Below are 288,358 nucleotides of genomic sequence, written 5' to 3' on the forward strand. Positions count from 1 at the left end.
GAATTAGAGTCTCGCATCCAATCTTTATTTGAGGATAGTAAGAGTGTTAGGACTGTAAAAAACACTTCGGATGCGAGCAACGTTAGTGCACACAGCTCGGTTCCGGGTGAAAATCCCCTGCAGCTGGGAAACTTTGTGACGGTGAGACGGCATAGTCGCAAGACAAAACATCACTCAACCGTTCCGATTAAAGTCTCGAACAGGTTTGCCCCGCTCAGTGACGCACCGACTGAGAAACCTGCTGAAAGTGCCCTAGTGATCGGTGATTCTATTGTCCGGAACATTAACATAGAGACACCAGCCACCATAGTCAAATGTTTACCGGGAGCCAGAGCGCCTGACATCAAGTCAAATTTAAATGTGCTGGCTAAAACTAATCGTAAATTCAGTAAGATTGTTGTTCATGTCGGCACAAATGATGTTAGACTCCGTCAATCGGAGATCACTAAAGATAATATTAAAGAGGTGTGTGAGCTCGCAAAAACGATGTCAGACACTGTAATATTCTCTGGCCCCCTTACTGCTGACCGTGGTGATGAGATTTATAGCAGATTATCATCACTAAATGGCTGGTTGTCTGAGTGGTGCCTGCAGAATAATATAGATTTTATAAATAACTGGAAGAGTTTTGAGGGCAGACCTGACCTGTTGAAACGAGATGGTCTCCATCCCTCCTGGGATGGGGTTTCCCTCCTCTCTAGAAATTTGGCACACAGTCTTAATACTGCTAAAGTCTGACTACCTAGAGCCCAGGTCAGAAAGGAGACAGAATGGCTTAACCAACTGTCTGCTTGCTGTCTCGCGTTACAGAATACACAAAATATACAACATGTAATAATCCCTTTTTACAAACAACATAAAATAGAGACTGTGTCTGTCCCCCAGATTAGCAAACATAAGATATTGCGTAAACCTCTTGAAAGTAATTTAATAAACGTTAAACAAATCAAACATGAACAAAATGCAGATAATCAACTGTTACGACTCGGATTGCTTAATATTAGATCTCTCTCAAATAAAGCACTTTTTGTTAACGATTTGATAACCGATCATAAAATAGACATGCGTTGTTTGACAGAAACATGGCTAAAGCCGGATGATTATATTACTCTAAATGAATCCGTTCCCCAAGATTATTACTATAAACACGAGCCTCGTCTAAAAGGTAGAGGGGGAGGTGTCACTGCACTTTACAATAATTCTTTTATCACCTCTCAGAAGTCTAATTTTAAATACAATTCTTTTGAAGTCATGGTACTTCATCACCTAATACTAAGGATAAAACATTTTTAAAATGTATTCTAGCTATTGTATATAGGCCTCCAGGGCACCACACAGATTTTATTAAAGATTTTGGTGGGTTCTTATCAGAACTAGTACTGGCCTCAGATAGAGTCCTTGTCGTCGGTGACTTTAATATCCATGTAGACAATGATACAGATGCCTTGGGACTTGCATTCAAAGACACTCTAAACTCCATGGGCGTTAGTCAACATGTGTCAGGACCCACTCACCTTCGTAATCATACTTTAGATTTAATACTTTCTTATGGTATAAATGTGGACGATGTTAAAATCGTTCAGCAGAGTGAAGACATTTCGGATCGTTATCTGATATTATGTTTGCTTCAATGGCCTACGGCTGCAAATCAAACTCCTTGTTACAAATATGGTAGAACGATTACTTCAACTACCAAAGTTGCGTTTCTCGATAATCTGCCTGAATTGTCTAAAATATCTAGCATGAGTAAAAGCGTTGACGATTTTGACACTACTATTGAAAATTTTAACTCTACTTTCTCGGAAATATTAGACACAGTTGCTCCTCTGCGTTTAAAGAAAATTAAAAATAGCAGCCCAACACCGTGGTATAATGAACACACTCAGACTCTAAAAAAAGCGTCCCGGAAAATGGAGCACAACTTTAAGAAAACTACTTTAGAGGTATTTCGTATAGCATGGAAGGATAGTACTCGAAATTACAGGAATGCCATGCAAACGTCTAGATCCGCCTACTTTTCAACACTAATAGAGGAAAACCATCACAACCCTAGGTTTTTATTTAACACTGTGGCTAAATTAATAAAAAATAAGTCGTCATCGAAGTCAGATTCTGATTATCAGCATAACAGTGATGAATTTATGAACTACTTCACGAGTAAAATCCAAGATATAAGAGAAAAAATTATAACAATGCAACCTGTAGTGAAATCTGCTGAACAAACTAACTACAGCACCCCTAAGGAGAAATTGCAATTATTTTCTACAGTAGATCACGATGAACTGTCTAAAATCATTAGATCATCTAAATCAACAACATGCATGCTAGACCCTATACCTACAAAACTACTGAAAGAAATGCTCCCAGAAATTATAGATCCTCTTCTCAGTATTATTAACTCATCTCTGACATTAGGACATGTGCCTAAAGCATTTAAGGTGGCTGTTATAAGGCCTCTTTTAAAAAAAAAAACTCGACCCTAAAGAACTAGGGAATTACAGGCCTATATCGAATTTACCTTTTATATCTAAAGTTCTGGAAAAGTAGTTTCAACTCAATTATGCTCCTTCCTCCAAAGGAATGACATTAATGATGAATTCCAGACTGGATTTCGAGCATGTCACAGACTGCTTTGATCAGAGTTACAAATGATCTGCTTTTAGCGTCTGACCGTGGCTGTATTTCATTATTGGTGCTGCTAGACCTCAGTGCTGCATTTGACACCATTGACCACAGCATACTTCTACATAGACTCGAAAATTACGTCGGCATTAATGGAATATTATTGAAATGGTTTAAGTCTTATTTATCCGACCGTTTTCAATTTGTAGCAATAAACAATGAGGTGTCCCGCAAATCACAAGTCCAGTACGGTGTACCACAGGGCTCAGTCTTAGTCCCTCTGCTCTTCGCATTATACATGCTACCTCTAGGAGATATAATAAAGCGACACGGAATTAGCTTTCACTGTTATGCTGATGATACACAACTTTATATTTCCTCGAAGCCTCATGAAACCCAGCAGTTCCATCGAATAAAGGATTGCATAGCTGACTTAAAAATGTGGATGAGTAACAATTTTTTACTACTAAACTCGGACAAAACAGAAGTGTTACTTACTGGACCGAAAACTGCTATGCGTAACAACCAAGAATACTGCTTAACGATTGACGGATGCCCCATAAAATCCTCGTCATCAGCTAAGAATCTTGGTGTTGTATTCGATAGTAATCTGTCATTTGAAAGCCATGTCGCCAACACCTGTAAAATTGCATTTTTCCATTTTAAGAATATATCCAAATTACGTCATATGCTGTCACTGTTAGATGCAGAGAAATTAATTCATGCATTCATGACATCAAGACTAGATTACTGTAATGCACTTCTAGGTGGTTGCCCTGTGGGCCTATTACAAAAACTGCAACTGGTTCAAAACTCGGCAGCTCGAGTTCTTACACGTACAAAAAAGTATGAGCATATAACCCCGGTTCTGTCAACCTTGCACTGGTTACCTATAAAGCATCGCATTAACTTTAAGATCTTGCTTATTACCTATAAAGCCCTACATGGTCTAGCGCCGCAGTATTTGAATGAACTTCTATTGTATTACAGACCTGCACGTACATTACGCTCTCAGGCGTCCTGTCAGTTGGTAATACCTAGAATTTCTAAATCAAGTGCAGGTGGTAGATCCTTTTCTTATCTAGCGCCTAAACTTTGGAATATTCTTCCCTGCACTGTCCGGGAGGCAGACACACTCTGTCAGTTTAAATCTAGACTAAAGACTCATCTTTTTAATCTTGCATACACAAGTGTTGTCAAAAATATCGATATTTCGATAAATATCGATACTGAAATATCTGAACGATACCAATACTAATTTCAAGAAGTATCGATACATCGATCCTAGCCCAGCCGTCACTTTCACTTATCTCCAAAAGCGCGTTGACAAACACCACACGTGACCTGCAGTGCCTGTCACGTGTCTCGTCTCATTCGCTCTGGTTAAATAGCAAAAGTGAAGTGAATATAAATATGGCGTGTGCGGCGCCTCCGTACGACGGCGTTAAAGTGCCATGTTAAAAATAAAAAATCCAAGATTTCGAGGAAAAGGTCGAAATGTTACGAGAATAAAGTCGAAACGTCACAAGAATAAAGTCGAAATGTTACGAGAATAAACTCATAAAAATAAAATCATAATATTTTGAGAAAAATAACAGAATTACTAGAAACAACGGCTGTGGAGGATTTGGTTGAATCCTACTTTAGATTATGATTTAGCAATAAGGAAATTATTTGTCTTTTGGTGCATCATCACAGAGTTATAATTAGTAAAAGAACACTGCAGCGATCATGTAGGAAACTGAATTTATTCAGAAGAAAAAATCAGTTATGAACTAAGAACTAACTCACTGGTTCAGATGACGTGCTTAAACATAACTTCAACTCTTAAACTACAACTTTCACGTAAAAAAAACGTTTTACGACGAGTTTATTCTCGTTACGTTTCGACTTTATTCTCGAAACATTTCGACTTTAATCTCGTAACATTTCGTACCTCCACAACCGGCTTTGGTTGATAAAGAACACAGCAGGAGTGCCATCTGGAAATATTTTGGATATGAAGCAAATGAACATGGAAAGCCGAAGGACATAAACAAGCCAATATGCAAGAGTTGCTACAGAGCAGTGCTAACAAAAGGCGCTAACACCTCTAATATAGCAAAGACAGACACCCGGATCAGAATTTCTAGAGGTTGGTAACTTTTCTTAATTTAACATTATACTCAAACATTAACCAAGATGGCCTAGTATTGTTGCTAATATGAGTGTTGTCTCGTTTTTTCACCGTAATTCTTAAAGTTAATATAATCCAACATATTTTAATCTTTGATGACAGCATGTAATAAAAATACAACGGATCATGTTTGCTCTTGTCCAATGAAAAAAAATATTAACAGATAGAACTTTGGATTTTAATTAGTACATACATGTATTAGTAAAAGTTAGTTTAAATTAACTTTTAACTAAGATTAATACATGTTTTGGAAGTATTTTTCATTGTTTATTCATGTTAACAAAAATCTATTACCATTAATTTAAGTTCTAAGATTAGTAAAATAGTTCAGTTCATTTTAAAAGTGTGGTCGACCTGCAACAAAAACAACACACTCACAACCTACACTACCAGCTGTATTTGAACAGCAAAGAAAGTATGAAGCAAACTCAAATGAAGCTAAGAAGCTGAACAGGGCAGTAGCAGTGTACATATGCATGGATCAGGTTCCTGTGTATACTGTTGAGAAACCTGGCTTCAAACAACTTCTAATTAAAAAAAATTACCCCCTTAATGTTGTGGCAGTTTATTTCTCCGTGGTATCGAAAATGGTATCGAATATCGATATTTTTCAAAGTATCGTATCGAAGTTAGAAATTCCAGTATCGTGACAACCCTAGCATACACTACACCTCCATAATATTAATCCTCAGAGGATTTAGGCTGCATTATTTAGATCAACCGGAACCAGGAACACATCCAACAACAAGTGATGTACTTGTTGCATCAAAGAGTGCAGAACAGTACTCTACTCTCAGCCAGTCTTGTCTCTTTGTTCCAAGGTTACCGCAGGATGCAGTTCATGCCCAGACCTGATGGCAGAGCTGAGAATGGGAAGCGGTGACCTGACAAGAGCTAAGAGGATAGAGCTGGATAAAGGACGCGACAACTTTGTTTTTCCTACAACATTTAAAAGGCTATTAGATTGTTAATGATAATCTTAAATCCTTTTATATTTTTATTAAGCCTTGTGCAAGCACTGTTGAGCCTGTGCAGAGGCAGCAGCTTTTGCCAGAGGGGAACTGGAATCCCCTGGTTGGGCCTGGGTTCCCCTGAGGTTTTTTTTCTCGATGGGAGTTTTGGGTTCCTCACCACCGTTTGCATATTGTTTTGCACTATCTGCCTGGCCGGGGGGGCTGCTTTCGAATTCATACTTGTATTCAATGTGTCTCATGTACAGCTGCTTTGTAACAATGAAAATTGTAAAAAGCGCTATATAAATAAAGTTGAGTTGAGTTGTGGTTTTAAGGAAATTACAAAAAGAAGAATAGATGGATATGTTTAATTACAGGGTGTTTCTGCACATACGCTGGCGACTCAAATTCTGGTTGATAAACATTTAAAGTAAATTTTCTGATATTGGGGCCTTTTAATCAGGTCTCCAAGAGTCTAATTCTATGCTGCTGTCAGGATAGGAGAAGGCAGAACCTAGGCACAGACAACAGAAAAGAGAACTCAATGTTTATTTATACCCACGATGAGGTAAACACAGAAGAAAATATTTCTACCTTCAATCTAAAACTTCCCATGAGGGGGCAAAACATGAAAGACCAAAAAACAACTTAAACAATAAATTACTCAAATTAAAATTTATTCATATAGCGCTTTTTAACAATTTTCATTGAGACATATTGACTATAAGCAAATCAATTAAAGTTATATACCTGTAAAAAAAAGAAATAGGTGAAAACTCAAAAGACAGACAAACCCACATACAAAAAATCCACAATCACAATCACAATTTGCAATTATTAATTAATTAACTAATAAATTATTAAACAGACTATAAATTCCTATATGCAATATTAATTATGTAAAACTTCTGAATTCTAAAGCAGCCCCCTGGCCATGCAAATAGTGCAAAACAGTATATAAACGTTGGCGAGGAACCCAAAAACTCCAATTGAGAAAAAAAACCTGAGGAGAATCCAGGCCCAACCAGGGGATTCCAGTTCCCCTCTGGTAAAAGCTGCTGCCTCTGCACAAGCTCAACACTGCTTACACGACAAGGGTAAATCAAAAATAAATAAAATTACTAATAAGTTAAATTATAGGTTTAAGATTATCATTAATAATCTAATAGCATTTGAAATTTTGTAGCAAAATCGAGTCAAGTCGCCGCATCCTTTATCCAGCACTATCATCTCAGCTCCTGTCAGGTCACCGCTTCCCATTCTGCCATCAGGTCTGGGCATAAACTGCATCCTGCGGTAACCTTGGAACAATGAGACAAGACTGGCTGAGAGTAGAGTACTGTTGAGCACTCTTTGATGCAACAAGTCCATCAGTTGTTGTAGAAAGTGTTCCTGGTTCCAGTTGATCTCACTAACGCAGCCTAAACCCTCAGGGATTAATATTATGGAAGTGTAGTGTATGCAAGATTAAAAAGATGAGTCTTTAGTCTAGATTTAAACTGACAGAGTGTGTCTGGCTCCCGTACAGTGCAGGGAAGACTATTCCAAAGTTTAGGTGCGAGATAGGAAAAGGATCTACCACCTGCACCTGCGGAGCTAAACCATGTAGGGCTTTATAGGAAATAAGCAAGATCTTAAAGTTAATGCGATGCTTTATAGGTAACCAGTGCAAGGTTGACCGAACCGGGCTCATATACTTATACTTTTTTGTGCGTGTAAGAATTGAGCAGTTGAGTTTTTTGTAATAAGCCTGCAGGGCAACCATCAACAGTGCATTACAGTAATCATTACTTCAGGAACTAGCCAAAACAGAAAGAAAGACACGGGGTAGATACAAGAGCAAACTAGCACAGGACAGCCATCACAAAGGGATTAAAAAGGAGCACAGACAAGGGCAGGGACAATAGGTAGAAGTGGGGAATTAACCACTGGCGGGAAGCTAGACGAGGAAACAAAGGATGCGGGGTCCACACAAAACACGTGGGACTGTCACAAACCTGACACAAGACTAGAGAAGCATTACTGAGCCAGGCAGGATCGTGACAACTGCAGGTGGAATCTCTGCTTGCCCTTTGTCTGCAGCCACTGATGGACTGGCGTTGGCACCGCTGCTTCCTTCCTCCAACACTCCCAGCATCTCTTCCATGAGTGCAGATTTTTTATTTAGAAATTATTGGGTAAATCTGTAATGGAAACCTGGCTGTTATCAACTGTATGATCCCCCCATATCTAAGGTCTAAAAAAACAACCTTGTGTTCAGTTGTCTGGTGTGAATCATTGTTGTATGTTCTCCCTCGTGTGTTCCCTGCATTTTGAATTTACAGTTATGTTTGTTTACATTAAAGCTATGCAGTCTAGCAATAGCAGTGATGTAAATAAAAATGATTGACATGATTTCACCAGCAGCTGATTGGACAGATGTGACCCAAATGTAACATCTATCCAATCACTGGGTTATTTTTTGTTATATTTCTTATTGGCCAATGAGGGGTTTTTTTCGCGCTTATAGGCCTCTAAACAGGTGGGGCCCCTCGGCTGCAGCCTAGGCAAACCTGTGTGTTAATCCGTGCCTGTTCATTTGAAGATTTAAGGATGTCTTCTGTAAGGAGTTTCAAGACGGGTTTGACTGATGACACGGTTACGTAGCTCTTGCCAGACAGCAAATCCATAAATTTATGTGTGGTTAAGGTGCTGCATTTACTGATTCGAGCACAGCAATTTCTTGCCATCTTGGATTCAGATGGTGGTGTTGACGGTCATCCGAAATACCTTTGATGGCAGGGACTTGCTTCAAAACTCTTTCTACCATTTTCTGTCAGGTCCTGGGTCTGACCACCTACTTGTTTTGTTTGTTTCGTCTATGTGTTTAGGTTTCGTCAAACACATGGCGTTGTTTTGACAGCTCACTATGTGCGGAGTCCGTGTGTGTGTGCCCTGCCCTCCACGTTACTCTCTCATCACCTCACACCGGTTTTCACTCTCGCTGTCTTCTTCTCTCTATTTAATTCTACTGATCTCTTCTCTTCAACCAGCTATGAGAGAATGTATTTACCAAGGTGTGACACAGGCCCATTTCTCGGCTGTGTGATCCTTGTGTTTGTGACTACCAAATGTAAATTGTGACCAAAGCAGTTCAGCCACGACCAGTTCAACTTTTTTCGCTGCTGCTACGATGTTTAACCCATTCACTGTGGTGATACAGGCCAGTTTCTTTTCATCCAGGGACCACTCTTCAAATGCGTGCCAGAGAGCTTCCGAAATGTTGTGAGACATGTGGTTTTCGGGTATAAACATGGTTTCAAGGCAACAGTATTTCAGAATCCAGTCACTGCTCAGATAATGAACATTCAGACTCATTTATGGAGTCATATTGACATTTGACCACATGTCTTTTGTGGCAGAGTAGTAGTTAACATTCATAAGTTTTTATTTGTGGCAGAGTAGTAGTTAACATTTATAAGTTTTTATTAATGTCTGTACCGTGCCATACACTTTTGGTATAGTAGTCTTTTAAAAGTAGGTTTTCCCTGGAAACTGTTTGTCGCATTGACTTAAAAGCAGGTTTCTCGACAGTGCTGAATGAATTTCCTTGACTAGATACTCTGTAACAGCAGCTGTAAGGCATTTATGCCTGTTACTTTCAAGGCTATATTTGACAGATTTTGCAAAGGATTCAGCTGCTTCTAACTGTTCGGCTGGCACTGGCACCAGCCTTGGCTCTGTTCTTTGAGGTTGCTATGCGACTTGTCGCTTGTGAGCGCAGCTGGGCTTCGATAGCTGGATGATAGTTAGCGAGAAAAGTCATCACATTTGACGTATTGCCGAGTGTCACATGGACCTTTCGCCTGGAAATTTTGCATATAGGCTCATCTAAATTTACTGGCTCTGCCTTTTCATTCGGCTCAAAGCTTAAGTATTCCCAAACTGCCAACGTTACATTAAGTTCTGGGACGAGAGCGCCTGCCATTGCTTCAGTCTTTGAAACACCTGATACTAACAGTAAAGGGTTAGGGTAAAATTATACTTGTAACACTTTGTATTCATCATTATCAGTGTTGGGGAGTAGCTAACTACAAGTAGCGACGCTACTAACTTAACTACATTTTTCTGTAGCTTTTCGGGTAGTTAAATACTTTTACAAGCAAGTAGCGGTGTAGCGTGCTGTTGTGACTGGATCATTGAGAGGAAAGCCATAAACCCCCTCACTCCCTTTTTTCCTGGTTTCTAGATACCATTATCAAAAGACCATATCAAACCTGGCTCCATGGGTCTGGTTTAGGTTTTGAACTCTCACCGAGATTGTGATACAGACTCCTAAGCTTCAAAGCATTCGTGATAAGTCTCTGTCTCATCTCTAACTTAACATCTGAGGCTAATCAGAGAAACTTGACAAAATAGGAACTTATGCGATTTAAACTATCCTTTTCTTTAAATGTATCTAAATGTCTAGGTTGTGTGTTGGTGCCTGTGCCATTTTAAATATTCTGTAACTGTTAGATGTACAAGTTTTGATATAGGGTTCATTTGATGTATTTATACGTTGGGATAATTCACAGCTCAAAGACTTGCATGTTTCATATGTAACTACACATCTCTGAATTCCCTATATTATGAGCTATGTTTAAAAAACATAGCATACATCATACTCAACTCAACTCAACTTTATTTATATAGCGCTTTTTACAATTTTCATTATACAAGAAAAACAACTAAAGGCATATACCTGTAAAAACAAGAAAAAGGTGAAAACAACAAAAGACAGACACACAAATGCTCCACACACACAATATGCATACATACTTACAAACATTGACATAGACGACCACACACAAACACACACGCACAGTGAAAGCACACATTTAAGAGACAGGAGAGAGAACCACAGGTCAAATATTAAACAGACTATAAATTCTTATATGCAATATTAATTTAATTTATTATTTTAATCTTTTTAACTTTAGGACCCTTGCTTTTCTCCATATACATGCTGCCCCCTGGCAACATTATTAGAAAACATGGAATTAGCTTTCACTGTTATGCAGATGATACTCCAAAATCAAGTAAACAGAATATCTCCGATTACAGCCTGCAAATTGAAAGCTGCACTGTTTCTCCAACAAATACAGTTAAAGATCTAGGCGTTATATAAGACGGCAACCTGTCATTTAAAAATCACATCTCAAATATCACAAAAACAGCCTTCTTCCACCTTAGAAATGTGGCCAAATTACGAAATATTTTATGTGTTGCTGACGCAGAAAAGCTTATTCATGCATTTGTGACCTCAAGACTTGACTATTGTAATGCTCTACGTAGTGGTTGTCCTGTATCATCGATAAACAAACTACAGTTAGTTCAGAATGCAGCTCCCAGAGTTCTTACTAGGTCAAGAAAATACGATCACATAACCCCAATTTTATCATCGCTTCACTGGCTACCCATTAAGTATCGTATTGATTTTAAAATTCTTTTAATTATTTACAAATCTTTATATGGTTTAGCCCCTACTTACTTAACTGAGCTTTTATCAAATAACAACCCATCACACGCTCTACGATGTCAAAACTCAGGACTTTTAATGACACCTAGGATAACTAAATCCAATAAAGGGGGTCGAGCTTTCTCCGGAGCTTTCTCCGGAGTCCTGCCTGGATTCGGTCTGTACTATTTTTTGCCCAGTATTTGCTGTTTATTGGTTGCTTTATTCTCTGTCCAGTTTACCTGCTGAGGTCTGCTAACCTGTATCATCCACCAGCCAGTCGCGTGTCGTATCTCCCACGAGAGACGGAGACTTCACGCCGCTAGACTTGTTTTCGTCTGCTGTATTTTTTGATGTGGATATTTTCAGAAGCCTTATTATTCTTATGACGGTTGCTGGAATTAATGTCTGAAGAGGATTTCTGTTTTTGGACTGTTGCTTACCTCTATTAAAGTCTTCTCTCTTGCATTTCGCTTTTGGGTCCTTTCTCACTACAGTCATAACAGAATAATCCGGCCAGTTATGGACCCAGCGATGGAGAATCCTCTTCAGGCGGCTGTCGAACTCCAGGGGGCAATGCTCGGAAGGCATAATGAGCAACTCACCGCTATCAGACACGCCGTTTATACCCTGGCCGCCCAGATGTCAGATCTTTCAATACAAGTGTTTCAGCTTCATCGAGATCAACCTACTCATTCTAGAACTCCAGAGACTCCTGAGCCCAGAATAAACAACCCACCTTGTTACGCTGGTGAACCAACTGAGTGTCGTTCTTTTTTGACTCAATGCGAGGTGGTTTTCTCTCTTCAACCAGCCACTTACTCAAGGGATCGATCCCGGATTGCTTACGTCATTTCGCTCCTTACCGGAAGGGCACGTGAGTGGGGTACTGCATCCTGGGAGGCTGGGACTGACTGCATTGAGCGGTTTGAGCTGTTTAAGGAGGAGATGATTTGTGTTTTTGATCGTTCTGCTCACGGGGACGAAGCATCCCGCATCCTTTCCACCCTCCGTCAGGGAAGACGGTCCGCCGCTGACTTCTCTGTTGAATTTCGCACCCTCGCCACCACATGCGGTTGGAACGGGCCTGCTCTGGTCGCTCGCTTTCTGGAGGGACTGAACGCTGAGATTAAGGATGAGGTTATTGCCCGTGAGGTACCCAAGCTTCTTGACCCTCTTATTGACCTAGCCATTCGCATAGATAAGCGTTTTGATCTTCGCTGTCGCTCCAGAGGCATGGATACCACCCTACTTCTAGCTCCTCCCAACGCATCTGCGCCCACCTCCGCCAACTATGAGTTTGAACCCATGCAGCTAGGGGGTCTTCGCATCTCCGCTAATGAACGTGAACGTAGAGTCATCAACCGTTTATGCATCTATTGTGGTGCGGCCGGTCACTTTGTTCCTTCTTGCCCGTTAAAAGCCAACGCTCGCCAGTAGAGGGGTTTCTGGCGAGCGCAACTTCTATGATCTCCCCCCCCCCAAGTCTTGTACTACCATCTCTATCACGCTTCACTGGTCGGGTCTCTCGGTTTCGTGTCTCGCCTTGGTGGACTCTGGGGCGGAGGGGAATTTCATCGATAAGTCATGGGCCCTGGAGCAAGGTATTCCTTTGGCGGAACGTGAGGAGCCGACACCCCTTTTGCCCTGGATGGAAGCCCTCTTCCTCAAGTACTCTGTGAATCCGTTCCTTTATCTCTCACTGTTTCTGGTAACCATCATGAGATTCTTTCTTTTTTGATTTTTCACTCTCCTTTTTTCCCTGTAGTTCTAGGGCACCCTTGGCTAGTAAGACATAATCCTCACATTAATTGGGCTAAGGGCACTATTCTTTCTTGGAATTTGTCCTGTCATGTCGAGTGTTTAACGTCCGCAGCCTCTCCTGTCTCTTCTGTCTCTGTTTTACAGGAGGAACCGGGAGATCTGACTGGGGTTCCGGAGGAGTATCTCGATCTGCGGGCGGTTTTCAGTCGTTCCCGGGCCACTTCTCTTCCCCCCCACCGTCCCTACGATTGTAGTATAGAGCTCTTTCCCGGCACAACCCCGCCCCGTGGCAGGCTATACTCTTTGTCCTCTCCTGAGCGAGAGGCGTTAGAGAAGTATCTTTCCGACTCTCTAGACGCCGGTACGATTGTTCCTTCCTCTTCTCCCGCCGGTGCGGGATTCTTCTTTGTGAAGAAGGATGGCTCTTTGCGTCCCTGTATTGATTATCGGGGGCTGAATGAACGTGAATGAACGTTAAGAATCGCTATCCGTTGCCGCTTATGTCATCAGCCTTTGAGCTCTTGCAGGGAGCAAGGTTCTTCACAAAGTTGGATCTTCGCAATGCTTACCATTTAGTTCGCATTAAGGAGGGAGACGAATGGAAGACAGCGTTTAATATTCCTTTAGGACACTTTGAATATCGCGTTCTTCCGTTTGGTCTAGTCAACGCTCCTGCCGTTTTTCAAGCTTTGATTAACGATGTTCTTAGAGATATGCTTAATATTTGTGTTTTTGTGTACCTTGACGACATTCAGATTTTTTCTCCCTCTCTCCAAGTTCACGTACTACACGTACGTCGGGTCCTCCAGCGCCTTCTGGAGAACCGACTCTTTGTTAAGGCTGAGAAATGTACTTTTCACGCTCCCTTAGTTACTTTTCTCGGATCTGTTATCTCGGCAGAGGGGATTAGCATGGACTCTTCTAAGGTTCAGGCGGTTACTGATTGGCCAGTCCCTGACTCTCGCGTTGCGCTTCAGCGTTTCCTTGGTTTTGCTAATTTTTATCGACGTTTCATAAGTAACTTTAGCCAAGTGGTCGCGCCGTTGACAGCTCTCACTTCTGTCAAGACCTGTTTTGGATGGTCTGAGTCCGCCCAGAGAGCTTTTGATCTTCTTAAAACTCGCTTTTCTACCGCTCCTATTCTTATGACCCCCGACGTCTCTAGACAGTTCATAGTCAAGGTCGATGCTTCAGAGGTGGGCGTTGGTGCCATTCTTTCTCAACGCTCCTCCTCTGACGAGAAGGTTCACCCCTGCGCCTACTTCTCTCACCGCCTATCACCCGCGGAGCGTAATTACGATGTGAGTACCCGTGAACTGCTCGCCATTCGTTTAGCTTTGGGAGAATGGCGACAGTGGTTGGAGGGGGCGGCCGTTCCGTTTGTTGTTTGGACTGACCATAGGAACTTAGAATACATCCGTTCCGCTAAGAGACTTAATGCGCGCCAAGCTCGTTGGGCTTTATTTTTTACGCGTTTCGATTTCTCTATTTCGTACCGTCCTGGTTCCAAGAATGTAAAGCCGGACGCTCTTTCCCGTCTTTTCGATTCCTCTGAACACCCCTCGACCCAGGAGGTTATTATTCCCCAGGGTCGCGTGGTTGGTGCTGCCATCTGGGGAATCGAGAGACTGGTTAAGCGTGCTCTTTCTCATTCCACCTCGCCGCGTAACGTTCCTAAGGATCGTCTTTTCGTTCCCGTGTCTGCTCGTTTGGCAGTCCTTCAGTGGGGTCACACGTCCAAATTGACTACCCATCCCGGCGTTAGGGGTACTCTCGCTAGTATTCGCCAACGTTTTTGGTGGCCCACACTTGAACGGGAGACGTGTCACTTTGTTGCTTCTTGTACCGTGTGTGCTCAGACTAAACCTAGTAACTCTCCTCCCGCGGGTCTCCTCAGACCTCTCCCCATTCCGTCACGTCCTTGGTCACACATCGCCCTTGATTTTATCACTGGTCTTCCCCCGTCAGTGGGTAATACTGTGATACTTACCGTCGTCGATCGTTTTTCTAAGGCAGCTCATTTCGTACCACTTGCTAAACTCCCCTCTGCCAAGGAGACGGCTCAGATCATGGTTGGTCAGGTTTTCAAGCTTCACGGTCTTCCCTCGGACGTGGTTTCTGATAGGGGTCCTCAATTTACGTCCCAGTTTTGGAGGGAATTTTGCCGTTTAATCGGTGCGTCCGTCAGTCTCTCGTTGGGCTTTCACCCACAGACTAATGGTCAGGCGGAACGAGCTAATCAGATTGTCTGTCGCATCTTACGCAGTCTAGCTTTTCGTAACCCCGCGTCCTGGGCTGAGCAGCTTCCCTGGGCAGAGTATGCCCATAATTCCCTACCCACGTCCGCCACCGGTTTGTCGCCGTTTCATTGTTGCCTGGGGTATCAACCTCCCCTGTTTTCTTCTCAGGACACTGAATCTAACGTTCCTTCCGTCCAGGCCTTTATACAACGTTGTAAACGTACTTGGAGAAGGGTGAGATCAGCCCACTGTCAGGCTAAGGTTCGTGCCCAAAGAACCGCTAACAAGCGACGTGTCAAGAGCCCTAGATATATTTGTGGTCAGAGAGTGTGGCTTTCCACCCTCAACTTGCCACTCCAATCTATTTCCCGCAAATTGGCTCCCCGGTTTATTGGTCCGTTTCGGATTGTTAAGATTATCAACCCAGTAACTGTCAGACTTTCTCCCAACCTACGTCGTATCCACCCAGTCTTTCACGTGTCTCGCATCAAGCCTGTCGTACACGCCCCCCTTCGCCCCACCCTGCCTTCCGTTCGTGTCGAGGGAGCCCCGGTTTACAGGGTTCGTAAACTCCTTGATATGCGGGGTTCCCTCCCGGGATATCCTGGACCGCTCGCTCATCGATGACTTCCTCCGTACCCGCCAGGCCCCTCCTTTGGGAGCGCCAGGAGGAGCTCGTTGAAGGGGGGGTACTGTTATGGTTCTGGTATTTTTCTTTGTCTCCCTCTACTGGTTTCACTCTCTCAGCTGTTTCTAGTTTGCTATCAGCATTTGTTAATTTTCTCACACCTGTTCCTCCTTTCCCTCTGATTATGTTGGCTACTTCTAGCTTCCTATTTTCCTGCTTAGTTGCCGGATTATTTCCAAGAGTCATCTTAACAGAGACCTTCTTTTCTGTCTCTATCCTGTCTAGTCGGAGTCCTGCCTGGATTCGGTCTGTACTATTTTTTGCCCAGTATTTGCTGTTTATTGGTTGCTTTATTCTCTGTCCAGTTTACCTGCTGAGGTCTGCTAACCTGTATCATCCACCAGCCAGTCGCGTGTCGTATCTCCCCCGAGAGACGGAGACTTCACGCCGCTAGACTTGTTTTGACGAAACCTAAACACATAGACGAAACAAACAAAACAAGTAGGTGGTCAGACCCAGGACCTGACAGAAAATGGTAGAAAGAGTTTTGGAGCAAGTCCCTGCCATCAAAGGTATTTCGGATGACCGTCAACACCACCATCTGAATCCAAGATGGCAACAATGGTTGTCTGCTGTATTTTTTGATGTGGATATTTTCAGAAGCCTTATTATTTTTATGACGGTTGCTGGAATTAATCTCTGAAGAGGATTTCTGTTTTTGGACTGTTGCTTACCTCTATTAAAGTCTTCTCTCTTGCATTTCGCTTTTGGGTCCTTTCTCACTACAGTCATAATAGACACACTCTCCCAATTCAAATCTAGATTAAAGACACATCTTTTCATCCAAGCTTTCACTTAATGCATAGTTAATGAACAGCAGCTACGCTAATTTTTCTCCTTCTGCCTTGGCCTCGGGATGCCCATCCTGAGGTAGGAAGAAATTCCCCCAGGTCCAGATGATCAACATATGCTCATCCCCACCTAGAGATTACGCCAGCTACAGCTGCAGACTGACTGACCATCCCAGCTCCATCTAAGGCAATTCCACCACCACCCAATAGAAATATCCTAGCTCAGACCACTACATCCCCAACCAAGAGCAAAGACGGACTACTTGTCACATTAATGCTGAAGTTACAGTTGATATTTAATGCTAAACTTACATCACAAACTTTTTCTCCATTAATAAATCATTGGAGTTTGGGTTCCTTGCCACAGCAGTGCAGTGCTGGCTTGCTCACCGGGAGACTGCATTCATTTATTTATTTATTAATTAGATATTATTTATTAGAATGATCTTGCTTGTTCTATAAACACTATGCACTGTGCTGTGTTTTACCTTATCTGTTTTTCCTGTTTGCCTCTGTAAAGCTGCTTTGGAACAATGCACATTGCGCTATATAAATAAACTTGAATTGAATTGAATTGAATAAACTAAATCCACCAAAGCAGGTTGAGCTTTCTCATACGTAGCACCTAAACTCTCAAATAACCTTCCCGATAATATTCGAGGGTCAGACACACTCTCCCAATTTAAATCTAGATTAAAGACACATCTTTTCATAACCTCACCTAGTTAAATGCAGAGGTCACATTTTGGGTATGGGTCAACATATCTGATGTAAAGGTCACTTTCACTTTTCACTTTCATGTTTAGGACTTTATTGCTGCCTTATCAATGTATGCACAGTGTACACCGATCGGCAGCGCTGTTTACGTCCATGCCACTGCTACAGCGGTTCTTGTTCTCTAGTCAAGAAGCGGTTGCGATAGCTTTCGGATCAGAAGTACAACCGAGAGCTGCTTCTTTCGGACATGTCCGACTGAGAACCGATGAGCTGATGATAGTGAGCATTCATGATTCACCATGAGGCTACCAAACTAGTGTGGAGAACTGCTGTGCTAATGCAACGAGCGCATGTGATTGCAGAAAAGAACCAGACCTCCCATCACTAGAAGAACCAGTGATCAGCAACGCTGCTATTGGCTGCTTGTTGCGTCAAAAGAAGATTGTTTGATTTTAAAACCTTATTAAAATGCCAGGAACAATTCAAACAATGCACAGATATCTTTAAATGATATTTATTACATTTTAAAACAGTTGTAAACTCAAGTTGTATATTTTGATAAATTAACTTTGAGTTTGTATTTTTTTATAAATTCTCTTTTTTATTGGTTGGCTCCGTTCACGTCACAAAACAGTTTCGGAAACTAAAAGCACTTAGGCATGTCTAACATATATCAGTCCTTGATAATAAATACATTTCTCAAAAAACAATGTTTTTGTAATGTTTGTTTTCCCTACTTTAACATCTCCCAGTGAACCATGAACAAATTGGATAACATATATTATTGTTGCTTTTGGTAAATAAAATGAATGTGAGAAAACAAACTGTATGAATGAAGGGCAATGGCAGCAGTGCGACAGGGAAAGTTTTTCACTATTTCCAGTCTCTGTCGCCATATTGTGAAATAGGCGAATTGCAACTAGATGGTGTTTTCCCCTCAAAATGAAGCGTTTTATACCCATAAGTGTTCATTGCATAGGATAGGCCTGCTGAGGAAAATGTATTTTTTTAATTTCTTAAATTGGATAAACTCAGTAGCAGTTGCAGGAGTCTGCACAGAAAAGTGGTACAGAGATTAGGGTTAGTTGTGCTATTTTATTGCTTTTAATGTTTTATGAGTTATTGATTTCTCTCCGCAAAAGGGGCATCCATGTATACACTTCTTATGGTTGAATAAATGCAAATTCAATACAACGAGTAAATTACATAAAGTCAATTCAAATGCGCATGGCGCAAATCAGGCAGCGAGTTTGCCTCGAACACGCGTCAATACCTACTTTGTGAAGGTTTAAAATATCTGTCAGATCGCATCACTCGCGTAAAAATAACGAACTTTTCTCACGAGTAATAAAGCGCATGGAACGTCATTGTTTGCGTTTGGTGTGTACCCAACATAAGAGATTCAATCAGTCAGCTTTCTTATTGATTCAGTTCCTTTTTGCTTAATGCTATTACTAATCTGAAATATTAAAATTAATATTACCTTCAAACACTATCATTTATTTTCCTATGATGCAGTGTATGACATGAATCAAGACTGAGAGACACATACAATGCTCATGCAGCATGCTTTTCCGGGAGAATTGTCCAATAAGGGACTATGAAAAATTGTTACGAAACAGTTTTATATGTTGAAAAAAAACTTTCTGAAACCTGAGTATATCGAGCAAAGAAATACAACCTCATATGCCCAACTCGTTTTTTGACAAGTTGACCATGTAATGAATGAGAAGACCGCACGTTTAACATTGTAAATAAGTCAGGATGCATGAAACAACGTTGCAGGGCAGCTTGAATAAAGTTGACCAAAACTCTATGGAAGAATAGTCCACTGTGAAAATAGTAAATACTCACCATTGCAAATGATCAAAACAGTATTGGATGAACTAACACAAAATTCAATAACACTACAAAAATATGAAAACGTATGACAAACAATAGGCCTACTGTAGTTACCATTTTTAACATTCTCTAATTGTATTTAATATTGAGATTTTTACAAACTGTAGACAGTCATAACAACCAGTAATTTAAACTTTGGAAAGAACTTTCTTTGTTTCCATTTTGGATAATGACCTTTACTTTAGGGTTTTAATTTGCATTTTAGGCATGAATGTAATAGTTTGAATTTACGTTTAGTCATTTAGCCGACGCTTTTATCAAAAGCTACTTACAGGTGGGGTAAGGAATGGAAGCAATTGGGACAGCATAAGTACAACAAAAAGCATAAGTGCAAACAAAAAAAAGAAGCCTGGGGCCCGTTTCAATAAGGAAGTTCAACCAACGCCGAGTTTAAATCTGAACTCTGAGTTGATTTACTCAGAAAATCGCTTCTCTGAGTTTTCAGTTTCAGACCAGCTGATTTGAGATAGTTCAATCCACTCTGAGTAAGTTCACTCTAGGTTACGCGCGTGCAGCATGGCGATGAAAATCCATCATCAATTGAGTGAAGATAGCACGATTCACCATCACAACGGCACGTGACAAGAAGCGCTCTGTTTATTTCTCGCCAATCTAATTGAAGGTACTGTTACAAGCGTAGGTGAATATGAGCACATATTTAGAATAAAGAGCAACACAGCGGCAGCAGCAAAAGAAAGAGAGTTGGCGAGGGAGAAAATTGCTTCACGTGTTAATGTGCGAGTTTATATCTCAATCCCTTTTATATTTATTTTGTTGAAACTGTGAAAATGGGAATTATATTTAACTCTCTCTCTCATGTAGGTGCAATCCTTCTGCAATAAAAAGATCTAGGCAGCAGCTGAATATGAAATACAATAACATCATTCATTCAGCAAAGTTTAAAGAAATAAAATGCTCCTGCTAGTAGGATGGCTGATTGGGAAATGTTAAATATACTTCTTAAACTGGCCTTAAAAGTTAAGATAAAACGTCCAAACTGTGCCTCACAATTCTCTTTCGACATAAATGTAACTCTCTGCGAATTAATGCAGCTTCCTCATCTATGGGTTCCTGAATAAACGGACATGCCATTTTAAGTTCTGTGTGACTAAATTGAGCGCGATTAGGAACACAAATCAATAAACAAATGGCGTATGCAATGGAGATTGTAACAAACCCTGGCTTTGCGCAATAAAACCTGCTCCCGACCAGGTTAGGTTCACGGAGTATGTTACTAGATACTCACTCGAGTTTATTCTGAATTCTGAATTTAGTCAATTCTGACTTTATATCTCAGAATTGTGACTTTATATCTCCGAATTGTGACTTTATATCTCCGAATTGTGACTTTATATCTCCGAATTGTGACTTTATATCTCCGAATTGTGACTTTATATCTCCGAATTGTGACTTTATATCTCAGAATTGTGACTTTATATCTTAGAATTGTGACTTTATATCTCAGAATTGTGACTTTATATCTCAGAATTCTGACTTTATATCTCAGAATTGTGACTTTATATCTCAGAATTGTGACTTTATATCTTAGAATTGTGACTTTATATCTCAGAATTGTGACTTTATATCTCAGAATTCTGACTTTATATCTCAGAATTCTGACTTTATATCTCAGAATTGTGACTTTATATCTCAGAATTGTGACTTTATATCTCAGAATTGTGACTTTATATCTCAGAATTGTGACTTTATATCTCAGAATTGTGACTTTATGTCTCAGAATTGTGACTTTATTTCTCACAATTGTGACTTTATTTCTCACAATTGTGACTTTATATCTCAGAATTCTGACTTTATATCTCAGAATTGTGACTTTATATCTCAGAATTCTGACTTTATATCTCAGAATTCTGACTTTATATCTCAGAATTGTGACTTTATATCTCAGAATTGTGACTTTATATCTCAGAATTGTGACTTTATATCTCCGAATTGTGACTTTATATCTCAGAATTGTGACTTTATATCTCAGAATTGTGACTTTATATCTCAGAATTGTGACTTTATATCTTAGAATTCTGACTTTATATCTCAGAATTCTGACTTTATATCTGTGAGAATCTGGATTTCGTCCTGTCCTCTACAAATATTGCATCTGTGTTTAATACAAAGTTCATGTATCATATGTATTCATTCCTATTAATTCCTATTAATATTAGCTTCTATTCATATAAGATGTGCCTTTCATTCTTGTTGTTTAATGTTGTTGGAAGTTCTATCATGTCATGCTGACTTATGTTGATATAAGTATCTGTTGTTCTCCATATCAAGGTTCCTAATGATGCCTATGGACGATTGTTCTGTTATTGTAATAATGAATATGTAATCATATCTGATTGTTCAGGAGGAAAGACTAAACAGAAAGTCTGGTGATTTTCCACTGCATAGGTGGTTTTATATGACGCCTCCTAAGAGAAAATTATAAGTATTAGTCCTAAAACAATAAACATTGGACTCTGATTGAACAAGCACTTGTGTCTGTGTCAAACTTTGTCTCCAGGCCTGAAACTCTGTGTGTTCCGTCGACTAGACTCTTCAACCGTAGAATATTGTTAGACAAGGGGACATAAGAAGTTTACATTCTTACAGTTGGGGGCTCGTCTGAGGGGAGACTCTTCTCTCATTGAACGAAAGAGAACAAAATACCTCTGGCACACTGACGATCGGACACAGACCTACATTAAAAGGGGTAAGTGTTTTTCTATACAGTTTTTATGACTTTAAGAAATCTAACGCTTACCCTGTAGGATTCTTGTGTGTTTAAATTCATGTTAGTGGGAGTTGATTCTCCCATTGTTGTAACATTGAGGCTGGCAACAGTAATTAATAAAATAATTATTAACGAATATGAATAGGTTTCAATTCATGTTAGTGGGATTCGACTTCCCATTGTTGTGACAGCGAGGCTGGCAACAGTAATTAATAAAAATAATTATTAACGCACGAATATGAATGGTATATGCAGTCTTGATCACACTGTAATTTGTGATCGAAGTGTTAGCTTTGAGGTAAAGGCTTTGTTACTCACATAAATAAATAAAATCTGTTTAATGGTTATTCTAAAAGATAACATTCTTACAGGTAAAATTGAAAATATTATTAATATCACTGTTACTGCATGTATTGAAATATTGGTGTCAGAAAAGGACGGTGAATTTAATATCCACCTCTGATCACAATATAATACATGCAGCACTGTTGAAACGGTTGGTCGATTGAACACGAGGGTTTTTCTTTGTTTTGTCTGTACTGTACTGTTTATCACCGCCGGGTATATAAAGAGTGTAAGATGGGAAATTCTGTTTCGAGGCCACTGCCGGGCGAAACGCCAGTCGCATTTATGTACAGAAATAATCAAGGATTTTATACAGATCCATATGTTAGCAATATCGCAGGATGGTCGGAGGGAATAAAACCGAAAATTGATTTTCCCTATCCGAGGGAAGGTTCATTTGCTGATGAGTGTATGTTACTGGCAGGGGGCATGTCAACGGGAGGTTGGGGAGACCCAACATGGGATTATCCATACATGAATAAAGCTTATACAGTATGGAAAGACATGAAAAAGGTTTGGGACCAGGGTCCGGAAAAATCTAAAATTATTGCGTATACAAAGCAAAACCAGTGGCCATTTGAAAAGCCACCGGGATATACGAACCCTTGCCAGACACAGTTTTCTCCCTCTGCACCATCACTGCCGATAAAACCAAAAGAGATAAAACCGGAAAAGTTAATTGATAAACCTAATGTAACAACAAACCCTCAAAATTCAATGGTTTGGGTAAGAGCTGGAAACACGCTAAATGAAAGACCGTTAAGAATGTCTGATATGGAGGCGATCTGTAAAAGCTTGCCTTCTCCACAGGATGCGGGTAAATATGTATCAATTTTGCAAACACATACAAAATATGGGCATTTTACAGGAAGAGATTTCCGAGCGGTGTTGTTAAGAACACTAGAGAAAGATGTAACAGAGGAAATGCTGATTGAAAAATGTCCCGCATTATTACTTGACAATGATAAAATCACAAATAGCGGTACAGCTGCAAACCCACACGAGATGTTTTGGGAGACGGCTGCTAATGTTGAAACATTTTTCAAACAGCTGAGAGAGTTTCTTGATGAACGCTTAGGGAATCAACAGGACTTATCATATGCTGCAGGCACTAAGCAGGCAGCGAAGGAATCAGCTGCTCAATTTTTTGTGCGTTTTAAGAAAGCATGGGTCGAAGATTCTAAATTGCCTATGAATAATGATATAAAGCCTCTATTTGTCAATACTCTGTTAAATAACATGAATCCGAAACAAGCGCAGTTAATCAGAATAACAACTTCAAACTTGCATGATATGACTTTAGATGCTCTAGGAAAGCGAATCAGAGAGCTGGATAGCTCTGGGGGGTTTTCTGTAAAACAGGAACATGCTATGTTTACAGGCTATCCCGAAAAGAGGAGGACTGAACAAACAGCTGTAAACCCTAGCCAAAGGAAGAAGTCTGAGGTCATTTGCTTTTGTTGCGGAAGGAGGGGCCATTACAAACGAGAGTGCAGACACTTGCGCAAGCCGATTTCTGGTGAGACACACACACAACAACCCACACCACCGAGCAGACATGAGACCACGGGTGCTCCATATGAGACCACGGCTGCTCCATACCCAACCCAGTGGCCCTCAAATCAAGAATAGGGGTGCCCACAGAGTGATCAGAGTGATGTCAGTTCTGATTTATGTATGATGACCCTGACCTTTTCGAATAATGGGGAGGATTTGCCTTATTTTTTCCTTATGATAAACGGCCAGCCTCAAACCTTTCTGCTTGATACAGGCGCAGATGCTTCGTCTATGACTTCTAACAGTTATGAGGGTCCTATTACTAATCAAATTATTCACTCTGTGGGAATTTCCGGAACGGACATTGTTTGTACTGTAACACCCCCTTTACAGGTTGCAGCCTCTGGCATTAAACCATTCTTCCACAAATTCACAATTATTCCAGGTGCTCCACTAAATCTTTTAGGTCGTGATATGATGCATAAATTAGGCATGGACATTAAGTTTACTGATAACAAGGTTGTTTTTTCCTTTCTGTCTAGTTTACAGGCATCCGTCGATCCTCTGCCTACGAGTGGACTGATAAGCGGCTCAAGGGTAACTCCCTCCGGTAGCAGCATATCTATAGGGGCGGACACCATGATTAACCCTTTGTTATGGTCTCAGTTCAGGGATGAAACTGGTTTCATTGACATGGAACCTTATCATGCTAAACTTAAAACAAACAAGCCTGTCTACATTAAACAATACCCTTTGTCTAAAGATAAGGAACAAGGCATTCAACATTTGATTGAAAACTTTGTCAAGCAGGGTGTCCTCGAACAAACACACTCACCATATAACACACCAATTAATCCTGTTTTGAAAGCGGATGGGAAAACTTGGAGATTAACTCAAGATTTAATGGCAGTTAATCAGTTAATTATACCACTCGCACCAATTGTGCCTGATGTTTTGACTGTTATGAATTCAGTGCCACATTCGCACAAGTATTTTACAGTAATTGATTTGTGTGCAGCCTTTTTCTCTGTACCTGTACACCCAGATACTCAGCCTTTGTTAGCATTTACATTTAAGGGGCAGCAATATTCATGGAAACGCCTTGCTCAGGGCTATGTAGACTCACCCGCTGTCTTTTCTGCAGCAGTGCACAGAACTTTGGCCAAAATGACTGATTTGCCTTCAACAGTGTGTGTGCTTCAGTTTGCAGATGACATACTCGTGTCGGGGGAGACGGAGGAGGACTGTGAAAAAGCATCTATAATTGTTTGCAATGTACTTGCCGAAACAGGTTTTAAAGCCTCGAAAGAGAAACTGCAATGGGTTCAATCCAAGGTAACCTATCTGGGACATGTGTTGATGCAGGGTCTCAGAGCAATATCTACAGATAGGGTCCAGCTGATCAGAAAGGTTAAGTCCCCACGAACAATAAAGGAGCTACAAAGCTTTCTGGGACTAATTAACTATTGTAGACAGTGGATACCTGACTGTGCGATTCACGATAGGCACCTGAGGGGTCTGATAGATCACAAAGCTCCGCCAAACACATCATTGGAGTGGACTGCGGAAGCTGATGAACATTTCAATGCTTTGAAAGCAGCCATCACGACGCCACCAGCATTGGGCCTGCCGGACTACACCAAGCCTTTTCACTTGCATGTGAGGGAGACAGCGGGTGCCGCCTTAGGGGTCTTATTGCAACTTCATGGCTCAACATATAGGCCAGTTGCATATCTGTCTAAAAAGTTAGATAACATAGTCACAGGTATGCCAGCATGTCTTCGTGCTGTAGCGGCATGTGCTCTGATTGTACAGATGGCTGAGAAAACTGTGCTGTCACACCCTTTAATACTATATGCATCCCATCAGGTAGGTGTAATTTTACACAACATGCAAACACAACACATGACAGCGCAACGACGCTCAGGTTACGAGGCTACTCTGCTGGCAACAAAAAATCTTAGCATTCAAACAACAGCAAACGTAAATCCTGCTTTGCTGGGTATTTTGGGTATGGTAGACATGGCAGATTTTAATGTTGAACATGATTGCATCTTTGAACTGACCACTTCTTACTCTTCTAGGTTCGATCTGTTGGACACGCCCCTAGAGGGGGGAGAACACATTTATGTTGATGGGTCTTGTTCAAAGCCATCTGACGGTGTCTACCTCTGTGGCTATGCTGTGGTTTCCGAGACAGGAGAGGTAAAAGAAGCTTTTGCTTTAGATTACAATTCGGCTCAAGCTGCAGAGTTGATAGCATTAATCCGGGCATGTGAGCTGATGACAGGAAAGAGAGTAACAATTCACACCGATTCTCGGTATGCTTGGAGTGTTCTTCACCATTATGCCAGAATGTGGGAAGCGAGAAGTTTTAAAACTGCTGATGGAAAGCCAATAGCACATGCAAATCTGATAGGACAGTTAACTGAAGCAGTTCAGCTTCCGCTCGAAGTGGCCATAGTAAAGGTCAAGGGTCACGCTTCGGGGGAGGATGAGCAGACTATAGGCAACAGAAGGGCTGATGAAGCCGCAAAGGCAGCAGCCCAAGCTCAGATTAAATCACCATTTCATCCAAAAAATGAATCAAAGGTAGCAATGACGGTGCACATAACAAATGTATCTGACATTGATATCAAATTCCTGCAAAGTCAAACAACACAGGGAGACTTAGAGCATTGGAGAAAAAATGTTTGCACTCCTGATAAGGAAGGGATTATAAGAGATGGACAGGGTAGAATAGCACTACCGAAATTAGGGTTAATCATCCTAATTAGACATTACCATGGGTTATCTCACACCAGTTGTGCAAAAGTAGTTCAAGCAATTAACCAATTGTACTGTATAGCCGATGTTCACAGAACAGCAAAGCTTGTTTTGGATGCATGCTTAACATGTGCTCAGGTAAATCCGCACAAATCAGCTAAGCACGATGCATTGACACATCCGGAAGCTCCTTTTCAACATTTACAAATTGATTTTACGCACATGCCGCCAATAGGTAACTTAAAATATCTTTTGGTAATTGTGGATCGATTCTCAAAGTGGCCTGAAGCATTTCCATGCGCAAAGGAAGATGCTAAAACAGTGGTAAAAATCTTAACGAAGGAGATTGTGCCAAGGTGGGGCGTACCGGCCAGATTGGAATCGGATAACGGGACGAGTTTCACGTCAAAGGTAACACAGCTCTTAGCAAAAGCGTTGTCTATTGATTGGCATTTAATATTCCATATCATCCGCAAAGTGCAGCAGTCGTGGAGAGATGTAATCGAACACTGAAAACACGACTAACAAAAGCTGTACTCGATACAGGAAGAAAGTGGGTTGATTTATTGCCCGCAGTCTTGGCAGAAATAAGAATAACCCCATCTTCCACGACAAAATTGTCACCGTTCGAGGTACTAATGGGTAGACCTTTCCCGACCCCGTGGGTCAAAGGCCGGTCTGGTATTTCTTGTTTAGGTGATCTTCAGGTGATCCAGGAAGACTACGTGACCTCCCTAGTCGAAAAGTTAAATTCGATATGTGCTGATGTTTCTTTGTGCCTTCCTCTTCCCTCAGAAAACCCTACTCATAACTTTGTTCCAGGACAAAAGGTCTTTGTGAGGAATCTGAAGCCAACAAAGGTTGGAGAACCAAAGTACCACGGACCAGCGACTGTGATTGCCGTAACACGGACAGGAGTTCTGACGGACTACCAGCCACAGTGGATACACGCTTCCAGACTGAAGTTGTGTTCTTCAGGAGAGCAGGCAAGCTCCAATTTAACATAGAATCTCAACAGGGGATTCACCTTACTACACCTCAGGGTGGAGAAAGCACTGACTAAGCTGAGGACAGAACTACCTTTTGTGAGGTAGGGGCCACCCAAAGCAAGAAGATAGGAGGCCCATTGAGCCAACAGTGCTGACTCCGTAGCTTCCCCTGAGGTGCATTGAGGGCCAAATTGAATCATTGAAATTATCCTAATCAATTTCCTATGGAATTCTTAGATATCAATTCTTACACTGCGTGCACACTAGCAGAAGCCCTTATTGTGTTCGGCCCAGATCTTCTTAACGCAGTAAAAACGACCATAGGAATTGCCCCTGACCCAACGAGAGTAGTGCTGCAACGTCGAATACCAGGTAGCCTAGTTCTGTATGCTTTCAGGCTAGAGGAGGGGGAATTAGTTGTAAGCAAGAGAGACTGCCCACATCCACAATGATTGAACCTAACAGGCCGTGGCATCCGTTCAGGCAGCCAGGTATGTGTGGACTGCGTGGAACAACGATTATTCTAGTTCTTATAAGTATAATAATCACTGGTATAATCCTAAGTCAAGAAGTAAAATTAGAGAGAAATGAAACTCTCGCCACACGGCCAAAACGGGAAGTAGATGAAAGTTTCCCTGATAAAGAGACGATCAAGGTCACTCTTAGGGCAGGCAGCAGTGCAAGCTTCCTTTGTGACCCAATATCTTTAACCATGGGGGCAGCTGGCAATATCGAAGCAGTTAGGGAACAATTCGGAGAAAGTCTGTATATCTGCAAGGGATCGTGTAGGTGGTCAGAGGTAATAGCGTATCATGGCCCTGAAGCCTTAGGCACCGACCCCAGGTTTGAAATAAAGATTGTAAAGTTACCACAGAGAGTAATGTGGGATGGAAAACGTTGTGTATATTGTGGTAAGGAAAAAACCATTCCTATAGAGTCTCTTCCTTCGCTTCTTGGTCCAGACCATAAGGAAAGTTATGCAGGGGTAATGAATGTCACCATAAGAGAGGTTACATTTCGAGATGAAGGAATTTACTACTGCATATGGGCCTTAGTGGGTAAAGACCATTATCAGGAAGTTCAAATTAAAATAGAACCGCCAACGATGAGGGAAATAAAAGAAAGAATTAAGGAACTAAGTGCAAACCCGATACCCAGCTATTCAAATAAGCAAAGAGAAGCACCACAGGATATAGAATTTTTTATGGGTTCTAATCTCGACCAAGAAACTAAAAAAGTAAGAGTTGCAAAATCTAAATGTGGTGGTAATTATGCATGTGCCTTAGCCTTATTGCAGAGAGAAGTCTTAGCAGATGAGGTTAGAGGAGATTGTTGGGTATGTATACAGCTCCACTCAATGTGGAGAACGCAGGAGCTTACAGCAGACATGCTAGTAAATGGTAAGGGTGATTGCAATATGCCAAAACAAATGTCTTTAGTTGTACAAATGACTCTGAATATTCGAGAAGGAAGACCACCAACATCCGTAATGCGAGACTATAACTGTTCGTATACAGGAGAACCTTTTCAAGGTCCTGCCTTTTATGTAAATGCTCGTCCCGCAGAATTATGTGTGTGTTCCAAATCAGGCAGACATATAGTAGGAATGTCCGATTGTAGAAATGAAATTACTTTGTCTCAATCAAATAACGGACATCATAATTGCACCATACAATATCTCAATAAAACTACTGAGGGATTTGAATGTCCATTTTCACACTTAGACAGTTCACCAGGAATGGTGTGGGTTTGTGGTGAAACTGCATATTACCATTTAGATGCAGGGGAATGGAAAGGTTGTTGTTATGCTGCTATTTTGTCCACAGGAACTAGCATAATGAAAAAGACAAATCTGGCCACATCTTTGAATAGACATAAAAGGGAAGTAAAACTGCCAAATTATTATGCAGGCCATAAGACTAGTGATCCATGGACTACTCCTTGGGAGAACGTGGGATGGTCCCTAGCAGGTTTGTTTACAGGAACCGGTACTACGGTTGCTCTGAATAAAATTAATGGTCTGGCATGGCAAGTTCTTTCTTTGGAAAATGACACAGCACAAGCTTTAAACTTAATCTCTAACGAATTAAAGAAAATGAGAGTTGCCGTCGTGCAACATAGACTTGCTTTGGATATATTAACAGCAGAGAAAGGAGGAGTGTGCAAAATGCTAGGAGTATCTTGTTGTTTTTCAATTCCAGATTATGCAGACAATATCACCGACGTTGTGAAGCACATGAGAGAATCAGTTCGTGAACCCACACCGGTAGATGCAACATGGTTTCAATGGTTGGACAGCCTATCCGGGGGATGGGGATATTGGATAACCGGTACAGTAATTCCAGTTGTGATGACCATCTTAGCCTTGTTATTATTTTTGCCATGCATGTTGCAGTGTGTGGTCGGATGTGTTAAAAGATCTGTTACTTCCTTTACAACCAAAGGAACCGACCAAATGATGTTAGCAAAAAGAACGACTGACGTCAACCAGGCTATGCTGGTTAGACGCACATCTAAAGGTTATCGTCCGAAAGATCAGAATCAAACTTGGGGATCCATATTTGATCATAACAGCGATACGGACGAGGATGATAATGATTGTGTTCAAACACAGGAGTTAGAACCAGAACCAATACCGGTGATAGAAGAACCAAGAAATGTTGATGGACGTGACAATGTAATGGAAGGAGATAATGGGCTTGACGATTCGGTAATTGAGATTGGCACGGTAGATGATGAAGAGTAGATATAATTATGTTTATGTTTTCGTTTTTATTGAGGGTGATTGGTGTTGTTATGTTTTTATTACAAATCAGTCCGATTGATCTTTTACCTCAAAGAGCAGCTTGCAAACCAGAAAACCACATAAAAATACGCAAAAGCAACTATCCTTTTATTAAAGATTTTGTATTAACCTTTTGATTAACCTTTTGTACTACTCTATATATATTTGTTCTTTGAAGGGACACAGGACTGCTTGTAAGACCGTTGGTCTGAAAGTGGCCATTGTGAGAATCTGGATTTCGTCCTGTCCTCTACAAATATTGCATCTGTGTTTAATACAAAGTTCATGTATCATATGTATTCATTCCTATTAATTCCTATTAATATTAGCTTCTATTCATATAAGATGTGCCTTTCATTCTTGTTGTTTAATGTTGTTGGAAGTTCTATCATGTCATGCTGACTTATGTTGATATAAGTATCTGTTGTTCTCCATATCAAGGTTCCTAATGATGCCTATGGACGATTGTTCTGTTATTGTAATAATGAATATGTAATCATATCTGATTGTTCAGGAGGAAAGACTAAACAGAAAGTCTGGTGATTTTCCACTGCATAGGTGGTTTTATATGACGCCTCCTAAGAGAAAATTATAAGTATTAGTCCTAAAACAATAAACATTGGACTCTGATTGAACAAGCACTTGTGTCTGTGTCAAACTTTGTCTCCAGGCCTGAAACTCTGTGTGTTCCGTCGACTAGACTCTTCAACCGTAGAATATTGTTAGACAAGGGGACATAAGAAGTTTACATTCTTACAATATCTAATCTAATTGAAGGTACTGTTACAAGCGTAGGTGAATATGAGCACATATTTAGAATAAAGAGCAACACAGCGGCAGCAGCAAAAGAAAGAGAGTTGGCGAGGGAGAAAATTGCTTCACGTGTTAATGTGCGAGTTTATATCTCAATCCCTTTTATATTTATTTTGTTGAAACTGTGAAAATGGGAATTATATTTAACTCTCTCTCTCATGTGCAATCCTTGAATGTGAGTTAAAAAAGAACAGGAGAACTGTTTGAAATCTTTTTTTTTGGGCCAATTGTTTATTGGGATTTGTATTTAGCCTTCCATCTTCATTGCAAACAATTCAATGTATGAATAACAATGCAACTGTTAGTATGTAAAGGTCCACAACCAATGGAACATCCAACTGTGCATGAAGCACATAAACGATTTTAACCTTTAGTACAATATAAAGCCTGACAGATTAGTCAACGTGAAGAACTTTTTATGCAAGCAGGCTTTATAATATCCAGCTGATAAGCCTCTACATTATGTTCATGACCCACACATTGCTCTCAAGAATTTTGTTCATTTCTGATCTAAAATCAGGATAGCTATCATAGTGCACTGAAAGCCTCAGAAAACAGCCACAGGTATGTGCAACGGGTCTTCTCTCAAAGCCTTTAAGGTCTGTGAAATCAATAGTTATTGTTTTGCCTATAAACAAATCCGAGCCTGTACAGAATCTCAGGAACAAGGACTGTTTCTTCGTGTCACACTGCCGCAGAAATGTTGTCAAATGCTTTGAAATTTCCTTATGATTAGCATTCATTTCTTCAGGGAACTTTAGAGATGTCACAATTTTTTTCACTGTTGGCTGTAGTGCCGCATATTCTGCTTCGATTTCATCAAGGTCTCTCCTCAGAGGTTCAAGAATGCTTGCCCATTGTTCGAGAACATAGGCAGGCTCTTGAATGAAAGTCTTGTGTGCCAGTTCTCGCAGAATTTGCTCAAAGTTTTCTGCAGTTGGAATTTTTTGACAACTGTAGTTATCCATAATGTCTAGTAATTCCTCCTGGTTGACATAGAAGTCTGTTCTGCAATTTTCTAAGACAGCACATTCATTTTCTGAGACAAACTTGAAAAAGTTGTTGAGCAGATCACTTCTCACAGATCCTTGTATTGCTTGCTCCAAGATAACCGGTGCAAGTTTCATTGGAAGATACTTTTCTTTTTGCCAGCCAAAATATATTATTCGGCCAACACTTTCCCACTTTTGCTTTCCAAAATCATGCCGTAGAAAGGGTACTTTAAAGTTGTTGCCGAGTGTGCACTGTTCATAAAATTCATGCCAGAATTCTGATAGGCAATCTCTGAAAACTCCACCAGCATCCTGACCCATCTCATACTGCCCATTTGGGAGAAGCAGCTTGACTTCTACTTCATTCTCCATGTGTGTGAGGCTTTCATCACAGAAGTGTGCATTAAACTCAGAAAAAATCTGTCCACGGTGGACAACAAGAATTTTTTTTTGTGGTTCTAGGCTTAGAGGCAACGTGTCCTCTAAATTTTGTTCATCTATCGCAGTGATGTCTTCGGTGAATATTGTCACTACATCACTTGCATCTATTAAGGCTGCTGAGGAACTCTGAAAAGAAACATTTAGGTCGTAGGTAACATTCAGATCCTCCATGGAATGTAGATGAGACACATCATCCCTGACTGAGCTTAATCCAGTGCTTTCCACAAAAATAACATCCAAGGCATCTGAAGATTGAAACATTGTGCTGGAAGAAGTGGGTTCCGATCCTGATTATTTGTGTCCTCCGCTGTGTCTCAATCTGTTTCTGATATTTCCTCAACAGCATCTATTCCCCTCTTTTTTGTTGTGAGGTAGAACCTTATCATTGTGAGCTTTGATGCTCATTGTGAGCTTTGATGCATCATACAGTTCCGCCACCGTACTGTTTTCATCTAATGACATTTCCTGATAATTCATAAGGTCTACTTCAAATTCAGAAATGCTGCCATGTGCATTTTTCCCATTTTGGAAAATAACCGAATTGCCTCTTCAATCAGTTCTTTTTTTTCCAGTCTCTTGGCACACTCAGCTTTCTTGTTCCACCTCCTTTTTTAGTTCTCATTTGAACAAAGCCTTCTCCATCATGGTGCATCCACCTAATCTCCACTTTTCTTTGTCGCTGAACAGTCTTTTTAGTAGTTGTTTGCTGATCAGTTTCTGAATTATCTGTTCTTTGTCTTTTGTGTAATTTTGACTTGAGGCCCTCAAATAGCTTTGACTTCCCGTGAGTGGGTTCACTTTCCTGCCTCCTACAATATCCCATCACTGCCAGTCTGTCTCCATAGGAAGGCAAAAAGCTTCTCATCTGTTCATCCGTCATTAGCAGAAGAACACTGGCATTAATCTACAAATAAAATATTTTTTAGTATACATACATACGTATTTGCATATACATGTATAAGCCAATCTACAAGAAGGATTGATTTAAAACAATTGTAAAATTTAGGTGAGTCCTTTAGGAGGTGTGAGCAAGCTCTTTCCATTTTCCACCTGTCATTATAGCCAACAGACAGTCAAACATTAAAGCTTTTCTTAGTAAAATATATGTTAGGATTGTTGTCATCATCAGTAAAATAACAGCTTAATTTAATCATGTTGAAATCCAGACTGCACATGGGGAGTCCAAAAAAAATACTCTAAAGATAATAAAACAATCAAATCTAACTGCAATGGATTATAAAAGCATTTAATAAGACATTAAGCTCTGATGCTATTGCTCTGTGTGAACGCTTAACTGAAATGCAAGTTATTATTTAGTGTTAATCTTACATTCTTGCAACGCTGACAGCTAGGACACATCAAAACTGTAAATACTGTATGTAAATATAATGTGTTTGAATACATTTGTTAAATGTGTGTCAGTTTGAGAAGATGAACTGTTACTGTAGGTGCACCTAACATAACTGGTAAATCTAAACGTTGATTTGGCTGATCTTTACTGTTTCTTCTTATCTGGATCCATTTAACCATGGATCCATTTACCATTTAATCATCCAGGTGGATGCTGCACATTGGTGGTGGTTGAGGAGATTCCCCCCTTCCATGTAAAGCACTTTGAGTGTCCTGAAAATGTAATTAATTATTATTATTATTAACTTTTTCATTTTACCCAATGTAAATCGAGAATAATCTTCGGAATTATTACATTTTTCTGGGTACTCTCTTTGGGTAACCTTCAGTCTTGTGTCTTGTGACAAATATAATGTGACTAAATCCAACCAAGTAGCTTCAGTGTGTTACCTTATATCAGTATGATAAAGGGCCAAATCTTACGCCGTGTTGCTCTAGAGTTTAGTTGATGCTTTTTCTGTACAATCTTACTACTACATAGATCAATTCAAATTAAGGCACGCTAAACAATGCTTTTTAAATCTGGTCATTTTGTAAAAGAAAATTTTGTTGTGTGAACACTTCCGAAAATTAAGCATGGTTTTACTAGTTAAAAATGCATGCTTACTGTTAAACCGTGGTTAAAACATGGTTAATTCTCATGAGGGATATGATGATGAGTGAGTTAAAATGTGAAAGGGTAACAATTCAGTATAGGGGGGCATTCTCTCACTATTCACATGTTAGCATGCCCACTATTGGTATATCGGCGGTTTATTAGAATTTATAAAGCACATGTTCTCCATGACGAGACTCTACATCCCTAATCCTACCCAATACCTAAACCTAACAACTACCTTACTAACTATTAATTAGCAACAAATTAAGGATTTATTGAGGAAAACGTCATAGTTGATGCTTTGTTAATAGTGACAATTGCCCCCTATACTGAAGTGTGAACTTTGAAACTTAAAAATTGCACCAAAAGCTGTAACCATAAAATAATTAGATTGATTATTTGGTTATTTGTGTTCAATACATATTGCCATGGCTAGCTTGCTTAAATCTAGGTTTATAATGCCATATTAGGCATAATAATGCCTGCCTTTCTCAGTTTGTATTAATCATTTTCATTAAAATAGCATTGCAGAATGGAGGACCTAATCCTTTTTTCTCAGGGAGAGGAATATCCCGGAGTCCGCTATACAAAGACTGCAGGAAGACAAGGTAATACTGAAACAAACAAAATGAATTAGGTTAAAATGTTTGCCCAGGAATGACAATACCTATGATCCACTGAAGCTCACATGAAAGAGAGAGCCTGAGACAGAGAGTGATGAGAGAGAAATTCCTGAAGGTTACCCAAGGAGAGTAACAGATCTACCCAGAAAAATGTTATAATTCAGAAGATTATTCTCGATTTACATTAGGGTAAAATGAAAAAGAGGTTAATAATAATAATTAATTACATTTATATAGCGCTTTTCAGGACACTCAAAGTGCTTTACATGGAAGGGGGGAATCTCCTCAACCACCACCAATGTGCAGCATCCACCTGGATGATTAAATGGTAAATGGATCCATGGTTAAATGGATCCAGATAAGAAGAAACAGTAAAGATCAGCCAAATCAACGTTTAGATTTACCAGTTATGTTAGGTGCACCTACAGTAACAGTTCATCTTCTCAAAATGACACACATTTAACAAATGTTTACATTTGTTTACATAATACAAACATTATTAGTATTTACATACAGTATTTACAGTTTTGATGTGGGCTAGCTGTCAGCGTTGCAAGAATGTAAGATTAACACGAAATATCATTTAATCAAATGCATTCACACAGTGTTCACACAGAGCAATAGCATCAGAATTTTATGTCTTATTAAATGCTTTCATAATCCATTGAGGTTTGATTTGATTGTTTTATTATAATTAGAGTATTTTTTTGGACTTCCCATGTGCATTCTGGCTTTCAACATACTTAAATTAAGCTGTTATTTACTGATGATGACAACAATCCTAACATATATTTTACTAAGAAAAGCTTTAATGTTTGACTGTCTGTTGGCTATAATGACAAGTGGAAAATGGAAAGAGCTTGCTCACACCTCCTAAAGGACTCACCTAAATTTTACAATTGTTTGAAATCAATCCTTCTTGTTGATTGCCTTATACGTGTGTGACGGGAAGTAGTGAACGGCGTACGGTCCCTTTAAGGGGGCGGGGGGAAGTAAATGGTCCGGGGGATTTAGTCTCGCGGTAGTAGACAGGCTATCGTTTATTCTCGTTTCTGCGAGCGCACGCGACGGTTGTCCTCCCCTGGATTGCCGATTGGAAGAACTATAGGTGACTTCTGTTTGAGAACGTAAGTGTGTGATTTGCATACTTTTGAAGTAATTTTATAAAACATCTTTTAAATGCAATATAGGCGTACATAAGTGTAAGGGGGCAATGTAATGTGTTGTGATAGGACTCTTCGTACGTTGAGGATATTTGGGGTCTCTAGGAGATGCCGTGTGCGACGGTCATCTCTTTTATTAAAGACGTGGCCTCTACAAGTCTAGTGGTATTAATTATATAAATCAAGGTATGGTGTATGTATATATTTATGATATTTTGGGAATGATTATGTAACTGGGAGAAAGGAAGTCATGTATTAATGACCTTAATCGTGTTGAGCATAAAAGGATTGGGCAACATTTTAGGTGATTATTTTGGTTTTATATTTATCACTTTCTTCTTTAGTGAGGTGGTTGGCTTTCATAGCCCAGCAACACAAGGTATCTCCCCCTTCACGAGGCAGCTCGTCTTGTGGCTGTTTCTCCTCTCTATGAAGTGGCTGGCTCTAGAAGTTCATTCAATTAGATTCTCATGAGGTATAAGCATTTTATGTGAATGTTAATGGTTACAAAGACATTGTTGTGATGTATGCATGGACATTTTAAATATTGAATGTTGTTTATTTGCAGACTCTGGATAGATTGTCGTATCCGAGAGCCACCGTTTTCATTCCCACTTTATTTTTACTGTTTTTGTTTTGTTAGTTTCTTTATTTTCTTTATCAGTCCTGTGAGGTAGAACCTTACTGATCAACGTATAGTCACATTGTGGGGATCATGCAAAGTATTAATTGTTTTATATTTCTTTTTCCACGTGCAGAAGTTTTCTTTGCTTAGGTTGTTGAGTTTCTCATTTGGTTGATTATTTCCTTTGAGTGCATTTAAGTTGGCTTGGTTTTGTCGTGTTTATATTAGTTCTTCTGTACTGTGGTTATTGGATGTATTTATTTTACTTTTGGTCCCTTATACATGTTGACTGTTGATGTAACCTCTAGTGGACTACAGTGGTGTCTATTGCCCCTTAAATGTAAGAGCTTTTTTTCTATTTATAATAAATTGTGGAGATTTAAATGATTCAAGTTGGTGTTCTGTGACTATTGGTTCATTGAATTGAACAACCTGCGTGCTTAAGTTATCCAGGTTCTCCTTCCTGTCAAATTGGAGTGGCGTAGTCTGCCAGTAGCCTTGCTTTTGGAGATTAGCCGAAAGCTTTGGGTTACACATGTATATGCAAAAACGTATGTATGTATGTATGAATGTATACAAAAAAAGCTTTTATTTGTAGATTAATGCCAGTGTCCTTCTGCTAATGACTGATGAACAGACGAGAAGCTTTTTGCCTTCCTATGGAGACAGACTGGCAGTGATGGGATATTGTAGAAGGCAGGAAATTGAACCCACTCACGGGAAGTCAAAGCTATTTGAGCGCCTCAAGTCAAAATAACACAAAAGACAAAGAAAGGATAATTCAGAAACTGATCAGCAAACAACTACTAAAAAGACTGTTCAGCGACAAAGAAAAGTGGAGATTAGGTGGATGCACCATGATGGAGAAGGCTTTGTTCAAATGAGAACTAAAAAAGGAGGTGGAACAAGAAAGCTGAGTGTGCCAAGAGACTGGAAAAAAAAGAACTGATTGAAGAGGCAATTCGGTTATTTTTCCCAAATGGGAAAAATGCACATGGCAGCATTTCTGAATTTGAAGTAGACCTTATGAATTATCAGGAAATGTCATTAGATGAAAACAGTACGGTGGCGGAACTGTATGATGCATCAAAGCTCACAATGAGCATCAAAGCTCACAATGATAAGGTTCTACCTCACAACAAAAAAGAGGGGAATGGATGCTGTTGAGGAAATATCAGAAACAGATTGAGACACAGCGGAGGACACAAATAATCAGGATCGGAACCCACTTCTTCCAGCACAATGTTTCAATCTTCAGATGCCTTGGATGTTATTTTTGTGGAAAGCACTGGATTAAGCTCAGTCAGGGATGATGTGTCTCATCTACATTCCATGGAGGATCTGAATGTTACCTACGACCTAAATGTTTCTTTGCACTGTTCCTCAGCAGCCTTAATAGATGCAAGTGATGTAGTGACAATATTCACCGAAGACATCACTGGGATAGATGAACAAAATTTAGAGGACACGTTGCCTCTAAGCCTAGAACCACAAAAAAAAGTATTGTTGTCCACCGTGGACAGATTTTTTCTGAGTTTAATGCACACTTCTGTGATGAAAGCCTCACACACATGGAGAATGAAGTAGAAGTCAAGCTGCTTCTCCCAAATGGGCAGTATGAGATGGGTCAGGATGCTGGTGGAGTTTTCAGAGATTGCCTATCAGAATTCTGGCATGGATTTTATGAACAGTGCACTCGACAACAGCTTTAACTCATTCCCTGCCAGCCTTTTAAAAAAAAGTTGCCAGCCTACGCCAGCGGTTTTTAACATTTTCACCCAACTTTAATGGCTAACCGTAAATTTATGAACAAATATATGGACAAACAATATGTCAAATGAAAGAACAAAGTCTCAGCTTTTAAACAAAAGAAACCGTATTCTTCTATCTTCATTTGTTAATTTTGTATCACTCCGTAGATGTGGGTTAGACTTCGAATTTTAAAGTCAATTCCACTAATGTAAACATTACACAGTATTTATTTCAATTACATCCAAAGTGACTGTAATTCAATTACAGAAAAAATAAGAGTAATCCATTACTTTACTTTTTTAAATTACAGTAACTAATGACTGCGTAACTAGTGACACCAAACACTGGTCAGAACAAGGGCTGTCCACTTTCAAACGCATGAGATTCAGTTTTTTAAATAAACATGTTAAAAATATGTAATTCATATAACGCAGCATCCCTTTGTTTTGTCATCATTTGTCTTGTGTTACATCATATAATTCAAGCTTCGGCAACATCTGTTTTATTACGTCTCCGCCACAACCGTTTCCTCTGTAATGTTCTTTCAAGAGTCCGGAGGCTGAGTTTTATATTGCGTGACTCCTCCAATAAAATCAATATTTCTCTATTTGTGAAACCACAATGAAAATAATCCTCTATAATATTATCCATTCCATTCAGCAAGGTTGATGATAAGTATAGGCCTGGTGTGCATTAACCAACGCATCGCATGTAAGGTTCAGCTGCAAATGATGGCCTTTCATCCAGAGTGAGAAGTCATCCGTGCAGAAACGGTCGGATTGTCAGTCCAAAAAGACAGGTAGAGTTGTGTATCATCAGCATAGTAGTGATAGGAAAAGGCATGATTACGAATGACAGAGCCTAGGGATGTATACAGAGAATACCAACGGACTGAGCCCTGAGGCCCACCTGTGTTGAGATGTTGGGACTCAGACACCTCACCTCTCCAGGATACTCTAAATGTCCTACCTGAGAGGTAAGACCTGAACCATTGTAGCACCATTTCGGAGACACACATAGCCTTGAGGTTGGACAGGAGGATGTGATGGTTAACGGTGTCAAAGGCGGCAGATAGATCCAGTAGGATAAGAACAGATGAGTTCGAGGAAGCTCTTTCCAGTCTCAGGGCTTCAATGACAGAGAGCAGCGCAGTTTCAGTGGAATGACCGCTCTTGAAACCAGACTGGTTGCTGTCTAGGAGGTTGTTCTGGGTGAGAAAGGATGAGAGCTGGTTACATACAACACGTTCTAGAGATTTAGCAACTAAGGGGAGGAGGGATACCGGTCTGTAGTTTTCTAACAGTGCAGGATTAAGAGAAGGTTTTTTTAGTATTGGGGTAATACGGGCCTCTTTGAAGAGTGTAGGAAATATACCAGTGGTGAGAGATGAGTTGATAATGTGGGTCAGAGAGGGAACAACCGATGGAGAGATGACCGGGAGGAGTTGAGTGAGGATGGGATCTAGGGGGCAGGTAGTCGGGTGGTAAGAAGAAATGACCTTGGAAATGTCCTCTTCAGATAGGAGACAGAACGAGGAGAGCAAGCCTGTGGTTTTTCCAGGTGGATGTTGAAGTCTCCAAGTATCACCAGAGGAGTACCATCCTCGGGGAAGGATGACAGAAGCGCATCCAACTCCTCCAAGAAAAAGGTGACCTGGGAGACGATAGATAACTACAACGTGTGATTTAACAGGGTGGATGACAGTAACAACATGAGACTCAAAGGCGGTGTTGTTGCATGAGGGTGCCAGCTGTTTGAATTTCCAGTCATTAGGAATAAGTATACCAGTTCCTCCAACTCTCCCTGCTATTCGTGGGCTGTGGGAGAAAGTGTAATTATTGTAGAGGGCAGCCGGTGTGGCATTGTCCTCTGGTTTGATCCAGGTTACAGTAAGTGCTAAAAGAGAAAGACCAGAATGTTTGGTAATAGCTGTGAGGAAGTATGCGTTGCTTTCAGCAGATTGGCAGTTCCATAAACCAATGGGAAATGTAATAGAGATAGTTTTGGATACTGAAAGAGTGCGCAGATTATTAGCATTAGCATTGCGTGGCCTTCTACGTGATTTACGAGTTGTAGTGACAGTAGGGTTTTTTTAAAAACATTGTGAAAAACAGGGAATGTAAAAAATAGTAAAATAAGAGGAATTAAGATGAACACATTTTATAAATGTTTTGTTTATTGTTAGTCCCCGTTGTTAACTAATGTCAACAAATACATTGCCAATCATTTTATGTAAAAATGTGACCCTGGTCTTTTGGGTCAATTTAAGAAAAAAAGATTGATATGTCACCTATGACAGCTGAATAAATAACTTTCTATTGATGTATAGTTTGTTAGGAGCTGAGGGTGCAAAAAAAATCTGATTTAAAGTTTTCCAAATGAGGTCTTTAGCATAGCATATTACTTAGAAAAATAAAGTTTTATATATTTACGGTAGGATATTTCCAAAATATCTTCATGGAATATGATACTTAATATCCTAATGATTTTTGGCATAAAATAAATGTCTCTCTCTATCTCTATCTCTCTCTCTGACAGCAGTGTATGACCGAACACTCGAAGGACTCAGGAGCGGACACGGACACGGACACCACATCATGCACAACTGGGAGAAGGATGCACCACACTCACGAGATCACCACCTTCATTTAATCAAAACCCACCCTCCGGGGATTTGTTTCCATGTGAAACCTTGTTACGTATTCTTCCACCATGATACAACCCGTTTAAATCACGCAATTGAATTCAGCAGGACACGCCTTCCAATAATATGTGAAACAAAAGCAACTAACAACACGTGACCCAGCGGTTGTAAACAAAGCAACGAAACTGCGTTAGACTAAACAAGACACAATTAATCAATTACACTTAACAGTTTCAGTTGATTCTTAAGCTGCAAAAAACTGCTTCTACCGTTGTCCTTGTAATTGCTTTTGCTTAGATAAATATTTTCATTTGTTTATATCGCTGCTTACTTTCACCAACGTATGTGTTGGAATCGCTAGGTCAGTGGTTAGAATTTGTTTTGTGACGACAGAACTTAATTTTAAATTTTAAAATTCACGCAAAACAATTCAGCTCCATGGCCTGACCCTGTTAGCACACCGGTTTCACAAACCAGGCTTAAGACTAGTCCCAGACTAAAATGAATGTGTGACCTTGTATTGACTGTATATAACTTGCTCAGAAATATCTTCAAATATATCAGCGCCATTGTTTTGTCTCAAGATGCACAGTCCCTAGACAGATGGTGAACATCAGCCTAAAAGAGAGTAAAATGACATATTACATAACAATATAGCAGTTACAATACATTCAGTTAAAAAAGACTATAACCAAAATGTACAATGAAAAAACAACAGAACAACAATTTAACAAACATCATACACATACGTGAACACACAAATGTTCTATATGTGTTTAGATTTCTGATGTTGATGGGCGTGATGTTCCACTCAGTTGCAGCTCCAACAGAAAGGTGCTTTGGCCAAATACACTTTTCCTAAAGGGAATGATACAATCTCCCCTCGCTGCACCTTTGGATATGCTGTGATCCGCTGTTCAGATCAGTGACGTGCACAGGAATTTTGAGGGGCAGTTGCTCTGACCTGAAAAAAGGGCACCCCCCCAAAAAATTGAAAAAAAAACTCCCGGGCTATATGAAGGACTGAGAAAAACTCTCAAAACTTGGCTTTTTCGCAGCCAACCCTGCAGTGATGTGCTACGACGGCGTTTTAGTGCCACGTAAAAAAAAAAAAAAAAAGATTTCGAGAATAAAGTCGAAATGTTATGAGATTAAAGTCGAAATGTTACGAGAATAAACTCGTCGTAAAACGTATTTTGTTTACGTGAATGTTGTATTTTAAGAGTTTAAATTATGTTTAAGCACGTCTTCTGAACCAGTGAGTTAGTTCGGAAGGCCTTGCAAACACCAGCAGTCATTTTTAAAACCTCTTTAGTTCACATTTGTAATTTTTTTTATAAATCCTTAAGGATTGTGGCTTTTATAAGCTTGATGCAACCAGATCTCGTAACATTTCGACTTTATTTTCGTAACATTTCGACTTTAATCTCGTAACATTTCGACTTTAATCTCGTAACATTTCGACTTTAATCTCGTAACATTTCGACTTAAATCTCGTAACATTTCGACTTTAATCTCTTAACATTTCGACTTTAATCTCTTAACATTTCGACTTTAATCTCTTAACATTTCGACTTTAATCTCTTAACATTTCGACTTTAATCTCTTAACATTTCGACTTTAATCTCGTAACATTTCGACTTTAATCTCGTAACATTTCGACTTTAATCTCGTAACATTTCGACTTTATTCTCGAAATCTTTTTTTTTTACGTGGTACTAAAACGCTGTCGTATAGATGTGCTGCTCTTTGCTGCCTCCCTGAATTTTCTCTCTCCTAAATCCGCCTCTTTTCAGTGGGCATCTTGGCTTCAAACAATACCCAAAATAGTGATAGCATTTAGGCATTTAACCTTTTTGGATAAAATAATTAATGTGATGCATTACTTCAATCATTCATTCTTCTTGCTAAAACGAAATGTGAGAAACTAACTATCTAACTTCTAAAATAGTAGCCTATATATGTCTTATAGTTTAGGCTAAACATGGCAAACTCAGCGTGGATTTAGGAAGATTTTATTTCATTTCACAAAACTTGATGATGATGATCGTTCTTTTGTTATACATCACAAACTCACCTTTTCTGACAACGTTGCTCAGCTCAGGTGCCGGTCGCGTGCAGCGCTGCAGCCATGTAAACAGAGTTTGCACTTCCCCTACTGACTGTCATTTTCGGTGACTGAATATTGAAGTGAATGAGGCTTTGCGTTGTTTTTTTATCTAGGCCTACGTGAAATTCTGCATCCATTGTACGATTTATTTTTTTATTTTTTTCCACCTCGGAAGGGCAACGTGAGTCGAGAAGGGCATATGGGCAGTTGCCCGGGCAACCTGAGCTACCCCCCTGTGCACGTCCCTGGTTCAGATGTTAACAAACTGCACCTTTGGATATGCTGTGATCCGCTGTTCAGATGTTAACAAACTGCTGGAGAAGAGGGGGAAAATACAAATATTTTGGGGTTTAAATTGATTGAAAGTTGTCATTTAAATCGCACTTAAAAAGGGTCTGTAATCCAATCAAATTCACCCTCAGTAACTTTAGACACATCATCAAATATCCACAGGCAGCAAAAATGTTCACGCACTCACTCATTGTTTACCTGTTTGGTCACAAGCTAGTGTCACATCTCTGAACCGTCTGCAATTACTTTAAAAACAAACTGTCAAAATTCTGGATAAGAAACCAAGCATTTTTTTATCATTTTCCAATATTTCAAAACCACAGATTACTTAGAAAACATGGTCAAATATTCAAATCTATGTCTTGTTTTATAAAATGATTGATGGTTTCTCATCCCCTCCTCTCCAGCAGTTTGTTAACATCTGAACAGCGGATCACAGCATATCCAAAGGTGCAGCGAGGGGAGATTGTATCATTCCCTTTAGGAAAAGTGTATTTGGCCAAAGCACCTTTCTGTTGGAGCTGCAACTGAGTGGAACATCACGCAGATATAAAGCAGCCTTTACAGAGATATAAAGTAAAGTTATTATTGGACTTGATGAAAAACATTGGTACTGTTTTGATGTTTTCAGCTGCAGGCAGAAGCTGTAATATTAACCATGGAGTTAGTGAGATTCTCAGCCACCTGAGAGATATTATTACCATGAACATAGACAACGGTGTCATCAGCATACGTCTGCACAGAAACATCTGGACAGACTGACGGAAGGTCATTTATATAAAGTGAGAACCACAAAGGTCCTGAATTTGACTCTGACATGCTGGGAACAGTCACTGAGGTCAGACTCAATCCATTTTAAGTGCATCTGAGGAAAACTGCATAATTTTTTCAGCAAGATTTTATGATTGACAGTGTTGAAGCCTTCTTGATATTTGATAACTTGACGCTTTCTCATGTCTCGACGTATTCTTCATCGCTAAGCGGTGCGCGACAAAGTAATAAGTGTTTCTTACAGCCCCCTCTGCTGGTGTAAATAATCACTACATGGTTGCTCTGGTACTCCGCAGGATGTTGGTCTGCTTTTTTCAGTGTATTTTCGGTTTGTTTTGTAAAACGGGGACATTTCCGGGGCAGCTGAAGCTTCAGTCGGCCACAGAACACAAAAAAATCGGGACAGTCCCAGGAAAACGGGCACGTCTGGTCACCTTACTATATGCACTGTCCTTGCTTTTATATATTTATCAACAAATTAATATGGCAAATATCCCCCTCACAAGAAAAAAACGATTGTATTATTTATTTATTTATTCATTAATTTAATTCGGTCCACACCGAAGACTTTCACAGTAAATGAAAATGGTTAGAAATATATTATATTAAAAACTAACGTTAGGGGAATGTTGTGGGAAGCATAAATTGTTAGCGGGTCTTCAGAAAATGCCCGATCACAACTTGTCGAGTGTCTCTTTCTATGAGAGTGATAAAAGTGTTTAGTTTTGGTTGCTCTTGCAAAAAGGGACTGAAAGACGGAAACATATGAAGATTTGATATCATATGGTCAGAATATCGGATTCGTTGTGCTGTTGATAATTATCAATAATTCATCTTTGTTAATTAATCATATTTATAAGCCTTCTTTTTCTTAGGGTAGACACACTAACACATGTTTCACATACAAAATGAAATAATTTGTAATTGGTTTTATTCTGTATTAACAGGTAAATAAAGAGAAACTGCTTTCTTCTAACGTTTTTGTGGAAGTCATTCGTTTTTAAATCGGATTTTATAAATGACACTTATATTTCTATGGGTAAATGGTGATGGTTTGAAAGAATCACGACATGGCTCTCGTGGACGTGTTTAATAGTTTGTCCCGGATTACTTTATTACATAGAGGGGGTTCCTGACAGACACGAATTCTGAAACTTTCCCGAGATATCCAACAGACCGCTTTATTCAGTGAGCCTAGATTTTAAACGAGTGGATATATATTTTTAATCGTTATAAATAAAAGGCATAAGTAACAATAAGGATGTTGAAATTCCCGGTAGTCCCCCCTCTTCCCAGAGCAGGTGGTACAGTCGGGTTGGAGCCGGAAGTCTGCGGCAGGGAAGAGCAGGAAATCTTTCTTGTTAAAATCATCATCATCAAGACTCTTCTCTCTTAACGCCTCGTTTACTGACGGATCAGGAGAAATCTCACTACTAAACACTTAACCGTAAGTATAACGACATGACTTACCTGCTTTATTTACTGACAGAACCGAGACGAGACGATAAAAGCCATCACTCGAGCTCTTCTTTCTGTGGGTTTTACTCACATCCCTTGAAAATACAAACATCGCTGCACTTCAACAGAAATCTCAACTCGTTGTCGTCATGAAAGTGATTTCAGATAATACAAAAGTTGTTGCGTATGGGACAGAGAGCATGCATACATCCCCCATGTAAAATGTCAAAAAACACTATTATTATGTCCTTGGAAACATCTATGACTCTACATTCATTTCTTATATAATCGCCGCAAATTATTGAAAACAAGTTCTTAACATAAACGAGTGTTTTATCTTTTAAATGATGCATAGTTTGTGATGCTTGATTGAAAACACATTTTCCATGGGCCCTGTCCTGTATATGGAAGAGTTTGTGTGGGGAAAATAATCATGCTTTATTATAGTAAAAGTGAAGTAACGATGATTTTACTTCAAAAACCTGGGTTGAACTATGGTTAAAATAGTGTTTACCACAGTTACCGTTTAATTATTTAGTAAAACAATTGATTCATTGTCATAAAGGGTAGTGTACACATATTTCTGGAATATGAAACGTTTCCCCCTTATTTTATTAGTTAAACATAATTTGTGTTTTTAGTGTAGAAAGTGTAATCTTGTTGATTTCAGCATATATTGGCGGCCAATCTATGGTTTTGAAAAGAAAACTACAGTGCTGATACTACTCAAGTGTGTTGGGTGTTTAGCAGAAGTCAGTATGAGATGATGTTGGGCTGCTCCCTTCCCCACTAGACATTCTTGTAGTCAGTCATTTAAGCCACAAGTCGACTATCTGCATATTTAGGATATTCATTGAAACATTTCAATATACAAGGGGAAATTGGACATCGATGATGCTTCAAACTTAATGGATGAAAAAGATGTTTATTGTTCTATATTACAGAGATATACAAAACCAGGGCCTGCCATGGCATATGCGGCATAGGCCGTTTCCTAGGGCACGAAATGACCAGAGGGGCGCCAGACCAGAGCTCAAAAACTTGACATGTGAACACGTTCTTGCATCATGACGCAATTATGAATAACTATGATATTAATGCATTAATTATCCATGTGTAATGGAGACCAGCTGGTGAGGTATGTGCAGGGAAACTTCACTCCACAAATACCCTTTTACTTATGTGAGACTGTGGCCTTGTGGTTCAAGAACTCACTGCCTGTTTTAGGTTGGAATCCCACTCGGAGCAGCTTGGTTATTTACAACCATTTGACTGGTAAGTGTTAACTAAATGTAATGTAATGCAATCTGCTGTCACACCGCCACAATTTATGATTATACATCTAAATAAATATAATATTTGACTATACAACTAGTGAAAATGGAAAATGACCCTAACTGTAATCTTAACTTTGGGCAAACAAACTAAAACCGGAAACTAAAATAGTAGTGCAAAAAAGTAAAAGGCCTACGGACACCTTTTAACCTCTGGATCAAACTTCAGAAATTGGCTACAATGTGAAGAATCAAGATATGGTGTTTCTACTGTTTTTCTGCAACCAGTATGCACACACAACTGGCAGTGACGCAACCGTGATGTCAAATCCAAATTGGTCTATAGACCGCTTCATAGTGACGCTTTAACGCTTGTTTTATTATCTATGCACTGTCTACTTGTAAGACGGGACGAATCCAACCAGATTTTAACAGGGAGGGTTTTTTCTGGGTAAAAAATAGTCTTCTGTGGTCGGTGACGACCATGGTCATCCAGTTATAAGTACCCTACTTATGAACCACGAGCCAAAGAAATCTAAAATAAATGCAAAGAAACATTGTATTTGTTATTTTATACAGTTGTAATTTTACAAATGTCAAGTTATATATTGGCTATGAAAAGATCTCGCACAAATATAACCCGTCACTCTTCACAATCCTCATGAATTGCCCTCTTTACAAAAGGCTGTATTTGTGCCCCTGGCCATTATTTGACAGACCTCATTTTTTTATAAGTCTTTATTTTACCACATACAAGTAAATAAAGTTAGCTAGCACCAAACTCAAAAGAAACTTGGAACTAAATGATTATATTACATTCAGTATAGGATAGGTGAACTGTCTTTCCCGCGTCCCAGCGTGATATCGATGGGTTTTCCCGGAACACATCATATGTCTAGTCCGTAACAATGACGGGTGAAAACACGCAGGTCGCTTCGCGAGGAAATCACGCTGAAGGGAAACGGGGATTTACAAATTGCCCTCATTGTGATCCGACAAAATGACGGACGGCCTTCAGATTTTTCGAGAATTTTCAGCGACCTCTGGTACACACACGTGCAGGAATATCTGGACCACGGCCAATCAGAGGGGGTGTCCGCCTACACTATCGCTGATTGGTTTAGACCATGATATGTGCCTGATGTGTGTCTGTTGATGAATCATATGAAGACTTTCAGAATTGCGGGGACTTTTTTCCCTTCGAACGGCTGGTAATTTTAAGTCGCACCATTGGAAAAATAAGGTTGCATATGCGACTAAATTGGTCGCACTCTAGAGCCCTGCATTTAAACAAATCATTCACTGATTCACTCTCATTGTTGTGCATGGACATCTCAGTGAACATCACAACTGCCTTCAATTGTAGTTTATCTGCCTTTGAAGAGGAACACAAGCACAAGCAAATAGTCTTTGAGCGTAAGTTGTGATGCCAGGACATTTATTTTTTAAAGGATTGTTTTAAGATGTCTGCTCACCCAACAAGTGTGTGTAAAACGGTCTGTTGAGATGTGCGTGTGTTTTGTTTTCAGATGTGGAAGGCAGCCGCTGGTCAGTCAGTTTCTGTTGTTGAAGATAATGGAGACGACTGGGAGACCGACCCTGACTTTGAGGTGACAAACACAGTCTCACATCTTTAGAGACATGAGATGAGAAGAACAGTAGAATAGCAGAATAGTAGAATCCGTGACAAGTAACAACCACTAATACAAAACTTTCAAACAGTCCAGTGCAGTTCAACAATACTTCTGGGTTTTCTTGATTGCTTTTCCAGTCAGACTAGATCCTGTCACACAACACATCTGACTCAAGTTCACTTTTACAGGAGTAACACTTTTGCATAAAGTAGAAAAATTCACTCGCAGGGCTTGAGAGTGTGAGCATTTCACTGGTATTTGAGACCAAAAATTAATGCTTAAATGAATAAAAACTGTAAGACAAAAAACATTAAACAATTAAGTATAAAATTAAATTCACATTTTGATTCACATTTAAATCATTCTTTACCCAAAGTAGCACGTGGCTCTGGAACTATCTAGCCATCAAAAAAACATACAAATGCGGTATGTTTTACAAACCAAATGAATGATTAACAAAAATGATAAATATGGTTTATTCAAGAAAGCGAAGCATATGAAAATACATTAATAACTCTCTAAATGTGATGACACAAAGTCATCATGGGCAACTGAAATACAGTGGTGTGCATTATACCTGAGACTCACATGAACACTGTACAGATGGTTTTGTGACTGTAAGTCATTCCCTTGAAATGCTATTGAAGTTAGAAATGTGTATATTAATCTGAAGCCTGTGTAACTTTGGAGACTGTGCCTAAATTCGGACTATCGAACATCCAACATCAAACCAACTTTTTGCCAGTGTATAAATACTGAAATTGTAAATCTGTACTTGCATAATTTGGCAAAACTAAATAAGACTTTGAAAATAGTACAAAGGCACATGCCGCCTTGTTCTTTTGTTTTGTGTTGTCACATGCATGTCATTACCTGCCGCGTACATAATGTCCCAGACCGAGTAAAGTCATTAAATAAATTCAGTTTTAAAAATGATTCCTGTAAAGCTTCTCCCTTTCAAGGGTCTCATTAATGGCTTCTTCCCAGGAGTCTGACCGTTCCACTATTATGACAATCCAGCTGAAGTAAGAGCAGGACTCATCACTGTACATTTTCTCTTCTGACCCGGTCTGGCCGTTCATTCTAATTATTTCTGGTCCAGCTAAATTTTTACTGGACATCATGGAACCATTGAATCACAGGGACCCGTCTCCCTGACTCTCGTCACAGTCTTGATTATAATGCAAATTAACGTGAGAGTGTGATTTAAATAAAGCCTGAATATCTCATTCCCATAATGACCAACACAATCTACCAAGAATAGCGCTAATAAACTCAAGGTTTAAGACATGCTTTTTGAAGATTAAATTACAGTAAACTGCAAATGTGCGTGATTCATGTAAATACCCTCCTACCATAATGCTGGATGTTCGGTGAAACACAACACATTCATTTCAATCGTATGAAACGTGCTTGCAGGATCTGTACTATATTACCGCTTGTTTAAGTGAATGAGAGCAGCTGTCTGAGAGATTCATGAATTTAACTTATTTCAGAACGACGTGTCAGAGAAGGAGCAGAGATGGGGTGCCAAGACTGTTGTTGGCTCCGGTCATCAGGGACACATCAAGTTAGTGAACCACCACCTTTCTTTACACACACACCTTTTAATTTCTCTCTTCAGTTTGCCACTTTGGATTAATGGATGATGTAGTTTAAAGAAAGACGGGACACTGAATGTGTTTGTGTCATTTCTCAGCATTCATAGTTTACGTGAGAGAGTGGCGTCAGAACACTGTGACATAAAGCAGAAGGAGCTGGACACCATGCCCAAAGCATCTCATGGTTACGGTGGAAAGTTTGGATTGCAGCAGGATCGCATGGATAAGGTGAGGTTAGAGAGAGCATACACCGAGCCACGCCATGAACTACTGCAGATTGAAATCAGACTCTGAGGTCAGCTGAAGTTGAGTATTACCCTGACACACCAAGAGCATGGTCGAAACCTTACGGCCAAGCAGCACTTTCATTCTGCGCCTGTGTGAGAGGAATAACTTTCCCTATCAGCAGTTGACAGTAGTTTGTAAGGAAACCGGTCAACACGCAAACCAGAAGAGCTAGTATCAGCTGGGATCCAAAACATAGACAATGCGGCGTTTGATTACCGGATTCCCACAAATCTCGCTCCCCACAGACGTATTTATGAGATATCTGGTCTGTTCCACATGCTGAAGGAACTTAGTCCAATCATACAGTCTAAATACAAACCACCGGTATCTCAGTAGGGCAGTGTAATGTGTCTTTGTCTCTGGGAAAAGGTAGGCAAGCTAGTTTATTTTTGGTTTTAACATTAAAACTAGTGGTCGACCGATTGTCGAAACTAGCCGATTATCGGCGTCGATATTAAGGATTTAGCTGATAATCGATATCGGTCATTTTCAAAGCCGATTTGCCGATAAAGTCATTTCATTTTGAAATGCGCTATTTGGCTCTGATGCAGCCAAGGATTTAGTGAAAGCAGTCAGAACACGTCACTCTAGTTTGTTGCCTAGAGTAATGCCAGCCCACTGCCCCTCTGATTTGTTGAGACTAAGTCACGAGTCTGGCCAATCAACGCCGTAGGCTGCGGAATCATCGGCCTTCAGTCAGAGCGCTCTCATGCACGCGCGGACACACACAGACTCCGCATCTCAAGCTGCTCGCGACAAATGTTAGAGTTATTTTTCGCAATTTATTTATACACATAAATGTTCAGAGACACACATGAGTGTGATTAAATGCCTGTCTTTCCGACAATACATTCAAGGAATAGGCTAATGTACTAACTAAGTGTGCCTCAAATATGCTTTTAATGTTATAGCGTCACTTCAAAACATTTGCAGTCTTTTCAACACCCTACACAATAAAGCTATGAAGGCTATTCAATTATTTACACTTATTATATAAATTCAAATTGTGCTAGTTAATCCAATGATGAGCAATGAATATGAATAGTTCTAGTTCTAGTATTGTATGCAATGTCTAAGTCATCAGATCAAATGTTCACAGAATTCTGCTGGGTGCTCCCTTCTTTCTTTTGTTATTATTAATATAAGTGTTATGATTAAGATTTCTCAGTCAGAATTCAAAATGTTTCAGAACCTGTGTTCTTAATTTTTATATAAATTTACGTTTTTACACCATAGATATATCGGTTCAAAATATCGGTTATCGGTCTAATTAACATGGAAATAATTTGTATCGGCCCTGAAAAACGCATATCGGTTGACCTCTAATTACAACACCTACTCTATCCAGCCTAACGTATTGATATGACAAACAAAACTATCTGACTCTCAGACGAGCTCGGCCAAAGAAGGGAGATGGGGACTTACTTAAGCCAACACTGCAGAACATGCCAGAAAAACTAAGACAGATGACTCTCAAAACCTGTCTTACATTAATGTCATGTTTGAGAAGACATCTGAATCACCTGAATTCAAGATAGGCATGATTCAATTATCATCACAGGAAAACAGTTCTCAATCACAGCGGTTTTGATGTCCAAAGAGTTTAAAGAGTGATACAATGATGGACTTTAATGCTGGGATGCATATTTTGTCTTTATAATAAACGTCTTTTTTTTCTTGTGTTTATAGAAGGCTACTTTTGTTGTATTTGTAAATTTTACAAGATCACAGTATAATATATAAATGATCACAGCTGTCAGTCTCTTTTCTTTGACAGCTCATCACTTGCATTTTTTCAGACGAGAGAGCCTGAGAATTTAATAACTCTGAAAAGTGGACAGGATTATGTGTTTTATGTGTTTATCCCAACAGTCAGCTGTGGGCCACGAGTATCAGAGCAAACTATCCAAACATTGCTCCCAGACTGACACATCTAAGGGTTTCGGTGGAAAATTTGGAGTGGAAGCTGATCGTGTGGACCAGGTACATCTTCAGTGCTTCAGTCCTTCAGTCCTTCAGTGCTTCAGGGTCAGATTCCTCTCACGATACTGAAATCTCTTCCTTTTCTGCAGTCTGCTGTGGGCTTTGAATACGCTGGGAAAACTGAAAAACATGCATCACAAAAAGGTGAAGTTTCTTTACTGTAGAACAAGCTTCATTTATTCTCCAGCGTATATTCTTCACTGGTCGTATGTGCAAGTTCACTCATGACATGAACACTGATCATCACTCTATATCCCATGGAGAACATCACTCCTGGTTTTGGACACTTGTTCATGCAGTAATAATATTGGTTGACTAATCTTACACAATTATAACTTATATTAGGAGACAAGCACACGGCATGTTTTCACCTTCAAAAACCTGTCAGGCTGTCAGGAGTACTGAGTTTTAAGAGCTTAAACAAGATGAATAATTCCTCTTCTGTCAAAACATTGAACATGGAATAACTGTTGTTTCAGTATATAACACACAGTCATTGATTTAACACGAACACTGGGTTCACAACAAATGCGAAAAAAGCATTTTGCACGGGTAAATTAAATACTAAGTCAATGCGAAGACGCAAACTCGCGAATCGGGCAGCGCAATTGCCATGAACGAGTGTCAATCTCGTCTTCCACGAAGGTTGAAAATATTTGTCAGAAGGGGTCACTCACACCAAAATAACAAACTTTTCCCACGAGTAAAAAAGAGCGTAAAACGGGATTGTTGGTGTTTTGTGTGAACCCATCATATCTGTACAGAGTGTTAGGCGTGCGTCTCTGATACTGCTATAGTCATAGAGGTACAGTGTTTCGGTATATTAGTGACTATCACTCCAATGATGTAGAAGTAGATAAGAACGCTTGTGAGAAAGCTCTACCAGGACAAGCAGATCTTCTGTGGCGACGGACTGTTCACACTATGAGAATAACTACAACTATATACAGTTGAAAGAAAAAGTATGTGAACCCTTTGGGCTTACTTGGATTTCTTCATAAATTGGTCATAAAAATGTGTTCTGATCTTCATCGAAGTCACAACAATAGAGAAACACAGTCTGCTTAAACTAATACCGCACAAACATTATACGTTTTCATGTTTTTATTGAACACAACATGCAAACATTCATAGTGTAGGGTGGAAAAAGTATGTGAAACCCTAGGCTAATGACTTCTCCAAGAGCTAATTGGAGCCAGGAGTCAGCCAACCTGAGGTCCAATCAATGTGATGAGATTGGATGTGTTGATTAAAGCTGGCCTGTCCAATAAAAAACACACACCAGTTTTGAGTTTGCTGTTCTGAAGAAGCGTTGTCTGATGTGAACCATGCCTCGCACAAAAGAGCTCTCAGAAGACCTACGATCAAGAATTGTTGACTTACATGAAGCTGGAAAGGGCTACAAAAGTATATCTAAAAGCCTTGATGTCCATGTGTCCACGGTAAGACAGATTGTCTACAAATGGAGAAAGTTCAGCACTGTTGCTACACTCCCTAGGCGTGGTCGTCCTGTAAAGATGACTGCAAGAGCACAGCGCAGAATGCTCAATGAGGTGAAGAAGAATCCTAGAGTCAGCTAAACACTTACAGAAATCTCTGGCACATGCTAACATTTTTGTTGACAAATCTACAATAAGGAAAAAATTCAACAAGAATGGACTTCATGGGAGGACACCACGGAGGAAGCCACTGCTGTCCAAAAAAAAGATTGCAGCACGTTTGAAGTTTGCAAAAGAGCACCTGGATGTTCCACAGCACTACTGGCAAAACATTCTGTGGACAGATGAAACCAAAATTGAGTTGTTTGGAAAGAACACACAACGCTATGTGTGGAGAACAAAAGGCACAGCACACCAACATCAAAACCTCATCCCAACTGTGAAATATGGTGGAGGGGGCATCATGGTTTGGGGCTGCTTTGCTGCCTCAGGCCCTGGACGGATTACTGTCATCGATGGAAAAATGAATTCCAAAGTTTATCAAGACATTTTGCAGGAAAACTTAAGACCATCTGTCCGCCAACTGAAGCTTAACAGAGGATGGACGATGCAACAGGACAACGACCCAAAGCATAGAAGTAAATCAACAACAGAATGACTTCAACAGAAGAAAATACGCCTTCTGGAGTGGCCCAGTCAGAGTCCTGACCTCAACCCGAGATGCTGTGGCATGACCTCAAGAGAGCGATTCACACCAGACATCCCAAGAATATTGCTGAACTGAAACACTTTTGTAAGGAGGAATGGTCCAAAATTTCTCCTGACCGTTGTGCAGGTCTGATCTGCAACTATAGGAAACGTTTGGTTGACGTTATTGCTGCCAAAGGAGGGTCAACCAGTTATTAAACCCAAAGGTTCATATACTTTTTCCACCATGCACTATGAATGTTTACATGTTGTGTTCAATAAAAACATGAAAACCTATAATGTTTGTGCGGTATTAGTTTAAGCAGACTGTGTTTCTCTATTGTTGTGACTTAGATGAAGATCAGAACACATTTTATGACCAATTTATGAAGAAATCCAAGTAAGCCCAAAGGGTTCACATACTTTTTCTTTCAACTGTAAGCATCCACATCAACCCACGATAACTATAATGTTTTGTTCATTATAAGCTCTGGAGATGCAGTGTTACAGTCTAACGCTACACTTCACTTCCTGTGCTCTTCTGCCAAAGGACAAGTTACAACGACTATTTTAAAAAATCCAGGTGAAAAGAAATCACAATTTACATGAACTAACCTGAGGGTGATGCTCATGTGCAGGAGGACCATGATGATGATGATGATTTGTGACATTTTCCCAACATGTACATTTTTGTCCCATTTATAAATGACAAATATTTTTAACCCTTGCTACAGGAAAAACCAAGCTAACACAATTGGAGGTCTCTGGAAGGAATGTATTAATTTTGTCTGCCTTTTGAACATAACCCTTTCATTATGTATCATCACATCTACATAAAACAGATTGAAAAGAAACCGAATAAGCTACTAATAATATAGAAGATGAGATAGAATTCATGTAGAGATTGATGTTGGCTTGTGTCCCATTCTAAGGGTTTGTTCACATGTGCCATGTTTGGTTTGATTAAAACGAACTTTAAACACTTCATGAGGTCTTGCTAAAAAGACCCTGATATGTGCAGGCATACACTGAGCATGTGTAACCCACCTCAAAGCAAAGTTTTGGATGTCCGTTAAAGGCAGTGTGTCCTATTTCTTGTCAGCACTCGGCCCGGCTAATGTCCGTCCTGTGCACCGTACACCATGTGACTCTGTTGTCTATAGCGTAATTCGGAAATCTGTTACCCCGCCAATAAGTTCTGTTTTAAAATCGAAATCATGAAAGCGGTCCAATTACGTTGCGACTTTATACTTAAGCTGCTGGGTTCGATATCTTTAGTGTCGCTGTTAAAATGCCAGTCTGAATGCTAAGAGACCAGTACTAAATTTTCTTTTCTTTTTTTGGTCGGACCAAAAGAACCGAACTACAAAGTCTTTCTCTTCTTTCTTAGTTTATATTTTTGTGTGTTTCCTAAAATGTATTTGTAGCTACGTTCACAGTAGGGAAGAAAGGAAGCGGGAACCGGCAAAAATAAACAAACAATAATACGGATAAAGGCCGGCAGCCACCTCACGGTCGACTGCGGGCCACAAGAACATAAACACATGTCCGGGCCCGGTCCTCTCTCATCCATATTCCCGTCGCTCGTCTTATGCTCCCGAACTCCTCAGTGAGATATGCGGGACCGGTGTGCACACAGTTGATTCCAACTGTCACTCACGCCACCAGCCTTGCCTCACAGCTCTCGGACCGCCTTCCTCACTACAGTATTGTTTATGGGTGTAACAAGTGTATGGGTATTTGAGTGTGAGCTCTATCAGAGCGTTTCATTGGTTGAACGTACTGAATGAATACGCCCTTCACGAACGAGTCAATTGAGTCAAAGTTACACTTAATGAACTAGTATATGATGTTCATGGTCTAATATTCTCAGTGTTGCGACAAGGCAAATCCAGTAGTTACTGAACTTTTCTGAAAAATAAAGGTAATGACCTGGTTTAATTTAATTCTAAGGTAAAGTAAATTATATCAAAACAGTATAGATATTATACTATAGATATTAGATGTTAATACAGAGATTTTAGTAGACTAATATAATGCAGATTTCGTAGACTAAAAGTAGTCTAAAATATGACTATAAACTAGACTATGATAAATTTGGATGACTAAAACTATATTGCATTTTAGTCAAGGGACTAAAACTAAATCAAAATTTGCTGTCAAAATTGACACTGATATTAAATCCTAATTTCAGTTAAGCCTCAAAATGTTAAAATTCTTTGTTAAATTGTATGTACAAGAAAAAAGTTACTAAATTGTTAATATTTAGAAAATAAATGTTATTTGAATTTCAGTTTCATTTTTTAATTTTGTTCAAAATATTGAGAAATACGTGAACCCAGCATCGAGATGCGTATCGAATCGTGAGCTGAGTGTATCATTACACCCCTAGTATTGTTCATTTTACTGTCCCACACTAACTACATTTTCTTTCTCTCTCTGTCTGTCTGTCTCTGACCTGTGCTTTATGTGTGTTCCTGTGACAGATTACTCCACTGGGTTTGGGGGCCGCTATGGCGTGCAGGCAGATCGTGTAGATCAGAGTGCGGTTGGCTTTGATTACCAGGGTAAAACTGAAAAGCACGAGTCCCAGAAAGGTTTGTTTCAGCTTCAACACTCCTCACAAATTCCTGATTGCTTAAATGAAAGCTTTCAAAAATCATGTTTTCTATTGTGCATTCCAACTAATGTCAATCAAACTGCAGTTGGTGTGTTTTGATCTAAGCCAGAATAACTCCAAAAATACAGCTAACTAATACAATAAAACATGTTAACGCATTTCAAAACATGATTTTGGACTCAACTCTTCAATTACATTTGTCTTTAGATTATGCCAAAGGCTTTGGTGGCAAGTTTGGAGTGGAAACTGATAAAGTGGACAAGAGTGCTGTGGGCTTTGAGTATCAGGCCAAGACTGAGAAACACGAATCTCAGAAAGGTTTGTGTCACATATGTTATCCACTCTTTTTATCAGCTCCAATGGCTTTCTGTTTGTCCTAACCCATGTGCTGTGTTTTGATATTCTGACTGAATGATGAGTGTCTACATAATAAACCTTTCAGCCCAAACCTGAGAACAACATGTTGTCACTAAAACACCTGCTGTTCCTCAACTATTTTACCAACAAACACAATCATGGCATATTCTTTAGAAGAAAAAAACTTTCAGATGTTGAAGTATAGCAGAATGAGTTTTACATCACAGAATATACTAGTCACTGTTTAACCCAGAGAAGCAGAGGCCTCAAGGACAACTCCATTATTATTTTTGAGGATGATGTCTCAAAAGCAAGGTCCATGTAAGCAATTTCTCTTATATCTCTCAACATGGCACATATCACAAAATGGCCACTAGGGTGCTTCACGTTGCCGCTTGATACCAAAGTTGTTTTTTCAGCAGGATCATGATCCACAGTCCTAATACAAATGTGTCCCGTGGGGATTTTCAAGACTAGGTTTTTCGGCTACTGTCTCTTTAATGCACTAATCCAATATACTGACACACATACAGTCTGTGTTTTTAGTTTATGTGAATCTCATGTGCCTTTGACATAACATTGTGTGTATTTAAAAGTATATAGACACAAAACAGATATAAGCTGTGACCATGTTTTAAGTGTAATCGGCTGCGCTCTCATATGTCAAAAGAGCAGTTTGCAAAATCGATCGAAAGTTTGAACTTGCAAGTGTTTGAAACGCATGAATGAAAGAAACTTGTGATTACCAGTAACCACGATGACTCATCCATCTACCCAGTGGTCTTCAGTTCAGTGTTCAGTTGTGGATAGCAAACCCTGATCTGGCTCGTGTTTCCAGTGCCAACAATGCCTGTAGTTGATAGACAGGGTCTAGTGTTGCAGGCGATTGTGTCACAGACATCAGTACACTCAAAGCCGCATATAAAATTAAAGGGGTCATATGACACGGCTAAATCTAATATTATGGTTTGTTTTAGATAATGTAGTTTAGTTTGTTTTAGTTTGTTTAGTAATCTAATGTGTGTACACGATTTAAGGTTGGAAAAACGCTGTATTTACCACGCACTGTGCATGTTTGTATCTCCTCTTTGCTCCGCTCACGTTACTCCGTAACAAAGTCTTATGCAATGAAAATACTATTACAGGCTGTGAATCTGAAGTGCCAGCGAAGTTGTAATTGTTGGAATGACCCCAATTTGAACATTCAGATTGTACTTTTCTGGAACAGTGTTGTAAATAAAATGTAACCGTTTGTTTTTAGTTGTCTCATCTTTACGCACGCCAAACAAAGAGTCTTTTTTTCTTTTCGTAACGAAACACACAGCGTCTCCACGACATGGCTGCGGCAGTGACGATACGATGAGATTTACAAGTACGCCCACCTTACTTGTGTATACATTTGGGCGGTCTTAGTCAAATGCTACCACGAACTGATGTAGATTTGTGGGGGTGTGGTTACACGAGGCGTTTCAGGCAGGTCTGGGTGAGCATTTGCTTTTAGATAGAATACATCTTTTGTTCCCACACTTTCATTTATGAAAGTTAATAGCAAGATCAACAAACTGTAACACCCCAGAAATAACGGTACATTCAAAAATCAAAAGTCACACTTACAGGTTGTGATTCGGTGCAGCTAACAGGTCCAAATAGAGTTGGTATTGCCCCTCTTTCAAGGATTGTCGTTTCACATACACTGCAGTGAACGCGGCAAGATTATTAAACCAATCTTTGGTGAAATGACACGCGAACAGTACAACCCTGGGGTTATACTCCTTTGATATCATTGGAAAAATGAATTGTAACCGTTTTTCCCTCAGACGTTCTTCCTTTGGTAGTTGAAATAAGACAGACTTAGTGTCACACAGACACAGAGGTTCTAGACCTGATACACACGCATCACGAGCGAGCGACAGTGTTTGGGGGAGGAGAGATACATTTTCGCGGCAGTGTCAGCAAAACGTAGGCGGGGACTATGTATAGTGACGTAGATACGCATATGAACTATTCCACATCTTGTTTGTGTGATTCAGACTCGACTCCCATTTTTACAAGCAAATAACTTTGTTATTTATTCACCTTCGGACTTACAATTTGGCAGACTGCTTACTTTCAAACACGGCAACATAACAGACTGCATGAAATGTCATTTTCATGATCTCATGCTACGTACTCTTTAAATATTTAATTAACAATGAATTCATCATGTAAAATATACCTGATTGTCTAGTCTTGTTCCGTTGAAGTTTGAATCAAAATCAATTTTAGGGCCTTAAACGCTACATTTTTCCCCATGAAATCGATTATCATTATTTTTCAAGGTATTGTATCGAAGTTAGAAATTCCAGTATCGTGACAACCCTACTGTGCATGCATCTCCCAAAGTGATTTAGATGTTTTCTTCTTGATGTGCTTGGTGCTGTCCTCAGTGGACGAGCCAGAGGGGTGTCCAAAGTGGCACTCGAACACCCCTGACATCCAATTTTCCACCCTGGGTGTCACCCCAAAAGTTGATTGCTACTTATGGTGATTGACATCAGATTTCACCTCTTGTTGAACAAAGCTTTTATTTTGATGTTTGGCGGCAATGCTTGCATGTGATGTCACTGCAGTGCAGATGAAAGTCAAGCGAGTTAATGTTTATCACTATCTTCCAGAAATCAGAGATTTTCTTTTTCAAAACTGACGACAGATAGAAAGAACCAAATTTGGATTGCTGCAATTTGCTAATCAAATGGAATATTGAAATGTATATGCTTTCTAGCCTCTTCAAGTTCAAGTCAGACACTTTTTGTTGAACCAAACCATTGAAGTGTTATCTACCTACTTTCTAACGTGACACTTTTAAATGTTGTGTAAATGTAACATTTTTTCCAGCATTTTCTAACCTTTGCTACATTTAAACAGTGTTGGGAGAGAGAGACCCTCTATTTCTTTTAACATTCTAAGCAGGTGTACTTCATACAAACTTTAGAAATAGACAAGGAAGCATTGTTTTTAAATAAGTTTCACTCTTTTGCCTTTCTTTAGGATTCCTATACAACTTTTCATTCTGTAAGTCAACGTTAGGCTCCACATACATTGTTTACGTCAGGGTCAGAAATTTACAGACGCTTTAAAAAAATGACAAAAGGCGAAGAAAACTCTCTCCAATTTCAAGACAAGAGGAAAAACAGTCCCTGCATAATAAAATCTAGCTACGACAGTCACAATGTAAATAAGATGAGGTGAAATTGAATGAATGTGGGTGACAGCGTCTTTGCTCTGCTACAGCTTTGAGCATTACAGCCAACATCAACTTCATGTTATGATTATACTGGCCAATCAGAGGCGTTTGTATGATTCACTGGTGAAGAATAACTCTGCTGAAGTGCTCCACGCTCGCAAAGTTTATCATTAACAACCGCAAACAGGTCCGATGTAAGAAAGAGATTCATTAGACTCTTTACTTTATAACCTGAAGCCATTGAGTGTTTTAACGATGTTGTTTTCTATATATTACCTGTTTGAACAAGTGATTTTTATGTTCCTTAGAGAATCAAAACAGCAATGAAATAATTCATAATCATCATAAATAATGCTGCTCCGCTTGTTTTGTAGCGTGTAAAAGTGAATGTATTCTAATATCTGAAAGTAATGACGAAAACATCAAGGGCAATAAGCACCATCAATAATTTAGTTTTAATCTTGTTGTCCTATGGAATGAGTGTGTGTTTTATCAGATATATGCTGTTCTGATCCACATCAGTTTAAAGACATCTCTGGTGTTAAATTAAACAAGTTATCAGGGTTTAACTATGTTTTCAAACATTTTCATTATTTATATTTTATCATTTATTCAATCGACATAGATTTAGGATGACAATAATCTCATTACGTTGTGCAATTGCTTTGTATGCATTTGCCACAGACTCTGGGAAGTAATTTATCATTTGTATCTCTAATCAGCAATCATAGGATTTATTTATTTATAATTCGATGCCAGGTCAGGGTTACACACACATTTTCTGTCACGGTCTGTGGACCACCTCAGGTAGCCTTGGCCATATAGAAAACTCTAGCTCGCCACTGGCTGTGCCAACACACACATCATGAACTGAAGAGACAAATACACTGGTAAATTTTTTTGACTGGTAAAATGACTCTGGGTAAAGTGACATTCACAACTCACACATATATATATTTCTGAATGTACCTAAAATGCACTCTAACCTTTACAGGTGATAGATCCAACTATGAGATATGGCTTGTAGATCTTATAGATCTAAACTTTGAGTCCAGGTTCACTAAATCTCTCTCCGTCAGGAACAAATTACACCTTGAGATATCAACTCCGTTGTGAGTCAATCCTTTAACCCAAACAACAGGGAGATATAGAGCTGAAGGGAAGAACAGCAGGCAGGAGACGAAGTGATGTTAAATAGACAGACAAATGATTTATTGAATAATCTCAGTTGTGCGTTGATGCTCAGTCAAGCTCTGTCAAACTTCGTCTGACTAGAAACAGATTCAATATGTGTTTTTAACATTCAAGATTACAGTATCAAAACATTGTCTCATGACATTATTATGAACCTTGAGATGGAGACCAACGGATACTCATATCAGCATAAGACACAATACAACTCCCAGGTTAAACAACAGGAAAATAAAGAGCACATGATATGAATAGAAGTGAATAATAAAATAAAGGAATGAATACATATGATGAATATTGTAATAAATGTGATAAATGAAATAGAATAATAAAATGAAATAAACAAGAAACAATGTATGTTTCTATCCAGATCTATCACAGGTGAACTTAATTTGACTTTATCTTAACTTTTTTTTTATCTTGACCGCAAATTGTCATTGAACCAGAACATTAAGTGTTGGATTCGTGGATTAATAAAAATTCGTATTCTTCATCATGCTGTTCACATTTTGATAACCTGGAAGAGAACCTGACCTTGCGTGCAGTGAAAACTCTTAGTTCAGGGTTTGCCATACATAAGCTCTATCTGGTAGATTGTGAATCGCACTGGAAGATAACATTTGAATACCAATACGAATTTACGTATTTTCTGACCTTGGTTTGATGACACATGATTTTTTTAATTTGTATCTTTGAAAATTGCTACAAATATAACTGTTTTCTGTCACACACAAAGACCCCACCATTGCGTCACATATACGCGTTGCAGTGTTTACAACCGACTTGAATCCTTTCGAAAAAAAACTTGAAATCTTGCTTTCCTGATCAAGGATTGTTTCTGAAGCCATCTGCTCTGTTCAGTGAGCTAAAACTTCTTGGACTTCACACAAGTCTGCATTCGATGCATCCTCGATATCAAGAACACATCCCGGAACTTTCATGCGTTCTCTGTCCTTATGTTCTTGAGTATTGGAACCCGACTTAGACAGTTATTGATGACAGAGTGAGAACACAAGGACGCAAGTCTGCTGAAGAACACGTATTGAGAAACGGCCGTAGTTCAGGGAAATGCCAAAAGGCATATTTTATCACGATCCTTTCCAGGTATTGTCATGATGATAAAGTATATTTATAATGATGATGTTTGACGAGTGTTGCTTTTACAAATGCAGCTTATAAACGACTCCATCTTGTATTGAATTTAGATTGAGCAGTACTTCCTAATGATCAAAAAGAAGTAGTTCACACAAGAGCTGTGCATAAAAAACAGAATCGAAGCCTTTGCGGTTTCAGAATCTTCCTACACGGGTATAATTAATGTGAATCGCGATGTGACATCCACAGCCCTAATGAACATTCGTCTGTAATTATTCCTTTGTCTGTCAACAGAAACATGAATATGAAAATGAGAAATATGTCAATCACAGCGGCTTTATTGGGTTTATTTTAATTGTATTGTAATACAGTACTGTATGCTAATTAGCATGTTATGTCACCAAAACCCTGTGGAAAGATCACTGTTGGTGACTGTGTATTCTTCAAAAGTAACTGAATTGTATTATTAAACTAAGTTGCTTTTGAGTGCATGAAATGTAGCTCAATTTATTTTGAATACACCAGAATTTAATTTGATTTTGTAAATTAAATCAAATTGAATCCTTCGAATTTTGCAAAATCTATATGAAAATGATTTGGCTGTCACAAACTCGCATCTTGTCTTTCTTGTGTCAGACTATGTGAAGGGTTTTGGAGGAAAGTTTGGTGTTCAGACGGACCGTCAAGACAAGTCTGCAGTTGGTTGGGATCACCAGGAAAAACTGCAGCTACATGAATCTCAGAAAGGTAAAAACGCCTGTTGTGAACGCATTCTCTTTTGATACATGACATGAACATCATTGAATTATTTCTGGTTATGCAGTGAGTGAGTGAGTGTGAACTGTGATTGTCACTTCATTTGTCTCTGTCAGATTACTCCAAGGGATTTGGAGGGAAGTATGGTGTGCAAAAGGACCGAATGGACAAGGTACTTTATTTCTTTAACTTCATGATTAGACCACGATTTAATGTCCACATGTTCCTGTGACCCTCCACCAACATCATATATGACCTAGACTGAATAGATGATGAAATTTGTTTGTGTGATCAGAGCGCAGGCACATTTGAGGAGGTGGAGAAGCCAGGCGTGTCGTATCAGAAGACACGACCTGTAGAAGCAGGTCAGAAAAATGTTCATGTGTGTTCACATGTTGACTGACGATATGGCACGCATCAGTGACTGGCTGTGTGCTTCTTTTAGCTTGCAGCGGTACCAGCAGCATTAAAGCACGCTTCGAGAACATCGCAAAACAGAAAGAAGAGGAGGATCAGAAGAAAGCTGAAGAAGAGCGTGCTAGACGCCACGCCAAAGAAAAGCAGGAGCAGGAGGAGGCACGGGACAAACTGAAGGTACTGCACGACAACAACACAAACATCCAGCTGATTGTCGAGGATCAAGCACACACACACAGACTGATGTTGGGCTTCATGCTTGTTTTGTGTAAGGAGGAGTGTGTCAGTGAGACTGTGGAGAACACTGCCAGTGTGTATGAGCTGGAACCCTCTTCAGTAGAAGCAACAGAGGAAGACTTGTACCAGAACTCTGAGCCGAACCATCAGTACCACACCTCAGGTATGTGTATGTCTGTCAACATGTGTGTGTTTGACACGCATTATACATCCAGACATGCAGTCACATGTGTGTTTGTTGTACAGATGATTATGGAGAAGATCTTGGCGTGACTGCTGTGGCTCTGTATGACTATCAGGCTGGTAAGTGAAGGTTTCATCATCAGCTTGAGTTGGGAGCTCTGTTATATGTTCTGTCGTACCTGCTGCTGTTCTTTATCTGTGTGCTCATGTCTGTAGGAGGCCTCAGAGATTTCTTTTAATTGTCCATTTGTATACTGAATAAACACTTTTCCAGTTAATATCAAGCTCCTCAATATTTCATTGGGTTGAAATAGAGTTTTGTATTGAGTTTTTTAGTAAGCGGCAGGTGGGGGATGAGAATCTCTGACCAAATGCACTTTATAAATAAGGCTGACATTATACATTGTCTCCAAGAGAGTGGTGTCCATAATAAATGGAAATAAAAGCGAGTAGGAGAACCGTTTTACATGAATGAATGTATCTTAATGTTTCGCGTGAGAAGAGTCTGTATGTGGATGTTCCGGTTCAGTCTCCACGATATCAGATTGATTTGGACACGATCTGTGATGAAAAGTCTTTTTTTATTTGCCTTTGTGTTCATGATCAGCAGCTGTTTCAAGTTCCTGTTCCCCATGATTGTGTTTATTGAGCATGTTATGTGTTCGTCTGAATGGTTCTGCAGTATGTTTAGAGTGTCAGTTTATCTTTAATCAGAATACAGACCATGGGTGGAATTCATACACAGGATTGTCTGCAACACTAAGAGAATCACTGTGCCCGGTGTTACACTTGATCTTCAGATCTGTGTACACAACATCAAGTTTCAGAGTCACAACGTGAATGTAAAATAAACACAGGAGGATCAATGTCAATAATGATGTGATGTGTTCTACAGCTGGGGATGATGAGATTTCCTTTGACCCTGATGACATCATCACCAACATAGAAATGATCGACGAGGGCTGGTGGCGAGGGGTGTGTCGCGGAGGGTATGGACTCTTCCCAGCCAATTACGTTGAAGTTCGACAGTAGACTCTTTCCAGTGCAGAGCGTTAACTGAAGATCACATCAGCTTCTGCTCGTCTCTGTAGTCTCTTCTTCATTACACACACACACAGGTGTTTGGTCAGTCTTATTTCAGTCAGAGGATCAACGACATCTGTTATAAGATCATTCTGTGCTGTCCTCTCTGTCCATAGGAGTGTGTTTCATTGTTTCTTCACAGTGTTGGTCAAACGTGTAAATTATGTTTGAAATGTTTGAAACTCTTCAATGGGAAATTCATTGCCATTTGGTGGTAAACATGCGTATCTGAAACTCGGCATCTCTTTTCTCCTCTCTGGCATATGTGCATCTGCTGATGTCCTCCTGTTGTGTATTGTGTGTCACGTGTGTCAATTCTGTGGCTAGATTTGATTCCATCCGATGTTTACCACATGATGATAATGATAGATTTTATATCAATGAGCTGGTGAATTACGACAATCCAGCTCAGCTGCAGTTGACTTGAAACGAAATGAAGGCTTTGCTACAGCTTACGACATTATACGTTTTCAATTACATGATTTTAGTTAAGTGACCTTTTGAAACATATATTGTCTGTGCTTATCTACTCTAGCTTTGTCGCCATGATTGTTTTATAAGAAATGTCATTTTAAGAATAAAATAATGGAATCTTCATCTAATACATTTTTGCTGCTAAATCCTATCTCTCCCGTGTGAGTTACAGAAACGGACGGCCGAGAGGTTAGTAAGCCCATTGATGCAATGGAACAGAGGTCAAATACATTGATAAAATATCTTTATTTCATTTAGAGATGAAGGATATGGGATGAACAAAACGACAGCAACAAAAACACATTTAGTCTTTACACATAGTAAGCAAAGCAGAAGTTTAAAGGAAAATAAATCAAGCTTACACAGCAAAAATATTTTTTAACAAAATGATTTTTTGGATAAAGTCTCTACATGTCACATCAAGTAAAAAGGGAAAGATAAAAAGTTCTTTATCTACACAAAAGTGTTCCTCTTTTCAGTCGAAGGATCTGCCATAACCAAAACAGTTAGCTAAGCTATAATAGAGTCGTTTCTGATTTGCAATTAAGAAATGATCTTAGTCATATATAAGTATAAACTTCTAAAACACACAGTAGAGGGGTTTCTTATTGCCGCAGTTCACATGTGAACAACTAAAGTGAGTGAACCGTATTGACGTCATCTCTCAAAGACTGATGGTAGATTAATGCTCGGTCTCATCATAACCCATGTTCTCAGATCTATGGCTGTTGGTCTACACTATGAGCTCTTCCTGCATTACACCTTTTTTGAATCTGTAACACGCACCTTAACATCATATCAGCATGTTCTTTTATTTTCAAATTGGCCACACAAGACACGCACATAAAATAATCAAATCATTGTAAAGTCCATTGAGAAACAGACAAAGACCACTGATTTGCCTATCTAGCACCCAAACTTCGAGTCCGGGTGCTCGATCTCTGTCCGGGACTCAGACATACACTATCGGTTTAAATCTAAATTTAAGACCCATTTTGAACATAGAATAGTGCTGAGCCTTGAAGGGATTGTTAGACTGCATTAAGAACTTCCCATGAAAACAGTTGTTTTGTGTTCAATTGTCAGTCTGTCTGTCTTTCATCTCCTCATGGTCTGCCTCCCCAGCCAGATTCTCATCCTCTGTTAAAAATATTCCTCAGCCGCTAGACATTAACCACAACATCAGACTCAAACATTTTTAAATCATTATTAAATATTATCATTATTAATCAAATTATTTATAACTTATTATAAGTTTTCCTTTTCAAACCCAAAACTTATGGATTGCAGTTGTAGCGTGTCACAGGCTGACTCTGCTTTTCACATGGGTTTTTTTTTTTAGTTATTAAATCACTGAAGTTTTGGGTTCTTGCCACTGTCACCAAGATGGCTTGCCTAAAAAAATGTATCCTAATGTATATTTCATTTACATTTAGGCATTTGGCAGACGCTTTTATCCAAAGCGACTTACATTGCTTTATCCTATACATTTTACATAGGTATTTGCAATCCCCTGGGATCAAACCCACAAACTTGCTCTTACCACTGAGCTACAGAAAATTCATGGTAAATTATTGTGATAGAGAGCTTGCACAAATATGATTTTTTCTGTGTTCTAGATAGTCGTTGTTAATGATTCAATTTAAGTTTCCAGTTTCCAGCCCATATATATACAGTATATTAGCTGTCTAGCTTTTAAAAACCAGAACATTTCAACTATACTCTGCTGATATCGCAAGGAAATTAGGCCGTTTCTGATGATTCCTCAATCAAGCCCATAAAAAACATCAGCAGCAGAAGCAGCAGCACTTACTGATTCACTTTTTAGAATCCAACACTTTCACTTTCCACTTTGGTATGATGCTTATGTGAATATTTTGTGATCATATCCCAACACCTGGATCTACACAGAGAAGACAGCCTTGGAAAAAAATGGTAGACATGAGACTGGCTGAAGTATTTACAAAGTGATTCTGTCATTTCAGCCGAGCTTCAGTGATCAATCATATGGTAGACATGTGTCCTGTATGTGGCTCATTTAATTTTCTTTCTGTTGAATCCTGCCACAAGCTCCGGAGCTGACGCAATATGATGAATGTGAACGCTTGCCCGAGGAGAGATCCATGCCTCTTGTCGTACCGTTGTTTGAACACTCCTTAGAGGGAAGAAGCGGCATGTTTACTTCATCCGTCCATTAGAAGTTTTAGAGCTCTCTCAATATTCACCCTGTGACCTAGACAAGTCATGCCCAAATCTATGAGGTCTTCCTTTTGGAGGTTAGGAAGGTGAGTGCCCTCAATCTCATGGTCTAAGAAGGCTTTCCTGTGTTCTTCCAGATTAAGGCTTTCGAGCCATTCACCTACATCATGCTTGCTCCAGCACAGGACGCGTTTGCTGAGAAAGGGCTTGTCGGACGCTGTCTGAAACAATGTAAGGGAAGATGCAGATGGACTGCTAACCGGGCTGCAGCATTGCTCTGCATTCACAATGGGGGGCGTTGGCATGCTGAACACAACGGTTAATGTTGGGGAAGTGGCAGTGCCTGGCATACAGGATTCAGGACGAGATAAATCCTGAGGAGACAGGTTCTTGGCTGCTGTTGATGTCATAGTCTCGACTGCACCCTCCCTGTAATCAGAGAGTAGGACATATGTGAAGTTGATGTGTATCTAAACATACATAAATATATGGTACACCCACAATTCATTATTACATATTTGGAAAGAAAAGACTTATTTTAACTTATTTTATTGGAAAAATGTTCAAGGCAGGGGCAATTTATAGCTTACATCTTCTAAATGATGTTGTTTTTTCATTGCATCAGGACATCATTAAATCTGAGTCACTGGATAGAATTGTGTAAAAAACAACCATCCTTGTGAGGCATATCTGTCACGGTACGGGCAATGATAGAACCCAAATCCAGGTTTTAACAAAATGTATTTATTTAATAGAGAACACAAAATTAAACCCACGTGGGGGGTTAAACAATAATAACAAGGGATAAAACGACACGTAAACAGGAATGTCGACTAACTGACACTAGACTAGAATTTACGTAACTCACGGACAGGGAACAAGACGCAACGTCTTCAACAAAGTTCACTCTCTGGGACACAGCGCTGGGACACAGCGTAGAAACAACCTCTTGGACAAAGTAAACAGCAGGCATACGAACTGGACTGAGAACAAAACAAACAAGCACAGGACAGAGAATAAAAGGGCATAAAATAGGTAGACAAACAAAGGATAATTAACAATAGGCAGGTGTGGGTATTGAAACAGTGAAGGGAAGCTAACGAGGAAACGAGATGGGCAGGGCCATAGACGAGACACGAGAAAGCACATGGCATGCCAATATATAAACACAGCCATGTCTATATCATATTAAATACGTGATACTATCATGGTTCTACCCCAAGGCTGGAAAAGCCTCAATAGAAGTGGCAGAACCATGACAATATCACGGTTATTTCCTATTTACAGTTTTGCACAGAAGGCATGATTATCAAGCCATAAAAAGAAGACCGTTTGAGGTTTTGTGAGTTAAGCCTATAGTGCTGCTGCTTACCTTGAGCAGATGATTCTGGATCCCACAGGTGGGTCAAGAGACCCTCCCTGTTTTGGACGCTTGTCTTTCTTCATCTGCTGTAGTTTGGAACTGAGCTCACTGATCACACTGGCTTTGGGATCGGGGTGAGATAGGAAGGGGCTCTCATGGTTTGAGCCTTCCTGAGCAGATGTTTTGCGAGGCTGTGAGAGTGTTCCACAACCCAGTGGTGGTGGAGGAGCTGGAGGTGGCAGTCCAAAGGTCTCCACACTCTCCTTTATCAAATGGTCCCTGTAAAGTGCATTGCTCTTGTTAATTTTGGGCTTGATTTTTGGCTTTGCTGGAACTGCCGGCCGGTCCATCAAAAGAGTTTGCCCATTCGCATAGACTGTGGACATGTCCAGAGCCTCCATTCCTTCTGATAAAAGAGTAGAAATACTGGACACAGTAGAAATTGTGCTTCTGACCTCAAAGTGAGGATCTCCTCTGTTTCGACTGTCAACTTCATCAATGCCCGAATCTGTGACTAGCTCAACAATCTCTGGGGGAGGTGGAGGGTAGTCGTAAGGACTCATGCAGTTTAGGAGCACTGAAAGACATTTGGACTCAGTATCAGCATTTATGGATGCATGGGAATGATCAGTCAGTAACGGCCCAACTGCGGTACTGTTGTTTGTCTGCTTTAAAGTCTCTGCTACGTGATCCTCTGCAATATCAATGCTGTTAGCAAACTCCAGAGGTGGTGGTAGGGGTTCTGCCAAAATAAACTCTGTATATATATCCACTGAGGGCAGAGGAGGCGGAGGAATCCTGAAGGAAAACTTCACAGACTCCTTAATGAAAGTGTCAGAAGTGAAATCTTTGCTTGTACAGGTCTTCGGAGATGGCTGGGAGTTAGGGACAGTATGTTTTACATCAGTATGAACCTGTTCGTTGGGTATACTGTCCATAACTACAGACTCTTGTTTTAATTGATGAGACAGACTGTTTACATGTGGTTTGGCTTTGTGCACTGTGTGAACCATGAGGAGCCCTTCTGACTTCTGTTGCGACATGTTATGGATGTTCTTCACCTCCTCCAGCTGATTCCTTTCCCTTGCTTTCTCTGTTTCATGACTGCTCTCCACAATGTTTTTTAACAAACCGCCACAGTCCTTTGGTTGCCCACCAGTGGCAATTAAGTTGGACTGTAGCTTAGTGTCTATGAAGAGTGGTTGGTCTAGGTCTGCTTTTGGAGGATCCCCTCTAGGTGCAGGAGCTTTTTCTTTCATATCTTGATCACTGGCTGCCAGACCCAGAGCTAAGGGTGAACGTGTATCCAGTGTCTTTTCTGTAATAAAATGTTGCATACCTCCATTAACTGGACTACACATAGTAGGATAGTCCTCTGTGAGTGTATTGAGGGGGTCAGTAGTTGGTTCGGAGATGTTAAAATCTGTCATGTTGTTATCAAACATCCCTTCATCTTTGGACACAGAGTGCCGCAAATGCGGTGTAGGAATAAAAGAGTCCTCATCTTCAAGATCCATAGATAGAAAGGCTGGGGAGTTTCTGCGCACTTCCAGCCGCTTCTCTCGGTCATGCACTGCCCCTGCAATAGCAGCTGCAAAAGGGTTGCTTACAAGTAGACTTTCCTCAGGGCGATGTTTGTCAGGAGTGATAGTGTCAATTTCGATGCTACTCCCTTGGCTGCTCTTGCCACTACTGCTAGTCGACGGCTCTTTGACAATTATCGTTGGTATTAGGATTGAGCAGGTTTTCCCGGGGTTATCTTCAACATTAAGTTGCTTAACTAGTGTTCCCTTCCTCCGGGCTGGTTTTGCTGGGACATACAAAGGTTTGATACCTACGTCCAAATAGGGGTTCTCTGGGAGATGAGCCCTGGTAGGGGCACACATGTTTTGTAGGGTACCTGAAGGACTTTGGGAGTCATACTGTTCAGAGTTCTGCTGGTGATATATTACCAGGCCTTTGTTTATGGTATGCCCTCTTTCTGTTAAGGCCTGTGTGTAAATGGACTGGTTAGGCTCATATCCTCGTGCAACAGGAGCGCTGAGGTTGTAAGGTGGAGATGGAGGACATATGCCTGGAGGTGGGGGAATATATTCAGGAGTGTCAGGCATAGAGAGACTTCTTGTGAACTTGGGCAGGGTATGTATCAGGAACTTCTTCTCGTCGTGTGTGAATCCTTGGAAAACAAAATGATGCAAAATGCTTAGTTTGAAAGCTCAGTTTTTATCTCAATATTTTGCTTTAGTGTGTCAGAAGCAAACATAATATAGATTTCCAAAATTTGTTGAATTTTTGACTGAAATAATCAAGTGACAACATTACTCCCTAGAATGGACGTTGTGCAGAGCAAAAATCATCCATTCAGAAAGAGATAAAAAAAGACACGGTATAGGCATGATCTATTCATAACAATAATAATTCATTACATTTTTGGTTGCACTTTTTTGGTTACTTAAAGCACTTGGAAGTGGGAATCACCTTAACAACCACCAATGTGCAGCATCAATCTGGATGATGCACTGGCAGCCATGTTGTGCCAGAAAGCTCACCAGCTTATTGCTGGAGAGGACATGGAGTAAAGAAGCCAATCATTATATGGGGATGATTAGGATGCCACGATGTCGTGGCTACACCCATACTATTGCTGTTCATAATGTACCTATAACCTTACATTGCTCTCCCTATCTGTAAATTACCACTGTATATACTGTAAATTATATCTGTACTATGCTTTTGCACTTATCTGTATATAAAAGATTAACACTTCAAAATATTCCTGCACTTCTGGTTAGATTCTGTTACTCTGCACAATGACAATAAAGTTGAATCTAATCTAATCTTATTCAAAGGGTATTATTAGGGCATCTTCTTACATCCTGGGACGAAGGATTTATAACAGACAGCAACAGATTCAGGTTATTCTAACTGTTTTTTAAATGTTGCATCGCTTCTTATGTTCACCCAAAAATAAGAACAAAGTAATGTTTACATGTATGAAATTCCATGAGGGTGAGTAAATGATGACAGAATTTTCCTTTTTGGGTGAACTATCTCGTTCTTTATCTTCGTATAATCCAGGGGCCTCATTCATAAAATGTTGCATAGGAACCCTCAAATTTTTTTCAAAGAATGCAAGAGTGATTCATATAACGAATGTACGCGCAGAAAACGTGTGTATGACTCTCTTTTAGATGTGAAACCTAGAAACAGCAAATACTAGAATATGAAATCTAGAAATCACATTGAACAATGTCTAAATAAATCGTCACTGATATATGAAAGAGCACATCAACGTCCAAATCCTTTATGAGAATGGCTTATATTTCCAAAAACCTGCAGCACTCGGACCAGCAAGAAAGTGAGAAAATAAATGACATGATTAGAGACATGTATAAACTGGCTCAAAGCAGGGTAGAGAATAAGGCTATGATGAGGTCAACCCCAAAACAGAATGACTACCGGGTCATGGTAAAATACACCTGGTGGTATCTGACAAATGAATAATGGAAAAGCTAGAACTAGCAGCGGCAAAAATGTCCTGTAGTGACACTCCCCTGAACAGAGCCCAAGAGGCAGCCATAGCACAGAGTGTGCTCTGAGGCTGTTTGGGCTTTCAAATGTCAGGGATATTGCTTCCGTAAGCCAATGTGAGGGGTTTTGTTTAGAATTGGGATTCCCAGTTTGCGGTTGAGCCCTGGAAATGAAGTCTGATTGCTCTTTCTGTAATCCTGCAGGGCATGCATGGGACACAGAGCATTCAACCTCTCATCCTCCGCAAAGAAAGAAAGGAGATGGGTGAAAAGCAGACAGCTCAAGCACCTAACATGTGACTGCTGGGAAGCACTTAGGCATAAAGGCTAGGTTAGACCCTATCTACGCTGAGATGAATTTAGTGCACAAAGAATGAAAAGAGAGTGCACGCAAAAAGATGACTTGCTTGGCAAACAAGTCAAAGCAGGAAGCTATGCCCTCTTGAAAAACAGAAGCTTGAGGGCAAATGTTTCCCAAAGTCTCTAGAACCATGGAGAGGTCCCACTCAGGCACAGGAAGGAAACAGCAAGCACGCTTCATGAACCTGTGAATCGAACTCAACATGACATGCAGGGATAGCTGATAAATAGACCCTAACAGTAGAAAAGGATTCCTCTTTATCTATTAGTATGGTGGTTTTTGCACTATAGTATTGAGTTTTCTTATATAAAATGATGCATTTAATTAGTTATAGGTTTCATGTATTCTTATGAAATAATATTGGGCCTCATCAGTAATAGCTCTTGAACACCTGCATGAACAACAAACATCTTATCTTAACTGCACGTACACCACAAATCATTTTTAATAAGGATTGGTTTGTCGCATAGAGTCAAGGAGGCTGGTATCTCTTAACAGTGAGCTCATTTTTAACAAGTTAGAACACTTGAACATCTGCACACACACCAAATATCTCTTAACACTAAGACGAACTCCCCATGGGGGAGCATGTCTCCCCTTGCCGGATGATATGCGCTACAGCTGTGGTATTGTCGCTGTGTACCAACACATGATGCACCTGCAGGCCAGGCAAAACATGTCTCAGCCTTCCACACAGTTAGGAGCTCCAAGTAATTCTATGGGCTGAGCAAAGTGTGCTTGACGAAACACCATTCACTGCCCTGCCTTCTTGTGCCGTTCTTTTTGGGACCAAGAAATAACAGGAATAACCCCCTGATTGCATAGATGCACAGATGTATCAGCCATATCAATAGGCTGAGCCTATTGAAATCCTAGAATCACCAGTTTTAACGAACACTTTAATATCTTTAAATATTAAGGAATTAAAAATGATCTGTCAACAAAGAGATGTTTACCAAAAGATTTTTGTCTTCTCATTGTGTCTTTTGGCCCCCTGAGGTATCTCCTATGGTATCTTCCAGGAACAGTTGGTGGAACTCCTGCCGCTCCCTGCCTTTCATACATCAACTGCAATTAGATATAAAAATCAGAGCTGAATGTGCACAGAAATGTTTTCTATATGTATTTATGTATAATCATTAAACTGAAAATTGTCACTAAGGTTATTACATGTATTGGTTTCAAGATGATACATATAAATACAGGTAGGTGCAACTCACGTGTGTGTCCAAAAAATGACTGGAGGGGTGGGGCTTGATTGTGGGAATGTTGTCCACCGAGGTGTTTTCATGTACAGACTTCTGTGACTGGATCATCTCATTCACTTTATCTGCAAACAGCAGAGTAAAAAAGACTAATAAGATAAAAAATAGAAAACATAAGAATCTCTAATAAGAACATTTTAATTAACAGATCTCTAAACAATTTTCAAAGTAATTTAGTTTGTTATAAGAATTAACAATAAATATTTGTGACCCTGGACCACAAAACCAGTCCTTACCTATGGTCATTTTTTTCAAAATTGAGATTTATACATTCTCTGAAAGCTTAATAAATAAGCTTACCACTGAATTATGGTTTGGATAGGACAATATTTGGCCGAGATACGAACATTTTAGGGTGTTAAGACTCGCCTTTGAAAAAGAAACAGATTTTTTTAAAGCTCTATTGGTTTAACGCTGTAATCCGTAACCGTTGTGGAGAGTAGATTATCCTGAAAACTTTACATAGAGACTAAACTTTGGTGGGTGATTCCTAAAAAGCGAGTAGTAGCAAGCAAAGTTTGTATGCACGATTTTGATGCATCCACTTATATATTTGATATATTTATGGTAGGAAATTTCTAGATATATTCATTGAACATGATCTTACTTTATATCCTAATGATTTTTGGCCCATACAATGTATTGTTGGCTATTTCTACAAACATTCCCTGTTACTTATGACTGGTTTTGTGAACCAGGGTCACATATTATACAGCATCAAGTTTACATTTATTGACTTTATTGAAAGCATGGTCTTTATTTATTGAAACATCTGTTTTTCAAGGGGTTCCTAGACACTTTCTGTAGCCTTACAACACAATATACAGCGCAGATTAACACAGGTATAACACCCGCAAGACCGGCCTTGACCACCCCCCCGGCACCAGCGTCTGGTACAGCTTTCCTGTAGCTCAGTGGTAAGAGCATTGCATTAACAACGCAAGGTTGTGGGTTTGGGGATTGCACATACCTATGTATAAATGTATAGGATAATGAAATGTAAGTCGCTTTGGATAAAAGCATCTGCCAAATTCCTAAATGTAAGTGTAAATGTAATGTCAACTTCTTCAACAACGACTTCAACATCCACCCAGTCCCATGGCCGCCCCCTTCCGATACTCTGGCTCCGAGGAGGAATGCAGCGGGTTCATTCTACAATGCCGTCTGTTTTTTTGAGATGCAACCTCGGCTCTTTTCCACTGACTCCTTGAAGGTGGCGTATATCATCTCCCTGTTGACTGGTAAGGCCCTGGACTGGGCGAAGAACATTTGGGAAGCTGGTGGACTTCTCAGTGCCTCTCTTGACACTTTCCTGGATAGGGAGGGGTGCGGTCCTGAGGGACAATCATGGGTTCATCGGGACTATATCCTTGAACCAGCACTTCTTAAAGAATTTCACGACCAGAACCCCAAACGTCCAGCTCCTCGTTCCTGAGGTCGTCGTCGTCTGGAAAGGTCTGCTGGAGCGGACCGTGGGGAGGGGGGTACTATAACACCCAAAAGACTGGCCTTGACCACGCCCCCGGCACCAGCGTCTCCCCCTGGATATCCTCTCACTTTTTCCCCAGACTTTTAGTTACACTACACTTCCCAGGACTCTGTGCACTCACTCATCTACACTGATCATGCACACCTGTACCTCAGCAGTCACACCTGCACCCAATCACCCACATGGCATATAACCATCACTTGCACCATCAGACTTTGTCAGGTCTAGATGTATTATGTCTTATTGTACTTCCCCTGACTTTCCTAGTTTATGTTGTTCCTTAGTTCCTAACTGTTCTATGTACTCCTGGATATTATATATTTCCCGTGGATGTCTGTTAATACCTAGTGTGTCAAGAAAACCAGTTCACTTAACCCCATTGTTAGATCGTGTCTGTCTTCCTTGTACATGGATTGTTACAACAGGCTTGCCTTGGCTACAGCCTATGGGCCACAACCTGTTTACAAAACCTCTGATTGGATTCTTTCTTTTTTAATTTACTTCACTGCAAATAAAAACTAGACCCTCATTGACCGATAAGAAATATAACATAAAAAAAGGCGGTGATTGGATAGATGTTACATTTGGGTCACATCTGTCCAATCAGCTGCTGCTGAAATCATGTCATTCATTTTCATTTACATCACTGCTATTGCTAGACGGGATAGCGGCAACAGTGGAGCACAAAATACAAAGATTAAAAGAACAACGTGACCAAGATGGCAGCAGGAGGACTGTCAGTTGGCATCGGCTAACATCGGTGCTGCGGTTGACATAACTGCAGCGGAATCCTGAGCTGTTGCAGCAGTTAGCTCAACATGTAATCAGGAATATTTCAAGGAGTTATTCCACAATGACACGCAGTAAAGATCCACCAAGGGTTTTTAGAGGGCGTTTATATTTTGCGTATACTTGTATAAAACTTGAGCTTGAACTCTCATGGTGTTTGCCGTTGCTAAGTAACCCGGAATGTAGAGGAAACACTGTAGTATTTGATATGTGTGTATCCCAGTTTGATTGTTCTGACATCCCTCGCAGCGTTGGTTTGTGTCTCAGCTTGATTCTATACCTGGTGAGTTTGCATTCCTAACGTCAAAAAAAAAATACACTAACCCTTTCTCTCAACAGGTAGTGGTCTAGCTTTTGTTGAAACCAGTAACTCTGTATTGGCACCTAATGTATTATGGCTCCTGTATGAACTATCGCTTATTGCTCCTAAACTCTTTGTAAGTCGCTTTGGATAAAAGCGTCTGCTAAATGTCTAAATGTAAATGTAATGTCATCACGAACGTCGATGACACATGATAGTAAACTGAACACGGGTCAATATATTGTGTTTCTGAATGACATGATGCTTTTATGCGCAGAGCAGAGTGTACAACACTACTTTACTGTTTGTTCGCTTTTCTGCTGCTTGCAAATAGTTTATTTATCAGGACTATCTTTAAAACTGAAAACATTTTATTTTCATGTCTCTCTAAAAATGCTATCTATGAACATTGCCGGCTGCTTGCTGTAACCACGACGCGCTCTGGGTTCGGGCTAATACCGGGTCAGAGGGAAGGGGGAGTCTGCAGACCTGGAGTAGAGGACTGCTTCCTGACCCGCGGGTTTCTAGTCGTGTTAATGTTTAATGATGAGCCTCGGGTTTGGGTCGGGTTTGTAACAGCAACAAAAAAATAGAGTTTGCGTGCCGTGTGCTTGCTTGTCGGCTGCGTTGTGATCTCAAAAAAGCAAAGAAGAAAGTTTTAACTCGCACAAAACGTTTTTTCGCATAAACTGTTCTGCGCTTGTTCTCACTCACTGCTCCTGCTGTTTTCCTTGTTGCCACATCATAGCAGGTGATGGTGATATGAGTGCGATAAAATAAAAAGTTACAGAGGGAAAAGTAAAACAATTCCTAATGATGAAGGGAACGGTGCACTCTGTATTAAGAAAACCAAAGATCAATACAAACTCAAATTAAAAACTTTTTTCCCATGGAATAAAATAAAGGATCATATTATCTAATGTATATATAATATACATTTTAGTTAAAATAGCTTAATGCTCCTGATTAAAATGTATGTGGGTTTTATCATGTTTGTGATTGTTGGTGCTCAATTAATCGTGCATCTGGTTTTCCTAATAGCAATTGTTGGCTGGCTAATTAGGCATATTTTGTTGTGATGTTATTGTTCTCATCTCTAATAATACTTGGAAATAATACAAATGTGTTCAAGAATGCATTTTACATATTTACTGCACTTTAAACCAATAGCTTGTGTAATAAATACATCAATTACTTACAGAGACATATGTGACAATGTTTTAATGCTTAAAAGTTTTAATGACAATCTCACTTTTCTTTGCACAGTCCATCATCAGTGGCCAAAAGAAATGGCTTGACATATTTTGCAATCCTTCTGCCAAGACCATGCTTGTGCCTGTATACATTGACAATCAGAACCAGATTGATGACCTACTTTCACCTCACTTCAGTTCTGAAAGGACACCCTCACAATGACATAATCAAGTTTATTATGGATGTCCTTTTCAAGAGGTGGGTTCTGTGTTAGCTGTGCTTTAAATGTTTAAAAAAATGTTTTGGTTAATGTAGAAAGGACACTCAGTTTTGTTGTACAAAAAATAATTTTGATACTGAAATGATACTTGTTGGGGGTGTTTACCCATCTTGACTTAAATCTTTCTTTGATGGTCCATCATCTGTTCCCCTGCTGCTTTGGAAAATCTCACCATGCTGGAGGCTGAGGAGGAAATTTCTACAAGGGCGTGTCATTGACATAAGGTATGTAAGGATGCTATAAAGGAGAAATGGTCAAGCATGACATGCTGCCATTATTTCCAATAACAATTTTGTCAACAACTTGAAACTTTCTTTTATCAGTAAACGGGAGCAGTTTGAGATTTTGAAGAAGAATGGCAACCCGTAGGATTCATTATCGGCAGCCATCCTACAATGATCATCAATCCTGTTTATGATAATGGTCTTTTTTAAATAATGTTGTTCAAAAGAAACTGTCATTTTTTTCTTAGAAGATAAAAGACCTTAGAAGTTCCTGAAAGCGGTGAATTGTGTTTTCTTCATTAAATAGAATGCAGGACATCTGCTCGTGTATTATCCATTGATGAATATGTTCATCGCATGCTTGAATTCACACCCTCCCATAAAATGTATTCACATATGTCACATGATTCACATCGAGTGGGCAATCGTGGTCTAATGTTCAGAGAGTTGGACTTGTGATCAGACGGTTGTTGGTTCAATCCTCAGGGCCCGCGGGTCACGATTGAGGTGCCCATGAGCAAGCCACTTTACCCCTACTTGCTCCCCGGGCGCTGCAGTGATAGCTGCCCACTGCTCCGGGTGTACGTGTGTTCACCACATGCTGTGCGTGTGTTCACTACTCACTGGATGGGTTAAAAGCAGAGGTCACATTTCGGGTATGGGTCAGCGCCAACAGCGGACACACCCCCAGTGTTTGAGAGCAGAGAGTCATGCTTAGATCTTATTTTATTTTCTTCTATGCTTTTTTCTCCATTTAAATTTGACTGGGTGGTTAATAACACACTTTTTCTGTTCACAACACATATTTTAATGTCACTTTACTCTGACCTTAAGTGGATTAAATGCCTTTTAGAACCTGTAACAACATATATTTTCAAACCCTATGTATTCTATTTAGTTGTTATTCTCTAGATACGCTCTTTAAATATTGAAATGCAAAATGTAAAAATAATATTCTTTATGTTTTATACATTGTTACAACATGCAAACAATTCTGTAAAGATGCTTTGTAAAAAGTTACATTGTGAAAAGTGCTGTACACATCAAACTGCATTCAAATGGATTTGTTTGTCTAAGTTATAGTAATGCTTACCAAATTCTTCTGGTTCAGATGTCACGGACTTGGAATGCTTTGAGAGTGCAGTTGTTGAGGCTCTCTTAGGAGGGGGAGGTGCTACAACACAATAACACAATTGTGATTATAGGAATTTGACATTTGAAGAATTTTCTCCAAATGATTCTCCTAAATCATGGAAATACTGCGTCAGTATTGTGACTACTAGTCGTGGACTAACTATTTTCCTAAACTAAAAACATGCAGCCAGTGCAACATCTAACTAAGATCCTCAGATATATAATGAGGTGAGGTTATAAAAGTGAGTTAGAAGGCAGTCCTAAAATGAGGTAATCAAGATATATAGTACTTCAGGAATCCTTCATAACTGTAACATATTACCCTTAGTCCTCATTATCAGTATTGCCTGCCAGATCTGGTGCCGGGCCAGGATGTCCTTCCATATTAGCATGAACATTCTGATTGACAGGGTAGATTATGACTAGCTTCACCAATTCAATCAATTGCTCAATAGTGTCTTTGCCGGCAGGATCTTCAACGATATTCCCAAGAGTCGTTTCACCCATGGCAATGAGAAATTTACCACAAAAAAAGAAGCAAGCTGTTTAAATCTAGTGGATCTCACCCCTGTCAAGAGCCCTTGTATGTCCATAATTAATAAGAATGATAAGGATTATCACCTACTATAGTGATGACTTGCCCGGTAACTGTCCATTCCTCCTCATACATACGACATACAGTATGTATACCCGTGGAAAATTAGGATTCTCCTGTACCGCACGAGCAATTGCATCAAGAGAGGTCAGACCTGAACCAGCAGCTTGTGCCAATACCACATGCAAATGGATGACAGCTGCAGGTATCTGACTCTGCTGTCAGCCCATGTCAGCGCATTTTAAGCATCAGATACATTAGGGATTACGGCCTAAAGGGAGTGACCAATCGACTACTCGATTAAGCTTAGTGGTGGAGATCGTACCTCTAACAGCAAATGCCACAATAGTCAACAGAATAGTTGATACAACTCTATTACGGGTGCGATGAGGCGCCGCCTCAGCCATGTGATATGGGTAATCAACCATTTGTCCTAGGTTTGTTCCAGTTCGCTAGGTGCGTGCTTCTGAAGAAGTCAAGTCTGAACTTGGCTGTATTTTACAACTGGATGCCACCAGCAGTCACTTTAACTGCTGCTAAAATTCTGGAAAAAAAAGGGTTTGCCCTTTCTCCAGAATGTGTTAGTGTATTATGAACGCTTCTTTGATTTTCAATGCAAGTGGCAGTTAAATACGAGAAGCAGAGGGCTTGCACACACACATGGAGCTCATCGGAAGAGAGAGTTCATGCGAACAAGGAAGATAAGGACACGCACATGGCCACACTTCACTCACACCAAAGAAGTCAGGAAGGAGAGAAGACACGAAAGCGCTGTTTATCCACTAGTTAATCGATCACAGATACTATCATTAGCACAGAATGACAAAAAATGTGGCGCCAAATATACTTGGGGATCCATAAATATATCTGGGCAGACCGCCCAAGTAAATGCATTGTATGAGAAACGCTGGCCTCGGCTGGGTCAGGATGTTGTGTGCATATTTGACTTACTCCATCTAGGAACCATACAGCATCACACAACCCGTCAGTGTCACGTAAGATCCTCTTTGATTCTTCCCAGGCAAGTCCAGTATCCATCAGTTGGGTTTCTGGCAGGCAAGGAGCCATTTTTTCCATAACAAGATGTTGCCTTCTCAATGCACATTGTGGGATACATAGCGTGCAGATATAACTTGCTAGCACGAGTCACGTCGAGTATACTCTGATTCATGATATCTTGAGTTAAAGGTTCAATATCCATATTGTGTAGAATAGACACACAAACATTTGCACCGACAGCACCCTGATGGTCAAAATCTGCTTGGGTATCAGCAAGTCCTCTCAAAATGATATTCCGACGGGCATCTGCCACAGTGGCTTGCTGGCCACAAGGGGTTTCACCTCCGCCTTGACAGGTATTACGATTTTCACAAATTAGGTTAGGCAGTATTTTCACGTTAGCACCACAAGAAAAAAATTTAGTTTGAAAACAATTGTAATTGACATTACTCCATGGTTTAAGACTGCTGAGTGAAGGCATGCTCCATCACACCTGAAGATGAGATATCAAAAAAGCTATCTGTTTCATAGTATCTCTCTGTCAACAACTCCATGACTTGAATGCAGCAGATGTCATATCTCACAATATGTGTGTAAAGGAAACCGGGTCTCCATCGCAGGACGGAATTATATCTCGATATGCAGGAGCAGCCTCACTAGGAACAGATACTTCCACTTCTTTGTCTTCCTCGTGTTTACCTGAACCTCTCTGAAACAAATCTTTATGTACTGTCAGGAGACCTGTACATGCGTCCCGCATCCTGGCAAAGAGCTGCAATCAATTTACTCCCCTTTACGCAGGTAAAGACAATCAAGCATTGTATTCAAGATGTATAAGGTCAGTGTAACAGAAATACTATGATGCGAGATGGTGAAATTTCAATAAGTAGTTAATTTACACAATATCAACAGGTGAGCGTATGGCATGAACTGATGAGAGTAGAAGAGAAATAATACTGTGTGGATGCAGACAATGCTCGTTTCAACAAATGCAACAAGATTTTTGCTAGTAAGTGCGGAAACACACGCAATCTGGCAAAACATCTTTCACAAGTGCTTTATGTGCAGACAGAGAAATGCAACGTTTTCGACTGCCTAGCTACTAGTTCATCATCCACGCCCTCAGGTACGTATGCTAGCCTAGCAGTATTCATAAATAATACAGACATAAACATTGCATAAGGTTTCTTTAAATTAGTATGTATTGATTTAATTAACACACATCACATTAAAAAATAGCCTACATATAAATATCTTTAGAGTATTTTTTCTTAAACATTAAAAATGCTTTCACAGTACTGCATTTAAAATGGATGAACCTGACAGGGCCTGTTGCTGATGCATGTGCTACACCAGCGGTTCCCAATCCTGGTCCTCGCGACCCACCGCTCTGCATATTTTGTGTATCTCTCTTGTTTAACACACCTGATTTAAATCTCTAGCTCATTAGAAGAGAGCTTAATGAATGAACCGCGTTCCGATTGACGTGTTCCCTGAACTGTGTTCATTGCTCTCTACTCCCTGCACACATGAAATCGGCCGACGTTAATTTAAGAACACGAAGAACAAAACTTACTATGGAAGATTGAAGGGTAATGTAACCGTAATTTTGAGATTTGCGCAACATTATCCACATTTCGAACGGGATTTATGGCAGAATATCTAGTGATGTTTACTTCGCAGGGCTCTTATGGGCGTATTAAACAAACCTCCGAAGCGGTAGGAGAAGCATTCAAAATATGCAGAGCAGGGGGTCGCGAGGACCAGGATTGAGAACCGCTGTGCTACACTACACACATCATCACGAAAGAGAAGATCTCCAGCCACAACACATAATTGGAATACCATTTCTTTATTATTAATAAACAACAACAACAAAAACCACAGACAAACTTAGGCCCACATGCATTTTATTTTAATTTTCTATGAATAATAGGCGGGTATCAGTCATCTTTTACCTGCATTAAGATATGTTAGGTCAGTAAAGAATGTTTTAAATAGGGAAAACAACTCCAGCTTTAGTTTTGTCTTTCATAAAAAAAACACAACAAAAAGTACCCATAAGAGTACCATTTAAGTACCGGGTGGTATCGATAAAAGTAGTAATACTGTTAAAACCTTAACTATACCCATACCTACCTGTATAATCATACAGGTTAATCTCGATAACACTTTGGACTCCCGGCCACCCTGCGGAGAAAGCTGTCGTGGTGAAGAAGGAGCTGAGCCGCAAGGCGAAGCTCTCGATTTACCGGTCAATCTACGTTCCTACTCTCACCTATGGTCATGAGCTATGGGTCATGACCGAAAGGACAAGATCCCGGATACAGGCGGTCAAAATGAGCTTTCTCCGCAGGGTGGCCGGGCGATCCCTTAGAGATAGGGTGAGAAGCTCGGTCACTCGGGAGGAGCTCAGAGTAGATCCGCTGCTCCTCCACATCGAGAGGGGCCAGCTGAGGTGGCTCGGGCATCTTTTCCGGATGCCCCCTGGACGCCTTCCCGGGAAGGTGTTCCGGGCATGTCCCACCGGGAGAAGACCCCGGGGAAGACCTAGGACACGCTGGAGGGACTATGTCTCCCGGCTGGCCTGGGAACGCCTCGGTTTGTCTTCGCCATGGTACCACATACAGTTTTTGGTGTTTCATTTATTTTCTAGAATTGTTGGCATATTTCTTGTTTCCCGTTCGGACAAAAAATGTGCTTTCTTGCTTGAAGCCATGTTGTTTGCTGTAAAACAAAACCGCTAACAACTGCCGTGCATGCGTGCGACCTTTCAAAAAGTGCCGCGAAAGTTCCTAGGTGCCAGTAATAGTGCGATTAAGGTGTGTACATGTCTATACCACATTTCGATAATGCAATAATGAGTACTCCACCCGTCTTAATTCGAATTGTGTTTACTACAATTATGAGTTTAGACAGATTTAGCTAATCAAAAAGCTCTGTTTACATGCTCCATTCTTAATCAGAGTATTGTTACGATATGCGGGGTGGAAGAACCCAATGCAGGCAGGCACGGTGGTGAAGGGGTTTTGAACAGATAATTATTATACAAAAACACTACAAAAGGAAAAAACAAAACCCACGAGGGGGAAAACAAGACAGATAACTATAAAATAAATGACACAGACTAACTAAACTAGAAAATAAACACTAGAACAAACACTACGCTACAATTACTAAGACACAGAAAACGACGAAGAACCGGAACAGGGGTAACAGGAAACTACAGAACATAGATTTCGACGTACGGCTACAAGACACAGCTTAAGGTGCATAGATCACTCCAAGGAACAAGATTAGGTACAAGAGACACACAATCCACGAGCACAGGACGAAAGACATGAGGATCATTTAAAGGGGAGACAGACAAAGGATAATTAACAGGGAGCAGGTGAGGGTAATGAAACACTAATGGGAAGGTAACAAGGAAGCGAGATGGCGGGAAACACCGACGAGACACAAGAGAGCACATGGCAAATCAAATCAATAAACAAAGCCATGACTTTCTCACACAAAACCCTAAGGCTATGCCATGACTCCGCTGCAAGACAAGAATAAACATGACATGATAGCAGAATCATGACAAGTATTGTCTTGATCTTGTTAATATCGGATTATTGTTGTTCAAGTAAACATGGTCACTGTCAATTTTACAGGAATGACAACCATATTTACTTACAGGTGTATATCTATATTAAAGTGACAATGAACCATTTGGTTTATTGTTCCCCCATGTGGTTGATATGCGCAATTGTCTGTTATCAATGTCGTAAATACTGTCGCTGTATAAGCTTCCACGTGGGCAGCGCAAATATATGTGAATTTGTTGACTAAGCAGAAACCGTTGTAACATCATGTCATTTCATTAGCTGTGCATGTACAAAGCACTCTTTTGGCTACCGCGGTGTATACTAATGGGCTATACTAGCACAAACTAGATTCTGAGGTAGCAGCTGGTTGTTAGCCGTTAGCACATAGCGTATTAGCTAAATAGCAGCTAATTGCTAAAGTTAGCTAGATAGCACATTTGCAGTCACCCAAAACACAACGCATGGATGTGAATGTGTTTAGTTACCAACGCAAATCATTTTCTGTTCTTATGTTTTCGGAAACACACTAGGTGCAATCAATAACTCGCTATGGGAATAGTGCCTTGCAGAGTAACAATAAAGATACCAATAACATAAGTCTACGTGCATCAACTAAGGAATCAGCAACTTTTGACCATAAAACATTTATTGTGGTTTGGTAGTCATCGTTTACAAGCATAACACCACATTTGTGACAAGATCATGCATAAATTGACAGAACACCTGCAACATAACTGTAACACATCTCAATAAAATGGAAGGAAGGAGGCGGGAACCGGAAGACATTTTAAACATTTAATAAAGTAATATAACAGCCGGTGGCCCCTCACGGACGACCGCCGGCGAAAAAAACATGAACATAAATATAAACACAAACATAACATAAGTTCGGGCCCGGTCCTCTCTCTTCCACGGTCCGGTCGCTCGTTCTCTTATATGCTCCCATCTCCTACGTGATTCGAGCCCGGTGTGCGCACAGCTGGCGCTTATTCACAATTACTCACCGGACTAGAACCACGGTCTTGCCCCGCCTACTCTACTACATACCCCCATCACTCCTCACAGGCCGGGGGGTACCCTCGCGACTGTGCAAGCTCCCTCCCCCTCCTTCGGGGGGGGTGGGGTGGGGGGTATGCAGCGACGAGTCGAGACAACGGAGACGGGAGCCCTCGGAGCGACCGGAAAGAGAGAGAGGGGAGAGAGAAAAAAATTAAAAATAAAGTCCAGTTCCCGGACATGCTGCCGCTCGTTCCTCAACCAGCCGGAGTAATCTCCTTCGCGGTGCCTTGCGGTGGCCCTGGGGCTTCGGTGGACGGCTCGACCGTCCGCCCCCTGGCGGCCGGCGGTGGCTCCTCCTTTATCTGGGAGTCGGGGCGGGCTCCCCGTCCCCTGCTCCTCCCCCTTGGGCGGACGGACGCAGGCTCCGGCCTCTGGCAGGCGGTGGCCGCACTCGGCACTTCCGCCTCCTGCTCCTCCCCCTCGGGGGACGGACGCAGGCTCCGGCCTCTGGCAGACGGCGGCAACCCCCCGCTCCCGCTTGGACGATAGCCACCCCACCTCGACCCAGGGGCGCGGCAGCAAAGGTCGCCGTTCCACCGAAGCTTTGACGGTGGCCGCACTGTGCACTTCCGTTTCCCCAGAGCCACCGCTTCGGGCAGCCACTGGCGGACGCCCTTCGTCCGCGCTGCCCGAACTCTCCGGCACCGCGAGGCCACTCGGCGGCGAGGACTCTCCGACAGCATGTCTCTCCTTCCTCCCGGGTTTCGGCACCACTGTAACACATCTCAATAAAATGGAAGGAAGGAGGCGGGAACCGGAAGACATTTTAAACATTTAATAAATTAATATAACAGCCGGCGGCCCCTCAAGGACGACCGCCGGCGAACAAAACATGAACATAAATATAAATACAAACATAACATAAGTTCGGGCCCGGTCCTCTCTCTTCCACGGTCCGGTCGCTCGTTCTCTTATATGCTCCCATCTCCTACGTGATTCGAGCCCGGTGTGCGCACAGCTGGCGCTTATTCACAATTACTCACCGGACTCGAACCACGGTCTCGCCCCGCCTACTCTACTACAATAACATTATCTCTAGTCTATCTTACGGTTATAATTTATGAACCATTGCGCCAATAAGCAACATGAGCACAGCCAAATTACTAATATGCTGAAAAGTACAGAACACTAAGAAAAACATTTACATATAAGACTTTCAAATCCAGTAGCAGGACGGCTTACGTTAGGTCTCCATCTGTTTTGCAACCAGTGGCATCTTGCAGGTAACGTCAATGAGTGTAAGTCCGTCAGATATTGATTCATGTTCAGGCTCATGTCTGATCCCTCTCTCTCTTTCTTTTCTTTGCTTCCTCCAACAAATAACTCCTTGTTTTTTTGGCTGGCTCTGCCATGGTGATGTTTTGGTTTGTTTCGTCTACCTGCTAGCTCTGCTGTTGGCTAACTTCTCCCAGGCTACGAGTAAAACAAGACGTATGCTGTAAAGCGGGGCTTGTACCGGCCTGAACACCAAAGTTACAAGTGCAGTTTCAGCCTAAAGGAGGCTGCTTAGGTAGCAACGGCAGTGTGTGGATCTTAAAGAAACATGTTAAGAAGACAAATAAAGAATAGTCTATCTATATTGCAAAGATGTTTATGTATACTATTCATTAGTTGTGTAAATTGTACTGTTCATCTAAATATGATGCAATATTTCATGCTACCTCAAAATTTTTGCGATACCATACGATTCGATCCAATTCAATATTTTGATATTACCTGCCTAGTTTACATAAGCAGTTACATTTTTAATAACTCACAAATACAACGAACTGAATGTGCTGCTTCCCCAGAGATTGGCTAAGCATTAGCCGTCAGAAGTACTTGCAACATTTTCCCACTGAATGAAAGCTAAGGTTTATCATCTAAATGAATCCGTTCCCCATGATTATTACTATAAACACGAGCCTCGTCTAAAAGGTAGAGGGGGAGGTGTCGCTGCACTTTACAAGAATTGTTTTATTACCTCTCAGAAGTCTAATTTTAAATACAATTCTTTTGAAGTCATGGTACTTCACGTATCGACACCTAATACTAAGGACAAAACATTTTTAAAATTTATTCTAGCTATTGTATATAGGCCTCCAGGGCACCACACAGATTTTATTAAAGATTTTGGTGGGTTCTTATCAGAACTAGTACTGGCCGCAGATAGAGTCCTTGTCGTCGGTGACTTTAATATCCATGTAGACAATGATACAGATGCCTTGGGACTGGCTTTCAAAGACACTCTTAACTCCATGGGCGTTAGTCAACATGTGTCAGGACCCACTCACCTTCGTAATCATACTTTAGATTTAATACTTTCTTATGGTATAAATGTGGACGATGTTAAAATCGTTCAGCAGAGTGAAGATATTTCGGATCATTATCTGATATTATGTTTGCTTCAATGGCCTACGGCTGCAAATCAAACTCCTTGTTACAAATATGGTAGAACGATCACTTCAACTACCAAAGATGCGTTTCTCGATAATCTGCCTGAATTGTCTAAAATATCTAGCATGAGTAATAACGTTGACGATTTTGACACTACTATTGAAAATTTTAACTCTACTTTCTCGGAAATATTAGACATAGTTGCTCCTCTGCGTTTAAAGAAAATTAAAAATAGCAGCCCAACACCGTGGTATAATGAACACACTCAGACTCTAAAAAAAGCATCCCGTAAAATGGAGCGCAACTTTAAGAAAACGAATTTAGAGGTATTTCGTATACCATGGATGGTTAGTACTCGAAATTACAGGAATGCAATAAAAACGTCTAGATCTGCCTACTTTTCAACACTAATAGAGGAAAACCATCACAACCCTAGGTTCTTATTTAACACCGTGGCTAAATTAACAAAAAATAAGTTGTCATCGACGTCAGATTCTGATTATCAGCATAACAGTGATGAATTTATGAACTACTTCACGAGTAAAATCCAAGATATAAGAGAAAAAATTATAACAATGCAACCTGTAGTGAAATCCGCTGAACAAACTAACTACAGCACCCCTAAGGAGAAATTGCAATTATTTTCTACAGTAGATCACGATGAACTGTCTAAAATCATTAGATCATCTAAATCATCAACATGCATGCTAGACCCTATACCTACAAAACTACTGAAAGAAATGCTCCCAGAAATTATAGATCCTCTTCTCAGTATTATTAACTCATCTCTGACATTAGGACATGTGCCTAAAGCATTTAAGGTGGCTGTTATAAGGCCTCTTTTAAAAAAAACCAAACTCGACCCTAAAGAACTAGGGAATTACAGGCCTATATCGAATTTACCTTTTATATCTAAAGTTCTGGAAAAAGTAGTTTCAACTCAATTATGCTCCTTCCTCCAAAGGAATGACATTAATGATGAATTCCAGTCTGGATTTCGAGCATGTCACAGTACAGAGACTGCTTTGATCAGAGTTACAAATGATCTGCTTTTAGCGTCTGACCGTGGCTGTATTTCGTTATTGGTGCTGCTAGACCTCAGTGCTGCATTTGACACCATTGACCACAGCATACTTCTACATAGACTCGAAAATTACGTTGGCATTAACGGAATAGCATTGAAATGGTTTAAGTCTTATTTATCCGACCGTTTTCAATTTGTAGCAATAAACAATGAGGTGTCCCGCAAATCACAAGTCCAGTACGGTGTACCACAGGGCTCAGTCTTGGGACCCCTGCTCTTCGCATTATACATGCTACCTCTAGGAGATATAATAAAGCGACACGGAATTAGCTTTCACTGTTATGCTGATGATACTCAACTTTATATCTCCTCGATGCCTCATGAAACCCAGCAGTCTCATCGAATAAAGGATTGCATAGTTGACTTAAAAATGTGGATGAGTAACAATTTTTTACTACTAAACTCGGACAAAACAGAAGTGTTACTTACTGGACCGAAAACTGCTATGCGTAACAACCAAGAATACTGCTTAACGATTGACGGATGCTCCATAAAATCCTCGTCATCAGCTAAGAATCTTGGCGTTGTATTCGACAGTACTCTCTCATTTGAAAGCCATGTCGCAAACACCTGTAAAATTGCATTTTTCCATTTTAAGAATATATCTAAATTACGTCATATGCTGTCACTTTCAGATGCAGAGAAATTAATTCATGCATTCATGACATCAAGACTAGATTACTGTAATGCACTTCTAGGTGGTTGCCCTGCGGGCCTATTACAAAAACTGCAACTGGTTCAAAACGCGGCAGCTCGAGTTCTTACACGTACAAAAAAGTATGAGCATATAACCCCGGTTCTGTCAACCTTGCACTGGTTACCTATAAAGCATCGCATTAACTTTAAGATCTTGCTTATTACCTATAAAGCCCTACATGGTCTAGCGCCGCAGTATTTGAATGAACTTCTATTGTATTACAGACCTCCACGTACATTACGCTCTAAGGGGTCCTGTCAGTTGGTAATACCTAGAATTTCAAAATCAAGTGCAGGTGGTAGATCGTTTTCTTATCTAGCGCCTAAACTTTGGAATATTCTTCCCTGCACGGTCCGGGAGGCAGACACACTCTGTCAGTTTAAATCTAGACTAAAGACTCATCTTTTTAATCTTGCATACACTACACCTCCATAATATTAATCCTCAGAGGATTTAGGCTGCATTATTTAGATCAACCGGAACCAGGAACACATCCAACAACAAATGATGTACTTGTTGCATCAAAGAGTGCAGAACAGTACTCTACTCTCAGCCAGTCTTGTCTCTTTGTTCCAAGGTTACCGCAGGATGCAGTTCATGCCCAGACCTGATGGCAGAGCTGAGAATGGGAAGCGGTGACCTGACAAGTGCTAAGAGGATAGAGCTGGATAAAGGACGCGACAACTTTGTTTTTCCTACAACATTTCAAATGCTATTAGATTGTTAATGATAATCTTTAATCCTTAATTTTTATATTTTTACTAAGCCTTGTTGTGCAAGCACTGTTGAGCTTGTGCAGAGGCAGCAGCTTTTGCCAGAGGGGAACTGGAATCCCCTGGTTGGGCCTGGGTTCCCCTGAGGTTTTTTTTCTCGATGGGAGTTTTGGGTTCCTCACCACCGTTTGCATATTGTTTTGCACTATCTGCCTGGCCGGGGGGGCTGCTTTAGAATTCATACTTGTATTAAATGTGTCTCATGTACAGCTGCTTTGTAACAATGAAAATTGTAAAAAGCGCTATATAAATAAAGTTGAGTTGAGTTGAGTTGAGTTATCCAAAATGATATTAAGTATTTCTATATGTGCCTCTACAGTACTAAACAAAGTCATTAAATCTAGTGAAAGGGTTGCAAATTGAGCAACACTTGCAGGACAAATTATGAATGAATAGGTGTGTACAGAGAAGCTGCCGCGGTCGTGGGTCGGATTTTTGGTATGATGGTGCTCCACGGAAAAATAAATATAGCGGAAATGCCGAACTAACAAAAACACAAGCTGTGTCTCAATCCGCTCGCTTGTTTAGTAGTCAGGGAACCGACCAGGTAGTCCCATTTTAAAGGCCTATCGCGTTCGCAAAACATTCCAGTGCACTGAAAGGTTCATTCCCTAAAAATTCCCACAATACACTGCAAAAACCGCATTGATGCACCTATGTTCCCTTACTGGAAATCACGTGACAAGTTTTGAAGATGTTCAACCGAAATCGCAGGAGCCTCAACTGAATGAACTTCATGAAATGTGAAATAACTTTTCAAAAGACAAACTCTTATGTTATGTATAAACAAACATTGCTAAACAGGCAGGCAACACAATCTACTCAACAGTTACATTTACTAATCCACCAAATTGTGCACTGAAATGTAACAGAATAATGAGGTTTCTCATATGTACTTGTAACTAGTATTTCAAATATAAAGTCAGAGAGATTTTGGTTTTTCCGATTATTGATTTATACCAGCTGTGAAGTATCACAACGCACTTAAGCAGTCACATCACAGGAAAATAAGCGAACAGTGTGGGAATGGGCTGGGAATGTTACTTATCAAACATATTTAATTACAGATTACAAAATACATGCTTTTAAAAGTAATCCTATTTCGTTAGATTACACTTATTCTGAATACTTTAGAATACTTTGGAATACTAATAAATTAAACAAAACAAAGAGATCCTCTACATATAATTTTAAACAACAGCAGTTTTACAGTTTCCCCTCATTGGACATTATAGTCCATAATTGTAAGTATGTCTCAATATTCTAAGAAAAGACATAAAAAAGGTCAGAGTCAATGTTACAAAAAGTCGCAATTACCTTAAAAATGACTCTAAAATACTTTTGGGATGTAACTGTAATTCAATTACCACCCATTTAAAAGTAACAGTAATGAAATACAGTAACTCAAATTTTGTATTTTAAATTCGTAATTAAGTGACATAGTTTCGTTACTCCCCAGCCCTGACGGTGTCCCAATGAGAAGGGAGCCAGGGTCTTTACCAGTGCCCGAACCCGTTTACACAATATACTGATTCACCATCTCGGGAGCTGATGGAGACATAGGGACACTTATACAGAGGTTACATGAGGAATTGGGATGTGCAGAGTGTCAAAATAAAGATACTTCAAATCAGTATTTTACGTGTGGCATCATTGCATCAAATTTTAGCGATGCACCGATCCATATCGATGTAATGTTACACCCCTACAATTCATGCCCATGATATGATGCATACTATTCATGCGATTATTTCCTATAAATAGAAAAAATATTACTATAGCTGAAACTATAACTAGAGAATATCTTCAGTATTTAAACTGGCTCTATTTTTTATAATATCACTACTGTAGGATCTATTTAAAAATTTGGCTTGAATATAAACGGCATGGATTGTCCCCTCCTGTTCTCTAGGATTTTGTTCATTTAAATGCCAAATGTTCTGTGAAATCTTCTAGAGATGTGGTCACCAACCCTGCTCCTTGAGATCGACCTTCCTGAAGATTTCAGCTCTAACCCCAATCAAACATACCTGAACTATCTAATCAAGGTGTTCAGGTTTGCTTGATAATTACAGACAGGTGTGCTGAAGCAGGGTTGGAGCTACAGTCTGCAGGACAGTCAATCTCCAGAAGCAGGGTTGGTCACCACTGTCATAGAGTATCTAAACACCTATACATGATTATGATGTAGCCTTTTGACTTTAAGTGAAAGCTGGAATACTATGCTTCTGTGCAGAAAAAATGGTGTAAATGATTGTTCATGGTGACCCAGCAAGGAACTGTGGAGGGATATGATCCTGGGCTAAATTTGATACAGTACACCAAAAGGAGATTTTTTAAATATTGTACATGGTCCGTTTCCAAATGGATTTCAAGTTACCAATGAGCAGAGGTGGGTAGAGTAGCCCAAAATTGTACTCAAGTAAAAGTACTGTTACTTCAGAATAATTTGACTCAAGTAAAAGTAAAAAGTAGTCATCCAAATAATTACTTGAGTAAGAGTAAAAAAGTGCTTGGTTAAAAAACTACTCAAGTACTGAGTAACTGTTGAGTAACGTCTGATTTATTTTTTAACAAGCATTCAATCAGACAGACACAAATACAGTGTGTGTGTGTGTGTGTGTGTGTGAGAGAGAGAGAGAGAGAGAGAGAGAGAGAGAGAGAGAGAGAGAGAGAGAGAGAGAGAGAGAGAGAGAGAGAGTGTGTGTGTGTGTTTGTGACAAAAAATGCAGAAACAAACAACTTCGCAAAAGAATTACTCAGTGATGTCACTATTAAGCTTCAACAGTAGTTGGTTCTCAAGGTTCTTGCTGTGAAGCTGTGATCGTTTTTCAGTGAACAGGAGTCCTTAATGACTGAAAAGTCTAAATTAAATTAAAATAACAATTAATTTGAAAGTTAATTTGCTACATTTCAGATTAATATATTTGTTTTCCTTAAAATTTTATTTAACAGTAACTTCAACACTTTGCAGTTTGAATGATGTCCTGCATAAACAAAATGATGGAAAATGTTTATGTTTCCACTGTTCGATATTGCCCACGCCTCATACACACACACAGATATAAGTAAACACTTTGTGACTTTTCGATAGCGCCCACGTCATTCTCTCTCTCTCTCACACAACATACTAAAGCATTGCAATGCAAACGCAGCCCGCTTCAGAGCTAAAGCGGGACTACAGATTAAGTGTCCCTAAAGAACCCACGTATCTAACAGTAGTTCTGCATTATATTAATTAATTTGCACGCGAGTTTTATTTATTTTTATACCGTGTAAGTTATTTTCTGTGTAAGTTAAATGTATGCACCGAACCGTGACGCCCATACCATTTCGGTTCAATGCAAATACATGTACCGTTCCACACATAATATATATAGGAAATGTTTAAAACATATGTTACCTAAAAGACAAACATTCGTCTATCCACAGCATAAAAAAAACGATTTTAGAACACAAACCGCTACATGTTTCCTCAAATTAGATGTTGAGTTTTTGAATGCTGAAATGTCCTTTTGTTTTGGGAGACACAGAAGACACCGCATAATGTAGCTGCTGTTTCGCACTTTTATTAAAGTAAACATGCTTTCAATATGAGGCCAGGGGTGTTCCTCCTCGGCTGTGTCTGCATTGCCGATGGTTGATTGTGACATTTTAGTTTTGCTACGACTGTAAACTAACCCGTCCCGCCGAACACCGCTGAGATTGAGTATGGTCACGTGACGAGACTGCGCAACTACGTTTGATTGGTGAAACACAGTCACATGGTAGAGCCTTTGGCAGAAGTCTCACTCTCTGTCAAAATAAAACAATGACGCGTAGAATTTTAAAGAGGTCAAAAGAAAAGTAACGAGCTTATTGTAGCCTAATGTAGCGGAGTAAGAGTACAGTTTCTTCTTCACAAATCTACTCAAGTAAAAGTAAAAAGTATAGTGATTTAAAACTACTCCTAGAAGTATAATTTTTTCAAAAACTTACTCAAGTAAATGTAACGGAGTAAATGTAACTCGTTACTACCCACCTCTGCCAATGAGATTAATTTTAATACGGTATACATTAGTATGTAAACATTTTACTGCCATTTAATTGAATCCTCTTGCCAACTGATTACTAATCAGCCTCTGTGTTGTAGAGGAAAAATACTATCAAAAAGGTTAAAAGTGACATAAGGGTGATTCAATGTTGACATAATGTCTAAAATGCTGTTTACTCTTATTGGTGTATTGAGAAGATAATTTACACCAACAAGAAAACAAACTCAAAAACTAGATAATTTAAAGTCTGTTAATATCCATTACCAGGCATGACAACACAGAAAGTTGATCGTTCTGAGACTTATTGTACCTTTTTTCCGGACTTTGTCATCTGAATCAATATTTTTGCTCACTCTCATCACTTTAATGACAAGCCGGTTTCCTCCCTGTCTAATCATGTTCACAACCAGCCGGTGCCCCAACTTCACCGCATTTTGATGATTTACCTGTAACACAAAGCAAAACATGGGACATTATGTTACATGAGAGCAGATCGTGGTCCGTGTTGACAACATCAAATAATTGCTGTAGGCTCGACCTGATTTTGCCAAGTGGTTGATGTCCTCAGGACAACATATTTTATTTACATAAGGACAACATTTTTATAAATAAAACCTGCACCAAACCCCAACTCTAACCATAACTTACCGCTGAAATCAGAGGGAAATGAGAAGTGGAAAACAATGATCTAGAAACACCTTATCCTGGTTGGAAGATTAAATTGTAAACAAACTGTAAACTTATTTCTGAAATCTGATTGGTTGATTTCAATGTGTTCCAAGGGTCAACATGATGTTGTTCTAAGGATATCAACCATTTGACAAAAACAGGAGAGCCTTGCTTTAGCGTCTCTCTTTTTGATGTCAATCTCACACATCCTAAAGATGCAATCGAGGATTGAGATCTGGCCACTGGAGTCCAGTGAACTCCCTGATCTGAGTTTGAGATAAATTAATGCCAAAATCTGTCAAATCTGTCATTCATGGAAAAAACCATAATGGTACAGCAGAAATCCAGACAACGTCGCACATCTTTTATTGTCCAGTTTTGGTGGGGCAGTGTCGGCTGTAGCATTATTGTTCAGTTAGCTGACTAGACGGGCAGCAGTTGTGGCTTTGTGCTTTAAATACTGTCAGACCAATGGGGACTTGGGTCATCAGTGGAGGTAATGAGAACTTCATTATTTCTCTCCTTCAGTGTCTCAGAACTAGCAGTCCTTCTAAAGGTGTTAACCATGACAAAATGTTTGCCATAGGCGTAAATATGAAATACTGTTTATCTTAATCATTTATAACACAATGCATATATTTAATGTGGTGAAATGGAATCGCTGCATTGATGCCACGCCCATTATTGGTGTCTCTGGACGGGCGCTATATAAAGGGGTTATTCAGGTTCGGGGATGTGGCATCACTGTTTCAGCTAACTTCCTGTGTGGACTGGTGTTCCGCTGCCTGGTGTTGAGGGTAGGTCGTTTACCATAGTTTGTTCACCCTTGTTGGGGTTTGGGCCATCATATTTTATTTGTTTTACCTTTCTTTGGAAAGGCTGGTGTCTGCTTGGTGGGTGCCTATTAGATTGGCCGCGTTGAAAACCACCGTTTCGTTGCGGTAAAGCTCCTTACTTCTACCTCTTGTCGCATTTCCGCATGTGTGGTTGCTGTCTTCCTGGCTGGTAAGCAAACGTTTATATTTGTCGTTTACTTGGTGTACATCAAAAGTGATACGAGTTGTTGTGTACGGTGTAGCGTTCGGGTGCTGTTCTGACGACTGGACGTCAAAAGTGATACGAGTCGTTGTGTGTATGGTGTAGCATATGGGTATGTAGAGCTCACTTTTGGCATGTTGGTCGCCTAAGAAAGGTACGTGACCATTTTATTTTGTTCTTGTAGCTTTCAGATGCACAGCAAGGCGTTGGCACATTTTACGGTGTGTTACTGCTGCATGTCGTGACGCTCCAACGCTGCTGTTTTGTCTTGCTTTTTTTTTTTTTTTTTTTTGTAACGTTTTGGTTACGATACCATATGTATTATGTTGTTTTGATTTGGTTTTAGTTTGTTTAGACCGCTGTGTTGCTTGCGTTGCAAGCTTGCTCTGCTTGGCTAGCTGCCTGCTTGCTTCTAAGCGCATGTAAACCTGTGGGTGTCGGGTTTTTCCATTTTTATTTCATGTGGCTTTGAAATATTATTGTATCTTCATCCTGTCTATTTCGTTAAAAGAAATTGTTGTTTTTGGTGTGTTTGTTTCTAGGAGTTGGGGAGGACCTGGGCGGGGTTGCAGGCTGGTGCGGCCATATACTGGAGTACCTTAATTACGTTGTGTGGTTTTCCTTTGTGCTTTAGGTTGTCTTGGCCGTGAATTTCACATTTGTACTTGATTTAGTTGTTGCACGTGTGGCTCCGTTGGAAGCCGGACACCTAGCCTGCTTCCCTGCTGGCGATCCCCAGACTCTGGTTGGCAGATCTATCCTAACCTCATTTTACTGTTTTCTGACCCATGTTGCTACTTGCATTAATTAAAAGTATTACAGTTTTAAATGACTAATGGGTTTTTCCCAAATTATTGATTCAAAATAAATTATATTTTGATATTTACGTCTCATGGTCTTTAAAGTTATTGGAAATCTGAACCTGTGTGTCTGAATCTATATTTCCCAGATAGGTATACTGGGTGGCGTAGTCGGTTACATCAATACCCTTTTTCTTGTTTTCTTGTCCCCTGAACTCGGTCACATTAATATAAATATAGTTCATATTTATAACATTATAACAATGAAGGTATTCCAGGGGCTGGTTGCATTGACTAGAATTACTTTTTAGTAGGGATGCACAGATTGGATTTTTTGGGCCGATGCTGATTTTAATAAACAACTATTGGCCGATTCAGATACTGATCAATTGCATACAGTACTATACAATACTAGCTAGTTTTTCTGCAGTCAATTTATTTTACTGATCATTTTTATGGGCAGTCGTGGCCTAATGGTTAGAGGGTTGGACCAGAAGGTTGCCGGTTCGATCCTCAGGTCAGGCGGGTAACGATTGAGGTGTCCTTGAGCAAGGCACCTAACCCCTACTTGCTCCCCGGGCGCTGCAGCGATAGCTCCTCACTGCTCTGGGTGTATGTGTGTTCACCACTTGCTGTGCGTGTGTTCACTACTCTCTGGATGGGTTAAAAGCAGAGGTATATCTCGGATATGGGTCACCATAACTGACAAATTAGTCACTTTCACTTCAATTGGATCCCTTTATCATTTTAAGAGAGGCACAACTGTAAGTGTCCCTAAATGTAAATGTAATTTAAGATAAAGAAGGTTTGTCCTTTTCTCCCAATACTGAGGCTTTTTTTGTAAGAGGGGGCAGCAAAATTGTTGTGCGGAAACTAAGGTCATTTAATGTAGGAAAAAAATGGATGTGCATGTTCTACAGATCCTATATTGAGTCACTGTTATCTTTTTCACTGTTGTGCTGGTTTAATTCTCTAAATGTGAAAAACAAGAACTGTCTTGAGAGGATTGCTAACCAGGGAAGTAAAACAACAGGGAGTAAGCAAATGACTATGGCCCAGTTATATCATAGACAGGTTCTGGGTAAAGCCCAGAGCATTTTGTTAGATGATTCCCACCCATTGTATCATGAGTTTAACCTTCTCCCTTCTGGCATTCGTTTTAGAACCCCGATTAGTCAAACAAATCGATTTAGGCATTCATTTATCCCCTCAGCTTTAAAGTTTCTAAATGTAAGGTAAGAACTTTTTAGTCAGGAAATGTATTTGAATTGTAATGTATTGTGATTATGTGAATACTTGTGTCCTGGAACTAAATTGCCTTCGGGGAAATGAAGAAAGATGAACTGAACTGAAGCACTGTCGTGCTTGTGCAGAGGCAGCAGCTCTTGTCAGAAGGGATCTGGAATCCCCTGGTTGGGCCTGGATTCTCCTGAGTTTTTTTTTCTCAATTGGAGTTTTGGGTTCCTCGCCACCGTTTGCATACTGTTTTGCACTATTTGCCTGGCCGGGGGGCTAATTTCGAATTCAGAAGTTTTACATGATTAATATTGCATAAAGGAATGTATAGTCCATGTTATATTTGACCTGTGTTTCTCTCTCTTTTATCTTAAATGTGTGCTTTCACTGTGCGTGCATGTTTGTCTGTCTGTCCATGTGTGTAAGTATGTGTGCATTAGAGATGTGCGGATAAGCTAAAATGTCACCCGCATCCGCTGCTTCAAATAAATTATCCACCCGTCCGCACGTATAATTTTCTCTGATATAGATATCCGACCCGGACCCGATCGTCATTAAAATTACTCAATAAATTTTCTGGGACTGTCTTTGTCAGTCCATCCATCCATCCATTTTCTTCCGCTTATCCTGGGCCGGCTCATGGGGGCAGCAGTCTAAGCAGGGTTTTCCCAGACTTCCCTCTCCCTAGACACTTCCTCCAGCTCTTCCGGGGGGACACCGAGGCGTTCCCAGGTTAGCCGGGAGACATAGTCCCTCCAGCGTGTCCTAGGTCTTCCCCGGGGTCTCCTCCCGGTGGGACATGCCCGGAACACCTTCCCGGGAAGATGTCCAGGGGGCATCCGGAAAAGATGCCCGAGCCACCTCAGCTGACCCCTCTCGATGTGGAGGAGCAGCGGATCTACTCTGAGCTCCTCCCAAGTGACCGAGCTTCTCACCCTATCTCTAAGGGATCGCCCAGCCACCCTGCGGAGAAAGCTCATTTCGGCCGCCTGTATCCGGGATCTTGTCCTTTCGGTCATGACCGACAGCTCATGACCATAGGTGAGAGTAGGAACGTAGATTGACCGGCAAATCGAGAGCTTCGCCTTGCGGCTCAGCTCCTTCTTCACCACGACAGACCGGTACCGCATTACTGCAGAAGCTGCACCGATCCGTCTGCAAACCGTCCCAGTGCATGCTGAAGGTCCTGGTCTGATGGGGCCAGCACGACGACATCATCCGCAAATTGAGTGTCTTTATCAGTAAATAATTCAATCTAATATTTCGATTTAGCAAACACATGATGTACCACATAAGAGGTACCAGTCATATGGCTTTCATATACATACAATGACTCACAGTCGTTGCATATTACATAGCCAGTACTTGATTCATCCTTGTTAACTTCGCTAAAACGCTCCCACACAGTACTTTTCTTTCCAACCTTTTAGTTTGTTTTTAATTCTCCCTTTTGAAATATATCTCTCAGATCAGTTTTGCCTCCATTTCTGCTTTAAGAAATAGACCGTCCTTTACCGCCGCCACGCGCGCATTTCTTTTAAATTACTGCAAATTGTGTACGGTAAAAGAATGTGTACGGTCTGGACAGTTTTGTTATACACATAGATCACAAGCCGTTGGTCCCGCTCATCAACGGCAAGGGAATTGACATGATTCCTTTGAGGTGTCAAAGATTGCTGATTCGGCTGATAAACTTCAATGCAAAAGCTGAATATGTTCCAGGGAAATCACTGGTCGTTGCTGACAGTCTTTCTAGACATCCATTTCCAAAAACCCACCTGGACTGTTTGGAGCTTGCTGAGGACATTGAAGCCCTGGAAGAAAGCACAAGAGCTGCCTGGCCAATGTCATGCTCACGTCTGGAAAGGGTGGTCGAAATGACTAAGAAAGACCCTGAACTGCAAGCAGTCAAAAAGTACGTAAAACAGGGCTGGCCAAAGTATCCCACCCAAGTTGCGGAACACATCAAACCTTACTTTGCTGTGAAGGATATGCTGTCCATGTGTCATAACCTCCTGATTTACAGTGACAGGATCGTCATTCCTACTGTCTTGAGAACAGATATCAAGAGCAAACTTCATGAAGGTCACATGGGAATTGTTAAGTGCAGAGAACGCGCAAAGCAGAGTGTTTGGTGGCCTGGTATTAGCAAAGAGATCCAGATGTTTACGGAAAACTGTGAGTTCTGCCAAAGGAACAAACCAACACAACACCGAGAACCTTTGATTACTACCCCATTGCCGAATGGACCTTGGGTGAGAATCGCAGCAGATATGTGCGAAGTGAACAAGAAGTCCTACCTAGTAGTAGTCGACTATTTCTCGAGATTCATAGACATTGCTTACCTTCCAGATCTATCAGGAAAAACTTTGATCTCGAGATTGAGTAACATGTTTGCAAGGTGGGGCTCTCCGGATACCCTCGTTACGGATAACGGACCGCCATTTACAAGTCAGAAATTTATGGACTTTGCAAAAGTCTACGGGTTTCATCACGTCACCACAAGCCCTCATTTCCCACAGTCGAACGGAGAGGCGGAAAGAGCAGTGAGAACATCTAAACATATCCTCAGACAGGACGACCCTTTCTTAGCTCTTCTAGCTTACAGAGCAACGCCGATTCAAGCCACGGGTTGTAGCCCTGCACAGTTAATGCTAGGACGCCAGCTGAAGACGCCAGTGCCTGTACTGGAAAAGAGACTGGTACCTAAGTGGCCCGACTTCTCCAAGGTGAGAGTAAGAGACAACATGACAAAATCCAACTACAAGCGGTACTATGACAGACGCTATGGTTGCCGACCATTACCTGAACTCAGGGAGATCCTGTTACAGTCAAACTGGATGATCGTAAAGGCTGGAACAACACTGCTACTGTCATTCACAGACATTTAACTCCACGTTCCTACATCGTTCGTACGGAGACTGGACATCTGAGGAGAAACAGGAAACATCTTCGTCTTCGCCACTCGTCTCCACCGGAAAAAGTGATGGGACACGAGAGAGCGGTGGATGGAGATGAGGTACAAACTGAGCAGCAGGATAATACTCAAGATCAAGCTGGAGTTCTAAATAACCCTGAACAACCTCCACCGCTGGTTACTGCCAGGGGAAGAGTTGTCAAACAGCCTGCGACCTGCAAGACTTTATAGTTAGTACATAGATTGCTATATGAGGCAGAATAATCCTCAGTATCTATGTGGTTGCCACGTAGTCTACCCGGAATCCCTAGCTAATCATTTGTTATTCTGAAGAAAACCTTCAAGAACGTTTTGTTATGTTTATTGTTCTTATTATGCAATGTTTATATGTTAACGTAAGCATTATAGTTTAAAAAGGGGGAAGATGTAATGATAGTCATTACGGTAATCATTGCATGTTATGTTCTGCCCGTTTAAGACGTGGACTACGGTAGTAGTACAGGGGTTCACCTGTAATGCCATTGCATGAGAGATGCTAATAAAGAGACGACTACGAGTTAACACAGACGTGCGTGTGTATAGTCCTTATTCCTAAGAGTGCCATCCTAACATTACAGTTACTGTCACCAAAACAAATTCCTTTTGTGTGCAAACATACTTGGCAATAAAGCTCTTTCTGATTCTGATTCTTAAACAATACTACCACACTTACCTGGTCGCTGTTGAGTCTGAACGATTAAAAAAACTGGTACATGTCATTCATAAACACATGAAGCGCAGTTAAAGTTAGGTTTATTTAAATAATATATTAAATAATCCCAGATTTATAAATGTGTAAATTACCAAAGAATCAATTTTTTAACTATGCAAGAAAACCTTGTGCTTTGGTCATCTGATCTATCATCTGATCAGACGCGATTTCTTTAAGACTGCAAGGGAAGCTCAGCTTCCCCTATAATTATCAAAAAATGAATGGTCAAATATATGTACTATTATGTTAACATTTTATTGACTAAAAATGCGTTCAACACGTTCATCACGAACAAAAACAATTTCGTTCAGAATCAGCTACTTAGGTCGGCTGACTCGATTTCCTTCTCATTCATTCCCGTAGCGTACAGTGCATTACTCTGTTGAAGCCCAGCGTCCATTGACTTCAATGGGGCTGCTTTAAACAGTTTTTTTCAGTGCTTAGAAACAAGACGGTCATTGGATAATGCTGCGATTATGTCCCGCCCACGGACGCTCAGCGTCTCTGGGATGAATGGAGGAGTGGGCTGGCCCGGACTCCGAGCGTCTGCGTGATGATTGGAGGGTCTGTCATCTCTTTTTAATCCACTTTTATGTCCTAAAACGCTTGTTTTTTGGGGTCGACAGCTTATAAAAACGTATTTCTTGATTTTTTTCTAGCTTGTTCGCTATACAAAATGTCACACATCAGCTTTTAGACATTTTTTTTTTGTTATAAATCATAAATGACAAGGAGGCGGCAGCTTCTCGCAATGCAAAGAGACGGTTGGTGTGGGCGTGGTCTTCAGATTAGGACGCGTATCACTCTGTGTCTCCATTTCCAACTCAGTCCCATCGCGGATTTTGCATTTGTAGTCGAAAGACAAACTGCTGCAACCTTCATCGTATATTTCACACAATTTCACTCCACATTCATTGTTTCATTTTCATTTAACAGAATTCCCACATTTCCTCCCGTTGAGTTAAATATATATATATATATATTAGATTGTTTGTTCATTAATTCATATAGACTGAACTAGCCAGCTAGCAAACTGCACAAGTGCTAATATTGTCGACCTGATTTTGGCAAAGCCATTAGAAAGTCTTCCTTACGAGGAGAAACTTAGAATTAAACAGCAGGGCAGATCAACACCTAAGATTGATTTAGTGCAAAAGATAGGGAAAAGTAACAGGTCTTTTTAGCTCTCCTGGTATGACAAAGTTAGCTGGCTGACTGGAAGTGCTGTGAAAAAGAAAATGTACTGCTGGCCATGTCTCTTGACATGGGTTACAGAGCATTTTCTTGATAAGGAACGTAGGGCAGAATTTACATATAAATAAATGGATAATTTTTATAATTTAGGCCGAAAATGAGCTTCCCCTCTTTAAAAGATCAGCAGCCGCCACTGCATCTGATAGATCTGGATAGAAACATACACTTGTTTCTTGTTTATTTCATTTGATTATTCTATTTAATTTATCCCATTATTACAATATTCATCATATGTATTCATTCCTTTATTTTATTATTCACTTCTATTCATATTATTTGCTCTTTACTTTCCTGTTGTTTAACCTCATTGGGAGTTGTATTGTGTCTTATGCTGATATGAGTATCCGTTGGTCTCCATCTCAAGGTTCATAATAATGTCATGAGACAATGTTTTGATACTGTAATCTTGAATGTTAAAAACACATATTGAATCTGTTTCTAGTCAGACGAAGTTTGACAGAGCTTGACTGAGCATCAACACACAACTGAGATTATTCAATAAATCATTCGTCTGTCTATTTAACATCACTTCGTCTCCTGCCTGCTGTTCTTCCCTACAGCTCTTTATCTCCCTGGTGGTTGGGTTAAAGGATTGACTCACAACGGAGTTGATATCTCCACGTGTAATTTGTTCCTGACGGAGAGAGATCTAGTGAAACTGGACTCAAAGTTTAGATCTATAAGATCTACAAGCCATATCTCATAGTTGGATCTATCATATGGCGTTGTCGGCAGGATGGAATGACAGCTGAACAACTGGACTTGTGACAGATGAGAGGTACGAAGGGAAACTCTGCAGGTACTTCCTCATCGTTCTGCTGCAACAGGGGCGCGCCTACAGCAGTGTGATTTGGTCGTTTGTCATCTCCATCTAAAGAATCAAAAGTAAATCGGTACTGTGGTTTAACACTGTGTGTTTTAGGGGATTGATTCTAATTGTTCATTATGGGTATGGCAATGTCAGGAAACAAAACTATAGACGAAAAGATGTCTGAAACTAAGGGTGATGTAGAGATTAGACTACACGAAATAGCTGGGGAATTGTCAGATAAATTATCTGAATGTTTTGACACTAAACAAACTGAGGCAGAAATAGTTGAACAATTTAAGACCAAAGCTCAGAAAGGTGGCATTTGGGAGCCTTATGACATCAGGACAGTATGGAAAAAAATTGAGAGAATGAGGAAAAGAGATTCAAGGCAGGTTCCTTGGACTCTTGTTACCTTGTCTTAATGCATGAAATGGGAAATGAAAATAGACAAAGATACCCATAACAGGGAGAAAGATGTTATGGAAAGCAAACTGAGGGGATTACAAGATAGGTGTGATGATTTAAAATCCCAGTTGGAAAACTGTAACGAAGAGAAGGAAGTTATGACTGTAGAAATAAAAACTCTACAGGACGGGTATAAGGAGTTCGAAGATCAGTTTGAACGGGTACAAAGGAGAACGAGAAGCCAAAACCTAAGAATTTAAAGAGAACGGAAAATCCTAAAATCCTGTGATACTGATTATGACACAGACACTGATTCTGATGAATTTCAGGGAGCAAAGGCAAGACTCAGACCCTTGAGGGTTGATGTTAAAAGAGGCCAAAAGAAAACTGAAGTTTATATTCAGAAAACAAAGGACGGAAACGTGTTAATGGATCGTGAGATTCAGGGTCGTGATGAAGTCCATTACAACTATGTGCCTGCAAACGCCAAAGACGCGTTTAAATGGTCAAAGGAGGTTGGGGATGTGAGAAAAGATCTGTCAGACACAGATATAAGATATGTGAAGAAAGCTCTTGGTGATGTTTTGTATGATGAGGGCATGGCAAACCCTAGACCAGAGATAGAAGGATGGAAAAGGCTTAAGATGTGGTTCAAAAAAGCACAACAGCAAAAGGTTGACTGGAATGAGATTAGCAGATGGAAACGAAAAGCTAATGAAAATGTTGAGGATCTTGCTGAGGCTGATGTGCATTTGATGTCGGATTCACTTTTAATGTACTGCATGACTTTGACAGAGGCTATACTAAAGGCTCAAAACAGGTTCAGGAAGCTTGGAAAATGCCCCAAGAGGGGGGGCATAGTGTTGTGCCAGGGCAAATGGTCTATGTCAAGAAGCTGCAACATTCAGGCTTAGAACCAAGATGGGATGGTCCTTTTGTAGTCTTACTGCTTACACCTTCTGCAGTGAAATTATTAGGCAAGACTAAATGGACAAACATTAGTGACTGTGAATTAGCTTTAGCTCATACTCCCAAAAATCGAAATGAGTCCAGCGAATCGCTGTAGGATGGAGTCATGAGAAGAACCTTGTCTTTCATTGACTTGGGGGCCACCCTCACGATGAACATAGGGGGAGGGTGATGGGTTATTAGCCTACACCAAACTACAGCTTAGTCGTTTGGTCTCTGCTTGATTTTTGCAAGGGAATCTGAATTGTTGAAATAAGGTCAACGCTTCAACACCGTTTGATGACATCATTTGTTTCCTCGAATATGGAACTCCTCTGTCTCCTTTCTCTCTCCTTTTGTTTTTACAGATTGTCAGCAGCCTTCAAGCAGTTTGCAGAGAGATTCAGGCCTTATCATACAGAGGACACTCTGTGGAGTCATCCACCAGCAGACCGGATAAGAGGGGCGTCACTCTATTTTCAACCTCGAGATCAGTACGCAGAGAGACCACGTTATCAAGAGTTGGTGAACACTTGTTATGTGTCTGCATTTCAAGAACAAAGTGAATTTGAACTACACAGACCACTGTAAGACACTCTGAGACTGCTGTCATATGACAATGCTGTATTGGCTGTAGGTTTTACTTCAACTCAAGCTGACCAATGGGTACAACATCCTGAAATAAGACCAAGTTGGACTTTAACTGTGTACACTCAATATTTGTTTTATTTGTTTAAATCACATAACTGTCATACACAATTTAAAGCAGAATCTAGATCAAAGCCAGGTCAATGGATGATTTTTAATTATCACACTAAAGGATATGAACCAAATTAAAATGGCAGGGATTTTGTTCTTTGTGTTGGTTTTCCTACCAAGCTTTATTCCAAATTCTGTCTATTATTCAGAGCTAGATGTTCAGAATGAAGTCAATTCAGCAATGACTTTGGCTAACGTCTATGCGAGAACTGTAATGCTGGGTATGTCAATATTTTCCACAAGCTGCTACTTCATGGCGATTGCAAGCATATCCATTACTTTTACCTGATTTTATCTCTATTGCTGAACAAGATGACATGTGCGAAATAGGTGAGATTATGGCAAATTTAGTACAAAAAACAACTATTCCTAAATCCAAGTGGTGTGCTCCAATTGGAGACCCGAAAACCTCTGACAAATCAAAAACTTTATCGGCTCATTTGTTGCAAATGTATGATTATTTAATTTTGAAACATCAAGAAAATGTTAAGAATATATGGCCAAAAGTGTTATATTTGGAAGAAGTAGAAATACAGCCACTACAGGGGGGCCTTAATGGGTGAATTTATACTAGTTTTTGGAAATTCTAATTGTTCTAAATCACAAGGTAAAGCTGGTGCTAAATGCACAGTTCTTAGACCATTAACAACATCAAATTCTCACAGATGTGTCAATAGGATGGTCGATTTTCCTTGGAATACTCACCTAGAGGTCTATCTATACTCACATAGAGCACTATGAGGTTGTTCTTATCCACATAACAACTCTTGACATTTGCCTAAATATGATAATACTGGCTTCAATACCCAATTCGTACTCAATGTAAAATCTGAGGGCATTTCCTTCTGGTGTGCAGGTAATTCTGACCCAAACCTGACTTTTCTGGTTTCTAAATGTAATATGATCTTTATCACAAATTCAACACTCATTGCACCTAATGGCACACACTTTGTTTGTGGTAACAAAGCTTAACCGTTCCTTCCTAAGGGATAGAGAGGAAGGTGTTATTTGTTTTACCAGCAGTTCGAGTAGTGTCAGAAGATTATGTTAGACATCATTTAATCCTGACACGTACTAGGCATCCCTTTCCAAGGCTGAAAAGTTGTTAGGGCTATTTGTGCCATCCCTCAGAGTGAATGATCTACAAACTGAAGTACAGGCATTAAAGGAAGCTTTTGAGGAAACAGCAACCAGTACTCTTCAGTCTATCGCCAACATTTCTGTTGAAATGTATGCAATGAGAAAAGTTGTTCTACAAAATCGAATGGCTTTAGATATAATGTTAGCCTCTCAGGGAGGAGCCTGTAAAATACAGTTTTGTTCAAAATTATTCAACCCCCACTGAAATTGATTGTTTTGGTCGGTTTGACATTGATTATGATCATTCAGTCATCCTGCTTACAATTAAATCAAAGAGGCACGTGTAGGTCAGACAAATATAACATAACATTTATAATGAAATAACCACAAATGTCTTTTCTGAGCTCACATCCTTATCAGTTTTATTCAACCCCCAAGTGACATTCAATCTTAGTACTTAGTACAACATCCTTTTACAGTTATAACAGCTTTTAAATGTGAAGCATAGCTTGACACAAGTGTCTTGCAGCGATCTACGGGTATCTTCGCCCATTCATCATGGGCAAAAGCCTCCAGTTCAGTCACATTCTTAGGCTTGCGCACTGCAACTGCTTTCTTTAAGTCCCACCAGAGGTTCTCAATCGGATTTAAGTCTGGTGACTGCGATGGCCACTTCAAAATGTTCCAGCCTTTAATCTGCAACCATGCTCTAGTGGACTTGGAGGTATGCTTGGGATCATTGTCCTGTTGAAAGGTCCAACGTCTTCCAAGCCTCAGGTTTGTGACGGACTGCATCACATTGTCATCCAATCTCTCCTGGTACTGCAGAGAATTCATGGTGCCTTGCACACGCTGAAGCTTGCCAGTACCTGCAGAAGCAAAACAGCCCCAAAGTATGATTGACCCCCCGCCATGCTTTACAGTAGGCAAGGTGTTCTTTTCTTCATAGGCCTTGTTCTTCCTCCTCCAAACATAGCGTTGATCCATGGGCCCAAACAGTTCTAATTTTGTTTCATCAGTCCACAGAACACTATCCCAAAACTTCTGTGGTTTGTCCACATGACTTTTGGCATACTGCAGTCGACTCTTCTTATTCTTTGGGGACAGCAAGGGGGTGCGCCTGGGAGTTCTGGCATGGAGGCCTTCATTACGCAGGGTGCGCCGTATTGTCTGAGCAGAAACTTCAGTACCCACATCTGACAAATCTTTTCTCAGTTCCTCAGCAGTCACACGGGGACTTTTCTCCACTCTACGCTTCAGGTAGCGCACAGCAGTCGAAGTCAGCATCTTCTTTCTGCCACGACCAGGTAGCGTTTCAACAGTGCCCTTTGCCTTGAATTTGCGAATGATGCTTCCTATGGTGTCTCTTGGTATGTTTAACATCTTTGCAATCTTCTTATAGCCATTGCCCTTCCTGTGAAGAGTAATCACCTGTTCTCTTGTCTTCCTGGACCATTCTCTTGACCTCACCATGTTTGTAACCACACCAGTAAATGTCTAGAAGGAGCAGAGTATCACAGTCATTTTAAAGCTGCCTAATTGGTGCTTATTAGGCTTTATTGCTGCTCCCTGATATCCACAGGTGTTTTCAATACCTGATTGAAAACACTTCATTGAACCTCTGTTCTTCAGAGTGGTAGTCTTTAAGGGGTTGAATAATTATGTCAATGAAGAATTCACAAAAGAAACATTTACTACTGTATTACAAAACTAATTGATGTCATTTTAGTTGCATATGGTTCTTTAAGAAGTCCTTGTAGGATTTCATTCTGAATACAATTAAAAATGTACACTAAATTCCCTAAAACCATTTACAGCATTGGGGGTTGAATAATTTGGAACACAACTGTATGTACTACATTGTATGCCACAATCAATAACTGCAATTTACAACTCATGCAGGTATGGTTATGAATTGGTTTTGTGATTTCTTTGTTATATGTGTTCAATCGAATTGTTTATATAAAATGCTAGATACAGGTGATTTAAAGATATATATTATATGAGATCGGTTAGTGTCAATGTACATTTAGAGATATAGAGATATATATATTCTATTTTCTTTATAATTGTAAATGGGATTGTGTATTGTGAACTCGCTTCAGTCCGCGGGAGTTCTGAGTGGAGCAAGGAGAAGGCTGATTAAAGATGCACTATTTGTATGCCACGATTAATAACTGCATTTTACAACTCATGCAGGAAGTCTGAGTGGAGCGAGATAAAAAAACCTCTGAACCAGCAATTCGACTCCAGTCTGTATTCCTAACACAATGCAGAGGGGTAGCCCCAAACCGACTACACATTGGCCGACAACATTTTGTCAAATTTCCAAAATCAACAAGTGCTTCTGCTAAGCGTGCAAGATAAAAGCAGTGTGAAGAGTGCGGGTGTCGACTGCAAGTGCCGTCACAGGAAGCGAAGGTGAAATGTGTTCAAATTTGTAATCACATTCATTTTTCATAATGCACAGCCCTAGTTTTAAACAGAAACATGTCTTTTCAAAAACATTTCCTTGCTTTGCGTTCATTAGACAGGGACAAGAACTATATGGACTCATCCTTAAACAAGTCATCATTGTTTGTCCACAGTTGTATTCCAAAACACATCTGAGGACAAAACTACATGCACACACAACGAATGTCTGGTGACATCTGCTGTCATTTTTGCGGTTTCTGTGGACAGGTGCCTTAACTCTTTCACCGCCATTGATGAGTTATCTCGTCAATTAAAAAAAAAAACGTGACCCGCCAAAGACGAGTTATTACAGCGATCAGTGTTTGTACTGTTGTACAGCAGGTGGCGCTATTACACACCTTTGGGAAAAAGTACAGAATCCCAGAACCTAGAACGTATATGTTTTAGCTGTTTTTAATGATTGTTCTGAGTGAAATCTGGGCGGAATCTTTGACAAAAAAACGTTAATTATCTCAGCTGTTTAATCAAACTGATGCAGTTTTGAAGAAACCTACCCACATCTACGGAGTGATAAAAAACATAGATAGAAGAATACGGTTTCTTTTGTTTAAAAGCTGAGACTCGTTCTTCCATTTGACATATTGTTTGTCCATATATTCTTTACAGAAAATTTACTGTGAGCCATTAAAGTTTGGTGAAAATGTTAAAAAACGCTGGCGTAGGCTGGCAACTTTTTTTTAAAGTTAAGAGTCGTATATTGCCACAGGAACCGTGACAGTCAAAAAGTCATTCTGGATGAAGGTCTCACTTACCTCAATTAGGAAATCACCTGTGCGAAGTCCTGATTGCCACGCCACACCACCCTCATCTACGGACTCGAGGTACTGCAGTGCAGGAAATGCAGCCGTTGGTGTGAACTCATCAATGGATTTGTCTGCTGTTGGGAGAAAAACAAATAAACCTTCATGTAAGCATGAAACAGCCTCATCGTTCTGCCAGCATACAAGCAGCAGTCATTTGAATGACTGTTTATTCCTATTGTCCCATCCACCAGACAGTGGTGTGAAAAAGTATTTGCCTCCTTCATGATTTTTGTTATTTTTGCATATTTGTCATGCTGAAATTATTCAGATGATTTAATTCAGCCACATTGGAGGGTCTTCGAGCATGAACAGCCTTTTTTAAGGTCATGCCACAGCATTTAAATTTGATTTAAGTACAGACTTTAACTGGGCCGCTCCAAAACCTTAACGAGTCATCGTTGTGCTCTTGGAGTAATTTTGGTTGGCCGGCCACTCCTGGGACAGTTAGCCACTGTTTCATGCTTTCTCAATTTGTGGATAATGGCCCAAAGCCTTCGAAATGACTTTCTAACCCTCTCTAGACGGATACATTTCAATGACTTTGTTTCATTTGCGGCATGATGTGTTGCTATTTGATATCTTTTAGACTACTTCAGTTTGTCAGACAGGATCTACTTAAGGGATTTATTGATTCAACAGGTCTGGCTCTAATTTGGCTTGAGTGTGGCAAGTGAAATTTTACTCAGTTATTCAATTCGTGATTTACCAAGGGGGACAATTACTTTTTCCACATAGGGCAAACATGAATTATTTAAGCATGACAAATATGCAAAAAAAAAAAATCCGTAAGGGGGGCAAATACTTTCACACCATTGTATATGAAGTTGCTTTTTGGGCTAAATCATGTCGACCTGTCATGGCTATTATTCAGCACTAAAATGATAAAAGAAAATTGGACTTTGTTTAGTTTGTCTGATTTGGAGCAAATTTAACCCAAGATGGACATCTGGTTTAGATCACATACAGCCATAAAAACGATGGGAAAATAAAAACAGATTTCTTGATGAAAATTAAATAATATTAAGCAATAAGGTCCTAGAAGCAGTGGGTTGCAGTGCCTTTAATAACAGCTAAGGGGCGTTGTTAAAAAACCCTTATCTGTTTATAAAATGCACTTGTAACCCACTGCATAAGGTTAAACCATACTGTATGCATAGCAATGCCAAGAAATAGACACAGTGATACTTAGGCTATGTGATGCGGTAAGCAGCTATGGCAGTACTTTATAACAGATTGGAACTCGGCTCAAACAATCACAATCAAGGAACAGAACTGAATGTTTTATAAAACAGTTAAACATTTTAAAATCTTATAACGTATAATGCTGGTGTCACGAACTGCTCCGAGACTTGACAGGTGCGGATCTAAATGCAGCTTTATTCCATATGCAAAACAGGCAATGGTCAGGGCAGGCAGAAAACAGGCATAAACGAGGTCACATGCATGAGTCGAGGCAGGCGGCAGAGATTCCAAAACGATAAAAAGATCCAATGATCAAAACACAATATTCAAATAGAAGAATGCTCAGAAATTCAGTGTTACACAAAAACAAGACTTTGCCATGACAGGTTGATTGAACCAGGCTTATATTGACATAGGTTATTACAAACAGGTGAGAATGATCATCGTTCAATGAGTCTGGGCAAGGGTTATGGGGAATGTAGTGTGCAATGACAGTCCGGGTGATGAGGGGAGTGCTCTCAAGTGGATTTGAGAGGGCACTCCAGCTGTTGACTGTGACAGCTGATTAATTTGACACAATAAATAATACAAAATAAATTGTCTTATGCTGCATTAAATTATTAATTTGATAAATTTAATTTTTATAAACTATTTATTATTATCTATTTATAAATATTTGTAATAATGTTCACTTGGATATGCTGTTAGATACATAGATTAATAAGCCCACATAAATTAATGAATAAGTGTAGCCAATGTGTCGTTTTACTGCTCACAGAGTGGATAGCCGCTCACTGAGCAGACAGCTGGCTAAATGTGGAGGAAGGGGATTTATCCTAAACTAAACAATATTTGTCTTACATGCTATGTTTTATATTCCTCATTTGGTTATAACAGGTGTCTTATTGTGCACTTTATAAAGACGTGTCTTCCCTGAAATAAATGAGTTCAAAAGCTGGATGCCTCTGTGTCTAGTTGTGCTCCCAGATCTTCAAAAGAATTCTCTCACTACATCTAACCTATTTCTGATTTGATTTTAAGAGTAATCCAAAACACAGAAAGAAACTTAGTGTTCGAAAGGAACCTGAAGTTTAACATATGCCATCTCAACTCAACTTTATTAATATAGCGCTGTTTACAATTTTCAATGCTACAAAGCAGCTGTACATAAAAAATATTCACTACAAGTAAAAAAAAAGTGAACACAAAGAATACAGACACGCAAACAGACTCATACACCCATACGAACAGAACACAAATACACACATACTGACATAGCACATAGGCACGCATACATATGCACACAGAGTGGTTATCACAGTAAAGCAAACATTTAAGAGAAATGAGAGAAACACAGGTCAAAAATTATGCGAACTATACATTTCTATATGTAATAACGAATAAATTAAGCAGAATATTACATTTAAAGGGATATTGACAAATATAAAAACGTACAATTCTAAAACTGGCTTCAGCAGCCCCCCCTGTCAGGCAAACAGTTCAAAACAGTATGCAAACGGTGAGAAAGGAATTCAAAACTCCAATGGACAGAACTCCTTGGGAGAACCCAGATCTAACCAGGGGAACCAGTTTCCCTCTTGCAAAACTGCAGCATCTCTACAAGCTTGACAGTGCTTGCACAACTAGGCTAAATTAAAAGAAAATAACAATAATAAAAAGGTAGATTATAGCTTGAATATTATCATTAATATTCTAATTGCAGTTGAAATTTTGCAGTGAGGACTTGTTTTGTCGACGCTTCCCTCTTTCAGCTCTACCATCTCGGTTTTTGTCAGTTTGCTGCTTCCCTCTCTCAGCTCTACTATCAGGTATGGGTATGGACTGCATCATACTCGCTGTGGTAACCTCTGAAAAATGAGAAAAGACAGCTTAGAGTAGAGTACTGATATAACTAATAGAGACTAAACCCTCAGAGGATTTATATTATTGAAGTGTAGTGTCTGCAAGATTAAAAATATGTGTCTTATATCTAGATTTAAATTGACAGAGTGTGTCTGCACTCTCGGACAGTGCAGGGAAGACTGTTCCAAAATTTTGGTCACTATATAGGAAAAGGATCCACCACCTGCACTTGATTTTTATAATTACCAACTGACCGGAGCCCTTAGAAAATAGCGAACGTGCAGGACTGTAATATAAGATGAGCTCACTCAGGTACTGTGGAGCTAAACTGTTTAGGGCTTTATAGGTAATCAGTAAGATTTTATAGTTAATGCAATGCTTTATAGGTAACCTGTGCAAAGTTGACAGAACCGGGCTAATATAGCCATACTCTTTTGTCTGTGTAAGAACTCGACCTTCAGAGTTTTGAACCAGTTGGAGTTTTATAATAAGCCTATAAAACAGCCACTTAATAGTGCGTTACAATAATCTTGTCTTGACGTTATGAATGCATTAATTAACTTCTCTGCATCAGATAGTGACAGTATATGACATAAGTTAGATATATTCTTACAATGGAAAAACTTGGTTTTAAAGGTGTTGGCGACATGCCTCTCACATCACAGATTACTGGGAATAAAACTCCAATATTCTTTGCTGATGACAAGGGCTTTATTGAGAATCCATCAACATTTAAGCAGTATTCTTGATTGTTAGGTATGGCAATTTTTGGTTACATATTTAGCTTTCCTGTGGCTCATAGGTTAGAGCAATGCCAAGGTGGGATCCCCAGGGGATTGCACACAGTCAGAAACAAACGTATAATACAACGCAATGTAAGTTGCTTTGGATAAAAGTGTCTGGCAAATGCAGAAATGTAAATGTAAATGTAGTCCGATCCAGTCATCCTCTGTAGTTCTTGAAAAGTGAATTTTGTTAAAGAAAATATCTCGCTTAGCACTGAACTTTGAGCTTTATAATTTTTCAGGTATTGTTTATGCTCTAACGGCAACATTACACACTAACTTAAGTTTTAAAAATGGGATCTCAGGGAATGGCACCTTTGATTCAAACATAAAATTCAGGGAAAATCTTCAAAATTCCACAGAATAGTTTAAAATGTGTTAACATTTGTAAACAAATATAAATATGTGTGAGTGTTTATAAACAGTCTTTAGAAATCTTTAAAAGTAGGCTATTCTATATATTTTCATCTAATATTATGGAAGGGCTTGTTAGGTTATTATGCTAATTTAAACCGTTATAATGACACCTTTCCGCATGTTCACAACACAATTTAACAAGAGAATTTGCCTGTTGTTCATTCTTATGGTGAACGGATTTGAAATGATACAGCGGTGTCCTAAAACAAAAATACGTTTTTACTATCTGAGATTGTGGCATGGGGGGCGAGGTTCAGCGAGGTATGCAGCGGGAGAGAGAGCTGGGGACATGCGGTGAGTAAGTAGGTCAAGAGGAAATGACGAACACCTGCGTCTGGTTAAAGTAAGGGCGTGGAGAGACCACATTTAAGGACTGCAACGCCAAAGTGGGATTGAGAGAGAGATGGACTGCTTACTGTCCTTTGTGTGGTGCTTGGAAGAATCGATCCCTGATGGAGTGTTCTTGGATGAAGCAACAATCGAACGACTGTTATATACTTCAACTTTAAAGGGGTTGCTAAGTGAACACCCTTATCTGTTAATGTCAGAAGCAGTGCTCGAACTCAGGTCTCCGATGTATGAGACTTCTTTTACTCCCGCAGAGCCACATGGGAAGTGATGAATCCAGCAAAGAGAGACGCACCCAAGAGGACTTGGGGTTAAATAAAAGAGACTCCTCGGGGCCATAGCCTTCTTAGTCCTCAAGATACTGTAGTGACCTTTGTACTCGACGGGAGTCCAATATGCAGTGGACTGTGTATGCTGGCAGGCCTTCGATTATGCGAGGCGGAGGTTTGCCTGTCGGAGCCAAAGGAGAGAAAACAACAGGTTTAAACAGGGAGACATGAAAGGTGGGGTTCATCTTTCAAGTTCTGGGTAAATGTAAACGGTAGGTTACAGGGTTTACTCTCCTTGCCACTTTGAAGGGAGCTATCTAGCGTTGGGCCAGTTTCTACTTAGTGGAAAGCCAAACACGTTGACCCCGGCGGAGGGTGGGGGCTGGTCTGTGTCTTCAATTAGCCTGAATCTGGTACTGCTGGGAGACTCTGAGGAGCCAGCGGCGGACTTGCAACCACAAACCGGGAGGAGAACTGGGGACCACAATCCGAGACGATGTCCTGGTGGATGCCAAAGACTCAAAAACATGATTAATTACTAGTTCGGCGGTTTTTTTGGTTGTAGGTAATTTGGGAAGTGGAATAAATTTGGCGGCCTTGGAAAATCTGCTTACTATCACCAGAATAGTGGTGTTACCTCGGGATGGTGGGAGCCCAGTGATGAAGTCCATAGATAATTGGCACCACGGTAGTCTCGGAATGGGTAAGGGGTGGAGTAATGCAAGGGGTGAATAATGGGGAATTTTCTCCTGATCGAATGTAGTGCAAACCTACACGAAGGTTTTAGTATCCTCCTTCAAACTTGGCCACCAAAGTGTCCTTTGGTGAAACTCAAGGGTGTGGTCAGTGCCTGTGTGACAGGTCAGATGAGAACAGTGGCCCCATTGGAGAATCTTGGATTGTACAGCCCTCGGGACAAATAAGTGGTTGGTAGGACCTCCTCCCGGATCTGGTTCATGAGTCTGTGCACGTCGTATGGCTGACTCCACCTCCCACCTTATAGGAGCGACAATTTTAGACTCGGGGATGATAGGCGTGATAGTACCTTTTTGGTTGCTTTTGGTATAGACTCAAAACAGGGCATCCGGCTAAAAGTTTGAACCTGGACAGAAAGACAGGATGAATTGGTATTGGTTAAAAAAAGAGACCAGCGAGCCTGGCGGGGGCTGAGTCTTTTGGCCTGTTGGATGTACTCAAAGTTCTTGTGGTCAGTAAGAACTTGGAATGGATTTCTGGCCCCCTCAAGCCAGTGTCTCCACTCCTCCAGAGCCAATTTAACCACTAGAGGCTCATTATCCCCCACATGATAATTTATCTCCGAAGGTGTAAGGCGGCGAGAGAAAATGCGCATGGGTGGAGCCTGTTGCCATCACCTCTTTGTAAGAGGACTGCTCCCACTCCTACGTCCAAGGCATCCTCACATTTCTCTGGTTAAACTTAAAAGGTGATTCTTCAGAAGACGGGTGAGGACTCTGCTCCAAGACATGCTCCAAGAGCTCTGGGAGGGAACTCGAGAAAATGAGGATGTCATCAAGGTAAACTAATACAAACTAATTGAGCATGTCTCTCAAAACGTCATTTATGAGAGCCTGGAAAACAGCTTCCACTCATCCCCTTGATTACTGCGCAAAAGGTGGTAAGCGTTGCGTAAATCAAGTTTGGGGAATATCGAAGCTACTTGGAGTAGCTCAAAGGCTGTGGCCATGAGGGGTAGGGGGTTGCGGTTACGGACGGTGATCTTGTTTTGAGCTCTGTAATCAATACAGGGGCGTAAGCATCAGTCCTTCTTCCCCACAAAGAAAAAGCCAGCTCCGTCCAGGTACGTAGATGGTTGGAGGATCCCAGCATTTAGGGCCTCCTCAATGCACGTTTTCATCGCCTCACGTTCGGGAGAGGATAGGGAAAATATGCGCCCTTGGGGGGGGCAGGTACCTGCCAGTAATTCCACAGTGCAGTCATAAGAACGGTGAAGTGGTAGGGAGGTGGCCCTGAGCTTACTGAATACCTCTTTGAGATAGATGTAATGGCTCGAGACAGGTCTAAGGACTCAGGGACTCAAGAGCAGGGTCAGGGTTTTCTAGGGTGAGACAGGTAAGGTGGCATGCAGGACTCCAACAGGAGACAGTGCACGGGGGCCAATCTAGCTGTGGATTATGTTTGAGAAGCCAGGGTGTCCGAGAATAACTGGGAACTTTGGGGAGTGTATTAGGTGGAACTGTAGCTCTTCCTGGTGCCGCTGGATGGACAATTTGAGAGGAGCGGAAAGGAGGGTTATTGTTCCAGAACCCAAGGCCCTACCATCCACAGCAGTAATGGACAGGGGGATGGAGAGATGATCCGAGGGGATCCTGTGTCTTTCTGCTAGAGAGAGAGATCGATAATGTTTCCAGCAGCCCCTGAATCCAGTGAGGCCTTCAGTTGGAGTTGGCGGTTATCCCAAGTGAGTGTGACAGGGAGGTACAGTCCTGAATTGGAAGGAGGATGCCCCTTGGTTATTCCCGTAACAGTCCTCCCTTGCCTGTATGGGACCGGGCGTTTCCTGAGAGTTCAGGGCAACCCGAGCGGAAATGTCCTAGAAGGCCACAGTATTGACAACATCGCTCCCGAAGGCCACAGTATTGACAACATCGCTCCCTCATACGTCGGTCTCGTTCAGACGAGGAAAGTTGAGAACCACCCAAGTTCATGGGCTCAGGGATATCTGAGGATTGTGGTAAAGTCTCTGCGTTTCTTGGGAGCACCATAGGAACGAACAACCGGAGGCTCACTTTCCTCTCTCTTAACTGGTTATCCAACCGGACTGCAAGGTCAATGAGGGACTCCAGAGTAGTAGACGACTCCTGTGTAACCGACTCGTCCTGGAGAGTCTCTGAAACAGAGCTAGGAACAGAGTCAGTGGCTGTCGCTGGAGAGGTGGCTTGAGACAGAGGTAGCCAGTCAAAGATCTAGCGGATCGAAGTGGTGATGTCGGCCAGCAGTTGTGAGTGTTGATTGGACTCCTTGTGAGGCTCTGTGTTTCTCTCAGAAGCGGGGCTCGAACTCTGGTCTCCGATTTACGAGACTTCTTATCTCTCGCAGAGCTACAGGGGAAATGATGAGCCCAGCAAAGAGAGATGCACTCAAGAGGACTTGGGGTAATACAGTATTTTAATAAAATAGGATTCCAAAGAACAAATCCAGCAAAAGGTAAATTATCCAAACCAGGCGTGTGGAAACAGAAGGTATATCCAAAAAAAAGTAAACAAACAAAATCCAATGGATGAATTTCAAAAAGGTTGCCAATAGGCACAACACAATACTCCACAATGTCCATGGTTTTGTAGGGGGAAGCTTGCCACAAAAAACTGGAGACTACTCGTAGGGTAGGCTACTGGATGTTAAAACTGAGCACACACTGTAACGAATTGCTGTAAAAACTACAGCACTGATTTACAGCGGTGACTGTTTTTCTAACAATACAGCATATTTCTGTAAACTGCGATGCATTCTGTGGTCACGTGACGGTTTAACGCAGATCCACAGAATACTGCTGTAAATTTCAAATATTTCAACGGTCAAGACTCGAATAAGGGCAAGAGGAACGATACACAGCTGTGGTAAGTGACCCATTTAAGAATTTTTCAGTTTGGTTATGGTCTTAGTATATGAAGGTAAATACATTCGCAGTTCATATAGGTTGACCCGGATTTGGTAACGTTAAAGTTACGCATCCTCGTTCCGTGGGGCGCGAATGAGATTCGGGCTTTCAGCAGCGAGGTCGTGGCATAATTTCAGGTAATTTCAACACTTATAACATCTCTTTGGATATAAAGTTTGCCTTAGGCGTACATAGTTACTTTTTACCGTAGCACAACCACATTTTTTTGTTAGAAAATCCTTGGACTGTTACAGATATTTGAGGTTATGTTTGTAACGACTGGCAAATGTTGTGTATTTGAACGTGTAGATGAGGACATGTTTCTAAAAAATCTGTCCCTGTTTTATCTTAAGTTGCAGGCTAAGTTGTTGCTTCCTGCATCTGTTATTCAAGCACTCATTGAAGGATTCCAGGAAATACATGACATGAGCTTGTCAAATTTGCTGAGTAAACTAAAAGAAAAATTGATTCTACTTGATGTTCCAGAGAACGACATAGAAAGAGTGGTAGATGAAATTAAAACGGATGATCTTCTCCACACTTGCAACTCTCAGATATTGAAAACAGATCAGAGGAGGAAAACCATGTTTAAAAAAAGCTTCAATTACATTGAGCCAGTTCCCATTTGTTTAGGGAACAATGAAGCAGGACATGAATGTTTTGCCCAATACATTCCAATTAAGAAAACACTTTCTGGCCTTTTCAAGAGCGAGTCAGTAAGGGAGCAGCACAGGTATACCCATTCGCAAGGTCACAACAAAGATGTCCTTAAGGACATTTGGGATGGAAAAGTAATCGCAGACAATGCGTTGTTTAAGTCAGATCCCATGTCATTGGGCTTGATTCTCTATCAGGACTCATTTGAAGTAGTCAATCCATTAGGTTCAGGAAGGAAGAAGCATAAAGTGCTGTCAAATGTTGTGTATTTGTACCAAGAGCGTACAAGGGATCTTGTCAGAACAATGACACTTGAATAAATGAACTGATCATGTGTGACGGTGACCAATAAGCAAACGAGTTGACTTATTGCTGTTGTGGAATACTTTATTTTTCTCGAGTTTAATTGCGCCGTTCACTGACTGAATTTTAGTTGTCGCCTCAGCTTGGATTAGTGCAGCAGTTGAGATGAGAGTTGAGAAGGCCCTTCAAAGCAAGAATTAAAGGTAGCTAGCAATTAATGTAATTGATTGAATATCAACTATAAATCCTTATTTTAAAAGCATTAACGTTAGAGGGATTTCGTTCATTTGTTTGCTGTCGAGCAGTCGTGATAGTGTTTGAATTAGAGTGGGACTTCTTGCGGCAGTGTAAAATTGTACATACAGTGCCAACATGCTAAACGTTATTTAGTAGCCTATCTTGTTAAACAGTTCATCATATGTTGTGTAGAAATGTAACCGTTTTAAGTATATTAAAAATCCCACGAACCACTTGTGGTTTTTCACACGTATTTTACATGCGCGAGACAATTTGCATCAATTTTATTTTATTGTCTGCCACAAGATAGCATTTTTTACTGAGGTTTGTAAGTAAGATTAGTTAGTATTTAAAAGGCTAAGGCTCAAAATGATCTGTCAGTTTTGCTCAATTAATTGTGATAATGTTTTGGCTTACATAAGGCATATGAAATTGCACAGGAATTTGCCAAATGCAGCTTTTAAGTGTGGAATAGCTAACTGTAGTTTGGTGTTCAAAAGCTTTAATGCCTTTAAGTCACACTCATACAGGTATCATAATGAAAGACAACCTGTAGCTGTGGCACAACTTTGCAGTAATGATTTGACTTGCCACATTGAATGTTGCTCTGTGCATTGTAAGGATTTGTCTGATTTCTTTTCACATCTAAAAACCCATTTGAAAGAGGGCACAGCAGTAAATTGTCCTTTTAAACAGTGCAAAAAGACATTTACTGTCTTGTCAACATTCACATCTCATTTATCAAGATGTCATAAAAGAAAAACAGAGCACAGTCTAATTGAAACTATTGTTCAGGGAACAAGTGAAAGCCAAAGAACCACTCGTGACTCTATGGTCCATTCTGAGGAGATTTATGAGGCTGCTGCATCATGTGAAATGACTGAAGATGAGATTTGCCCTGAACGTGTAGATGAGGACATGTTTCTAAAAAATCTGTCCCTGTTTTATCTTAAGTTGCAGGCTAAGTTGTTGCTTCCTGCATCTGTTATTCAAGCACTCATTGAAGGATTCCAGGAAATACATGACATGAGCTTGTCAAATTTGCTGAGTAAACTAAAAGAAAAATTGATTCTACTTGATGTTCCAGAGAACGACATAGAAAGAGTGGTAGATGAAATTAAAACGGATGATCTTCTCCACACTTGCAACTCTCAGATATTGAAAACAGATCAGAGGAGGAAAACCATGTTTAAAAAAAGCTTCAATTACATTGAGCCAGTTCCCATTTGTTTAGGGAACAATGAAGCAGGACATGAATGTTTTGCCCAATACATTCCAATTAAGAAAACACTTTCTGGCCTTTTCAAGAGCGAGTCAGTAAGGGAGCAGCACAGGTATACCCATTCGCAAGGTCACAACAAAGATGTCCTTAAGGACATTTGGGATGGAAAAGTAATCGCAGACAATGCGTTGTTTAAGTCAGATCCCATGTCATTGGGCTTGATTCTCTATCAGGACTCATTTGAAGTAGTCAATCCATTAGGTTCAGGAAGGAAGAAGCATAAAGTGCTGTCAGTCTATCTTACTTTAGTAGACATTTTACCTCATAATCGATCAACCACTGACCAAATGCAGCTTGTTCTCCTTTGCAGAGAGAAAGATTTTCAGTTCTTTGGACAAAACTTGGTGATGGGTCAACTGCTAAAGGATCTCAAAGACCTCGAGGTGAGTGGCATCCAAATGCCCAATGGTGAGATTAGAAAAGCAGCCTTGTGTGCCATTGCTGGAGATAATTTAGGCTCACATGCTATCGGGGGTTTTACTGAAAATTTCAGCACCAGTCACTTCTTTTGCAGATTCTGTGAAATTGATAGAGCAAGTTTTGTGGCAGACCCGCTTGCCAAGGGACCAAACAGGACAGTGCAGTCATATAAAGGTAATGTCCAAGCAGATGATTTGCACCAGAAAAAAGGGGTCAAATTTGACTCCCTGTTTAATGAGTTATCACAGTACCATGTCTGCCAGCCTGGCTTGCCTCCATGCATTGGGCATGATCTTTTTGAAGGTGTGGTGTCCTTTGATTTGGCTCTCTGCATTAAACATCTAGTCAGAGTTGAGAAACAATTTACGTATGTGGAACTGAATCGAAGGATAAATCAGTTTAGGTACCTCGGCAATGATGCACATGATAAGCCATGTGAGGTCAATCCTGGGAGTGATAAACTTGGAGGGCATGCTGTTCAGAACTGGTGTTTTCTGAGATTGTTACCAGTGTTAATAGGAGATAAAATAAGCAACCCAGCTGATAATGATGTGTGGCAACTTGTTTTGCAGCTGCGACAAATGGTAGAGTTTATTTGTGCCCCTGCCATTTCTTCTGGACAGATCGCCTACTTGAAGGTAATGATTGAAGACTACATGCATTTTCGAAAGAAACTATTTCCTGACCATCCTCTGAGGCCAAAACACCATTATGTTATCCATTATCCTGAATTAACAGTCCAGTTTGGGCCCCTCATTCGTCTCTGGACACTTAGATTTGAAAGCAAGCACACGTATTTCAAACAGTGTTGTAGAAAGTTGCACAATTTCAAGAACATTTGCTCAACTCTTGCTGAACGGCATCAGCTACTTCAAGCGTACTTGAGTACTGGTAGCCTGTTTCCACATCATATTGTGGTTGAGAAAGGAACAGATTTTTGCCCATCTGATTACAATGATGATATTAGAGAGGCTATTTCACACCTTAATTGTCAGTCAAACACACTGATTTCACATGAGGCAAAAGTAAAAGGTACTAAATACAAGAAAAATATGTTTCTTGTACTTGATCAAAGTGATGATGGAATTGTGTTTGGCAAAATTAAAGCCATTCTAATTCAAGGAGATTATGTCAACTTCATCACAGAAAGACATAACTCTTCAGTTCTCATTGATCAGGGCCTTCATTGCCTTTCAGAGACATCTGCAAAAAGGCTGTGTTGTGTAAGCCAGGAAAACCTTTTGGACTACTATCCCTTGCCTATGTACAAGTTGTGTAGCCTGTCAGTTCTTGCTCTTCACCATTCTTTTCCTTCTCTAGAATGATGTCTTCAAATGTGGGGGAGGAGGTGCTACAAGTAATTTCAAAAGCGCTGCCTGGTCTTCTTCAAGAAAAGAAGGAACAGTTGCTGCAGAGACTTCTGAGCTGGGGTGTGGAGAGCAAGGATGATCTCAAGTATGTGGAGGGAGCCCCTGGAGTGGACCTGTCTGATTTACTCCCGCCCATCCAGATTCGCAAACTTCTAGACAGATTTAAACAAGGTTATTTTGAGATTCTGTAATGTATATGTATAAAGTATGTATTTTTGTGTTACTCTGTAAATAGTACGATTTCTTTGATTGATCAGAATATTAGCATAGTTTCACAACACTGACATGTTGATATTTTTGTGTTTTGTTTTATTAGCTGGAGAACAAAATCTAGCTGGTACTAATGTTTCTCCAGTAATACCTCCGCCATCATCCACTGCCACCTTGGACATTGGCCCACCAAGCCCTTCTTCAGCCACACCAGTTACGTGGCATGAATCATTTCAGATTCCTTGGGATCAAATGCCGAGCAAATTACGCAGTGCAGTAGCGAATGGAAAGAGACCACTCCCTTCTGATCGCCGCAAAATGATTAGAATTATTGTTGATGAGATCAGGAAATACGAAAAAAATCCAAGCAAAGCGCAGTGCCATGCTGTTGCTGCCAAAATGGTCAAACATTATCCAAAGAGCTTTTCTGATTTTGATGATGGTCAAGAAAAAAATGAAATTGGGTACTACTCCCTCTTAAAGCAAATAAAAACCCGTGTTGAACACGTTAATAGAAATAATACCTTAGCACGCAAACGGCAGATAATGGGATTAACTGACACTACTGAGAAAATGCAATGCAGGGGACAAACAGCCACATATGGGTGTACCAAATGGCAGCCTGAGCCTCCCCTTGCAAATTCTGATGATGTTCTTGAGGAAAAAAGACAAACCTTAGAGAATTTGTACCAGAGATATGGAAAAAGTGGAGCTGACAGGGGTGATGTTTGTGCTTTAATGAAACAAACATACTATTTACAAAGAAAGCACATCAATGATACACAAACATCTCCTATCAAAGACCTAAAAAGCAAATGGCCATATCTGTTTCAGCAAAAGCACATGTATGCACATTTTGAGGAGCTAACTAATATCACCATACACAAAAAGCTCAGCCTGACAATGGAGCAGTACAGCAACATCCTCGTTGACTTCTTTAAGAGCAGACCCACAAATGATGATGTCAAGAAAGTCTTGTCCAGCGAAGAAGAAGAAGAAGTTGGACCCCTCGTGATTAAACTTATCCTGGCACATTTCCGAGAGGATCCAGATGGACTTCTGCTCTTTGCAGATGTAAGTATGCTGAACACCACAATTAAAATTTTCATATTCTTGTATTAGTTTATAAGGATATGCCTTCCCCTGGGATCCTGTTTCTGAAAGCCATATCACATTGTAGAAAAATGTTTTCCCCCTTTATAGAAGTGTGCCACAGCAGCTGACATTCACACGACTCTGACAATACCCGGGAGCCCACGACTAGTTGTGCTTGGTAAGTCTGCATTGAGTGACCTCTCTTGATTGATCATAAAAGACCCAGCCCATCTTACAATAATAGCTGTAGAATGGAATTTAACACTACACAAACTTTTTGTATAATGTAACTACTTACATTTATTTTTATAAGATGGGTCAAGTTGGTTTAATGTTTTTCTGTCTGGTTTCTGTCTCTATTAACGGGATAGTTTACCCAACAATTACAATTCTGTCATGATTTACACACCCACAAGTTGTTCCAAACCTGCATACATTTCTTTGTTCTGTTGAACACAAAGCAATATATTTGGAAGAATGTTTGCTGTTTTCAGTTTTGAAGCACCATTGATGCACATTAGTATTTTGAAGAATGTAGGAAAGCAAACAGTTCTGGGACACCCTTGACTACCATTGTGAAGTAAATAATGTCCCGGGAACTGAAAGTTACTGACATTCTTCCAAGTATCTTCCTTTGTGTTCAGCAGAACAAAGTAATTCATACAGGAATAGAACAACTTGAAGGTGAGTAAATGATAACACATATTTAACTTTTGGGTGAACTATCCCTTTAAGAATGTTTCTTATGTTCCTCTTATTTCATTTTCAGGTTATGCATTTTTGTACGGGTGTTTAGTTGGCTAATTTTGCCTACATTTCAGTATGATTATGTTTTTAGTTTCATACAGAGGTTTATAGTACACTCTGTGGGAGTTATATCTATACACACTCACCAACCACTTTATTAGGTACTTGTTTCCCCAAATTCTGTTATGTTTTAATTTTTCGGTATACTATACAATGGTAATATACTTCAGTATAAAATAGTATTTAATTATAAATCTCTCTCTCTGTCTCGATATATATATAGTTTGTTTGTAATAACACTTTTTAACTTTGGTTTAAAATATTGAGTAGATTAACTTTTACGTACTATAATATAGTTTAAATGCAAAAAAACTAAGAGCGAAAAATGTTATGCTAAAAAATAACAACTGTGAAATTGATTGTTTTAGGAGACACTTTGTCTAGTGGGCAGTGGATGCTCACAATTGAAGGTGAGGTGGTGTGTGAGGGCATTCAGCCCACTTTCCTGTCCGGCCTGGCGACTCTGTTCACAGCATATTATGTGTTCAATCTTCATTACCAGGAGGAGGCAGCATGTACATTGGAGTTTATTCAGAGGTAATGGTTGAATTCTAACAACCTCAGTACCTCCATTTTAAATAAGTAATATCATAACTTGCCTTTTTATATTTGAACACATGTTATATTGTTATGTGCTATATATCTGTTGAGGAAAGACAGTAGGCGCTTTTCCATTACAAATTTACGCAAATATTTTGAGGATTTTCTAATGGTCAATAACAACTATCGCACAATGTCCATTCACCAATGTGAATGGACAATTTGGACGCAATTTCAGTTTGCCCTCCATGTTTCTCAGCTCAAGAAGCATTTTTTTTATAATTTAGATGTCTCCCTATTTAAGACTATCAGGCTAACGCATTCAGTTGGCTTTTTAATAAGTGGGACATCTGAAACTTTCTAAGAAATGGGTCCTTAAGACTATATATAAGGTTCAATTCAAAAACATGATTCCATGCCTAAAAAGCTAAAACTAAATAAAATCTGACTAACATTAATTTCTGTTTCCTTAACCCTTAGGCGCTTTGTTGGTATAAATCCTAGAGGAACAAAGACGTCCAAAGGAAAGGTGCCATCTAAAAAAACAGGGCAAATGGTACAAAAGAAGCAGCTTGAAGTGAATCCACACGTTGCTACTCTTCTTTCCAAATTGATGGATTTTCAGTGGAAGTTCTGAAATGTAAGTAGCACACACACCAATATATATTTTTGCTTTCTTATACCATCTCATTATTCTCTGTCTGTGTCTCAATCTATTTGTCATCTCTCTGTCTGTGTCTGCATCTATTTGTCATCTCTGTCTGTGTCTGAATCTATTTGTCATCTCTGTCTGTGTCTGCATCTATTTGTCATCTCTGTCTGTGTCTGCATCTATTTGTCATCTCTGTCTGTGTCTGAATCTATTTGTCATCTCTGTCTGTGTGTGAATCTATTTGTCATCTCTGTCTGTGTCTGAATCTATTTGTCATCTCTCTGTCTGTGTCTGCATCTATTTCTCATCTCTGTCTGTGTCTTCATCTATTTGTCATCTCTGTCTGTGTGTGAATCTATTTCTCATCTCTGTCTGTGTCTTCATCTATTTGTCATCTCTGTCTGTGTCTTCATCTATTTGTCATCTCTGTCTGTGTCTTCATCTATTTGTCATCTCTGTCTGTGTGTGAATCTATTTCTCATGTCTGTCTGTGTCTTCATCTATTTGTCATCTCTGTCTGTGTCTGAATCTATTTCTCATCTCTGTCTGTGTCTTCATCTATTTGTCATCTCTGTCTGTGTCTTCATCTATTTGTCATCTCTGTCTGTGTCTTCATCTATTTGTCATCTCTGTCTGTGTCTTCATCTATTTCTCATCTCTGTCTGTGTCTTCATCTATTTGTAATCTCTGTCTGTGTCTTCATCTATTTCTCATCTCTGTCTGTGTGTGAATCTATTTCTCATCTCTGTCTGTGTGTGAATCTATTTCTCATCTCTGTCTGTGTGTGAATCTATTTGTCATCTCTGTCTGTGTCTGAATCTATTTGTCATCTCTGTCTGTGTCTGAATCTATTTCTCATCTCTGTCTGTGTGTGAATCTATTTGTCATCTCTGTCTGTGTCTGCATCTATTTGTCATCTCTGTCTGTGTCTGCATCTATTTCTCATCTCTGTCTGTGTCTTCATCTATTTGTCATCTCTGTCTGTGTGTGAATCTATTTCTCATCTCTGTCTGTGTCTTCATCTATTTGTCATCTCTGTCTGTGTCTTCATCTATTTGTCATCTCTGTCTGTGTCTTCATCTATTTGTCATCTCTGTCTGTGTCTTCATCTATTTGTCATCTCTGTCTGTGTCTTCATCTATTTCTCATCTCTGTCTGTGTCTTCATCTATTTCTCATCTCTGTCTGTGTCTTCATCTATTTGTCATCTCTGTCTGTGTCTTCATCTATTTGTCATCTCTGTCTGTGTGTGAATCTATTTCTCATCTCTGTCTGTGTGTGAATCTATTTCTCATCTCTGTCTGTGTGTGAATCTATTTGTCATCTCTGTCTGTGTGTGAATCTATTTGTCATCTCTGTCTGTGTCTGAATCTATTTGTCATCTCTGTCTGTGTCTGAATCTATTTCTCATCTCTGTCTGTGTGTGAATCTATTTGTCATCTCTGTCTGTGTCTTCATCTATTTGTCATCTCTGTCTGTGTCTGCATCTATTTGTCATCTCTGTCTGTGTCTTCATCTATTTCTCATCTCTGTCTGTGTCTTCATCTATTTGTCATCTCTGTCTGTGTCTTCATCTATTTGTCATCTCTGTCTGTGTCTTCATCTATTTGTCATCTCTGTCTGTGTGTGAATCTATTTCTCATCTCTGTCTGTGTGTGAATCTATTTGTCATCTCTGTCTGTGTCTTCATCTATTTGTCATATCTGTCTGTGTGTGAATCTTTTTGTCATCTCTGTCTGTGTCTTCATCTATTTGTCATATCTGTCTGTGTGTGAATCTTTTTGTCATCTCTGTCTGTGTCTGAATCTATTTCTCATCTCTGTCTGTGTGTGAATCTATCTGTCATCTCTGTCTGTGTCTTCATCTATTTGTCATATCTGTCTGTGTGTGAATCTTTTTGTCATCTCTGTCTGTGTCTTCATCTATTTGTCATCTCTGTCTGTGTCTGAATCTATTTCTCATCTCTGTCTGTGTCTTCATCTATTTGTCATCTCTGTCTGTGTCTTCATCTATTTGTCATTTCTGTCTGTGTGTGAATCTATTTGTCATCTCTCTGTCTGTGTCTGCATCTATTTCTCATCTCTGTCTGTGTCTGAATCTATTTCTCATCTCTGTCTGTGTCTGAATCTATTTCTCATCTCTGTCTGTGTCTGAATCTATTTCTCATCTCTGTCTGTGTCTTCATCTATTTGTCATCTCTGTCTGTGTCTGAATCTATTTGTCATCTCTGTCTGTGTGTGAATCTATTTGTCATCTCTGTCTGTGTCTTCATCTATTTGTCATCTCTGTCTGTGTCTTCATCTATTTGTCATCTCTGTCTGTGTCTTCATCTATTTGTCATCTCTGTCTGTGTCTTCATCTATTTGTCATCTCTGTCTGTGTGTGAATCTATTTCTCATCTCTGTCTGTGTGTGAATCTATTTGTCATCTCTGTCTGTGTCTTCATCTATTTGTCATATCTGTCTGTGTCTGAATCTATTTGTCATCTCTGTCTGTGTCTTCATCTATTTGTCATCTCTGTCTGTGTCTGAATCTATTTGTCATCTCTGTCTGTGTGTGAATCTATTTGTCATCTCTGTCTGTGTCTTCATCTATTTGTCATCTCTGTCTGTGTCTTCATCTATTTGTCATCTCTGTCTGTGTCTTCATCTATTTGTCATCTCTGTCTGTGTCTTCATCTATTTGTCATCTCTGTCTGTGTGTGAATCTATTTCTCATCTCTGTCTGTGTGTGAATCTATTTGTCATCTCTGTCTGTGTCTTCATCTATTTGTCATATCTGTCTGTGTGTGAATCTTTTTGTCATCTCTGTCTGTGTCTTCATCTATTTGTCATCTCTGTCTGTGTCTGAATCTATTTCTCATCTCTGTCTGTGTCTGAATCTATTTGTCATCTCTGTCTGTGTGTGAATCTATTTGTCATTTCTGTCTGTGTGTGAATCTATTTGTCATCTCTGTCTGTGTCTGCATCTATTTCTCATCTCTGTCTGTGTCTGAATCTATTTCTCATCTCTGTCTGTGTCTGAATCTATTTCTCATCTCTGTCTGTGTCTTCATCTATTTGTCATCTCTGTCTGTGTCTGAATCTTTTTGTCATCTCTGTCTGTGTGTGAATCTATTTGTCATCTCTGTCTGTGTCTGCATCTATTTCTCATCTCTGTCTGTGTCTGAATCTATTTCTCATCTCTGTCTGTGTCTTCATCTATTTGTCATCTCTGTCTGTGTCTTCATCTATTTGTCATCTCTGTCTGTGTCTTCATCTATTTGTCATCTCTGTCTGTGTCTTCATCTATTTGTCATCTCTGTCTGTGTGTGAATCTATTTCTCATCTCTGTCTGTGTGTGAATCTATTTGTCATCTCTGTCTGTGTCTTCATCTATTTGTCATATCTGTCTGTGTGTGAATCTTTTTGTCATCTCTGTCTGTGTCTTCATCTATTTGTCATATCTGTCTGTGTGTGAATCTTTTTGTCATCTCTGTCTGTGTCTGAATCTATTTCTCATCTCTGTCTGTGTGTGAATCTATTTGTCATCTCTGTCTGTGTCTTCATCTATTTGTCATCTCTGTCTGTGTCTGCATCTATTTGTCATCTCTGTCTGTGTCTTCATCTATTTCTCATCTCTGTCTGTGTCTTCATCTATTTGTCATCTCTGTCTGTGTCTTCATCTATTTGTCATCTCTGTCTGTGTCTTCATCTATTTGTCATCTCTGTCTGTGTGTGAATCTATTTCTCATCTCTGTCTGTGTGTGAATCTATTTGTCATCTCTGTCTGTGTCTTCATCTATTTGTCATATCTGTCTGTGTGTGAATCTTTTTGTCATCTCTGTCTGTGTCTTCATCTATTTGTCATATCTGTCTGTGTGTGAATCTTTTTGTCATCTCTGTCTGTGTCTGAATCTATTTCTCATCTCTGTCTGTGTGTGAATCTATCTGTCATCTCTGTCTGTGTCTTCATCTATTTGTCATATCTGTCTGTGTGTGAATCTTTTTGTCATCTCTGTCTGTGTCTTCATCTATTTGTCATCTCTGTCTGTGTCTGAATCTATTTCTCATCTCTGTCTGTGTCTTCATCTATTTGTCATCTCTGTCTGTGTCTTCATCTATTTGTCATTTCTGTCTGTGTGTGAATCTATTTGTCATCTCTCTGTCTGTGTCTGCATCTATTTCTCATCTCTGTCTGTGTCTGAATCTATTTCTCATCTCTGTCTGTGTCTGAATCTATTTCTCATCTCTGTCTGTGTCTGAATCTATTTCTCATCTCTGTCTGTGTCTTCATCTATTTGTCATCTCTGTCTGTGTCTGAATCTATTTGTCATCTCTGTCTGTGTGTGAATCTATTTGTCATCTCTGTCTGTGTCTTCATCTATTTGTCATCTCTGTCTGTGTCTTCATCTATTTGTCATCTCTGTCTGTGTCTTCATCTATTTGTCATCTCTGTCTGTGTCTTCATCTATTTGTCATCTCTGTCTGTGTGTGAATCTATTTCTCATCTCTGTCTGTGTGTGAATCTATTTGTCATCTCTGTCTGTGTCTTCATCTATTTGTCATATCTGTCTGTGTCTGAATCTATTTGTCATCTCTGTCTGTGTCTTCATCTATTTGTCATCTCTGTCTGTGTCTGAATCTATTTGTCATCTCTGTCTGTGTGTGAATCTATTTGTCATCTCTGTCTGTGTCTTCATCTATTTGTCATCTCTGTCTGTGTCTTCATCTATTTGTCATCTCTGTCTGTGTCTTCATCTATTTGTCATCTCTGTCTGTGTCTTCATCTATTTGTCATCTCTGTCTGTGTGTGAATCTATTTCTCATCTCTGTCTGTGTGTGAATCTATTTGTCATCTCTGTCTGTGTCTTCATCTATTTGTCATATCTGTCTGTGTGTGAATCTTTTTGTCATCTCTGTCTGTGTCTTCATCTATTTGTCATCTCTGTCTGTGTCTGAATCTATTTCTCATCTCTGTCTGTGTCTGAATCTATTTGTCATCTCTGTCTGTGTGTGAATCTATTTGTCATTTCTGTCTGTGTGTGAATCTATTTGTCATCTCTCTGTCTGTGTCTGCATCTATTTCTCATCTCTGTCTGTGTCTGAATCTATTTCTCATCTCTGTCTGTGTCTGAATCTATTTCTCATCTCTGTCTGTGTCTTCATCTATTTGTCATCTCTGTCTGTGTCTGAATCTTTTTGTCATCTCTGTCTGTGTGTGAATCTATTTGTCATCTCTGTCTGTGTCTTCATCTATTTGTCATCTCTGTCTGTGTCTTCATCTATTTGTCATCTCTGTCTGTGTCTTCATCTATTTGTCATCTCTGTCTGTGTCTTCATCTATTTGTCATCTCTGTCTGTGTGTGAATCTATTTCTCATCTCTGTCTGTGTGTGAATCTATTTGTCATCTCTGTCTGTGTCTTCATCTATTTGTCATATCTGTCTGTGTGTGAATCTTTTTGTCATCTCTGTCTGTGTCTTCATCTATTTGTCATATCTGTCTGTGTGTGAATCTTTTTGTCATCTCTGTCTGTGTCTGAATCTATTTCTCATCTCTGTCTGTGTGTGAATCTATCTGTCATCTCTGTCTGTGTCTTCATCTATTTGTCATATCTGTCTGTGTGTGAATCTTTTTGTCATCTCTGTCTGTGTCTTCATCTATTTGTCATCTCTGTCTGTGTCTGAATCTATTTCTCATCTCTGTCTGTGTCTTCATCTATTTGTCATCTCTGTCTGTGTCTTCATCTATTTGTCATTTCTGTCTGTGTGTGAATCTATTTGTCATCTCTCTGTCTGTGTCTGCATCTATTTCTCATCTCTGTCTGTGTCTGAATCTATTTCTCATCTCTGTCTGTGTCTGAATCTATTTCTCATCTCTGTCTGTGTCTGAATCTATTTCTCATCTCTGTCTGTGTCTTCATCTATTTGTCATCTCTGTCTGTGTCTGAATCTATTTGTCATCTCTGTCTGTGTGTGAATCTATTTGTCATCTCTGTCTGTGTCTTCATCTATTTGTCATCTCTGTCTGTGTCTTCATCTATTTGTCATCTCTGTCTGTGTCTTCATCTATTTGTCATCTCTGTCTGTGTCTTCATCTATTGTCATCTCTGTCTGTGTGTGAATCTATTTCTCATCTCTGTCTGTGTGTGAATCTATTTGTCATCTCTGTCTGTGTCTTCATCTATTTGTCATATCTGTCTGTGTCTGAATCTATTTGTCATCTCTGTCTGTGTCTTCATCTATTTGTCATCTCTGTCTGTGTCTGAATCTATTTGTCATCTCTGTCTGTGTGTGAATCTATTTCTCATCTCTGTCTGTGTCTGCATCTATTTGTCATCTCTGTCTGTGTCTTCATCTATTTGTCATCTCTGTCTGTGTCTGCATCTATTTGTCATCTCTGTCTGTGTCTTCATCTATTTGTCATCTCTGTCTGTGTCTGAATCTATTTCTCATCTCTGTCTGTGTGTGAATCTATTTGTCATCTCTGTCTGTGTCTTCATCTATTTGTCATATCTGTCTGTGTGTGAATCTTTTTGTCATCTCTGTCTGTGTCTGCATCTATTTGTCATCTCTGTCTGTGTCTTAATCTATTTCTCATCTCTGTCTGTGTCTGAATCTATTTGTCATCTCTGTCTGTGTGTGAATCTATTTGTCATTTCTGTCTGTGTGTGAATCTATTTGTCATCTCTCTGTCTGTGTCTGAATCTATTTGTCATCTCTGTCTGTGTCTGAATCTATTTGTCATCTCTGTCTGTGTCTTCATCTATTTGTCATCTCTGTCTGTGTCTGAATCTTTTGTCATCTCTGTCTGTGTGCTGAATCTATTTGTCATCTCTGTCTGTGTCTTCATCTATTTGTCATATCTGTCTGTGTGTGAATCTTTTTGTCATCTCTGTCTGTGTCTTCATCTATTTGTCATATCTGTCTGTGTGTGAATCTTTTTGTAATCTAGCTGTGTCTGAATCTATTTCTCATCTCTGTTGTGGTGAATCTATTTGTAATCTCTGTCTGTGTCTTCATCTATTTGTCATATCTGTCTGTGTGTGAATCTTTTTGTCATCTCTGTCTGTGTCTTCAATCTATTTGTCATCTCTGTCTGTGTCTGAATCTATTTGTCATCTCTGTCTGTGTCTGATCTATTTGTCATCTCTGTCTGTGTCTATCTATTTTTGTCATCTCTGTCTGTGTCTGAATCTATTTGTCATCTCTGTCTGTGTCTGAATCTATTTGTCATCTCTGTCTGTGTCTTCATCTATTTGTCTTATCTGTCTGTGTCTGAATCTATTTGTCATCTCTGTCTGTGTGTGAATCTATTTGTCATCTCTGTCTGTGTCTTCATCTATTTGTCATCTCTGTCTGTGTGTGAATCTTTTTGTCATCGTGTCTGTGAGTGAATCTTTTCTCATCTCTGATCTGTGTGTGAATCTATTTCTCATCTCTGTCTCTGTCTGTGTCTGATCTATTTCTCATCTCTGTCTGTGTCTGAATCTATTTCTCATCTCTGTCTGTGTCTTCATCTATTTGTCATCTCTGTCTGTGTCTTCATCTATTTGTCATCTCTGTCTGTGTCTGAATCTATTTGTCATCTCTGTCTGTGTGTGAATCTATTTGTCATTTCTGTCTGTGTGTGAATCTATTTGTCATCTCTCTGTCTGTGTCTGCATCTATTTCTCATCTCTGTCTGTGTCTGAATCTATTTCTCATCTCTGTCTGTGTCTTCATCTATTTGTCATCTCTGTCTGTGTCTGAATCTATTTGTCATCTCTGTCTGTGTGTGAATCTATTTGTCATCTCTGTCTGTGTCTTCATCTATTTGTCATCTCTGTCTGTGTCTTCATCTATTTGTCATCTCTGTCTGTGTCGGCATCTATTTGTCATCTCTGTCTGTGTCGGAATCTATTTGTCATCTCTGTCTGTGTCTTCATTTATTTGTCATCTCTCTGTCTGTTTCTGAATCTTTGTCATCTCTGTCTGTGTGTGAATCTATTTGACATCTTTGTCTGTGTTTTTAACAATATTGTTTTTCTCTTTTTTTTATATTTCAAGTAACTCTTTGCATCCTGTGATGGAACAGCACCTAAGGCTGATTTGTTCTGCTAACCTCCCCGATGTTCGTTGGACTCACTTGGGGCCTTGTGGAGAGTTGATGAGTTCCCCAGCATGTTTGTGATTTAATAAACTTGTTTTATTGTGATCATATTGATCAACATATTTTTAAATTATGCAGTTTGCATATTTGTTCTTTATGTGAGGGGTCATGATTGCATTATTAATGATTTTTTTAATTAATTTAAATTCTAAAAGATGATACAGCATACATTTTCGAAAAATGTCAAAAATATATATGAAATAAATTTTTACCTGTTTCAAAATTTTAAGTGTCAAATTGTTAATTTTGTTTTGTTAAATTATGTGAATTAATTTCTGCATTTCACAACACTTTATACTTTAAAATTAGTTTAATGCTTATGCAGTTAACAGTTTACAAAATAAAATACAGTTGCTTGACATTAATATTCAGCAATCAAGAAAATATATACTACATTTTAAATGCTTCCTCAAAATATAACATATTTATCCAGTAGTTTACTGTAAAAAAATAAAGCAATATAAAAAATAGTTATTTCCTGTAATTTGAGATTACAGGAAGATTCTGTAAAACAAATTACAGAATTGCTACTGTAAAAATTACAGTAACTGGCTGGCAACCCTGCTGCCAGTAGTTTACTGTAAAATTTACAGGATTTTTTTTACAGTGCAGGACAGAGAACAAAGGGCAACTTAAATACCCTGGGGAAATAATGAGGCACATGTAAAGACAATGATGCTAATGTGAACAACAGGTGAAACAGTGACCTAGTGGCAAAAAAAAACAAATCCTAGATCCTGACATGTTAAGTTTTGTATCTCTTTTGATTCTAATAAAGCCGGTAGCAGTCCAGCCAATCTCGTACCCTTCCTTCCTATCTATCTAACTCGTTACAGAGATTTTACTATTTTTTTCTATCAGAGATTGGCAGATTAGGTCTAAAATAACTGAATCTGATAACATCATGGTTAAAAACTAAGAATTTGAGTAATTAAAGTGACATTTAAGCTCATCCACGCATCTCTATTCCACAGGCAAGAAACTAAATTTTCCCATGTTTTACTAACCCTCAATGACACATGTGTAATTTTTCTGGAAAAACAGGCCTCATGTTCACGCACAGCTGAGGGATAAGAGACACATTTATAAAAAAATGATACTGCTTTATTTTTTAAATGTAAAATAAATGTTCTTCAGCATGGATCAGCAAACTTAAAAGAAATGGGTTGGTTCAATATAGCTGCTACTTTAACAAAATTACTAAATTTTAAATGGGTCACTGAATTTTACTGGACAGATTACATGCATAAATGCATTAACCTTGTAGCTGTTAGTCATCCAGTTTATGGACAAGTGTCTGACTGCAATAAGGATTATAAAGCATTAACTATGACTTTTGCCTCAGGAAACTACTAATTTGTTGCTTATTAATAGTTAGTGATAGTTAGGTATGATTAGGGAAGTAGAATATGGTCATGTTGAATATGTGCTTTATAAGTACTAATAAACAGCCAATATCATAATAATATGCATTTAATAAGCAACTAGTTAATAGTGAGAATTGGTCCCGATAATAAAGTTTTACCCAAAGTTGTAGTTTATTATTTTTAAGCATTTTAAATGGATTTTAAAACATTATTGCCGTTTCATTCTGATTAGATAAAAAGCATTCATTTGAGTAAATATGTAAAATGCCATTATAGGAGAATTTAAGTCACATGGAACACCATGACATAATCTTTAAGGATTGGCAGGATTCCTTTGTAAACTCTAAGGTGCAGCTCAGTTGTGGTTGCTTCTTGCCTCACCTTCTGAACCACTCGATTCTTGCTGTCTTCTAACAGCTATGTCATTCCTGACAAAAACTAGGGCACCATAACAAACATCTGTAAAAAAGCTTAATTCTTTACTACTATGTATATCACAGTGCAGGTTGGATCTCAATCAGAGAACCAACAAGAAAAGACTGTGGAGGGTTCTCTTTTTAGCTTAGGTCCACATTGAAAGGAACAAATGTGTGTCTTTTCCTTTTCGCTTGCAGTGTAATAAGCAAAGAGCTCCTGCAGTGGGTCCCAGTAGAGGGCCTTGTCTTCCCTGTCCATGTAGCCATAGTAAAGTTACCTTCAGGAAGGAAGCAGCCTCAGGGCAACATCATTAGCAGATAACCAGGAATGCCCATAAACTTGCACATCTCTGTCATGTGTGTCAACTGAAAAAAACAAAGACAATGAAATTGTTAAGATCACTTATGTGATATGGCTCTTATGATACTTCATGACATTGTTATGGTGTATTGCCGGTTATACTGTAAGGGTAAATTTGCATTAAGTAGCAGGCTAAAAGTTGTATTTTATAAAGAAGTATTACTAACCTGGTCTGAGGCCCATTGATGATCTGCATGCAGGTCGCTGAACAGCCTTTCAAGATGGTTGTTAAAAGGAGCCGCAAAAACCTTGGCAGCATTGTGGATATGATGGGAAATATCTCCATCAACCTTAAGAAGGGTTGGGCAGTAGTTTTGCGGCACTCTTGTTTCTAACCCATCTTATTACATATCACCACAGGAGCATGCTGACAAGGTTGGATACTTCTGTGTATTGTTAAGGATCCTCTCTGAAAGTGTACAGCCTAATGTACCATTATATGTATGCTGCTGGTGTGGGCGACAGCCTCAATCTACTCAGCGCTACTTTGTCTGAAGCCAAAGCTTAGGCCAGTTTCACCATTACTGAAGCGAATGTAAAGGAAGTGAATGTTCACCAAAGGTAGCAACAACTATTGCCTAGACAAAAAGAAAAGTTGAGAGTTTTTTCTTATAACTTTTTATCACTACAAATGCCTTTTATTACAACCCTGTGAATATATTATTCATGAACATATTTGGTTATTGTAAAGCTTGTGTTGTAAAGCCTGTTGTATTTTTAATAGTAGTCTTAAGCATTTTAATTAAGTGAGAAAGAAAACTAAAAGACTATTCAATCTATACACACCTCTGCATTGGCAACTCTCTGAAACATAGGTACAGGCATTCTACCCCGTTCTCTCATTGCTTCAGGTCCCTTAGGAGCAACAACACTTGGTTTGGGACTAGTAGGACACAAACAGTGTACTGTGTGCTAGGAGGGCCGGATAGTCCTTTTTGCTATAATTTATTTATTTCGAAACAGAGGCTGCATTTTGCATACCCCGCTGTTGTTTTAACAGTACTGTGACAGTGGGAAACTGTGCTGGACATCCTTCACCTCTGTCTTGGCCTTGAACTTTAGCCAGGACTAGCTCCATCTTCACCTCAGCCCTGACTCGAGCTGTGCTACATAAATAGTGTCTTCCTCTGTAAGCTCTCTCATGCTGTAAAGGAATTGTCCAGATTTCAGCTGACTTCAAGGCTTCCTTTTCTATCACCACAAAAGTTTGATAAGACTAACACTTAACTGCATTATGTCAACTTTCTGTTTAAAGCAAATACTCTTGTGTGAGATGGTGGTCTAGTGGGTTAAACCACTGAACTGGTAAATCAAAAGGTTGCTGGTTCGATCCCAGCAGCCACCACCAGTGTGTCCTTGAGCAAGACACTTTATTTACTCCATGTTGCTCCAGGGGGATTGTCCCTGTAATAAGTGCACTGTAAGTCGCTTTGGATAAAAGCGTCTGCCAAATGACTAAATTAATTTTAATTTTAATTTTAATTAAATTAAATTAAATTAAATTAAATTAAATTAAATTAAATTAAATTAAATTAAATTAAATTAAATTAAAGTAAAGTAAAGTAAAGTAAAGTAAAGTAAAGTAAATTAAATTAAATTAAATTAAATTAAATTAAATTAAATTCTTGTGCACCTACTGATCAGATACTACTATAGAGTACCGGCAGCTCCCTTATTGGCAGGAGCACTTTCTCAGTTATTTCTCCTGCGAAACTCCTGGAAAGCAGTTGTGAATGGCCTCGAGAAAACAACGCCCCCCCCAACCAAACAGGACACAATCGCGAGTCTCTCGGAGTTTGGTACACAGATGTTGACAGGTGTGATCTCATAATATCACCACGATGAAACTTACACAAACATTTTAAGCATCAGTTTTTTTGCACTTTGAAACATAAAACTGAATAAAAAATACTTTGCTACTTTAAAATTATGTTAATATGTTAATATGTAAGAAGTTCACCATTGGCAACGATCACACATTAAACGGCACGTTATTCTTCATTTTCTTTGTATATTTTAGAAATGACAGAGAATAGAATCAGAGAAAGCCTTAAATTCATTTAAGGTATTCTGACTGATACTGAACTTGCATTTTAACAGCTTTTAGCTATCTTCAACAACAAACTTACCTCAGAGTTGATATTGTTCCATGGATAAGACGATGTTGTTACTTTAATTTTGGTTGGCCCAAAGAGGTACAAAATTAGATGATACTGTTATCTTGATTCTGGTTGGCTCACGGACCAAAAAAGACGACACTATCATCTGTCATCTTGATTCTGACTGGCCAAACGAATTACATTGACACTTGTAGGAAGTTTGAAACGTGAGAGTTTCTTTTCCCCCGGGGTAACTAATGTGAGACAGATCTTGTAAGATATACATTCTAATGTTTGTGTTTGTATTTTATTTTGTAATGTGTTGGTTCATTATTTTGTATTCCATTAAAGGTAGAGTTTGTAAGCATTTTGCAGTAAAATATCCAAAAACCACTAGGCAAATGTTATATATATATTTCAGCTGATTACTTACAACATCTCAAATGTTTCCAACTGCTTTTAAATCCTGAGAAAATCGCCATTCTAAACAGTGGGCCGAGTCCGTTTGTTCCCTGTCAATGGCTTCATATCTGCGTTACCCTTTGTTACCGCCTTTACTGACGTATCAACCGCATGACACTGTCGTAGACAGATGCGGAAGTAGTTTGTACAGTCGGTCCGTCTAGCATTATTGCAAATGATGTGGGTACATTCAAAATAACTTTAACTATGATTGATTTGAACACTTAAAGGATTCATCATACAAAGACTTTCAACAAGTCGGTATGATTTATTAGGGTCTTCATGAAATGTCTGGAACATATTTTGCTTAAAAACACTCAATGGCTGTGTAAACAAAACCCTTCTTGACTCGTCAAAAACAGCTCTGCGCAACTATCCGTTTTAGTGCATGTCTCTTTAAATGATAATGAGTTACAGTGCAACGTATCCCTACCCCCTTTCATCCGGCTTGTCAACACAACACATGCATAGTACTGCCACTGCCATGGTTCAGAACTCCACAACTCTGCCCAGGTGATCTTACGCTGCTCTGTGTTCTCCCACCTAGTCTAGGCGCCTTGCTGTCTCATACCGATCATCTTGGTCAGGCAATCTTCCTCCACCTCTAACCGCACCTCGTTCTGCACCAACTGGAGCTTCTCCTTCCATCTTGCTTTGTCATAACGTGACTTAGAAAAACTAAATAGGCCTACACTTCCCTCCGCCACGTTGCCAACCAAGACATGCCTCAGCCGTGCCTCCGCACTTTCTGTACCTGCCACTTCCTTCCCATCTTAACGCAGATTCCAGCTGAGGAGACTTTGGCATCAGAGGAATCTCGGTGGATCAAGATCTCCCGGGCACGTGTGACCTTAAACTCCTCGGACAAGCTGCTGATGGGAAGCTGCAGCTTGGTGGAATGACCATAGAGGGTGATGCTTCTTAGGGACCGTGGGAGCCCTAACCACCTCCTCAGGAACTGATGCATGGTTCTCTACAGTGCTTCTACCGTTGTCATGGGTATCTCTTATATGACAAGGGAACAAAGAAGCCTAGGCAGGATTCCATGCTGGTACATCCACATTTTATACTTTCCTGGAAGCCCTGACTTGTCGACTGCAGTGAGCCAGTTCGTCACGTTGTTAAGGCTGTCACAATTATGAAATAATCGTCTCATGGCCATTATTTGAGGTCATGGCAATTATTTCAGAAAACCGCATTGTGAACCTTTAGAAAACACAGATGCTGTAAAGTATCTGCTGTATTTTACATCCACCCTACACCATACTGCGCTCACTGTTACATTAAAAATTAAATTTCTCCATCCTTTGAGTTGTGATACCTTTGTATTTTTTTTTTATCCTTTTTGTTTCAAGATTGGCCGCGTCTACACAGCAAGAAGTGCTCAAGACAGTCTTCTCTATTAAGGTCACTCAGTCTATAGTAAATAATATTTGTTTTTTTCCCCACATTTTTTAATAGTTACATTGTCAAAGCCTTAAAACAGACAATTAATCGCCATAATCACAATTATTTACCTGTTAGATGTTGCCTTGAGCCAGAAAAAGTCAACATGCTTGTTTTTCTTTCCCGTAATCTGTAGTTCAATCAATAATTTAATAAAAGATAATGCAATTTGCATAATTTTGATGATTTCATGAACAAACAAAAAAATTATGAGAATTAAAATCTCAAAGTCATAAAACAGACTATTAATCGTCAAAGCTCCAAAACAGACAATTAACCATTTAATTTAATAATTTTTAATTTAAACGGCAAATTTAATAATTGTGACAGCCTTACGTGACGTCGTTCCTCGCTTGTTGGAGAGAGGTTGTATCCTTCTGGGAGCTGTAGAAGATCTTCCCCAAGCTTTTGACCGGTCTTTCTGGTACTGATGGAATTTGTGAACCCTCCAGGGTAAAGCGGAACAGGTCGTTCACTTTGCCTTTCTTTAGGACCAGGGACCTGGATTTGGCTGGCTTAAAACTCATCCTTGTCCATAGGATAAGACGTTAGAGCCCCTGAAAAAGCCATCTGCACCCCGGAACTGAAGCTGCTGTCATGGTTAGGTCTTCCATAAAGTCTCTTATGGGTGGCTGCAGAGTACCAGATCTAGACATGGGTCCTTCACATTCCACCTCTGCTGATTTGACGATCATGTTCATGGCTAGAGCGAAGAGTGGTACCGAGATTGTGCAGCCAGTATTGATGCCCTTCTCTAGTCATTACAAGGCAGATGATACAGTTCCTGATGAAACTCTAAATCTGGAACTGATGTAGTAGTCCAACTGCTCGATGGTGCTTGCATTCTCTTCACCGACCAATCACAACAGCCTGAGAAGCGGAAGCTCACTGATGTGGTATGGGTGGGACATCTTCACACTCTAAGCGGGGAAGTAATCACGGCAGACCTGGTCAGCTTTACCAATCAGAATGTTTCGGAAGGCGGGACTTTGTATAGAAATCCAGTTATTATGTTAGAAGAGAGACAGCGGAGAACAATAGACTTGAAATATGTGAAATAATTTTTTGGGGGGAAATTAGAAACATGAAAATCCATTGTTAAACACCCAAAAAACACAATCAAAGTCTCAAAAACAGAAAAAGAATGGCTCCTTTAAGTTCTCTCCTTTGTTCAGTTTTTGGTCTGGTAATGTATGTGTATATGGTATTGTTCTTTTTTCTGTGTCTCCTTGGATTATATAAAACTATTTTCGATTATCTGCCTTTCTTGAGGGCTCCCTGGACGAACCGTTAAAATCTGTGGTTTAATGTTGTATTTGTAGTAAAACAGAATTGTATTTTTGTTAAGGACTGAATCACGTAATGAATCATGCAATACACAAAGCATAAGATGGTATGGTAAATATATAAAGTTGAATTACTGACAATCCTAAAACATTTGAATACTAATTTTACACATTGATTTTTGATATATTAGTGAAATAGAGGATAACAAACAAATTCCTTACCCTATCTTGTGGTTCTTGAAGTGTCTTATAAACTTGAAGTTGTGGTGGTTGTGTCTGATATTTAAGTGTTACATTCAGTGCATCTTGCTTTTTTTATTTAGCAAAATTTGGCACGTTTGTGCAGCATTAAAGGCGCATACACTGATAAAGGGTTCTGGCACGTCCATCTGCTTTTGTGCTTACATATTAATTCAATTATTGTTTATTAATAAACTATTGAGAACAAGAGAAAAACATTCAAGTCAATGTTGAGTCTTCCTCTTAAAGTCAAGTCGAGTCTCAAGGCAAGTGATTGTCAGGTCAATGTCAAATAATTTTCTTACTTTAATCTAGCAAATCCTGAAATCTGTGCCTCGAGTCAGACATTGGTCAAGTTAAATGACTAGAGTCCCCTACTTCTGTATTTAAACAAAATGTAAAAAACACTTACCAGAAATGACACGGGTCGAAGCAGCTTACGTTTTACTCTCACAGGTCATGGATGCAAGTGTCTTCAGGACGTTTCAGTGTGGAGTTCACAACCCGTTGCTGTGGTGGCTTGGCCACTGGGAGCCTGGTGATATTAGATTTACTTCTGCAAGTTCCATTAACTTTGCTTTTATTAGGATGGTCTTCTCTGTTTGTACTCTTTACTCAAATTTTCGTCATCTGTGTTTTCCTTTTCATGGAAAGCTGCTTTGAAACAACGCAACATTGTAAAAAGCGCAATATAAAATTGACTTGACTTGGATGGGCAGTACTTGGACTCAGATTCTTCACAGTGTACATGTCAATTCTCTTCAAGATGAGAATAGTTCAGATCAAACAGATTCCTCCAGTTCAGTTCTTCCCTGAATCCATCTTGTAAATGTACATTTGAGGCTTTATATGATCCAGAGTCTTGTTGAGTGTAAATGATGTCTCTGTGTGGAGGAAAGCTAATTTTGGTCTGGTGTTGTCACAAGTCCCGGTGCTTCGGTACCAAGTTGGTACAAAAAACCGTCACGGTACCAGATTTTCTTAGGCACCGGAGGTACCGAGGACCCGGTCAACACAGTTCTTGACGGTTTTATCCGAAAGAAGTGCAGTTGCGTCCTCTTCATAAAGTACGGTGACAGGCAGGGCTGTTGCGGTGGCTCTAAAGCTCAAATTTCTTTGATAAGAATGGAGAAAAGAGCCACGCATGGAAATATTTTGGATTTGAGGCTGATGAGAAGGGTAACATCACAGATCATCAAAAACCAATCTTTAAGCATGTCATCAAAGTTTTCTCTCAAAAGGAGGAAACACATCTAACTTAAAGGGGTGCTGCAAAAGATTTTCATGCATTCTGACCTCTTTACAATGTTAAACGTGCTGTCTTCTCATGCTTAACATGGTCAACTTGTCAAAAAACGAGTTAGGCGTATGACGTAGTATTTCTGTGCTCAATACACTCCCCCAGCGATCGTATAGGTTTCTGAACGTTTTTTTCCAACATATAAAACTGTTTTGTAACAATTTTTCTTAGTCCCTTATTGAACAATTCTCCCGGAAAAGCACGCGGCACGCCCACAGGAGAGCAGGAGAAGGATCATGCACGGACGTCACTTTCACTTGTAACAGGAGAGAGAGAGAGCATATGTGTTTGTTTGTTCACTGCATTTGGGTGACAAAAGTTATATATCTTTGGATATAACGCTGGATTTGGAGATGGTTTGAAACTGATATATGAAGCCGTCATTTTAGATTTAAAAATTATGTTATGAATATTATTGTTTGTTTGTTTGTTTGTTTATTTGTTTATTTCAGGCAATGACACAAAAAAGTACAAAGTAGACAAATATAGTTAAGTTATATAGTGCAAAAAAACTGAATATACAGTATTTAAATATGACAATCGAATTCTGCCTGAAAGGGAGTTGGAAGAAGACAATTTATTAAATCCCACCCCAGGTCACCATTTGGTGATTATTCATTGAGCTTCATTGTTACTTTACTCACAGATTGTTTACAAATGTTATATCATGGTGGAGTTGCCACAAATAACAAGTATTTATTTTAACAACAGTTTATTCCAACAAGTAGAAGAATAGACAATATACCAGCGATAGTAATGGACAATATACAAACGATGGTAATGGACAATATACCAGCGATAGTAAGAAACATTGAGCACATGTTAACACTATGAGACAGCGTACAACAGCAATATAAATTAAAGACCCTCATCTCTGTATTTTGACCATACCCGATGTTTATATAACAGTTTAAATTGATAAATAGTTTGGCATTGCTTTTGTTGCAAGTCCAGTTTGTTCCATAGTTTCACTCCACATACAGACACACAATAATGTTTACGAGTGGTTTTGGCTCTTGGTAATGAAAAATATCCAAAATATCCATTATACTACATTTAATTTGAATGTCGGATTGAAATACACATTGGCGTTTGCTCAGTTAAACATCGTTAGCATTAGCGCGGCTAACATTAACATTAATACAGTGAAGTCTATTTATGTACCCTTTAATGCTCATGTAACATTTATAAGGGTAAAAATACCGCAGGATGACATAAATAGGATTTATTACTTTTATACACCAGAGCATTTTAGATGACTCGTGTATACAAATCCAAAGTATGTGTATTATAAAATGTACAAATGTATGGTTAGCATTAGCAATACGTCTTGAATATCAGTCTGTCAGAAACGCAGTTATGCTTATTCTTGGCTGGGCAACTCAAGCAGGTGATTTCATGAAAAACAGACTTTTCCACGTTTAAATGCTTAAATGGGGTCTCTAGTGCATCTACCAACTCAGAAAACGTGAAAAAGACAAATCCTTAACTTTTTTTATTTGTGCGTATCTCTGCAAGCCTCTTCAGAAATCGCTCTCTTAGTGACGTAGGCAGTCACTCTTATTATAATATTTCCGCCACTTGTTCTGAACGTGTCCACCCATTGCGCTGCCACCTTTTTTGTTTTCGCGTGTGTGAAGTTTCAACACCATGGCAAAAGTAGCAAAGCTTACAATCTGTTCTGTTGTTGGCTGCACAGACCCACACAGAACAATGTTCCCAGCCTCTACGGAGACAAGAGAGCAATGGATTTATTTAGTTTTCAATTGAAATTATCCACACTCAACGAGGCAAAACTGCAAAAAACATTGTAAGTACAGGTATTTTTTAAGCAAGACCCCAGGGACCTGCGGCAAATTAAAAGTAGATAAAATGTCACGGTGACACGTTTGTCCGTTCACTATCAGAAAGCAATGTCTGTGGCTTGTAAAGATGTGACGGGATGGTCCTGTGTAACGTTAATTTGACTTAGAGAAATAGCGATGCGTTTGTCTTGAGTATCTTCACTTCAGAAAGCTGTGTGTATGGTTTGTTAACACTCTATGCGGTTCTCTCTCCCAAATGCGGTCGTGACCGGACCAACAGGGACAGGAGTGGCTTCGCTAATGGCCCAGGGGGAAACAGGTGTGCTTATCGACAAAAATGTGGCTTATCGACAAAAATGTGGTTTGTGTTCAAAAATGAAACCTTGTTTCTGGTTCGTTTTATGTGACCATACTTTATTGTTTTGTCGCTGGAAGCACTGGCACACTTTTCTGCTGAAAAGGGGGCGGAGACTAGCAGCTCACTTGCACTTAAAGAGACACACACCAAAACAGCCTGTTTCTCCTCACATGCAAAAGTTGTCATTCAGCCTGAAACTTCCCAGACACATTATATGGACCCCTGTCATGATCCCGTTCTTGTCTTTGTGTTGTCTGGCGTGGGAGGTGTTATGTTTGTTTTGTCGAGCATGTGCGATCCGTGTTTAGGGGCTAGCACGCGCTCGGTGTCTACGTCATTTACCTAGCCCTCGTGTTTTCTCCATCAGGGCTTTCCCCTCACCGGTGACTTGTTTGTTATTATCACATTCACCTGCCTTCTCTTACCTCCCCTTAGAATTACCTTTATAACCCCCCTGTTTTCCCTCGTTCCTTGTCTGACCGTTGCATGTTTTTGCCAGCTCAGACTCCCTACGTTCTAGCGTGTACTAGACGTCCTTAGCCTTTGCCTTGTCACGTCCTAGTCTTAGCTCTTTGAGACAAACTATCCTAGTTCTCCGTTTTTCTTGCTGCCCTGCCTTGTTACCTTTCCCGCTGCACCTACAACAGATCCCGTTGGTGTTCCGGACTGCGATCTCCTGCTTCACCAGGCTCCACCATTGCTCCTGGATTCCACCCGTTACCAGGCACTACAGATTCTCTCGTCTAGCGAGCTCTGGGTCGAGCTGCCTCCCCGGACCCAGTTCTCTACAGAATCTTCCCGTGGCGCGCAGGGGGTCGTCTGTGGTGTTTTATTTACCGGACTGTGGTGGAGTTGTTTCCCTGTCAATAAAGCCTTGTTTTTGCCCCGCACTTGAGTCTCCCCTTGTCTGCCATGACAGACCCCTATGATTTATATTACATTTGTGTAAAACTAGAAAAAAGCACCCCTTTAAAATAAAATATGAAGTCAAAGTTTAAAAGTTGGATTGATGAAAAGTAAAATCAAATAAAATACGTTTTTTCTTTTGATGTAAAGTGTTACCAAACTATACAATAAGATACAGTGCATTAACATTACTTTATAATTTATCTAACATCAACTTACAGTGGGATCATATTGTCTAAAGTTATTTAACAAATGTAATCTTATTGTTTCATTGCTTATTTCATTTACTAAAATTACAATTATTGTTTATGTATCATTCTTATATTTACACTCAATATATGTAATCTCGTCTAAATGTATTATAAAGGCAAAAAAGTTCTACTGAAAAGTTGTATTTGAGTTGGTGTCTGCCAGTGATATGATATTGCATTCGGTCAGACTTATCCCATTGATTTACTTAAGTATATTTTATTTTTATTTCAAAGCTGCAAGCTGAAGATCATGAAACACCTCCGCAAGCTCAAAAACAGACAACAATGACAGATGCTTTTCAAAGTCAGCAGAAATATGACAAAAACTCACCTGAGGCAAGAAAACTGAAGCGAGATATTGACGAATTAACATGTACCATTTATACCATTTATACAGTTGAAAAATGTGGAGTCCAGCAAAGGCTTCATCACTTCAACCCAAAATATCAGCTTCTAGGCCGGAACTTTTTTATGTCCCCACATCTACAAAGACACCAGAGACCTCATAATCAAACATCTCAGAGAAAAACCCTTTTGCAGCTGCCCAACAGGTCTCTGGACAAGCAGAACTGCAGACACTTTCATGTCTTTAACTCTTCAGCACATTACAAAATCATGGGAACTGCAATCCTGGTGTCTTTGCTGCTGTGGTCTCAACACAGATGACACTGCTGAAAGTTTGAAGGAGGCCTTTGAAGACAAACTTGAAGACTGGAAGCTGGACGTTAAAAAAATGGTAGACATAATAACAGATAATGCCACAAACAAGAAAAAAGCCTTTGAGGACTACACCTGGTGGATCTCCACCTTGCAATAAATAAGTCGTTGGAGGTAAACCGGGTGTCCGCAGCACTGTCAAGTCTTCGAAAAAACATTTCTGCCTTCACCAGGTTCCCAAAACTTTCACCTCAGATCGTCAAAAAACAGAAAGATTTGTCCTCTCCAGACCCTAAACTGATATACGATGAACCCACTCGCTGGAATTCTTCATATGAAATGCTGAAACGTTTCTTGGAGCAGCAGAAAGTTATCTGTGCCATGCTGGCTGAAGAAAGGAAAAAATGGTATCTGATGCCGAAAGTCTCGGACATTACAGTTTTAGAAACTGTTAAAGCAGTACTTAAGCCACTCAGTCTATTTACAGATGCAATAAGTGGGGAAAAAAACATACCACCCTGTCCTCAGTCTCGTCATTGGTTTGGAAAATATTTGAATATCTAAGTCATGATGATGAAAGTGACTCTGCTTTAGCCCAGGAGATGAAGGAAAAGATAAATGGGTAACTTCGGCATGGCTGTGATGACTCAAAGCTGCAGGTTCTTTTGAACACTGCAACTTACCTTGATCCAAGATTTATGAACAGCTTTGTTTCTATTAAGGGTGATATGCAGAAAAGTTTCCTGGATGGGTTGATGAAAATGAGCAATGATGCATCTCAAGAGGTGTCTGGACTCATCTCTAGTCAGGCTATCAAAAATATCTTTAACTGACCCAAAGCACCTGATTTCCACCAAACGATGTCAATGGATGACTAAAGATTAACAAAGTTCGGGAGAAGCCAGAGCATATAATTAAGACCGGCTGGTTCTCAATCAGCAATCATAGACTCTATCCTATCAGCTCAAGCGAACCAGCACATAAGTAGACAAAGATTCTTACCTGAAGCCATCTCTAAAGGATTACACATCCCACCACCTCCCCAGATCCTCTACTTGAGCTCTTGTTGATAGCAGAACTCTGGGGGGGTGAGTTCCGAGCTCGGCACACTCGCCCCTATTGGGGGAGGAGTGTTCCGGGATCGGATGGAGTGCTGAAGATGGTCCACTTTTCTGGTGGAAAACAAATATGGGGACACTACCTCCACTATCAGAGTTTGCCCTGAAGTATCTGTGCATTGCAGCATCAAGCTGTTCATTTGAAAAAATATTCAGTACTGCAGGTTATATTGTAAACCCAAGACGCTCAACATTGACCCAGGAACAGATTACCATGTTCATGTTTCTTTCAGAAAATCTGGAAACATCAAACAAGTAATTTAAGGAAAGTTTATACTAAACTTCAAATAGCCTAACTGTACGTTATTATTGTATTGGGTAAAACTTGAAGCATAAAGTAAAACTTGTTTACATAATGTTTTTTTATTGAAATGTAATTACTTAAATGTTTACAATTTGTGAAATACTGAAATTATGCCATTGTTTTGGTTTAATTTATGATAATATTTAAGTTGATAAAATAATGTTTATTTAATAGCAGAGTATACACTCGCCTTTAAGGCGAGATTTTTTCTAGTTTTACACAAATGTAATATAAATCATAGGGGTCAAATAATGTGTCCACAGATATTTTGATATACCATGTGCTACATGCCCAATTTTGGATGTGAGGAGAAACCACGTCGCGTGTTTACAAACGATACACACAGTCTTCTGAAGTTAAGTTACTCAAGACACACGCAGCACTATTTCTCTTAGTCAAATTAACTTTACAAAGGACAATCCTGTCGCATGTTTACAAGCCACAGACATTGCTTTCTAATAGTGAACGGACAAACGTGTAACAGTGCCATTTTATCTACTTTAAGGTTGCCGCAGGACCCTGGGGTCTTACTTAAAAAATTCTGGTACTTACAATGTTTTATTTGCAGCTTTGACTCGTTCAGTTTGGATGATTTCCTTTGAAAACTAAATAAATCACAATCTCGTGAAGTTGAGAACATTGTTCTGTGTGGGTCTGTGCAGCCAACAACAGAAAAGTTTGTAAGCTTTGCTACTTTTGTCATGGTGTTGGAACTTTACACATGCAAAAACAAAAATGGCGGTGGCGCGATGGGTGGACACGTTCAGAACAAGTGGCGGAAAATTATAATAAGAACGGCTGCCTACGTCAGTAAGAGAGCAATTTCTGAAGCACTCGTTTTCTCAAGGGCTTGCAGAGATAGGCTCACATAAAAAAAGTAAATGATTTGTCATTTTGCACGTTTTCTGAGTTGGCAGATGCACAAGAGACCTGATTTTAGCATTTAAACATGGAAAAGTCTGTTTTTTATGAAATCACCCCTTTAAAGGCATAGTTCTGTCATGAATTACTCCCTCTCTAGTAGTTATTGGACCCCATTGACTACCATACTAGGAAAAATGACATTGGTAGTCAAAAGTGCCCCTGAACTGTTTGCTTTCCTAAACTTCTCAACATATCTTCTTTTGTGTTCAACAGAACAAAGAATGAATAAAGTATTTATTCTAGTATGGCCGTCAATTGGGTCCAATAACAGTTTGGTTATAAGCATTCTTCCAAATATCTTTCTCTGTGTTCATCAGAACAAAGAAATATATACAGATTTGGAACTTGAGGGTGAGTAAATTATGACAGGATTTTCCTTTTTGGTTGAACCATCCCTTTAAAATGACATGTTCACTTGTGGTGAATAATTGTATAATAAAGAACTATTTATTTCAAATACACCTAAAAACACTGCGAACTGAGTTGTATGGCACTGGGCCTTTGGGGGTAAAAAGCCAAAGAGGAAAAGTACTTTATTATTTAAACACTTTATTTACTTTCACTTAAAAATGTAATAAAAGGGAAATGTAATTTGTTATATTATTGTGTCTAAACATAACACTGAACAAATACGGAAAAGCAATTTTAAAAGCTTTGTTCTTCACTAATAATTTTGTAGACTTTTTTTAAAGCTAGAGAAGTAGTAATAGGATAGAGAGAAATTGTTTTGTTGTATATTGGTTTTCTATTCTGTTAATCTGTTATTGTTACTATTTTCCAGTTATAATTTGGTGCAAAGTTCATGCTTGCTAATTCGATTACAGGAGTAAATCCCTAAATAAATATATTTATTTGGTTTAAATTATGTAGCGTGTTTTAACATCTACATGATTAATTAGCCTATAGGCACAAAGAGCAAAAATTAAAAAATATTTTAGTGGCCATGAAAATGTATTCAGATTTAGCAAATGAATGATGCATTCATCTGATAAATCATGATATTTCATCCACAGGAAAATAAATATAAATTCAAGTGAATGCTTCTAAAAGTATTGGTATCGGTATCAATATCGGCAATACTGGCCCTGCATTTACTCACCCACTAAAAGTTAGGAATGTTTGAAGAAAGTAAAATCTTACCTTTGGCTCCTCGCAGCACAAACCCGAAGCCTTCATTCTCTTTCTTGTGTAAAATCACAGTTTTCTGCTCTGTCACACAGTCACTGTGGATGAAATGACATGTTCAATCCATCATCATCTTCTGTAGTGAGGTTAAAGGTCATGGATATTGAGCCAAAGTGACCGCCCAAAGTCACAATGAAACCAGCTACTGCCACTATTGTCACTATAATTATTATTTATTGTTCGATCGGACAAAAAATAGCCTAATAAATACAGACGTTTCTCTATATGCATAGCCAACACTTAAGTAGTAAAAGTGAAGTAAAATGTAAGAAAAAAGTGAAAATTTTATTTGATGTTCCCCTTAAGAAAACTGGAAAAAGATCCTTCAGCTTTACGCTGGCAAAAACTCATTCGCCGCCAGCCTCTCTAAAAAGAAGTTGCCAGCCTACTCCAGCGTTTTTTATTATTTTCACCAAACTTTAATGGCTCACAGTAAATTTTCTGTAAAGAATATATGTACAAACAATATGTCAAAGGAAAGAACAGAGTCTCAGCTTTTAAACAAAAGAAACCGTATTCTTTTATCTTCATTTGTTCATTTTTATCACTCCGTAGATGTGGGTAGGTTTCTTCAAAAATGCATCATTTTGCTTAAACAGATAATTAGCGCTTTTTGTCAAAGATTCCACCCAGATTACACTCAGAACAATCATTAAAAACTGATTAAACATATACGTTCTAGGTTCTGGGATTCTGTACTTTTTCCCAAAGGTATGTAACAGCGGCACCTGCAGTACAACAGAACAAACATTGATTGCCGTAAAAACTCGTTTTTGGCGGGGAAGCGTTTTTTTTTAAATGACAAGATAACTGAAAAGAAAGAGTTAACACCGGCCTGACCAGTTAGGAGACTTGGCAAGCCTTGCTAAGCTGGTTGGCTAGACTTAGAGTTTTAGGGCAGAGTGGTAGGACTCTTAATGCATGTGTATTTTAAATTTGCCCCAACGGTTTTGTTCAATTATTGAAACTTGAAATTTTAAATGAGCCTGTAAATGTCATACAATTACTGCATATGAAACCGCGCGTGAGGGCTGCTTTATTGAAAATTTGTAGATGGCACTTTGGAGCCATTTTGCCACACTTCATTCCGAAGTCAGTATCAGATGTACATTTTTGCCACCTCTGACACATATACAAACTTTCATGAGTTTTCAAGCATGTTTAGGCCCCCGATCAAATGGATCAATTCCTCACATAATCGGTGCCCGCGCCATAATTAACAACATCCCAGTTTACTCACGAAGCCTTATTTAGAGCTTAGTGAGGGGCCTCGCATTGACCAATACTTCACAAGAGGTAGGGCAAATCAGTCAGGTGAAGCCCATTGGCGGGAAAAGCACCACAGCCCACAGGGTATCAGAACACCAGACAAAGCCCAACCAGGCATAAACTTACCAGCAGTCAGCAACCCAGCGAATACCCATGCAAGCAGTAGAAAAGAAAATGGATGGAAGATGACGTCAGATAATTTGGTCTCAATCCTGCAAAAAAGAATGAGCAACCATTGACTTGTATCTCGTCCAGCCTTTAACACGCCAAAAAGGATATGTCGAAAGAAAACTGGAGAAGATGGGGGGACAATCCACACCTATTGGGTGGAGTGATTTGGAGTGAGAAGCAAGAACACAAGATTACAGGAGACATCGGGCCGACCTAAGTCCAGGAGACAATTTTTTTTTACAGACTTAGAGAAAGGAGGAGCCCGAGGAAACAGTAGAAGAAGGCCATAGGAGATATAAGCAAGGGCCTAGAGGCACTACAAGGCGATATTAAAAGTCACTTGGCCTCGTTGCAAAGAGCAGAGAGTTTGAGATAGCAACATAAGAAGGAGCAAACCAGGACCGCTTTCTACAAAGACCCTTACAAGTTCGTCAGAAGCATCTTTAGCAAGGAGAAAACTGGGACCCTTAAAGTACCTATAGCGGATATTAAGGAACACCTACGGAAAATGTATTCCTACATTCAGAAGCATGAGCCAGTCTTCATTCCATAGGACATGCCACCAATTCACCTACCAGAACACCAGATGGAAACAAAGCCCCCTAAATGGAGCAAAGTTGAGTGTGCTGTAAACGGGCAAGATCAGCGTCAGTTCCTTGACCCAACGGTATACCATTCAGGCTCTTCAAGAAAGCCCCTGGGGTGTTGAGGTACCTTTGGAGATTACTGGCTGTGGCATTTGAAAAGGCAGGTGATACCAAAGGTCTGGAGAAGGGCATGAGGCATACTGATTTCAAAGGAGAAAAACTCCTCAACTATTGACCAGTTTCCCCAACTTAGCCTATTGAATTTGGAAGGTAAGATTTTCTTCAGCGTTGTGGCCAATAGACTCTCAGGATTTCTGAAGAGAAACAACTTGACACTTCAGTGCAGAAGTTCAGGACATGATAACATCATCTGGTACCAGTCGCAAATAGCCAAAAAGGAGAAGAAAGACCTGCATGGGTTTATTCTAGATCTTGCCAATGCCTTTGGATCAGTGCCACATGAGCTGCTGTGGACAGCCTTTGACTTCTTCCACGTTCCAGATCAGGTAACAAAGCTGATTGAGGCATATTTTCAGAATCTTCAATTTTGTATTACAACACAGGATAGTACCAGGCAAATCCCACAGCAATTCTGTTGTCAAGGCCAGGCTTACCATTGACAGATTCGGTATAAGGGTGAGCCCATACCAATGGTCACGGAAAAGCCCATCAAAATCATTGGACGTTGGTACACCGCAGACCTTAAATACGCTGAACAGGTGAAACAACTCAAGAGACAGCCAGTGGACAAAATAAATAAATAATACAGATCTTCCTGGAAAGCTGAAGCTTTGCTGCTTCCAATTTGGCTTGTTGCCACATCTGATGTGGCCAATTTCAATTTATGAACTCCCATTTCGAGCCTTCAGGAGAAATATAAATGCACAAAAATAAGGTTAGAGATGATGCTTAAAGAATCCTGTGATCCCTGTGTAAGAGATTTTTAAGAGATTGGACTTTATTGTCATTACACATATACAAGTACAGTGTAATAAAATGTAGTTAGGTCTAACCAGAAGTGCAATTAGCAAGTGCAGGATATACAGTGTGAATAAATACAGAATACAATATTAGGAAAATACTTTACAATGGACATGTACTATGAAAATGTGACAGTCGGTATGTACTATGAACAATATAAACAGAAGGCTATATACTGAAAACATTAATATACAGGTGGTTATGAACAGATAACAATATAGACTATACAATAGTGCAAGTGACTCGACTGTGCATAAATTACAGACATTAGCTATTAAAGTTACAGTGCAGTAGATGAGTTGATGCGGTTATTAAAGGTACGGTGCAGGACATGAGTTAATGCAGTTATTGAAGTTATAGTGCAATACATGAGTAGATGCAGTTATACAGTTACAGTGCAGTAGATGAGTTAGTGTAGTTATTAAAGTTGGTGCAGTTATTGAAGTTACAGTGCAGTAGATGAGGTAATGCAGTTATGAAAGTTACAGTGCAGTAGATGAGGTAATGCAGTTATCCATCCATCCATCCATTTTCTACCGCTTATCCGAACTACCTCGGGTCACGGGGAGCCTGCGCCTATCTCAGGAGTCATCGGGCATCAAGGCAGGATACACCCTGGATGGAGTGCCATCCCATCGCAGGGCACACACACTCACTCATTCACGCACTCACACCCTACGGACAATTTTTCCAGAGATGCCAATCAACCTACCATGCATGTCTTTGGACCAGGGGAGGAAACCGGAGTACCCCGAGGAACCCCGAGGCACGGGGAGAACATGCAAACTCCACACACACAAGTCGGAAGCGGGAATCGAACCCCCAACCCTGGAGGTTTGAGGCGAACGTGCTAACCACTAAGCCACCGTGCCCCCCTTGTAATGCAGTTATGACTTTATTTATTTATTTATTTATTTATTAAGTCATTTGGCAGACGCTTTTATCCAAAGCGCCTTACAGTGCACTTATTACAGGGACAATCCCCCTGGAGCAACATGTAGTAAAGTGACTTGCTCAAGGACACACTGGTGGTGGCTGCTGGGATCGAACCAGCAACCTCTTGATTTAACAGTTCAGTGGTTTAACCCACTAGACCACCATCTCAAATGGTGATCATCTTATGAGAGTAGTCCATTAGTGCAAATGAGCATTCAGTAATATTTCTGGTGTGCAAGTGAGCAGTATAGAGTGCAAATGATGCTACGTGTATGTAAACAGTCCGGTAGAGCAGATAACAGCAGATGTAATAGCAGCATTGTAATAGCAGCATTACAGTTAAAGTTATGAGGGGTAGTGGAATCAGTGGGGAGCAGAGTTCAATAATGAAACAGTTCTGGGGAAAAAGCTGTTTCCTAGTCTGCTGTTTCTTGCCCAGAGGCACCTGAAGCGCCTACCGGAAGGCAGGAGAGTAAACAGTCTATAAGCGGGGTGAGAGAAGTCCTAGAGAATGCTGCGAGCTCGACGCAGACAGCGTTTCTTCTGGATGTCCTCAATGGAAGGGAGTGTAGTTCCTGTGATGCGCTGGGCTGTTTCCACCACCCGCTGCAGTGCCTTGCGCTCAGCAACAGAACAGTTCCCGTACCAGACTGTGACACAGTTGGTCAGGATGCTCTCTATTGTGCAGCGATAAAAGTTCACGAGGATAGTTGAAGACAGTTGGTTCTTCTTCAGTGTCCTCAGAAAGAAGAGACGCTGGTGAGCCTTCTTGACCAGGCATGAGGTGTTGGTGGTCCAGGACAGGTCCTCCGAAATATGGGTCCCCAGGAACTTAAAACTGGAAACACGTTCAACAGCCATCCCGTTAATGTGGATGGGGTCGTGTGTGCCTCCTTTCGCCTTCCTGAAGTCCACGATGATCTCCTTTGTCTTGGAGGTGTTCAGGAGCAGGTTGTTGTTTGAGCACCATGTGGCCAGGTGCCGTACCTCCTCCCTGTAAGCGGTCTCATCGTTCTTGCTGATGAGACCAATCACTGTTGTATCGTCTGCGTTAGTTAGGTCCATTCACAGGTCTGCAGTAGAGTATGAAAAGGGAGTAGAGAAAGGGGCTCAGTACGCAGACCTGTGTTACACCAGTGTTGAGGGTGATGATGGTTCCCACCAAGGAAAATGCTGGGTAAAGAGAGCCGGTGTGGTGTAAGCTTTAGCCTAGCTCTTATCCCTCCGCGCTTCTCCCGCCTTTGTTTACGATCTCGATGCCGCCGGCGAGCACTTCCGCCCAGCCGTGTGGGGTGCGTAGCATCGGGTGTTTTGGCAATCTCAGGGACGAGTTGAATGATGCTGATATAACTTCCGGGAATGCGCAAACCAATATCCAAAAGCTCATGCCGGGTGTACGTTGTGAATGCACAACTGTTCTGAACGAACAGGCCCAAGAGGAGCAAGAAAAACAGTATATAATTGCTAAAACTGGAGAGACGCTGAGCCTCGCGATGTTCACGCGCCGCCATCTACGCCAAAGAAATGATGCTCCAACAGTAGCGATAGGAAGGAAATGGAAGCCAACTACAGCGGTAAGAGATGCAAAGGCAGCCCTCAGACATAAGGACACCTTGGGACAAGTGCAACATGGCAGAGGGGGACTTGGTTTGGCATCAACCACACCCACGTGGCGAAAAACGACACCAAAGGAAGTCACCTGGTAGTGGATGAGATTCAGGGTCAAGAGAAAGCAAGTAGATGCGCCAGAGCGGTCTCTCAAGCCCAGCAAGGCCATTGGATGAGGTGGGAAGGCATTGAACGGCGCAAAATCACTCGGAGTTAGCTGTGGAGTGTGGAAACTAACAGGCTAAGTTTTATCATAAGAGCTACATATGATGTGCTGCCTTCACCAACAAATCTGCATGTTTGGTGTGGACAGGATCCAGCTTGCCATCTATGTGCAGCTCCAGCAAACCTTAAATATATTCTTGTGTGTTGTAAGAAGAGCTTGACACAGGGGAGGTACACATGGTGCCACAATTACTAGAGTGCTTGGCTGCAGCAGTAGAGACCAAGAGAGTGGCAACAAATCCCATACCTCAAAAGACACCATGGCTAACTCCCTAAAAAGGCAACCCTTTATTCGGGAGGGGCAGAAACCGCGGGCCAAGCCCTTAACCCCAGATTCAGGTCTGCACGAGTATAGCAAGGGATTTGGAAATGCGAGTTGATTTAAACCACAGACTTACTTTCCCCTTGGAAATCGCAGCAACCTACCTGCAATCCGGCATGGTTCTATGTTCCAGCTCCGGTAGGAGAGTCCTCATAGTTGAATAGACTTTACCTTGGGAAGATTAATGAAGCAATTGAAAGAAAGAATCTGCGGTTGGCCAACTTGGCAGCGGAGGCTAAAGATCGGGGATGGACAGTGCAAATGTTCCCGGTGGAAGTGGGCTGCAGGGGCTTTGTTTCCAATTCCACTACAAGGCTGCTTAAGTGGGGATCAGATTGCAGGCCCATCTGACAGTAGTCGAAGATATTGCCACTGTAGCTGAGAGAAGCAGCCACTTGCTGTGGTTAAAAATGGAAGGATGCAATATGGGCTGCCAATTGACCTTGTAATAAAATGGTGTTGTATTGTTATGCCATACGGGACCGGGGGCACTGAGCTTGCATTAATGGAGCCAATGAGGCTATAACAGCCTTAGCCAATGGGTTGCAGTGTATGGTTGCGTTGATTTTGGCAAGTGTTGGAATGGTATGCCATACAGGTACTGGGGCACTGAGCGCGCATTAACGGTTTCCTGTTGTTGTGGCCTAATGTTTAGAGAGTCGGACTCGTGACCAGAAGGTTGCTGGTTCAATTTTCAAGGTTACGACTGTGGTGCCTTTGAGCTGCAGTGATAGCTGCCCACTGCTTCTGGCCACTGCAGTGTCTCTCTGATCTTGGCAAGGAAACACAGAGGATGCCTACCCGACGAACCAGTGAAACATCAGACCTCCTTTCCTCTATACATATTCTTGACTGCTTCCCCCTGCATAAGAAGTGGGAAATGTCCTATTGGGCAATGCAACTGTGATGTAATAGTGGGATTGTAACAACTAGTCTTAAGTGAATCAGATCCCCTTATCTCTGTCACTTAAGTACATATTGCCTTATAAATCTAGATCCCAAAAAATTGCAGTTAATTCACAAGAATCTAAAAGGACATTAGTGTAAATCTAATCTCTTCTGGAGTTGCAGGCATATACATTTTGTAAAAAGAACATGAAATACCCTTTTCAGATTTGTTTAACTGTCACCTCTGGTTTAAAATGAAATAAGGATTTCCAAAGACAACAGATTTAAGAAATAGATCTACTGAATAAAATAATGTTGCTGGCATGTTTCCTGTGTCATTTTCACCCCTTGTTATATGGCTCCAAATGTAAGGTGAAAATTACAATTTTTATTGCGTCTAGAAAGCACTGGATTACTCAGTAAATATACACCAATGGCTTTTAATATTTTGTCGTTCATCACTTCAGATTAGGTCTTGCTTTTTGAAAAAGTAAGATTTAAGCTGGGGACCTCTGGTTAAATTGACACAGAATGACCCATATATAGCCACCGTAAAAATTAAGATACCATTTCAGAGACCGTTTATCTCATTTTAAAATGTACTAATTATTTAATTACTTAACTCTGTAATGTACTAACAATATTTCTCTCAAATATTGAATAAAAATATTGTTTCTAATTGCATTAATTTGCAGAAAATGAAAACTGGAGAAACAGGTCAAGATGCTCTGTATTTTTAAGAAATCAAATACTGCAAGAAAACAAGTTTAGATTCACTTTTAAGCAATATAACAGTCATATTTATACATGTATTTAGCAAAACTTCAATACAGATTTTTTTTCTATGAAAACGGTTCACGATTCTATGAATCAGTTTTCATGCGTTTTGTCATGTTGTCAGTCTTTCACATTGCTGTTGGATGACTTTGTCACTCCTGAGGTAGGATTTTTAAATTCAACAAACACGGGACTGAAATGACCACAATACATCTACATATATTTTTTGAAATGAGATTTTGGAGTGGTCTCTTGATTTTTACAGCTATTTATATAAGGGATAATGGGAAATTTTTTGAACATGTTATTTATCAAAGTCAGACTGCAAAATTGATTTAATAAATGTTATATTTAAAATATTTTTTATGAACTGTTTTATAATAATTTTTATAAGACTTGAGCAAATAAAAGGAAAAAGGATAGTATCAATTTATATTTGAAGGTGTAAAAAGAGATTATTCTCAGAGGTTTTCTGAAGTATAGATAAACTCTTACCTGAATGCATCAAAGCTGTCATTTGAACCAACAGTAAAGTGTCTGAAAAGCTTCTTCCTGCCATTACACTCCGTCCGATTCTCTGATTAACCAAAAAAAATATATATATTAAAACATAGCAATGAGAAAGTCCAAAAGCTTCCTAAAAAAGGCAAACAATTATTAATGTACATAAGGTAGTCAACCAGAATGCTCTCTACCGCCGCGTTGAGTGCTGCCGTTGGGGAAGGCCTGCAGTTAAACGAAAATTCCGCCAGGAGGCGCAAAGGGAGAATTTGATGGTGAAATTCAATGTGATAAATTCATTCATACATGACAGGAGGCGCCACATTAAAGATTAAAACAAGAGTTATTCACGTTTAGAATATATATAAGAATAAAAACAATATAGGTGGAGAATTGAACAAAATGCAGGACACAGTAAAGTAATCATTAAATCATTATCAAAAATCATCAGAACAAACGTGTTATTTTCACAGAGGTTCATATAAGGATAATTTTTTTCTGACAGTCTAAAGCGACTGCATATGCCTGATAGTTATAAGAACAGTATTATAATAAAAAATTATCATGCACTGTCTTTTCTGTCCTTATACGAACAAACTGTTGAATCGTTTGATTGTTTTTAAAAAGTTCCATTTGTCATGTTTCCACTACCATGTCATGTTTTATTCCTGTCTCAAGTGGAGCCATGGCATTGCCTGATGGTTTTATGTGGGAAAGACCTAGTTCTTTCTCGTGTCTTGTCATTGTTCCCTACATCTCGTTCCTCGTCAGCCTCTCCTTAGTGCTAATCCCCAGCACCTGTTGCTCGTTACCATCCTCTGTTTGTTTCCCCTATAAAGAGTCCTCATGTTTCTTTGTCTCGTTGCTCGTGCATTGTATGCAGTACCTGTTCATGTTCCTGTTTCCAGTCGTCTTACCTTGTTCCTGTTTCCCGTGTCTAAGTAAGTTTAGTTTAGTGTTTGTTACCAGTGTTTTTCTTATAGTTTAGTCAGTCAGTGTTCTTGTTTAAGTTATATATATTCCTGTCCTGTTTTCCCCCTCGTGGGTTTTTGTTTTGCCTGTCTTGTTTTGTTGTGTTTATTTGTTAATAAACATCCCTGTCACATCTACCGTCCGTGTCTGCCTGCAATTGGGTTCTCACGCCATGTCTCAATCCGAGAATCATGACACCATTACCACAGTTTAATACGTCCCTATTTGCAGGTAAGCTTTATAATAAATGTATCTTTATTTAAGGATAATCTTATTTCCACCACAGCGCAAACGCAATGAAGTGCAATATTACATTTTCTAATAACATTAAACAGTCTTCATATAACATATCACCAAGTAAAACAAAACATTTTGAACGCGCAACAGAACCTTTTATGTATTATTCCCTATTCGTTTTCAAAGTGTAATGTACAATTGTTTTAGACTTTAAGCTCATTTACACATTACCATGAGTGATCATTTTACACTTAAATGGATCACACAGAAGTGGTCAGTTTCCACAAACTACATCAATATGCCTATGAGTCCACAGCCTCCTCGTTATCGTGTCCATCTAAGCCGGAGTGAAACGATTGGCGGTATGAGGCTCACTCGGAGAGGGTGGAAATCGTGTGACAAGCAGCTTAACCAGAAATGAATGACACAAAGCAACAACTGAAGGCCTACACACTTCTTGTCTTCCAGCCAATACGCGAGGGCTAATGTGACACAAAATCACTATCACCACAGAAGGTAAACTGCACAAGGCGAAAATATAACAAAATTATTATTAATGAACTAGAACAGAGGCCATGTGAAGACGTGAACGAAAAATCATCATATCGTCCAAAATATGCAGTTTATATTATAATATATAGTTTATATTTCTGTCGCGAATCGAGGGGAAGAACCCAGATGCAGGCAGCGGTACCGGGTAACAAGCATGACTTTTAATAAAATACAAACAAAAACCCACAATGGGGAAAACGAACAAAGACAAAATGCAAAAACAAAGTCTTCTAACAAGGGGGCAAAAACAATAGAGACAGGATGTAACTAAACTCACACGACGTACACAGGACTAGGGAAAAAAGGCATCAAAAAGGTACAATCCCAACGTAAGGTATTTTTTCACTAGGCAAGGAATCAGGAATATGACTGGTAAGACAAGGTAAGGCAAAACGAATGAGCCAGGACCATAGACATGAGAACGTTTTTAAGGGGGACTAACAAAGGATAATTATCAGGGGACAAGATGAAACACCGATGGAGAGCTAAACAAGGAACGAGAGGGTGGGAACAGAGACGAGACCGGAGAGAGCATATGGAATGCAAATTGGGACAAAAATGCCTCTCTCCACATAAAACAAGGAATCTTGCCATGACTGTTTCAGCGTTATTAAATGAAAGTGTGACGAAATAGTGTATTGACCTGCGTTTAAATGACAAGCACTGGAATGTTTTAATTATCTCCATGTTAGTACGGTACAGGCTTTTAAAAATAGATTCCACTTCTTAGTTGATGGTGGATGGGAACTAGAATGACTCGCTTTTTGAAAGAGCAGAGTTTAGAATTAATGTCTTACCTGCAGGGTGACAAATTAACGTAAGACGCCGTAACACTGAGAAGAAACTTAACTCCAAACAAAACATCTCTTCCAAAATATGCACTTTATAATCTTAATGCTACTAATTTACGTAACATATTCAATTATTTTAATATTACATTCTACATATTTAAACACTTTAATGACCTCTCGATAAAAGACAAAAAATTCAATGTTTTCATATCTTCTTGATCAACACACTTTATAAAGAAATTAAGGTAAAATCCCTGTTTACATTTCAATCTATTTTGAAATATGCAACTTAGCAATAGACACCTCTTTAGAGTTTTGGCTGAAGTGTTTTAAGGTGATTTCTTCGTGCAGTAGAGGTGGTGGTTGATGGAGGTTGAGTGATCAGTAACAGCTGAATATTAAAAGGCATTTAAAGTGCAGGCTTCTGATAACTGGAAAGTATACCCTGGCAACATTCAGTTCTAAAAATCGCTGGCAAACACACGTACACAACATATTTCCGCATATTAATTAAACCTGACATAAATTATATCATACATATAGTTTTCTAAGCTTAAACTCCGCTAGAAATCCCATTTTAAATGTTGCTTCATGTAAATTCCAAGTAATTTAAGAACATATTTATTTCGGCACATAGCAGTTTTAAAATGCATCTCAAATAAGATGTTTAACTTGTCAGAAGTTGAGCTACAAAACAATTAGACCATTTCTGATATTTTGGGTGATGATGTGAAAAATATTCACATAGAGAGAAACCTAAAGTTATAAAAGTTTCTTTTCTCGCACCACACTAACCTCAAGTTGCTTGGTCGATTTAACATTATGATCAGTTTTACGTTCTAATGGTAAAAAGGTAGTTTCTGAAACGCATGATACGCAGCATGATGCGTCAGAGAAAGAAAGAAATCAACAATTTTTCTAAAGATATCATCACATCCTGTTTAATACATATATTTCACAACATGTTTTCATTTGGTAAACTGGATCAACAGTTTCGTTTTGATATGTTTTGACAGACCATGCAGTCTAGGGGCCTTTAAAAAGGCTGACATTATGAAAAGTCTACTGCAGAGACATATAGCAGAGTACCATAGCGGGCAATGCTTGGTGTCCTGGGAGGCGAACAGGTCCACCTGAGCCTACCCGAACCTCACCCATATGCACACTAAACCCACACTATATCTTGAATAAGGCTTTCGGGCGGTATTCAGGGCTTGGTGTATTCCAGCATGCATCACATTCTGGATATGAATCGCAAATCTTTTTGCCTTGGTCTCGAAAGATGTTGCGGAAAGCTTTCCAGTGAATGTTTTACGATCTTTAGTTATCAGATCATCAGGATCAAGTCAGAGATAACAAGGGTTCACTCAAGACAGGGCGAGTGAGCATTAAGCCATTACACCACAGATCAGACCAGACATTCACCAACAGTAGCTTCTTATAAATCCAGATTAAAACACACTTGTTTAGCTGTGCATTCACAACCTGAGCACTGTGCTGGTCTTATTTGTCTCTGTCAATCATTTCATGTGAAGCACTTAAATTGCCCTTGTGAACGAAATGTGCTATATAAATAATCTTGCCTTGCACTACTTTTTTTAAGGTTGGATCTTTATTTATTCTATGTTTGGCTAACATTAATTTTTCTTTTTGGGTACAGCTGCTTTGATACAATACAAATAAAGAGCTATACAAAAATTGGACATGATTATACACTTAGATATTGTCATGTCCGATTGGGAATCAAAGCTGGGTCTCCTGCGTAACAACTCAGTTCAAGGGCTTTACTTATCCAAAAATATCCAACAAGGAACAGGCAAAAACAAAAATATAGAAACAAAATAAATCCAGGCAAAAGTCCAAGTCCATAAATCCAGACACAGGAGGCAAACTCGTAATCCAAGGAACAGGCAAGAAAAGGTCTGTAACAAGCGCACAAACAAACAAACAAACAAACAAACAAACAAACAAACAAACAAACAAACAAACAAACAAACAAATCACAGGGTGAAACTACTCTCTAGACAATTCACAGAGTGGCTAGTCAACAGGACTGCACCGGTGTCAACTCAAGATTGAGCAAAGAACTCAAAATGACAGCGGTATTATATAGGCAGTTTAACAAGGTTCAGGTGAAACCAACAAATCAATAATGAGAACATGTGACAGGCATAAAACAAAAAAGCAGCAATGAGAACCCCACATGGCCAAAAAAAGAATAGTCACATAATTCATGACAGATATTACATATAATTTTGTTGTAAAATGTATTTTGTAAAACTACTGTTGTAAATTCCCAATTACTGATACTGTTTTACTGTGAAAGACTTTTATTGTGAAGGACTGTTTAGTGCTGTATTTAGTGTTTGACATCAGGCACCTCGTTGGGTAGCTAAAGGCTGGCTCAGACTATAGGATTCTCGGCCAGATTTTACCCCGATTTCCCCTCCCGAGAATCTTTGAAAAAATCGGGCCTAGAAACGCGATCGGGCCCGAGAATCGGCCCAGATTATCATGTAATGTGAGGCGTTCACATATCGAATCTTAGAACTCCCGATCTGCTCTGAGAGAAATCTTAGCCGCCCCGATCATATCAAACATGTTTGATATTTAGGATTTTAAATCGGGCTGATGACGTTGATACTTTCGCTACAGCCAATGAGAGACAGATATGAAAGTTGACGGAGATGACTGACAGGCCTTTAAAAATATCAACCGTAAAAGCTCCTGCAAAGGTACGTTGTACAGCGGAGATGGAGGAACAACGTGTGGCAACAACAGGATTGTCTTTATAATTTATCCTCAAAAACATACCACAACCGCATAGATAAGGAAAAGAGCTGCAGGGAGATGTCTCGTCGGTTTTAAATGTACCGGGTAAATTAACTGCTAACGCGCAGCTTTTGTTTCGTTCAACAGATTGTTATTTGTCTATAGGCACACATTGAATGTTACACACCTTGCTACAGTTTTGCTACAATAAAGTATAAATCTTTTGCTACTAATTGCTACAGAAACATTTGCTTTTCACCGCGGATACGCCGTAGTATCCCTACAGTTAAACGGTACAGTTACACACTCTAGACCTTTTGCATAGCCGCTGCATTTCCTTAATCTATTGTTGAAATACACTTTTTTCATAATAGGACAAATAGATCACGTGAAATTAACTGCGATGTCGCTTTGTTTACTTCTGTTTCCCGGTGAGATGACGTAAGAGGCGTCCGTTGGTATGATAATCTTAATATTATCCTGTATTTGGGTGTCTTAAAATGTCTTTTGATGTGCAATTATGATATAAAAAAATCCAATCAATTAATTTTTGTTTTTGCACTTGCTACATTTAGTCTTATTTATAAACACAACTTTACCCCCGACGTTTTCTTCTCTGGACATTTCACATTCATAAATGCAAGTTTACAAAGGGCAAACCTATTTTTGTAGTGCTTGAAAAAGAGATTCAAATATAGATGTAATGCCAGGTTTAAGATTTTACATAAGAGAATCTGATAAGATTCTCCTTATGTGTGAGCTGCAACCAGAATTTCAAATCTGTCAGGATTTTAAAACTCCTGTAGTCTTAGCCAGGTTTAGGATTTTACATAAGAGAATCTGATAAGATTCTCCTTATGTGTGAGCTGCAACCAGATTTAAAATCTGTCAGGATTTTAAAACTCCTGTAGTCTTAGCCAGGTTTAGGATTTTACATAAGAGAATCTGAAAAGATTCTCCTTATGTGTGAGCTGCAACCAGATTTAAAATCTGTCAGGATTTTAAAACTCCTGTAGTCTGAGCCAGGCTTAAGGGGTCCATTTTGAAATCTAATATTGAGCTGTTCGGACTTAAAGTTCATTTACATTGATGTCTGTCTGAGTTTGAGATAAAGGTGGGTTATAACGATATGTTAACGATCGCAAATTAGTTCTTTGATGTGTAAATAAGCTGCGGTTTTCGGCGCTAATATATGCTAACGTAACTTGTGTATCCGTGTTTTATTGATGTTTAATGTGATAACTGATTTGCAACGGTTGACTAAGTTGTAGCTAAATTCAGGTTAAGATGTGCCCATTAAGCTAGCACACCTTCTTTTATATATATATATATTTGTTCATTGATACCAGTACAGTACAGAAGTCAATGTAGAGATTCAAGCTGTAACCAGTAAACACCGTGCTGTGTGTAATTTGGAGTGATAATTCATTAATAAAGCCACGTCAACTGTTCTACTGCGTCCGGTTTCGCTCTCTAATTGGAGTGTCTGTGTGGATGAGGTGTTCCAGCGAATCCACCTGAAACAACATACAGTCCTAGCTATCCCCAATATTGGTCCTTCGAGCCGGATTACTTCACCCATATCAGAAAAATGGACGCAATGCGAGCATCAATTATGGCAAGTGAAGCAACAGGACGGCCGCGGCAGCTACCAGTTTACCTCCAGGGCTGGGATGACCCTAACCTTCGTACAGAGATCATCGAGGCCTGGTCGAGCTGGGAGAGAGAGCTTCCTGAACTGGCAAGTGAGAGCATTCCCCGAACATACGCTCCATTGGAAGCTGCCACTGAAGCTACAGAGTACACTCTTCATGTAATCCGTGACGCCTCGGAACAGGGTATGGTTCGGTCGCCTAACTTGTTACGACCATCAACCATGCAGTTCATGTCTCCTTTGTCATGGCCAGGTCAAGAGTCGCCCCAAAGCGCCAACAGTTAATACCACGTTTAGAACTCTGCGCAGCACTGACAGGTGCTCAGCTGTCATCCCTCATCCATCGAGAGCTCACTCTTAACATAAAAGAGACTTCCCACACCTGGAAGTACATGGACACAGAATACAATCCAGCTGACGACTTAACCAGGGGTAAGACCAGCCACTCCAAACCGATGGACCCAAGGTCCAACTTTCCTTCCCTGTCCACTGCATGAATGGCCTTCAGCTCCAGATTCCGTCAACTCAACAGATTCCTCTGAGCTGAAGCAGACCATCTTCTGCGGCCTCACGCAAACATGCCCTCCAGACCCGCTGCCTGACATTTCACAGTTTAACAACTGGGTGGATCTGGTTAGGGCTACGAACCAGTTGCATCACGGGGCGACAAAAGACCCTGCATCACCTCCTCCTGATTTCCATCGCGCCGAGGCCCACCTGCTAAAGTCCAGCCAAGCAGAGAGCTTTCCTGAAGAAGTCAAGTGTTTGAAGGCCGATAGGCCTGTCTCCCCTAGCAGCAGGCTGAGTTCCCTTGCTCCAGAGATAGACCCAGAATCTGGCCTCATCCGAGAATGGAGAGGAAAGCCTTCGGTCCCCATGATGGCAGACCTTCCTCTGGCCCGTCTTCGACTCCTAAAGCCCCCATTCTACTCTACAGGAGTGGACTGATCGGTCCATATGTCAACAAGATTGGATGCCGGAACGAGAAGCGATGGGGGGTGATCTTTAAGTGACTCACTACAAGCTGTGTCCACCTAGACCTCCTTGGTGGTCTTGACGCAGACACTTTCCTCCTGGCACTGAGAAGGTTCATAGCACGAAGAGGAACCCCAGCGGAGATACTCTCAGACCGAGGGACTAATTTCCGAGGGGCTGAGAGAGAGCTCAAAGAGGCGTTCACAGCTATGGTCCCAGATCTACAAGAGAGACTTGCCAAGCATCAGATTAAGTTCCGGTTCAATCCTCCAGCGGCGCCTCACTTTGGTGGGGTTTGGGAGCGTGAAATACAGTCCGTTAAGAAAGCTCTCCAGGTGGTTATTGGCATGCAATCCCTCCATGAAGACGTCCTTCTTACCCTTCTGATCGAAGTCGAAAGCGTCCTCAATGCCAAGCAATTAGGCTATGTTTCATCAGACATAGCTGATCCGGATCCAGTGGCGCCTAACCTGCTGCTGATGGGGCGGCGAGACGCCTCCTTACCCCAAGTGTCCTATGCTCCTGACACTCTCACAAGACGACGCTAGCGTCACTGTCAGATGATGGTGGACCACTTTTGGGCTTAGTTCCTTAGATACTACCTTCCTTCACTACAAGTCCGGCAGAAGTGGCGGCGGCCCGCCGATGACCTCATCCAGAGCACTGTCGCTATGATCGTCGATCCCCAGCTTCCGAGGGCACAGTTGCCTATTGGGAGGATCGTCAAGGTGATTGAGAGTGCAGATGGTTATGTCCGGTCGGCCGAGGTTCAGGTCGGGGAGAAGACTTATTTGAGGCCAGTGGCACATCTAGTCCAACTGCCTGCTATACCAGATGACAGTGAAACCAGTGCAGGGACTCCAGCGCCAACCTCAGGAATTTAGTAGTCTTAACATAATAGCTAGGCTATTCTGGGGGCGGCTGTTGTAAATTCCCAATTACTGGTACTGTTTTACTGTGAAGGACCGTTTAGTGCTGTATTTAGTGTTTGACATCAGGCACCTCGTTGGGTAGCTAAGGGGTCCATTTTAAAAATAAAATTGAGCTGTTCGGACTTCAAGTTCATTTACATTGATGTCTGTCTGAGTTTGTGATAAAGATGGGTGTAGTAGAGTAGGCGGGGCGAGAACGTGGTTCGAGTCCGGTGAGTAATTGTGAATTAGCGCCAGCTGTGCGCACACCGGGCTCGAATCACGTAGGAGATAGGGAGCATATAAATGGAACGAGCGACCGGACCGTCGAAGAGACAGGACCGGGCCCGAACTTGTGTTATGTTTGTGTTTATATTTATGTTCATGTTTTGTTCGCCGGCGGTCGTCCGTGAGGGGCCGCCGGCTGTTAAATTACTTTATTAAATGTTTTGAACATTTGCCGGTTCCCGACTCCTTCCTTCCATTTTATGGAGATGTATTACATTGGTGCCGAAACCCGGGAGGAAGGAGAGACATGCTGTCGGAGAGACCTCGCTGCTGAGGGGCATCACGGTGCTGAGGAGTTCGGGCAGCGCGGACGAGCGACGTCCGCCAGTGGCTGCCCGAGGCGGTGGTTCTGGAGCGAGGATTCGGCTGGGACGGAGAGCTCACTGCCGTGCTCCTGGGCCGAGGTGGGGTGACGGCCGTCCAAGAGGGATCGGAGGAGTCAGCGGCGTTGGCCGTGAGCCGGAATCCTGCTGCCAACAGCCATGATGGTGCGGAGCAGGAAACAGCGGACTGACTTGCTGCCGATGCCCTCACACGGAGGAGCCATTGCCAACCGCCAGGAGGCGGATCGGGCCGTCCACCGGACGTCCAGCACCACCGCATAGCACCGCGAGGAAGAGCCTCTCGGCTGGTTGAGGAACGAGCGGCAGCATGTCAGGGAACCGGACTATAATTTTTTTATTTTATTTTTATTCCGTCTCCGTTGTCTTGTATCGTCGCTGCATACCCCCCACCCAACCCCCCCCCCGAAGGAGGGGGAGGGAGCTTGCACAGTCGCGGGGGTACCCCCGGCCTGTGAGGGGTGATGGGGTATGTAGTAGAGTAGGGGGGCGAGAATCACGTACAGTTGTGTTCAAAATTATTCAACCCCCGATGCTGTAAATGGTTTTAGGGAATTTAGTTTACATTTGTAATTGTATTCAGAATGAAATCATACAATGACTTCTTAAAGAACCATATGCAACTAAAATGACATCAATTAGTTTTGTAATACAGTAGTAAATGTTTCTTTCGTGAATTCTTCATTGACATAATTATTCAACCCCTTAAAGACTACCACTCTGAAGAACAGAGGTTCAATGAAGTGTTTTCAATCCGGTATTGAAAACACCTGTGGATATCAGGGAGCAGCAATAAAGCCTAATAAGCACCAATTAGGCAGCTTTAAAATGACTGTGATACTCAGCTCCTTCTAGACATTTACTGGTGTGGTTACAAACATGGTGAGGTCAAGAGAATGGTCCAGGAAGACAAGAGAACAGGTGATTACTCTTCACAGGAAGGGCAATGGCTATAAGAAGATTGCAAAGATGTTAAACATACCAAGAGACACCATAGGAAGCATCATTCGCAAATTCAAGGCCAAGGGCACTGTTGAAACGCTACCTGGTCGTGGCAGAAAGAAGATGCTGACTTCGACTGCTGTGCGGTACCTGAAGCGTAGAGTGGAGAAAAGTCCCCGTGTGACTGCTGAGGAACTGAGAAAAGATTTGTCAGATGTGGGTACTGAAGTTTCTGCTCAGACAATACTGCGCACCCTGCGTAATGAAGGCCTCCATGCCAGAACTCCCAGGCGCACCCCCTTGCTGTCCCCAAAGAATAAGAAGAGTCGACTGCAGTATGCCAAAAGTCATCTGGACAAACCACAGAAGTTTTGGGATAGTGTTCTGTGGACTGATGAAACAAAATTAGAACTGTTTGGGCCCATGGATCAACGCTATGTTTGGATGAGGAAGAACAAGGCCTATGAAGAAAAGAACACCTTGCCTACTGTGAAGCATGGCGGGGGGTCAATCATGCTTTGGGGCTGTTTTGCTTCTGCAGGTACTGGGAAGCTTCAGCGTGTGCAAGGTACCATGAATTCTCTTCAGTACCAGGAGATATTGGATGACAATGTGATGCAGTCCGTCACATACCTGAGGCTTGGAAGACGTTGGACCTTTCAACAGGACAATGATCCCAAGCATACCTTAAAGTCCACTAGAGCATGTTGCAGATTAAAGGCTGGAACATTTTGAAGTGGCCATCGCAATCACCAGACTTAAATCCGATTGAGAACCTCTGGTGGGACTTTAAGAAAGCAGTTGCAGTGCGCAAGCCTAAGAATGTGACTGAACTGGAGGCTTTTGCCCATGATGAATGGGCGAAGATACCCGTAGATCGCTGCAAGACACTTGTGCCATGCTATGCTTCACGTTTAAAAGCTGTTATAACTGTAAAAGGATGTTGTACTAAGTACTAAGATTGAATGTCACTTGGGGGTTGAATAAAACTGATAATGATGTGATCTCAGAAAATACATTTGTGGTTATTTCATTATAAATGTTATGTTATATTTGTCTGACCTACACGTGCCTCTTTGATTTAATTGTAAGCAGGATGACTGAATGATCATAATCAATGTCAAACCGACCAAAACAATCAATTTCAGTGTGGGTTGAATAATTTTGAACACAACTGTAGGAGATTGGGAGCATATAAAAGGTACGAGCGACCGGACCGTCGAAGAGAGAGGACCAGGCCCGAACATATGTTAAGTTTGTATTTGTATTAATATTTATGTTTATGTTTTGTTCGCCGGCGGTCGGCCGTGAGGGGCCGTCGGCTGTTTTTATTACTTTATTAAATGTATAAAATGTCTTCCGGTTCCCGCCTCCTTCCTTCCATTTAATGAATTGCGTTACAGTGGGTTATAACGATTTGTTAACGATCGCTAATTAGTTCTTTGATGTGTAAATTCTTTGACAGCAACCAGTCTGGGTTCAAGAGCGGTCATTCCACTGAGACTGCGCTGCTCTCTGTTATTGAAGCCCTGAGACTGGAAAGAGCTTCCTCTAACTCATCTGTTCTTATCCTACTAGATCTATCTGCCGCCTTTGACACCGTTAACCATCACATCCTCCTGTCCACCCTCAAGGCAATGGGGGTCTCTGGAATGGTGCTACAATGGTTCAGGTCTTACCTCTCGGGTAGGTCCTTTAGAGTATCTTGGAGAGGTGAGGTGTCGGAGTCCCATCATCTCGACACAGGTGTGCCTCAGGGCTCAGTGCTTGGTCCGTTGCTATTCTCTGTATACATGACATCCCTTGGCTCTGTCATTAGGAAACATGGCTTTTCCTATCACTGCTATGGGGATGATACTCAACTCTACATGTCTTTTCGCCCTGACGATCCGACTGTCTCTGCACGCATCTCAGCTTGCCTAGCCGACATCTCGCTCTGGATGAACGCCCATCACCTGCAGCTGAATCTTCCAAAAACAGAACTGCTTGTAATCCCGGCTGACACGAAGACTCATCACAACCTTTCCATTAAACTGGGCTCATCAACCATCACACCTTCCAGAAAAGCAAGAAACCTTGGAGTGGTGATCGATGATCAGCTCAACTTCACTGATCAAGTTGCCAGCACCGCCCGGTCCTGTAGATTCATCCTCTACAATATTAGGAAAATTAGACCCTTCCTATCAGAGCATGCTACACAAATCCTTGTCCAGGCTCTTGTCCTGGCCAGACTGGACTACTGCAATGCACTACTGGGAGGACTTCCAGCTTGCACAACCAAACCTCTACAGATGATCCAGAATGCTGCGGCAAGAGTTATCTTTAATGAACCAAAGAGAGCACACGTCACTCCTCTATTCATTAAGCTACATTGGCTCCCTATAGTCGCTCGCATCAAATTCAAGACTCTGCTCCTGGCCTACAAGACCACTACTGGTTCGGCACCACCTTATCTTAAATTGTTAATGCAGACATATGTACCCGCCAGATCCCTACGCTCTGCAAACGAACGACGTCTTGTGGTGCCATCCCATAAAGGTAAAAAAATCTCTCTCGCGCACCTTCTCCGGATCTGTTCCACCTATGTGGAATGATCTGCCCACTGCTACAAGATCTGCAGATTCTGTAGCCATCTTTAAGAAACGCCTGAAAACACATCTCTTCCGCCAACATCTGACTGATCTGTTCTGACTCTTTTCTTCTCTACTCTTTTCTTCTCTACTCTAAAAAAAAAAAAAAAAAAGTATGAATGAATGGTTCCGTATACTGTGTTAGGCTTTATGAGACTAGTCTTCTTTTTGATTGCACTTATGCTTTTGTTGTACTTATTCTGTCCTAATTGCTTCCATTATCTACCCCACTGTAAGTCGCTTTGTATAAAAGCGTCTGCTAAATGTCTAAATGTAAATGTAATGTAAATGTAAATAAGCTGCGGTTTTCGGCGCTAATATATGCTAACGTAACTTGTGTATCCGTGTTTTATTGATGTTTAATGTGATAACTGATTTGCAACGGTTGACTAAGTTGGTTCTAAATTCAGGTTAAGATGTGCCCATTAAGCTAGCACACCGTATATATATATATATATATATATATATATATATATATATATTTGTTCATTCCAGATTCCAGTACAGTACAGAAGTCAATGTAGAGATTCAAGCTGTAACCAGTCAACACCGTGCTGTGTGTAATTTGGAGTGATAATTCATTATTAAAGCCACGTCAACTGTTCTACTGCGTCCGGTCTCGCTCTCTAATCGGAGTGTCTGTGTGGATGAGGTGTTCCAGCGAATCCACCTGAAACAACATACAGTCCTAGCTATCCCCAATAACTACTTTATATTATATAATAAGAAACACCCCATTAATCATATGTTTGCACTTGCTAAGTGTGTCCCATCGGGTTAGAAATTCTACATGCTTGCTTGGGATCTTCACGCCCACTAGAACACTACGGGCAAAAACAGAAAATACGTCATGAAAGTAGTCAAGTGCAAGACCGCAAGCGGGGGTATTTGGACGCAGCATCACATTGGTCCTGTCCCAAATGGCGCACTTAATGTGGACTTGCAGTCTTGTGGACTTACACTCGCCAAGTGTACGACTACGTACAGTGTAATATTTGTCATTTTTACGTCTGAAGTGTGCTCCTCAGCAATACCATTGTGCCCTTGATGCAGACTCCACACATTTGACAACCCAAAGTCCTTGCGAACACCCAATCACAGAATGGATGGGAGGAGTGTTGTGGATGTCAAACCTTGGTGTTAAGAGTCAGACCTCATCACGCAACTGTGTGTATTTTTTTTAGTATAGTTAGTTAAGATGGTTAAGGTTAGGTTCGTAAGGCTCAAAACACTAGGGATGCACCGAATATTCGGCCACCGATTTTTTTTGGCCGAAAATGGCCCATAAGGGCATTTTCGGTTTTGGCCCGAAAGACTTTTATCACCGAAACAATACGGCCGAAATGTTTTGATGACGCAAACAGAAACCACGACCAGCACGTTCTTGTCTGAAGCGACAAGTCTGCGGTGTAGACGTATTTTGGTAAATCTCGTAAATACTCTTATAGAGTGTTCACACCAAACGCTGTAAATCGCGCTATTCGCGTGTAGTTGGAACGCTTGAACATTTTGAGTTTACTCGCATCATTCGCGGGTCAAATTCGCTTCATTACAGATGTGAATTTGCGTCATGGGAGGGGCTTCTGCCGTGCGCTTACGGCCGTACTAGAGCAAGCTCCTGACTGGTTAATGCGGCGCGAATTTTCGCAATTTTCGTTAATACAAGGTCATAGCCATAAATGCAATGTTACTAATAATTGGCATAATTTATTTCGGTGTTTCGCTTTTCGGCCTTGGTTTCCTATTTTCCGGTTTTTGGTTTCGGCCAAGAATTTTCATTTCGGTGCATCCCTACAAAACACCAATGCCCAACAGGCCACACGCCCATGGATCTGATTAAAAACAACAAAGGATTTATTGAGACCCTAAAGGAGGCAGCATGAATGAATGAATGAGGCATTTATATAGCAGTTTTATTGTGTATTGCTGTACACCTAAAGCGTTTTACAATCACATGTGGGGGGTCTCTCCCCACCACCAGTGTGCAGCATCCACCTGGATGATGCGACGGCAGCCACAGTACTACATTGCCATTGCACTCGCCACACACCTTTTTTTTTAATAATCGGCAACAGCTGCACAATCCATCAAATACTGCATTTTGTAGTTAACAATTTTGTGCTGCGCTTTTATCCCCATAGACATATGTAGTAAATAGGATTAAAAGTGTTTAGTGCTTTTTAAACATTTAAAACAGTAAGGCAATAAATTAAACATTCGTTTAACTCTTCTGGTACTGTTTAGGTTTACCGTAGAAAGTAACCAACTTTTCATCTCATGTATAAATTATTTTATTTAATTTGACAGGTTTGAGAGCACAATGTGTCATCATAGTAATGTGATACTTCCATGTCCCACTGTTCTCTTGGGTGCGGCACCCACATCGAGGAGGGGGACGGACACGATAGCTGCATCAAGTGTCTGGGCGTCCAGCATGCTGAGGCAGCTTTCGTAGACACCTCTTGCCCGTACTGCGGGCAGATGGTCATGCAGAAGTTGCGGTCACGGGTGGCTGTCTTCCTCCAGGAACCAGCCACCACATTGTCTGCCACCCGGGCCATGACGTCGGTGGCTAAGGCCCCGATGTCTGCCAGTGCTAGCAGCGTTAGTGATATGGGGACCTCTGCGAGCGTAGACACTGTGCAAGGTCAGGGAAGAGGAGCACCAAGTGTTATTGGTTGCGCCGCATTGGCCCAACCGCACTTGTTTCTCAGAGCTGATGCTCTTGACAACGACTCCCCCCTGGCCCATTCCCCTGACGGAGGACCTGCTCTCTCAGGGGAAGGGCACATTTTGGCATCCCAGACCAGACCTCTGGAATCTCCATGTCTGGTCTCTAGACGAGACAAGGAGATCCTGAGTAGGCTATCCCCCTCTGTGGCGGAGACCATCACCCAGGCTAGGGCCCCATCTACTAGGCGGTTATACACCTAGAAATGGCACCTATTTTCATCCTTGTGTCTCTCTCAACGAGAAGACCCAGGGAGGTGCTCGACCGGGATCGTGTCGTCCTTCTTACAAGAGAGACTGGAGACTAACAACTCCCCCTCCACACTGAAAGTGTATGTAGCTGCTATCGCCACTCGTCACAAATCAGTTGATGGAAAGTCTCGAGGGCAGCACGACCTGGTCACTAGGTTCCTAAAAGGCGCGAGAAGGCAGAATCCGCCTCGTCTCCACTCAATACCCTCTTGGGACCTAAATGTGGTCCTGCCGGGCCTCTCTGGGCCCCCCCTTCGAGCCCCTCTGAGGTTCGATCTTCCCCACTTTTCGAGTAATACGGCCCTCCTCATTGATCAATTTACTTGTAAATGATTAACTAACAATCTGGTCAACATAAAGTTCTACAAGAAACGCGACTTACTGAAAAAGTGCTGGTGCTTAAAGTGCTTTAGTGAACTGAAATTTAAACTTAAAAGATCTCAAGATAAATGGACCAGGGCTTGACGTCTCCATGTCAGAGCGTTGCTTATGATTTTCGGATGGATCAGGCCTTAACTTAATGTGATGCCCACTAAAGTGCTATCACATTTTTGGTAGGTTTTGTAATTTTTATAATTGGTGTTTGAATGTTTAATCCAGGATAATCAACCTGTTGTCACCATCCTTGTACTCAAATATTTTATATAAATGTCAGGAGTTATTGTGGGGTCGCCAGCAGGGGGCAGTGTGGCGATAATTGTTTTCCGTTAGGGCTTTACGTCAGTTTGGTCCGCTTTGCGGTTTTCCTCTTTCTGCTGAGCGAGATGAAAAACGGACGCATGTTTTGCCTTGTCTCACTTCTTTCTCCTGTTTCCAGGTTGGTGAAATAGTAAATAGAGCTAAATACCTAAATTGTAATATGTTGATATGTCACTGAATGTTTTAATGTCTACCAATGATGCTGTTTGGTGAAGATATGAACATATAGCATTAGCCGCATTTTGCGGATGGTAACGTCACCTGTTGCTATCAAAGTCACGTCAGTCAGAGTTTTATTTTCAGCTCCTTGTACATTTCTATAAAAGTCTTGATCGTTTTGAAATGTATGTTATTGTGTAAAATGTGAAAAGTTAATGTTAGCAAAACCGGAGTTTATGTAATAGGTAAAGCTAATGTTGAGAACAAATGTTGTATATTGTAAAAGTGGTTAAAAACAAGTTACAAATCTGTCAGCTCATGCATTTTGGGAAGAGTAAAATGATTTCAGTGGAAATGGAAAGTGAATTTGGGAACCATATGTAAGTGGTAACATAAGCTATGTTTTTTACGTAAGTGGTGACGTCAGCTATGTTTTATTTGAAGTTGAAAAGAGACAACTTACAGGGTAACAGTGGTTACTGTCATTTTGATTTAATTAATCACAAAAAAAACTTGTAATTCAGTATTTGCTGAAAGATTGAAAAAATAACGGATTGTATTTTATTTTGAGATTGTGTTTTATTTCATATAGGACAGTGCATGTTTGTAACAGAGGAGGATTTAAATTCTAAATCTTTTAATAAATCCTCTTCTCCCTCTTTCTGCTGAGCGAGATGAAAAACGGACGCATGTTTTGCCTTGTCTCACTTCTTTCTCCTGTTTCCAGAGAGAGCATATAAGCTGTATACGTGGTGCCAGCCGGTACCTGTAACATTAACATTATTCAGGTAAAAGTTGTCAATTATTCTTTTCATCTTCTCTCATCATCCGCGGCTACATCCACGGCTACATCCACTCTGTTTAACTGACGGCTACTCGCCTCTCTCTGTCTGACTGCAGCACGCGCATTTCAAACGTACAAACCAGAGGTGGCGCTACACTTTTTTATTTTCCAACATTTTGACTGACAGGCTCGTAAATAATCCGTCATAATCTATTATTACCCGTCACTATGGTTAGGGTGGTAATTAGTGAGTTCGTGACGTCCGAAAATACTGTACAAAACCGTTTGAATAAAATGAAAGTAAGGAAAATGCTGCAGGGCACTCTTAAAGAACGAGAGCTCTGCCATTATCACTGCCATTATCTTCATGTTATGTGGTTTCCTTTGATAAGTGAATTGTCTTTCCCGCGTCCCAGCGCGACATCCGACGGGTTTTCCCAGATCGCATAACATATGTCTAGTCTGCAACAATGACAGGTGAAATCACGCAGGTCACTTCGTGCCGTCAGAAGGGAGAAGTCCACTGCTCTGCATCGTAGGTTTCCACCAGTAGAAGGTCTCGAAGAGATAATAGCTGCAACATGTGCCGCACAGGTTCCGAAGAGCAAAGGATGATTGATACACCGCCGCCATGTTTTGAAAGAGCTTAGGGGGGATTTGAATCCAGATTTAAGATGTTAATGAACAAGAGGTTATTTTTAATTTATATGAAACCCCTTCCATGTGAATGTGTTATCCCTAACGCTACCCTGCCCTACCCTACAAGCCACTGTAGACAGTGAAATTGTAGAACTGAAGACAAAAGACATTCTCAAATTTAAACTCAGGAAAACCCCATTTCAGAAAGGAGGTTTAGTCCAAGAGTATATTAACTGATTTGAGGTAAACTCTGGGTTTGCAGTTTCAGAATGTGTTCAGGGTTGACAGAATAATACGCAAACATGCTTTAAGGCTGGGTGTAACTTTTCATACTCTGCTGTAACAGTGGCTCTCCTATTGACTTTGTCCTATCAGTGTAGCTCTCATGAAAAACAACTGTGAAGACCACTGATACAAGGGTATACCAAGAAACACCTGGGGAACACAAAAGAAGACCAGAGGCTGGATTCTGACAGTTATGTCTGTATGTGTCTTGTAATATTTACTATTTATTTATCCATTTAATTGATCTTTTTTGTCATACAAAAAAATTGTTAAAATGGTCTCCTTCTTTGCAAATTAGTCCCGCATCTATAATGCATGTCTCTAAAATGATTGGTTTTCTTCAGTAAATCCTCGCTAAACCACTTGGCTTTATTATTAGTTTTGCCTTTTCTAGGTAACACATGACGTAGGCTGCAGCATACGTGTGCACCTACTGCCAACAACACACAGTTATCGAGCACAGAAATACTACGTCATACGCTCAACTCGTAAAGAAGTCAGAATGCATGAATTGCTGTTGCACATCACCCCTTTAATGCATCAAAGTTATGTTCGTACCAATGTTTTATACTATGGTGCATATTGCGGTGCACAATGAAAGAAGTGAGGCTGTAGAGCAGTCTGAAGGATGAGCAGAATGAGTCTGAAGGATGATTAGAGCAGTCTACAATGAAAACAAATTTGAAACATCCTTTTTTGTTTTTGAGTTTCTTACGAAGATAAACTTGTTTGTCGTGCATTTTTATGAAGAGCCCTGCGTGCATGGGATGATGACGAAATAAGTTTCAGACCCTCGAGGAGTTCGGATAAAAGGGCGTTTTAAAAATACAGATGTGCACACGGATTATAAAATAAATAGAAACCCATTCAAATAAGATAGAATATATAAATAATCATAAAACGGTCAGTTCTCCTCCTTGATTCTGATTGGTTGAGCCAAGTTCTAAGCCGTTATAAAATCCCCCCATTTATAACGGCTGACCGCATTTATTTACTTTATTTTATGATACCTTGCTAGGCATATGGAGTATGTGTGTTATAAAAATAATAAAAAGCAATTCCGTGTGAAGCAGTGGGTTACAGAGCATTATATAACAGCTGAGAGGGTTTTAATGACTCCGCTTCACACTGTGCCACAATACCCTTAGCTTTTATTAAATGCACTGTAACCGACTACTTCACATGGCCTCTAGCATTAATAGACAGTTTTGGTAGTTGTTAACTTTGATTGGACACCATAAAACATTGGTCCAGTTTTAAGTAATTTTGGATGGTTTTTGGTCATTTTCAATGGCATCGCCACAAAAACATAATAAACATATGAAATGAAATAAAATGGATATGTTATTTTTTAACTGTGTACCTTAATAAATAAGGTTATGGCACCAAAACAAGTCAAGTTAATGGCACATAATCGAGTTATTTTTATCAAAATCAAAGTTACATTCTAGGACTTACGTAATCTTCCTTTATCAGCTTTAACAGGAAACTCTTCCACACATCTGGCAGGGAACCAGCCAACATGACCTCGACAGCTGCCTTCCGAGTAACCCCCTTCACCAACACTGAGAACTGTGTCCAAAGAATACAAGATAAGAAGAAATAAGGAGGGAAAGTCATCAAATAAACTGTTGACAACAGACAAATAAAAGTTGTATTCCTGTGTTTTGCACTAACCTTTAACCTTGTCATTCTTGTGGAGGGCGATATCTCCGTCAGCTTGAGGTAGGTATGGTTGAATGGCAACAAACTGACGCCCAGGCACAGCACTGTAATTTTTTCTCCTGGAGCTCTGACAATCCATTCTGCCATTGGCACTGCAACAACACAACCACAGGACTTGGTTCTCATTCTGCACCAAAGCCAAAAGATAGCAAAACAATATTAAATAGACCAGATAAGAGAGATAAATAAGAAATAAAATAAGAAGTAAATATTACGATGAAACCTGTTAACATGTTTTTGTTTTTGTAATTGTACTACTCGTCATGAGGGGGCAACAATGAGTGATACTCTCATGTTTAAAATGGTTGTAGAGAGTGGAAAAAGTTACATCTGTAATGGAAGGAGTCAGCATGGCTTATAGCTCCAAACAATCTTTTGTCCTGATGGAGTGACCTTGAGTTTTATGCTCAATCTGAAGTAAGCATAGTTTCTTTCATATATTCATGTGTGTATTGATGAATTTATGTATAGTTAATGTTCTAATGTGATTTATTTGATCTAGTGATGTGCAGAGCGAGGCTTCGTGAAACAATGAAACCGTTGAATCAAACCTTGTGAATCGTATCGTTTCGAGGCTTAGAAACTTTCCGACACCCATGTGTTTGTTTGGGTTTTTGCTCCAAGACACATATATAACAATGGCTTAGACAATTGCTGACCCACTAGAATCTGTATGTTCGTTAGTGAGTGAGCCTTATTGAGTGTGTGGGGGAGTGGTTAGTGTTCCCGACTGGCATGCTATGGTCGAAGGTTCGAACCTTGGTTAAGGCATTGTTACATCCTTCATACTATTATTTCTTTATTATGTTTTTTTTATTTCAAGTTTTTAAGAACAGCAGGTGTTTTGGCTACACCTTTGCCCATCCAATAAATGAAGGTGGTAGGAGTGCAGGTGTTTCAACATTGATGATTAACCATCACACAAACCCAAGTCCGTTTTCAAAATGGTCCCATAGGCTTCAATTGACCTTTGACTTTTTACTGCACTCATCTTTTATGTTGGATAATTTTGCATTTGACTTAACTTTTTGGTAAAAACTCAACTTGTCGTGTTTGGAAGAGAAGAATGCCGAGTTGCATCTAAATAACACCATACCTATTGTGAAGCATGGGGGTGCAAAGAGACCAGGACGAATGATCCGTGTAAAGGAAAGAATGAATGGGGCCATGTATTGTTAGATTTTGAGTGAAAACCTCCTTTCATCAGCAAGGGCATTGAAGATGAAACATGGCTGGGTCTTTCAGCATGACAATGATCCCAAACACAGTGCCCGGGCTACGAAGGAGTGGATTCGTAAGAATCATTTTAACGTCCTGGAGTGGCCTAGCCAGTCTCCAGATCTCAACCCCATAGAAAATCTTTGGAGGGAGTTAAAAGTCTGTGTTGCCCAGCGACAGCCCCAAAACATCACTGCTCTAGAGGAGATCTGTATGGAGGAATGGGCCAAAATACAAGCAACCGTGTGTGAAAACCTTGTGAATATTTGGATGAAGCCAAACGGAGACGCAACAGGTAGAATCCAAGGGGTTTAATGGTAACAGGAGTCCAAGAGACTGGATTTCGTCCTGTCCTATACAAATATTGCATCTGGGATCGAAGTGTTAGCTTTGAGGTAAAGGCTTTGTTACTCACAAAAAAGAAATAAAAAGAAATAAAATCTGTTTAATGGTTATTCTAAAAGATAACATGCTTACAGTTAAAATTGTAAATATTATTGATATCACTGTTACTGCATGTATTGAAATATTGGTGTCAGAAAAGGACGGTGAATGTAATATCCCCTCTGATCACAATATAATACATGCAGCACTGTTGAAACTGTTGGTCGATTGAACACGAGGGTTTTTCATTGTTTTGTCTGTACTGTACATTCTTATCACCGCCGGGTTTGAAAGTGTAAGATGGAAAATTCTGTTTCGAGGCCACTGCCGGGCGAAACGCCAGTCGCCTGTATGTACAGAAATAATCAGGGATTTTATACAGATCCATATGTTAGCAATCTCGCAGGATGGTCGGAGGGAATAAAACCGAAAATTGATATTCCCTATCCAAGGGAAGGGTCCTTTTCTGATGAGTGTATGTTATTGGCAAAGGGCATGTCAGGGAGACCCAATATGGGGTTATCCATACATGAATAAAGCTTAAGCAGTATGGAAAGACATGAAAAAGGTTTGGGACCAGGGTCCGGAAAAACAAAAATTGTTGCGTATGCAAATCAAAACTGCCCCTTGCCAAAAACAGACTTCTCCCTCTGCACCATCACTGTCGATAAAACCAAAAGAGATGAAACCAGAAAAATTAATTGATAAACCTAATGTAACTACAAACCCTCAAAATTCAATGGTTTGGGTAAGAGCTGGTAACACGCTAAATGATAGACCGTTAAGAAAAGTTTGCCTTCCCCACAATTATCAATTGAAAATTATAAAATCACAAACAGCGATACGGGGGCAAACCCACATGCGTTGGTTGGGAAACTTTTACAGATGTTGAAATATTATTTTAGACAGATAAGAGTGTTTCTTGATAAATGTCTAGGGAGTCAACAGGTCTTATCTTTTGAAACAGGCAGCAAGAGAAACTCAGCTGCTCAATTCTTTGTGCGTTTAAGAAAGCATGGATTGAAGATTCTACATTGCCATTAAATAATGACATAAAGCCTCTATTTGCCAATACTCTGTTAAAAAAAGTGCTTCATATCCTACTGAGTGGCATTCAAATCAAGCATAGGGATACTCACAGAGAGATGTCGGTTCTGATTTATGTGAGATAACCCTAACATTTTCTAGTAATGTGGAGGCCAATGGCCTTAAACCATTTTTCCACAAATTCACAATTATTCCAGGTGCTCCACTTAATCTTTTAGGTCGTGATATGATGCATAAATTAGGCATGGACATTAAGTTTACTGATAACAAGATTGTTTTTCCTTTCTGTCTAGTTTACAGGCATCCGTCGATCCTCTGCCTACGAGTGGACTGATAAGCGGCTCAAGTGTAACTCCCTCCGGTAGCAGCATATCTATAGGGGCGGACACCATGATTAACCCTTTGTTATGGTCTCAGTTCAGGGATGAAACTGGTTTCATTGACATGGGTCCTTATCGGGCTAATCTTAAAACAAACAAACCTGTCTACATTAAACAATACCCTTTGTCTAAAGATAAGGAACAAGGCATTCAACATTTGATTGAAAACTTTGTCAAGCAGGGTGTCCTCGAACAAACACACTCTCCATATAACACACCAATTAATCCTGTTTTAAAAGCGGATGGGAAAACTTGGAGATTAACTCAAGATTTAAGAGCAGTTAATCAGTTAATCATACCACTCGCACCAATTGTGCCTGATGTTTTGACTGTTATGAATTCAGTGCCACATTCGCACAAGTATTTTACAGTAATTGATTTGTGTACAGCCTTTTTCTCTGTACCTGTACACCCAGATACTCAGCCTTTGTTAGCATTTACATTTAAGGGGAAGCAATATTCATGGAAACGCCTTGCTCAGGGCTATGTAGACTCACCCGCTGTCTTTTCTGCAGCAGTGCACAGAACTTTGGCCAAAATGACTGATTTGCCTTCAACCGTGTGTGTGCTTCAGTTTGCAGATGACATACTCGTGTCGGGGGAGACGGAGGAGGACTGTGAAAAAGCATCTATAATTGTTTGCAATGTACTTGCCGAAACAGGTTTTAAAGCCTCGAAAGAGAAACTGCAATGGTTTCAATCCAAGGTAACCTATCTGGGACATGTGTTGATGCAAGGTCTCAGAGCAATATCTACAGATAGGGTCCAGCTGATCAGAAAGGTTAAGTCCCCACGAACAATACAGGAGCTACAAAGCTTTCTGGGACTAATTAACTATTGTAGACAGTGGATACCTGACTGTGCGATTCACGATAGGCACCTGAGGGGTCTGATAGATCACAAAGCTCCGCCAAACACAGCATTGGAGTGGACTGCGGAAGCTGATGAACATTTCAATGCTTTGAAAGCAGCCATCACGACAGCACCAGCATTGGGCCTGCCGGACTACACCAAGCCTTTTCACTTGCATGTTAGGGAGACAGCGGGTGCCGCCTTTGGGGTCCTATTGCAACTTCATGGCTCAACATATAGGCCAGTTGCATATCTGTCTAAAAAGTTAGATAACATAGTCACAGGTATGCCAGCATGTCTTCGTGCTGTGGCTGCAGCTGCTCTGATTGTACAGATGTCTGAGAAAACTGTGCTGTCACACCCTTTAATATTATATGCATCCCATCAGGTAGGTGTAATTTTACACAACATGCAAACACAACACATGACAGCGCAACGACGCTCAAGTTACGAGGCCACTCTGTTGGCAACGAAAAATCTTAGCATTCAAACTACAGCAAACATTAATTCTGCTTTGCTGGGTATTTTGGGTATGGTAGACATGGCAGATTTTAATGTTGAACATGATTGCATCTTTGAACTGACCACCTCTTACTCTTCTAGGTTCGATCTGTTGGATACGCCCCTAGAGGGGGGAGAACACATTTATGTTGATGGGTCTTGTTCAAAGCCATCTGACGGTGTCTACCTCTGTGGCTATGCTGTGGTTTCCGAGTCAGGAGAGGTAAAAGAAGCTTTTGCTCTAGATTACAATTCGGCTCAAGCTGCAGAGTTGATAGCATTAATCCGGGCATGTGAGCTGATGACAGGAAAGAGAGTAACAATTCACACCGATTCTCGGTATGCTTGGAGGGTTCTTCACCATTATGCAAGAATGTGGGAAGCGAGAAGTTTTAAAACTGCTGATGGAAAGCCAATTGCACATGCAAATCTGATAGGACAGTTAACTGAAGCAGTTCAGCTTCCGCTCGAAGTGGCCATAGTAAAGGTCAAGGGTCACGCTTCGGGGGAGGATGAGCAGGCTATAGGCAACAGAAGGGCTGATGAAGCCGCAAAGGCAGCAGCCCAAACTCAGATTAAATCACCATTTCATCCAAAAAATGAATCAAAGGTAGCAATGACGGTGCACATAACAAATGTATCTGACATTGATATCAAATTCCTGCAAAGTCAAACAACACAGGGAGACTTAGAGTATTGGAGAAAAAATGTTTGCACTCCTGATAAGGAAGGGATTATAAGAGATGGACAGGGTAGAATAGCACTACCGAAATTAGGGTTAATCATCCTAATTAGACATTATCATGGGTTATCACACACCAGTTGTGCAAAAGTAGTTCAAGCAATTAATCAATTGTACTGTATAGCCGATGTTCATAAAACAGCAAAGCTTGTTTGGATGCATGCTTAACAGGTAAATCCGCACAAATCAGCTAAGCACGATGCATTGACACATCCGGAAGCTCCTTTTCAACATTTACAAATTGATTTTACGCACATGCCGCCAATAGGTAACTTAAAATATCTTTTGGTAATTGTTGATCGATTCTCAAAGTGGCCTGAAGCATTTCCATGCGCAAAGGAAGATGCTAAAACAGTGGTAAAAATCTTAACGAAGGAGATTGTGCCAAGGTGGGGCGTACCGGCCAGATTGGAATCGGATAACGGGACGAGTTTCACGTCAAAGATAACACAGCTCTTAGCAAAAACATTGTCTATTGATTGGCATTTTAATATTCCATATCATCCGCAAAGTGCAGCAGTCGTGGAGAGATGTAATCGAACACTGAAAACACGACTAACAAAAGCTGTACTCGATACAGGAAGAAAGTGGGTTGATTTATTGCCCGCAGTCTTGGCAGAAATAAGAATGACCCCATCTTCCACGACAAAATTGTAACCGTTCTAAATACTAATGGGTAGACCTTTCCCGACCCCGTGGGTCAAAGGCCGGTCTGGTATTTCTTCTTTAGGTGAAGGTGATCCAGGAGGACTATGTGACTTCCCTAGTCGAAAAGTTAAATTCTATATGTGCTGATGTTTCTTTGTGCCTTGCTCTTCCCTCAGAGCAGCCTACTCATAACTTTGTTCCAGGACAAAAGGTCTTTGTGAGGAATCTGAAGCCAACAAAGGTTGGAGAACCAAAGTACCACGGACCAGCAACTGTGATTGCCGTAACACGGACAGGAGTTCTGACGGACTACCAGCCACAGTGGATAAACGCTTCCAGACTGAAGTTGTGTTCTTCAGGAGAGCAGGCAAGCTCCAATTTAACATAGAATCTCAACAGGGGATTCACCTTACTACACCTCAGGGTGCAGAAAGCACTGACTAAGCTGAGGAAAGAACTACCTTTTGTGAGGTGGGGGCCACCCAAAGCAAGAAGATAGGAGGCCCATTGAGCCAACGGTGCTGACTCTGTATTTTCCCGTGGGGTGCATTGAGGGCCAAATTCTATTCTTAAAAGGGAAAAATTGTTATCCTAAGTGCAAATTTCCCATGGAATTCTTAGATATCAATTCCTATACTGTGTGCACACTTACAGAAGCCCTTATTATGTTTGGCCCAGATATTCTTAAATTCTTAAATGATAGAACCTAACAGGCCATGGCACCCGTTCAGGCAGCCAGGTGGACTGCGTGGAACAACGATTATTCTAATCCTAATAAGTATAATAATCACTGGTATAATCCTAAATTAAGAAGTAAAATTAGAGAGAAATTAACTGCTTACAACAGACATGAATTTAAATGATGATGGTAACTACAAGATGCCAAAACAAATGTCTCTAATAGTACAAATGACTCTGAATATTCAAGAAGGAAAACCACTTAAAAATACGCGAATGGAACTTTCATTTTATTAAAGATTTTGTATTAACACCTTGTTCTTTAAAGGGACACAGGACGGCTTGTAAGACCGTTGGTCTGAAAGTGGCCATTGTGAGAATCTGGATTTCGTCCTGTCCTCTACAAATATTGCATCTGTGTTTAATACAAAGTTCATGTATCATATGTATTAATTCGTATTCATTCCTATTAATATTAGCTTCTATTCATATTAGATGTGCCTTTCATTCTTGTTGTTTAACCACGTTGAAAGTTCTATCATGTCATGCTGTCTTATGTTGATATAAGTATCTGTTGTTCTCCATATCAAGGTTCCTAATGATGCCTATGGACGATTGTTCTGTTATTGTAATATTGAATATGTAATCATATCTGATTGTTCAGGAGGAAAGACTAAACAGAAAGTCTGGTGATTTTCCACTGTTTTGGTGGTTTTATATGACGCCTCCTGAGTCAAGCTTATAAGTATTAGTCCTTAACAATAAACTTTGGACTCTGATTGAACAAGCACTTGTGTCTGTGTTAAACTTTGTCTCCAGGATCCTGAATACTCTGTGTGTTCCGTCGACTAGACTCTTCAACCGTAGAATATTGTTTAGACAAGGGGACATAAGAAGTTTACATTCTTTCACATACACAGGAGCAGGAGAACATGGGAGACACAACCAAGTTTACATTACAATACTCGACCAAGAACTTAAGAACACACAGGGCTTAAATACAAGTGGAAACACTCAGGGAAAACAGAATCAGGTGCGGGACTAATTAACAATGACTGGTTAAAACAATGAATAAGGCAGAACACAAGGGGATCACAGGCTGGAGTGTTACAATACTTTTTTGCCCCACTGTGTGTGTGTATATATATATATATATATATATATATATATAAACACACACAATATATGGCTCTTTAAATTAGGTCAAATTTGGCTAGATTTCAAATTTAGTGAGATGATTTATCCCGAGATGATCACTGTCCATAGATCACTACAAATATGATTTTTTTATTTCTTGATTTACAGAAAATCAGTTATAGACAGACACTGGTTTATGAGTCTACTTTCAGATCAACACCCCTAGTGGTGCAATGTTGTCGAGTTTTGAAACGTTTCTGAGAGAATTTGGGTTCCCTTTCTTCCGGTCACTCAACGTTGTGTCGAACGGACAGATGGGGTTCACCCTTGAGAAATTATCACTTCGACTGGCTTTGAAACAGGCCAATGAAATTGGCGAATGAAATTTACATGTCGGACTCCGCCCCCGGATATCCGGGTATTAAAGGGAGACGGCATGCTGCATTCATTCACCCTTGTGTTCTTCGGAGCCTTCACACATGATCGACTTCGAGACTTCAACTCTACGCCGAATTACTGCTGGATTCTAACAATGTGATGCAGCGAACTGTCCCTTCCTGCGGCGACTTCCCCTGTGTGTCTTGGCAGTTCCAGAAATGTTCAAGTTTTTTACTCTAAAACACAGAGGGGGAGTAGCCTACTTAGCATCTTCTCGTCCCGTCTAGAGACCAGACATTGAGGTTCCAGAGGTCTTGTCTGGGATGCCAGGGGGAGTCGTTGTCCAGAGAATCAGCTCTGAGAACCAAGTGCGGTTGGGCCAGTGTGGTTCAACCAATAACACTTGGTGCCCCTCACAGTGTCTGTGCAAGGAGGCTCATTGGGTGGGAAGGCGTACTTCCGCCTATCCCGCGGCCAGCTGTGCGCAAGGATATCTGTGCCGAGGGGGGCCTTGGACAGGGAGTACCAAAGCGGGTACTGGTGGTGTTGCGGGAGGCGAACAGTTTTACCTGTGCCTGCCCGAACAGCATCCAAATGAGCTGGACTGAGAAAGCACGTTGGCTGTCTGGTTCAGTTTGCCCGGGACGTGTGTGGCCCGCAGGGAGCGGATCACCTGCTGACTCCACCTGAGGAGGCGTCGGGCAAGTCGTGTTAGCTGCCATGAGCATAAACCACCCTGATGTTAGATGTACGCCACAGCTGTAGTGCAACTCAAGGCAATTGGTATGCCAGCGCAGGGACCCGATGGATGTCAGGATGCGCCTCTGCGTGATCATCCTGAATGGCAGCTTGTGAAGGTTGTTGTTCAGGGTACACAGATCTAGAATGGGGCGTGACCCGCCGTCTCTTTAGGGAACGATGAAGTAAAGGCTGTTAAACCCGCTGAACATCTTGGCTTGAGGGACGAACTCTATGCCTTTTTCGCCAGAAGGGTGGTGACCTCTACCCGAAGTACGGAGGCGTCCCTGCCTCTGACAGAGGGAGAGAGTATGACCCGAAACTTGGGAGGGTTTCTCACGAACTGGATCGAGAAGCCAAGACGGACCCTCCTCATTAGCCACCAAGACAGTGTGGGCAGCTTTCAAGGTCGCAGTGACTGCAGGGGGACCAAGGGGACGGTCTGCTTCATCATTCCCACTGGGGGAGGTTCATCTGCTGGTGGAGCCAACCACATCTTGCGGGGGGGCCCTGGAGGGTAGGTTGGCTCCGCCTACTTACCTGCCTGGCTGTCAGTTTGAGAGTGGTGGCTGCTGTCGTGTGTGTCCGACCTCACACCTCGCCAAGACATGAGGTCGGATTGCAGAGCACAGTCCAGTGGAGTGTGCGATCGGCTGCAAAGTACACCCGGGGAGAACGGAAAAACGAAAAAGCTCTGAAGAACAAAAGGTAAAGGAATGCTGCACGCCATCTTCCTTTTATACGGGATATCCGGGGGCGGAGTCCGGCATGCAAATTTCATCCGCCAAATTTCATTGTCCTTTTCTATAGTTGTCAAGAGTTGATTGGTTCTCAAGGGCGAACCCCATCTGTCGGCTCGACACAACGTCGAGAGACCGACAGAAAGAGAACTTAATGTTCTTTTGGATTCTTGTTCTTGACCAACTTCTCTTTTAGGAACAACAATTTTAAAGCCCTATACTTTTCAATCCTCTAGATATGAGGATCTAAATGTGGCTTAATGAGATTTTGTTTGAAAAAAATAATTAAAGAAGAATATCTAAAGATTAAATACGGCTGAAACCAGAAATGTAAATTATTTGATTCAAATAAAATAAATCATTTCAATTTCTTATTTTTTTCGAGAGTTCAGAAATATGTTGTTAATGAAAATGAGGGAAACTATACTGTTAAAGTTGTACATCTGCAAAGCTTTGGAAAGCAGTTTATTTTTTGAACATCTTCTGCCTCAAAGTAGTACTGCAGACCAGTGGTGGCTAAAGGCACAGAAAGATGAAACCGTTTGGGCTGACTTGTCATCATGTCCTGGCCACTTAAAAAAATTTGAAATACCCACTTTGGTCATGAAGGACACAAGATAATCCTGCCTCTCTTCCACAATATTGCCAATATACCACTTTTGATCATACACTGTTGCAACGTATTGTCCAATCATATACTTCTTCATTTTGAAGAGATCATCTGGTAACACCAAAGATCCAGTGGTGTCAAAAGAAATTTGAAGCATGCAAAGTTGACCTTTTCATCTGGTGCTTCCTGGATGGAGACTAAAAGGGTAAAGCACAGACCTTTTGTCGAAAGGAGTACTTGCCAAGAAAATCAAGCACAATGTTGTTGTGGAGTTAGGTTCCCCAAATTAGTTTTTTCTAAGAAGCAGCAAAAAGTTTAGTAAGTCCACGTTGAGATTTTTCCTGTGGCACTCATTTGCTTTACCCAAATCTTTTCCAATGCGACAGTTGTCCTTTATGAAGTACTGAAAATATATGTTTGGAAAGGATACTGAAATACACCCCTTTGCAGTGGATACTCCTTCTTATACCATGGTCTGTCTGAATACTGGATTCTGAGGGTGTGCCTTAAAGGTGTGTCTTAAAAGCTTTTAACGCATGGGTAGCTCCAGTCCGTTTTATTACATTTAAAATTAACTGACAAAATAACCCTAATTTTCACCTGTTTGATCTAAAATGACACTGTTAACATTAAAAAAAGCTTTAACTTGGTAAAAAAACATGGTATAGCAGGGTAGCACCCGAAGCACAGGAGCATTCTTGCCTCACTCAGAGATGCAGAATGTCCTGAAATTTGGGGGGGCACCTGGTGAACTGGAATGCGTAGCCGAGACAGATCGTCCTTACTAGCCACCGTGACTGGGTCAGGAGCTGTGACCAGGCCACAGACACCACGACAGAGGAACTAGTGGGAAGATCTGCATTTTTTTGTGGAAATCCTAGAAACAGTAAGTAAAAACATGCTTTTTTGAGTCACTTCAAACCGAATTGCTTTTTCAACCTTGGACAGCACAAGCAGGATTAAGTTGTTCCTCAATAGCAGGGGTTTTCAACCCCTGGTTGTCCGCAGCGGCATTGCATGTGGACATGCATTCCAGCATACCTAATTTCACTATTAAAATCACTTTTTTCCATAATTTATTTTTCCAAACATTTCCAGAATATTTGCGCATTGGTGTGAATACTAAATTTAATGAAAATATTTAAAATAATCTGAGTTTGAGTTGAGATTCAAACTGACTCAGGATAGGCTAGCTTTGCACCTATCAGGTCTATCTTATGCTTTGCTAACGTTGTGTTTTGCGTCCCCAACGTCATATACGTACACATTCATTTTGTGCGCGAAATAGACCAGCATCTCGGATAAAAGGAAAGACATTATTGAGGTGAATTTAAATTTGGAGTGGAGTGGAGCTGTCCAGCATGGATCGCTTTTTAGTGAGGAAAGTGACAGGTGTCAGGACAGATGGACAGGCTTCTGCTGCATGCTCTTCAGAAAAAGCTACAACTTCGGAGGAAACAGGGAAACTTAGTAGGAAACGAAAAAGAAATCATAGTGAAGATTATGTTAAATATGGATTTACAGTGATGACTGACAAAACAGGAGAGGAGGTACCACTGTGTTTCATATGTTCAACGTTGCTTTCAAATGAAACCATGAAACCTACAGCTATAGACATGTGTAAAACCATGATGAACGAAGAATGTGCTAATAAATTCAAAACTATTCCTTTGTCAGATAGCACAATTCGGACGTCGAATTGAGGAAATGGCAAATGATGTGAAAGCTGATAGATAAACTTCGATCAGTTCAGGGATTTTCCATTCAATTAGACGAGAAGACAGATATAACAAATGACGCGCAACTTTTGGCATTTGTGCAATATGAGGATAATAGTGCGATGAAAGAATGTAAACTTCTTATGACCCCTTGTCTGAACAATATTCTACGGTTGAATAGTCTAATCGACTGAACACACAGAGTTTCAGGCCTGGAGACAAAGTTTGACACAGACACAAGTGCTTGTTCAATCAGAGTCCAAAGTTTATTGTTAAGGACTAATACTTATAAGCTTGCATCAGGAGGCGTCATATAAAACCACCAAAATAGTGGAAAATCACCAGACTTTCTGTTTAGTCTTTCCTCTTTCCAATATTTGTAGAGGACAGGACGAAATCCAGATTCTCACAATGGCCACTTTCAGACCAACGGTCTTACAACCAGTCCTGTGTCCCTGCTTTCCTGAATAACACAACTTCAGTCTGGAAGTGAACTGTGGCTGGTAGTCCGTCAGAACTCCTGTCCATGTAACGGCAATCACAGTCGCTGGTCCGTGGTACTTTGGTTCTCCAACCTTTGTTGGCTTCAAATTCCTCACAAAGACTTTTTGTCCTGGAACAAAGTTATGATTAGGCTGCTCTGAGGGAAGAGCAAGGCACAAAGAAACATCAGCACATATAGAATTTAACTTTTCGACTAGGGAAGTCACATAGTCCTCCTGGATCACCTGAAGATCACCTAAACAAGAAATTCCTGCGCGGCCCACGGGGTCGGGAAAGGTCTACCCATTAGTACCTTGAACGGTTACAATTTTGTCGTGGAAGATGGAGTCATTCTTATTTCTGCCAAGACTGCGGGCAACAAATCTACCCACTTTCTTCCTGTTTCAAATACAGCTTTTGTTAGTGGTGTTTTCAGTGTTCGATTCACGACTGCACTTTACGGATGGTACGGGATATTAAAATGCCAATCAATAGACAACGCTTTTGATAAGAGCTGTGTTACTTTTGAAGTGAACCCCGTCGCTTCAGGCCACTTTGAGAATCGATCAATAATTACCAAACAATATTTTAGATTTCCTATCGGCGGCATGTGCCTAAAATCAATTTGTAGATGTTGAAATGGAGCTTCCGGATGTGTCAATGCATTGTGCTTAGCTGATTTGTGCGGATTTACTTGAGCACATGTTAAGCATGCATCCAAAACAAGCTTTGCTGTTTTATGAACATCGGCTATACAATACAATTTATTAATTGCTTGAACTACTTTTGCACAACTGGTGTGAGATAACCCATGGTAATGTCTAATAAGGATGATTATCCCTAGTTTCGGTAGTGCTATTCTACCCTGTTCATCTCTCATCCCCCCCCCCAAAGCGTGACCCTTGACCTTTACTATGGCCACTTCGAGCGGAAGCTGAACTGCTTCAGTTAACTGTCCAATCAGATTTGCATGTGCTATTGGCTTTCCATCAGCAGTTTTAAAACTTATCGCTTCCCACATTTTGGCATAATGGTGAAGAACTAAATTGTTACTCTCTTTCGTGTCATTAGCTCACAGGCCCGTATTAATGCTATCAACTCTGCAGGAGCCGAATTGAAATCTAGAGCAAAAGCTTCTTTTACCTCTCCTGACTCGGAAACCACAGCATAGCCACAGAGGTAGACACCGTCAGATGGCTTTGAACAAGACCCATCAACATAAATGTGTTCTCCCCCCTCTAGGGGCGTATCCATTAGATCGAACCTAGAAGAGTAAGAGGTGGTCAGTTCAAAGATGCAATCATGTTCAACAATAAAATCTGCCATGTCTACCATACCCAAAATACCCAGCAAAGCAGGATTAATGTTTGCTGTAGTTTGAATGCTAAGATTTTTCGTTGCCAGCAGAGTAGCCTCGTAACCTGAGCGTCGTTGCGCTGTCATGTGTTGTGTAAAATTACACCTACCTGATGGGATGCACATAATATTAAAGGGTGTGACAGCACAGTTTTCTCAGCCATCTGTACAATCAGAGCAGCTGCAGCCACAGCACGAAGACATGCTGGCATACCTGTGACTATGTTATCTAACTTTTTAGACAGATATGCAACTGGCCTATATGTTGAGCCATGAAGTTGCAATAGCACCCCTAGAGCTGCACCCACTGTCTCCCTAACATGCAAGTGAAAAGTTTTTTTGTAGTCCGGAAGGTCCAATGCTGGTACTGTCGTGATGGCTGCTTTCAAAGCATTGAAATGTTCATCAGCTTCCGCAGTCCACTCCAATGCTGTGTTTGGCGGAGCTTTGTGATCTATCAGACCCCTCAGGTGCCTATCGTGAATCGCACAGTCAGGTATCCACTGTCTACAATAGTTAATTAGTCCCAGAAAGCTTTGTAGCTCCTGTATTGTTCGTGGGGACTTAACCTTTCTGATCAGCTGGACCCTATCTGTAGAGATTGTTCTGAGACCCTGCATCAACACATGTCCCAGATAGGTTACCTTGGATTGAACCCATTGCAGTTTCTCTTTCGAGGCTTTAAAACCTGTTTCGGCAAGTACATTGGAAACAATTATAGATGCTTTTTCACAGTCCTCCTCTGTCTCCCCCGACACGAGTATGTCATCTGCAAACTGAAGCACACACACTGTTGAAGGCAAATCAGTCATTTTGGCCAAAGTTCTGTGCACTGCTGCAGAAAAGACAGCGGGTGAGTCTACATAGCCCTGAGCAAGGTGTTTCCATGAATATTGCTTCCCCTTAAATGTAAATGCTAACAAAGGCTGAGTATCTGGGTGTACAGGTACAGAGAAAAAGGCTGCACACAAATCAATTACTGTGAAATACTTGTGCGAATGTGGCACTGAATTCATAACAGTCAATACATCAGGCACAATTGGTGTGAGTGGTATGATTAACTGGTTAACTGCCCTTAAATCTTGAGTTAATCTCCAAGTTTTCCCATCCGCTTTCAAAACAGGATTAATTGGTGTGTTATATGGTGAGTGTGTTTGTTCGAGGACACCCTGCTTGACAAAGTTTTCAATCAAATGTTGAATGCCTTGTTCCTTATCTTTAGACAAAGGGTATTGTTTAATGTAGACAGGTTTGTTTGTTTTAAGTTTAGCCCTGTAAGGTTCCATGTCAATGAAACCAGTGTCATCCCTGAACTGAGACCATAACAAAGGGTTAATCATGGTGTCCACCCCTGTAGGCCTGCTGCCACCGGAGGCATATGAAGCACCCGTGTTCTCATGTCTGCTCTGTGGTGTGTATGTGCGAAACTTGTGCAACTGTCTGCACTCTCGTTTGTAATGGCCCCTCCTTCCGCAATAAAAGCAAATGACCTCAGACTTCTTCCGTTGGCTAGGGTTTACAGCTGTTTGTTCAGTCTTCCTTTTTCCTAGATAGCCTATAAACATGGCATTCTCTAAAGTCATATCATGCAAGTAGTTATTCTGATCAATTGCGCTTGTTTATGATTCATGTTATTTAACAGAGTGCTAAAAAACAGAGGCTTTATGTCATTATTTAATGGCAATGTAGAATCTTCAATCCATGCTTTCTTAAAACGCACAAAAATTGAGCAGCTGAGTCTCTCTTGCTGCCTGTTTCAAAAGATAAGACCTGTTGACTCCCTAGACATTTATCAAGAAACACTCTTATCTGTCTAAAAAAATATTTCAACATCTGTAAAAGTTTCCCAAACAACGCATGTGGGTTTGCCCCCGTATCGCTGTTTGTGATTTTATCATTTTCAATTGATAATTGTGGGGAAGGCAAACTTTTCTCAACGGTCTATCATTTAGCGTGTTTCCAGCTCTTACCCAAACCATTGAATTTTGAGGGTTTGTAGTTACATTAGGTTTATCAATAAATTTTTTCCGGTTTTATCTCTTTTGGTTTTATCGACAGTGATGGTGCAGAGGGAGAAGTCTGTTTCTGGCAAGGGGCAGAGTATCCCGGCGGCTTTTTTAATGGCCACCGGTTTTGATTTGCATACCCAACAATTTTTGTTTTTTCCGGACCCTGGTCCCAAAACCTTTTTCATGTCTTTCCATACTGCATAAGCTTTATTCATGTATGGATAATCCCATGTTGGGTCTCCCTGACATGCCCTTTGCCAATAACATACACTCATCATAAAAGGACCCTTCCCTCGCATAGGGAATATTAATTTTCGGTTTTATTCCCTCCGACCATCCTGCGATATTGCTAACATATGGATCTGTATAAAATCCCTGATTATTTCATACAGGCGACTGGCGTTTCGCCCGGCAGTGGCCTCGAAACAGAATTTCCCATTTTACACTTTAAACCCGGAGGTGATAAAACAGTACAGTACAGACAAAACAAAGAAAAACCCTCGTGATCAATCAACCAACCGTTTCAACAGTGCTGCATGTATTATATTGTGATCAGAGGTGGATATTAAATTCACCCTCTTTTTGTGACAACAATATTTCAATACATGCAGTAACAGTGATATCAATAATATTTTCAATTTTAACTGTAAGAATGCTATCTTTTAGAATAAACATTAAACAGAATTTTTTTTTGTGAGTAACAAAGCCTCCTCAAAGCTAACACTTCGATCCCAAATTACAGTGCGATTAAGACTGCATTAATCATTCACATTCGTGCGTTAATAATTATTTTATTAATTACTGTCGCCAGCCTCGCTGTCACAACAATGGGAAGTCGAATCCCACTAACATGAATTGAAACCTATTCATATTCGTTAATAATTATTTTATTAATAACTGTCGCCAGCCTCACTGGTACAACAATGGGAGAATCAACTCCCACTAACATGAATTTAAACACACAAGAATCCTACAGGGTAAGCGTTAGATTTCTGTAAGTCATAAAAACTGTATAGAAAAACACTTACCCCTTTTAATGTAGGTCTGTGACCGATCGTCAGTGCGCCCCACAGGTTTTTTTTCTCTTTGGTTCAATGAGAGAAGAGTCTCCCCTCAGACGAGCCCCCAACTGAAGAAATGTAAACTTCTTATGTCCCCTTGTCTAAACAATATTCTACGGTTGAAGAGTCTAATCGACTGAACACAGAGTTTCAGGCCTGGAGACAAAGTTTGACACAGACACAAGTGCTTGTTCAATCAGAGTCCAAAGTTTATTGTTAAGGACTAATACTTATAAGCTTGCATCAGGAGGCGTCATATAAAACCACCAAAACAGTGGAAAATTACCAGACTTTCTGTTTAGTCTTTCCTCCTGAACAATCAGATATGATTACATATTTAATATTACAATAACAAAACAATTGTCCATAGGCATCATTAGGAGCCTTGATATGGAGAACAACCAATACTTATATCAACATAAGACAGCATAAGACATGATACAACTTTCACAGAGGTTAAACAACAAGAAAGTAAGGCACATCTTATGTGAATAGAAGCTAATATTAATAGGAATTAATACGAATGAAAACATATGATATATGAACTTTGTATTAAACACGGATGCAATATTTGTAGAGGACAGGACGAAATCCAGATTCTCACATGCGATGTGCAAGGAATTTCTCTTTTGCAAACCACTGCCAGGGCGAACTTCAGGTGCCGAGATCTTTTCAGCCATTGATGACTTTTACAAAGAACACAATATTTTGTGGCAGAAGTGTGTGGCGCTATGTACAGATGGAGCCAGAGCAATGAGTGGCAGCCAGACTGGATTGATGGGGCACGTAAAGAAAGTAGCACCGGCGATAATTTGGACACACTGCATGATTCATAGAGAAGCTCTGGCCGCCGCAGATCTCAGTGTTGAGTTCAGCGAGGTGTTTGATGCTGTTGTTTAAACTGTAAACCTGATAAAACGAAAAGCATTAAATACATGCCTGTTTGTATCCCTATGTCAAGGCTTAGGGAGTGAACACACCTCTCTCCTTTACCAGTCAGAGGTGAGATGGCTGTCTGGCGGTGCGGTGCTCTCCCGTGTGTTTGAACTACGTGACGCTATCTATACTTTCTTGTGCGAGAAGGAGTGCACTGAACTAGCTAACATGTTCAAGGACAGCCACTGGTTAACTAAACTGGCGTATCTCACTGATGCTTTTGCAGAGCTTAACAAGTTGAACACTTCAATGCAAGGGAGAGATTCAAATGTCCTGCAGCTCTACGAAAAACTAGAGGCATTTGTTAAAAAAATGTCAAGATGGATAGAAAGAGTGGAGAATGGTAACTTGGCTATGTTCCCTTCAGTTGAGGAATATTCTGACAGCACTGATATTAAAGACATTGTGTGTGAGCATTTGAGGAAGCTTGTCCTTCAATTCTGAAAGTACTTCAATGATTCTGATGAGTGGCGCTGTGACAGCAAATGGATCCTGCACCCATTCAGTGATGATGCAGCAGCAGGGTCAAACTTAACTACTGTAGAAGAGGATCAGCTCAAAGAGATGTCCACAGAGTCTGTCAGGAGGCATATGTATGATACACAACCCCTTGTGAAGTTCTGGACAAGTTTCCAGACAGAATTTCCATAGCTTAGAGTAAAAGCAGTGAGGTGTATTTTACCCTTTCCAACTACATACCTCTGTGAGAGCGTTTTTTCCACACTGGCATATCTAAAGAACAAGTACAGAGCAAGGCTGGAACCAGAGAATGATATGAGGCTGTCACTATGTACCACTATATCACGACGAATAGTCAAACTGTGTGGAGGTCACCACGCCCAGAAATCCCACTAACAGGTAAGGAGAACCCCCCCACACACACACACAATAGTGGGCCGCAGATTACTTGTTAGTCAGAATGGTGGTCCCTGGCACAGAACTAGTTGAAAACCCCTGCTCCAGAGGGATCCGACTGAACGAGACAAAATTGCTAATGTGAGTAATATTTATCAATTTATATAGGAGGATGACGTTAGCATATGATGGCGAAGGGAGCTAAGTCAGTCACAGGCTAAATAAAACATTCAAAGCCAGTGTTAAACTTGCTGTATATAATTGCAGATGGACACTTGGAGTTAACTGTATGAATGTTGAAACTTTATGTGTGTTAATATGTTAAGCAAGCTGTTTGTTTTGCTAATGAACAGGGGCGAACACTGCAGTTAAGTTTCATTTTAAATGTCTCTAATCCTTCGTACTTAGGCTGAAAAATCATTCACAGTTTACTAGTTATGCTTTCACGTTGTGACGTTATAACTAGCGCTTAAATCCTGAGATCTGCAGGTGCACAATGCGTGGATTTTAGGCAAGGATACACGCACAACGTGAGCGCTGTTTGCTGTGACAGATTTGTTTGTCTCCTGACAAATGATTTGAGATGTTTAAGACAAAACCAACCCCAGAGGAATTCAGGAAACAATTTAGCTAAACCATTGCCATGGCAGTACTACGCGTGTGTTGAAAAGCTGGACGGAAAGGGGGGGATGCACGGTAACTCAATATCATTTAAAGAGACATGTTTTTGACGAGGCAAGAAGGGTTTTGTTTACACAGCTATTTAGTGTTTTTAATCAAAATGTGTTCCAGACATTTCATGAAGACCCTAATAAATAATATCCGATGTTGTGATGGAAATCTCATTCTTTGCACGCTGATGCGTAGATCCGCTATGGGTCGGTCTACTGCCACCCATCGGAGAAAGGTTAGGTGACATAATGGAGCCTGGATGGTCAGCAGCATTGATGCGGCGGGTTAACATCAATGGGAACCCCCATATCGCCATCATTGCTACCCGCTGCAGACGACTTGGCAGCCGCCACGGAACAGGAAGCTAGCGATGTTGTAGCTGTGTCCAAAATGAACAACAGCCAACCGTGACCACATTACCTTGATCCACATGTCTCGCAGTGCTGACATAAACGCTACTTCAGCATGCTGGTGACCAAGACATTTGATGCAGGTATCTTGCCTGTCAGACTCGATGACAAGGCGGTCATATCAAAGATTAAAGCGGCGAGACATGCCAGGTGACAAGTACACACTGTGGAAAACCTCTTTTTGGAAGTATTCTGTAATAGACACCTTCGGCTCGCTACCGAAAGACCCAGGGGAAATCGCACACACCAGGACGAATACGCTTCTCTGCATCATAGAATCTAATAGATTATCAGGAGTTAATGCGCTCAGCAGGATCCGAAAAACAAAAGGTGAATGAATGGGCACATCATCCTTATTTCATTCTCGTATGTATGGGGAGGAGACTGGCATGCTATGATCAAACCCCATTCTGTCAATCCGGAACAACGTCGATCGACTGAAAGAAAGGGAAAGTAGAGCATTTAATCTTGATGTACAAAGAGAGGAATGTCGGTTTTCAAGGGCACTTCCAGACACAAAAAGCACACTCACAACAAACGCAGGAGGCTGGAACACACAGAATCTTCTGTGCAAGGGTTGCCATCTTTGGATAGAGGTGTTCTGTTTCTTTTCATGCACCTAAAATGTCGCTGTCACTATCATGCATGATGATTTTTTATATCCAGGTCGTCCACATCCTCCCATTGGTTGCATTTCCCCGAAGGACCAGCCACGGCGATACACTCTTTGGCTGGAATTGTGACTGATTCAGAGTTTATTTATGGTCTACTGCGTTTGGGGTAGCTTTGCATCTTGCTCTTGGCCTATCAGCATATTTAGTCTCTCTCCTCGTTAGTGAACATGCAGAGTTGCTTAAACTTTGGCCAACTTCTGGTCACTCAGAAGGTTTTCGACTCTGTGTTTGAGAATCTTAATGGTGTTTTACTAAACTAAGTTCGGGAGGAGCAGGAGCAGATAATGAACTCGGCTGGTCGGCTGTCAGCAATCACAACAATCAACCTATCACTTCAAAGAGAAAGAGAGAGAGCGTCCCTATAAATAGTCAAGACATCTTACCCTCACTCTCTCTTCAGTCTCTAACATTGGTATATCCAATTGCAGAAATGTCAGAGAACGAAACAACCCAAATGGACAACTCCATCGACGCTCCGGGTCCTTCGGCGTCCACAAGCGCGGCCAGCCCAGCAGCGCACGCTGGGAAACGTCAGAAAAACCCGCGGCTACACCAAGAGGCCGTCGGCTTTCCCGCGCTTCTTCCTCTACCCCGAGACGCAGTGGCACACAGTCACCACCGCCTTCCAAGCAGGTATCGACGTCCCCATCTTCCTCCTATGCGCCCATCCTCCCCGACCTCCCGCCTATCGGTCGTAGGATTACGACAAGCTATTCAAAGCAAACGTCCACTTTTCGGGGCGATTGAACAAAACCGAACTATATGGTATGTACTCCTCCCACCAGCCGGATTCCCGAAATGCGCTAACTGTCACCCAGACCAGGGCAACAGGAAAGCCGAGGAAAGTCCGCGATTCCCCGTATCTACGGCCGGGTCAGACTCCAACGAGGAGGGGCCTCAGGTCCGAAAACCGCCGGAGCGGTCCATCTGCAAGCTTGGGCCGCGCCCCGGACGCCAGAACCGACCACCCGCAGTCTCTTCCTCGCTCAGCAGAGCTCCAGCAGGCAGCATCCCCAGGCAACATTCAAGCCCGCCACACAACGAGCCGCCCGGCTCACCCACACATCCTTGCTCTTTCCTCCAATCCTTTTTCCAGCCAATGGCCTGCGGCCCCGCCTTCGTTTTCCAGTGTGAGGCTGCCTCCACTGACGTCACAGGCTCAGGTTTACGAATTCCCCGCCTTCCCTCAGGTCTCCGGCACAGGGAATGAAAACAGCGCAAGACCGGCCTTGCAAACAGTCCCAGCGGACGCCATCCCCACTCTAATGGCTCTCCCTCAGACTCGCCCCTCCTTCACACTGGCATCAGCAGCACCGATGCCGGTCCCGCCCAACGCCCCGGCCCGGGAGCCGCCCCCAGTGACGGCAAACATAAAAGCTCAGATTCTGGCAGGTGCGGACGTAGACCTCTACACTCTCTTATCTCCACTCTCACCTCCGTCAACAGATCGCCAAATCACCTACGGCGACCTCTCTCTCACTCTAAAAAACACAACACACAGCAGTTCACGCACTTTAACATTCCCAGAATTCACTGTAGCCTTTTCTCGCTATCTAGAGATAATCAGTACGCAATTCCCTCATAGGAGGCGCGAGCTCACCGACTACCTTGCTATAGTCGCGGAGCTCGCGCTTTCTTACGGGGGAACCCATTTTTATACTTACCATCGTTTATTTTCTGGCAAATGTGCCATCCGCGTAGCTCAGAGGAACCAGTGTCCTTACTGGGGGGCACTGGACACTGAGCTACACAACCGAGTTTTTCTCGGCTGCAAAAAATTTTCATGTGCGGTCTGCTGTCTTGCACCGTTTGCATCTCTTGGGGGGAGTGTTCCAGGTTCAGGCAAATGCCGGATTCGGAGCCCACACCCCGGACAGGGGGGAGTGCTCTGAGCTCGGAAGAATGAACGAGCTCGGAGCCCTCTCCCCGACAGCATGCCAAATACGCATACCCTCAAACTACTCTATTATCTGTGTAGGCGATCTCGTGAAATGGTGTTTTACTAAACTAAGTTCGGGAGGAGCAGGAGCAGATAATGAACTCGGCTGGTCGGCTGTCAGCAATCACAACAATCAACCTATCACTTCAAAAAGAGAGAGAGACCGTCCCTATAAATAGTCAAGACATCTTCCCTTCACTCTCTCTTCAGTCTCTAACATCCCACCACCACCCCGGCTCCTCACCTGGAGCCCCTCGTCTCCAGCAGGACAAAAAAAGGGGGGGGGAGTGTTCCGGGTTCAAGCAAATGCCGGATTCGGAGCCCTCACCCTGGACAGGGGGGGGTGCTCTGAGCTCCGAAGAATGAACAAGCTCGGAGCCCTATCCCCGACAGCATGCCAAATACGCATACCCTCAAACTACTCTATTATCTGTGTAGGCGATCTCGTGAAAGTGTTTTAGGGTCAGGCAGCATAACCACACAGTGCTGAAGCAGTGTAGATTTCTATAGAGCAAGCAGATGGATTGTAGGGTAGTTTGATGCCAGACGCGATTTCTTTAAGACTAAAAGGAAAGCTCAGCTTCCCCTATAATTGTCAAAAAATGAATGGTCAAATATATGTACTATTATGTTAACATTTTATTGACTAAAAATGCGTTAAACACGTTCATCTCGAACGAAAACAATTTCCTTCAGAATCAGCTACTTAGGTCGGCTGACTCGATTTCCTTCTCATTCATTCCCGTAGCGTACAGTGCATTACTCTGTTGAAGCCCAGCGTCCATTGACTTCAATGGGGCTGCTTTAAACTGTTTTTTTCAGTGCTTAGAAACAAGACGGTCATTGGATAATGCTGCGATTATGTCCCGCCCACGGACGCTCAGCGTCTCTGGGATGAATGGAGGAGTGGGCTGGCCCGGACTCCGAGTGTCTGCGTGATGATTGGAGGGTCTGTCATCTCTTTTTAATCCAATTTTATGTCCTAAAACGCTTGTTTTTTGGGGTCGATGGCTTATAAAAACGTATTTGTTGTTTGTTTTTTTTAGCTTGTTTGCTATACACATTGTCACATATCAGCTTTTAGACATTGTTTTTTTTTATAAAACATAAATGACAAGGAGGCGGCAGCTTCTCGCAATGCAAAGAGACGGTTGGTGTGGGCGTGGTCTTCAGATTATGACGCGTATCACTCTGTGTCTCCATTTCCAACTCAGTCCCATCGCCGATTTTGCATGTGTAGTCGAAAGACAAACTGCTGCAACCTTCATCGTATATTTCACACAATTTCACACCACATTCAATGTTTCAGTTTAACATAATTCCCACATATCCTCCCATTGAGTTAAATATATATATATATATATATATATTAGATCGTTTGTTCATTAATTAAAGTCACTGGAAAAGACGCCTAGTTGGTACGACAGGGTTACAGAGCATTTTCTTGAAAAGGAACGTAGGGCAGAATTTACATATAAATAAATGGAATTTTTTTTTATTTAGGCCGAAAATGAGCTTCCCCTCTTTAAAAGATCAGCAGCCGCCACTGTTTGATGCGCTCCGTTCATTGCTTGCCTCTTTGAATGGGGTTAAAAACTGAACAAGCATTTGAAGGATTTATTTTGAGATGTGGCTCATTTTGTTTATTTCTCCTCTTGTCATGAATTTTTTTTCGAACATCATCGAAAGCATTGAGTATGGATTCCACCATTGTGAGTTTTATTGTTCCAGCGTGTCTCACATTCCTGTTTGTTAGGTGAAGCTGCAAACCAGAATGCTTAAAATATGTTGACTGATTAATCCATGCTCCTACAGGCTCTAATTATTCTCTCCTCCCCTCATCATTTCCCTTCTTAAAAGTATGCTTAATTACAGTGTTGAGAACATGGGCGTTGCAGCTTCTGTGTTTGTGTTTCTATTGAGTGCATATCACCCAGCTCTGAAACACCCAGTCTCGTCTATGAAGTGAAAAGTGATGCACATGTAAATGACCATTAGAAAATCCATAAATCAGTTATGCTCCACAAGCAAACCCTTTATCAATAGGGTGTCTGACTTTGGGTAAAAGCTCTTCTTTCAAACTTACGCACCTCTCCAAAGTAGCACGAGAAACCGTGACACCAGAAGGAAGAAGGTCTTTCACGTCACAGTGGCCATGCTTAGCTCTAATTTCGAGCAAGTTAATATGGTGTTTTTTCTAAGTATATTACTGAGTTTTCTTTATATTACTGAGTTTTCTTTTATATAAAAGACTACATTTAAGATAGATATAGAAGTTCATGTACTTCTCTGATTTAAAAAAAGCTATGGGCCTCATAGGATGGGCACCAAGCAGATATGGACCTCACATCTGCTTAGCATCACACACACACTTTTGAAGACACTATGTGGTACTAGTCACAGATGAACACAGTATACACTATTTTATTGATTTAAGCACACACCAAGCAGATATGGACCTCACATCTGCTTGGCATAACACACACACACTTTTGAAGACACTAGTTGGTACTAGTCACAGACGGACACAGACTACACTGTTATATTGATTTAAGCACATGTTTACCCTTTAGATACACTAAACGCTAAGCCAGGTGTAGTAAATGACAACGTGACATATAGCTGCATTTTAAGATGGATGTATGTGAATTTCTTTTTTAAGCTTTAAAAAGGTTTTGCCACAGTTATGTACTGATATATGGAGCTTGACATTTAACTGTGGAAGGTCAGAAAAGGATTGACAAAAAATAGGTGATGTCATGTGAAACCTAATTGGTTTAAACGGTGATAACAACGTGAGAACAAGGTATAAGAGATGGAGTCAGATATGTATTGGTCAGACATCTTCAGATGAACTCTGTATGTCTCTCTTTGTATGTCTCTCTTTTTTCAAGATTGAAACCCTTGAAACTTGGCTTCTTGGTCTTCGTGATTTCTCTCAACATTTGATGATCGATTTCGCCACAACATATTTGGTGACCCCGACGTGATCAAGGCTAGAGGGCAGAGGAGGCTGACGGCTGTGACGAGTGAACCACACGCAAATTGTACAGATTGGGCCCAAAAAATCACCAAGTCAGGTGAGCATATTTGTTTTATAGTATGATATCTGTGTTATCTGCGTAAGGTAAACTCTGAATGTCGTTGGTTCTTTTAAGCCTCTCCTAAATTTAACAAAATTTATGTTAAAACTGCACTAGTTTGCCAGAAGCGTAGACGATCCAGGTTTCAAGGAAACATTGTACATATATTGTATATGTGTGTGTATATAAGTTTCCTGCCAGTGGGGCTGACGATATCAAGAGGATATAAATCTTGCATAGGTAAGCAAGTCACATTGAGAGTGCGGTGTGCCGCGAAGGTACGCGAAGGCGCTAGATAGCGTGGGTCCTGTTAGGTAACAGGACATATATTGTGTACATATAGGGCCCTATCTTGCACCCAGCGCAATTGACTTTGTACACCGACGCATGTGTCATTCCTATTTTGCACCCGCGCAAAGCGTGCTTTTCCCTCCACAGAAGCACGTCGCTAAACTAGTGAATGAACTTGCGCTCCCTGGGCGGTTCAGCGCAAAAAAGGAGGCGTGTTCCGGCGCAAACAATCCCTGGTGCTATTTTGCTGTTCCATTAAACAATTGCGCCACTGACCAGAAAAAACCTAGTCTAAAGTCAGTGGCGCGTTGCGCGTTGTTCATTATGCTATTTTAAGGGCGCATGCTTGACTATAATGTATAGCGTGCACAACGCACATACACTTTGCTCATGTTATCTACACAGATGCAACAGTTATTTTTGCAAATCATAAATTGTTACACTAAAAAAATATTAACACATGAGATGACGGAATTGTGGTGTGCCACGAAGATGTGAAAAAATAGGCATAAATCTAGCTTACAAATTATTCAGGCTAATTGTAGTAATTAAGGATCAGACCTGTTTGCCCAATAGTGGCAATAAGACATATACGTATATAAGGACATCTTACAAATTGGTTTGTCCGTCAAGAACCAGGAAAAAAAATCGACTGAAAAACTGAAAAAACTGAAAGACTGAAAAAAAAGACTGTGAAATCACCTTTACCATAATGTAAGTACATTAAAAACCTTAGTCTTCAACTTACCAGTTAAGTTGAGCGTGCTCATATTTTTGCGCCTGGTAAATACGCCATAATAATAGCAATCCATAATGGAACTTGCGCACCTGCTTTTAAAGGGAATGTTGGATGACGCTCTGATTGGTTTATTTCACGTTACGCCCAAACCACACCTATGAATAATGAAGCTACTTCAGACCAACCCATTTTAGATTTGCGCCGGGCGCAAGAGCCATTTATCCCTCCGGGAAAATAGCAACAGCGCCGAGACCCGCCCACAAAGTTACTTGCACTTCGCGCTTTGACACTTGCGTTTCATATCGTGAAATAGGGCCCATAGTGTGAGAGTGAATGAAACGTGTCGGACTGGTGAGTGCAAGATACCAAGAGGGTATAAATCTCGCTAAGGATAGCGAGTCACACTGAAGGGGAGTGTATCGCAATAGTGGATTGCAAGAAACCAAGAGGGTGTAAAAGTCCTGTTTTAGGGAAAAACAGATCACATTATAGGGACATGCCACGCAGAAGTTGTGAAGCACGAGAGCGTGTAGGAATCCTGTTAGGTAACAGGTCACGTGTTGGATATGAATGTGTTGTGATATATTTTTTAATTTTGTTGTATATTTTATTGTGTCCACAGAAAAATTCAGGAGTGAGGGAGAGTGAAAAAACACAGTGTGTGTGTATGCAGAAGATAAGAGACGTGATTTATGGAATCAGAGTATGATCTGAAGGACATTGAGTGTGTGTGACTTTGTCTCAATATAAGAGCATGAGACTGAACAGCAGCTGAAAAGAAGATCTGCATAGAATGAAACACGGAGAGTATTGTCAAAAGTGAGATAGAAGATATATTTTGCTGATTATAAATATGTTTTAAAAAGTTGTGTTATAATATCTATAATATAAAGTTTGTATAAGTAGCCCAGGAAAATTAGAAAGGAGTAAAAATTAAGGCCTGAATGTATGCGTGACTCTGGGAGAAAGTGATTTATTAGACAGAAGGAGGACCTCTGGAGTGTGTGTGTGTTTGGCGTGCTGTGACAAGAGTGGAGGTGTGTGAAAATCTGTTTTGCATTGAGTAAATAGTGAAAAGTATTGCTGAATTGTGATTTGTGAATAATTTTTCATGCTTTATTGATGTTTTAAAAAATGCATGGCTGAAATTGAACTGCTGGATGGGGAAAGTTTACACTGATATTTAGAGACAATAAGAATCATGAATCTTGAATCTTGATCATTTCTGGAGAGAATCATTTTAGGGACTCAGCAGGTGTCAAGTCACTGACAGAAGAAAATAACAAATGGCCCTTTAACAAGTTAAAAACTTGAGGCAAATTGAGCAAAATTGGCAATATCTATATTGGAGAAATATAGTTATAGTGAGCTTGTGTTGTAAAGTAACGATATTAAGAAACTACTTAATGTTAAGAAAGGAGTGTGTTTCCATAGAATCAATAGATTTGGCAATCTAGGTACTGCGTTAAAGCGTGTCTCCTTGACTATAAAAATGTCAATGCACAACTTAGCGGAGCCCTATTTGTTGCATGGAATAAGCCAGGGCTATCGACGTGGTGGGGGAAGAGACGGCAGAGTGATCAGTCAACCGAAATACAAGTTTAAGCAGAAACAAGATACGTAAATTGGGAGAGAAAGTGTTGTTTAAAATTAACGAATAGAGATAAATAGAGCCTCTGCCATTTAAGAACGTTACACTAATAAAAAAACTGATCGTGCAGATAGCACCAGAAAACCTAAGGTCATAGGTCAAGTAGTAAAACAGAGAGAGGCCTCACGGTAACAGACTAAGTAAGGGTAATTAAACAGAAATAGCTTCCACACCCATAGAAATCTTAGGGGCCAGATATCCTGTGAGCAGAGAACTGATTGGAGAAATAAATAAAAAAAAAGCAAATCGAGCAAAAAGCCTAAGAACTTCACTTTGATATAACAGTTTGTGAGGAAATGGAAGGTTTAATAAGAAATGATAAACAAAGAGACTGAAGCAAGAAAAGAGAAGAGAAGTTAAAAAAAGGTGAGAACATAAAAAAACAAGAGAACTCCTGAAAGAGGATGAGGAAAACATCAGTGAAAAATTGAGAATTGCTATAAGTCCAACCCCATATGACTTTTCAAGAAGCCAGCTGCCATAGATTGTGGAAAATAATAAGCTGAAAAATCAAATGCCATTGGTCAAATTTAGAGTTTAAGTTTACTGGAGAGCTGGACATCCAGGAGGGAAAAAGGGAGAAGTCAAGAAGCGATGATTTTCTAAGAAATACACTCGCTGACAGGAGGGAAGAATACTCTTTCATCATGCCAGAGAGTCAACAGGGAGAGAGAGCAAAGTGGAATGGTGCAACGTCTATAAATCAAATTAATGCTGGGGAATCTGCAGAGCTAGAAGCTGCTAGAAGACGGAGGTATGAAAGAAATCACTCAAGATTCAGAGGTGACGTCAACAGCATAGAGAAAGAAAAATCTAAGATATGGCAAAATACCAGAGGTCATGTCAGAGGCACAGAAGAAGAAGAGGGAGACACTCTGCCCCCCCGAGAGAGCGAACCTATTTCAGGTTACACTGATGAAGCGTCATGGCAGCACAGACGCAGAAAGATACCAGCAGCTGGCAGCAGAGGGAGACATTTGATAAGTGAGCCGACATACCAACCCAACAACTGAGAAATACCAGATGCCGCCAGCAGAGGGAGACATTTGATCAGTGAAATAACTTACACGCAACAACAGAGAAATGCCAGGTGCCACCAGCAGAGGGAGACATTTGATCAGTGAAATAACTTACACGCAACAACAGAGAAATGCCAGGTGCCACCAGCAGAGGGAGACATTTAAGGAAATTAGCCATATACTAACAACCCAGCAACAGAAAAATACCAGATGCCACCAGCAGAGGGAGACATTTGATCAGTGAAACTCTATACCAACCTAACAACAGAGAAATATCAAATGCCACCAGCAGAGGGAGACATTCACCAATGGATGAAGCAACATACCAACCTACCAGCAGAGACAAACAAGATGACAATCACAGAGAAATACTTGATGTTGACAGCAGAGGAAGGCAACTGATGACTGAACAACAAGAGGAAGCAAGAATATTTCCAAAATACCCGAGGAAAGAATACAAGCAGGTATCAGGGAGTCTTTGTCTAGAAGACATTGATCTTGGCTCAGCCAGCCAGCTTGGCACAGAGAAGGAGGGAGATTTAGCAGATCAGCATCAGTAACCCACTCTTCACCTTGAATAATGACCTTGAAGCATCACAACGGCCAATCCTGAATAAAAATCAACAGCCCTAATATGTACCTTGGGCTACACTAGACTTGGAAGAATTGATTGCTCAATTACCTGACCTGAATGAAGGTGACGCTAAGTGTTCCCAATGGCTATCATCTCAGCCAGCTGAAGTACAGACTGCGAAGGGCTGCGACACAGAGAGCTTAACCTTGCCATAGCATCACAACTTCATCAGTAGACAATCACTAACACAGAAGGAAAGCACAGAAGGACTACTGTTTTCAAAAACAACCAGATTCACCTTTCACCAACAAGCTAGTCACAACTAGCCTTTTGACATTGTCATATGAAGACATTGATTCGTGCTTTTGAATTTCTGACATCCCAATTGTCGACTTCAATGTGGAAACATGTAGTACCGTTAACAGATGATGATCACAGCAGACAAGTTTTAAAGACTCCAGGAACCAGAAGGTTTCCATTTGATCCATATTCATCAGAGCGAGCTAGGAGGCCCCTTGAACACCAGACACTATAGAACATTTTGAGTGAGGACAATAGTATAATAGCAGCATTTGCTACAGTGGCTGAACAACATCAATTTTCTATAGCTGTCCTGGGAACGAGCTCAGTGATTGGACAAACAAGACAAAATCTTCGACCAGTGCTCGATGAACTAAAAGGGTATCTGACGCAACAACGTACCACGTTTGATTGTACTTAATACAGTATATACTACGACATGCTACGTTCTAAATTAAGACAATGTGTGATCATGAAGCATCAATTACAACAAGAAAAGACAATAACACGTTTTCTCACAGTATGTGTGGTGGTATTTTGTGATTTATCTTTGTATTCTGCCATTAATTCTTCATCAAGATGCAATAAACGACAGCAGGATCAATGTTACCTTCAATCAAACTAATTCAGAGTATGAATATGCATCAAAGAATGTCGTAGAGAACTTTGATAATTTTAGTGATTATCTACTTTCAAGAAGAGGATCGTTATTCCATGGAGAACAGCGAGTCAACATCACAGAAATGATAACGCCATTTCCATTCATGCTGCGAATTACACTATAAATGCCGGCAACCAATCCAGATTTAGACAAAAGAGACATCCTTATGAACGATTGAATAGATCCTTGGACACCTGGATGGACCATGAAGGTTCTCCACACCATGATGCAGTCAACCTGTGGTGGAGATTGGTGAACCACACAGTGAGAATCATACCATGGGATCCCTCTTCATACCATGGGATTATGTTGTGGTGATGCGATCGCCCGATCTATCTATGCTTGAGGAAATGGTACGGTCCAGGGGTATAAAAGTAGACAGAACTGGCAAGCCACATAGGTTAGATGCAGATTTTAATATATATGAATTAAAGATGGCTCTTGGGGGAGCTAAACATACATCTCCTGGAAGAGATGATATTTGTTATGCAATGATACAACATTTATCAGATAGATCTTTGGAAATAATTAAAAAAAAATTCAACAAGATATGGAATGCAGGAAAGCTTCCTTCTTCGTGGAAACATGGAATAATAATACCAATAGGCAAACCAGGAAAGGACAAATCTAATGCAATTAATTATAGGCCAATTGCATTAACTTCTAATTTGTGTAAATTGATGGAAAAAATTATTATACGTAGACTAAACTATATATTGGAATTTAAAGGACTTCTATCACCATTCCAGAGTGGATTTAGGGCAGGTCGGAATACTATGGATGCTGTTTTAAGCCTAGAAGCCGATATCAGGAAAGCTCAAGCAAATAAAGAGGTATTGGTAGGGGTGTTATTTAATATCGAGAAAGCATATGATATGCTTTGGAAAGAGGGACTTTTAATAAAAATTAATTGTATGGGAATAGGAGGAAAGTTGTACAATTGGATTATGGATTTCCTTTTTGAAAGAACAATTCAAGTTAGGGTTGGAGTAGAGTATTCAAAGACATACAAGATAGAAAATAGAACACCACAAGGAAGTGTATGCAGCCCAGTATTTTTTAAAATTATGATAAATTATATTTTTAGTAATTTAAAGGGTGATGTAGGAAGAGCATTATTTGCTGATGACGGGGCAATATGGAAAAGAGGACATAATATTTTATGTGTATCACAAAGTATTCAAAAAGCAGTAGATGAAGTGGAGGTATGGGCAAATAATTGGAGCTTTAGATTATCTGTGGCTAAAACTCAAGTTATATGTTTTACTAAAAGGAAAAAAGTTCCAGAGGTTAAATTAAAGTTATATAAACAGGAACTGGAGCAAGTTTCAGTAGTCAAATATCTCGGTGTATGGATGGAATCTAGGCTGACATTTGCTATACATGCTAAAAAACTGATCAAGAAATGTAAAATAGGAGTAAATATTTTAAGATGTTTATCTGGGGTTGAATGGACAGCTTGTAGATTATCGTTGAAAAGAATATATAATACATTAATCAGATCAAGTTTGGATTATGGAAGTATAATTTACGGATTTGCAGCCGAGACCATTCTCAAAAATATTGAAGCAATACAAAATCAAGCTCTGAGAATATGCTGTGGTCCATTCAGAACATCTCCCATAGCAGCTCTTCAGGTAGAAGTTGGTGAAGCTCCTTTAAGACTTCGTAGGAAAACAATTAGACTGAATTATTGGGTTAATATTAAAGGTCATAAAGAGAGTCATCCAGTGAAGGGAGTAATAGAAGAATGCTGGGAACATGGGAACAATAACATTAAAAGTTTGGGATGGATTGTTAACAGAGAAGCACAAGAAGCTGGTATTGCAGACTGGGACGTGAGTCCAAATGTTATATTACCAAGGATTCCACCATGGATATATCCAATGGCAAAATTTGACTTACAAATTCAGATTAAAATTAAGAATGAGAGAGATACCCCAAAGAAGGAGAGACATGCTGTCGGAGAGTCCTCGCCGCCGAGTGGCCTCGCGGTGTCGGGGCGTTCGGGAAGCGCGGACGAAGGGAGTCCGCCAGTGGCTGCCCGAAGCGGTGGCTCTGGGGAAACGGAAGTGCACAGTGCGGCCACCGTCAAAGCTTCGGTAGAACGGCGACCTTTGCTGCCGCGCCCCTGGGTCGAGGTGGGGTGGCTGTCGTCCAAGCGGGAGCGGGGGAGGTTGCCGCCGTCCGCCAGAGGCCGGAGCCTGCAACCGTCCCCCGAGGGGGAGGAGCAGGAGGCGGAAGTGCCGAGTGCGGCCACCGCCTGCCAGAGGCCGGAGCCTGCGTCCGTCCGCCCAAGGGTGAGGAGCAGGGGACGGGGAACCCGCCCCGACTCCCAGATAATGGAGGAGCCACCGCCGGCCGGCAGGGGGCGGACGGTCGAGCCGTCCACCGAAGCCCCAGGGCCACCGCAAGGCACCGCGAAGGAGTACTCCGGCTGGTTGAGGAACGAGCGGCAGCATGTCGGGGAACCGGACTTTAATTTTTTTTTCCTCTCTCCCCTCTCTCTTTCCGGTCGCTCCGAGGGCTCCCGTGATGGCCTGGGTTTTTAATGCTTTAAATTAAATGTTTACTTGTATTTTAGATTGTATGTGAAATAAATTGTTTGCCATCTTCCCTTTTTGTCTGGTACCTGTCTCAGCCAATAACGAATCTGTGAGCTTTTGGTGTGGTTCTCTTAATTTCGGGTCCCCAGACCGATCCGGGGTGGCATAGTCGGCTCTTGCTTTGATTTATATCTCTTTTCACCGTATGCCATCGTCACAATATGGTGTTTTTCTAAGTATATTACTTGGTTTTCTTTATATTACTAAGTTTTCTTATAAAAGCATACATTTAAGATAGTTATAGAAGTTCATGTACTTCTCTGATTTTAACAAAGGCTATGGGCCTCATAGGATGGGCACCAAGCTGATATAGACATCACATCTGCTTGGCATAACACACAAACACTTTTGAAGACACTAGGTATGCACTATTATACACAGTATGCACTATTATATTGATTTGGGCACATGTTTACCCTTTAGATACTTAACACTAAGCCCGGCATAGTAAATGACAATGTGACATATACAGTTGTGTTCAAAATTATTCAACCCCCACTGAAATTGATTGTTTTGGTCGGTTTGACATTGATTATGATCATTCAGTCATCCTGCTTACAATTAAATCAAAGAGGCACGTGTAGGTCAGACAAATATAACATAACATTTATAATGAAATAACCACAAATGTCTTTTCTGAGCTCACATCATTATCAGTTTTATTCAACCCCCAAGTGACATTCAATCTTAGTACTTAGTACAACATCCTTTTACAGTTATAACAGCTTTTAAACGTGAAGCATAGCTCGACACAAGTGTCTTGCAGCGATCTACGGGTATCTTCGCCCATTCATCATGGGCAAAAGCCTCCAGTTCAGTCACATTCTTAGGCTTGTGCACTGCAACTGCTTTCTTTAAGTCCCACCAGAGGTTCTCAATCGGATTAAAGTCTGGTGACTGCGATGGCCACTTCAAAATGTTCCAGCCTTTAATCTGCAACCATGCTCTAGTGGGCTTGGAGGTATGCTTGGGATCATTGTCCTGTTGAAAGGTCCAACGTCTTCCAAGCCTCAGGTTTGAAGACCCGATTCGCTCTTCTGAATGTTCCCCAACAGACGGTGGCATACCGTCCGGATCCTCAGGCAAGCACTCGGAAACGATGCGTGACATAGATGTCGCTCGCAGCATCGGAGAGAGACTGGCATCCGTCTCTGACGAATCTAGGGGGGTCGAGCTCAGGAGGAAGCAGAAGTGATGTCAGCCATGCTAACCCGGGGATACGTGGTCGCGCCCACCCCGGGTGCCATTTTTTTCCCAGAGGTGAATGAGGAGCTGTGTTAAACTTGGAGTGCTACACTCACGGCCCGCTCCAGTCAAACCAGCTTTGGCTCCCTCACTTCCCTCGATGGTGGGGCAGCCAAAGGCTACGTCGATATCCCCCGGGTGGAACGTGCGGTTGCGGTGCAACTGTACAGTACATGGCTGCAACCTGGGGGAATCGCCCCCTACCGTCCAAAGCGTATAGGACTTCGGCATCACTGGTGTCGAAGGCTTGCGCTGCCGTGGGCGAGGCTGCCTCCTCTCTCTACACCATGGCCATCCTGCAGGTCAGCCAGGCCAAGGCGTTGAGAGAGCTCCACGAGGGTAAGGCCGACCCGGGTACAATGCAGGATCTCCGTGCCGGCACTAACAGCGCTCTACGGTAGACCAAGTTGGCGGCACGGGCCCTGGTTCAGGTGATGTCCACGGCAGTGGTCCAGGAGAGCTTTCTTGATGCACCAGTCTCACAGGGTGGGTTGTTGGTAAGACCGTCGAGGACTGCGCTCAGAAGTTTTTGATGGTGAAGAAGCAGACAGTGGCAATTAGCCACATTTTACTGCGCCACGACTCTGCCGCCTAGAAACCTCTACCCCTTCAGCAACCTTCTTGCGAGAAGGGACACTGATGGGAAGACCCCAGGGACTGTGCCCGGCAACCCGACATCACGCCCGGCGAGGCGTAGGGTCGTACACACATGACAGCTGCCCCAACTCTCAAACCGACAGTGCGTGCAGCTGTCCCGCCAGGCAGGCAAAAAGGCGAAGCCAACCTCCCTCCGGGGACCCCCCGCGACATATTAATAGCTCCGCCAGCCGACGAACCACCCCCCGTGGGAATGATGAAGCAGACCGTCCCCTTGGTCCCCCTGTCACAGTCTCTGGGAGCTCGAGAGCTGCCCACACTGTCTCGGTGGCTTATGAGGGCGGTTCGTCTTGGTTACTCGATCCAGTTCACCACAGACTCTCCCAAGTTTCGGGGCATCCTCTCTGCCTCTGTCAGAGGCAAGGACGCCTCCATACTTCGGGTAGAAGTCACCACCCGAAACAGGTATCGAGTTCGTCCCTCAAAACCAAGATGTTCAGTGGGTTACTGCCCGCACTTCATCATTCTCAAGACGGCGGGTTGCGCCCCATAGGTCTGCGTACCCTGAACAAAGCACCTTCACAAGCTGCCATTCAGGATGCTCACGCAGATGGGCATCCAGACATCTATCAGGTGTCAGGATTGGTTCGTGGCAATCGACCTGAAGGCCGCTTACTTTCATGTCTCGATCCCCTTGACACCGGCCGATCCCACGGTTCGCGTTCAAGGGGTGGGCATATCAGTACAGAGTCCTCCCTTTCGGTCTGTCCCTGTCTCCACGGTCTTCACGAAGATCGTGGAAACCGCACTTTCTCCCTGAGGGGAGGAAGGCGAGCGGGTACTAAACTATCTCGGCGACTGGCCTATCTTGGCACACTCGTGAGATCTGTTATGTAGACAAAGGGACCTGGTGCTCCGGCACCTAGATCGATTGGGACTCAAGGTCAACTAAGAGAGGGGCAAGCTCTCCCCAGTGCAGAATATCCTCTTCCTCGGTATGGAACTAAACTCTGTCACCATGACGGTGCAGCTGTCCGCAGCACGCGCCCAGTCAGTGTTGAACTGCCTGCAACACTTCCGGCAGTCGGCGGTCCCCCTGAAACAATTTTAACGGCTACTGGGACACATGGCGTCCTCCACGGGGATAATACCCCTCGGATTGATGCACATGAGACCGCTTCAACACTGGCTAAAGAGTCGAGTTCCGTGGATAGCTTGACACACCAGCAGCAGGCGCATGGTGATGAAGCCCTGCTGCCGACGCACCCTAACCCCATGGTCTTCCATGACCTTCCTCCGGGTGGGGGTTCCCCTCGGGCAGGTTACGAGGCACGTCGTGGTGACGACGGACGCCTCGCTGCAGGGGTGGGGTGCAGTGTGCAACGGGCACGCAGTAGCGGGGCGCTGGACAGGCCACCGTCTGCGCTGGCATGCAATTGCCTAGAGTTTTGGGCTGTGCTGCTTGCGCTGAGAAGGCTCCGGCCTCTAGTGCAGGGACAGCACGTGTTGGTCCTCCGGGACAGCACGACAGCCGTAGCGTACATTGCCAGGGTGGCGTACGCTCCAGCAGCTAACACAAATTGCCCAACGCCTCCTCTTGTGGAGTTAGCAGGTGATCCGCCATAGAGACGAACTCTATGGACTTTGCCCTTTCATATTGAACATTTTGTATAAGAATTAACGCTTATTTCTCTGGTTTCTACTATTTGGTCATACAGATGTTGAATGTCTGGATCCATCTGCTATACTTTCTAGATTTAACCATCGGTGATTGGCAGATCTTCAGTCTTCTCCAATTTCCCCTTTGACTTTAGAGATAAAGCGGTGGAACCAGTCAGGAGGCCCGGTTTTTTAATGTCCACACAAGGCATCAGGAAATGTATTATACCTCCCTTTCCTGTACTCCACCGAGAAGTCGAATTCCTGGATTCGAAGTGCCCATCGAATTAGATGAGTTATAGGTTTCTGTTTTTTTAAAAACCCACATCAATCAAGAGCGATGTGATAATAGCGATAATAAACGATGGTGAAGTATTTTCCCTCGAAATAGTACCTTCATTTTCGAGAGCCCACACGACTGCCAAACATTCTTGCTCGGTGGTTATGTAATTCCTTTCTGCTGAATTCAAGGTACAACTGGCAAATGCCAAGACATCCTCAGTGCCCAGTCCTGTTTGCAGAAACTAAGCCAACCTCACTTTCATCAGTGTAGAAGACGAAAGGCAGATTTAAATTAAGAATGTCCCAACTCAGATGGAGACACAAGGAGCTGTTTTAGAGCTTGGAAGGAAGCTTGACATTGGGAAGTCCATAGGAATTTAGCACATTTCCTTTGTAATGCATTCAATGGTTCAGCCACTTGAGAAAAGTGTGTTACAAATGATACCAACCAACCATGCCTAAATATTTCTGTATTTCCTTTACATTCTTGTACAGGAAAGTCTTGAACCGGAGGTTTTTTTCCTAGATCTGCCTTGATTCGGGTAGCAGTAACAATGTATCCAAGAAACTACAGAGAGGTACAGAATTTTTTTTGTTCCTATCATCAGACAGGTGTGCCTCTTTCAATTTATCCAAGACAGCCTGGATGTCCTGAAAGTGCTGTTCGATTGATGGAGAATAGATATTTATTTCGTCCAAATAGACGGGACAGTTTTTTCCCTGTAGCTCTCCCAGGGTCACTCCATCAACCGCTGGAAGGTCGGTGGTGTATTTAATAGGATTTAGACTTTGCTGACCTTTATAATTTTGGTTCTTACCAGAACCACTCTGAGGACAAGAAGCCAGAGAGTGAGAACCCTTACACTGCCAACAGAAAAGACTTTTAGAATCCAAATCCCTTTGAGGGCCTGAGCCTATGCAACTTGCAGGCATCCGTATTTCTGCAGAACGGCAACGCTGCATCCAAAATACTTTGTTTGTACTGCCGTGCCGCTGGCCTCTTTATTATTTTCTGGCCAGTAAAAGCAAAAGCTTCTTAGTATGAACTGAATGAACCGGAAACCAATGATTTGTTCAGAATTGCAGCGATCAAGAAAAGTTATATTCCAGAGCAAAACTCCCCACCCAAGACAGAGAGATAACATCGTAACCTCTTTTATTAAAGAGCTGTAAATCTAGACTATCATTTAATATAAAATTCATCAGATCATCCCCATAATCATCAGATTAACTGGAAAGAGGAGACTATTTGGTCAGGGAATTTGTTGTTTCATGTTAATGTCGCATCTGCTGTTTATACTGCATCAGAAGGACCTAGAATTTTCTGGAGTGCCGGAGGAATTACCACGATCAGCGGGCAGTATAGAGACATTACTTCGCTGCTTCTCTCAGGTTTTAATTTAAATATTTGTACTCTGCGCCACCCCCAATTGTGGTGGATCAGCAGGGGCTTAGCTCATGGCCAATTTTTTAGAGGATGTTATTGATGGAGGACAACCCTCTGGTGGAAGAATAATAAAAGTCTAAAAGAGTTTTTAACACAGTAGGTTAAATTAAAGCATATTAACATAACTGTCATGGATTTGACAGGGGAGAACCCAATTGCAGGCAAGCACGGAGGTGAAGGGGTTTTAACAGGGGTATTTGTTATATATATATATAACAAAGAATACAAAAAGGCAAAACAAAACCACAAGACAGGGTAATAAATATAAATAAAGACAAGGACACTGACTTACTAAACTAACACAAACACTTGATACAAAACTAAACTAAAACTTACTAAGACACGGGGTAACGGGAAACAGGAACAACGACTTGGCACACAGCTACAGGTACAGGTACAGGTACAGGTACAGGTACAGGTACAATGAACAGGAACAGAGCATACAACTACGAGCAGGGTACAACGTACAATGAACCAGCACAGGACAATGAACACAAGGATGTTTTAAAGGGAACAAACTTAAGGGGGAACAGGTGCAGGGGATAAAAACTCAAGGAAAGCTAATTAACACAAACTAGGAAAAAGGAGGGTAGGAACGATGACGCAGACCAGAGAGAGATGAAATCGTCTCTCTCCCACATGAAACAGAGGATCCTGTATGATTCCACCTCTAGAGCAAGAAATACCTGACAAGGAGAGGTGGAACCATGACAGTAATGCTTTAACCCCAGAGAAGGAGAATATTCTTGTTTATCTTTATGTTGAAACACTTACTGTATTGTGACTTATTTCATGCATGTTTGTTGTATTTTGTTCATATTTTTTAAATGTTATACCCAACTGATAAAGGTTTTTATTTATACACAGTAGTCATTTTATTTGAGAGAATACTTTAATAGTCTCCATTTTCAACAGATGGTCTCATGATTTAGGGCCAGATTTACTAACAATTTGCGGCAGCTCAAACTACTGACTACTATCAGTATTTTATAATCACTCAACGTGATTTACTACGGTTTGCCCTCATTATTATGCTGGTATTTACGTCTTTATTTAAGGTCCCAAAAAACATGTCTTAAACGTTGTGTTAATTTGTGATGATTAGCTTATTAGACTGTGTGGCTGGTTATTGGAATGAGATATTGCCTCTGTTTTTTTATTGTGCGCCTTGTTAGTAAATCACCAGCAGAAATGCACACTCCCATTTGCGCATTGAAGTTGCGCTCTCATGCTGATAAGTACGTTTTTTTCAAAGTACCCACTGACTAATTTTATTTTTTATTGTATAAAGATACTTAGTATCTTACTGCTTTTTCGTATTGCTTTTTTGTTGTTTATTATTTGCATTTATTTACTAGACTAATACTTCCAGAAAAATACTTCTAGCCATGCTAAAGTCTATGTTTCTTTTATCATTTGTAATAACGTGGTAATTTTCATTATTGTCGATTATCCTCTGGTACATGCCCGTTATGATCACTGTTGGGAGACACCGTTGATTTAAAATAACATTGCCAACGCACCAATACAACATACACCAGGTATTCATAAATATCACATAAGATTAGGAAACCTTTTTTATATTTTGTGTTGTTTTCCAGTATCTAATTTTAGCTGTATTAAACATATAAAGGGTTCAGATGCAAAACCATGTAAAAGACACCTCTGACAAAAAAAGAGATCCGCAAGTCATCTTGTGGTCATCTTCTTGATTTTCAGGAGAAATGCTGGTTTCGTTCTTTAATGGCCGCCTGGGGACAACACAGCTGTCTGACCAAAGAGGAAGGCTGTCATGTTTAAATTGGTGACAATGAAAATTGAAGAGTATGCATGGTTCGAACTCTTAAACATTGTTTAAACTTTCCCAACGTTCATGAATGGATAACGGTCATTTTCACGCCCCTTAACACGATGCAGCAAGAAATGGATTGCGTCTTGGGCAGTTCTTTGCCATTCAAAGCCACCACCATTCCCAGACCTTGAACCTGGCTATGCAAAACTAGGGACCAGCAAACCACAAACCCAAGCTGTTGACCAGTGAACCACATCCCACGCTGTGGACCAGTAAACCAACATCCCATGCCGTGGATCAGTAAACCAACATCCCTTGCTGTGGACCAGTAAACCAACATTGCATGCTGTGGACCAGTAAACCAGCATCCCAAGCTGTGGACCAGTAAACCAACATCACATACCGTGGACCATTAAACCAAAATCCCATACCATGGACCAGTAAACCAGCATCCCATGCTGTCGACCAGTAACCAGCATCCCAAGCTGTGGACCAGTAAACCTACATCCCAAGCAGTGGACCAGTAAACCAACATCCCATGTTGTGGACCAATAAACCAATATCCCATGCTGTGGACCAGTAAACCAGCATCCCAATCTGTGGACCAGTAAACCTACATCCCAAGCAGTGGACCAGTAAACCAACATCCCATGCTAATTTCACCATTCAAATATGCTGAATATACCTTATGCTGGATATTTCAGCAGGGTAGGTGAAATAGGTAATCATTTTCATTTCTAAGTGATCCTGAATGGTGAAACTGGATCTGAACATCTCTGAGTCACAATAGATAGAATTCTCAAACATATGGGGTGGGGGGTTGTCAACAACAGTGGATGCAATGTTCAGGACAAACATAGTGTATAGAATGCAGTTCATTGACACTTTGTCACACACTGTGGAATTGATGTTTATATTGATCTAACCTTTTTTTAAGACTGCTCTGGTCTTCCCCCAAACAAATAGCAGATAGCGAATAACTGGACTGGATAGACCTAGTGCTGCACCCCATCGTCTTTACCCGTCTGTTGGGGTCACTTTGCATTGGCTGGGGTATAAAACATCGACTTGCCAGTCGCTGAGTGCTCACAGCATTCACAATCAGATCGTTGTCACTGTTTGAGCGAAGCAGCACTCGTGGAACCAAACGGTTGCTTTTTAGGGGCAGATGCTGCTGTCTGGAGAACGCTGGGGCCTCATGAAACGGCACTGAAAGACAAACATTAAGTGGGTCATTTTCATGAAACCATTGAATCATGGCAGTAAATTATGTGTGAGACCAGTTTATGTTGTAATTTAGAGAAAAAAAATATTCTGGAAAAAGTATGTTCTACAAGATGTTCTAAAATGAAATAATAATTTGACACAATATTCATGTATAATGAAAATATAATGGGGGAGAAGTCTCCATAATGACACTTTTTTTTTCATAATTTTTTTAAAGGGTAAACTTCTAATATTTGATGCAACGGGTGGACTAATTTGCAGTTGGGGTGTGGATCAGGAGTCAATAGGCGCAGGTGGAAAGGGGGTCTGGTGGCCAAGACTATTTCTAAGACTAGACTAACCAGCTCCAGGACTAACTCAGATGAAGTGGAGCTTTTATTACACTGATCTGTGCCTATTTTTTGCTCAAGTTGTATGTGAAAAGCTGAATCGTAGCCAAACACGCTGTAACTGATGGACAGCTAAACTAAGCCCCAGCACCTGTTTCTTGTTATTATCCTGTGTTTGTTTGCCTATAAAGAGTCCTCATGTTTCGTTGTCCTGTGCACGTTCATTGTAAGCTGTACCTCGTTGTGTTGGAGGATATTCATGCTCTCGTCTCGTCTTGCCTTGTTCCTGTTCCCTGTATTAGTAAGTGTTAGTTTAGTGTTTGTTTCCAGTGTTTGTTTTATAGTCTAGTTAGTCAGTGTTCTTGTCCTTGTTAGTAATTATTATTTATCCTGTTTTGTTTTCCCCCTCGTGGGTTTTGTTTTGTCTATTTATAGTGTTTGTTTAATAAATACCTTTGTTACCCTTACCCCTACGTCTGAGTCTGCCTGCACTTGGGTTCTCCTGCCCTGTCTTGCCACGAGATCCGTGACAGTTCATGACACGGTCGGCACGTGTTTGTGGCAAGAAGGACACATCGTCTTGTTCCCTCCATCAGGGAACTGAGGTTACATCCGTAACCAATACATTCCCTTTCTGTCGGTCTCTCGACGTTGTGTTGAACCGACAGATGAGGTTCCTATTGAAAATTGCAACAACGCTGTGCCGTATCACAATCTCTAGCGAAGCGACAGTGACTGGTCTGGGAGTGTCAGACGTGAGAACTTTCGTGAAATTGTTATCTTCCAGTGGATAGGTAGGCAGGGCGTCCCAGACCTTTTTGAAGAGGTGGGAAGCCTCTTCCTTCGGTCCTCACGGGCCTTTAGCTCTCAGGATCATGTGAGAATCGCCCAGCCCAAATTCTAGGCAATAAGGGGACACTGAGAATGCTTGTAGGTCCCCTTCCCTCTTGTTGGAAGCGAGCGCCATCAGGAGAATGGTCTTCATCGTTAAGTGAGGAAGAGCGGCGTCTCAGAGGGGACAGGACCTAAAGGTCCGAAGAGGGTATTGAGCGAGGGATCCCCCTCTTGCGATCATTAGGGAAACCAATGATCAGGTAGTGCTGTCCGAGAATCTTTCCAGCAACTGAGTCGTGGTGAGTCCCAATAGCGGCTACATACACTTTCAGTGTGGAAGGTGAGAGGTTAGCCTGCCCGAACTACACCCAAATGAGCTGGACTGGAATGGACTGGTTCAGGTCGCCTGGGATATCTTTGGCTCTCAGGGAGAGGATCACCTGGTGACTCCACAGGAGAAGGCGACGGGCGAGTCATGTTAGTTGCCGTGAGTGCATGCCACCCTGAATGATGTACGGTACGGTCACTTTAGTGCAAGTAGCACAGCCAACAGCTCTAGGTATTTGATATGCCAGCACAGGCGGGGGCCGTCCACCGCCCGACACTGTGTGCCCGTTGCACACTGGATCGACCAGCCAGCGATGGAATAGGGTTAGGGGGCGGAGTCCGGCATGCAAATTTAATTCGCCAATTTCATTGAAATTTTTCTAAACTTGTCGAAGTTGATAGGTTCTCAAGGTCGACCCCTATCTTTTGGTACGCCACAATGTCGAGAGACCAACAGAAAGGGAACCCATTTTTCCAGTAAATCATTTTAAGACGTAATTCATGTTTTTATTACATCTAGAATAGATTAGTGTAATTAGATTAGATTAGATGATTAGATTCAACTTTATTGTCATTACACATATACAAGTACAGTGTAACGAAATGTAGTTTAGCTCTAACCAGAAGTGCAATTAGCAAGTGCAGGATATACATTGTGAATAAATACAGAATACAATATTAGGAAAATACTTTACAATGGACATGTACTATGAAGATATGACAGTCGGTATGTACTATGAACAATATAAACAGAAGGCTATATACTGTGAACATTAATGTACAGGTGGTTATGAAAAGATAACAATATAGACTATACAATAGGGCAAGTGACTTGAGTGTGCATTAGTTACAGACATTAGCTATTAAAGTTACAGTGCTGTAGATGAGTAAATGCGGTTATTTAAAGTACGGTGAGGTACATGAGTTAATGCAGTTATTGAAGTTATAGTGCAATACATGAGTAGATGCAGTTATACAGTTACAGTGAAGTAGATGAGTTAATGCAGTTATTGAAGTTATAGTGCAGTAGATGAGTAGATGCAGTTAATAGAGTTACAGTGCAGTAGATAAGGTAATGCAGTTATGAAATTTACAGTGCAGTAGATGAGGTAATGCAGTTATGAGAGTAGTCCATTAGTGCAAATGAGCATTCAGTGTAATATTCCTGGTGGGCAAGTGAGCAGTATAGAGTGCAAATGATGCTATGTGGGTGTAAACAGTCCGATAGAGCAGATACATGAAGTACTGGTGTGTACAGTTCAGTCATGCATGGTAGCCCTGTAGTTCAATGTAAACAATGTATTAGCAGCATTACAGTTAAAGTTATGAGGGGTAGAGAAATTAGTGGGGAGCAGAGTTAAATAATGAAACAGTTCTAGGAAAAAAGCTGTTTCCTAGTCTGCTGGTTCTTGCCCGGAGTCACCTGAAGCGCCTACCGGAAGGAAGGAGAGTAAACAGTCTATGAGCGGGGTGAGAGGAGTCCTTGAGAATGCTGCGAGCTCGACGCAGACAGCGTTTCTTCTGGATGTCCTCAATGGAAGGGAGTGTAGTTCCTGTGATGCGCTGGGCTGTTTTCACCACCCGCTGCAGTGCCTTGAACTCAGCAACAGAACAGTTCCCGAACCAGACTCTGACACAGTTGGTCAGGATGCTCTCTATCGTGCAGCGGTAGAAGTTCACCAGGATAGTTGAAGACAGTTGGTTCTTCTTCAGTGTCCTCAGAAAGAAGAGACGCTGGTGAGCCTTCTTGACCAGGCATGACGTGTTGGTGGTCCAGGACAGGTCCTTCGAAATATGGGTCCCCAGGAACTTAAAACTGGAAACACGTTCAACAGCCGTCCCGTTAATGTGGATGGGGTCGTGTGTGCCTCCTTTCGCCTTCCTGAAGTCCACAATGATCTCCTTTGTCTTGGAGGTGTTAAGGAGAAGGTTGTTGTTTGAGCACCATGTGGCCAGGTGCCGTACCTCCTCCCTGTAAGCAGTCTCGTCGGTGTTGCTGATGAGACCAATCACTGTTGTATCGTCTGCGAACTTGATGAAGGAATTAAGGTCCATTCACAGGTCTGCAGTCGAGTATGAAAAGGGAGTAGAGAAAGGGGCTCAGTACGCAGCCCTCTGTTACACCAGTGTTGAGGGTGATGGTGGTGGAGCAGATGTGGCCTAAACTAACAAACTGAGGCCTGTTCGTCAGGAAGTCCATAATCCAGTTGCAGGTTGAATTGTTAATGCCTAGGTTTCCAAATTTGATGATTAGCTTGGAAGGGATGACGGTATTGAATGCAGAGCTGAAGTCTACAAACAGCATGCATGCATAAGTGTCCTTATTATCCAGATGTGTGAGCACGGAGTGCAGCGCCATGGACACCACATCATCTGTGCTCCTATTGCTACGGTAGGCAAATTGGTATGGGTCCAGTGTGGATGGTAAAGAGTCTTTTAGGTGTGACAGGACTAGCCGCTCAAAGCACTTCATAACAATGGGTGTGAGTGCTACAGGGCGGTAGTCATTCAGGCATGTCGGGATGGAATGTTTTGGAATGGGCACAATGGAGATGGATTTCAAACATGCTGGAGCCACTGCTTGGGCGAGGGACAGGTTGAAGATATCCGTGAAGACCCCAGCGAGCTGCTCCGCACATGCCCTGAGTAAGCGACCAGGGATGCCATCAGGACCAGCAGCCTTGCGTGCGTTTATCCGGCTTAGTGCAGTGTAAACATCTGTGGAGTTTAGTGTGATAATTGGGTGGTCAGTAGAAGGTGTGAGCCTGGTGGCGGGTTACTTATTGTCTCTCTCAAAGCGTGCATAAAAGTCATTAAGCTCGTTCAGAAAGACAGCATCTGTGGCTATGGGGATGGAGTGGTTGGGTTTGTAGTCACTAATGGCCTGGATGCCCTTCCACATGCGTCGAGGGTCAGAATTGGTGAAATGCTCCTCTAGATTCAACTTGTAGCAGTGCTTGGCCTTTTTGATGCCCCTCTTCAGATTTGCCCTGGAAGTACTATAGGCCTGTGCATCACCTGATCTGAAGGTGGTGTTGCGTGCTTTCAACAATAGGCGCACTTCCTTGTTCATCCATGGCTTCTGATTCGGGTATATGGTGATCTGCTTTTGAGCTGTGACACTATCAATGGTGGTATTGATGTAGTCCAATACAGAGAAAGTGTAGCTGTCTATGTCCATGTGAGAGCCACTGGTGGCCTGAGAAGCAAACATAGTCCAGTCTGTGTGTAGAAACCTTTCCTGGAGTGTAAAGTCTGCCCCCGCAGGCCACACCTTGATGGTCTTCACTGATGGCTTCACACGATTAATGAGAGGTGAATACTTGGGGGTGAGGAACAGAGAAAGTTGATCAGATTGACCCAGGTGGGGGAGGGGGGTCGCGGCGTAAGCTTCAGCCATGTTTGTATAGACATGATCCAAAGTTTTTTTTCCTCTTGTGTGGCAGGAAACATGTTGGTGAAATTTAGGGAGCACTGTCCAAAAAAAATTCCCTGTTTTTTAAGGATTGGTCAATCAGCCCTATCCCGTCTGTAGTTAGTTCAGCCTGTTAGGCTGTCAACAAGTATCAAAACGTGACCATATTACCCCAGTTTTACACTCTCTACACTGGCTACCAGTGGGGTCTTCTTTTAGTATTTAAATCTGTAAACGGTCTGGCCCCTTCTTATCTATTGGACTTACTGACTGAACATCGGCCCATCTTATCTCTTCAGTCGTCCAACCAGAGTTTACTATGCATCCCAAAGTCTAAACTATAATCCAGGGGTGACCGTGCCTTCTCAGTTGCTGCCCCTAGATTGTGTAATGCTTTGGCCCTCTGAATCTTCACTATCTACTTAAATCTCACCTGGCCAAGTTTCACTTGGCATATGTAACTGAAACTTTTTATTATGCTGTTTTTATTATTATTGTTTTGTACTAACTGCTCTGTATGGTTTGTTTTATTATGTATGAATCTTTTTTATTGTGCAACACATTGGTCAACCTTGGTTGAGCTAAATGGTGCCATATAAATAAACTTGACATTGACATTAACTGTATCGCAATAAGCACATTACTCCCTGACCTTTCAGAACACTTCCTACCTCTTCCTAGCTTTCCTTTAGCTCAGTGGTCAGAGCGTGGCGCTAGCAACACCAAGGTCGTGGGTTAAATCGCAGGGGATTCTACATACTCAGATACAATGTATAGTATAATGCAATGTAAGTCACTCTGGATAAAAGCATCTGCCAAATGCATCAACGTAAAAAAATCTGAGTAAATAACTTCTATAACTATAAAAGTCTTGGTTACTTATGTAACCTCAGTTCCCTGATGGAGTCATAGGGGACACAACGTCACGTTCCCTCCATCAGGGAACTGAGGTTACATACGTAACCAAGACGTTCCCTTTCTGTCGGTCTCTTGACGTTGTGTCGAGAACGACAGATGGGGTTGCCTATGGAAAACGCCACAACGCTGTATCGCGTCACAATCTCAGCAAAGCGACGGTAACAAGCCTGGGCATGTCAGCTCGAAGCTTCGTGAAACTGTAACCTTCCAGTGTGGTGGTCGGGGGTCCCAGAGCTTTCTTGGAGAAAGATGGGTACAGCCCTGACCGGTAACCTTTCACGGACGGGGCCTTAGCTCTCTACTGGCGAGAGGCCGACCGGCTCGGGTTTACACACGGGTGAGCACAACTCTTAATCAGAGAAGCGCTGCAGTGGCCACCTCCTACCCGTGGGGAGGAATATGGTGGATATAAGTATGGTCTCGTCCTTGCAGGAGAACGCATGGACCCGAAAGGGAGTAGTGGGAACTTTGGGCACGTATCCGGGCCTGGGTCTCAGGATAACGTGAGAGTTACCAGGGCCGAATTTAAGGCAATCCGGGGACACAGAGAATGCTCAGAGATCCCCTACCCTCTTGAGCGCCAACAGGGGGCTGTCTTACTCAGGTGAGGAAGATCGGAACCTCCGAAGGGCTCTTGGACCCACGTTACGGTCCAAGAGGGTATGGGGCGAAAATGAGGCGGATTCCCTCTCGCGCTCCTTAGGAACCTGGTGACCAGGTCGTGTTGCCCTAGAAACTTTCCATCAACTGAGTCGTGATGAGTGGCGATAGCGACTACATACATGATGTTTAATTAACAAAGTTCGGGAGGAGCCGGAGCATATAATCAGCCGGCTGGTCTATAATCAGCAATCACAGCTGTACACATTTAGCCCTAGCAAGCTCGCTAATAAATAGGGAAACCATCTTACCTGCTCGATCTCTTAAGATTAAGCATCAACTTAAGTTCGACGCTATGTCCGAGACCCACGTCATTGACGACGCACCCGCAAACTGCAATCCTCCAGCGCCGACGAGCGCGTCCCATCGTTCCAACTCGGGGTCGGATTCAATAGTAGATTCCCCGGCTTCATCACGTGGCCGCCAGCTCCAACGTTCCGCACGTCGCAAGGCTAAAGCCAGAGATGACACTTCATCACCTGCCCCAGAGAGACGTCCGCCGCATTCACCGGCTTCTTCGTACACCTCTACTCACAACACGATCCCCACCATCCAGAAATGGACTGTCCAGGGCCTACGAATGGCTCTATCCAACGCGATCGTCGATTTCAGCAGGCGGATGACCAAGGCGGAGCTTTACGGCCTCTACGCTTCGTCCCTGGCCGACACCGCCCCACCGAAGTCAGCCCCGCAAATGACCACCGACAAGCCGGGTACGGCTTGTGGTTCCCCCTATTCCCGGCCCGGGCAATCCACCAATGCGGCTCGTCGTGGCCGTCCGCTGGCAAGCCGGCACAGCAGGCCCTCCGCGAGCGCAGGTACCGCCACGGATCTCCCGGACGCCTCAAACCGTCCGGTCGATGGCTTCCAGCAACTCGTCCCTCTCGCAGTAGGCCAGCTCCAACCTCCAGCCAACACCCCGCCAGTGGTAAACACCGCGGGCCGCCCAAGAAACATCGGCTCACCAGCACTCGGAGCTCCAGTACTTTCCCACCCATTCCCTGCCCCTGGCTCTTGGCCCACGGCACCTCCATCGACCACTAGCGCGAGGCTGCCTCAGCTAGCGATGCAGGTGCCGGTCCTCAGCCATTCCACCGCCCCCTTAGAAGCTGCCGCTAGCGGCTGCATTCCCCCCCTTTTCTCTCTCCCACAGAGCAGATCAAGCTTCACATTGGCCACGGCGACAGCAATGCCAGTGCCAATCAACGCACCAGCGTTGGAACCGCCCCCAGTCCCAGGCAACATCAGATCACAGATCTTGGCAGGTGCGGACGCAGATCTTTATTTACTCCTCTCACCTTTATCACCTCCGTCAACCGAGCGGCAGATCACTTACGGCGATCTGTCGCTCACGCTAAAAAAATCACTCACTCAACCACACCCGCACGCTTTCTTTCCCCGAATTTATCGTTGCTTTTTCCCGCTACACTGACGTGATCTGCACTGCGTTCCCTCATAGGAGACGTGAGCTGGGCAATTATCTCGCTATCGTGGCAGAGCTCGCTCTCTCCTATGGGGGCGCGCATTTCTACACGTATCACAGACTTTTCTCCGCCAAATGTGTCATTCGTCTAGCTCAGTGGAACCAGTGCCCCTACTGGGGAGCATTGGACACTGAGCTGCATAACAAGGTTTTCCTGGGCGTCCGTAATATTTCATGCACGGTGTGTCGCTCAGTAGTGCATACCACATTAGATTGTCCCCTAGTCACTCCCTCTCTTCCCCCACACTCAGCTTCGCCTCCCCAGTCTACCTGCTCTGTTGACATGTTGTCAGAGGCAATTTGTTGGATTCTCTCTAACAATTATGCAATTCCCTACCTTATCCACCTACTCGACGATTTTTTAATCGTCTCGTCTCCCGACTCGTTTCCGGCCGCACATCTAGCAAAAGTCCAGCAGGTTTTCAAAAATCTCGGCGTTCCCCTCGCCCCAGACAAAACTTCAGGTCCAAGCACGTCCATCGAATTTCTCGGAATTAAATTAGACTCGCTTAAATTCCAGGCTTCTCTGCCGAAAGAGAAAATCGATAGAACGATCTTGATTGCGTCCTCCCTATTAGCAAATCCCCGTTGCTCAAAACGCGAGCTTCTGTCTGTTCTCGGCCATCTAAATTTCGCGATGAGAATAATCCCGCAAGGCCGCCCGTTCGTTTCACACCTCCTCTCTCTTGCGTCATCCGCACACGCTTTAGAGGACCTGTTATCCATATCCAGCTCCTGCCTCGACGAGCTGAGCTTATGGATAAAATTCCTCAGACAATGGAACGGCTTGTCATTTTTCTACAGCGACATGGCCTCTTCCCCCGTCGATATTCACCTATTCACAGACGCCGCCCCTTCCATAGGTTTCGGAGGCTTTTACCAAGGCCGTTGGTTCGCGTCCACCTGGCCCCCCCAGGTCCTAGAGATTCCTCATGCTTCAGCATTTTCAGCTCTTTTTGAGCTATATCCACTGGTCGTCGCAGCATCCCTATGGGGGAAAGAGTGGTCAGCTTCCTGCATAAGCGTGCACTGTGACAACGAGGCAACCGTTCATTGTATTAACAAAGGCCGCTCCCACTCCCCCGCCATAATGCCGTTCCTCAGACGGCTCATCTGGATCTCAGCCTGTGACCAGTTCATTCTAACCGACAAACACATTCCCGGATCAAAAAATCAGATTGCTGACGCCCTTTCTCGTTTTGCCTTCCAGAAGTTCAGGCGGCTGGAACCCGAAGCAGACCCTTTGCCAACACCGGTACCTCCCTATTCGGAGCTGATATTCCGGTTAACCATCCCCTAAAAACCCTCCTCGATGCCTCTCTAAACTCCATCATCCAAGCCGTCTCCCTCAGGACCCTCCAATCTTATCTCACTGCATGGAAAAGCTTCAATTCTTTCACCTGGCGTTCAACATTCCCTTTCCCGATTTTTCTGTCCTCACCATCACCTCCTTCATCTCCTTCCTAAACTCTTCAAAAAACCTCCAGGCCAGCTCAATTAAAGGCTACATGAGTGGAGTCCAGTTCTTCCACAAACTCATATTCAATTCGCCATCTGCAGCCATAGCTCCAAACATCTATGCTTATCAAAGGCATTCAACGTACCCAGGCTGCTCGCCAGGATGCAAGGCAACCCATAACCCTGGATATACTGACCAGATGCATTTCCACCCTCCGTAAAGGATACCACTCCAAACACGTCGATCGCACACTCGACACCATGTTTATTCTAGCATTCTTCGGATTTCTAAGATGTTCAGAAATTTCCACAACATCCACTTTCAACCCCCTAACCCATCCAACGGTATCCGACCTGTCAGTAGTCGATTCAGAGACGATGTCATTCTCCATTAAACAGAGCAAGATGGACCAAACCAGGAGAGGACATTTCATCTACATATTCAATCTCCACTCACCAATGCAACCTTATCAGACCCTCCTAGCCTACCTCCACTTCAGGAAATCCCAGACAAAAACCACATCGGATCCTCTATTCGTCGACGAGTCTAACATCCCAGCTACACGCTTCTGGTTCCAAAAGCACCTTAAAGCTGTCCTGCTCCTTTCCGGCATCCCCGCAGACCACTTTTCCGGCCACTCCTTCTGCATAGGCAGAGCAACGACAGCAGCCCAAAAAGGCCTCTCGCACTCTCAAATCCAAGCACTAGGGCGCTGGACATCGGAAGCTTTCAAGAGCTACATCAGGTCAGATCGCTCTATCATCAGGGAAGCTCATCGAACCCTCATTTCCAAGATTATCTAGAGAATTCATACTTCACACGCATGAGCTCGAACATCCTCCATGCCAGCCGAAATCTCACTAACAGGAGATCTCACCGCCGATTCAGCCGGCTCAGGGGCCAGTGCCCAAGTCTCAGGCTCTGCAGCAGCAGATTTAACAGCAGGAGCCAACATCGCAGCAGCGACTACCCTGGCAGAGACCAACACTTCCATTCCAAGCAAAGAAGCCAGCGTTGCCACAGCAACAGCCTCAGCTAAGGCCAGCTTTCCCATTTCAGGCATGGAACCAAGTGCTGCAACTAAGAATCATCAACAGAAGCCTATGCTTCCGTCACAAGGGCTGAAGCCAGCGTCGCAGCAGTGACCGGCTCCACAGAGGTCCATAGTTCCATCACAAGTGCCGAAGCCAGCGTCGCAGCAGCGATCGCCTCTGCAGAGGCCAGTGCTTCAATCTAATGCGCAGAAGCCAGCGTCGCCGCAGCGATCGCCTCCGCAGAGGCTAGTGCTTCCATCTAAATGCGCAGAAGCCAGCGTCGCCGCAGCGATCGCCTCCGCAGAGGCCAGTGCTTCCATCTAAGACGTCGAAGCCAGCGTCGCCGCAGCGATCGCCTCCGCAGAGGCCGGAGCTTCCATCTAAGGCGTCGAAGCCAGCGTCGCCGCAGCGATCGCCTCCGCAGAGGCCGGAGCTTCCATCTAAGGCGTCGAGGCCAGCGTCGCCGCAGTGATCGCCTCCGCAGAGGCCAGTGCTTCCGCCTCGCCTTCGGCCATCTACAACTTTCCAGGAAGCAAGCATCACAGCAGCAATCACCACAGCAGGAGCCTCCATCAGGCGCTCTGCTACAGCCGGCCCCCGCCTTCAGTTGCCTCTTTCCAGTATCAGTCTTAACAACAGGGGCACCCATGAAGGAATGTTTATTTGGATAGTTCCCGAAACCCCAATATTACAATCTCTCCAAGCACTACTAAGCACTACTACCAGCAGCTCCTGGATTCAAACTTCTCATCACTGCAGCGGGCACCCTCATTTCATCTTCTCAGTCTCAACCATCCTCGGAGGAACCCCTGCCCCCTTTCTCGCCTCATAACAAACCACATCTCCTGAGGAGCCCTCATCCTCTTGTCTAAACGCAGGCCACGCCTACGCAGCGCTCAGCATTGCGTTGGGGGGGTATGCATACTCCGGCGGCTATCCCACTTTATCGCTTTATGGGGGTGCGCACTGGGCTCAGACCGGTTCCGAGCTCGCCGCACTCACCCGTACCAAGGTAGAGTGTTTCGGGCTTGGATAGATCTGGCGAGCTCGGAGCCCGCTTCCCGGACAGCACGCCAAATACGCATAACCTTCATAACCAAGCTCTATCATTATCCCTATCAACATCACTGTTATATGTGTAGGTGAACTCGTGAAACTTTCAGTGTGGAGAGGAGATCTTAGTCTCCAGTCTCGTAAGAAGGACAACACAATCCTGATCGAGCACCTCTGTGGGTCTTTCTCACTGAGAGAGACACCAGGACGAGAAGAGGCACCGTCTAGAGGCGTGTAACCACCTAGTAGATGGGGCCCTTGCCTGGGTCAGCGCAAGCAGCACAGCCCACAACTCTAGGCAATTGCATGCCAGCGCAGACGGGGGCCTGTCCAGCGCCTCGCTACTGCCTTCCCGTACCGACCGATCAGAGCCGTGGCTGTGAAGGTTCGGGCCCAATGTTGTTCTCCCTGGGGTCTTCCCACCAGTGTCCCTTCTCGCGAGAAGGTTGCTGAAAGGGGTGGAGGTTTCCCCCTTGACCTTTGCTACCGGGGTGCCGCCTGTGGGGGCACAGGAACCGGAGACAATGTCGAAGGGGTCCCGGGGTGCAGGGAAGCAGACGTCACGCGGGATCTCGGAGGCCTCTTGGCGGCCAAGTCGCGGAGTGAAAAAATGTGGCTAATTGCCACTGTCTGCTTCACCGTCAAAAAAATGCTGAGCGCAGTCCTCGACGGTGTTATCAACAACCCACCCTGCGAGGTGGGTGCATCAAGAAAGCGGACTTCCTTGGTGTCACTATTCTGCACAAGGTATTGCCGGGGGTGTCTCTCCTTGACCACTACCGTGGACATCGTCCAACCCAGGGCCCGTGCCGCCGCCTTGGTCGCCCGTAGAGCGCTGTCAGTGGCGGCACGGAGATCCTGCATTATACCCGGGTCGGCCATTATACCCTCATGGAGCTTTCTCAACGCCTTGGCCTGGCGGACCTGCAGGATGGCCATGGCGTAGAGAGAGGAGGCAGCCTGGCCCGCGGCATTGCAAGCCTTCGACATCAGAATTCATTGAATTCGTTCTGTTCGTAGTCATGAGCGAAGGCTCTGAAGAACAAAAGGTAAATGAATGCTGCACGCCGGCTTCCTTTTATACCGGATATCCGGGGGCGGAGCCCGGCATGCAAATTTCATTCGCCAAATTTCATTGGCCTTTTCTATAGTAGTCAGAGTTGATTGGTTCTTAAGGACGAACCCCATCTGTCGTTCTCGACACAACGACGAGAGACCGACAGAAAGGGAACTGATTTTAAATGCAGTACTTTATCCTTCAACTGAGCTGAGGCTGTAGGATTTCCTGAAGGCAAATGTTAGAACGAATATCATAGATTTTACCTATGAAATACTTTAAAAGAAAACTCTCATAAAGATCCTTGGATGGAGTAGGAAAAACATTAAAGGAATTGCTCACTTTCAACATACATTTTCATGATAATTGATTCACCCCTGTTGTCATCAAAGATGTTTAAGAATTATTATTTTTTGTGGAAAAGAAATAAAGGTTTTTGATGAAAACTTATGAGGGAGGGATGTTCAGTGACACGTATTCAATTGTCTTGTCCTTTCGGTCATGACCCGCAGCTCATGACCATAGGTGAGAGTAGGAACGTAGACTGACCGGTAAATCGAGAGCTTCGCCTTGCGGCTCAGCTACTTCTTCACCACGACAGACCGGTACAGCGACTGCATTACTGCAGAAGCTGCACCGATCTGTCTGTCAATCTCCCGTTCCATCCTTCCCTTACTCGTGAACAAGACCCCCAGATACTTGAACTCCTCCACTTGAGGCAGGAACTCTCCACCTACCTGAAGTGAGCAAGCCACCCTTTTCTCGACTGAGAACCATGGCCTCAGATTTGGAGGTGCTGATTCTCATCCCAGCCGCTTCACATTGGCTGCAAACCGTCCCAGTGCATGCTGAAGGTCCTGGTCTGATGGGGCCAGCACGATGACATCATCCGCAAAGAGCAGAGATGAAATCGTGTGGTCCCCAAACCTGACGCCCTCCGGCCCCTGGCTGCGCCTAGATATTCTGTCCATAAAAATTATGAACAGAACCGGCGACAAAGGGCAGCCCTGCCGGAGTCCAACATGCACCGGGAACAACTCTGACTTACTGCCGGCAATGCGAACCAAGCTCCTGCTCCGGTCATACAGGGACCGGTTAGCTCTTAGCAAAGGGTGCCAAATCCCATACTCCCGGAGCACCCTCCACAAGATGCCGCGATGTACACAGTCGAATGCCTTCTCCAAATCCACAAAACACATGTGGATTGGTTGGGCAAACTCCCATGAACCCTCCAGCACCCTGGAGAGGGTATAGAGCTGGTCCAGTGTTCCACGACCGGGACAGAAACCACACTGTTCCTCCTGAATCCGAGGTTCTACCATCGGCCGGATTCTCCTCTCCAGTACCCTGGCATAGACTTTCCCGGGGAGGCTGAGAAGTGTGATCCCCGATAGTTGGAGCACACCCTCCGGTCCACCTTCTTAAAAAGGAGGCTCTTTTTTTTTAAAGCATATACATTTTTATTCATTTTTTAAATGAGCAATGGTTTCACTAGATAACGCCTTTATTCGTGGTCTGGTATTGTTTAAAGCCCTTTGAAGCTGCACTGAAACTTTCATTTTGACCTTCAACCGTTTGGAGTCCATTGAAGTCCACTATATGGAGAAAAATCCTGGAATGTTTTCATCAAAAACCTTCATTTCTCTTCCACTAAAGAAACAAATACTTAAACATCTTGGATGACAACAGGGGTGAATAAATTATCATGAAAATGTATGTTGAAAGTGAACAATTCCTTTAATCAACGGACTTAGTACCTTATCTATAGTTGTAAATGGTAGCCTAGGGTTATTTACATTCTGCAAAATAATTTGAGAAAAATGTGAAGGTCTGGCAGACTTAACTGCATCTTGGTAATTTAATAAAGACTCTCTAAAATCTTTATTATATACTTGCAATTTATCTTTCAACCACTTACGCTCAGCAAGACGACTAACCCACCTAAGATCTGGAGTCACATCATTAGCCAAGGTTCTTTCTTCACTTTATGACATCTCCATTTAAAAGGCACATCTTGACTGACACAATTGAAAGAATTGAACAAATTCATCGCGGCCTGCAACAGGCAACATTATAGACTCATCAGAGTGAGAGAGCTCAGGAATCCTAGAGGCATTATTGATATAACGCTGGATTTGGAGATTGTTTGAAACTGATACAGTATATGGAGCCGTCCCAGTGCTAAAAGATCCTGGACATGCGGTGAGTGAAACTGATGTCTGTGTTTTGTTACCCCTCCCTCCCTCACGCGCCGTATGATTTCGGAAGTCATTGTACAGCTGTATCTATCTTTTATAAATGTGATCAAACTAAAACTCTTCGAAGATACTACGTTATGCCATTAAAACAGCGACGTCTGCTGATGGAAACAATGCTCCGTTCTCACAGTTTCATGCCAGCTGAAGATAATGAGGAAATGACGACGCAACCTTTGCCTAGTGCATTCCAAACATCTTATAATAGCATGCAAATGCCCTGTTCACTCCAAAGTCAAACTACAAGGGCTCTGCCCTTTGAAGGGAGTAGGGCATAGGAATGATCACTTCATTTTGGAATTTTTCCCTCGACAGCTTTTGACGGTTCGGTACGAATACGCGTAGTGTTACACCCCTATTTACCATGGTTAATTTTCATAAGGGAGAAAAAGTATTTTTACTAGATTTTACCACAAATATCAGCTACAATCAAAAATATAACGGATTTACCAAAGTAATATAGAGCCTATTCACTGAATAACGTTCAAAAGCCACGTTTTTAAAGCAGAATGAAAGAAAGGTAATTTCAAGCTATTGTTTGATCCCGCAATCTCGTCATGCTTTCCTGCCAGTGTGTGTGTAATACAGCCGTGTATGAGTGAAGCAGGTGAAAAGACCCTTGCGCTGCTGAGATTATCCGTCTGGTTTATTGATTTATCAATTACTACCACAGATAAGCAAATGAAGAAGATATAATATTCCTACACATCATTATCATGATCTACCTTTAAAGCGTTTTACTGTTACATATCTAGTTGGATTGTACTTTTCGTTGTTGAAGTGTTCTCTAAACACCACACAACACTACACTACAACTCATCATTCACTCGTGCTTTTACTTTCTCTGCCAAATGAATAAATGTAACAACATGAACAAAAAAGTCTGCAGATTCTGTCTTGCTCTGTTAATCAGGTTTATCTCTGTGTTCGTGTTCGGCTCAGACCAGAAGCTTCTCGCAGAGGAACAGCAGCTGTGTCTTGTGTCATGCTTGGATCTATGTTTAAGAACGGAATAACGCAGGCTCAGAACTCCCATCAATGAAATCCTCTGCTGGATTGTAAAAGAGTCAACAGGAGTTGTGAGAGACTATGCGTTGCTTTTCTAAACTGGGAAGGCAGTAATGCTGAAGCGGCAAAATGTAATAAATCCAGCGGTTTACTGCGTAAAGAATCAGTTTTGTTTCACACAGGGACCACAGAGAAATGTTATTCTGGTTCATTTGAAGTTGTTCACAGAATCTGTATTTATAAAATCACATTATAGCACATTCTATGATATACAATGAAGTCTTCTGCTTATGTGTCTATAATGTAGTGTATTGACTGTAAAAGGAATATCAGTGAATAAACGCTGGATGTGAAACTCTTTTCATGTCAGGTATATTTAGAAAGTGTTCAGAGCCGATAAAAAGGACGGATCAGGTTATTTGACATATAACATGTTGAATGTCATTAGCTTTAGTTTCTTCAATCCTGTGAACAGATACAGCTTAACACACTTGAAAAAACAGAAACAAGATATCAGCCCTTCCAAGCTGAGCAATCTAATATTTCTAAATGCCAACATGCACTAAAAAAGAGTCTTAAAGGGACAGTTCACTCAACGGTGAAAATTCTGTTATCATTTACTCACCCTCAGCTTGTTTCAAGAGAAATATATTTGTAAGAATGTGAGCAATTTTCAGATCTGTGACATGATCCACTTCCATAGTAGGAAAAATATATTGTATATTTTTTTGTTCTGTCGAACACAAAGTGGGATATTTTAAATAATTTTTGGAAAACCAAAAAGTTCTGGGGACCTTTGACTACCATTGAATTGTTCCAACTTTGACAGTCAATGATGTCACAGAATTGAACATTTCTAACCTTCATACAAATATCTTTCTAATTTGTGCCGCTATCTCCTTTGTTTGATGTCAGATTCCAGGCTTCTGATCGGCCAACACGGCTCTATGGTTAGAGATATATCACTACCTGTTGGGTTGGCATGCTTTTGAAAGCGCTTTATTGCGTGTTTTTGCTTTTTCATGTGGACTCAGGGGGTGTTTTAAAAGAAGAAGGAAAAACTGTTTATAAAAATAACCGTGTACATGTGGACTAGGCCTGAATGTATGAATATTTAATGGCTTTACTCTCATAAAGGAGCGACCAAGTTGTTTCGCAATGCAGACTGTTTTGTGTTCTTACATTCGCCTAATAAGAGGATCACAGCATTTACAGTTTTTTACAATTCTAATAAACTCTTAACACACCAACACAACTAAAACACAGAATTGGCAAAACCGTTAATTTCACGCTCAAAATGTTTATCTGGTACACGCATTGTTTCCAAAAGTGTTTATATTTCTATATTTCTAGTGAATATTTCCTTTTTTTCTAAAAGTACAGTTTTTACAGTCTAAATGCATTTTAATTGAAAAAGTCTCTTCAGGGATAAAAACCTCCAACAAGTGTAGCCAACTATTTGTAAGTTTGGAAACAGTATGTTGTCTTTATAGTTTAATATCACATTCAGTATTTATATGATAAATGTTACTGTTTCTTCACACATATAGAATGATGGATGGATATGTATTTTAGAAAGAGGGTCCCACACAAAAGGTTTATCTCACAGTACATGTGTATGAAAGAAGTAAATAGAGACTACAGCTGTCATTTATATATTTGCATAACCTTAATCTGCTTTTTCGCATTAGTAATGAAATGAAATACAGGTGATATATTAGTGTTGTAATTCAACATATGAGCATCTGTGCACTTCGAGTTTACAGCCTATACGTGGGGTTTAGAGCGTGATGTTATCTGTTCCGACATTCAGTTTGAAAGCATTTGTTAATTTGGCAGTAAAAATAAATTGTTTTGTTCTTGGTTGAGCTTGTGTGAAGAAGAAGTTAAAGCAATTGCAAATGTGTTTTAAACGTATGCATTTTGTGTCAAAGCTACAAGAAATGTGTTCATTGTATAGCCTACACAGCCAGATGTTGTCATAACGGTGTTAAGAGTTTAGGAAAATTGTTCAAAGTATTGGAAAATGTGTCATAACAATGCTAAACAACTGTAAATGAGCTGCAGATAACAGGCTTTTCTGTTTTTGCCAATTGGTTGATTTCCTTAGAACAACATCATGTTGACCCTGGGACAACATTTAAATCAACTAATCAGATTTCAGAAATAAATTTACAGTTTATTTTCAGTTTAATCTTCTAACCAGGATTAGGTGCTTCTAGACCATTGTTTTTACTTCTCATTTCCCTTTAATTTCAGCGGTAAGATATGGTTAGAGTTGGGGTTTGGTGTGGGTTAAGGTTGTATTTATAAAAATGTTGTCCTTAGGTCAGTAAAATATGCTGTCTTGAGGAGATCAACCACTTGGTAAAATAAGGTTGAGTGCATATAACACTTGCTGTACACACATAAAAACAAGTTCTAAGGTCAATGTTGCTGTATAATAGATATTAAAACCAGTTTTTTACAAATGCACAAACTTTTATATGATTTGTATTTAAATCTTTGTTGTGTAGTCCATATTACATGTAATAGTAAATAAGAACGTGGAGGATAATCAATTAAAAATGTCTCAAATGTCAGATTTTCCCATGCATCATAATCACAACTACAGCCGCACGGAGCAAATCATATTTGCACCTGTGAGTGTTACTGCTTGCCTGTTCACGTACCGTCTGGTCCAGATTTCGACAAATTCATATAAATTTTCCTAAAATTAAATCATTCTGGAAGTGCTTTCAAGGAGACACAAACATCTAAATCCAGAGCAAAGGAGCAGAAATCGGACAGACCTTTCTGTGCTGTGCAGCAGGCAGAACCCATGTCCACAATCCCATCACAGATGATGAAAGGAGGCCGCCGGAGGTCCTGATGTTGTGTGGAGGCACGGTAGTGAACGCTGGGCAAGATGATGAGTTTATAATCCCTCACACTGCTGTAACTACTTGAGCTTTTCATTTGGTCTACTGGACGGACAGCTGTGGGCCGCCTCCGGGAAACAATCACGGATTATCGCTCCTCCGAGTTTTATTTCCCTTATTTATTTATTTCGACATAAACCAGCTAATTGAACTCTTTTCTTCTACATGCTGCTCAACAACACTTTATCTAAATAAATAGAGAAGTATGTGTTCCTTTCAACCTGACGACTGCAATAAAAAGAATCCATGACTGAATCGTGTTTCAACAGTCAGCAGTTGCTCACCGATGCTCGTATACACACATGATGAAGGATGATGTACATCAATATGATCAGTAGAGAGTTATTGTGCTAAGCCGCCGTCATCCAGCAATAAAACACCAGAGGGATTGTGAAGGAAAATGTCAAGAGACTGCAGCTTTGGCTCTTAATCCTGTAGCAGGAGATCAGTTCAGTCATTCTTTCACACGACACATGAGATCTTGACACTGGTGCTAATGTAGTCACTGTAGTCTTTGTGTCACCTACACGTGTCACATGTGTGTTTCACTCTGCTGTTAATCAGCTTGGACAGCTCACAGTACCAGAAACATCCAACAAATCATTTCATGTCATAAAAAATGTGTGCAGGCAAAGCTTATTCAAGACTTTTACTTTCTCTTATTTTCAAGATGACTGATAATCTTAAAATGATGAACTAATGTTTCAGCGGTTGTGTCCATACGAGTAAGATGAACATTATCAAAGACATCATAGTCCTTTACTACAGTTAAGGCTTCTCCTCCTCTGCTTTGCTCACACATGTTCGTAATGTATTGTGTTCTTTAACTGTCAAGTGTAAAGAAACAAACTATTTCCTGAACATTACCCATGATGCATTGCTCAGACAGATCAAGCCACTGATCAACCAATGTCATTTTGGTTTACTTGATTGTTCTTATCATCCTGCTATTAGAACATTAATGGATCAAAAGCATGAGACTTCTACATTGTTAGTAAGCACCTGTCTGCCATGTATCATCAGACAAATTTTCTACATGATAAATATATCTGCATGTTATCCACAACTCTAAAGAAATACACCAATATCATCCTTTAATATCATGATGTTATGATTATACTACGTTGCTTCTTTTACAACAACAAAATAATGTGTTGTATGAGGGCTGTTGCACGCGTGTTTGTTCTGTAATCCTAAAAGGACTCTCTCCATCTGAAGCCTTTAATCACAAACTACTGAAACACACACATCTGCAATCCTCAGATTTAACCTCTTGATCCCCAATCAATCCCTGATCCCCTTTCTCTGTCTCTCTCTCTCTCTCTCTCTCTCTCTCTCACTCACTCACTCACTCTCTCTCTTTCTGTCTCTCTCTCTGTCTCTGTCTCTCTCTCTCTCTCTCTCTGTCTCTCTCTCTGTCTCTTTCGCTCTCAAGATTCAAAGGAGCTTTATTGGCATGATAAAAATGTTTACATTGCCAAAGCACAAGATTAAATATAAACATGCACAAATACAAATTAAGATAAAAGTAAGACAGAATAAAAATAAAGTCTATAAGTGAATATATATACATCTCAATATAAACAGAAAGAGTTTTAATTAAAGTTCTCAATGAGGGTGACAGTGTCAGTTTGTGACAGTTTAGGGTCTGATACGCTTGTGAGGTATTCTGACACTTTATATTCTCTCTTTAGTGACAGATAGCATTCCACTTTACTTTGCTGAGCTGTTGCTTCTGTCCAGTGTTTGAGATATTTCTCTTTTTGTATTTTCATCATTTGGTTTAGTCTGGCTGGGGTTTGGGGTTGACTTGGGCATGTTTGGGGTTGTAGAGTTAGTTGTGAGATCAGTTGGATGAAGGGGTTTCTCTCTGGGCTCAGCTCTTGGTGACTTAAGGCTTTGTGATGGAGTGTGTCTGTGTCGCTGTTCTTAAGGTGTGTGTAGAATTTTAAAGCTCTTTTTTGTATTTTAATGATTAGAGGATACAGTCCTAATTCTGCTCTGCAGGCGTTGTTTGGAGTTTTTCTCTGTACCCGTAGAATGTTTTTTCACATTTCTGTTTGCAGAATCTCTATTGGGTGTTTGTCCCATCTGGTGAAGTCTTGGTGGGCGAGAGGACCCCAAACCTCACTTCCATGCAGCACGATTGGTTCTATAATTGATTGTGTTATTTTCAGCCAGATTACGGTTGGGATGTCAATTTTAATATTCTTTTTGATTGTGTAAAAGGCTCTTTGTGCCTTGTCTCTCAGGTCATTCACAGCCTTGTTTAAGTTTCCGGTGTTACTAATGTTAATACCAAGATATGTGTAGTTCTTGGTGTGTTCTAGGGGCACGTTGTTAAGTTTGAAACTGTGATGTTGATTTTGGCTACTGGGCTTTTTTTGGAATATCATGACTCGAGTCTTCTTAAGGTTAACTGATAGGGCCCATGCTTGGCAGAAAGTGTGCAGGGTGTCCAGATGTTGCTGTAGACCCTCTTTTGTGGGTGACAGCAGCACCAGATCGTCTGCAAACAGGAGGCATTTCACTTCGGTGTCTTGTTAGGTCGGACCGTGTGCTAGTGACTGTTCTAGAGCTCCAGCTAATTCATTCAAGTAAATGTTAAATAGTGTAGGACTTAGACTACAGCCCTGTCTCACTCCACGACTCTGGGAGAGAAAGTCTGTGTGCTTGTTGCCAATTTTACCTGCAAATGTGTTATTGGTGTACATTGATTTGATGATGTCGTAGGTTTTTCCACCGATGCCGCATTGAATCAACTGAAGAAAAAGTCCCTCGTGCCAGATTGAGTCAAAAGCTTTTTTGAAGTCAACAAAGCATGAGTAGAGCTTTCTTTTATTTTGGTTTGTTTCTTTGTCAATTAAGGTACGAAGAGTGTATATGGGTCAATGACGTGTTTTGTGTCCAAATTCATTATTTTCCTAAAAAAGAATTTGAATAAATACATGTCATATATCAAATGGATCTACAATATGTCCTTTATAAGAAACCCTTTTCATTTTATTGAAATTCAATAGATTTTTAGAGTTTTGGTGTTTGAAAGACCAAAAATGTCAGGTGGTGCGACCGTCCGAACATACAAACAGAGAACAAAACTGAGAAATAAATGTTAATTTTTTCAATAAAATTCTTAATAAAATATTTTGGCATGATTTTATGTTAAATTTCTTATATATGAGGGGAAAAATACTCAGTGCTAAATACATTAAATGTATATTATTTTAAATTAATATATGGTCGCACCACCTGACATTTTCTTATTTGTCATTGACCCATATATGATCGGATGTGCTGTATTTGGGCTGGAAATAAATATGGCATTTTCTCAGGATGTTTTGGTTATTTAGATATTGGAGAAGTCTGCTGTTAAGAATGTTACAGAGGAGTTTACCTAGGTTGCTGTTTACACATATTCCGCGGTAATTATTAGGGTCGAATTTGTCTCCACTTTTATGGATTCTGGGAAATATACCTGTACTTAAGATGATATTAAACAGTTTGAGGATGGCGAGTGTGAGTTTTTGGTCTGCGTATTTAATCTTCTCGTTTAGGATACCATCGATACCACTTGCTTTTTGGGATTTAAGTTTTGGTATATTTTGGCCTAGCTCAGCGAGTGTAATTGGATAGTCTAAAGGGTTTTGGTAATCTTTCATTGTTGACTCCAGAGTGCATAGTTTGTTGTGTAGGTTAGTTTGTTCATGGTTCTTGTTTATTTTACTAAAGAGGTTTGAGAAGTGCTTTATCCATACGTCTTCGTTCTGGATGGGAAGATCTTAATGGTGGGGTTTGTTAACTTTTAACTGCTTTTAACTGGTTTTGTGTATCTTTCTTCTTTTTCTTCCTTAGTGTGTCCTTATATTGTTTAAGTTTTTCATGGTAGAGTTGGCGTGTGTTTACATTGTCATCATCTCTGTGTTTTTGATTTGATAGAATTCTTACTTCTTTTCTAAGGTTTTTACACTCGTTGTCAAACCATTTCTGATTTACATGCTTTTTGTTTTGTTTTGTGTTAGTGGGTTTTAGGTTAGATAGTGTGGCAGGGTAAGAGAATTGACGGACACAAGTCAGCTGGTGTAACAACCCCGGAGGGGGAATTTATTGACAAGTTGCAGCAAAACACACAATTGTAGGTTTGACATACGCTTTAATGTCTTTGGAACACGGCTGACTGGTGTCCCAAGTAAGTCCCGTCCTTTTGGTAAATTCACTCGCTAGACTCTGGAGAGGGAAGCAGAAAACAAGTTAGTCCTTGTCTCTAGAGCGAGCCCTGAGTGAGCTCTGTGAGCTCCTTTTATGCCTGGCAGTAATCTGCAACAGGTGTGGCCGATTAGCTGCCGGCCTGTTCTCCAGGTGACGCTGATCTGGGCCACAATAGTGTTGCAGATATTGTAAAAATTTGGTTAATCCTGTCTACTGCTAAATTTACACCTTCGTTATTGTGTGGGAATGGGGTAACTAGCAATTTTGGTTCACGAGTTATGCTTTGTTATGTTTCTTCACAATTTTGTTTCCATCTGTGTTTTTTTTTAGGGTATGGAGGTGAGTTTGTTTTGATGCCTCTGTGTTAGGTTTGGATCTGTTGAGGTAGAGAGTGATTTTACTGTGATCTGACAATGGGGATGGTGGGCTGACTGTGAACGCTCTGAGGGAGTTAGGATTCAGATCCGTGATGAAATAGTCTACCGTCCTGTTACCAAGCTTAGAACTATGGGTACTACCGTACACCGAATCTCCTCGTAGTCTTCCATTGACCATGTACAGACCCAGTGTGCCACAAAGATGGAGAAGTTTTAATCCATTTTTGATTGTTGTTTTATCGTAGTTCAGTCTTTGTGTGTGTGTAGGTGTGGGAAGGACATCTCCTCCTGGAATGTGTTTGTCTCCCTTGGAGTGAACTGAGTCTGATTCCTTACCTGTCCTGGCATTTAGGTCTCCGCAGATCAGAACATTGCCCTGTGACTGGAAGTAGTTGATCTCCTCTTCCAGGATCATGAAACTGTCTTCAATGAAGTACATTTACATTTAGATTTAGTCATTTGGCAGACGCTAAAGAGTAAAGTGTCTTGCTCAAGGACACACTGGTGGTGGCTGCTGGGATCGAACCAGCAACCTTTGATTTTCCAGTTCAGTGGTTTAACCCACTAGACCACCATCATCCACATGGATCCACGTGGATCCACCATCTCCTCCAAGTAGATTGAATCTGCTGGAGGGATCTAGGTTGCACACAGGAAGATATTCTTATCTGTTGATGTGATGGTCTTGTTGATTTCTATCTATGTGCAAAACTGTCCAGTTTTAATCATTTTTATTGAGTGGGCGTAATCGGACTTATGCCAGATCAGCATTCCTCTCTTCCCTGTGTGACGCCAGGCAGTTTGACGGATGGAATGATTAATTCTCTGTAGTTTGTAGGGCGACCAGTGGGTCCGTCTCCTCTACTCCATGTCTCCTGTAGGATGAGGATGTCTGAGTTTTTTGTTTCAGAGGTGAAGTCTTTGTTTTTGCTTTTCAGTCCAAAAGCAGATGACCTCTGGCCTTGAATATTCCAACATGATATGGTAAATGCTTTGTTATCCATAAGGTATTTATTAGAGTTGAGTCGGATACTCGGCTGAAACAAGTATCCGGTACGGATAAAGCACTTTTGCCGAGTACGAGTCTCATACAAGTATTACGAGTCAATATCTGTGCTCGGATTGAATAAAAATCCTCATTGGGTAGCTGACTTTGTCTGCGTTCTGTGACAGGCTAGTCACAGCGCCCCTCCCCTACACACATGCAGATCTATTGTGTTGGTGACTGTATCCGCAGCTCTCTCTCTCTGTCTCTCCATCAGTCACTCAGGTTCGCGTGTCTTTTCCGTTAACATTTAGGTCTCTTCAGCTTCAGGTTTGTTTTTTACTTCGGTTTGTAGTACTTACTTATCAACCAGTAGAGTTTTGATAAACGTGGGGTGTGTTCAGACATGGTGCTTGGTAGAATGCGACTCGCCTGTCGGAGTTTTTTTTTTCTTTTTTTAACCGTCAGCTGGCTCTAACCAGTTTTTTTTATTATTCTTGTTCATTACATTTTACTTCATAATTGCAACCGCATGTGTTGTATTCATTGTTGCAAAACTTGTTCTGTATATAGTTTGTTTGTTATCGTGATCAAAACCATTGATCTGAAGCTCAATGCTGATGCTGTCATGTAAATATATTTCTAATCAGCAATAAATATAACAATATCTGATCAACCCATATCAATTGCATGCTTAAAATAACATACCGGTTAAAGCCCCGCCAATCTCAAGACAACCCGACCCAATTTCCGGGTTAGGCCCCGCCCATTCCGAGTACAGATACAGATACAGATTATTCACATGGTTAACAGATACAGATACAGATACAGATACAGATACAGATAATGCTGTACTCGCTCATCCCTAGTATTTATTTATTTAGAGCAGATAAGTTGTGAGCAGATCAGGTTCAACATCTGATGGATGTCTTTTAGCTCAGCTGTTGGAGCTTGTGCAGATGTCGGTGTGGAGTTTCTGCTCACTGTCTGGGCATAGCTTAGGCTGCTGGAGTTCTGTTGCATATGCTGGGTGGGGAGTCTTTCCGTGGTAGCAGTGTCGAGATGGTGATTTTGGCATTTGGGAATGTGGTTGTGGATTTTTCGATTACCCTCTGTAGTGCTGTGGCCACTCTTTCTTGTTGTGCTCTCAGGTCGTTTGTGCCCGTGTGGATTATTATGTGGCTTGGTGATCCTAGGTTGTCCTCGTTCAGTAGTCTGAGGGCACTGTGCGTGTAAGGGCACCAGAGTTTGGACACCCTTTTTTGGGGAAGAGCTTTTCTTCGTCTATAAATTTCCCATTTGAGTCTATCAGAAGGACAATATCTGTTTTCTGTGCGTCCTCCGTGGGTGTTGGAGCGTTGTCAGGTTCATCACGTTGATCTGTACTGGTTAAAGGGTTTGGTGAAGATGTACGATTTTGGCTGGGTTGTGACACTGAGGTCTGTGAGCTGTGGTCCGTTTAAAGGGTGACCTGTTGTTCTGGATCATTTTTGGAGTTGAGGTCTGTGAGGTGGGTATCTTTTTCATGCTTCAATTCTCTTATCTCCTCTCTTACAGCAGTTAAATGGGTCTAGTGACTCTCTGTCTACTGTGTGAGCTGGGTTTCCAGTGATGAACCTTGAGCCTCAACCTCTCTTGCACTAGCTGCTTCACTTCGGCCTGAAGTGAGTACAGTTCTTTCCTGATGTTGTCTCCCTCTTTTTGCTTGGCTGTGGGGTTCTTGCCGGATTGGTCTGAGCTTTGTATGGTTTGAAGAGAAAGGGTAATTTCCCTGAGCTGCACGTGCTCCCCCTCCAGGGCTGTGAATCTCTCTCTCATGTCAGTACAGTGGCAATGTGAATGGAGGTCCTTTTTTTTTCTGTGTTAGGAAGATCTCTATGTTCTTGCTGCTCATCAGAAACTGGGATTCTGTCTGATTCCTCTGTGGTGGGTTGCTCATTGTTGGGTTCCAGTTGTAATCTTTCTTTGATTTTGAGGAAGTTTTGTTCGAATAGTCCTTGAGTGCTTATCACTACAACTATCCCTGTTGTTTTGTAGATGTTAACATTGATAGTTGTTACGTCATCCTCATTTTTAATTTTTAGCTAGAAACCCCCACAGATGCCTTTTCTTTCAGCGTTTGGGAATACAGAGATGATGGCTTTGTGCCATGAATGAGGTCAATTAGATGTAGAAAATCAGGCTACTGGTGCTACCATCTTTATGAAGGTCTCCAAATAAAGTCTCTGAGTTTTCTGTGAGTCTTTTGTTTTTGTAGACTTTCCTTGCTGTATCGTTTGTAACCTCTTTTGGGTAGTGTAGAGGAATGGTCTCCACACATTGGGGTTGTGCATCCATGGTGAAATGGGCCGTTCACACCTGTGAGGGCGTTGGTTGAGGAAGCTCCTTTGTTTGGCCCAATCGTTTTCTCACCTTCCAATTTACACCTCTGAGGCGTGGGTCATGTGGTTGAGCAGAGTGCCTCAGTAACACTATTGTCTCTGAGTAAAACTTTTACTTTCTTTTGGTATTTTTTTTGTTTGGTTGTTGTTATTGTTATTGTTGAGTATTTGGCATAAAGTGTTGGTAAAGTACATACTTTGGTACCTGGTAGTAGATAGTCCTTGATAAAAGCTAGTCCTCTTGTTATTTTTGGTTTGTTTGTAGTGCAGGATTGTTGGGTTGGTGTCCTTTGTGTCCTTTTCTGATATTTTGTTCCAGAAATCCCGATTAAGAGAAAAAGTTTGATTCAAAAAGCAACTGGTTCCGTTAATGAAGCTTTGTGTATGTCTCCTTTGTAAAAATATCCAAGGTAGTTCAAATTAATCCAGTAGAAAAATATGTTTTTGCAGGAGCTCAAGAGTGTGTGACCTCTCTCTCTGACCTCTTTCTCTCTCTTTCTCTCTCTTTCTCTCTGTGTGCGCATGTGTGAGCGTCTGAGCTGAACGGGTGTGGAGAGTGAGAGTGTTGGCCTGCAGCTGTGTGAGTTTTCTATCTTTTCTTTCTTTCGTTGGCAAAGTTTGTTTTGGTGTATTTATGGAGGTTTGCTGGAGCTAAGGAGAGTGTTCAGTGTTTGCTGCCGGAGATGGCAGCAGCGGAGAGAGCGTACAGCTTGATAAGCTAACGCGGCGGAATGGCATTAAAGTTATCTCCGCGGAGCGCTGCTCTATAGAGGACTGCAGCATAGCAGTTGCTCAAGTTGTGGGATATAGGAGTATCTTGTCGGCATCTAGGATGAACGGTGCTTTTGTTTTGTTCCTAGATAACGTGAATAAGGTTAATGAGATAGTCGCTAGTGGAATTGTGCTGAATGATTCTTACACACCGGTAATGCCTTTGATTCAACCGGCGAAAAAGATCTTGTTGTCGAATGTTCCACCTTTTATAAAAGATGAAGTGATCCAAAAAGAACTGGTCAGGCATGGAAAAGTTGTTTTCGCAGTTTAAAAAAATCACCTTAAATTGCAAATCGACGCAGTTAAAGCATATGGTTTCTTTTCTTGCTCGTGAGTGTCCTGAGAATGTGGAACAAGATGTGGTAGGGAATAATATTGAAGGTGAGGGACAGAAAGATAATGTGGAGAATGGAAATCAGGAAAAAGGAGGGGAAGGTTTAGAGAATGGTGAACAAATTAATCAAAAAGAAAATGTGAATAGGAGTAATGGGGAGGAAGCAGGAGAAGGGGAAATTGAAAAAACAAATGATGCTGCAGGCCCTTATGTGAACGTAGAAGTCTCAGGAGACATTGATATGGAGGATGACAATCTGTTCAAAACACCGACTTTAAAGAGAAAAACAAGTGGAAAAAGTAAAGGAAAAAAGCTAGGAAAGAGCAGGTTCAAGAAGTCCAGACAAAGGAAAATATGGTTCAAGAAACCATGTCTGACATCGAACACAGTAATTCAGATGATTCTGTGTCAGGAAGTGAGTGTGAATCAGTGAGCTCAGCTGACTCTCAGAGAACATCTGGGAGGAGTGTTTACACCCTTGAAAAATTTAATCTTTTTAGCAGAACACAAAAGGCATGAAGGGAGTTCAAGTACAAGAGTTTTTTCCTAATACTGAAATGTTCATAGAGGCTGCAAGAATGTCAATGAAAGAAATTGGTTTAGGGGGTCTCACAGAACAGGAAGTATATAAGTTAAAGAAATTAGTTCAAAAGGTGAGATCCAATAGATTAAAAGATGAAAAGGAAGTGTTTTAATTTTTCTTTGTCATTTTCTTGTTTTTGTTTTGCAGTTTCTTTTTTTCCTTATTTATTCATGAGTAATTTAAGACTGGGTAGACTGAAAATGAATGATGCAAGGGATTTTAGGAAAAGAGAAATACTTTATAAGTTGAAAAGACAAAAAAAATTGATGTTCCCTTTCGAGGGAACTCGCACTGCGTCGCCATGGCAACGCTTTGGGGAACGCCTCAGCGTGACCAGCTCTGAGCACGTGTGTCAACATCGTCCAGTAGTGGAACGCTACGTCATAGATGACGTATGGACCAGGAGGTATAAAACGACATCCGAAATAGTGAACTTCAGCTCTTTTCTTCTCAGCAACGGCTCTGTGTGTAGTGTGTGTTTGTCTAGTTAAAAGAAGCGTGAGTGTGTTCTGTAAAAGAAGTGTGTTTGGTTAGCCAGTTTGCTAACATGTCAGAGAAAAGTTTCAGACATTGTGCTCCTCCTTGTTCGCGTTTTATCACGAGCAATGATACGCATGATCTCTGTGTAGTCTGTCTGGGAGCGGAGCATGCACAGTCAGCGCTCGAGGGAGCTGACTGTGAAGCCTGTGGACTTTTACCACAGCGTACGCTCCGTTCCCGTTCAGCACTATTTGATAAGCACGGCCAGGTGCGAGCTCCGCGTGGTGATGGTCCCGTTTTTGCCGAGGCAGAGCGGAATCTTCGCTCGTGGGGCTCGCAGATGGACGTCAGGGAGGCTGAAGAGACATGCTCCGGCTTCTCTTTACCCTCCGTAGCTTCCACCTCTCTCTCTGCTGAGTCGGGAGCACGCACTGCGGTTTCTCCCGCTCAGAGAGGGAGTCCGGTTCGGCAATGTTCTGCATCTGAGGATGTAGACATAACTGGTATCGAAGCAGGAGAGGTAGATTGTGTTCCCCCTCTTGCTGCTTCGGTTCACGCCGATCTGGTGGAAGTCATGACAGCTGCGGTAGCCCAACTAACAATAGACTGGCCGCAAGATAAACCTAACGCTCGTCCTGAGAATAAGATGGACGAGCGATGTTTCAAGTATAGCACACAACCCTCACGACGCAAACTCCCTTTCTTTTCTGACCTACATCAGGAGGTGTGTAAGTCGTGGCAGCATCCATATACCGCACGAGTATTCACGCCACAGACTTGCATTTATTCTAATGTTCAGGGCTATAAAGAAAGAGGTTACGGGGCGATGCCGAGAATGGAACAGACGCTTGCGAGCTATCTGTCTCCATCCACGGCTTCGTCCCTAAAAGCCCCTACCTTGCCATCAAAGCCATGCAGGGTGACATCGACTTTGATTGGCAAGGCATATGCGGCAGCAGGGCAGTCCGGGGCTTGCTTACATTATCCCCTACGGGCCTTTTCGGCAACGCTGTAGACACCGTTGTTGAGAGGTTCGAGGAGGCTAAGAAACAGGCTGCGGCATTTAAACTTTATCTCCCCCGCCGCGGAGAAACTCCCGGGGCGGCTGGGCGGGTACAGCCACAAGCGTCCACTAGCTATTGTGAGCGTCAGAGGCAGAGTGTTGCTTCTCAAGCCCCACCCCAGAAGGACGGGGCTCCGGGAAGACATTATCATTCGCAGCCTTACATACCTAGGACTGACCTGAGGGCGGTCATTCAGGCAAGGAAAGGGGGAAACGAGCGGGGAGCGTGCGCTCGCACCTCATTATACGGTGCCCGTTCCTCCTCAGTTCCCCAGAAGGGTTCAGCCGGCTCTGCCAATCGAGGTTTGCCGAGCCGTAGCGGTTCCCGTTATGATGTCACCAGACAGGGTTTTGTACACCGAGGTGTGCCCCGAGCAGACTCTGGTGATGGAACAAGAAGTAAAAACTCTCTTGTGCAAGGAGGCAATCGAGTTTGTACACCCTCACGAGAGAAACTCAGGCTTTTACAGCCGGTATTTTACTGTTCCAAAAAAAGACGGGGGATTACGTCCGATTTTAGATCTGCGACATCTAAATCGGGCAGTGCAACGTCTCAAATTCAAGATGTTGACGTTGAGACAGATCGTAGGACAAATCAGATCCGAGGACTGGTTTGTCATGATCGATCTGAAGGACGCGTATTTTCACGTCTCCATTTTTCCTCCCCACAGAAAGTTCCTAAGATTTACGTTGGGGGGAAAGACTTATCAATATCGTGTTCTCCCGTTCGGCCTGGCTCTGTCTCCACGCACGTTCACGAAGTGTGTGGATGCAGCCCTAGCTCCGCTACGCATGAAGAGCATTCGCGTGTTAAATTACATAGACGATTGGCTGATTCTAGCAAAGTCGGAACATCTGGCGGTTCAACATCGAGATGTTGTTCTCGCACATATGAAAGAACTAGGGTTGAGACTGAATACCAAGAAAAGTGTGCTTTCTCCAGTACAGAGAACCACTTTTTTAGGAGTGATATGGGATTCCATCACAATGCAGGCGCGGCTCGCACCTGCTCGTATTGTTGCAATCCTGTCAGCCGTTTGCAGAATAAAGCTAGGCCAATCACTGACTGTAAAGCTTTTTCAGAGATTGTTGGGACTCATGGCAGCTGCGTCCAACATTATTCCCGTCGGCCTGCTGTATATGAGACCTCTACAGTGGTGGCTCAAAACCAAGGGGTTTTCCCCGAGGGGCAACCCGTTGCGCATTATCAAGGTGACACGCAGATGCCTGCACACACTGAGAATGTGGAAAGAACCTTGGTTTGTTTCCCAAGGACCAGTGTTGGGAAGCACTTGTCGGCGCGTTGCACTGACAACCGATGCTTCACTCACAGGTTGGGGAGCTGTTATGGAAGGCCAATGGGGCCAAAACCGATGGGAGAGCCAGTTTCGATCTTGGCACATAAATTGCCTAGAGATGATGGCAGTGTCTCTGGCGTTGACACACTTTCTCCCACAACTCAGAGGCCAACATGTGCTTGTCAGGACAGACAACACAGCTGTGGTCTCATACATAAATCACCAGGGGGGTCTGCGGTCACGGCAACTATACAAGTTGGCACGTCAGATCCTCCTGTGGTCTCAGGGGAAGCTGCTCTCCCTGAGGGCAGTATATATCCCCGGTCACCTGAACCAAGGAGCAGACTTCCTGTCGAGACAGGGGCTGAGGCCCGGGGAATGGAGACTCCACCCAGAGGTGGTGGAGCAGATCTGGATGAGGTTCGGCCAGGCAGAGTTAGACCTCTTTGCAACTCAGGAAAACACGCACTGTCGGCTCTGGTTTTCCCTAACACATCCAGCCCCTCTAGGGCTGGATGCCATGACACAGGTGTGGCCGAGGCTTCACCTGTACGCTTTTCCCCCGATCGCTCTACTCCCGGGAGTTCTGGAAAGGGTGCGCAGGGACGGAGTTCGCCTACTGTTGGTAGCCCCATTCTGGCCGGCCCGAGTATGGTTCTCAGACATCATAGACCTGTTGGAGAACTCTCCATGGGAGATTCCTTTGAGGAGGGACCTCCTCTCTCAAGCGGAGGGTCAAATACATCACCCACGCCCGGAGTTATGGAAACTATGGGTTTGGCCTCTGAGAGGGCTAGACTGCACTGGTCTCACAGCCGAGGCTGTGGAGACCATACTTAATTCCAGAGCTCCTTCTACAAGGAAGCTTTATGCCTTAAAGTGGAGAGTCTTCACTACTTGGTGTTCAGCTCACCGCATGGACCCTGTAAACTGCCCGGTTTCAACAGTGCTTGAGTTCCTGCAAGATCGTTTTGCTGCAGACTTATCCCCATCTACCTTAAAGGTTTATATGGCAGCCATTTCTGCCTTTCATGTTCGGCTAGGGGGCATACCTGTTGGTAGAGACCCCTTGGTTCTACAGTTTTTTCGTGGTGCTCGCAGGTTGAGGCCTGTGAGCCACACTAGGGTACCTACCTGGGACTTGGCTACAGTTCTCGAGGGACTGTCAGCTCCTCCCTTTGAACCGATTGATTCGGTTGCTCTAAAGTTTCTCACTCTTAAGACTGTCTTCCTGTTGGCTATTACTTCTCTCAAGAGAGTGGGAGATCTTCAGGCCTTGTCGGTTTCACCTACGTGCCTTGAATTTGCTCCTGGTTTGGTTAAGGCATTCCTTTTCCCCTGGGCAGGATACGTGCCTAAGGTTATGGATAATGTACCGAGACCCATTACCTTGCAAGCATTCTGTCCTCCACCTTTCAGGAGCCAGGACCAGGAGAGGTTAAATTTGTCGTGTCCAGTGCGAGCACTGGACTCGTATGTACACAGAACTGCGGCTTGGAGGAAAGCGCAGCAGCTCTTCGTATGTTTTGGTTCACCGAAGAAAGGTCTGTCGGCAACCAAGCAAACCATCAGCAGATGGATAGTTGAGACTATCTCTCTGGCCTATGAGGCCTCTGGCAGACCATCGCCTTTGGATGTCAGAGCTCATTCTACTAGGGGTATGGCGGCCTCCGTAGCCTTAAGGTCGGGGGCGTCTATGCGGGACGTGTGTGATGCGGCAGGCTGGTCCTCTCCGCTCACATTCGTGAGATTTTATAGTTTGGACATGAATCTCACCCCGGGAGCCCAGGTGCTTGTGTCTTCCACGTGAAATTTTTGTACACACATACAGGCATTTGGGCGTATGGCGGTTTGGGTATTTCGTTCCCCAAAGCGTTGCCATGGCGACGCAGTGCGAGTTCCCTCGAAAGGGAACGTCTCGGGTTACGTCTGTAACCCTTGTTCCCTGAGAAGGGAACGAGACACTGCGTCACCTTGCCATACTCCCTACATCCCTGTAAGCCTTTTGCTTCGAAGTTTTTCGAGCTGAAGTTCACTATTTCGGATGTCGTTTTATACCTCCTGGTCCATACGTCATCTATGACGTAGCGTTCCACTACTGGACGATGTTGACACACGTGCTCAGAGCTGGTCACGCTGAGGCGTTCCCCAAAGCGTTGCCATGGCGACGCAGTGTCTCGTTCCCTTCTCAGGGAACAAGGGTTACAGACGTAACCCGAGACGTTATGTTTCTTCAAGAAACACATAGTGATATAAAAATGAAAGTGAATGGATGATGGAATGGGAAGGTGATAGTGAGCCATAAGACTACCACTAGTGGAGGTGTAGCAATTCAGTCTCATGTGAAGTTGAACATGTAGTAAGGGGAAAGTTGCTGAAAATACGGCTTGTATTTGAACATTTTTCTGTTGTTTTTATAAACCTGTATGCCCCAGTATTGGGAAGTGAAAGAGTGTTGTTTTTAAACAAAGTTAGAGATATTGTTAAGAGTTGTAAATCTAAAGAGTTGTTATTTCTAGGGGGGGATTTTAATTGCACAGAAGAGGATAAAATTGATAGAAATCCCAAAGAGCAACATATGCCTTCGCAGTGTGTTTTAAAACAAATTCTAAAAGAATGTGAATTGTATGACATTTGGAGGGTTCTAAATAAAACACAGAGGCAGTACACATGGACACAAGTAAGAGAGCAGTATGTGACAATGGCTAGACTAGACAGGTGGTATTGTTTTAAACATCATTTTAATATTATGAAACAATGTGCAATTTCTCCTGTGGGCTTCTCAGATCATGGTTTAGTCAGTTGTAATGTTTTTATCACAAATGTAAAGCCAAGAAGTGCTTATTGACATTTTAATACGGTTTTATTGCAAGATAATTTTTTTCGTGAGGTGTTTGGCCATTTTTGACAACAGTTTAGGAATAAGAAGTCATCCTTTAAATCTTTGCAACAGTGGTGGGACATTGCAAAAATAGAGATACAGCAACTGTGCCGTATGAATATTTTCAATGCTTCGAGAGACATTTCCCGATCCCTGAAAGATCTAGAGAAAGAGATAATTGAAATGCAAAATTTAATGGAATCTGTTAGAGACAGAGAATGTGTCAAAGTTTTAAAGGATATAAAGAAAAGTTTAGATGATTTGTTGGGGGTTAAAGCACAGGGTGCTCTGGTACGCTCGCGTTTTCAGAGTGTAGCACTGATGGATGGCCCAACCAGTTTCTTTTTTGGACTTGAAAAGAAAAATGCCCAAAATAGAATTTTGCGTTCATTGTTATCTGAATCAGGCACAGAAATTATAGAGGCTAAGGAAATAAGAAAAAGAGCAGTAGGTTTTTATTCCGAGTTATATAAGAGTGGTCACATGGAGGTAAAGGATATAGCCAGTAAGTTTTATGTGAGTCTGCCTAAAGTTCCGGATGAAGCGAACACTGAGCTGGAAAAACCTTTTACGAAAGGTGAACTGTATAACGCTCTAAAGAGTATGGAGTGTGGGAAAGCTCCAGGGATCGACAGAATTCCTGTTGAGTTTTATAAATCACTCTGGGCAGTGTTGGGTGATGACTTTCTGGAGGTGATTAATGACAGCTTGACCAGAGGGTTGCTGCCAACAAGCTGCCAGAGAGCAGTAATCACCCTGTTACCTAAAAAAGGAGACCTCAGAAACATAAACAACTGGCGAGCCTTAGCAGTTAGATTGAGAGAAGTGATTGGTGGGGTCATATATATAGACCAGACATACTGTGTTCCCAATAGATCGATCTTTGACAACATTCATTTAATTAGAGATATTTTGGACGTCTCTGGATCATTTGGTTTAGATTTTGGCCTTATTTCCTTAGACCAAGAAAAAGTTTTTGACCGGGTTGAGCATAAGTACCTCTGGAAGACACTGAGTGAGTTTGGTTTCAGCCCGGGTTTTATCAAAATGATTGGAGTGTTTTATGCAAACATTGAGAGTATACTCAAAATTAATGGAGGGTTGAGTGTTCCTTTTAAAATTACAAGAGGTATTAGACAAGGGTGTGCACTTTCTGGCATGTTGTATGCTTTGGCCATTGAACCTCTGTTGTTAAGGATTAGGGCAAACATTGATGGGTGGAGTATACCGCAATCTGCGTGTAAGATTAAGCTATCAGCGTATGCTGATGATATTGTGGTTATGATGAAAAATCAAGAAGAAGTTAACACTTTACAGGTAATTTTAAATGAGTTTGGTCAATTGTCTTCAGCTAAAGTAAACTGGGGTAAGAGTGAAGCCATTGTAGGCGGAAAATGGGAAGGTAGATGCCTTCCTAAACTACCAGCTGGACTTGAGTGGAAGAAAAGTGGTTTTAAATATTTGGGTGTTTATCTTGGAGACTATTCAATGTTCCAAAAAAACTGGGAAGGGGTTTTGGAAAAAACAAAAGGATGTCTGGAAAAATGGAGATGGTTGTGGCCAAAAATGTCCTTTAGAGGACGTGTTGACAATTATTAACAATCTGTTGGCTTCAACGTTCTGGCATCGTTCGGCATGTACTGAGCCGCCAAATGGACTTCTCGCAAAACTGCAGGCTGTAATAGTGGATTTTTTCTTGACTAAACTTCACTGGATACCGCAGAGTGTACTCTATCTCCCTAGAGAGGAAGGGGGACAAGGACTGATACACCTGGTCAGCAGAGGAGCAACCTTTCGTTTAGAGTTCATTCAAAGACTTTTAACAGGTCCAGAGGATCTGGTTTGGAGAAACGTTGCTGGATCTATTTTGAAACAAGCTGGAGGTCTGGGTTTGGACTCTATTTTGTTTTTAATGGATTCTAACAAGATTCCACTGAATGGACTGACACCTTTTTATAAGGGGATTTTTAGAGTGTGGAGCTTTTTTAAAAAGAGAAGAGGGGTTTCCGAGTCATCTTTATTTTGGTTATTAGAAGAACCGACTGTGTTTGGAGCAAGGTTGGATGTATCTAATGAAATTGCATGTGGATTTGAAAATGTAATGTGTACTTCAAAAAAGGTTAAGTTGGGTGATCTGATAGCTGAGGGGGTACTGATTTAAGTAACTCGCAAGGGGTAGCATCTGGTCTAAAATCAAAATTGGAAAGATTGGCAAGAAAATTGTTGGAGGTTTTAAAACAGAAACTTACGATGGAAGAAAAGTCTCTACTTGTGATTTATGGGGAAGGGAAAGTTTCTCCAAACAAAAAAGATCCCTTTCCTGAAGTTTTCTTTACTCTCGATCTTAAAGGGGCTAATGGGGGGATGTTGGAGAACCTGGAAGATTTAAGAATTCACGAGGCTGACCATAAGAAATTGTATCGAAACTGTGTTAAAGTTTTAAATAAGAAAGTTTTTAATGGAAGAGTAGACACTGTTTGGGGAGACAAATTTGGCTAGGATCAGAGTATAAAAGCTGTGTGGAGAGTTTTGTATAAACCTCCTTTGGGAAAAAGAGTGGGGGATCTTCAATGGAGGATTTTACACGGGGCAGTTTCTGTTAATGCTTTTATAAGTGTTATTAATCCTAATGTATCTAATGGGTGTCCTTTTTTAAAAAAGGGAGACAATCTTTCATTGTTTTATGGAGTGTTCAAGGTTGGGTTATTTTTTTGATTTTCTTAAATTGTTGTTTAATAAGTTGAATGAAGGTTTTACTGTTCAGAGTTTTATTTTTGGTTACCGGTATGTAGCAAAAAATAGAATAAAAAGACAACTTTTAAACTTCATTATAGGTGAAGCAAAAATGCCAATATACTTAAGCAGGAAGAACAAAGTTGAAGGGTCAGAAGGATGTGAAGTTGTGTCTATTTTAAAAAGCAGGATAAAATCAAGAGTGTGGATTGACTTTAAATTTTATAAGATGATGAAGGACTTGACGTTTTTTTCAAATCAATGGTGTTATAATGATGCAGTTTGTTTTGTTGTAGATGATCTTTTAATTTTTTCTTGTGTGCTACAATAAGTATCACTAATGTGATGTGTATTGTTGTGGTTGTTTTAAAATTCCAAAAAAATTATCTCTCTCTCTCTCTCTCTCTCTCTGTCTTGGCGGGAGCTTGGGGTGCATGAGTGTCTCAGGGAGGAGAGCAATATTTAAAGGTCTTTTCCTTTTCTGTTAGTTTTTTTTTTTCACGTTGTTTGTTTGTTAGTGCGTGTTCAAGTTTTGTTTGTTTTGGGAAGGGTATTGGGTGAGTGTTTTTCGTTTTGGCCTTGTGGGTGGTGTTTGAGATGGAGTCTCAATCAGGTGAGGGTGACTCCGCTCTCTCGCTCAGTAATGGCGTTAGATGTGTAACGGAAGCCAGCATCTCAGTCAAAGAAGTGCTTGTGGCAATAGGCGAACAGGTGGGGTATAGCACGTTGTTTCGGCCTCAGTGATTTTTCGAAAAGAACGGAACTTAACCAGTCGGTTGATTGAGAGCGGCATTTTGGTAAGTGCCATTTTTACAGCTGTGTCTCAGTTATACGGCTCGATTGAGCCAACAGCGATCTAGAATTGTCCCCCTTTTATACCAAATCCTGAAAAAAGAGAATTGTTGAGATTTGGTAAAATCGCTAGTGGAATCAAAATGGTTCCACTAGGATGTAAAAGCGAGTCATTGAAACACATTACGTCTTTTAGACGTCAAGTGTTTATGTTTTTGGATTCAGCGGTTCTTGACATCTCCTTCCGAGTTATGCACAAGGGCAAGTCCTACATGCTTTATGCAAGTACTGGAAGTTGAAAATGTTTTGAATGTGGTGAAATAGGTCACAAGAAAAATGCCTGCCCTCATAAAACGAACACTGAGAATAACGAGTTGGATAATGAAATGGCGGGAACGAGTGGTTTAAATGAAATGGTAAGGCCGGGCAAGTCAAAAGAGAGTGATGCCAGGAAAAGAAAGAGTTCAGAGAAAACTGAAAGGAAGGGAGATGAAAAAGAAAACAAAGAATCACAGAAGAATCAGGATAAAAGGGAAGAAGAAATACATTTTTAAAAGAGTGATTCTGTTTGCGAGAACGTAAAGAAAGATAAGGTGAACAGGTTTCAACGTGAAGATGAAACTGGAAACAGTGATGAACATAATGCTAAGGTGTTGATAGAGATGATGATGATGAGGAGGAGAGGGCTGATGATAATGAAAGTCTTTCAGGAATGTGTGTCATATTTTCTCAGAGTGGTGATGATCAGTTATATACAGTGAAAGAAATTAATGAGTTCCTTGATAAAACCTTTGGAAAAACTTACAATATTCAGACGTTTTTTCCTGATGTTGAAAGATTCTTGAGGTCGGCAGTAAAAGTACAAACGAGTTTAGGATTGGATGAACTGAGCCGGAGGAAAAGATTTAGACTGAGAAAAAATCGTGACGAATATACGAAAATGAAAATGGCTAAAAAGTAATTTAATGATCATGTCACAAAGGGTGTTTTTTTCCTACTGTTTTGTCTTTCTATTTTTCTACTTCTTATGGAGAGCATAAAAATGGGGACAATAAACATTAATGGGGGAAGAAATTACAGAAAAAGGGCTGCCTTGTATGAATCAATAAAAATTAAATAATATACTTTTTTACAGGAACCCCATAGTGATTTAAGCAATGAAATAGAATGGAAAATGTGGTGGGAGGGGAAGAAGTCATGGCTCCAATTTAAGTGGAGGTATTGCAATTATTTTTTCCCAAAAGCTCAATATGACTAATATATCCTCCTATGAGATAGTCAAAGGTAGAATTTTGGTTTTAAAAGCAGAGGTAATGGGGTTTAATTTCCTTTTTTTATTAATATCTAATCGCCAAACAATGGAGCAGAAAGAGTTGATGTTTTAAAAAAATTATCTAGTGCTCTAAAAAATAACGATGATGATGTATCAGGTAGGTGCGAGCTCCGCGCAGTGATGGTCCCGCTTCTGCCGAGGCAGAGCGGAAACTTCGCTCGTGGGGCTCGCAGATGGACGTCGAGGAGGCTGAACAGACACGCTCCGGCTTCTCTTTGCCCTCCGTTGCTTCTACTTCTCTCTCTGCTGAGTCGGGAGCACGCACTGCGATTTCTCCCGCTCAGAGAGGGAGTCCGGATCGGCAAGGTTCTGCATCTGAGGATGTAGATATAACTGGTATCGAAGCAGGAGAATTAGATTATGTTCCCCTCTTACTGCAACGGTTCACGCGGGTCTAGTGGAAGTCATGACAGCGGCGGTAGCTCAACTGACAATAGACTGGCCGCAAGATAAACCAAACGCTCATCCTGAGAGTAAAATGGAGGAGCGATGTCTTAAGCATAACACACAGCCCTCACGACGCAAACTTCCCTTCTTTACTGATCTACATCAAGAGGTGTGTAGGTTGTGGCTGCGTCCTAATACAGCGCGAGTTTTCACGCCACAGACCTGCATTTACTCTAATGTTCAGGGCTATAAAGAACAAGGTTACGGGGCGATGCCGAGAATAGAACAGACGTCACGGGGCTGGTGGCGGCGGATGTTTTACAACCTGTCCGTCATGCTTTAGATGTTTCTCTCCGTGCTACACGTGAAGCAGCCCATTCTTTGGGCCGCTCGATGGGCACTATGGTAGCCACTGAGAGGCATTTATGGTTGAACCTGTCAGACATGAAACCATCTGACAAGTCATTTCTTCTGGACGCCCCATTATCCCCTACGGGACTTTTCAGCAAAGCTGTAGACACCGTTGTTGAGAGGTTCGAGGAGGCTAAGAAACAGGCTGCGGCATTTAAACTATCTCCCCTGCCGCGGAGAAACTCCCGGGGCGGCTGGGCGGGAACAGCCACACGCGTCCACTAGCTATCGTGAGCGTCAGAGGCAGAGTGTTGCTTCTCGAGCCCCACCCCAAAAGGATGGGGGTTCGGGAAGACATTATCATCCACAGCCTTACAAACCTAGGACTGACCTGAGGGCAGTTATTCAGGCAAGGAAAGGGGAAAAACAAGAAAAAGTTCTGACAGCAGGTCAGCATTTCCCCCCGGGAAAGCGTGCGCTCGCACCTCATTATACGGTGCCCGTTCCTCCTCGGTTTCCCCAAGAGGGTTCAGCCGGCTCTACCAATCGAGGTTTGCGTAGCCGTAGCGGTTCCCGTTGTGATGTCACCAGAAGCGGTAGAGTGGGGATACTGGATCCAATTTCAAGTCCGCCCGCCCCGCCTCAACAGGGTTTTGTACACCGAGGTGTAACCCGAGCAGACTCTGGTAATGGAACAAGAGGTTCTAGCAAAATCTAACATCTGTCGATTCAACATCGAGAGGTTGTTCTCGCACATATGGAGGAGCTAGGGCTGAATACCAAGAAAAGTGTGCTTTCTCCAGTACAGAGAACCACTTCTTTAGGAGTAATATGAGATTCCATCACGATGCAGCCGCGGCTCGCGCTCGTATTTTTGCAATCTTGTCAGCCGTTTGCAGCCCAGTGTTGGGAAACAGTTGTCGGCGCGTTGCACTGACAACCGATGCTTCACTCACAGGTTGCAGGGCTGTTATGGAAGGCCGATTGGTTCAAAACCAATGGGGGAGCCACTTTCGATCTTGGCACATAAATTGCCTAAAGATGATGTCAGTGTTCCTGGCCAGCATGTGCTTGTCAGGGCAGACAACACAGCTGTGGGCTCATATATAAATCACCAGGGGGGTCTACGGTCACGGCAACTATACAAGTTGGCACGTCAGATCCTCCTGTGGTCTTAGGGGGAGCTGCTCTCCTTGAGGGAAGTCTATGCCCCCTATCACCTGAACCGAGGAGCTGACATCCTGTCGAGACAGGGGCTGCGGCCGGGGGAATGGAGACTCCATCCAGGGGAACAGATCTGGATGAGGTTCGGCCAGGCAGAGTTACACCTCTTTGAAACTCGGGAAAACACCCACTGTCGGCTCTGGTTTTCCCTGATACATCCAGCCCCTCTAGGGCTGGATGCCACGACACAGGTGTGGCCGGGGCTTCACCTGTACTTTTTCCCCCTGATCGCTCTACTCCCGGGAGTTCTGGAAAGCGTGCGCACGGACGGAGTTCGCCTACTGTTGGTAGCCCCGTTCTGGCCGGCCCGCGTGTTGTTCTCGGACATAATAGACCTGCTGGAGAACCCTCCATGGGAGATTCCTTTGAGAAGGGACCTCCTTTCTCAAGCGGAGGGTCAGATATATCACCCAACCCTGGAGTTATGGAAACTATGGGTTTTGCCCCTGAGAGGGCTAGCCGTTTAAACACCTGTCTCTCATCTGAGGCTGTGGAGACCATACTTAATTCCAGAGCTCCCTCTACAAGGAAGCTTTATGCCTTGAAGTGGGGAGTCTTCACTACTTGGTGTTCATCTCACCGTAGGGACCCTGTCAACTGCCCAGTTTCAACAGTGCTCGAGTTCCTTCAAGATTGCTTTGCTGCGAACTTATCCCCATCCACTTTAAAGGTGTATATGGCAGCCATTTCTGCCTTTTACATTCCGCTAGGGGGCATACCTGTTGGTAGAGACCCCTTAGTCCTACAGTTTCTTCGTGGTGCTCGCAGATTGAGGCCTGTGAGCCACACTAGAGTACCTACCTGGGATTTGGCTACAGTTCTTGAGTTCTTGGCTACAGTCGGCTCCTCCCTTTGAACCGATTGATTCAGTCCCTCTTAAGTTTCTCACTCTTAAGAAAGTCTTCCTGATGGCTATTTCTTCTCTCAAGAGAGTGGGAGATCTTCAGGCCTTGTCGGTTTCCCCTACGTGCCTTGAATTTGCTCCTGGTTTGGTTAAGGCATTCCTTTTCCCCCGAGCGGGATACGTGCCTAAGGTTATGGATAATGTACCGAGACCCATTACCCTGCAAGCATTCTGCCCTCCACCTTTCAGGAGCCAGGACCAGGAAAGATTAAATTTGTCGTGTCCAGTGCGAGCGTATGTACACAGAACTGAGGCTTGGAGGAAAGCGCAGCAGCTCTTTGTATGTTATGGTTCACCGAAGAAAGGTCTTTCGGCAACCAAGCACTCCATTAGCAGAAGGATAGTTGAGACTATCTCTCTGGCCTATGAGGCCTCTGGCAGACCATCGCCCTTGGACGTCAGAGCCCATTCTACTAGGGGTATGGCGGCCTCTGTAGCCTTAAGGTCGGGGGCGTCTATTCGGGACGTGTGTGATGCGGCAGGCTGGTCCTCTCCGCTCACATTCGTGAGATTTTATAGCTTGGACAGGAATCTCACCCCCGGAGCCCAGGTGCCTGAGTCTTCTATGTGACTTTTTGTACACACAGACAGACATTTGGGTGTATGGCGGTTTGGGTATTTGTGTCTCGTTCCCTTCTCAGGGAACAAGGGTTACAGACATAACCCGAGACGTTTGGAGGGTAAAACACCCAACAGTGAAGCAATATACATGGGTTAAAGCTTCTCATGACCACATAAGTGCTGCAAGGTTGGATAGGATCTATATAATTAAGACATTTTCTAATAAGCTTTAAGCTTTAAAAGCCAATATTTGTCCAAATATTTTTTCTGATCATCATTTGTGTATGATAGAAATGATTTAAAAAAAGTCACAGCATTGTAGCTATTACTGGCATTTTAATAAAAAATTATTACATGACTTATTTTTTGCGAGAAGGTTGGGCTATTTTGGTCTAGATGGCAAGAACAAAAAAACGAATATGAAGATTTAGTGCAATGGTGGGATGTTGGAAAAGCACAAATAAGAATCTTTTGTCAGAATTACACAGCTAACTCAAATAGACTTTTAAAGGACACAATTAAAACACTTGAGAGAGAAATCACTGAAATTGAAGGAGGAATCATTGAAGAAAATTCAGAAGAAGTGGAAAAATTAAAGGGGAAAGAGCAAAAGGAGCTCTGGTAAGAGCCCGTTTTTCTTCAATACGAGAAGTAGATGCTCCAAGTTCATACTTCTTTAATTTGGAGAAGAAAGAAGGTGGAAGAAAACTAATGATACATTTGAAACTACCAGAAGGGACTTTAATAACCAATCCGAAAGAAATGAGAAACCATGCAAAAGACTTCTACACTGATCTATTCAAAGCAAGAGACTGTGATACTAATTGTATGCACGACCTTCTTAGAGATTTGCCAAAGATCACAGACGAGCAGAGACAATGGCTTGATGCCGATATTCAAGTAGATGATATATCAAAGGCTGTCAAAAAACTCTCTAACGGTCGGTCTCCTGGCATTGATGGACTTCCGTCTGAGTTTTATAAACAATTTGGGACTCTTTTAAAAGAAGACTTACTTGAAGTTTTTAGATTTTCTCATAAAAAAAGGAACTGCCAACAAGTTGTAGAAGAGCAGTTTTATCCTTATTGCCAAAAAAACGGTGATCTTGGCCTGCTGAAGAACTGGAGACCTGTAGCCTTACTGTGTACTGATTATAAAATCCTTGCAAAATGTCTTTCAAACAGATTAAAAAAATGTTTGGAATATGTTATCAACGAATTTCAAAGGTATTGTGTGCCGGAAAGAACTATAATGGATAATATTTTTCTTGTGCGTGATGAAATGGATCTGGCAAATGCCAGTAATGAGGATGTAGGTTTTCTGTCCATTGATCAAGAGAAAGCGTTTGATAAAGTTGATCAGTCATATTTTTTTAAAACCCTGAATGCATTTGGTATTGGTGAGATTTTTAATTCTTGGATAAAACTGCTGTACACGGGAGCTTCTGCATTGCTAAAGGTTGGAGGGGGCTAAGCTATCCAGTGTCAGTTCATAGAGGCATAAGGCAAGGCTGTCCTTTATCAGGACAGTTATACGTGATGCAGTGGCGGCTGCTGATCTTTTAAAGAGGGGAAGCTCATTTTCGGCCTAAATCATAAAAATTTCCATTTATTTATATGTAAATTCTGCCCTACGTTCCTTTTCAAGAAAATGCTCTGTAACCCTGTCGTACCAACTAGGCTTCTTTTCCAGTGACTTTAATTAATGAACAAACAATCTAAAATATATATATATATATTTATCTCAACGGGAGGAAATGTGGGAATTATGTTAAACTGAAACAATGAATGTGGTGTGAAATTGTGCGAAATATACGATGAAGGTTGCAGCAGATTGTCTTTCGACTACACATGCAAAATCCGCGATGGGACTGAGTTGGAAATGGAGACACAGAGTGATACCCGTCATAATCTGAAGACCACGCCCACACCAACCGCTTTGAAGGAAATAGATGCTTTTCTGGATGAGACTTTCGGGAATGCAGCAGAAGTGAAGGATTACTTTACAGACACTATGGTGGTTTTTCTATTATAGTGTTGAGTTTTCTTATATAAAATAATACATTTATTTAGTTATAGGTTTCATGTATTCTTAGGAAACAATATTGGGCCTTGTGTATAAGTATGAGCTCATGAACACCTGCATGAACAACAAGCATCTTATCTTAGCTGCACGTACACCACAAAAGTTTTAAGAAGGAAGTTCGGTTTGTCTCATAGAGTCAAGGACGCTGGTATCTCTAAACAGTGAGCTCATTTTAACAAGAGTCTGAACACTTGAACATCTGCACAAACACCAAATATCTTTTAACACTAAGACGAACTCCCCACACACTTTTGTAGAGAAGTCTAATTAAATCACATACAACCGAGGACACCGGTAGCTCATTATCGCTAAACCATGAGCTCATCTTTGATAGAAACATGGTTAAATCATGTATCATCCGAAACCCCCAGGAAAGTGTCAAGATAAAGAGGCACTTGTTTTTGAGGGGTGCACGCAACCATTAAATCCTAATATGGTAGGCCGGAACTATGAGCACTGAGGGACGGGCTAATGAAAAAGTGATGTCATATGATACTTGATTGGAAGAAGACGATGTCATGCACACATGATTGGTTTAAACTGTGATTACAACTTGAAAACAATATATAAAAGATGGAGTCAGATATGTATTCGTTGGATCCCTTCAGATGAACTCTGAATATCCCACTTTGTTTGTCCGGGCAAATAAAGTTTAAACTCTTGGCAACTGGAACCCTTGTCTCTGAGATTTCTTTCTGCGATGGAAGGCCGATTCGCCACAACAACACTAAGAAATTTGAAAGTTCTGTATTATACTGGATGAAACGAGTTAGAGAGGACAAATTAAGTAGGAGGAAGGGAACCCTGAAAAAAAGGAAATATAAGTGATGTCTAATTCACTAAGGGTGTTTCTATTTCTTCTTTTCTCTCTGTCTTTCTTTTCCCTCCATTGGAACCTTATTATGGAGTATGTAAGAGTAGGATCCTTAAACATCAATGGGGGGAGAGATGGGGTCAAAAGAGCACTGATTTCTGAATTAAGTCATGGAACAGATTTAAGTATGGGTGTTCCAATTCTCTTTTCAAAACATTTGGATTTAAAACTTGTGACAACAACAGAGGTAGAAAAAGGTAGAGTGTTATTAGTTATAGCAGAAATTAAAAGTGTTAAATTCCTTTTTGTTAATGTGCATGCTCCTAATATAGGATGGCATCGTGAAATAACATATCAAAAATTAAGTAATGCAATAAAACAATATGATGATGGCAATACATGTGTTGTAATAGGAGGTGATTGGAATTGTACAACACAGTTTTTATTGGATAGGAATGGGAATGAGCCTAACTCAAAATCTAGTAAGTTACTACTTGATATCACAAGTAAACTAAAGTTGGTGGATGTGTGGAGATGTAGAAATACGTTGGTGAAGCAATATACATGGATAAAGATTTTAGATTCTGTTGTGACAGGAGCGAGACGGGATAGGTTGATATATAGTAAGTCAAAAATAAATGTGGGAGGTGGGAAAAGCACAGATTAAAGTTTTTTTGTCAACAATTTTCTTGTAATGCTACTGCTACAATGAAGAGACATGTGAAAATGTTGGAGTTTGAGATTAAGGAAATGGAAAAAATAATGATTGATGTTGTTAATGATGGTTCAGTGAATATAAAAAAAAATAGAGTTGAAGTCATTGTTGGAACAAAGAGTTAAAGGTGCACTAGTTTGAGCGAGAATATCTTCAATTAAAGAAATGGATGCTCCAACTGCTTATTTTTTTGGACTTGAACGGAAGGAAGCACAAAAGAAATGTATGCTTCATCTTAAAAGAAGAAATGGAACTATTACTTCAGATCCAACAGAAATGAGAACAATGGGCATTGAATTTTATAAAGAGCTGTTTGGTAACATGGACTGTGATGTTGGATCTATGGACCGGTTTTTGCAAGATCTTCCTAAATTAAGTTCTGAGGATAAAAATTCATAGGATGTAATGATTTCTTTTGATGAACTTTCGAAGGCGGTCAAACAGCTCTCTACAGGAAAGTCACCAGGAATTGATGGTTTACCGGGTGAGTTTTATAAAGCCTTTTGGGGTGTCTTAGGAGAAGATTTGTATAATGTATTTTGTGAATGTTTTAAAAGAGGTTGTCTACCAAACAGCTGTCAAAGAGCTGTGTTATCACTCCTGCCAAAGAATGGAGACCTAGGCTTGCTGAAGAATTGCGACCAGTGTTCTTAATGTGTCTTGACTATAAAATATTGTCTAAATGTTTAGCAAACAGACTAAAAAATATTTTGCATGTTGTGGTGGAAAGTGAACAAACTTACTTTATTCCGGGGCAAACAATAATCGACAATTTGTTTCTTATGAGAGATGTGATTGATTTATCTATTAGAAACAATCTTGATGTGGGTTTTTTATCTATTGACCAAGAGAAAGCTTTTGACCGGGTAGGTGATGAATACCTTTTTACTGTGTGCAAAAAGTTTTGGATTTGGGAAGAGTATTATTTCTTGGATAAAAATACTTTATGAAGATGCTTCACTTATGCTTAAGATAGGGGGTGGCCTGAGTTGTCCAATCCCTGTTAAAAGAGGAATCAGGCAGGGATGTCCTCTATCAGGACAACTTTATAGTTTAGCCATAGAACCCTAACTGTGTAAGATAAGAAATGAGTTACAAGGTTTAATGATACCAGGAGATAATTCAGGGCTAAGGTTCTCTGTGTCTGAATATGCGGATGATGTAAATATTTTTATTTCTGGACAAAATGATATTCAGATACTTTGTAAAAATTTAAATCTTTAAGAAAAGTATTCTTCAGCCAAGGTAAACTGGGCAAAGTGTGAAGGATTTGCTATGGGGTCTTGGGTTGATACGGGGCCGCCTCAACTTCCTGAAGGACTGAAATGGGGAAAGGAAGGTTTTAAAGTTTGGGGGTGTATTTGGGCACTGATAAGTATAAAGAAAAGACCTGGGAGGGTCTGCTTGGAAAGATTGTGGCTAAGTTGTCTAAGTGGAAATGGCTATTGCCCGAACTATCTATTAGAGGCAGAGTCCTAATTACAAACAACCTGACTGCCTCTATGTTATGGCACACACTGAATGTGCTTGAGCCACCAGATGACAGTATTAAGGAGATTCAAAGGAAACTGGTGGACTTTTTTTGGTCTGGTCAAAAATGGATTCCTCGGCAGGCATTTTATCTACCAGTGATTGAAGGAGGCAAAGCCTAATAGATGTACGAAGCCACATAAATGTTTTCCGATTGTAAGCAGCCCAGAGACTATTGTACGAGGAGAATGTTGTCAAGTTGGGGGATGTGAGAAGTGGTGATGACTGGAAAACGTCTTGGTTACGTATGTAACCTCAGTTCCCTGATGGAGGGAACAAGACGTTTTGTCGAGAACGACAGATGGGGTTCGCCCTTGAGAACCAATCAACTCTGACTACTATAGAAAAGGCCAATGAAATTTGGCGAATGAAACGTGCAGCATTCATTTACCTCTTGTTCTGAAGAGCCTGAGAGCCTCTCACGACTGCAGCAGAAGACGATACGCGTTTGTGGCATAAGGGACACAACGTCTCGTTCCCTCCATCAGGGAACTGAGGTTACATACTTAACCAAGACGTTGTGTCGAGAACGACAGATGGGGTTGCCTATGGAAAACGCCACAACGCTGTATCGCGTCACAATCTCAGCAAAGCGACGGTAAAAAGCCTGGGCGTGTCAGCTCGAAGCTTCGTGAAACTGTAACCTTCCAGTGTGGTGGTCGGGGGGTCCCAGAGCTTTCTTGGAGAAAGATGGGTACAGCCCTGACCGGTAACCTTTCACAGACAGGGCCTTACCTCTCTACTGGCGAGAGGCCGTCCGGCTCGGGTTTACACCGGGTGAGCGCAACTCTTAATCAGAGAAGCGCTGCAGAGGCCACCTCCTACCCGTGGGGAGGAATATGGTGGAGATATATAAATGGTCTCGTCCTTGGAGGAGAACGCATGGAACGTGCGGACTGTGTAGTTAACCGCGAGGTGGAGGTCCACCTGCGAAAGCTCATGGGTTACCATGTGTGGGAACCATTGTCATGAGGGTATAGCAGACGGAACAGCCCACGGGGGAGGTGTTACTGCGTCTGATAGCACCAGGCCGGTTAGAACTATCTGTGATAGGTCATATGGTATCCCGGCCTAAGGGGGAAGGCTGCTCTGCCCAGCCAACCCCCAGGGGGTGCTTGCTTAGTGATGGATGGAATGCCTGTTCTTAACCAGTGTCTGGGTAAGAAGGAAGGTTGGTGAGGTACCAATTTTCTTAGCCATGTGTTTGGGTAAGAAGAAAAGGGTAGATAGCACACTGACCCAACCTCTTGGAGGGTGGGAAGGTGCTTTCGCAGGCATACGCCCCCGGATGCGTGCCCGGGTCTCAAGATAACGTGAGAGTTTGCCAGGGCCGAATTTAAGGCAATGCGGGGACACAGAGAATGCTTGGAGGTCCCCTACTCTTTTGACGGAAGCGAGCGCAAACAGGAGGGCCGTCTTACTCAGGTGAGGAAGATTCGAACCTCCGAGGGGCTTCGCAAGAGGATATGGAGCGGAGATGAGGCGGATTCCGCCCTCTCGCGCCCGTTAGGAACCTGGTGACCAGGTCGTGTTGCCCTAGAAACTTTCAATCAACTGATTAGTGATGAGTGGCAAAAGTGGCATCCCGTCTAGAGACCAGACATGGGAGTTCTAGAGGTCTGACCTGGGATGCCAGAACGTGTCCTTCCCCTGAGAGAGCATGTCCTCTGTCAGGGGAATGGTTCAGGGGGAGTCGCTGTCCAGAGCATCAACTCTGAAGCCAAGTGTGGTTAAACCAGTGCAGTGTAACCAATAACACTTGGTGCTCCTCTTCCCTGACCTTGCACAGTGTCTGTGCAAGGAGGCTCCTGGGGGTGAAAGTGTGCGTCCGCCCATCAGCTGAGCGCCAGGGCATCCGTGCCGAGGGGGGCCTCGGTCAGGGAGTACCAAAGCAGACAATGGGTGGTGTCGCGGGAGGCAAAGAGGTCTATCTGTGCCTGTCCGAACAGCACCCAAATGAGCTGGACCGGGGATGGAGTCGCCACTCTCCGCAAGGCGTGTACTGACGAGAGAGCGCGACGGCTGTCTGGTTCAGTTTGCCTGGGATGTGTGTGGCCCGCAGGGAGCGGATCACCTGCTAACTCCACAGGAGGAGGCGTCGGGCAAGTTGTGTTAGCTGCCGTGAGAGTACGCCACCCTGGCAATGTACGGTACGGCTGTCATGCTGTCCCGGAGGACCAACACGTGCTGGCCCTGCACTAGAGGCCGGAGCCTTCTCAGCGCAAGCCGCACAGCCCACAACTCTATGCAATTGCATGCCAGCGCAGACGGGGGCCCGTCCAGCGCCCCGCTACTGCGTGCCCGTTGCACCCCACCCCTGCAGCGAGGCGTCCGTCGTCACCACAACGTGCCTCGTAATCTGCCCGAGGGGAACCCCGCCCGGAGGAAGGTCATGGAAGACCAATTCAATTCAATCCAAGTTTATTTATATAGCGCTTTTCACAATGTGTATTGTTTCAAAGCAGCTTTACAGGGGCAAACAGGAAAAACAGAAAAGTTAAAACACAGCACAGTGCATGGTATTTATACAACGAGTAAGATCATTCTAATAAATAGTATCTAATTTCTAAATAAATAAATAAATGAATGAATGCAGTCTCCCGGTGAGCAGGCCAACACTGCCCTGCTGTGGCGAGAAACCCAAACTCCAATGATTGATTAATGGAGAAAAAAACCTCGGGAGAAACCAGGCTCAACCGGGAGGGCCAGATCCCCTCTGACGTGTCATAGCTGCACTCAAACTGCTGACATGTGATTTAAGTTTAGCATTTAATACCAGATATTGTAACTTCAGCATTAATAAGACAAATAGTCCGTCTTTGCTCTTGGTTGGGGATGTAGTGGTCTGAGCTGGGATGGTCTGATGGTAATATTTCTCTTGGCTGGTGGTGGAATTGCCTTAGATGGAGCTGGGATGGTCAGTCAGTCTGCAGCTGTAGCTGGCGTAATCTCAAATTGGGGATGGGCATCTGTCAATCGTCTGGACACGGTGGAACTTCTTCCTACCTCGGGATGGGCATCCCGAGGCAGAGGCGGAAAGAGAATAAAGAGAATAATTAGCGTAGCTGCTGTTCATTAACTATGCATTAAGTGAAAGCTTGGCTGAAAAGATGTGTCTTTAATCTAGATTTAAATTGGGAGAGTGTGTCTGACCCTCGAATAGTATCAGGAAGGCTATTCCAGAGTTTAGGTGCTACGTATGAGAAAGCTCGACCCCCTTTGGTGGATTTTGTTATTCTAGGTGTTGTCAAAAGTCCTAAGTTTTGGGATCTTAGAGAGCGTGATGGGTTGTAACGTGATAAAAGCTCGGTTAAGTAAGTAGGGGCTAAACCGTTCAGGGCTTTGTAAGTAATTAAAAGAATTTTAAAATAAATACGATACTTAATGGGTAGCCACTGAAGCGATGATAAAACTGGGGTTATGTGATCGTATTTTCTTGACTTGGTAAGAACTCTGGCAGCTGCATTCTGAACTAACTGTAGTTTGTTTATCGATGATACAGGACAAACACTAAGTAGAGCATTACAATAGTCAAACCTTGAGGTCACAAATGCATGAATAAGCTTTTCTGCGTCTGGAACACATAAACTATTTGTAATTTGGCAACATTTCTAAGGTGGAAGAAGGCTGTTTTTGTGATATTTGAGATGTGATTTTTAAATGACAGGTTGCCGTCTAATATAACGCCTAGGTCTTTAACTGTATTTGTTGGAGTAACAGTGCAGCTTTCAATTTGCAGGCTGTAATCGGAGATATTCTGTTTACTTGATTTTGGTGCTATAAGTAATATTTCTGTTTTGCTAGAGTTTAAAAGGAGGAAATTACTAGTCATCCAATGTTTTATGTCCTCGATGCACTCTGCCAGTTTGGATAGCTTAAAGGAATCATCTGGTCTTAATGAGATATATAGCAGAGTATCATCTGCATAACAGTGGAAGCTAATTCCATGTTTTCTAATAATGTTGCCAAGGGGCAGCATGTATATGGAGAAAAGCAAGGGTCCTAAAACCGATCCCTGAGGTAATCCATAATTTACTTGCGTGAGATTTGACGATTTCCCATTTAAATGGACGTATTGATATCGGTCTGTTAAGTAAGATCTGATCCATTGCAGTGCCTGTCCCTGAATACCGATATAACTGTGTGAACGATCTAGTAGTATTTTATGGTCTACAGTATCGAAAGCAGCACTAAGGTCAAGCAGGACTAAGAGTGAGATGTTACCTTTATCTGATGCAATAAGGAGGTCATTTGTAATTCTAACGAGCGCGGTTTCAGTGCTGTGATGCGGTCTAAAGCCAGACTGAAACTTTTCGTTCATGTCATTATTTTGTAGGAAGGTACACAGTTGAGTTGACACTACTTTTTCTAGTATTTTAGACAAGTACGGTAGATTTGAAATTGGTCTATAGCTTCCAAGTTCGTTGGGGTCTAAGTTTGGTTTTTTGATGAGAGGCTTGATTACAGCCAGCTTAAAGGGCCCTGGGACATGTCCTAGATTAATTGACGAGTTGATTATGTTATAAATGGGTTCAATTACAGCAGGTAGTAACTCTTTTAATAAAGTAGTCGGAATGGGGTCTAATAAGCATGTCGTCGGTTTGGATGTTGCAATTATTTTAATTAAATCTTCCTGATTTATAGGAGAAAAACACTCTAGCTTTTCTTTTTGGGTGACGGTTGAAACTAATTCTTCCGACACACTTGGAGGTTTGGTTTTAGCTGTGTTGTCTCGTATTATTTCGATTTTCTCAGTAAAAAACTTCATGAATTCATTGCTACCAAGGTGCGGCGGAATACCCAGGTCAGGTGGAGTCTGTTTGTTTGTTAGTTTAGCAATTGTACTAAATAAAAACCTTGGATTGTTTTTGTTATTTTCTATGAGGTTATGGAAGTGCTCGGCTTTTGCTGCTTTTAGTGCCTTTTTGTAACAGCTTGCACTCTCTTTCCATGCAATTTTAAAGACCTCTAATTGGGTTTGTTTCCATTTTCGCTCCAGTTTACGCGTTTCTCTTTTTAGGGCGCGAGTGGTGTTATTATACCATGGTGCTGTGATCTTTTCATTTATCCTTTTTGACTTCATAGGTGCGACCGCTTCTAATGCATTAGAGAAAATGGTGCCCATGTTGCTGGTCATGTCATCGAGCGATTCTATATTAGTTGGAAAGGTTATCAGAGGAGTCAGATCTGGCAAGTTCTTTACGAAACTATCTTTAGTAGTTGAGGTGATTGTTCTACCTTGTCGATAACGAGATATACAACTGATTTCTGCAGTGTGCAGTGTACATGTTATAAGATGGTGATCGGAAACATCGTCGCTTTGAGGTATAATATCGATATTGGTTAGATCGGCTCCGTGAGATATAATCAAGTCTAGGGTATGATTAAGGCGATGACTAGGACTATTGATGTATTGTGTTACACCACAAGAGTCTAGTAGTTCTTTAAACGCCACAGCTAATGGATCGTTAGCAATATCTACGTGGATATTAAAATCTCCAACAATCAGTACTTTATCGACGTTAACCAATAGATCTGATAAGAAGTCTGCGAACTCTATCAGAAAATAGTGTGTGTTCTAGGAGCCTCCAGTTCCAACACTGATTGGGCGCGTGCTGCGGACAGCTGCGCAGACAGAGTTTAGTTCCATACCGAGAAAGACGATGCTCTGCACTGGGGAGAGTTTGCTCTGTTCTCTGTTCTCCAGATGCCGGAGCACCAGGTCCCTTTGTGTACACAACAGATCCCACGAGTGTGCCAGGATAAGCCAGTCGTCGAGATAGTTCAGGGACAGGCCGAAAAGGAAAAAACTCTGTACTGATATTCCCACCCCTCGAACGCGAACCGTGGAACGGGCGGTGTCGAGAGGATCGAGACATTAGAGTAAGCGTCCTTCAGGTCGATTTTCACGAACCAATCCTGACACCTGATAGATGTCATGATGCGCTTCTGCGTGAACATCTGAATGGCAGCTTGTGAAGGTGCTTGTTCAGGGTACGCAGACCGGTGGGGCGCAACCCGCCGTTTTTCTTGGGAATGATGAAGTGCGGGTCGTGACCCACTGAACATCTTGTTTTGAGGGACGAACTCAATGCCTGTTTCGCCAGAAGGGTGGTGACCTCTACCCGAAGTACGGAGGCGTCCCTGCCTCTGACAGAGGGAGAGATGATGCCCTGAAACTTGGGAGAGTCTCTGGCGAATTGGATCGAGTAACCAAGACGGACCACCCGCATTAGCCAGCGAGACAGTGTGGGCAGCTCTCGAGCTCCCAGGGACTGTACAGGGTGACCAAGGGGGCAGTCTGCTTCATCATTCCCACGGGTGGTGGTTCGTCGGCTGGCGAAGCTAACCATCTGTCGCTGGGGGTCCACGGAGGGAAGGTTGGCTCCGCCTTTTTACCTGCCTGGCGGGACAACGGTACGCACTGTCGATTTGAGAGTGGTGACAGCTGTCGTATGTGTACGAACTCACACCTCGCCAGGGTGTGAGGTCGGTTCGCCGAGCACAGTCCAGTGGAGTGTGCGATCAGCTGCAAGTACACCCGGGGAGAACGGAAAAACTCTTTGAGTAAGTGGGCGCCAGGCCCTGAAAAGGGCCCGGCCTTGGCGACGAGGCAGGAGTCGTCTCGTACCGACCGATCAGAGCCGTGGCTGTGAAGGTTCCGGCCCGATGTTGTTCTCCCTGGAGACTTCCCGTCAGAGTCCCTTCTCGTGAGAAGTTTGCTGACGGGGTGGAGGTTTTCCCCCTCGACCTCTGCTTCCGGGGTGCCGCCTGTGGGGGCACAGGAACCGGAATCGATGTCGAAGGGGTCCTGGGTTGCAGGGAAGCAGACGTCACGTGAGATCTCAGAGGCCTTTAGGCAGCCGAGTCGCAGTGAGAAAAATGTGGTTAATTGCCACTGCCTGCTTCACCGTCAAAAACTGCTGAGCGCAGTCCTCGACGGTGTTTACCAACAACCCACCCTGCGAGATGAGTGCATCAAGAAAGCGGACTTCCTTGGTGTCACTCTTCTGCACAAGGTATAGCCGGGGGTGTCACTCCTGGACCACTACCGTGGACATCGTCCGACCCAGGGCCTGTGCCGCCACCTTAGTCGCCCGTAGAGCGCTGTCAGCGGCGGCACGGAGATCCTGCATTATACCCAGGTCCGCCTTACCCTCGTGGGGCGCTCTCAACGCCTGGCCTGGCGGACCTGCAGGCCATGGCGAAGAGAGAGGAGGCAGCCCTTGGCTGCCCCACCATCAAGGGAAGTTAGGGAGGTGGAGCTGGTTTTTACTGGAGCGGTCCGTGAGTGGAGCGCTCCAAGTTTTACACAGCTCCTCATGCACCTCCGGAAACCCGGGTTAGCATGAATGACAGCTCGGATTCGTCAGAGTCGGATGTCAGTCTCCCTCCGATGCTGCGAGCGACATCTCATCTACGTCACACATCGTTCCCGATGTGTGTGCGTGAGAATCCGGACGGTATGCCACCGCCGGTTGGGGAACGTTCAGAAGAGCGAATCGGGGTGCGATGGGCCCGTGAGCACTTAGCTGGCGGGTTTACGTTCGCAGAGTTCCCCATATCACTAACGCTGCTAACGTGGGTGGTCATCGGGGCCATAGCAACAGATGTCACAGCCCAAGTAGCAGACGAAATGGTGGCTGGTTCCCGTAGGAAGACAGCCACCTGTGACTGCAACTTCTAAATGACAATCTGCCCGCAGTGTGCGCAGATGTGTCAACGAACGCTGCTTCAGTGTGCTGGACGCCCACACACCTAATGCAGCGATTGTTTCAATCCCTGCCGCACCCAAGAGAACAGCGGGACATGATGTTCTCGATGTGTGTGCGTGAGAATCCGGACGGTATGCCACCGCCGGTTGGGGAACGTTCAGAAAAGCGAATCACGGTGCGATCGGCCCGTGAGCACTTAGCTGGCGGGTTTACGTTCGCAGAGTTCCCCATATCACTAACGCTGCTAACGTGGGTGGTCATCGGGGCCGTAGCCACAGATGTCACAGCCCGGGTAGCAGACGAAATGGTGGCTGGTTCCCGTAGGAAGACAGCCACCCGTGACTGCAACTTCTGCTGGACGCCCACACACCTAATGCAGCGATCGTGTCCATTCCCTGCCGCACCAAAGAGAACAGCCGCGCTGGAGAATGCTCAGTCAGTCCTGAAAAAGACTTTTAGATAAAATCTCACACACCTCGGAACTGCCGAGACGCCCAGGGGAAGGTCGCTGCAGGTAGGGACGATCCGCTGCTACACGTCGTAGATCCGGCAATGTAGAAGAAGAATTCGTTGAATTCGTTCTGTTCATAGTCATGAGCGAAGGCTCTGAAGAACAAAGGTAAATGAATGCTGCACGCCGGCTTCTTTTTATACCGGATATCCCGGGGCGGAGCCCGGCATGCAAATTTAATTCGCCAAATTTCATTGGCCTTTTCTATAGTAGTCAGAGTTGATTGGTTCTCAAGGGCGAACCCCCATCTGTCGTTCTCGACACAACGTCGAGAGACCGACAGAAAGGGAACAGCTGAGTCTTTACAGAGTGTTAAGGGGTTGAGATCTCTTCGACTTGTGAGACGAATAATGAAGGAGGTGTGGGCAGCTCTACCTGGGGCCTGCAGAGAGGCACTTTCACAGGACTTGAATGAGCACTATTCATTTCCACTCATCAAAGTTTCTGCTGCTGTGCAAGAGGAGATGGAGGAAACTGGACATTCGATTTTATCATTCGAGTACCCCGAGTTGGGGAGTTTTCAAGATGTTAAGAAGAAAGAACTCTATGTAACGTGTGTAAAAGTGACGCATCAGACTGTGCTGAGAGGAGTGAAGACTTGGAGGTGGTCAGAAGTGTTTGGGACAGATTTTAAGGCATGTTGGAGGTCTCTATATAAATTGCCTGTTGAAATGCGTACTGCAGATTTGCAGTGGAGACTGATGTTCGGGGCCATAGCTACGAACAGACACGTGGCACACCTCAATCCAGCAGTAGGGACAGAGTGTTTATTTTGTGGCTGAAACAAAATGGTTAATCACTTATTTATTGATTGTTTAAACTAACACAAGTTTTTATAAAATTTGGAGAGAATTTTTCCAATTTATTTTTTTCAAGAAAGGAGGAAGAAATGTTTACTTAATTTTCTGTTGGGTTCAGCTAAGTTGTCCATATGGAAAACTAGGAAAAATAAAATGTTAAGTATAGGTTCAATTGATGCTGAAATGGTAGTAAAAGGGATGATAACTGCTAGAATCAAGATAGAGTATACATATTATAAATTGGTCAGTGACATTTTAATTTTTCTGAAATTTGGTCAGTGGGGGATGTACTTTCTCAAATTAGAGAAAATTAAATGTTGTTTTTAAATGTGTAGAAATAGAATTTTTAGTTTGTGGAATGAAAATTTTGTAAGAAAATTGTATTGAGGTAAAAGGGCAAATGGTCCAATAAAGATATTGTTAAGCCTCTCTCTGTCTCTCTCTCTCGTGCGCATGTGCGGAGTGTCTGTGGGAAGCGTGTGAGCGGAGGGTGTGTGGCGTGCTTGAGTGAGTTTCAAACTTTTTCCTTCTTTTCTGGTTTATTCCTTTTCAATATTGAATATGAAAGACAGAGAATCCGAGTGTTTACTTTTCTGTCAGCATAGCTGATAGAAATGGGCTCAAACTCTGACGGTTTTTCCTGTTTGTCCGCTTGGCATGCATGCATGTGCATGCCGGCGGATGGATCAATGTCTATTGAGAACTTTTTGGTTGCAATTTGCAAGGAAATAGGTGCACAAAACATCATGTCTGCTTCTAGGATGAATAAAGCAATGGTTGTTTTTCTGAAAGAAGTTGAAATGGTCATTCACTTAGTGGAGTGTGGTTTGACTGTTCAGGGTGTTTTTATTCCTGTATTACCCTTGTCTGACCTCTCGAAAAAGGTGTTGTTGTCAAACGTACCGCCATTTATCTCTGATAAAGCGCTTGAGGGCATTTTAGCTCGTTATGGAAAATTGGTTGGGCCTATTAATATGATTTCTCTGGGTTTGAAAACCCCTGAGTTGAAACATGTTATGTCATTCAGACGTCAGGCTGTTATGATACTGACTGCTGAATTTGCAACGTTGAAGGTGTCTGTTAAACTCACGGTGCTTGCAAAAGATTACATAATTGTAGTAGAGTAGGCGGGGCGAGACCGTGGTTCGAGTCCGGTGAGTAATTGTGAATGAGCGCCAGCTGTGCGCACACCGGGCTCGAATCACGTTGGAGATTGGGAGCATATAAAAGGAACGAGCGACCAGACCGTCGAAGAGAGAGGACCGGGCCTGAACATGTTTTACGTTTGTATTTATATTTGTGTTTATGTTATTTCGCCGGCGGTCGTCCGTGAGGGGCCGCCGGCTGTTATTATTTATCTTAAAACTTTATTTAAACCGGTTCCCGACTCCTTCCTTCCTTTAATTGAACTTTGTTACAATAATCTTTATCAGCACCGAGTCCATGAAATATAGTTGGTGTTGATGGCACTGAGACTGCTGCTGAAATACCCGATGCTGGACAGACACACAGTGAAACCAATGATATTGTGGAGGAGGCTATTGTTGAGTTGGAGAAATCCAGAGAAAAAGATCGACCTATAGTGAGTGACGTTTTGACTGAGATGCAGGCATTAAGCAGTATTGTGCCCGAATCACAAGCAATGGATAGTGATTTGGACAGTGATTGTTCAGATTCCATTACTGATGGATTGTCTGAAACTAATTCACAGGGAAGTACTGTTGAGAGACTGGCAAAGCCTCGTTATTATACTGTGGAACAACTTAATGACTTCTTCAATGCTACAAAAAAATCATCGGAAGCCAGAGGTTGAAATGTTCTTTTCTGACTTAAAGCTCTTTATTGAGTCCTCTTTAGTCGCTATGAAGAAAGCCACTTTAGAGGATTTAGATTTAGCCTAGGCGCTACAGACTTAAAAAGTTTGTGACTGCCGTCAGAAAAAAACTAAAAAAGCCCAAGGAGACAAGATGGATTGTGCATCTCTTTTCCTTTTTTTTTAATCTTGATGACATCCTTTAACATCGGATCTTTAAACATAAATCGCTGTAGGGATGTACAAAAGAGAACTACTTTATTTAAATATTTGCACCTTAAAAAATATGATGTAATTATGTTACAAGAGACACATACCGATGCCTGTAACGAAGCTGACTGGACAAATGAATGGTCAGGTAGCATTGGCCTTGGTCATGGCACAAATTTGAGTGCTGGGGTTGCTTTTTTAATTTTAAAACGTGTAAAAAATAATCCAGACTTTTTAGAAATATTACCTGGACGCCTATTGCGCGCTGAGATGACAATAGGAAATAATAGTTTTTCTTTTTTTAACATTTATGCTCCTAATATAGGAAGTGAACGAAGTGTTTTTTTTGGAAAACTTTGTGAAGAATTGTCAAAATGTCCTCAAAATAACATTGTTGTGTAAATTAGATAGAAACAATGAGGAACCTCATTCTGGTTCAGCGGCGGTTTTTAAATATTTAATCTCTCCCACACTTCATCCATCGAACTCTCCTCTTTCACCCCACTTAAGGACACTGAAGTCACCAGGCTTCTCTCCAGCCACCCCACCACCTGTCCCCTTGACCCTATCCCCTCCGATCTCCTTCAGGCCATATCCAGCTCGCTCACACCTGCACTCACACACATCATCAACACCTCCCTGCTCACCGGCACTTTTCCATCCACATTCAAACAGGCCCAGGTCACGACCCTACTGAAGAAACCAACATTGGACCCTTCTACTCCCGACAGTTACAGACCTGTCTCTCTCCTCCCATTTTCACTTGAAAGGGCAGCTTTCAACCAGGTGTCTTCCTACCTATTCCAGAATAAACTACTTGATGACAAGCAGTCTGGCTTCAAAACAAAACAATCCACTGAGACGGCACTGCTATCGATCACAGAAGCACTGCGGCTAGCCAAGGCGGAATCTAAATCCTCGGTCCTGATTCTGCTAGACCTATCTGCAGCGTTTGACACTGTCAATCATCAGATACTGCTAGCAACCCTGTCATCACTAGGAATCACAGGCTCTACCCTCCGCTGGTTCAAATCCTACCTCTCCGACAGATCCTTCAGGGTGTCATGGAGGGGCTCGCTGTCCACTGCTCACCACATGATCACTGGGGTCCCTCAGGGGTCGGTGCTTGGACTGCTGCTTTTTTCCATCTACACGACATCACTGGGACCCATCATACAGGCACATGGCTTCTCATATCACTGTTATGCAGATGACACCCAGATCTACATCTCGTTTCACCCAGACGATACCACTGTAGCAGCTCGCATTACAGCCTGCCTCGAGGACATCTCAGCTTGGATGAAAGACCATCACCTCCAGCTGAACCCTGCCAAGACAGAACTACTCATGTTTCCGGCACACCCTACGGTCCAACACGATTTCAACATCCATCTTGGCAATACCACAATCACCCATTCCAAAACAGCCAGGAACCTCGGAGTCATATTTGATGAACAGCTGTCCTTCAATGATCACATTGCAAAGACAACACGGTCATGCCGATATGCCTTATTCAACATTAGAAAGATCAGACCCTATCTCACGGAGCATGCGGCACAACTCCTTCTCCAGGTCCTGGTAATCTCAAGGTTGGACTACTGCAATGCTCTCCTTGCTGGTCTTCCTGCAAAGGCTATCAAACCACTTCAGCTGATTCAGAACGCAGCAGCACGCCTCGTCTTCCAACAGCCCAAAAGGGCTCACGTGACTCCCCTTTTCATCTCTCTTCACTGGCTACCGGTTGCAGCCCGTATCAGATTCAAGTCACTAATGCTTGCCTACAGGACTATCACTGGATCTGCACCGGCTTACTTCCACACTCTCCTGCACTCCTACACCCCATCAAGATCCCTGCGTTCAGCAAACCAGTGGCATCTTGTATTGCCTTCCCATAAGGGCAGTAAATCGCTCTAACGCTCGTTCTCATTCACAACTCCTTCCTGGTGGAACATTCTTCCTAACTCTGTCCGTTCAACCACATCTCTCACAACATTTAAAAAACGACTTAAAATCCATCTCTTCTGTGAATACTTGACAAACAAATGAAAAAAAAAACACACTAACCCTTTCTCTCAACAGGTAGTGGTCTAGCTTTTGTTGAAACCAGTAACTTTGTATTGGCACCTAATGTATTATGGCTCCTGTATGAACTATCGCTTATTGCTCCTAAACTCTTTGTAAGTTGCTTTGGATAAAAGTGTCTGCTAAATGTCTAAATGTAAATGTAAATTAATAGACACAATCTGGAAGATTTGTGGAGAGAGGCTTGTCCTCAGGTTAAACGGTACACTTGGTTGAAAATGAATTCAAATAAGGTCTCTGCTGTGAGACTGGATCGTTTTTATGTTGAAAAGGGTAACATATGAAGATTTTATGGTAGTGGCATCTCACCAACATCTATCTCAGATCACCATTTTGTTTATATGTCTATGTCGGTTTTGTCGACTAAACCCTATCAAGCACAATGGCACTTTAATAGCAGATTACTGCATGATCACATCTTTGTGCACTCTTTTGATCTCTTGTGGAAGTCTTGGAGAGAAGAGAGATTTAGTTATGCATCTTTAAATCAGTGGTGGAACTTGGGAAAGGTGCAGATAAAAAACTTTTGCCAACAATACACTGCACATAATACAGAAAATTTAAAGATGAAAATGAAGATATTGGAGCAAGAAATTCTGCAGCAAAGCTGCATCAATGAAGGAGGTGAATTATTGTCAGCTGACATTATTAAAGCGAATAAAAGCCTTTTGAAGGATTTATTGGATGAACAGGAGAAGGAAACTCTTGTGAGAACAAGATATGTTAAGCACAACGAAATGGATTGTCCAACTGCCTTCTTTTTTGGATTAGAGAAAAAGCCAAGAGAGCAGACATTTTTCCATAAACTGAAACTTTCTAATGGAAGCGAAACTACTGACCAGCGAGAAATTATAGCTTCTGCTATTTCTTTTTATGAGAACCTCTATCAGTCAGAACACTGTGAGGAAGGAGCAGTTGAAGAACTTCTAGATCTTCCACAGTTATCAACGACTGAGAGGAAGGAGCTGGAGGGTTTTCTGAGTTTCTCTGAGCTGTCCAGTGCTGTGCTGGGGCTGAACAGTGGTGATAGATCCAACTATGAGATATGGCTTGAAGATCTTATAGATCTAAACTTTGAGTCCAGTTTCACTATATCTCTCTGCGTCAGGAACAAATTACACCTGGAGATATCAACTCCGTTGTGAGTCAATCCTTTAACCCAAACAACAGGGAGATATAGAGCTGAAGGGAAGAACAGCAGGCAGGAGACGAAGTGATGTTAAATAGACAGACAAATGATTTATTGAATAATCTCAGTTGTGTGTTGATGCTCAGTCAAGCTCTGCCAAACTTCGTCTGACTAGAAACAGATTCAATGTGTTTTTAACATTCAAGATTACAGTATCAAAACATTGTCTCATGACATTATTATGAACCTTGAGATGCAGACCAACGGATACTCATATCAGCATAAGACACAATACAACTCCCAATGAGGTTAAACAACAGGAAAGTAAGGAGCAAATAATATGAATAGAAGTGAATAATAAAATAAATGAATGAATACATATGATGAATATTGTAATAAATGTGATAAATGAAATAGAATAATAAAATGAAATAAACAAGAAACAATGTATGTTTCTATCCAGATCTATCAGTGGGAAATCCCCTGGACTGGATGGTCTGTCTGAGGAGTTCTACAAAGGTTTTTGGAATGTGCTTGGACAAGATTTGTATCATGTTTTCCTGGAGTCTTTCAACCTAGGCATTTTACCCTTGAGCTGTTGAAGAGCGGTGTTGACACTAATACCCAAAAGGGGGATCTTGGACACTTGAGGAATTGGCGTGCTGTTTCATTATTGTGTACTGATTTTAAAATACTGTCAAAAGCTATAACTACTAGGTTGAAGAAATGTATAACAACTATAATTCATGAGGATCAGTCGTACTGTATCCCCAAAAGATCAATTTTCGACAACCTATTTTTGTTAAGAGACATTATTACAGCTGCCAAAACACATCAAATTGTCATTGGACTTTTATCTCTAGATCAAGAAAAAGCTTTTTAAAGAGTGGACCATTTATATTTACTGAAGACTTTGAAGGCTTTTGGCTTTGGTCCACAATTTATCTCCTGTGTTAAATTGCTACATAATGAAACATCTAGTATGCTGAGAATTAATGGTTGTCTGACTAGACCTTTCGCAGTAACTAGAAGCATACGGCAAGGATGTCCTCTTTCTGGACTTTTGTACTCAATATCCATTGAACCTTTTCAGTCATCTTTAAGGAAGCGATTGCATGGACTTGTTGTTCCCAGGTTTCCAGAAATTCCATCTGTAAAACTTACAGCGTATGCAGATGATGTGACTGTATGTATCCGAAACACTGATGATGTATCTGCTTTGATTTATAGCTTAGGAATCTTTCAAAAGGCAACATCTGCTTAAATTAATTGGGATAAGTGTACATCCCTGTTACTGGGTGAGTGGCAAAATATAGACCCTCCTCAGCTTCCACAACAGTGTAAATGGATTAAGGATGGTTTTAAGGTTCTTGGGGTATATTTGTGAACTGACTCTTACATGAAAAAGAATTGAGAAAGTCTAGCTGATAAAGTAACAGGGAGACTACAAAAGTGGAGGTGGATTCTTCCAAAGTTTTCTTATAGAGGGAGGTGTTTAATCGTCAATAACTTGACAGCCTCAATGTTGTGGCACCGGTTAACAGTGCTGGACCCTCCTGAAGAGCTACTTGTTACAGTTCAAAAAAGTTTTGTTAAATTCTTCTGGGATGGATTTCATTGGCTTCCTCCCGGAATCTCCCTGTGATTGAAGGAGGACAAGGACTCATTAATTTAGAAGCAAGAATTAAAACATTGAGACTTCAAGCATTACAGAAATTGCTATACTGTTCAGATAAGATTCCCTGGATTGCATATAGTTTGTCTATTTTACAAGATATAGGAGGAATCGGAATGGATAAGCAGTTGTTCTTAATTGAGAAATCATTTGCCTCGAAAGTTACTTGTTCTCTTTTAAAGTTTTATGAGTCTATGTTCAAAGCTTGGCAATTGTTAAAGAAGATAGAAAAGAGAGTGAACATTATGGTGTTTTAGAACCATTGTTCTTTAATCCTTTATTTAAAACAAACTCTTCAATGTCAAGTACAGTAGTTGATAAGTTTTTAAAAACTGGAATAGCTACTGTAATGGACTTAATTGACTCTACAAAAGGTCAATGGCATTCAAATGGATCAATAACTGACCAAGTCGGGTTTAGATCAGAAAGATACGTTGAAGGGTTAATAGAGGATCTCAAAAAATATTTTCCTCAATCCTTCTTGACCACTGTAAATATATTTTTGGAAAATGGTGAGAATTCTTTGAACTTTCCAGATCTTAGGGAAGGAATAGGATTTGAATTGGATGAAGATTTAAATAGTACTTTGCTATTAAAGGGATTTAAAGATGAATCGTTTCAGAACGTGGAAAAGAAAATGTTGTATGGAATGTGTGTGAAATTCTTGTTTCATGCTCAATTGAAAGGACGTGGTGATACCAAATGGAGAGAATATTTATCAATTTCTTCAGAACGAACTCCATCATAGAGGTGTTTGTATAAACCACCCATTCCTAAGAGATCTGGGGATCTTGAATGGAGAATACTTCATTGTGTTGTTGCATCAAATAGTTTGGTGTCAAAATTGAATGTAACGGTTTCATGTATATGTCCTTTTTGTAATGTTTCTGATACAGTTTTTCATTGTTTCTCTGATTGTTTCAGATTAACTCCCTTGTTTGAATTGTTGAAAAGAATATTTACTGAACTCGGGTTTATGTTTACAAAAAATCTGTTTATTTTGGGCTTGAAATATAATAAGGGATGGAGAGCACAGTGCACGCTGGGGAATTTTCTGCTAGGACAGGCAAAGATTGCAATTTTAAAGTCCCACACATGTAAAAATGAGGGGGGAAATATTGATTTGGTTGGCATGTTCAAATCATTAGTAAAGTACTGGGTTGCAGTAGAATATGCATATTCTAAATTAACAAATAATATGGGGTTTTTTTTGATGCAAGGTGGAGTGTGAAAAATGTTCTTGTGGTGAGGGATGTTTTTGGAGCGTTTTGGTTTAATTGGTAAAATTGTGATCTTGATATTATTTTTTTTATTTAGTTATTATTTATTTTTGTTTTGTGTGGTGTAAATAATTGTTTTAAACTAGTTGTTTGATTAAAAGAGGTTTAAAAGTCAAAAAGTCTCTCTCTCTCTCTCTGCGCATGCGTGAGTGTTGTGGAGCGTGGTGTTTGGAGAGTGAATGCTAAAAACTGAATCTCTCTTTCAGTTTATTTTTCTTATTTCTTTTTGGCTAAACTTTAATACATTATATACAGTTGAAAGAAAAAGTATGTGAACCCTTTGAGCTTACTTGGATTTCTTCATAAATTGGTCATAAAATGTGTTCTGATCTGGGAAGACACCTTCTACAAACAGAGCACATGGGCTCGGACTGAAACAATGGTACAACAAATTATATTGTAGAGTATCAGACCTAGGTGGAAACAAACCTGGTCAAAGAACACCAAAGATCCACTCACTCTCCACAGTGCCGCTCTACAGAGACTTCTGGAGACTTCAGAGACCCTGACAAGGAGTCAGGGGAGGAACTGTAAGTCAGCTGGAAATGTTCTAAGAACTAAGGTTGTTTTTGATGCTGGGATACAAAACAATCAAACGTCTCGGGTTACGTCTGTAACCCTTGTTCCCTGAGAAGGGAACGAGACACTGCGTCGCCATGGCAACGCTTTGGGGAACGCCTCAGCGTGACCAGCTCTGAGCACGTGTGTCAACATCGTCCAGTAGTGGAACGCTACGTCATAGATGACGTATGGACCAGGAGGTATAAAACGACATCCGAAATAGTGAACTTCAGCTCGAAAAACTTCGAAGCAAAAGGCTTACAGGGATGTAGGGAGTATGGCAAGGTGACGCAGTGTCTCGTTCCCTTCTCAGGGAACAAGGGTTACAGACGTAACCCGAGACGTTCCCTTTCGAGGGAACTCGCACTGCGTCGCCATGGCAACGCTTTGGGGAACGAAATACCCAAACCGCCATACGCCCAAATGCCTGTATGTGTGTACAAAAATGTC

At 41.5% G+C, this 288,358-nt stretch overlaps 3 protein-coding genes across 8 annotated transcripts; 2 read left to right on the forward strand and 1 right to left on the reverse strand.

Moving 5' to 3' along the window:
• The first annotated feature begins 45,985 nt into the window (after positions 1–45,985).
• Positions 45,986–66,803, forward strand: LOC130435498 (src substrate cortactin-like). Of its 4 annotated transcripts, XM_056766177.1 has the most exons (17): positions 45,992–46,122; positions 47,078–47,271; positions 47,361–47,408; positions 48,937–49,017; positions 50,538–50,611; positions 50,741–50,870; positions 52,803–52,913; positions 53,003–53,057; positions 57,526–57,636; positions 57,867–57,977; positions 64,162–64,272; positions 64,398–64,453; positions 64,577–64,646; positions 64,727–64,875; positions 64,972–65,098; positions 65,182–65,238; positions 66,014–66,803. In XM_056766177.1, exons 4-17 carry the CDS (start codon positions 48,937–48,939, stop codon positions 66,148–66,150), a joined length of 1,380 nt encoding a protein of 459 aa, XP_056622155.1. In that variant the 5' UTR covers positions 45,992–46,122; positions 47,078–47,271; positions 47,361–47,408; the 3' UTR covers positions 66,151–66,803. The 4 variants fall into 4 exon arrangements, with proteins under 4 accessions (XP_056622154.1, XP_056622157.1, XP_056622155.1 ...); XM_056766178.1 differs by having other exon boundaries at positions 47,078–47,408; XM_056766176.1 differs by lacking the exons at positions 47,078–47,271; positions 47,361–47,408 and having other exon boundaries at positions 45,986–46,122.
• Positions 66,804–68,858: 2,055 nt separating this feature from the next.
• Positions 68,859–181,898, reverse strand: LOC130435279 (SH3 and multiple ankyrin repeat domains protein 2-like). Its single transcript, XM_056765768.1, has 12 exons — positions 181,202–181,898; positions 180,983–181,096; positions 160,906–160,987; positions 152,602–152,684; positions 111,907–112,031; positions 96,322–96,457; positions 80,764–80,844; positions 75,349–75,458; positions 75,085–75,196; positions 70,247–72,413; positions 69,743–69,857; positions 68,859–69,344 (listed from the first exon to the last, which is right to left on the reverse strand). The coding sequence occupies exons 1-12, from the start codon at positions 181,326–181,328 to the stop codon at positions 68,859–68,861; spliced, it is 3,738 nt and encodes a 1,245-aa protein (XP_056621746.1). The 5' UTR covers positions 181,329–181,898.
• LOC130435508 (uncharacterized) lies at positions 120,267–136,258 on the forward strand. 3 transcript variants are annotated; one of them, XM_056766190.1, is made up of 11 exons: positions 120,267–120,417; positions 120,497–120,595; positions 123,248–123,320; positions 123,452–123,531; positions 123,930–123,995; positions 124,678–124,898; positions 125,044–126,011; positions 126,141–126,210; positions 127,208–127,376; positions 127,860–128,019; positions 136,059–136,258. In XM_056766190.1, exons 6-10 carry the CDS (start codon positions 124,679–124,681, stop codon positions 128,014–128,016), a joined length of 1,584 nt encoding a protein of 527 aa, XP_056622168.1. In that variant the 5' UTR covers positions 120,267–120,417; positions 120,497–120,595; positions 123,248–123,320; positions 123,452–123,531; positions 123,930–123,995; position 124,678; the 3' UTR covers positions 128,017–128,019; positions 136,059–136,258. The 3 variants fall into 3 exon arrangements, with proteins under 3 accessions (XP_056622168.1, XP_056622170.1, XP_056622169.1); XM_056766192.1 differs by lacking the exon at positions 136,059–136,258 and having other exon boundaries at positions 120,267–120,595; positions 127,208–127,249; positions 127,342–127,376; positions 127,860–128,010; XM_056766191.1 differs by lacking the exons at positions 120,267–120,417; positions 120,497–120,595 and adding an exon at positions 121,506–121,621.
• Positions 181,899–288,358: the final 106,460 nt, after the last annotated feature.

The sequence above is a fragment of the Triplophysa dalaica genome, chromosome 14, assembly GCF_015846415.1.
Source record: "Triplophysa dalaica isolate WHDGS20190420 chromosome 14, ASM1584641v1, whole genome shotgun sequence".
NCBI classification, from domain to species: domain Eukaryota; kingdom Metazoa; phylum Chordata; class Actinopteri; order Cypriniformes; family Nemacheilidae; genus Triplophysa; species Triplophysa dalaica.

Excerpts from the sequence above, each read along its gene's own strand:
- LOC130435498 (XM_056766176.1), top strand. The coding sequence starts at position 48,937 with ATGTGGAAGGCAGCCGCTGGTCAGTCAGTTTCTGTTGTTGAAGATAAT. Across the intron at positions 50,612-50,740 it reads GGTCATCAGGGACACATCAA|CATTCATAGTTTACGTGAGA; the intron begins GTTAGTGAACCA and ends GTCATTTCTCAG. Across the intron at positions 52,914-53,002 it reads AAGCTGATCGTGTGGACCAG|TCTGCTGTGGGCTTTGAATA; the intron begins GTACATCTTCAG and ends CCTTTTCTGCAG.
- LOC130435508 (XM_056766190.1), top strand. The coding sequence starts at position 124,679 with ATGATGTCTTCAAATGTGGGGGAGGAGGTGCTACAAGTAATTTCAAAA. Across the intron at positions 126,012-126,140 it reads GACTTCTGCTCTTTGCAGAT|AAGTGTGCCACAGCAGCTGA; the intron begins GTAAGTATGCTG and ends CCCCCTTTATAG. Across the intron at positions 126,211-127,207 it reads CCCACGACTAGTTGTGCTTG|GAGACACTTTGTCTAGTGGG; the intron begins GTAAGTCTGCAT and ends TGATTGTTTTAG.
- LOC130435279 (XM_056765768.1), bottom strand. The coding sequence starts at position 181,328 with ATGGATTGTCAGAGCTCCAGGAGAAAAAATTACAGTGCTGTGCCTGGG. Across the intron at positions 112,032-152,601 it reads TGTGCTGCGAGGAGCCAAAG|CAGACAAATCCATTGATGAG; the intron begins GTAAGATTTTAC and ends TTCTCCCAACAG. Across the intron at positions 75,197-75,348 it reads GTCATTTTTTGGACACACAC|TTGATGTATGAAAGGCAGGG; the intron begins GTGAGTTGCACC and ends ATCTAATTGCAG.